At 44.0% G+C, this 288358-nt stretch overlaps 3 protein-coding genes, 3 long non-coding RNA genes, 1 other non-coding gene and 1 pseudogene across 7 annotated transcripts in view; 4 read left to right on the forward strand and 4 right to left on the reverse strand.

The window, feature by feature from the left end:
- Positions 1-58494: 58494 nt before the first annotated feature.
- Positions 58495-72329, reverse strand: NENF (neudesin neurotrophic factor). Its single transcript, XM_003273050.3, has 4 exons — positions 72072-72329; positions 62154-62214; positions 60326-60429; positions 58495-59030 (listed from the first exon to the last, which is right to left on the reverse strand). The coding sequence occupies exons 1-4, from the start codon at positions 72234-72236 to the stop codon at positions 58854-58856; spliced, it is 507 nt and encodes a 168-aa protein (XP_003273098.2). The 5' UTR covers positions 72237-72329; the 3' UTR covers positions 58495-58853.
- LOC115835158 lies at positions 72321-75222 on the forward strand. Its single transcript, XR_004030106.1, has 3 exons — positions 72321-72554; positions 73339-73442; positions 73991-75222. It is a non-coding gene; the product is annotated as an uncharacterized LOC115835158 (long non-coding RNA).
- Positions 75223-90444: 15222 nt separating this feature from the next.
- On the forward strand, positions 90445-140223 carry PACC1 (proton activated chloride channel 1). Its single transcript, XM_003273048.3, has 8 exons — positions 90445-90639; positions 95202-95298; positions 119209-119418; positions 120889-121040; positions 126180-126322; positions 128511-128655; positions 130909-131016; positions 139321-140223. Exons 1-8 carry the CDS (start codon positions 90604-90606, stop codon positions 139480-139482), a joined length of 1053 nt encoding a protein of 350 aa, XP_003273096.1. The 5' UTR covers positions 90445-90603; the 3' UTR covers positions 139483-140223.
- A 2599-nt stretch (positions 140224-142822) lies between these two features.
- Positions 142823-218512, reverse strand: PPP2R5A (protein phosphatase 2 regulatory subunit B'alpha). Its single transcript, XM_012506803.2, has 13 exons — positions 217567-218512; positions 176964-177160; positions 172405-172506; positions 160477-160569; positions 156843-156973; positions 155400-155459; positions 154302-154410; positions 153555-153608; positions 147685-147735; positions 147295-147414; positions 147080-147207; positions 145869-145970; positions 142823-144045 (listed from the first exon to the last, which is right to left on the reverse strand). The coding sequence occupies exons 1-13, from the start codon at positions 217745-217747 to the stop codon at positions 143913-143915; spliced, it is 1461 nt and encodes a 486-aa protein (XP_012362257.1). The 5' UTR covers positions 217748-218512; the 3' UTR covers positions 142823-143912.
- Positions 149891-150026, reverse strand: LOC115835294. Its single transcript, XR_004030282.1, has one exon. It is a non-coding gene; the product is annotated as a small nucleolar RNA SNORA16B/SNORA16A family (small nucleolar RNA).
- LOC115835159 lies at positions 180017-194106 on the reverse strand. The gene is made up of 3 exons (XR_004030107.1): positions 193894-194106; positions 184298-184303; positions 180017-180028 (listed from the first exon to the last, which is right to left on the reverse strand). It is a non-coding gene; the product is annotated as an uncharacterized LOC115835159 (long non-coding RNA).
- Positions 195995-196650, forward strand: LOC105739768 (annotated as a pseudogene).
- A 49523-nt stretch (positions 218513-268035) lies between the features above and the next one.
- Positions 268036-288358, forward strand: part of LOC105739763 — a 21957-nt gene continuing 1634 nt past the window's right edge. Inside the window, exons 1-3 of the long non-coding RNA XR_001115727.2 lie at positions 268036-268269; positions 272548-272604; positions 288240-288314. This is a non-coding gene — a long non-coding RNA (uncharacterized LOC105739763). The remainder of the gene's footprint in view (positions 268270-272547; positions 272605-288239; positions 288315-288358) is intronic.

A 288358-nucleotide genomic window follows, 5' to 3' on the forward strand; every position in this document is an offset into this window, starting at 1 on the left:
ATGGCGATTCATACAAGTGAGTTATTCTGAGCTTTAGTTTCTCATTTGTAAAATGGGAAAAATCCCTCATGGGGTTGTCATGAGGATTAAGTGAATTAATACTTATAGAGTGCTTGGTACAGTAACTGGTCCACAATAGTAGGAGGTTGGGAGGAGTAACAAACAGCACCAAACAGGTAAATATCCACGGGATGGAGTGTGCATGCCCACACACCAGCCACCTCAACATTCCCAGTTATGAAGAGTGAGAACATGTATGGAAATTCCCGGTGATGGACCCATTAGCCAAATGTTCTGTATCAGCCTTTACTGCATAAAAATCCACCCCAAAATTTAACCGCTTAGAACACTCATTCTTTTATTGCTCATAATTCTTAGGGTGGCATCGGCTGGGCAGTTTCTGTTTGTCTCACCTGGGTTCACTCACAAGGCTGCAGTCAGCTGGGAGGTCAGCTGTGGGCTGGTTGGTCATGGGCAGGTTTCTCAACCTCAGCGCTGCTGACATTTGGGACCGGGTAACTCTTTGTTATGGGGGGACTGTCCCGCCCATTATAAGATGTGAAGCAGCATATCTGACCTCTGCCCACTAGATGCCAGTAGGACAGCCAAAAATATCTCCAGTCATTACCAGATCTTCCCTGGAGGACCAGGTTGTCCTTTGGTTGAGAACAACTGGGAACTAGTGGAACTCAACAGGCCTGACTTGTCTTTGCTCCCCCTGGTCTCACCTTCCAGTAGGCCAGCCCGGACTTCTTCCTGTGATAGCAGAAGGGGTCCCAGCAGCAAGAGGGAGCAAGCCCTGATGCACCAGTGCCTGTCAAACCTCTGCTTGTATAACATGTGCTGACGTTCCATTGGCCAAAACAAATCCCATGGTCAAGCCCAGAGCCAGTGTGAGCAGGGACTACACAATGATGTGGAAACAAGGAGGCGTCTTGATTGGGAGCCATTGCTATAACCATCTTCCACAATCATTTTTCCACCATGACAAGGATCCGTGTTGCCAGTCCTCACATGGTACCAGGGAAGGCGCCACGTAACCTCAGGCTCCCTATCGCTCTGTGAGCTCATCTGCATAATAAAGGAGGGGCTTATTCTGAGTGGTCCCTGGGCTCTGAGACATAGCTGATCTCACACAGCCAGTGGGTGTCACCCCAGGGGAGTGCTGGTCCTAGCACAACCCAAGCTGGTGTCACCTGCCCCACTGGCCCTTCCAAATGGCCTTCCCAGACTGCAAAACCTGGGATTTAAAAACGGGAGCAGTCTAAAATACCTTATAGTCCTATACTATCTTGTAGCTCTCAAAAAGCTTCCCCATACTCTCTGAGGTAACATCCATATTCTCTGAGGTGACACAATGTTTAAACCCCCAAGCTACAGTGGCTTACTACAATAAAAAAAAATTTTTTTTTTTGAGATGGAGTCTTGCTTTGTTGCCCAGGTTGGAGTGCAGTGGCACAGTCTCAGCTCACTGCAACCTCCACCTCCTAGGTTCAAACAATTGTCTAGCCTCAGCCTCTCGAGTAGCTGGGACTACAGGCTCCTGCCACCACGCCCAGCTAATTTTTGTATTTTTAGTAGAGACAGGGTTTCACCATGTTGGCCAGGCTGGTCTTGAACTCCTGACCTCAAATGATCCACCCACTTCGGCCTCCCAAAGTGCTGGGATTACTGGCGTGAGCCACCACGCCTGGCCCACAGTAAAATCTGATGTAGTTCACTGCATGGCGTAGCTGACCCTGGCTGTGGGGAGAAAACACTGTGATTCAGGAGCCCAGCCTGAGAAGACATTCCCCTTTTCCATACTCTGAGCAATGACATCCTATGGCCAGACAAGAGGAAAAGGCCGAGAACCACACAGGAAGCTACTGTGAGTGGGACAGGCCCGGGAGTGGCCACCTCCCTCTCCCCACATTCCATAGGCCAGACCTCAGCGGACATGGGGCAGGAGGCTGGAAGTGAGAAAAAGGAACTCAGGGTTCCTCAGAGAAGTTTCTGCCATGAAAACACATTTCCTCCATGCGTCCCCACAAGATCTCTAGAAGGAGGGCATGTTCCTACATGTGCCCGGCTGTGGCCTCAGTGTGTGGACAGAGTAGAGACTGAATCTAAAAGCCAAGATAGAGCTTCTTTGTGTGTCATTCTACCTGATTCACACACACACACACACACACGCATATGTATGTATGTATGTATGTATGTATGTATGTATCTAGACCCTGCAGGATTTCTTTAACTTCTGTGACCTGGTTTCTGGCATGCTCACCTCGTCAGTTTCCTGTGTGCTCTGGGCTGAGGCCTGGGTTGATTCCGTGGAGTGTGGTATGGCTGGGAAAGGGGGCTGGGAGGAGCCATTTCTCTTGGTAGCACTCCTGCTGTCCCCTGCTCAGGCTCAGGATGCCAGCGCTATCATTGCCCCTCCTTCTTCTCTTCACCCTTGAAATCTGGGTGATTTCATCTCCTCAATACTCCTGCCTCAGCCATCTCCTCCATTTCCACTGCCACTATTCCAGATCACACACCATTACCAACTCCGATCCACCTTCCTCCCAGGCTTTGGAGTCAAGTCTCAGCCCTGCTGCTTGTTATTTTCACTGTGAGCCTAGCAATAGAGAAAGGCCTTTAGAATGTGCTAATAAGGAGAGGAAGCAACTTTGAGTGCTGCAGGGAGGTGGGTTGGGGCAGGCAGGGAGGAGACACTTCCTAGAGGAGGTCAAGAGAGCCAGGCCTTTAAAAGTGCTTGGAATCTCGGCAGGTGTGGTGGTGGGAGGCAGTTGGGGAAGGCAGGAGATGTGATGCCGCATTGTGGTTCCGGGGGGTCAACTGGTATATTGCTGAAGGGCAGGATTTCCACTCGCTCATCTCTGCCTTCCCAGATGAGTTCCTGTCTGTCTTGCACCATGCTGAGTGTCACAGGGCCACTAAGCATCAGGGGTACCATGCCAGTGCTCTGCCCTGTGGTATCCCCACCTCCCCACCATCTCCCTGGGTCACGGCCATGGTGCATACTTCAAGAGTTTCTATTAAATAGGTGTAGGCAGCCCACAAAACGACTCCTGGGCCTGGTTCAACTCTGTCAGAGGCCTTCTCCTCTCTGGGCCTTGGTTTTCCCAACTGTCAAGTGAGTTGACTTCTAAGGCATAAGAAAGCCCTATGCCAGGAGGGTGAAGCCCACACTACAGAATCAAGATATCTGGGTACAAATCTCCAGCTTTCTGAGTGACTTTGGGCAAGTAAATTAATATCTCTAAGCCTCAGTTTTCTTGTTTGTAAAAGATGCTAATACTCCAAAACCCAGTCAGAACGCCTTAAATAGGAGCCAAAGAATTCAATTGCACCAAACTTGGAGTCTCCTTATGGTGAGGATAAAGAAGAAATGCGGAGCATGGAGCCAGTTCTGTTATATCTAAATTCAATTATTATGAGTTTTATAGTTGGATTCTTGTGGATAAAATGTGTTATATGTCAAATCCTTGACACAGTGTCTTAGTCTGTTTTCTGCTGCTATAACTAAATACCACAGACTAGGTATTTTGTAAAGAAAAGAAATTTATGACTTCTGGTTCTGGAGACTGGGAAGTCCAAGAGAATGGCACTGCCATTTGGCAAGGGTCTTCCTCTTGTGTCATCCCATGGCAAATAGACAGAAGAGCAAGAGGACATGTGTGTAGAAGAGAGAGAAAGAGAGAGAAAGAAAGGAAGAGAGAGCATGCTTTTATAACAAAGCCACTCCTGAGATAACTAAACCATTCCCATAATAAGGGCATTAACTCATGTATGATGATGGAGCCCCCATGACCTAATCACTTCTTAAAGGCCCCGCCTCTAAATACTATTGCAATGGTAATTAAGTTTCAACATGAGTTTTGGCAGGGACATTCAAACAGTAGCATACAGTAGGTATGCAATGAAAGTGACTAATTAGTGGTAGAAAGACAAGAGCTTCCCAGCTGAGCTGAAGTATGGGCACACTGAGAAACAATTCAAGGTTCCATTTGGAATCAGGTCAGGCTCAGACCCTGGCAGGGCCAAGCTGGCACTCTCAGTCCCGGAAGCCTGCAGGCCTGGCACTCCAGCTGTTTCCAGCTGCTCTGTCCATGATTAGATCCTCGAGGTCCTAAGGAAAACCCTGACCTGGGCATTACCTCTGGGCAGGCAAAGAAGAAAGGTTTTTCAAATTCTCAAGGTGTTGGGGGGAAGTGAATAGAGATATCAGTTAGAGACCACTCTGCTCCTTTTTGTTAAAAATGCTCAGAACTATGTTCATGGTTAATAACCCAAGCAGTTATTCCCCTTTTGGTTTCCGTCACAAGAGAAAACTTAAGCTTCTCTTTGTCCAAGGGGGAAAGGAGTGTCAGGACAAAGCCGGCTCCTGCCTCTCCAGCCCTAGTGAAGCACACCCCTCGTCCTGCCAGCCTGGGGCCCTCTCCCCTCCACAGGGGGAGCAGGGCTGCCAGCCTCCTACTCCCCACACTCCTCATTGTGACCAGCTGTGGATGCCAGCATACCAAGGGACACCTTAAGTTAGGAGCCTGGGTCCCAGGAGCATCCCAGAGAAAAATTGGGAGGGGACCCTGGAGGCCCTTTGTTGTAGACAAACTGAAGCCCATGCTTCCTCGGCTGATTCTTCTCTCCCGCTTTGCTGGTTTCTTCTCACCTCCTCACCTCCTTTCTGAATGTTGATGTGCCCCAGAGCTAGTGCTTGGACACACCCACACGGCCCATCTCAGCGATCTCACCCAGGACTGTGGCTTTATGTAACATGTATAGGTACATGCAGATGACTTTCAAATGTGTATGTCCAGCCCAGACCCTCTCCAGAACTCCAGACTCATTCATCCAACTGCCCACTCATGGCCTCCACGGGGAGGCCTAAGAGGTATCTCTCACCTCACAGGTCCAAAACAGAGTTCCTGGTCTTTCCTCCTCCCACAGTCTTCTCTACTTGAATTCATGGCATTTCCATCATTGCTCATGCCAAAAGACTTGGAGTCACACCTGGCCTCTGTTACTCTCATCCCCACACCCAATCTATCAGCAAAACCTTCAGCCTGCATACAGATTCTGACCTCTTCTCCCCATCTCCCCCACCACCTCTGCCTAGTCTGTAATACTCTGCTTACAGGTCTCTCGGCCTCCACGTTTGTGCTTCTGCAGTCGGCTGTGAACTAACTCAGCAGCTAGACCACCCTGGGAAGGCAAAAGTCAGCAGAGGTCCCTCCTCAGCTCAAAGCCCTCCAATGGTGTCCCCTTCCATTTGGAGTAAGAGCCAATGTCATCACAACAGCCCATGTTCCCTCTCGCTTTCAGCATCTAGCACTGTCTCCCTGCTCACTCTGCTCCAGCCACAGTGGCCTCAAATCCACTAGGCAACACTCCTCCCTTGGGGCCCTTGGCATTGGTGTCTCCTCTGCTTGGGACCCTTCCTCCCGGTGTCTGTGTGGTTACCTCCCTGCACTACTGGGCATTTCACGTCTTTAGTCAAATACCACGTTTTGGCCAGGCGCAGTGGCTCATGCCTGTAATCCCAGCACTTTGGGATGCTAAGGTGGGCAAATCATTTGAGATCAGAAGTTCGAGACCAACCTGGCCAACACAGCAAAAACCCCGTCTCTACTAAAAATACAAAATTTAGCCAGGTGTGGTGGCGTGTGCCTGTAGTCCCAGCTACTTGGGAGGCTGAGGCAGGGAAATCACTTGGACCCAGGAGGCGCAGGTTGCAGTGAGCTGAGATTGCACCACTGCACTCCAGAGCACCACTGCGACAGAGCAACACTCCGTCTCAAAAAACAAAAAACAACAACAACAAAAAACACCTTTTGGTGGGGTCTTCTCTAACCTCCTTAATTAAAACTGCACCCTTCTTCTATACCCTCCTTTTGATTTTTCTCCGTGATATTTATCACAATCAAACATACTACATGCTTACTGTATTTTGTTTATTGTTTGTCTCTTCTGACTTGAATGTAAGTTATAAGTTATCTGAGAGTAGAGATTATTGTCTCACACATAGCAAGTGCTCAGTAAATATTTGTCAAGTGAATGAATGAACAGAAATCAATGGCTCTGGTGTATCTGTATTGACTTTTCCCGTGAGTACAATTGCACTTAGCACATCAAGCTGGGTGCCAATGAATAGAAGGACAAAAGAAACACCTTACACCATCATGTTCAGTTGTTCCTTCAGTTGAGGGATGCTGAGGCCCAGCAAGAGGGAGGATATCGTAAAGCATCACAGCACGTTGCCTTTAGACCTGGGACTGAGACCTAATCCCCAGGTTTCCTAGACAGGGCCTGTCCTCTGGTCCCCCTCCCGCCCACGACCACAGAAAGGTCACTGGTTTCTGACAACAATTTTCAGCCTCCTGAACTATAAATTTAGAATGAGGAACCTACAGAAAACAAGTAAATTAGGTATGAGGTGGGGGTATTTTTAGCTTCACTGGTTTCCAAGTGCATGCGTCTATACAAAGCTCTGTAAGTATGGCTATATATAGGCATACTTATCAGAAAGCCAGCTGAGTGAGTGGCGGGTCAGCTTTTCTGGGGGTGGCTGAGTGAGCCTGTTGCAACACCGATGGTTTTGAGCCAGAGTGGCTAATTCCAAGGAACTGGCGCTGCTTGAGTCATCTGGAAGCTCAACACCTTGCTTCGGGAGTTCAGAAAGAGTGGGAGGAGTTAGATCCTCTTTTTCCTTCTCAATCAGCCAGAAGCACCAATGAAACCCCAAAGTCTACCCAGCTAGTAAATGAAAAAAGCTGTTATGGTCAAAATCTCCCTAGTGCTCAATTGTTCTCTCCTTGGGGGCAGATGGGGATTCTGAAGCAGGGGCCTGAGCAGAAACCTGGAGCTTCTGCTCCCCTGATTGACCCGACAAGCCTCTCTGCGCTTTGGTTCTTTTGGTTACCAGGACATTTCTCAGATTTCAGACCAAGCCTGAGCGAGCATGGAGCACTACCTTCAGCCAGGCACTCTGTCCGCATATGTGAACTCGTTTCATACAACTCGACTAGGGAGATACTTTTATTACTTTTATTATCGTCCCCATTTTACAGTTGGAGAAAGCAAGGCAAAGAGCAGATGAGTCACATGCCCACATCTCACAGCACAAGAGCAGACCCAGGCAGTCTAGCTCCACAGCGGCTTCCTGGCACAATCAGCTTATGCTGACTGCAGGGCACGCAACCTGAGTCAAAGTCCAAACTATATGCCGTCTTCATTCCTTCAGCAAATATTTACTGAGCATCTACTATATGTAGGGCATTTCTGAAGCTCTGAAGTTCATGGCTGGATCCAGGGTTGGATGCTGCAAACCTTTGGCTGGACACTGAGCTAAGTAATGCATGTGGAACAATCCCACTGGCTGTTTGTGGAAACTGAGTGAGGGCAGGGCTGGTTCCTCTCCTTTGGGGCAGCCTGAGCGAGTTATCCTGACCCATGCAGTAGAAATAGAGGCTAGTTCCCCCTGTGCAGAGCAAAAGCACCAAGCACTGAGGTTGGAGGAGACTTCTGTCCTCATGTAGCTTATGTTGGATAGAGTGTGGGGACACGGGAAATGAACACAAACAAGTAAACAATATACTTTAAAATGGTTATAAAGGCTGTAAATTAAATGTAACAGGGAAATGAGACTGTTATGGGTTGAACTATGTGCCCACAAAAAAACTAGGGGTTCTGCATGAACCCCTAGTACACTTATTTGGAGATAGGTATTGTTGTTGTTGTTGTTGAGACAAAGTCTCGCTCTGTCGCCCAGGATGGAGTGCAGTGGCGTGAAAAGATAGGGTCTTTACAGAGGTAATCAAATTAAAATGAAGTCAGTAGGGTGGGCCCTAATCCAATATGACTGGTGTCCTTATAAAACGGAAATTTGGAGACAGACATGTGCACAAGAAGAATGCATATGAAGATAAAGGTGGAGACTGAAGCGATGTGTCTACAAGCCAAGGAACACCAGAGATTGCCAGCAAACCATCAGGAGCCAGGAGAGAGGGCTGGGGCAGATTCTCCCCACAGCTCCCAGAGGGAACCAACCCTGACCTCAGACTTGTAATCTCCAGAATTGTGAGACAGTTCAGTTCTGTTGCTTTTAAGTAACTCAGTTAGTGGCACTTTGTTACAGCAGCCACTGCAAACTAATATAGGGACAAAGGTGTCAGGGGAAGAACAGGGTTTTGGCTACCAGACTGGGTAAGATCTATCTGAGGAGGTGACACTGGGACTGAGACCTGAATATTGAGAAGGAGATAGTCGTAGGAAAAGCCGGGGAAAATCCACATCCTAGAGATGGAAACAAACCTGCCATATCTGCAGCAAAGCTGGAAGGTGTGTGTCTGGAGCCAGGTGAGGGAGGGTGGACAGGTTCAAGGTGAAGGCAGAAGTAAGGCAGGGCCCCGGCGCAGGTAGGGACTTTCATGGGACATGCTGGGAAACCAATGCAGGGAGTGGTTTTAGGCAAAAAGTGATGCAAGACCCTACTTTCCCCTTGAAAAGATCCCTCTGGCTGCCCCATGGAAAGTGGACTTGAGGGTGAGATAGGGGAAAGCCGGCTAGGAAGGTGAGGCTCAGGTTCAGCTGCAAAGAGATGGAGGCTCAGATGAGGGGTCTGGCGGAGGAGCAGAGAAGTGGTCTGGTTGGTGATAAACTCTGGAGGCAGAACTCCAACAGGACTTGCTGGTGGACCCACCGTGGGATGAGACAAAAAGAGAGTCAACTGTGACCCTTACAATTTGGTCTGAGCAACGGAGTGGACAGCGCTGCTTTTTACTGTGGGATAATGAAGGGGTAGAGTGGAGAGTTGTTCTGAAGAGGGACAGCCGGCCTCCATCCAAACATGACTTCTAAAATGAGGCCAAATTGAAGATTGAAGAAACAGAGCTCCTGTCCTGGAACTCAAAGCCTGAGGGACACAGATGTGTAAACAATAGCAATACAACATGTGAAGTAGCTGGTGACACTCACAGCTGTGGGAGTGATTCTGGGGAAGTTGGACAGAAGAAGTTTTTGTTTTGTCAAAAACCATTTCTAAGTTACGTAAGTGCTGCAAAAATAGTACAAAGAATTCCCGATACCCTTCACCCACTTTCCCCAAATGTTAACATCTTACACATTTAGAGTGCATCATCAAAACCAGGAAATTGATATTAACTACAACCTGACTCGAATTTTGTCAATTGCCCCACTAATATACTTCTCTGACCAGGAGCCAATCCAGGATCACATAGAGCATTTAGTTGCCAAGCTTCCTTGTTTCCTCTAGTCTGGGATAGTTCCTCAGCTTACACTTACACTTTCATGACCTTCAAACATTTGAAGATTACTGGACACTTATTTTGTAGAATGTCCTTCAATTTGGGTTTAGCTGGTATTTCCTCAGGTTGTGAATTATTTATTTATTATTATTTATTTATTTATTTACTTATTTATCTATTTTGATACAGGGTCTCGCTCTATCGCCCAGGCTGCAGTGCAGTGGCACGATCTTGGCTCACTGCAACGTCCGCCTCCCAGGTTCAGGTGATCCTCCCACTTCAGCCTCCTGAGCAGCTGGGACTACAGGCACACTCCACAGCACGCTACAGCTAATTTTTAAATTATTTATAGAGACAGGGTCTCCCTCTGTTGCCCAGGCTGATCTCAAACTTCTGGACTCACACGATCCTCCTGCCTCAGCCTCCCAAAGTGCTGAGATTACAGGCAAGAGCCACCGTGCTCAGCTGGATTTTTTAAGAGCACCACATAAGTTTATGTTGTGCCTTTCTTGGGGCATTATATCAGATGCTACATGAGGTTGATATGCTCTATTATTTATTATGTTAACTCTGATCACCTGGTTAAGGTGGAGTCTGCCACATTTTTTCTACTATAAAGTGACTACTTTTCTCTTTGCAATTACTAACCATCTTATGGGAAGGCGCTTTGAGATAATGTAAGCATCTTGTTTCTCTACATTTTCGCTCATCTGTTTCCATTGATGATTCTTGCTTAACACAACTATAATGGTAAGTGTTTGCCAAGTGTTTTCTATTTCCATCATGCCTTCTAATTCCTACTAATCCTACTTTAAGGAAGAACTGTCCCTTCTTGCCTGTTTATTTACTTATTCGAATATTTACCTCTATTGGTATAGACTCATTACTTCTTATTTTATCCTTAAATGCTGTAAGTTATAATCTATTGTGATCATTGTTTATTTTGTGGCTCCAACTATCTCATTTTTGGCCATCAGCAGACCCTGTAAGTTAGCTCGTGGGTTCAAGAGGAAAGTTTTGAGCAGGGTCACGAACAAGCCATGGGGGCTTATTAGAGAAGAGGGAAAGGAAAGGCTTCCAGGCCTGAGGGAGCCTTGAGGACAGGCGGCTCTCCTCTGAGCTGGCCGGTCCTCACTATGAGGGCCAGGAGGATGCAGCCACACACCTTGTTCGGGTGGACAGAGCTCCACAGAACGCCATGTCCGTGTGGGCTTCACCACCAGCAGGACTTCCTCAAGGATCTTCTGGAGCTGCAGCCATGAATTCCCAGCGCTCACGGTGTTCGTGCATCCACCTGGATTTGCTTATGAGAAGCCCTCCACCGTGTCCATGAACCCCGCCCGCCACCTCCTGCCTGCCGTTGCTTTGCCAGACTGGATATCACCCAGGGCTGTGGTGTCCCCACAGCTCTGCCTGTGTCTGAAGGGTGTTTCCTGGACTTCTCTGCCTGAAGAACTTGTACTAGGGGAGGCTCTCAGAGCTATCAAGTGGCAGAGCCATGTGTCCTACAGATCATTTAGCACACTGGCTATTGTTTTGACTTGTATGTTGTCACTTTCTCAATCCAGGGCCTCTGTGAAGTCTTGAGTGGATGCCCAATAGGCTAAACAGAAGGGAGTGGGTGGAGGGGGTGGAGGAATAGCAGTTGCAGGACCATCAGTCTGGTCAAGGCCCCAGTTGACAGGGATAGAGCTGGGCCCTGGAGGGAAAATGGCTTATCTAAGGTCACAGGGACAGTTGGTGGCTAAGCAGAACTAAAAGCCAGTGTCCATGTCCTTCTCACCATTCCACATTCCCAATCCACTCTGCTTCTTGTTTATCAGCTACTGATGAGGCCACAGTCCGGGTGTACGGGTCCATTTCTCTTGTTTCCCCTGCAGGCAGAGAGATGGAGGCCAATCTTCTGGCCCCTTTCTGGGCCAGGGCCTCTAGGCATATGGACAGCGCTGACCACTTGCCCACAGGGAAGGGGAATGTCCTGGGTCACGTAGCAAAGCACAAGGCTGAGGGCAAGCCTGGGATCACCTTGCAGCCTCTCCACTGCAGGCCCGTGACCTCACCCAGGCCAGCACTAAGGCAGCCACCTCTTCTTCCATCTCTTCTTCCTCTTCCTTCAGTCCCAGAAGGGAAATAGGGCCCTTTTTTTTCTTTTTAAATTTCAAATTAAGGGCTGGATGCTGTGGCTCACAGCTATAATCCCAGGAACTTGGGAGACTGAGGCAGAAGGATCACTTGAGGCCCGGAGTTTGAGAGCAGCCTGGGCAACACAGCAAGAACCCATCTCTATTTTTTTAATTAAAAAAATTAAAATAAATAAATAGATTTCAAAGTAAGCTTACAGTAGGTTAAACATTCACGTGATTCAAAATTCAAAAGATACAAAAGTTATGCTGTAAGAAGTCTCCTTTTTGACCCTATCCTGTGGGCACTCCCTTTCCAGCTGTGGTTAGTCTCTCCTGCAGCTTTCCAGAGATGTCTGCATAAGGCCTCACAAATGGTTTCTGTAAAGGGCCAGGTAGAAGATAAGTTCAGCTTTGAGAGCCATAGGCCTCCTCTCACAACTTTTCAACTCTGCATGGTAGTACAAAAGCAGCCGCAGATGATACCTAAACTAATGAATGTGGCTGTGCTCCTGTGAAATTTTTTTATGGACACTGAAATTTGAATTTCATGTAATTTTTCTATATCACAAAATATTATTCTTGGCCAGGCGCGGTGGCTCACGCCTGTAATGCCAGCACTTTGGGAGGCCAAAGCAGGCGGATCACCTGAGGTCAGGAATTCCAGACCAGCCTGGTCAACATGGTGAAACCCCATCTGTACTAAAAATACAAAAATTAGCTGGGCGTGGTAGCACGCACCTGTATTCGCAGCTACTTGGGGAGACTGAGACAGGAGAATCCCTTGAACTCGGGAGGCGGAGGTTACAGTGAGCCGATAGCCACTGCACTGTCCAGTCTGGGTGACAGAGTGACAGTCCGTCTCAAAAATATATGCATAAATAAATAAATATTATTCTTAATTTTCCCTTAAACATTTAAAAATGTAAAAACCATGCTTAGCTCAAGAACTGTACAAAACTATAATATTTCGATGTATGGATAAACCATAATGTAGTTAAACAATGTCCCATTGATGGACATTTAGGCTGGTTCTAGTTTTTTGCTATCACGTCTAATACTGCAGTGAATAAACTCACCCACACATAATGTTATGTGCAGGTAATGTATCTATAGGATAAACTGTGGGACGTTTGATCAAATCTGAACAGCCTTCCAGGCTCCTCCACCTCCTTTCTCATCTTGCTCCCTTGGTACCTGCCAGTTAACATCAAATGTACTGAGAGCCTCACAAGTTCTAGCCACCTTGCCATTCTCCTTTCTCATTTCTCATTCTAACAAGCCAATAGCCCAGCAGGACTGGTTTCTTCTTTCCTCATGTCACATAAACCCTGGAGTCTGGTGGACCAGAGCTTGCATTGCAGCTCCTCACCACACCTCAGTTTCCCAGGCTCCTTCTACCCTTTTGCTCTGCCATACTTAGGATGTGATGTGACTTCCATCTTCAAGGTTGCCATATGGTCGTGACATGGCCGCTGTGGCTCCAGACATCATATTCTCATCCCACAGAATAAAAGAGAAAAGAGGGTAAGAGGCCGCAGAGCACACATCCGTGGAGTCAGCCTCCTTTAAAGGGCTTTCTCGGAAGTTATCCCCAGATGCTTCCATTTTCATCTCATTGGCCTTACCTGTGACCCATGAGCCCCTGAATGCCAGGAAGCCTGGGAAATTTGTTAGCTGGGCACGTTGCTCCCCAGAGCAAAATTGGGATTCTGTCAGTGAAGACGTGGAGGAAGTAGATACAGGATGCTTAGTTAGCTGTCTCTACCACAGTTGGGATAATCTGGAAGACTTCGTGGAAGAAATGGGCATCAGTAGAATTCAGACAAGAATTTAGCACACGCCAAGAACTTTATTGCGTGCTGGATAGGTCAGGGAGGGGAGGCTCCTTCTGTTAAACTCACATGTGAGGGAATAGTTTCAGTTCCCATTTCGGATATAAGGAAAACAAAACCTAGAGCTGTCCACTCACTCACTCAGGGTCACACGGCAAGTAAATGGCAGAGTCCAGCTTCCAATTCCAAAACCCAGCAGACTCTGCTGGGCTCACCTCCCCATTCCAGTGAGTGTATGTAGAGGGGAAGGATAAAGATTCCAAGACAGGGAAGCTCGCCGTGTATTTCCAGGACACACTGATGGGCACTAGGCCTCAGAAGGGAAAGGAAGAGCAGAGTCTCTGATTGCTCAAAGCAGGAATTTCTGAACACAGAGAGATCTTATTTACTCATGGGATAATTCCCAAAAGGATTTAGTCTTTTTTACGTTTAAAAAATAAAAGTCAAAAATGAAGTGGAAAATGGAAGGAGACATTTTGGTGGTGGGGCGGGGGGAGTTGAGAGCCTTCTGTTGGAGACCCCGGAGGCAGGGCAAGGCAGGGGGTGGGAGGCAGACCCCAGGCTGGGAGGCCGGGACTGGTGAACAGGGGGCGTCTCTGCTCAGGACCAGCGCCCTCTGCCCTCGGGCAGCAGCCAGCAGTGGCTGACACCTACCAGGAGCCGGGCAGAGGCCAGATGGGTAAGGAGTGTGGCCGGGCTCTTCTGAATCCTGGGGACCTCCTCACCTTGGGTGAGGTGCCACGCTTCTGCTCTCGGGGTCATCTTCATGCCTCAGTGAGTGGAAAATTGCCTACCACCACAGGCATGTCACAAAGCCTAGGGCCTGAGTTTCACCCCAGACTTGGCAGCTCAGGGGGTTAGAGAATGTAAGGGGGACAGCGGGAGGGGTGGGGATCCCTGCGCAGTAGCTGTGGCCAAGCACCCACCACCACCCCCCATGAACAACAGGACCCCAGGACTGCAAGCAGAGTGAGTTAGGGTAAGATGCGACCAGATGGGTGACCTACAAGGTAAGTTAACCTCTCCGACTGTCACCTTCTGAATCTAAAAACCTAAATAACTAATCCTACCCTGTGAGGTGACATATACAGAGAGCCAGAAACCTAGCAAGTGCTTAGAACAGGTAACACACTAACTTGACTAATGTAGCTATTATCTTTGTTGTTAACATTTTGCTGTTTGGTAGATGACGCCCCATTAACTAAAATCCAGAATATGGAAAGAGGAACAGGTCAGTGGGGGTGCCGGGGGAGCCTGGAGATATCGGTTATTTCAAAGAGAAGATGGAGCCCATCCTTGACCTCAATCAATTAATGCATACAATGGTTGAAAATGGAAAACAGAACAAACCATATTCCAGTGCTGTACGGATTCATTAGTAAACAGGGATTTGTTAAGCCCTCCTGATGTGCTCAGCATGACTCTAAGCTCTCTGTCAAATACAAGAGAAGTAGAAAAGTAGAAAAAAACCCAGCTAATGCATCCACTTGGAAATTGTGGCAGAGGAATTTTCTGGACACTATCCACACACACTTTTAAGAGAATTTTGTAAATGTTACATATTTTGGATGAAAATACTTTTAAAATGTGCTACACGCATCCCTGGCATCTTAGAGTCTATTGAACATATTTGTTACAAACATCATCTATTCTGCTGTCTTGTAATGTGATGACGGCCTTGGGGGTTGTGGCTGTTTGCTGCCCAACTAGGTAGTCCCCGGGTGTTACTTTGTCTTTGCATCTACTTTTATACTTGTTTCCAGGCATTCCCTCACCACTAGGCTTTCATGTGTGAGTTTTCCTTGCTGTTTTTGAGCTGCCCTTCGAGTACTTTCACTTTATTGCTTCTAATTTGCTCTGAGGTTAGAGATCAGATATAAATGATTCATCTATTGATAGCACATCTTGGCCCTAAAAGGAATTAAGGGGACTATAATGATTTCCTAAGTACTTACTATGTGCCAGACATTTGACCAGCTGTTTTGCAGCCATTATTTCATTTTTCACAACAGCCCTGGGAGGTGGGCATTTTTATCTCCATTTCAGAGATGTGTAGACTGAGGCTCAGAGAGTTTGAGCAACTTGCCCAAAGTCGCACAGCCGCTAGTGAGTGGCCGGGCTAGAATTCAGCTGCACTGGGAACATCCGTGCTTTTCCCACTGTGTGGCATTGCTGCTCCAGTGTTATGGTAGGTTGCATGCTGTTCTCTATCGCTTGTTATTGCATTGGGCTGTGGCAGTTTTATTTTCCTGAGTAGAACATAAGCCCCTTGAGGACAGTGACCTGGCTGTCCACTTATGAACTGCCCACATCATTGGGCCCAGTGCCAGGATTTCAGGTGGTCAACAGCTATTTTGCAAAGAGTGGGAGTCTGGAAGAATGAGGGCAAGAGAGTGGTGTAGGCTATAGCCTGCTCCCATCGCAATGCCTCATTACCTTTCTGCTTCGTAAAATTCGCAACTTGCTACCAGGCATTTTCTGAGCAGAGTGCTTTGTCTGCATAAATCCAAACCCTTCCTTTGGCTTAAACCAGTAATCATTAAAGCCTCCACGTGGGCCACTCTGGTCTGGGATGAAGGAGTGGCTGGCTCAGGCTGCCTGCCTCTCCCTGGGGGCAGACATGGAGGCCAAGCTCACACAAGGAGACAGCAGCCCAGTAGGGAAGACTGGTGTTGAGTTCAGGATTTTTGCTGAAGAAATTCTAGAGCTGGTGCCTCTGAGAAAACCCTTTCATAGAGAGTTCCTTTCCTGGAAGGAGAGTGGCTGAAATTGCAGTGGAGCTGACTTTCCAGCCAAAGCAAAAAGCAGGCCAGCATCCCAGCAGAGCCAGATTCTGCTAAGTAATGCTTGCTCTCAATCTTTGCTCTGTGGCTACAGCTGTGTGTTCCATCACATGACTTACAGAGTTTATTGTGACATGACAGTTTCTGTTGTGTCTTGGTTGTCCATCAGAAACACTGAGCTCAGTGGGGAAAGCCCCCATGTGGCCAGAGATGTTTGTGAGCCAAGCATTTCTCCGGATGACATCACACCCTTGCTGATTGCCCAGGTGTTTCACGGCCTCCGAGAGCTGACACGGAACTTGCATCATTTCTGATGCTTGGCTCTTTAATTTGTTTGTTTTTGGTAAATAGTAAACCTGGACTGGGGTGGGGGAAGTTTCCAAGATAACCAGATTGTAAACATATTCTACAGAAAATTTGGCAGGACTTGGACCTGGAGCCATCTCATTTCTTGTGGGCTGACACCCTGAGGCAGAGGAAATGATGGTGTCCAGCCCCTCTTGTGTCAGTCCCAGAACATACTTAAGATTCTGAACCTCTTTGGGTCAGCCACAAAGGCCCAGGGCCAGGCCCTGCTACCTCATATGCTTTTGTGTACCTCTTTTCCCCTTTCCCCTCTTCAGGCTGGCTGGTACCGGAAAACCCTAGATTCCCTTCCTTCCCTCTGCTTCTGTACATTTATTTTCCTGGAATCAAAGCACAGCCTTGCACCCACATACTCACTTTGGGTCCATGAGCAAATCATTTCACAGGCCTGTGGAGTGCCAGGACGGGGGTGCTCTGCAGAGCTCCCACCTCCTCCATGACCTTACAGGAGAGGAGACAAAGGCTGGCAGGGCAACTTCCCCAAGTACCCAGAATGAACTACTTAACCCTGGGCAGGGCTCTGGAATGCTATGCTTCAGCCTACACATTGAACATGAACTTGGGCTGGACCATTGATGGTTTCTGAGCAGGAGTGCTGGGACCAGAGCTGTGTGTTAGAAAGTGGATTCTGCCCGGGCGTGGTGGCTCACATCTGTAATCCCAGCACTTTGGGAGGCCAAGGTGGGCAGATCACCTGAGGTTGGGAGTTTGAGACCAGCCAGACCAACATAGAGAAACCCCATCTCTACTAAAAATACAAAATTAGCTGGGTGTGGTGGCGCATGCCTGTAATCCCAGCTAGTCGGGAGGCTGAGGCAGGAGAATCACTTGAACCCAGGAGGTGGAGGTTGCAGTGAGCCAAGATTGCGCCACTGCACTCCAGCCTGGGCAACAAGAGCGAAACTCCATCTCAAAAAAAAAAAAAAAATAGTGGATTCTGACTCTGCAGGGAGGAGGACGAGAGGGGACAGAGCTAGGAGACAGAGACTAGTTAGAGGCTGCCTGTGGAAAACACTACTAGGCCACAGTTGACAGGCCTTTGTCACCAATGGGCTGGGAGCAAGGAGGAGGAGAGAGGCAACACAGTTTCCCCAGGGCATGACCCCAGGGGGTCCTGTGCAAGATGTGACCTCAGCCAAGGGCACTGGCTGTGGGGAAAGGAAGGGAGGCCCCTGTGAGAGGTTTGCCATCTGAGCCTCCTTAAACATTGGCAACAGGCTGAATATAGAGAAGGGCTTTTACCTGGAATGCTGTCAGTGCTTTAGGGAAGAAGAGACATTTGGTGTAGGGGGTGAGTGTGCTTAATCTTAGGGGCGGGTGGGACATATTGACATCTAGATGGTCAGTTGGTCATTCCACAGTGTATCGTGTATCAGAACATCACATTGGCCAGCACAGTGGCATGCACCTGGCGTCCTAGCTACTCGGGAGCCTGAGGCAGGAGGATCACTTGAGCCCAGGAGTTTCAGGCTGTAGTGGGCCACACATGTACCACTGCGCTCCAGCCTGGGTGACAGAGCAAGACCCCAACTCAAAAAAAAAACACATTGTACCCCATAAATAGATGCAATTATTATTTGTCAATTAAAAATTAAATTAAATTTAAAAAAAAAAGATGTCCAAGCCAAGGGCCCTACATAGAAAGTGCCCAATAGCACTGGAAGAGTAAAAGCAAGTACTGTAGAACCGAAAAGCATCAGGCAGAGAAGGCTGAGACGGCCAAGCGTGTAAGAGAATGCAGTGCCCTGGCCCCCAGCGGTCACCCCAGGACCCAGATTGTGCATGTGAGCACGGTGCCACACTTGGTTAAGGCTTGCTGGGGAATGGAGAATTCTGGTCCATTCCACCAAACCCCATCCCCTCCCAGAACCTACCTCCCAACTCCTTCCCTACTGATCCCTGTGATTCCCGATCTGTGCTAGGACTGGGACCTAATAGGACTGTTCCCATATGTGCCCTGCCCCCTAGCAGACCAGGTGCTTTCTGAGCCTGGAGCCCTGTCCCCCTTCTTTCCTTCTTCTAATTCCCCACAGTGTCCAGGACAGAGCCCATATGTGCTGGGGGCAGGCGCACCATAGGATACTCAGACTGTCCAGACAGGGTGCCTGAGGCCCCATTTCCTCCTACCAGGAATTTGTGCCAGGTCCTGCCAGCATAGACAGTGACTTCCTTGACTTCCTAGTTTGGACAAGGTCGATCAGTTCAGGTGGCTGCATGGTTCCCCCCAGGCTATTTACCTAACCTGCTGCAAATAGACCAGATGCCTGGATTCTGGGTGAAGGGGCAGGAAAGGGTTGTTTTTATGCAGACCTGCTCAGCCCACCTGTCCCAGAGGCTCCATGTTATCAAATGTTTTCCAGTTCCTATGGCGACCAAATCACAGAGCCAGGATGTGTTATTGTTCTGGGCAGAAAAGGGAAGGGCCACACCATAGGACTGACGTCCATTCGTCCATCCGTCAGCCAGCCGCTGAGTCACCCAGCCACGGTCTGGTGCGTCCACGCAGTCACTCCTCTGTGGTCTGAGGCTCCCACAGGCCTTCTCTCTTTGGCAAGAGGCTGGTCCCCTGTCCGTGACTGTCAGCAAGCATGCAACAGAGCACCCCTGCTGTGCCACATGTTGCCCTGGGCACTTTGGGGAGGCTAGCAAGGTGGGGAGGGAAGCTACTGAGGGGGGCACAGTCCTACACTTAGGGAGTCAGAGCTTATGGGGAGGCATGGTCCCTGTCCTTTCAGAGCACACATATATATTCACAGACAGTTTCTAGGGCCACCTGTCGATTGGCTTACTCAGTGACCTCAGCCAAGCCACTTGACCTCTCTAAGCCTTCATCTCTTTATGCACAACATAGGGAAAGTAGTACTATTTCATCAGATGGTTATGGGAAAGAAATGAGAGTGCCAGTGAAGTGCTTAGCACCATACCTAGCATTCTACAAAGCACTCAATAAAGAGCCGTGTATGGTTATTGCTGATGGGTAGATGGCCACACATCTCTGGACTACCTGAAGGTAAATCAGAGGGAGCTCCTGCTACTTCCCCAACACATGTGCCACCCACCTCACCTGCAGGACAGCCATGGGAGGCCACCATGCACACAACCAGCCCCATCGCCCACCATCAGAAGTTGAAATAGAAAGCTTCAACTGCGCAGACATAGATGAAGACAGAACGAGAGATTTGACAGGTCAACCAAAGAGGTGGGTCAGCACGGGGGGTGAGGACCAAGGAGGCCGGCAGGCAGGCATTTCGAGAGTATCCCGGAGAGGTGCTCAGGCCTCCCAGGTGCGCAGCAGGTATCTCCGGGCTTCTCCTAACTCCCTTACTTCAGGACTGTGCTGGCCAAGCACCTTCTGATGACAGTTTGGCCTTCTGGGTAGAACTCCCAACCGGAGAACAGGTGCTGATGGGTGAACACAGCCCACTGGGTAGCTGGATCCTCGCTGTGGGCGACTGAATCAGCACTCTGATATTTACACTTGGGCTGCAGTGTGTCACCCCTGAACTCAGCCGCTTTCAAGGCTCCTAACCAACTTGGATTTCTAGGCCTACAAAGTGGAAAACTGGCCCCTGGAATGTGATGACTACAGGGAGGAAGTGCCCTCTAGGGAAACCCCCCCCTAAAGAGGAGCCTTCCCCAAGGGGAGCCCCAGAATGCACCCAGGGCCATTTCCCATACTGACCTCTGCTACATTCTATAGCCAGCCCAGCTAAGGCCACTTACCCTGGGCTGGCCCTAATGCAATGCCTTTCAGACTATGGATCAAGACCCATAAGTGGGTCACAGAGTCACTTTAGTAGGTGGGATGAGCATTCTTTAAAAAGTCCACAGAATACAATAACATATTAGAGGGCAGGGTGTGGTGACTCATGCCTGTAATCCCAGAACTTTGGGAAGTTGAGGTGAGTGGATCACTTTAGGTCAGGAGTTCAAGACCAGCCTGGCCAACATGGTGAAACCCCATCTCTACTAAAAATACAAAAATTAGCTGGGCATGGTAACGGGTGCCTGTAACCCCAGCTACTCAGGAGGCTGAGGCAGGAGAACCACTTGAACCCTGGGAGGCAGAGGTTGCAGTGAGCCAAGATCACACCATTGCACTCCAACCTGGGCAACAAAAGTGAAAGTCTGTCTCAAAAAAGAAAAAAGAATAACATATTAGAGTGTCTCACAGCCAAGTAAGGGTGAGTATTACTTGATGAATCATTGGTGTGTATATGTATGTGTGTTGTATGGGTGTATGTACACACACATAATACATGGATAAACTTGAGCCAACGCCCCTGAAATAGAAAAACAGCACATTCTAATCGAATAGTTTCTGGGAGCATTTGATAGAGGCTATTTACAAAGACGGGTGTGGGTAAATCATAAAGGACAGTGGGGCTCACTTATCACCTTTAGGCTTGAAGGCTTGAATGAAGAAAGTGTTTTCAGAACTTAGAGACAAGAGAATGATGTGGAAAGAGCAGAGATCATCAGGTGAGGGACCAGCCAGCCCATGGCAACCCCACTGGGGAGTAAGTACTTCCCCCTTCTCCCTCTCTCTGCAGTCCTGCCAGGCCTGCCCCCGCACTGAACCCAAGGGAAACTGAGAGCAGGGGAGCCAGGGAGGAGGTCGTTCAGTGGAAACATCCAGTATATAATGTGTGCACGGGATGCAAGGTAAAGTGCAAGTGTTTTTCACTATGGGTTTCAGTTAATGACTTTTATTTATTTTTTTTTTTTGAGACAGAGTTTCGCTCTCGTTGCCCAGGCTGGAGTGCAGTGGCGCAATCTTGGTGCACTGCTACCTCCACCACCCAGGTTCAAGCGATTCTCCTGCCTCAGCCTCCCAAGTAGCTGGGATTATAGGCACATGCCACCACGCCCAGCTAATTTTTGTATTTTTAGTAGAGATGGAGTTTCACCATGTTGGTTAGGCTGTTCTCGAACTCCTGACCTCAATTGATCCATTTGCCTCGGTCTCCCAAAGTGCTGGGATTACAGACATGAGCCACTGTGCCTGGCCAGTTAATGACATTTGTAAAACAATACCCTAGAGGCCCGTGTCTGACACCGAAGTTACTGCCAGGAAGAAGCCAGGCACTTCTGAATGCCCCAGGTCAGGGTCAGCCATGCTCGGGAAGGCTTTGGGTGGCAACGCTAATGCCAACCAGGAAACGGCAGCTGAGAGGGAGCTCACCACCACATTCTCCAGATGTGCCAGTGCTAAGCAGCCACCTTCACCCAGACACCACCCAATGTCCCTGAGCCCTGCCCACAGTCTCCATGGGCCAGGGACCGAGGGTCACAGGCGCGAGGAAGGAGTGGGAGGGTGAGTGGGAGAGAGGAACAAAGGGGCCTGTGGTCACCAACACCCACACCACGCCAGGCGGTTGCCTCAGCTCCTCAAGGACAAAGGGCAGAGTTCTATTTCTAGCTCCCTGGAAGAGCAGGAGAAAATGATGCTCTTGTATTCCGCACACTTGCGGTTGGCTCACTAATCCTTGGGCTACTGGTTGTGGTTCTGGGCTCCCACCATGCTGTCTCTAAGCCTCCGTGTCCACAGCCCACATGACTGCTTGAGGCTTGGTCACATGCTGGGGATCTCACGTGTTCCTGACCAAGCGTGGCCAGGCTCAAAGGCTGAGTCACCTGGTGCCAATGGCTGGGCCCAAACACGTGTATGGCTGGAGAACCTTAGACCATCAACCACAAGTCCACTTCACACCCTTGCCAGGTGGCCCAGTCCCAAGCTGGGTGTGGAAGGACCGCAGAAGAGTGACTCTTCTGGAAAGGAAATAAATTCCTCTAATGATTTAAAAAAAGGGAGGGAGGACAAGAATAATCCATGTTCAGGATAACAGAGAAATCTCATTTTCCCTTGTTTCCTAGGGCAATAGAATGCAACTCTGCCCTTCATAGAGTCAGGATCCTCCTGGGTCACTCATCTGTCCTGAAGGACCAGTTGTTTATTCAAGAGTTAATCAAGTTGAGAGCTTTTTGCCCTTTGAACATTCCTCCTCCTTCAGAATCTCTTGGTTTCTCTCTGCCATGCTCCTGTCACTGGTCAGGGCTGGAAGAAGCCTCAAGTCCACAGGTAAAGGTGGCTCCTGGACTGTGTCCTCTCCTCCCCTCAAACCCACAGGGCCTTGGGCTGGATCCTCCAGCCAGATCCTGAAGACGCCCTGGGGAAATGGCTCACCCATGCCACATATTTGAAGTCAACCAAACAGAAAACAGTTGCTTTACTATTTAATCAATCTTAACCAAGACAGGATTAAACCATATATTAAGGGAGGAAGTCCAAGAGGACCAGTCTCTTCCGGTTGCCTGTACATCAGCTTTGACCAATGACCCACTGACACTAGTGTCCGTGTCAACATCTGGCTCCCATCACTTACAGCCTCACTTCATTCTTCCCTGCTCTGCCAAGATGCAAGCGGCACCAATTCCCTCTCTGCACCTTGCACCTCCGACCACACATGATCTCTCCATGTGGTGTCTGCCCCAATAAACTGGAGAGACCCGTCAGACAGCAGCAGCTTTGCCTTCTTCACTTTATTTTGTCCCTATCATCTGCAACAGTGCCTGAGCTGTGATAAAGGCACTGTAAAATATGTACAGGGTGGACTGGGTGAGGTGGCTCATGCCTGTAATCCCAGCACTTTGGGAGGCTGAGGAGGGCGGATCACTTGTGGTCAGGAGTTCAAGACCACCTGACCAACGTGGTCTCTACGAAATACAAAAATACAAAAATTAGCTGGGTGTGATGGCACGTGCCTGTAATCCCAGCTACTCAGGAGGCTGAGGCAGGAGAATTGCTTGAACCCAGGAGGCAGAGGTTGCAGTGAGCCGAGATCTCACCACTGCACTCCAGCTGGTGCAGCAGAGCGAGACTCCCCATATCAAAAAAAAAAAAAAAAAAATGTACAGGGTGAAAGAATTAATTAAATATTCATTACAGCTAAGTTTTTCCATGTAAAGAGGAAAAAAATGAAGAGTCAGCATGACTTTCAAAACTTGTATTTTTTTTGGCAGTACAAACCTTTCCTTCCATGCATAGCTGCATTTTTATAAAACAAACAAAGCAAAACAAAACACCTTTCTTATTCCAAGAAAATCTAACCTAAGACCCAAAATAAATTTTTTTCTTCTCTTTTTTTTTTTTTGAGACAGATTCTCACTCTGTTGCCCAGGCTGGAGTGTGGTGGTGCAATCTAGGCTCACTGCAACCTCCACCTCCCAGGTTCAAGTGATTCTTGTGCCTCCGCCTCCCAAGTAGCTGGGATTACAGGCACGCACCACCATGCCCGGCTAATTTTTCTGTATTTTTAGTAGAGATGGGGTTTTGCCATGTTGGTCAGGCTGGTCTCAAACTCCTGACCTCAAATGATCCACCCACCTTAGCTTCCTAGAGTGCTGGGATTACAGGCATGAGCCACCACACCCAGCCTAAGGCCCAAAATAAATTTTTAAAAAGCAGCATACTTAAGTAAGGTTGCCATGTTTAGCAAATAAAAATACAGGAACAAAGGAGAAATAGAACGGTTTCTCTACTCACGTAACGCTTCTGACATCAAATGTGTGAGGTTTTCACACCAAGCAATTCTCTAAGTCTCTGAGGACACCGAGTGTCCTACAATTTAATTCAGTTCTGACACTGCACAAAGTCAACACAGACCCCACAGGCTAAGGACTCAGTCCCACAAGACTGCGCCCACTTCCGACACCAATCGCAAGTACTGGGTCCCTAGGTTATCTACACTTGGCTGCAAATCAGGAGTTCCCATGACCCCTTCCTCAGGTTCAATAATTTGCTATCATGGCCCACAGAACTCAGGGAAACACTTTACTTACTATAATGGATTTATTATAAAGGACATTATAAAGATACAAATGAACAGCCAGATGAAGAGGTACTGTATATATCATCTCAGCTACCCAGGAGGCTGAGGCAGAAGCATACCTGAGGCCAGGAGTTCAAAACCAGCCTGGGAAACATAGCAAGACCCCATCTCAAAAAAAAGAGGGAAGGTACTGTACATAGAGGGAGGTCCAGGGTCCCAAGCACAGGAGCTTCTATTCCATGGAATTGGGGTGCACCACCCTCCCAGCATGCAGATGCATTTGCCAACTGGAAGTTCTCTGAGCCCTGTTATCTAGGGTTTTTATGGGAGATCCACTATGCAAGCATGATTGGTAAAAATTATTGACCATTGTTAACTAACTCAATCTCCAGCCCCTAACCCCTTCCCAGATTTGGGAGGGAACTGAAAACTCTAATCATTCTTTGGTCTTTCTGGTGACTGTCTCCCAACCTGAAGCTATCCAGGGGCCCCCAGCCACCAGTTATCTCATTAACATATAAAAAGACACTCATCACTCTGGAGATTTCAAGGGTCTTAGAAGCTTTGCGTTAGGAACTGGAGACTGAGACCAAATAGTACAAGAGATGCTCCTACCTCCCCAATCACTCAGGAAATTACAAGTGTTTAGGAGCTCTGTCCAGGAACTGGGGATGAAGACCAAATATCTATTTCTTATTATACCACAATGTCACACAGGACATCCAGCTGTTTTAATTTTTAAAAAAATTAAAAAATGTGTAAAGATCCCAAATATTACATGGGACCTATTTATACTAAAATTTTATCTGATTTTTAAATGTAACTGAGTGTCCTCTGTTTTATCTGACAGACCTCTACCCAGGGCTGTGCATGCCTGGGGTCCCAGAGGTGGCTGGGGTCTGTGCAGTCCAGTTTCCACACCACAGTTTTAGGGAAAAGTGTGGCTCTCTCATTCTGCTTCCCTCTCCTGTCCCTGGAGCCATTCTGCTCCTGAGTGGAGCTAAGTCTTCCTTCCCCAGCAGCAGCGCCTGACACCCCAGCATCTGTGTGCTTCCAGTGGAGGAAAGTCTGTGAAACAATGGACTCAGTTTCCTGAAGCGTTGGAGTGTTTGCTTTTTTCTTTCTTTTTTTTTTTTTTCCGAGACAGGCGTTCACTCTGTCACCCAGACTAGAGCTCAGTGATGCGATCTCAGCTCACTGCAGCCTCAACCTCCCGGGCTCAAGCGATCCTCCCACCTCAGCTTCCGGAGTAGCTGGGATTACAGGCATGAGCCACTATGCCTGGATGGAGTGTTTTCTAAGGGTCAGAATAACTCCATACATAGCCAACATTTATGACAAACAACTATATCAGTTCACACAATTACTTCAAGTGAAACAGATTGCTTCATACCCTGTTTCCACAGAGGTCCTCCTTCTCCCTGATGGATGGCCGCCTGTCCTGGGCAGGCACATTATAAAACTGCAGCTGCCTTGCTTTCCCCTTCCTGCTCCCCAGCCCTCTCCTTCTGGAGTGAACAAAGGAATGACCACACTCAAACCATTCATCCTGGTTCTGTTGGGTGGATACTGGTGACTTCTGTGGGAACCGGTGCTAGAGATGACGGGGCAACTGACACACCTCTTTGTCTTCACTCCCCTCAGCCCAACAAAGCAGCAAAAGGACTTCTTGGATACTCAAATGAACTCATGAGTGCCTTCCAGAATGAGCTCATTCTAGAAAGGGAACCGGTGAATCCCGCAGAGGACATCTGTTGATTTTTGTCTGCCTACATTTGAGTCCTTCCTATGTGGAGGAGTCCTCCAGGGGGTGGTCTCGACAGGAAGCAGACAGTCTTCTAGGGCCCATGTTTGACCCAGGCTCAGCCCGTGGGATGCTCAGGCTGGGGGCTTTGACTCTCGAGGAGAGACAGGTAATTAGAGATGGTGCACACCTGTAGTCCCAGCTACTCAGAACACTAAGGTGGAAGGATTGCTTGAGCCTGGGAGGTCAAGCCATGGCAGTGGGGCTGAGAGTCCAGCAGTCCATGGTAACTGGTAGCAGAACTCACATGGGCATCCTGACCCCGAGGCTGAGTGGCTGTGACTAGGTTCTTAGCTACCTGGCCTTCAGGGCGGTCCCTGCCCATTTTCCCGAACCTGGTTTGCCAGATACGAATCAATTATGTAAATCATCCAATATTCTTTCTCATCAGCTCGTTCTTAGCTTGAGTTAGCCAGAGTGAGTTCCTGCCGTTTGCAGCAAGAGCACTCACAGATACTATCTACAGGTTGTCACACTTCATCCCTCTCACTCACTGCCCCACTCCATGGTGATGTTAAATAAAATTTATAGGAGCCTATTGTTTTGGACTGAGGTCCTACACTAGGCCCCAACAGACCAAGCCAAAATGGAGTCACTTGTGCTAAGTGCTGCATAATCAAACTGAAACTTTATGAAGCAGGAAAATCCCCTAACAGATCATGTTTTCCTAAAAATAGGAGATTTATGGCAACCAATTGGAAAGGGCCCAGTCAACCTGAGCTGGCAAGATAAGACAGTCCTCTTTCCTTTAACCCTTATAAGGAAAGCAACCTGATGTTAACTCATCTGCTTTTTTGTGGTATTCTGTTTCCTTGTTCCTGTTCAAGCTACCTTACAATGGATATGTCGTGCCGAGTGGAACTCCCTCTGTTTTGGAAGATATGCTGTCTGATTCCTGGATCACTAATAAAAGCCAAGTAGGGCTGGGCACAGTGATGCATGCCCGCAGTCCCAGCTACCCAGGAAGCTGAGGCAAGAGGATCACTTAAGCCCAGGAGTTCAAGATTGTAGTGAGCTATGATTGCCCCATCGCACTGCAACCTGGACAACAGAGTGAGACTTTGTCTCAATTAAAAAAAAAAAAAAAGGTTGGGTGTGGTGGCTCATGCCTGTAATTTCAGCACTTTGAGAAGCCAAGGCTGGCAGATCACTTGAGCACCAGACCAGCCTGGGAAACATGGTGAAACCCCTTCTTTTACAAAAGAAATAGCTTGGCTTTACGGTGCGCACCTGTAGTCCCAGCTACTCTGAAGGCTAAGGTGGGAGGATCGCTTGAGCCTGGGAGGTCAAGGCTGCAGTGAGCTGAGATCGCACCATTGCACTCCAGCCTGGATGACAGGGCAAGACCCTGTCTCAAAAAAAAAGGAAAGCCAATTACCTGTTTCACTATGTTGAAATTTTATTTTTTAACAGTGCCCTTGGCTGGCCAGCTCTGTGCATAAAAGTTAAGATGGCGTGGCAGATGCCAAGAGACCCACAAAAGGGCTGTGCAGATTCCAGGAGTGAGATGTGGCTATGTCGGGAAGGACAGAGCAAGAAGAGCAGGTCTGGGGTTTCCCAGGCCAGATACTTGTCTACCCTCTACTGCTCTCTAGTGGCCAGAGTCGGGAAGCTGGGCAAACCTTTCAGCTTTCCTCCTTAGAATAACGTCAGAGCAAGTGGGAGCACAGAGGAGAAGCTCCCGGCTCTACAGGTCAGAGGACACAGTGCTTCCACTGAGCGTCATAATTCTTTATAATGGGGCCAGACCAGCTGGTAGGGCCGTGACAGGCAAGGTGCAGGGAATGACATGGGTAAAAGCATGGAGACTTGAGATTATATTGCACCATCAGAGAATGCAAACTATTTGGTAGGACCAGAAGGTAGGGTGTGGAGAGGGTGGTGAAGAATGGGTCTGAGACCAGCGGAACAGAACAGAAGCCTCAGAAATAACACCACACATCTACAACCATCTGATCTTTAACAAACCTGAAAAAAAAAACAAGAAATGGGGAAAGGATTCCCTATTTAATAAATGATGCTGGGAAAACTGGCTAATCATATGCACAAAGCTGAAACTGGATCCTTTCCTTACACCTTATACAAAAATTAATTCAAGATGGATTAAAGACTTAAATGTAAGACCTAAAACCATAAAAATCCTAGAAGAAAACCTAGGCAATACCATTCAGGACACAGGCATGGGCAAGGACTTTATGACTAAAACACCAAAAGCAATGGCAACAAAAGCCAAAATTGACAAATGGGATCTAATTAAACTAAAGAGCTTCTGCACAGCAAAAGAAACTACCATCTGAGTGAACAGACAACCTACAGAATGGGAGAAAATTTTTGCAATCTACCCATCTGACAAAGGGCTAATATCCAGAATCTACAAAGAACTTAAATTTATGAGAAAAAAAATAACCCCATCAAAAAGTGGGCAAAGGATATGGAACAGATACTTCTCAAAAGAAGACCTTTATGTGGCCAACACACATGAAAAAATGCTCATCATAACTGGTCATTAGAGAAATGCAAATCAAAACCACAATGAGATACTATCTCACGCCACGTAGTATGGCGATCATTAAAAAGTCAGGAAACAACAGCCGAGATGCTGGAGAGGATGTTGAGAAAAAGGAATGCTTTTACACTGTTGGTGTAAACTAGTTCAACCATTGTGGAAGACAGTGGGGCAATTCCTCAAGGATCTAGAACTTGAAAGACCATTTGACCCAGTGATCTCTTTGCTGGGTATATACCGAAAGGATTATAAATCATGCTGCTATAAAGACACATGCACACGTATGTTTATTGTGGCACTATTCACAATAGCAAAGACTTGGAGCCAACCCAAATGTCCATCAATGATAGACTGGATAAAGAAAACGTGGCACATATACACCATGGAATACTGTGCAGCCATAAAAAAGAATGAGTTCATGTCCTTTGCAGGGACATGGATGAAGCTGGAAACCATCATTCTCAGCGAACTATCACAAAGACAGAAAACCAAACACCGCATGTTCTCACTCATAGGTGGGAACTGAACAATGAGAACACTTGGACACAGGAAGGGGAACATCACACACCGGGGCCTGTCGGGGGATTGGGGGCTGGGGAGGGATAGCATTAGGAGGTATACCTAATGTAAATGACGAGTTGATGGGTGCAGCAAACCAACGTGGCACATGTATACCTATGTAGCAAACCTGCACGTTGTGCACACGTACCTTAGAACTTAAAGTATAATAAAAAATAAATAAATAAAAAAGAAAAAGAATGGGTTTGAGAGATGGCCTGAGGCTTTGCCTAGAAGGGAGTTTGGAATGCATCATAGACCACTGAAAGCCTTCCAAGGGTTTAAGCAGGAGCATAGTATAGGGATTCCTCCTAGAAAGAAACATTATCAAATTTGCACTTTAGAAAGATCACTTTAGCAAGAGTGTGGAGTACGGAATAGAGAGTCTAGTAGCTGAGGCCCTGCCCTAAGCCACGTCAGTGGGGACAGAGAAAAGGGAACCCATTCATCCTTTATTCATTCATCTAAGACATATGCCAGGCATGCTGGAATTGCAAAGCTGCACCCAGAAACCCACATTCTCCCCTTTCTGCACAATGTGGAAGAAAGCCACGGACCTGCCCACATACTTGGAGCCCCAAAATCTTGACCATCGCTGGCAAGAGTTGGAGCCTGATTTGTGTGGACAGTTCAGCTGCTTTATTTTTTTAGCATTGGTAACTGGCATACTGATTAGGTAATAACTCTTAAGAATTGAATCCTACTACATCGCCATTTTATAGGAATAAGGAAATTGAGGCATAGCAAGGCAGATTCCACCCAAGGCCAGCTGGCTCCTGAGTCTATCCTCTTAACCATTTGCTATTCCTGCCTCTTTGTGCCGATCACACAGCAATGCTCACAATGCTCAGAACAGCTTTGGGGAGTGTTTTGCCTCTAAATGTCCTCATCTTGTTCTCTAGCCTCATTCAACCTGTTTCCTGTTCTCTGGAAGTCATTTTATGGCTAAATAAATCCCAACGAAATGTTAACTCTGAAGACAGGCACCTCCTGCCTTCTCCCCTGGACCCCTCTTTCTGCTTGGAGTCCTGGTGTTTGCCAGTGTCTGTATTTTCAGAAGGTTAATGGGTGCGGGATCCCACATTAGGACTCACAGGGAGGGCTCAGCCTCTGACCTTAGAAAATTCAGGTCCCAGGGGGAGTCAAGACAAATGAACTATTCAGTCTGTTCCTTATTCTAGCTATCAGCATCTTCAGCTAACCTGGTGTTTTTTAATGTAGTTTGAGAGTCTCTAAATGGATTTCATGACCCACTAACTAGCATCTCAAATCACATTTTATTTAAATGAAATTGAATGAAATACAAAACATGAAGTGTATTGCATATAGTACAATTCATAATTGTTTCAAGAAAATTTCTGTTTTAGTTGTGTGTATCTGAGTGTATGTGTGTGTGTGTGTGTACACGCTTGATTACAATACAAAAGACATTTCTTACTGTGAGTCAAGTCAAAAAGTTAAAGTACCACATATCTTAATATTTTCTCCCTCTAGCTTCACAATAGTTGTTTGCAGCAGTTTTACAACCTATGGTTTGTTCAAGGAAATACAAAAAAAGAGTTTTGATCCGCAGACCTGTGAAGGAGCAGAGGAGCCAGGCTGAGCCAGCACACGAGGGAAGCCCTTGACTCCAGACACCGCAGCAGAGCCAGGGCTGGCCAAAGGGCTGCATGGACTATAACTGGCTCACGCTGAGGGCCCCGCTCCTCACCTGCCTGTCTTAAGCCACCTGTTCTCTCTCTCGCTCGCTTTTTTTTTTTTAATAGAGATGGCGTTTCGCTATGTTGCCCAGGTTGGTCTCAAAACTCCTGACCTCAAGCGATCCTCTCACCTCAGCCAACCAAAGTGCTGGGATTACAGGCATGAGTCACTGCACCTGGCCCAGTCACCTGTTCATGAAAACCCCAAGGCTCGCTGCTACCCAATCCGAGGTCAAGACTGCAGAAGGTGTGCAGATGCCCTCTTGCCTATTCAGCTGTTGCCCACTGAAGCCTGGTCTGCAGCTCCCACTGCACCGCTCAGGCTGCCAAATGGGGAGGAAAAACCACGGAGTGGTCGTAAGCTGTTCTTCCGCAGGCTCTTAAGCATTTGTCTCTAACCAACAAGGCCTGGCATATGTATTGAATTATTTATTTATCATTATTATTGTTATTTTAGAGCTGGAGGTCTTGCTTTGTTGCCTAGGCTGGTCTTGAACCTTCTCACCCATTGCTTGGACCAGCTGGCAGCCCACAGGTATACCCCAAGCAATCCTCCTGCCTCGGCCTGCCGAAGTGCTGAGATTACAGGCATGAGCCATCACGCCTGGCCTTGAATGCGTTGAACTTATTCTTCCGTGTATCCCAGGCACGGACCCACTTTCTGTGAATGGGAGAGTGGTCTGGCCAGGGCTCACTGGCCTGTGGGTTAGCAGGACTGATTTGGCTGCTTCTTAGAGGCCCCTCCAACCAGAGCTGCATCTTCATTCAGGGAAGACGACCTTCTCCAAAAGGGCCCCTCTCCAGACCCTAAGATCAAAGGTATGCCTCTGTGTGGAAACCACATAAATGCACTCATCTTTCCTCCACAAAACTGAAACTCCTGACACCCCCCACTCTCCACCATCTGGGCAGGGTGGTTTTGTTTTTTTCCAAGAAGCAAATATTCTAGAAGTCAGAGAGAGTGGGGCCCAGAATCAGGCAGCCTGGACTCTCATCTCAGATCTGCTTATGAGAGAACGCCTGTGGGCAGGTTGTTTAGACTCCCCAAGGGTCAGCAACCTCCCCTGTAAAGTGGAAGATAATAATAGCTCCTATTTCAGCAGGTTACCATGAGAATAAAATGAGGTAATACAGGGAGGCAGGTAATCCAATACTCAGCATATAGTAAGTGCTCATTAAATACTACCTACCATCATCGTAATGACTGTGGTTATTATGACAGTCTCCAGGCAGCCCCAGAGTGGCCATAGGGCCCCACAGGGCCCCTCCTGGTTGATTCCCCAAATCCACTTCTCCATCACCCTCACTGACCTTCTCCCACTGTGAGGCCTCCTGCCTTTCACAGGAACTGCCTGCTGTCTCACCTCTTCATAGCTCACCGCTCTTCTGTACCCCAAGGCTGGCTTTGGGTGACGCTGGCTACACAGTCCTTGCCACAGTATGAACAAGATAATGTGGGGTCTGGCATGAAAGGACCTGGGTTAGAGTCCTTGCTCGGCTGCTGCCTGTAGGGAGGCATGGCTTTGTCCTTCAAGTAAATCAGGATGGACTGGAGATGGGTACCGAGTCTGAGACCCCACCAATGAGGATGGTCTCACAAATCCTCGGGCCCAGGGCCTGAGGGTTGTGACCATGGCTGCTTGCTGCAGGTGGAAGTAGCAGCTAGTGTCCGGCAGGCAGAAGGATGCATCCTGGGGCCGGGGCGTGGAACCAGGAGCAGGCAAGCAGCCTCTGTCCATCTCCTGGACAGAGTTCAAGGGACACACAATGGGAGCAGGACCTCAGATTGAGGGAACTGAGGCTGGAGCCCAGACACACAACCTGGGAGGGGAGAGTTTCTGTGATGTCTTGTTTTTGTGGAAAAGTCTTGGATGCACACACTGGTAGCTGAAGGTTCACCAGCTGCGGAATCCACATGGGGATAGTCTGTGAGCACCGGTGATGATGAGCCCAATGCGGGGATTCGCTGCAGCGACCCATCTGGACCCTGAGTCCTGAGCCCTGGGTCAGCCTGGAGGGGTTGAACCCCTCCCTGCTAAGGCCACTGTGTGGGGAGGGGCTGTGCTGGTCCTGGGGGCTTCCTGCCTGAAGATGAGTGTGGGCCAGTCGGAACAGAGCCTGCAGCTGGCTCCGCACTCCCAGAGCCAGGAGGCGGGCATGGTAAATAGGCTCACAGAATACTCACTGTATACTAAGAGACGTTTGTCCCCTGAGCCCCCTTTTACTCTTCTAGAAGGTGGGAATGGCGATGATTTCCAAAATGTAAGTTCATAGGCACGCTACTGAAATGAATACAAGGAGTGGTTTGCAAACAGCTAAACTAACGTTCTTATAGTGTCATTAATTATCCTTGGGGTAAGTACAGAAATCCTTTCAGTGTTAAGGATCTTACAAGAATCACTACAATCTAAAGATAATACAACAAATTGGGAAAGTTACAAAGGTTTCTGAAATCAGAAAAGGCTTCTGAGCAAGAACGGCATTGATTATTACTTCAGCCATGGTGGGGACGAGTGCCTGCATGGAGGAGGAGGGGGCACAGTCATTTTGGCTCCAGACTGGCAACAAAACAGGGCTTTGAGTTCTTCTGAACCAGGTGACTGCCGGCCCCAGGGCTTGGCCAGTGTTCAGAGATGGGGTCTCAGTGGTCAGTCAGAACCACAGCCTGAGACCTCCCTGCTTTGAGCCAATCCTAGGGTGTCTGGGGAAGGCCTTTGGCCAACATGGGCAAGGTCAATGGTGGAGAAGGGGAGCTGGGCTCAACACCACCCTTGGGATTAAATGAGCTGAGGCAGGGAAAAGGGCATCAAGCCAGCACTTCTCATACGTTGAAGAGATTTTTGAGATGTTGCAGTTATTTTCATATCTCCCCATGCCTTCCACCCTCTCAACAAGTCTGCCCAATTATTATCTCATTTTTTTATTATTTTATTTTTATTTGCAACAGTTTCACTCTGTCGCCCAGGCTGGAATGCAGTGGCACCATCTTGGCTCACTGCAACCTCTACCTCCCGGGTTCAAGCAATTCTCACACCTCTGCCTCCCGAGTAGCTGGGATTACAGGCGTCCACCACCATGGCTGGATAATTTTTGTATTTTTAGTAGAGACGGGGTTTCGCCATGTTGGCCAGGCTGGTCTCAAACTCCTGACCTCAGGTGATTCGCCTGCCTTGGCCTCCTAAAGTGCTGGGATTACAGACGTGAGCCACCGTGCCCAGCCCTATTATCTCATTTTTAACTGAAGAGACAAATAAGACTCAGACAGAGTGATTTGCCTAAGGGCACACAGCAAGCTAATGGCCAAGTTGAGACGAGAGCCTCTCCCTGTTGTGTTTGGAAGGACAGAGTCCCAGGACCGGGGCAGGAACAGACCTGGGCTGCAGGTAGGAGCTCAATAGAGTTCAATGGACTGGAGCCTGGCAGGTCCGCGCCCAAAGGCAAATGGAAAATATCTCACTGGATTAATACAGCATCTGGTGGTGGCAGGTGAGAGATATGTCCTTTCTTTTTTATAGTTTTCTGTATCGATCTGGAATTTTGTATAAGCAAGCTTTCCATTTACAATCAGACAAAATAATCAGATTATACTCCAGGGGTCAAGGGGGTGGAGATCCCACCCACACGTGGCCAAGGTAGGGCCCTTCACCCACCAGCAGCTGCCCTTGTGGGCAGGTCTCCGGTCTCGACATACCAGAGCCCCCCGGAATGCTCTTTTCCTGAGACGACTTCCAACCTCCAGTTCTCTCAGCTCAGCCTCCCTCTTGGCAGTCACGGCTGCCCTCCCTCATCCCTCGAGGGTTTTCCAGCAATCCTTTGCACACAGTTCCTTGGCAGAAGATAGTGGGATCACATGGCTGAGTGACGGTGTTTTCTGACTCACGGAATGGAAAGAAACACTACACAAAAAAGCAGCACACTGGGCCTCTGTTGCGAGTTGGGCTAACTACTCGGTGTGGGACGTGATTCATCCGAGACTGCCTGGCGAGTGCACGTGCTCGCAGGCCAAGGGCAGCGCAGCACTGAGCTTCTCAGGCCCAGGCCCCTTCCACACAGACCAATGAGTCCAGCGGCTCTGCCGCAAGGGTCTGGGGCTGCCATGGGCCAACCGAGAGGTGTGTGAGGAGATTGCAGACTGGCTGGAGATGGAAGGTGAAAAAATTAGAAGATCCAGGTTGGGAAAATTTGAGGAAGAAAGTAATCAGACAGGTGTGGGCAGAATAGGGTCAAACTCTCCTGCAGACCGGGACACAGGCTCTGACTTCTCCACACCACACCCCAGGCCCACCAGGTACAGCAGACACACGCTCACCATCGTCAGAAAGGTTCTAATAAAACATTGATGTATTTATTATTATTTTATTTATTTATTTATTTATTGAAATGAAGTCTCATGTTGTCACCAGGCTGGAATGCAGTGGCATGATTTTGGCTCACTGCAACCTCTGCTTCCCTGGTTCAAGAGATTCCCCTGCCTCAGCCTCCCGAGTAGCTGGGACTACAGGCGTGCACCATCACTCCTGGCTAATTTTTTTGTGTGTTTTAGCAGAGACGGGGTTTCACCATGTTGGCCAGGATGGTCTCAATCTCCTGACCTCGTGATCCGCCCGCCTTGGCCTCCCAAAGTGCTGGGATTACAGGCGTGAGCCACCACACCCGACCAATTGATTTATTTTTAATACAAAGGCCAGTCACTATCTAAGTCCTTGAGCTGTGCTATCCCACTTGATCATCCTAACAGCCCTGTGAAAACATCAGTGAACCCATTTTGCAGATGAGAAAATTCTATCCAGAAACACAAAATAAATTGCCCAAGGTCACACAGCTACTAAAGAAAATTCTAACCCAAATCATCTGGCTCCAGAGTCTGCTTTAAACACAATGCCTCTCCACAATGCCACCTAGAGAGCTCCTACTGTGGTCCAGACACTGTCCTTCACATACATTACTGATTTAATCCTCACAGCAACAGTGCAATCAAAGTATTATTGCCCTATTTTATTATTTATTTATTTATTTTATTTTAATTTTTGTTTGTTTATTTGTTTTTGAGATGGAGTCTCACTCTGTCACCCAGGCTGGAGTGCAATGGTGCCATCTCAGTTCACTGCAACCTCTACCTCCCAGGTTCAAGAGATTCTTCTGCCTCAGCCTCCCAAGGTGCTGGGACTGCAGGTGCCTGCCACTACGCTCGACTAATTTTTTTGCATTTTTTAGTAGAGACGGGGTTTCACCATGTTGGCCAGGCTGGTCTCAAACTCCTGACCTCAAGTGATCCACCTGTCTCAGCCTCCCAAAGTGTTGGGATTACAGGTGTGAGCCACCGTGCCTGGCCATCCCATTTTAAAGATAAGAAAACTGAAATTCAGGCTGGGTGAAGTGGCTCATTCCTGTAATCCCAGCACTTTGGGGGGCTAAGGGGGGGGTGGATCACCTGAGGTTAGGAGTTCAAGACCCGCCTGACCAACATGGCAAAACCCCATCTCTATTAAAAATACAAAAATTACCTGGGCCTGGAGGCACACGCCTCCAGTAATGCTAGCTACTCGGGAGGCTGAGGTAGAAGAATCACTTGAACCTGGGAGGTGCAGGTTGCAGTGAGCTGAGATTGTGGCACTGCACTCCAGCCTGGGCAACTGAGTGAGACTCAAGAAAGGAAAGGAAAGGAAAGGAAAGGCGAGGAGGGAGGAGAGGAGAGGAGAGGGAGGAGGGAGGGAGAGGGAGGGAGGAGGAGAGGGAGGGGACGGGAGGGGAGGGGAGGGGAGGGAGGGGAGGGGAGGGGAAGAAGAAAAGGAGAAAACTGAAGTTCCAAGAGGTTAAGTATGTTGCCCAAAGCCACCAGCTAGTAAGCAGTGATGTGGAGACTCACCCAACTCAGGTAAAGTCCATGATCTTCACCACAGCGTCTGTGTTCTTGTCACTTTCTGGGATGGTGTTTCTCTCTTCTGAGTCCTCCACCCCCTCACCTGTGGATTGGATTAGTTGGAGTTTGCCTGAGTAGTAATGGCCACTTGGGTGGTTTCCATGGCCTGGCGTGTGCTGTAGCTGTAGGAGAGGGCTGCCTGTGTCTGTGAGAACAAGGAAGCCTTCAGGAGAGAAATCAGCCACTGCCACACTCCAGTCCTTTAGGAGGCAGTCAGGCTGCTGACAAAGGGAACTCACGCTCCTCCCACGCATTGCCTGGACCAGCTGGCAGCCCACGGGGGTGGCTTCAGGCAGCCTCCCCAGCAAGGAGGAGAGGGATGGAGGGCTGGCTGGAGGAGCACATGGGGAGCACTCCTCAAATGCTTCCTGGAGGTCATGGAGCCAGTGCCAGTTCTTATTAACCCAGAGGAAGAGACTTCTGGCAGGGGAGAGATGCCTCGGGACAGCATGGTCTTTTGTCTTTCAGGTCACTTCCTGCTGCAGAGTCCTCACTCCAGCTTTCTCGCCAATCCTCCCCCTACACTAAAAGATCATCTCTGGGTTCAGGTCACCCACCCAACTCCACTGATGGATTTAGGCTCATTTAATCCAAACTCGACTCCATTTCAGCCAGAACCAGGCACCTCTAGAAAGGTAACTTTGCAGCAAACAAAAATGTATACAACCAAATAATGCAACCCACTTGAAGAGAGCTGGCTTGAGATTATCTGCTGCTCGGGTTATCTCTGTCATTGATGCCCACATTCATGGAAAATTAACCCCTGAGGGTGTGATTTGGACTGTCACTTGGCAATGCACGTTAACAGGCATGCCTGCAGGTAGAATGACACTTCAACACGAGTCCTGTCCTTGGCTTTCCCAAGTTAGGAATTCTTTTACTGGGCCTGGTTTCAGAAGGGGCCAGAGGCTGTTGGTGAGCAGGGAGGAGAACTTTCATTTTCTTCGTACATTCGTTGTTTGCGTTTTTTTCCCCTGCAAGCACCTATGACTTGTATAATGCAAAGATATTTCAAAGACGCCTGACAGAGACAGCAGCCCTGGGTGCATGTGCGGCCTGCGGCTCTCTGATCTCCAAACCCCTGGATCTTGGCAAAGCTGACAGGCCTTCTGTAGGGAGGATGGGAGAAAAAGCAGCCTGAGAAGGAAGCTGCACGTCCACAACTCCCTCCTGGGACCTGCAAACCCGTTCTTTTGCATTCCTTTGCAGGTCACCCTAACTGCCACATTCCAGTTCCTGATCTGCCATCTGCTTCTTTTCTATCTCTTGTGGGGCATTTCCCAGCCTACCACTAATGACCCTCCTGAGTCAAAGGTTCCCCTCTTCCAGGCCTCCTGCTCAGCTGACGTCCTGGACCAGGCAGGCCACCCTCGTTCCACTTCCCCTGGGAAGACACCTGGGTCTTGTGCCTGCCCTGGATTAGGGTGGGCAAATTAGTTCATCCAGGACTAGAAGAATGGAAATAAACAGACTTGTGTCTTGGGGCTGACTCCGAAAGGTCCAATGTTATGCCCAACAGAAAAGCTCACCATCCTCCAAAGCCCCTGGAGCCATCTCAGGAGGCCCAGGGCCACCTATTCCATTCCTGACAAAACCCTAGACGCCCACATACTACCCAGGTTGGTGGGTCTGGCCATGCTACCGTTTGGATGTGGGTTGTCCCCGCCAAAACCCATGTTGAGATTTGATCCCCAGTGTGGTGGTGTAGTGGGAGGTGTTTGGGTCATGGGGCAGATCCTTCGTGAATAGATTCACTGGCGAATTCTGGCTCTCAATAGAATAGATTAGTTCCCGAAAGCAGGGTTGCTCAAAAGAGTCTTGCTTCCTCACTTTCTCTCTCTTGCTTCCTCTGTCTCCATGTGATCTCCGTGCACACATTCACTCCCCTTTCTTTTCTCCATGAGTTGAAGCAGGCTGAGTCTTTCACCAGTGCAGCTGCCCAATCTTGAGCCTTCCAGCCACCAGAATTATGAACCAAATAAGCCTCTTCCAAATAAGCCACTTTTTTTTTTTTTTGAGACAGAGTCTCACTCTGTTGCCCAGGCTGGAATGCAATGGTGCGATCTCGGTTCACTGCAACCTCTGCTTCCCGGGTTCAAGCAATTCTCCTGCCTCAGCCTCCCAGGTACCTGGGACTACAGGTGCGTGCCACCACACCCAGCTAATTTTTTGTATTTTAGTAGAGACGGGGTTTTACCATGTTGCCCAGGCTGGTCGCAAACTCCTGAGCTCAGGCAGTCTGCCCACCTTTGCCTCCCAAAGTGCTGGAATTACAGGCATGAGCCACTGCGCCTGGCCTCTTTTTTTTTTTTTTTTTTATAAATTGTTCAGCCTCAGGAGCTCTGTTACAGCAACACAAAACAGACCAAGACAAGCCAGGACCTCCGAAGCGAACCCTGCCCACGACTAAGTTGGTGACTCTTCCATTCTTCTCAAGCTCAGCCCAGAAGCACCAGGCCAAGGGCTGCCCCAAATACCCGAGGAGAGCCCTGGCCCTCCTCCTCACTGGGGGACTGTGACCAGAGCCACAGCAGCACCTTGCAGGTCAACAGCACTCAACAGTTTTCAGAGCACACTGGCAGCTTCACAGTATGACCCAGTGAGGAAGAAGGAGCAGGGGTGTCACCTCCAACTACACAGTGAGTAAACTGGGCCCCTTGGCTGGTGAGTGGGAGCCAGACTCGAGCCCGTGCCTTTGGACTCCTAGGTAAAGGCTCTTTCCTTCGGAAAGTAGCACTTCCTGCTATATGTCATGCATCTGGGATCCCTAGTCCCCTGGGTCTGAGGTCAGGGAAGCGCCAGGGTCCCATCTCTCCACACCCTTCCAGTGTGGCCCCCGTGAGCGCTTGCAGCCTTGAGCTAGCCCTGGGCACTGCCTTCTCCAACTAGCAACAAGCAGAGGCTCAAGGCTGGATTCCTGCAGAGACATGGACACTGGGGTCCCAGCTTCTAGAAGGCGAGCATGGGCTCCTCCCTCCAACCCTCCAGCCCCTGGTTGACAGCTGTGAGTATGGCAGGAATAGAAGGCTGTAGGTTTAGGATAGGGTGAAGGTTTTCTAAGCTTTGAGGCCACAGAGCACATTTTTCAAGTTCAACTAAGCACAACAGCCTAATAAAATTGGAGGAGGTGCTTGACTGATGTAGGTTTGGGGCTGGGCCCTGCCTCCCCCACCCCAACAAGGCAATCCCTCACTCCCCAGGCCCTGCAGTCTCCTGCAAGGAATCCCTAGGCCACGTCATTGCATAGTTTGCAAACCATCCCAGAGTCCTCCTGGCCAAGAGCTCTCTGCCTTGGGGGAGCCATGTTTTGTTTAGGTTCAGCCCCTCCTCTCTGCTATTCAGAGTCCTTGAAACCCCATTTGGGGTGGCCTCCTTGGGCAAGCCAGGCAGCAGTGGGAGAATGATAGAAAGTCAGGGATTGCGGAGGGGGGCAGCTCTCTAAATTCTTCTCCCCCAGAAATCCTGCCTAGGGCCCAAGGTGTCCCTTCACCCATGTGTTCAGGACAGTCAGTCAGGACCATAGATCAAAGGTCCAGAGGGAGGAAAAGAAATGATCCTTGCCCCCAGGAAGCTCCAGTGAGGACTGATGGAGAGTATGCACACATACAGGCACGAGCACGCACACACACACACACACAAGCCAGTTCAAACAAGAAATCCCACAAAAGCAAGCCCAGACCCCAGAGCCTGCAGGGCAACAGGCCTCCAAGTGGGCTGCTGACGCAAAGGCAGGGGCTGAGCCGGGTGAGGCAATCAGAGAAAAGTCTTCAAGGAAGAGGCACGCGGTAAGAAAAAAAAAAAAAATACCTGAAGCCGCCCTGGCTACCAGGAAGGCAGGTGCTACACATGGCCAGGCCCAGAGCATGCCAGGCGGAGCGTGCCCTGTGCCGGAAGTGGGGTGGAGCACTTTCCGGGAGGTGTCCAAGATGATCCCAGTTGGGGTGTGTGAGGGGCAGCAGTGGGAGACGGGGCGGCTAGGCAGAAGGGACCCACAAGTCAAGGCATTTATCTGGGGGAGAAACCCACTTGCACCCAGCCCCTGCCATGTAGCAAATGTAAATGAAATGATGCTTGAATGCGGGAAAGCAGAGAGGGAGGGAGGGAATGGATCCCTTAGCCGGATAATCCTTGTCCTTGAGGGAGGGAAGGAGGAAATTAAACCATTATCAATGAGGATTTATGTTTTGCTGAATGACTTTACCGAATAAGCTGTTTGGAGCTTGTAAAGATTAAACCCTTTAAAAGAGACAGAAGGGAGAAATCTGGAGAGATGAGTTCAGGGAGCTTCCGTTTTGGTGTCAGTTCCCTGCAGCTTCTGCGTAAACACCTCACCCTCCCCAGAGGATAACCATAACCCAGCGACAAGGGCTTCCCAGATGAGCCACCCTTTCCTCCCACACAGGTAGCTGGGTGGGAGGCAGGGGGGTGGCCCAGGAAACTGGAAAGGTAGACAGGAATCCGAGCTTCCTAGGAGGACAGGCCGCAGATGTCCCCGGAGGCACTGACTGTCAGAGCTGGTATGCACAGAGTGGCTCAGAATCCCCCTTCCCTAGCTCAGCTCTGGGGCCTTCTTACCCTCACACCTCCTTCCTCCCCAGTGCTGGGAAGGCCCTAGTCCTGGGAGCCAGTCCTCAGCACTGCTTGGACGGGACCCATGTCCTCCTTTGACCTTCCTGGAGAAAGAATGTTCCCTATGAGCTCTGTTTATCTACTTTCAGAACAGGCTGGGTCAGGTAGAGGATGACGGGTCAAGTCAAACTTGGGGTGTTCCTAAGGGCAAGAAGGCTGCACTGTGCCTTACAGAGAGCGTCCGTGGGTTAGGTAAGCTTCGATCAGGCATGAATTATAGTCCAACGCTCATGAGCCAACAATAGAGAGTAAATGAGGTGTCTTTACACGGACACACACAAAGCCAGTTTAGGTATTGATGAATAGTCAGTATCTTCTGGGCCCTACCCCACAGGCTGTGCTTCATGCTTCTTCTGAGCCACTCTTCATCCTCACTGCAGCTAGACCTGTGGGGACAGGGCAAACAAAAGTGTCTGAGGCAGAGGCAGGGTGTTCAGCCACCTGTCAGCTCTGGGTGGGAGAGGGCATCCCAACGATATATTGTCCAGCTCCAGTGGCAAGAGCTAGCGAGGACGTGCAGAGTTTGGCCTCAGCTTCTGTTCTTGCATGGATCCAGCTTTGCAACCTGGGAAACTCCTACAGAGCTGCCCTGAGGCTGGGGCTCCTCTGCCTGTGCCATGACTTTAGACAATGTGCACGGCCAAGCAGGGCAGCAGGTGGAGAGAGGCTTGTGGCTGTAGAAACCTTCCTTTCTTTGGCCCATCCTCACATATTTCTATCCACTCCCCACCACCCTGCCCTAGATGTCTGTAACCCCTCCCCACTGAAATCCTGACTTTGGCTGCCATCCCATCTTCCACTGCCTGTCTGGTACTCTTGCCCTCACCTTTCCCTAGAGATCCCTGGAGGAACCCCTCAGTCTCAGGACCCCAGAAGGAGCAGAAGGAGACCCTCCTTCTCACAGCCTGAGCCCTGAGCTCTGCGGGGAGGCTTGCTGGGGTGGCTTCAGGTGTGGTGGGTCCCACAATGCCTCACTGACCCCTTTTGTCTAACCAGGTGTGACATGGGCCTCTGTGACCCAAGCAGAGGACCAACCCACCGCTCATAACACGGTTTCTACGGGAAAACCAAGTTCTGAATTTTGAATCTTCAGCCCACTGAGGGTGGAAGTCCAAGATCTGTGGTGATTTGGGTGCTGACACAAGGGCAGAAGTCACAGCCCAGAGCCTGCAGCGGCTGCACTGCTGGGTCCCCAGTCCTCGACGGGCACCAGCCAACCTGCCCTCTTGACCCTCCACAGCAACTCAGGCCCCCACTCCACGGCTCCCCTGCACCATCCTCATGCCTGGCCAACTCCTGCTGCCAGTTGCCGTGAGACCCAGCACACCGCTGGGCAAACAGAGCTTGCAAAACGCAGCCCATGCTCAGCATTCATGGATTCCACATATACAAATTCACCTACTTGCAAAATTGAATCTGTAACCCCAAAATCAATACTGGCTGCACTTTTGGGGTCATTCTCGGACACACACAGAGTGGGGAAGAATGAGGGCTGCTCAACACGCACATTCCCAGCGGGGATGAAACAAGGCCCGCTCAGCCTGCTGGCTTCAGCTCCCACAACGCAAACAAGCGTCCTTTTTGCAGGCCATTTGGTGCCACATTTTTCATGTTTTTGTGCTTTGTGTTGGTGATTTCACTGTTTAAAATGTCCCCTAAGCATATTCGAAGCAACCTAGATGAGACTGGAGACTATTATTCTAAGTGAAGTAACTCAGGAATGGAAAACCAAACATTGTCTGTTCTCACTCATAAGTGAGAGCTAAGCTATGAGGATGCAAAGGCATAAGAATGACACAATGGACTTTGGGGACTCAGGGAGAAAGAGTGGGAAGGGAGTGAGGGATAAAAGACTACCAATTGGGTTCAGTGTATGCTTCCCAGGTGATGAGTGCATCAAAATCTCACAAATCACCACTAAAGAACTTACTCATGTAACCAAATGCCACCTGTTCCCCAATAACCTATGAAAATAAAAAAAAAATTTTAATGTCCCCCAAGCAGAGTGCTGGTGTTTGTTCCTAAGCACAAGAAGGCCGTGATGTCCCTTACAGAGAAAACACGTGTTATCAGATGCAAGTTATGGTGTTCTTTCAGATGCAAGTTATGGTGCTGTTGGCCATGAGTTCAGTGTCAAGGAATCAACAGTAGAGCGTAAAACAGGTGTCTTTAATAGAAATGCACATAAAACAAGGCTATGTATTGGTTGTAACTAGAGGCAGGCAGGAATCTAACCCTGTGTTTCCCCTAGGAGCAAGGGTTCAGTATCTGCTCATTCAGTGTTCACAGAGACTTTATAAAACATAACTACCACGAAGAATGAGAATTGACTCTGCAGATACCTGTGCACCTGAGCCCACTGGGATTAGCGAGTCAGAATTCCCTGGGCTTAGGCCCTGGCACCTGAGTTTTTCAAAGTTTCACAGGCAATTCTGATGCTGGGCCTATATGGGAACCACCACAGTCCAACCTCAGAACAGCCTGCGGGTCCCTGGACAGAGCCAGGTGACAATCTCAAAGCATAACTTTTGGCCACAACCGTGAGGTGATGTGTAACAAAATGTTGTGTGGTGAGCATATGGCTGACTCAGTGTTAGGGATCTGGGGACTCTGAGTGACCTCAGCAAGTCATTGACATTCAGGGCCTCAGTTTCCCCACCCACAACATGAGGATAACAACACCTGTGCACAGTGGGGTGTTTGCATAGGGGAGATTCAGACATATCTTATGGGCTGGGACCCCAGGAACACACTGGTGTGAGAGACTAAGGATGAAAAATAACTCATCCCAAGAGAAAGACTAGAGGTCTTGGTCTGAGAGTGATGAGCACCTCGCTGGGGAGGTCCAGGAGGAGGAGGGACAGCTTGGAGGACCACTTGGTGCTGGTCACTCAGGTCAGCCTCTAGCCTGGTCCTTGAAGGCTTGAGCCTAAGGAGACTAGAGGGAAGACTGCTCGCCCAAGAATCTTTGTGAGACCCAGGGAGCACATGGCCACACAGCGTCAGAACTGACATGTGGCCCAGGGCAAATGCATGTGTCTCCCCTCCAAGGAGGGCGCCATGCACCACGGCAGTCCGGGACACTCTGTGGGGGAGGAAATCTTCACGGGCAGCATCCCTCCCTCCACCTGTGATGTAGCACCTTCTCGAGCTTTGGAGGCACTGAGGGCAGCTGCTGCACATATCACCCCAGATCACTGGAGTTGGGCAGGTGAGGAGTGAGCTCAGGTAGGATGCTTGCTGGGACAAGGCCAAAAGGGAGACCCAGAGGCCCTGCTCAGAGGCTGGGACAAGTGCAAAGCCTGAGAAAGACTGTAGTTCCTGTTTATGTGACTGGTTTCTACCCCAGACATGTATGGCTGGGGAGTGGGGGTCAGAATCAGCCACCTGTCAGCTCTGATTGGCTGATTTCCACCTGATACCTTTAATAGCTGTGCTGATCACTGTCAAAGTTTTAAAATGGTGCAGAGAGAGCCAAACACAGGGGCATTTTACATCAGTCCTTTCAGACACAGCCCTAGCAGAAAAGGCAGAATCGGCAGCAGGCTCTGAACTCCCACTGGTGGGCCTGGGTCCCACTGTCTCCCTCTATAAACCAGAACCAGGTGAGACCTATGGGTCTGCAAAGCACTGACAAGTTCCCCCAGTGAGGCTAGTCCTGGCAGAGGAGGTGTGCCCGGGGCATCACGGTTCTCTGAGAAGCCTGATCTGTGCTGTATGCCAGCCATTGTTTACCCTCCCAGCCTGCCTTTCTGTCAACACTTATATTTTGCACAATGTTTCTTTGTTTGCTTTGGGTTGAGAAACTGTATTTTTTTCTTATTCACAATAGCCAAGATAGGGAAACAACCCAAATGTCCATCAACAGATGAATAGATAGAGAAAATGTGACAAATACATACAATGGAATATTATTCAGCCTTAAAAAAGAAGGAAATCCTGCCAATTGCAACAGCATGAGGAACCAAGAGGGTATTATACTAAGTGAAAAAAGCCAGACACAGAACGACGAATACTGCATGATTCCACTTAAATGGGTATCTAAAATAGTCAGACTCATAGAAGCAGAGAATAGAAGGGCAGTTTCCAGGGGCTGGGGGAAGGGGAAATGGAGAAATGTTGCTCAATGGGTATAAAGTTTAGTTATGCAAGATGAGTAAGTTCTGGAGATCTGCTGTACAACATGGTGCATGTAGATAACGATACAGAATTGCACCCTTTAAAATATGTTAAGAGGATAGATCTCAGGTTTATTGTTCCTACTACCAAAAAAACAAACAAACCAAAACACAAAAGAATACAAGGAAATTTTTGGAGGCGATAGAAATGTTTAGTACCTAAATTTTGGTGATGGTATCACAAGTGTATGCATATGTCCAAACTCATCAAGATGTACTCTTTGTATGTATGCGATTTTTTGTGTATCTATTATACCTCAGTAAAGCTTTAAAAATGATCAAAACGAAACGAAACTGTGTTCCCCCCATACACACCACCCCAGTACAAACACAGAAGAGCGAGGCAAAAGGAAACTCTACAATGGCAGGGAACTGCTCTGATCCTGCCTGGTGGGCCACCTGCTTTGCGGAAGTTTTCACATCTAGTGTTCATTATTCTTTCTTCTGAGACTGTCTTCCTAGACCCTCCCCTCCTCCCCCTCGGCCGCGCCCCCATCAGCCAGAGCTGCTCAATCAGTCCTCCAAGGCCATACATGTGTTCAGGGCTCGCAGCACTTCCTGCCACATAGCAGGTCCTCTGTGGATGTTGGATTCCTTGTCCTTTCTTTTCTTTTCTTTCTTGGGTTCACCTTGCAAAGGAGAACCAGTCAAAGACTCAGTCAAGTTACTTCAAAGAAAAGAGATTTTCTCCATGAGAAAGACACTAATGGGGAAGGAAACAGACACGCACTGCGTCTGAGGCAGCCACCTTCTCTGTACCCTCTCCCAATAGCCCCAAGGTCCCCCACTCGAGTTTCTCTCCTCCCTTGGCCCAGCTTCTCCGTCAGTTCTGCTCACACTTGGGTGGGGTGGGAGAGCATGCAGAAGGCCATGGCCTCTCCTCCTGGGAGCATTTTGAGGCTAGGCCAGGCCACAGGTAAGGTGCAGATCAGCAGGGAGGCAGAGTGGGAGGCATGTGCTAAGATGACTAGAACTGAGATGGCACCTGTCCTTTCTTCCTGAGATGTGGAGGCCCGCACAGGGAAGATCTGAGAACAGAATTACTGGCCTCTCCAAGGATAAGCCAGCCCTTCTTTCTCAGAGTAGAGCAGTTAGTAACCACCGAGGGGTTAGACAACCGCTTTTGATCTCCCCAGGGCTCACAAGGGCACAAAAGGCCCCCATAGTCCAGGAAATTCATGTTAGGGGTTGGGACCCCTTAACACTAATGTCAGAGAATGCTAAGAAGGTATCATGGAGGAAGCACTACCACCCCAAGGGCGAGGCAGCAAAGGGGTGCATTTGGAATGATTAAAACTTAGAGACAGGAGCGCCTTGTGGGGCTGGAACCAGACATCTGGTGAGGTGGGGGTGCCTGCCAGCTGGTGTTGGCCTCTGAGTTAGGGGTGAAGTTAGTTCTACAAGTGTTAGAAAGATTGTAAACTGAATTTAGCTGCTGCTATGGTAAGGAACTGCTGCTGCCGGGGTGAAGAAGTACTCTACCAGAGCCGCTTACAGGAACAGAAGTAAACAAGAAAAAGAAGGCTTCCCTCCAGCTTTCCAGTGTCCTTCTTGCACCCCCTACTGGCTGAATCCGATAGGAAGGAGCTGCCAAAGCCAAAAGTGGTTTGCCAAGTCCCAGCCTTACCATCACAGAAGAGAGAATAGAAGAAGGACTAGTGTGACCAGGAGCTGAAGCCTGAGCCTGCTCTCATGCACGTGTGTGTGTGTGCGCACACTTGCCTATGCTCACAGGTATACACCTACACCTGGACCACAAGCGCCCTCCCCACAGATTTGATTGTGGGTCCTATGCCTTGGGTGTCACGCAAAGTCAGCAAACCTCAAGGCCCTGACTGCAGAGACTTTTCCAATTCTGAAACTCCAGCCTCAAACATCACCTATCATTGCCCCATCCCCAAACAGCCACCAGTTTGAGTCCTTTCTGTAAAAAGGAACCTCAGAGTTCTCCACCTCTGGAGAGATACCTGGGCTTTCAGGGAGAAAATGTCAACAGCAGCCACCCCATGTCTCCTGAAGGGGACTCCAGCAGAGGTCCAGGGAAAAGCAAACTCTGCACCAAACTGCCCAGCATGTAGCGAACACAACAGAGCGCATTTACCAACAGGAGGCACACACTAAAAACATTCTTCTGGTCTCTGTTTAATCCCAGCTCATTCTGTCTTATTAGGTCCCTCTGCCGTCCTATTGTTTTCCACCACTGTGCGCTGCTGTGTCTTTCAGAGCATGTGTCACAGTGTGCATTTTTTTTCATAATGTGCTGACTGCCTATCTCCTCTAGATTGCCAACTCACAGGAGTGGGGCCATGCCAGCTTCTTCCACCCCTGCAGACTCAGGTCCTGGCACATCATAAGTCTCAAGTGTTTGTCAAATGAATCTATTAAAAAATAGAAAATGGCTCTAGAGGCATTGAGATAAATGGACAGGTGATGGATCTGTAGATTGGGGTGTATGTGACATAACGAATTCTGAGGAATGTTGTGGAAGGCAGTTGCTCTCCTGTCCTACAAACCACCTCCAGATAAAGAGGACAGCAGGCAGGATGCCTGCTCTGCCATCACGGTGTTTCTGCTGTGCTTGTGGCCCTGTTCAGCCCTCTACATCCATGGAGATGAGGGCCTGAACCCAGGCTTCTCCCCTCATCCCAACTTCACCTCTGCTTCTTGGAAGGCGTGGGGCTCATTGAGTGTTATAGCTGGTGGGACCCCATAGATTACAAAGGTGGATCCACATCACCATCACCTGGGGAACATTTAAAAATAGTTCAGTTCACAGTTCAGTGTAGCATAGTGGATGCCCAGAAACATGAACTCAAGTCCTAACTCTGCCACACACTGTATGATCTTGGCCAAGTTACTTGACTTCTCTCTGCCTTGATTTCTGTAAAGTGGAGATGGCAGCAGTATCAATCTCATAGGCTTGTTGTGAGGATCAAAGTCAACAATGTGTGTGAAGCTCTTGGTGCAATGTGTGGCTCAGAGTAAATACTGAATAAATGTAGCTATTATTGAAATTATTATCTCACAGCTACTTAGCGGCTGGCGTGGGACGAGCCTCCTGATCCTGGATCCAGTGTTCTTTCCAACACGTCACTCTGAATGTGCACACAGCCTGAGGTCAGACTCGGCAAGGCGAACATATAGTTGCTATCCCTGGGACCCTTTAATTAAACCGTATGGAACAGAGAACTGCCCCTGAGAACCAAGAGCAGATCTGACCCCTGGGAAGCAGAGAGCTGGAGAACACAGGAGTTTGGCAGTGCAGTTTTCAGGTCCCTTGGGAAGCCATTTGGCTGCTTCTGTTAGCATTTCATTATGGAAATACTGGGAACCAAAAATAGAAGTTCTTGAGGGAGCTTAATCTTCTGGGCTTTACAAAACAGCTGCTGGAGAGTTCCAGGAATTGACCACCAGGGGGCACTGTCGTCCCATGCAGGCAGCTGCTGGTGGGTCGGACCAGGACAGAAGTTTCCAAGAAAAAACCAACACCCTTCAGCAAGCTCCTACCCCAGCCTGCCTTGCTCAGGACTCTGTGGCTGGGATCCCTGTAGATCTCCACAGCTCCTGGTCCTAGAGAAACCACTTTGCCATTCAGCCCACTGCTCTCCTCTTTGGGGACCCTTAAGAGCAGAGCAGGTTCCTGCATTTATTTTAATCGATCCTTCCTCCCACCTCACCCCAAAACCAGGACCTAGGGCAGTGCTGGACATATAATAAGCAAGAAATATGCATCTCCTTTGTTGATTAATGGATATGTGAAATCAGGTGTGACTGATAAATTGTGGGATGTATCAAATAACAAAATTTCAATAAATTGAGCTGTAAAGGTCTAGTTTGCCTTTATTAGCAATTCATGAACTGGGCAGCATCCAGTCTACAAAATAAAAAGGAACTCCCATGAGCTGAGCTAAGGGCTGAGCTTTATAGGCAGAAAAGGCTGAAGAAAGCCAAAACAAGAAATAAGATGCAGATTGGCCGTTTCAAAGTTACTTTCCTTATTGAGGATCTTGTTAGCTTAATGGGATATGACTATCAACTCTCTCCTGATTTCTCAGCAGCTCAGATCTTACAAGTAAACAGCTTCGTTTTTGGTTTCACAGTGTGGAATCTTAGCATGAGTGACTCCATTTTGGATGGGTCTGTTGGAGCCTAATGCAGGAGGTCAGTCCAAGTAATGGCCTCCCATACATTTTGTTTAACAGAAGGAAACTGCTTGATCTTTGAAGGAATGGCAGAGACAGTGCAGTGGTATGAATCAGACAGAGGTTATGAGTGACAGTTAATGGGAGGGTCATGGATAAATGGGAAAGGGGAAGAAGTGAGAGGGCTCAGGCAGGAAGGCAACAGATGTATTTCAGGGATCCTGAGTAGTAAGAGATTCCTCAATGTGGAGGCCAAATCCAGAAATATGGGAGAGATTAGACAAAGGAGTCCCAGCCATAGCTCACATGGCCTCCAGGTGGGCATCACCGACCACCACAGCCACTATTACCTCTCCTATCTTTGGGGTGGCTTGCAGCTGCCACCAGCAGGCTCTGAGCTCCCAGAGATGGGCCTGGGTCCCACGACTTCCCTCTGGGTTATGCCATGGGGCTTAGTACCCTGAGCCTGTATCACACATCCTCAGTCCGAGAGAGCCTCTCTCAAATGATAGCAGGTCTTGTTCACCACAGAATTCTGTGAAGACCAGAGCATAAGAAATACTTGTTAACTAAAGGATTAAACTATATGTTAAAAAAAAAAAAAAAAAAACAAGGCCGGGTGCAGTGGCACATGCCTATAATCCCAGCACTTTGGCAGGCTGAGGCAGGAAGATTACTTGAGATCAGGAGTTCAAGACCACCCTGGCCAACATAGTGAAACCCTGTTTTTACTAAAAATACAAAAATAAGCCTGGTGTGGTGGCGGGTGCCTATAATCCTAGCTACTTGGGAGGCTGAGGCAGGAGAATCACTTGAACCCGGGAGGCAGAGGTTGCAGATTGCACCATTGCACTCCAGCCTGGGAGACAGACAGACAGACACACACACACACACACACACAAACACACACACACACACGTAGAGTCTCTCTCCATAGGACCTCCAGGTACTTTCCCTGGCTATGATTTTAGAGTCTCTGCCACCAGCTCAGCATGTCACATTCTAATTCCAATGGCCCTGGGGTGGGGCTCCCTGGAAGGCTCGATCTTCAGGCACAACAGGGCAGAATGGAAAGTGGCCAGACTGGAAGGAAGACTTGCCTTGGAATCTCAGCTCCAGCACCTCTCAGTTGTCAGAGGTGTAGTTTCCCTTGCAAGTTACTTATGCTTCCTAAGACCCAACCAAATGTTAGTACCTCCTTGAAAAGAATCAAATTAAGCTGCAAACATGGCATGCCAGCACCTGGCTCATGCTAGCCCAGTGCCGCTATTGCAATGACCATCAGCACCGACTTAGACAAGAGGCAGGGACAGGGGCAGTGAGGCAGGAAGTAGGCTTCAGCTGGGAGAGGCAAGGACAGGGTAGAGGTAACTACAGCCAAGGGGAGGCAGCAAAACTCAATATTCCAGGAGGTGGGGGAATGGCAGGGGAGCAAAAGCCTTGCTCACGCACAGGGAAAAGACAGCAGGAGCCTGGCTGATCAGGCTACTCTGAAATAGCTGCACCCACGAGCCACCCACTGGAGACCTTAGGTTTCCGCTCCCTGACACCTCAGGGTCACACTCACTCCAAGTTCTGCCTCCAGCCCTGCTTAGTGTCTCAGCTGCTGGATTTTCCCTCTCTCAAGATCTCCTAGAGCCTGGCTTCCTGCAGACAGTTTGCAGCCGGCTTGGCAATGCCTTCCAAGCACCCTCCCAGCCCGTGCTCCCAACTCTCACCCCAAGGGTTTAGCATGCAGAAGCCCCGTGCCCTCTAATCATCCCAGAGAGGAGGTGGTGGTGCCATTCCTTCAAAGATCAAAAGATCCGAGCCTCGGGCAGCACCTAGACTAAACCTTGGTGGAGGGGTAAACCTGCAGGAGCTAGGCCACGAGCCCAGCTGGAGGGCAGGGAAGCTGAAGAACTAGGCAGAGACCAAACTGTCGGGAAGGGGCTTGGTCAGCCCAGCACAAGGGGTCCACACATGCACATATGGTATTAGACCCTGGCAGCAAGGCCGAGTCTCCCACTGGCAGCTTCTGAAGTCCTCTGACTACCCAGATAAGGTACTGGACAGGGCAGGGCAGCCAGAAGAGGCCCTTGGTGACCCTGCGGGGAAGGCGCAGGGGCAGCAGCCCAGGGACTGATGGGGCGGATGGTCTGGGCTGTTGGGGCAGCTCCTCCAGCCCATTATTTCCCTTTGGGCTTCAGAGCAGGTGGTCTCCAGGAAGCCATGAGACTAGGCGAGGCAGCTCAGAGGGCATGCTGGCCAGCCAAGATTCGGAGAGTGAGCAGTGAGGGCGGCGTTTGTTTTCCTCCCAGCCTCGAGGCTTTCCTGGACCGCCCACCCTGGTTACCATTTGCTGTGGTGGTTGCCAGGGGAACTACTTACTATTTTTATATATTCCCCAGATGATGAGGCTGCAGAAATGCTCAGGCGAAGTTGGTCCAGGAGTAATCCTGGAAGCGATGCCCGGGCAGGCTCTGCTGGAAACTTGGCTGGAGGGTGGGGAGCCGCTCTGATGCTTCAGGAATCAGACGCACATCCCTGAGTAAGGGGTGAAAGAGGGCTGCAAGGAAGGCATGTGCCCTGGGTGAGGGAGTACCAATCCATTGACTCATTCATTCATTCACCACTTGTCCATTTGCCCATCCATTCATTTTATCTCACATCAAAGGTGCTGGGCTTGTGCTACATGATACAGCTGTGAACGGGGCAAGTGCGTCCCAGCCTGGTGGGGAGGAAAACCCAAAGTAAATACAATGACAGTTCAGTGAGATCTGATACCACAGGGGCATGTCGGGTACTGTGTGCCCACCTTGGCAGGGAGGGGTCTGAGAAAGCTTCCTTGAGGAAGTAATATCTAAGCCAATATAGGGTTTTACATGCAATGTGGGCAAGTAGGAAGAACATTCCCGGCAGAGGAACAACAGCATGTGCAAAGGCCCAGGGGAGACTGTGAATACAGCACCTTCTGGAACAAAAGTCACTTCACTTCTGGAGTCAGGGCTAGGGCCCAGCCCAGTGGGAAGTGGAAAGCTGTAGAGACCCAAACCATCAGGGGGTTGGGGATGAGACAAACTGCACCACAGCGGTACACCCAGGCACACCTGCTATTAGGCCTCTGGCAGCAAGACTGCAATCCCGGCAAGGCCGCTGGGGGAGAGGAGCAGGCTTTCCCATTGCCCTTGGGACTCTGGGAGAATCTATAGGGCATCTGGGAAACCTGAGACTCTGAGGCTGTATGAGGGAGTCTTCCATCAGAGGAGCTGGGTTAATGCTCTCAGTTCTGGCCTGGGTGAGATGTGTCCAGGGATGAGGAAGAGAGAGGGCACTGTAGCTGCTTATCCGGACTTCTTCCAAACTCCAGCCTGTTGTCAAGACCCTGGACACGTGCCTAAATGCTTTCTGCTCACCCATGTCCCCGCACCTGCTGGGAAGTCTAAGATGCTCATCAGTGCAAGAGGTGGGAGGTGGGAGGTAGAATGGAGCAGAAGAGGAAGAAAGAGAGAGAAGCTGAACATCCCGCAGGTGTCAGGAACCTGCTGGGCATGTTACACACACAACTGCATCAAATTCTAGCACCAGCAAGGGAAATAAGTATTTTGGCCCTCATTGTAAAGATCGGGAAACTGAGGCTCAGAGAAGCTAAATTACTTCTCCATGATCATACAGGTACTAAGTGATGAAACCAGGATTCAAAGGCAGATCAGTCTGACTCTAAAACCTGTCTTTGTCCACAAGGCAAATGTGATTTACTGCATGCACACCTGCTACTTGACCTCAGCACTGCAGATTCAAAGATTAGATACAGTCTCTTTTGTGAGAATCAAAGGAGATAATGTGGGAAGTAACCATGGGGGATTGTATTTTCCCAAAATGTCCCCATGCCCCCTGACCTTAGGTGAGACTTTGTGCTTGCCTGCCTTGGTGAACAGAAATGATGCTGCCTGACTTCAGAGGCTGAGGAGGGACAGTCCTGCCACCATGCTGTGAGAAGCTACCCATGGAGAGGAGTAGAGCTTCTGGCAGCCAGCACCACTCACCAGAAATATGAGTGAGCCGTCATCATTCCATGTGACACCCGCCACAGACATCAGGGGCAGAAAGGCTATGCCTACTGCACCCTCTCAGTCCCCGGCACACAAAATCTCTGAGCATCATGAGCGGCTCCATCCTGAGTGATGTTGTCATAGTGATGCCACTAAGTTCTGGGGCAACTGGTTACACAGCTATCATAGCTGGAATGAGAACTTTGTAAGCTGTAAAGTACTATACACGTGTAAAACATCATTAGTAAACCTGAGTTTGGCACAACAGGACTGTGTCGCTATCTGAGGAAGTAAACTTGTGTCTCAGGCTGAGTTCTTCCCAAAAGTAGAAACTGCGACAAAGGTTTGCGTGCAGGAACACACATTTAGGAAGTGATCCATGGGCTCAGGCATCGGGGACTGGGAAGAATGAAACTGGGAAGGAGGCTCAGCTAGTCCATGGCTGTGTTGTTGAGCTGACACCACTGTGGGCAGCTGAGGCTCAATATCACTGGAGGCCTTCTGAGGAAGCTGTAGAATGAGCCTCAGGGCTGTGGGGAGAATGTGTCTACTCATCCCGTATCAGCTGTAGGTTGCCCCCAGAGGATGTTAATTCCTTGCACCTGCCGGTTTGCAGATGTCCCAGAACAGCTTAAGCAGCTCTGCCTGGCAGAGAAGCCCAGGGAAGAAAGCTAAATCAGGCACTGAGAGATTACAGCTGGGCTGACAGGCTGTGAAATGGAGCATAAAAATGACCGACACAACGTGGCATTAAATAATCCTCCAGGCAATGATTGCATCTGATGTCCTGGACAGAGGCCCACAGGGCTAACTTCTGCCTGGTCAGTCACTTTGCCCACTGGCTTGCTCAGGCCGCTCCAGTCAAGCCTGTGGAGTTCCAGGCCTGCTTGAGCAAGGCCCTAGTGTGGTCCTAGTGTGCTGGAAGCCACCATCCATCAGAAGGGCCAGCTGCATTCTCTGGGCCCTGCAGGTGATCTCTGGTCATCACAGTGATCTGGGGGAGGGCCTGGAGCCAGGGCACTCATTGCCTCTCAGGGGCCAGGTTCCAGCCATGGATTTCCAGCTTCAGCCCATCACAGCAGCATCTCGGGAGGCTGGCAGTGCCCAGTAGACCATGCTTTTTGGATATTGGGGCTTGAAAAGCAGCCTTCTGAAGGAAGCCAATGTAGAGGATGAGTTTGCTTTGTTCAGGCCCTTGGGTAGTGGTGGTGAGGAAACCCCCTGGAGCAGGTGCCTAAGGTATGGGCTGAGCATCTTGGGTCCAGGATAGGGCTGGGGCCTGGGCCAGACCTTAGGCCAGGCGACCTCTGCACAGCCTCCACCTCTAGGGACCAGGTCTGCCAGTCAGACCCCTCTGCCCTGCTCTTCTTTGGGACAGTCAACTCCATCACTTACCCTCTGGGGCATTTAATTCTTAGCAGTCTTGTTTGTTTGTTTGAGACAGAATCTCGTCTGTCGCCCAGGCTGGAGTGCAGTGGTACAATCTCAGCTCACTGCAACCTCCGGCTCCTGGGCTCAAGTGATTCTCATGCCTCAGTCTCCCGAGTAGCTGGGATTACAGGCACGCACCACCATGCCCGGCTAATTTTTGTATTTCTTAGTAGAGACGGGGTTTCGTCATGTTGGCCAGGCTGGTCTTGAACTCCTGACCTCAGGTGATCCACCTGCCTCAGCCTCCCAAAGTGCTGGGATTACAGGCGTGAGCCACCGCGCCTGGCCCTTAGCAGTCTTATTTCAATAGTTTGAAATACAGTAGCGGGCTCCACACAGCAAAACCTTGTTTCCTTTTCTCCCATTACATGGCATGGGGGCTGACCCCCAGCCATCTGCAAACGGGGAAGGCTCTGTGCCCCAGGCCCCAGGAGCTCAGAGAGGGAAGGGTACTGATCAGCATTCTGGGGTGCAAGGAAACACGTTTCCTCTGAGAGGGCAGGGAGGGGCTATACCTCAGCAGAAGGAATTTAAATGTGGAGAACTTCACAAATTACGCCAATATCAACAACACTCCATGCACTGAGCACCTTCTGCAGACCAGGCACTGAGCTTCCTGTTGGAGATGTTGAATTGGAACTTGTAGGGACTGGCTAAGAACCCAGCCCCCTGCGCTCTCCCAATGTCCTCCCTCCTTCTTCATCCCAGGGTGGTGCGTGGTCACCCTGGAGTCCCCCAGCTGGGAGGAGGCCTTGACTTTGTTGCTGGTGCCAGCCGGTCCTCAGGTTTGCCCAGGACAGAGGGGTTTTGTTTTCTGGGATGCGGGACTTTCAGGGCTAAAACCAGGAAAGTCCCAGGCAAATCAGAAAGTTTGGGCACTGTATGTTGGCCAGGCTGGTCTTGAACTCCTGACCTCAGCTGATCCGTCCACCTTGGCCTCCCAAAGTGCTGGGATTATAGGCATCAGCCACAGTGCCAGCACTTTTTTCTTTTAAACTATGACTCTCACATGATTTTCACTTCCACAGGTGGGGGTCCTCTGAGATAGTTTGTGTGTTATCTCCACAGGGTGATAGGCTGTGTTCTGGAAGGATGTTCAGGACTTGAATTTCAGTTTTCAGTCACTCTCACTGGATTCCCAAACCAGACTAGTTTGGGACAAGAGATTACAAAACACTCCTTAGAAACACTAACTCATCTCAACTAAAACAGAGTGAATGAACCTGGTATGCTAAAGGGTTAATAATGACAAAATGAAAAATATAAAATAACACAAAATAATGAGGCAATCTCAATGGAATGGGCACATGTCTCTGTGTGCCTCATTTTATGCAATGTAGGTATTTCAAAGAAGTTGTGTGTGAAATCAATTTCTGTGATCTGAATACTCTAAACAGGCCAAAGAAGCCTTCTTATTTAAAGAAATTCTGTAAGCAAATCTTTTTAACTGAAAAAGTAAGGAAACTCCTGTCTCAGAAATCATTTAGTATATTTTGCTTAAAGTGAGGCACACTTGTATTAAACTAAGGAAAAAAATCAGTGAATCACATTCTACTGTTTACATTATGTATAATTTCCAATGAGATAAGATAATGAAAAGTGAAAAAAAAAAAAAAAAAAAAAGAAAGTTTGGTCACTGTATGAGAGTGTGCTGGGCCCGTAAGATGCCCCTGTTTGAAGGAGACAGGCTCACAGGCAATCACAGCAAAGCAGGTGAGTCTAGGCTAAGGGGATCACACAGGAGAGGGGGGGGAAGGCTTCCTGGTACAGGTGCACCTAGGCTGAGTCTTAAAAGGAGGATGTGAGCCTTCAGAGAAAAAAAAAAACCATTATAAATAGACATAGGAGCAGGAAGCACATGAGGCAGAGACTTCAGGCCTCCCAGGATCTGTGCGAGACTTTTAGGCCCTGCAGACCTCAATGATGCAGATTCTCAGGCCGGCCTGTGCCTCCTCCCCTGGGGTTGCACCCCCCCTTTCTGGAGCCCACACAGGCTGCCAATTTCTTACACACTGTCCTGGCTGGCTGGCAGCTTTTGATGTGCACTCAGGGAACTGGGCAGGGTAATCCTGGGAGGGGTGGTGAGCCTGAAACCATGAGGGAAAACTGCCTTCATGGGGGCAAAGGTGGGGAGTGGGGCAAACAGTGGTGTTGGGAAGTTCCCAGAGCCTGAATTTGGAGACCTTGATCCACTGCAGAAATCTCTGTCTAAGGAGTGGAATTCTACCCACCCTCCCGCCCCCACATTACATAGTGATGTAGGGAGTGGTGGACACATAAGTAAAAGAAGTCATCTCTCGACTATTCCCAAGGACTTGGACACCATTTGTATTTATTTGTACATCCTGTTTTGGGGCAAAATGTCCTGATACAGACAACCTTGGCTGCATGATCAACTTCTAGAATTCTAGGCCAAAAAGTCCTATCTGATAAGATCCAGGCGCGTTACTCTTGGGTGGCCATCAAGCTCCCATCTTCTTGATTGCAACCCAGAGATTTATCATTAGACTCCCCAGCCCTGGAACACGTTAAAGGTCAAACCTTGTCCTCAAAAAGGATCTGAGTTCTCCTTGTGATGACTGATAAGGCAATAAGGTGGTGTCTCAAAGTGTGCTTGGGCCCGTTTGTATCACAACTTCCTGAGCAGCTCACTACAAGCACTGTTCCAGGCCATGTTCTAGAAATACTGAATCATAAGCGCTGGGGGGTGGGGCCCAGGAATCAACATTTTGAACAACCACCTTAACAGATTATTCTGCTTAATGTGAAAATTCTCTCTTGAGGGCAGTTGCTATTTATTTTAATAAAATACAAGTTTTATGTCAAGGAAATTCATCTCCACTGTAAAATGTTCAGGATCCATCTAACACAGTATTTCTCAGCCTCAGTATGAGTGAAATTTCAGACCAGATAATGCTTTGTCAGGTGCATTACAGAATGTTGACCAGCATCCCTGGCCTCGAGATGCCAGTAGCATCCTGCAGTCATGACAAACAAAAATTTAAAAAAAAATGTTGCTAGACATCATCCAATGTCCCCAGAGGGAAAAATCTGCTCCCTCTAACAAAAGGGGCTTCCTCCTAAAATCTGACCTCAGTCCAGCATAAGGAATATGCCTCCCCGTTCTTGGAATGACCTCCACCAGGCTCTGCCCACACTGACCCCGGCCCTCCTCACCAATCTCCAGCTGCACATGCGCTGAAGCCAGTTCCCACCCTCACTCCAGCTGGGTTTCCTGGCTCCCTTCCCATCGCCCACCCTCCCACCTCACCACTCTCTTTTCCTGCCCCATTGCCTAAATGCCCCACCATCCGGCCCCACAGGACTATGGAAGAACAACACAGCCCACCCGCGTACGTGGGGTGCTGACGGGGCTCCAAGGAAATGGCCTCCGGGGAAGAATTCTCCTTTTGTAAAAATGGGACCTTTATTTTTGTTTTGATTATAAAGTGAACATGGTCATGGCTGAAAATCTGTCAAGCACAGAAAAGTATAAAGTAAAGGTCGCTCAAAATTCCAGCTGATACTGACATCTAGGAGGTGTCCCACTTTGGCTCTTATTGATCCCTGGTGTGCGGACAGGGGTCCCCAGGTAGACAGAACCCCTGACCAAGGACAACAGGAGGCATTTGCTCTTCCAGGGAAAGCATCTGTTTTATTCGGATCTGGGTGGCTCAGGGCCTCCAGGCAGCCAGTTTTGCAGGAGATTCAGCACCTAGTGTCTTCCTGCCTCATGCTCCCAAGAACCTGCTCCTGCAGGTGGAACATCAGAACTCGTCCTTGATGTCAAAATGGGGCTGGTCTTCAGGCTTGAAGTCCAGGTTAGGGCTGCCATCCTCATTGAGAATTCTCCGGGCAGTGTAGCCGACGATGGGGTATTTGGCTTTGTACACTTTGGTGAAGACCTCATCCAGGGCCTCCAGTTCCTTGGCCGTGAGACCAGTCTTGGGGAGAAAAGCCCAAGAAAGACAGGAGATGGGGTAAGTGGATAGTGTTTGGCACTGGCCTTTCTCCATCCCTGCCTTGCCTCCCACATCCCTAATGCAAGAGAAAAGATATCTCAACAAACCAAATACTGGACAAATGGCTTAAGAGACACTCCTGTGTGTGGGGGGGTGGGAGGGTACAACATACGGGGGGCAATGCTTCATCACACTTTGTGGTTTGACTGATGGCAGGGATGAAAGACTCCAGAGAGCACGCTGGGGTGGGGCAGGGCGTGCCCTATTGCATCTGCATCCCCTTCCTCCCCGTGATTAATCCTCCCTCTCTCTACACTCCTCCCATTAAACATTTGGCACCTTCCCCTTTCTTAAGTTCTTCATTCATTTTTGCAATATTGTTACATTCATTTTGTTATGAGTTTGGCTCATCTCAATTTGTCGCAATGTCAGTTTGATGTTGAGCACAGTTAGAGGAAATTCCAGCCTTACTGTTGGGATTATTTAGACCTTGAATAGGTTTAAAAAAAAATTTTTTTTTTTTTGAGATGGAGTCTCACTCTGTTGCCCAGGCTGGAGCACAGTGGCACGATCTCAACTCACTGTAACCTCTGCCTCCTGGATTCGAGCGATTCTCCTGCCTCAGCCTCCCAAGTAGCTGGGATTATAGGCATGCACCACCACACTCAACTAATTTTTGTATTTTTAGTAGAGACGGGGTTTCTCTATGTTGGCCTCGCTAGTCTCAAACTCCTGACCTCAGGTGATCCACCTGCCTTGACCTTCCAAAGTGCTGGGATTATAGGCGTGATCCACCACTCCTGGCCTAAAAAATGTTTTAATGCTATCTTCTCCTTCACAGAAATAGGAGCATAGAGGGAGACCTTTCTTCCCAACCCAGTTCATCCACAAAGCTACCAAGCATGGCCTGGGGAATGGGTCTCTGAGACTAATAGCAAGGCTGTAAGGGGCTGAGGGGATGGGGTGGCAGGTACAGACCATAAGGAGCATTAGGTTGCCAAAGCAGGTTGGGGCCAAATTGTGATGATCACTGAGTTGGATCACAAGTTCAAAAGAGTTTGGACTTGACTCTAGGCAACAGGCAGCCATGGAAGGTTTCTGAGTCGAGGTGACATGGTAGGATAATCTATTTCAAGAAAACACCTGGCCACCACACCAAGCAGACTGAAGGGTAAGTAAGCCAGTTAGGAAGCCTTGCTCCTGCCCAGAAGCAAAAAAGAGAAAAAGGCATGGACAAGGAGGTAGAGCATTTTACAAAGGCTTATAATCTGGCTCACAGTGTCATGGGTGAGGTCTGCAGGATCCAAGGACATCTTGGCTACTCCTCTAGTGGAGTCCTTCCCCGTCAAGGCATTGTAGGGAGCTCCTCGTCCATAAAACTCTGTAGTGGGAAGGAAGGAAGAGATGTGAGCACGGGTTTACATGCAGAGTAACCAGGAGCCTGCAAGTGGTGGCACTCCCAAGGCCCCCACCCAATCCTAAAAAAGGCTCCAGGCTCACGGAGAGGCCAAACAATGGCGACACAAAGTCCAGTAAGCCACCCCAGCCATCAGGTTGGATTCCACTCACTCTAAATGTGAAGTAAGTCACACATGCAGGCTGAGCAAGGGATTTTCAGAAAATACAAAATGAGAATAGTCCCCCTACAACCTCTTTTTTTTTTTTTTTTTTGACAGGGTCTCACTCTTGCCCAGGCTGGAGTGCAGTGGCATGATCTTGGCTCACTGCAATCTCCACCTCCCGGGTTCAAGCGATTCTCCCACCTCAGCCTCTAGAGTAGCTGGGACTACAGGCATGCACCACCATGCCCAGCTAATTTTTGTATTTTTTTTTTTTCGAAGTTATGGGGTTTCACCATGTTGCCCAGGCTAGTCTTGAACTCCTGAGCTCACATGATCCGCCCACCTTGGCCTCCTAAAGCGCTGGGATTACAAGCATGAGCCACCGTGCCTGACCCCCCTCTCACTCTTTTTTTTCACCTAAGTGTTAATACTGAGAAAATAGTCTCTTAAAAATATTAGAAATGCAGGCTGGGTGCGGTGACTCACGCCTGTAATCCCAGCACTCTGAGAAGCCAAGATGGGTGGATCATTCAAGGTCAGGAGTTCAAGATCAGCCTGGCCAACATGGTGAAACCCCATCTCTACTAAAAATACAAAAAATTAGCTGGGCGTGGTGGCGTGCACCTGTAATTCCAGTTACTCAGGAGGCTGAGGCGGGAGAATCATTTGAACCCGGCAGGTGGAGAAGGTCGCATCACTGCACTCTAACCTGGGCAACAAAGCGAGACTCTGTCTCCAAAAAAAAAAAATTGAAGATGCAAACAAGAAAAATGTTCCCTCTTCTTAAATGTTGGTGGAAGCCAAATCTATTTCCATTCAGCAGTGTTTGTTACCAAATAATAGATGAACCAATACAAAACTACCTCCAAGATATCATTAGTAGTTACATTAAATGGCACTAAAATGTTCCGTAATGTTCTATAATGCCAACTCTTTACTAAAGAACACTTCTCTCATTGCTTCAACTAGGGTAAATCATCAAGTTTGAATTTAATTCTACAGGCAATGGAAAGCCACGGAAGGCTTTTGAGTAGAAGCATGTCATTATCGGGGGAAAAAAACCCCTGCTGAAGCAAAACACTGACAAACATTAACTCAATCTGCTCATTTAAAATGGAAGGAAGGCCAGGCGTGGTGGCTCACTCCTGTAATACTAGCACTTTGGGAGGCCAAAGCGGGTGGATCACAAGGTCAGGAGTTCAAGACCAGCCTCGCCAAGATGGTGAAACCCCGTCTCTACTAAAAATACAAAAAAATTAGCCGGAGGTGGTGGTGGTGACTGTAATCCCAGCTACTTGGGAGGCTGAGGCAGAGAATTGCTTGAACCCAGAAGGCGGAGGTTGCAGTGAGCCAAGATCATGCCACCGCACTCCAGCCTGGGTGACAGAGTGAAACTCCGTCTCAAAAAATAAAATAAAATAAAATAAAATGGAATGAAAAGGACTTGCCTAATATTCCCTCCCTTTCCTCACACCTCCAAGTGCTCCTCACTCTGGCTTCTGTGCTCCCTGGAAATGAAGATTCAAAATGCCACACCACTTACCCTTTCCGGAGGTGACATCAAACACCACTCCCTTCACTGCCAAGTAGATGGGCTGATCTTCCTAGAAAGCAGGGAGAAGCTGTGAAGAGGAAGGGAAGAGCCGGCTCTTCCAGTGCAACTTAGTAAAATCTTCTCCCATCACAAGCTGGGCAAAGAGCAGGGGGTCAAGTCCCAACGGCCTTCTGTTAAGGCTGGTCCTTGGCGAGCTTGCCACCTGCCTGGGCAGCGTCATGCCCACACACAGAAATTTGGAAAAGTCAAAAAGTCTCATGACAAGAATGTGGCAATTCTCTCCTTTATAGAGAATATCAGGGGCCAGGCACAGTGACTTACGCCTGTAATCCCAGCACTGTGGGGGGCCAAGGCGGGCGGATCACCTGAGGTCAGGAGTTTAAGACCAGCCTGGCCAATATGTCGAAACCCTATCTCTACTAAAAATACAAAAATTAGCCAGGCATGGTGGCACATGCCTGTAATCCCAGCTGCTCGGGAGTCTGAGGCTGGAGAATCACTTGAACCCTGGAGGCAGAGGTCATAGTGAACCAAGATCATGCCACTGCACTCCAGCCTGAGCGACACAGTGAGACTCCGTCTCCAAAAAAAGAAAATCAGGAACAGAAGCAACTTCATGGAGATGAAAATTCAAATGAATAGTAAATGATGAATTACTTACCAGTCCAAATTTCCTTTCGTCTTCATCAATAGACATACATGGATGTAACTGATATGAGCAATCTATTTTATATTTTGCTTCTTACAGGTAACATTCATTCCTTCATATAAACATTTCCACCAAAATGACTGTCATTTAAACAGCTCCATGGGGCCCCATCTTTTTTTTTTTTTTTTTTTTTGATACAGAGTTTCGCTCTTATTGCCCAGGCTGGAGTCCAATGGTGCAATGTCAGCTCACTGCAACCTCCGCCTTCCGGGTTCAAGTGATTCTCCTGACTCAGCCTCCTGAGTAGTTGGGATTACAAGCACCCGCCACCACGCCCAGCTAATTTTTTGTCTTTTTAGTAGAGACAGGGTTTCACCATGTTGGCCAGGTTGGTCTCGAACTCCTGACCTCAGGTGATCCACCCACGTAGGCCTCCCAAAGTGCTGGGATTACTGGCGTGAGCCACCATGCCCGGCCAAGGGCCCCATCTTATATTAGTGATCTTGTGTACCTATTTGTTTAGCTAGCTTTCTATTTTGGGTATTTGGGTGGTTTCCAATCCTTAGAACTATAAATGGCAGCATTATGAATACATGTTTCTATCAACTACTTTCTAATTTGGTGACTTATTTCATTGAGGTCTTTATTTAAAAATTTCTCTCCACCCAGTGAATGCATAGGAAAGTACCCTATTTCAATATATAGAATTCCTGGGCCTAAGTATATGAAAACTTAATCACTGTTTATATTTTATTAGTTTGTCCTATAACAACATTTATAGTGCTAGAGATATGTAAGCAATGCTGTTTTCCCACCGTTCTACTAAAAATGGGCTTTAGACTTTTTTTGGCTCTATTAGCAGGCATAAAATGTTACCTCGGAATTTCCCCACCAAGAGAGAATTACACAAAAAAGGATGGCATGACTTTTCTAACTTCCATCAAGTTGGGCTCAGGCTGGGACGATGGGTACAGTCCCAAGACACCCAAGACCAGATCTCTCCTTTGTCTCGGTGCCATCAGAGGTGCAGGAGCATCAGCCAGGTGGCTCACAGCCCAGGCGAGGGTGGGAGTCGCTGCTGGGTCCATAGGAATCTCAGGCTCTGCAAGCACCTGCCGCTTGGCCTTCTCTTTGGGGTGGGCCTTAGTGTTCTTGCGCTTGTGGAGCTTATGGTGAAGGGTTTTCATGACCCCATTTAAAGGACAGAGGAGCTACTGAGGCTCAGAGAAGCTAAGCAACTTGCCCAAGGAAACACACCTCACTGCCTCATAACCACTCGGGCCTGCTTCTCTACCTGTCATATGAGGGTAACGCCCACTTGCCTCGGGAATGCTGAGGAAAAGAGCGTATGTAACACCTAGCAGGCACGACACAGGAGCTCAGTAGAGGGCTGCCTTTTATTACTCCAAACCGGCTCCTAAAGACAGGCCCTAGAGGACTGCCATTGACTCTGTAGACACTTGCTCCACCTCATCTAACAACGGTCATTTGAAACGGCCTGGATTTCCAAGCCAGCAGACAGCATTTTTCTTTGTGATGATTTACTGCCTTTCCTTTACCAGGACTCCTTATTCCTCAGTTTTGATTATTTATCAAGTGGGATTATGTATTTACATCAATTTTAAAAATATATTATAGCTATCAATTAACCCCAATATTTTGTCATATCTTCCATTCTGTGGCTTTTTCCTTGATACTTCTTTTCTTTTTCCTTTTTTCTTTTTTTTTTTTTTTTCTGAGACAGAGTCTTACTCTGTCACCCAGACTGGAGTGCAACGGCACAATCTCAGCTCACTGCAACCTCCGCCTCCCCAGTTCGAGCGATTCTCCTGCCTCAGTCTCCTGAGTAGCTGGGATTACAGGCACACGCCACCATGCCCAGCTAATTTTTGTATTTTTAGCAGAGACAGGGTTTCACCATGTTGGCCAGGCTGGTCTCAAACTCCTGACCTCAAGTGATCTGCCCGCCTCGGCCTCCCAAAGGGCTGGGATTACAGGCATAAGCCACCACGCCCAGCCGACACTTATTTTCTATGGGCAAACAGCCATGTAAATATAATATTCACATACATAAGATAAACAAAAACACGCATCTTATCACTAACACTCTTTTCTTTTTTGGGCGGAGGGGGGACGGAGTCTAGCTCAGTTGCCCAGGCTGGAGTGCTGTGGCACAATCTCGGCTCACTGCAACCTCCGCCTCCCAGGTTCAAGCTATTCTCCTGCCTCAGCCTCCAGGGTAGCTGGGATTACAGACGTGTGTCACCACGCCTGGCTAATTTTTTTTTTTTTTTGTATATTTAGTAGAGACAGGTTTCACCATGTTGGCCAGGCTGGTCTAGAACTCCTGACCTCAGGTAATCCGCCTACCTTGACCTCTCAATGTGTTGGGATTATAGGCATGAGCCACCGTGCCCGGCCAACAATCTTTTTTTTTTATGAGAGAGTTTCAATCTTGTTGCCCAGGCTGGAGTGCAATGTCACGATCTTGGCTCATCGCAACCTCCGCCTCCCAGGTTCAAGCGATTCTCCTGCCTCAGTATCCCGAGTAGCTGGGATTACAGACGTGTGCCACCATGCCTGGCTAACTTTTTTTTTTTTTTTTTTTTGTATTTTTAGTAGAGATGGGGTTTCTCCATGTTGGTTAGGCTGGTCTTGAACTCCCAACGTGAGGTGATCTACCCGCCTTGGCCTTCCAAAGTGCTGGGATTACAGGTGTGAGCCACTGTGCCCAGCAATCTCCTCTTTTTAACAGTAAAATTTTTATCTCCTCCTTAAACTACTTACTTGAAGGTGTAAGTGCTAAGAGGAAGTCATATTATAGGGGAAGACAAGAATGTTTAGCGTTTTTGAGGCCTCAGAGTGACATAGATACCTCATACGCCATGCAGAGGAACAGTCTTATCAGTAAACAGAGCGTGCTGTGGTGGTGAGTTCTGACCCAGTGTAGATGGACATCCATGGATAGCACAGCCTCCAGGCACAGACTCTCAGGCCTGGGAAATGACAACTGAGAAGGTGGAGGGTGGGTGGAAGGCTAGGGAGTATAAATGCAGACACAGGAATGGAAGTGACACAGAAACAGCCAGGCACAGTGGCTCCCAGCACTTTGGGAGGCTGAGGTGGGCAGATGACTTGAGGTCAGGAGTTTGAGACCAGCCTGGCCAACATGGTGAAAACCTATCTCTACTAAAAATACAAAAATTAACCGGGTGTGGTGGCAGGTGCCTGTAATCCCAGCTACTGGGGAGGCTAAGGCAGAATTGCTTGAACCCGGGAGGCTTAGGTTGCAGTGAGCCAAGATCACACTACTGCACTCCAGCCTTGATGACAGAGCAAGACTCCGTCTCCAAAAAAAAAAAAAAACAAAACAAACACACACACAGACACACACACACAAAACAAAACAAAATCAGCCACTGCACTCCAATCTGGGTGACAGAGCGAGACTTTGTCTCAAAAACTAAACTAAATCGGCCGGGCGCGGTGGCTCATGCTTGTAATCCCAGCACTTTGGGAGGCCGAGGCAGGCGGATCACGAGGTCAGGAGATGGAGACTACGGTGAAACCCTGTCTCTACTAAAAATACAAAAAATTAGCCGGGCGTGGTGGCGGGCGCCTGCAGTCCCAGCTACTCGGAGAGGCTGAGGCACGAGAATGGCGTGAACCCGGGAGGCGGAGCTTGCAGTGAGCCGAGACTGCGCCACTGCACTCCAGCCTGGGCGACAGAGCGAGACTCCGTCTCAAAAAAAAAAAAAAAAAAAAAACTAAGCTAAAATAAAATAACCTTGTGAGACAGTTATTACTATACCCATTTTGTAGGTGAAGAAACTGAGGCTTAGAGTTTACATAACCTGTCAACAGTTTCTCTGCTGGTAAATAAAAAGTCAGGATTCAGACTCATACCTGTCTGATTCTAAGCCTTTGCCCTTCCTAGGGCAATTCTTCCTTATTGAAAACTTGAATGCCAATCTCTGGCCTGCAGTTTGTAGACAGTGAAACCCTGCTATCTTAACAGGTGTGTGACAAGGCAAAAGCTACCGGTGAACATGTGCAAGCAAGATCTCCACCTATCAGGGCAATTTTGACAAGAGTTGAAGAAAACAAGCGCCAAAGAAAGGCACTCTGCAACACACTACCTTTTTTTTCCCTATTTTCATTTTTGTTCAACACACTCACTCTATAACCTGTTATCTACATAAGAGGTCCTCAAAATCACCTCTTCTATACAACCCTTACTAGAATTACTGGGAGAATGGAGTTTTAAAGAAGCACCAAGGAGATGCCGTCCAGATTTTTTTTCTTTTTTAAAATAGAGACAAGGTCTCACTCTGTTGCCCAGGCTGGTCTCAAACTCCTGGGCTTCAGCGATCTTCCCAGCTCCGCCTCCCAAACTGCTGGGACTACAGGCGTGAGCCACCACACCCCGCCCAGATTTTCAGCAAGCATTCGAAGAGGACTAATGTATACCAAAGATTTTTCTATTCCCATATGTGAATGATTTAGGGAGCCATGCTATGGATCACTCTGAGGCCCTACAATGCCTAAAAGGAAAGAACTGGCTCTTGGTGCAGTAGATCCAGAACACAGTGTGGTTCTGTGAAAGACACCAGCAGCCAGGACACCCATGCTTCACGGATTTCCCATCTGAAGCTGCCACTGGAGAAACTACGCAAATCCCTGCGTGGGTGTCTGAGCTCTCTCACCTTGAACCACACAGTGGGATGTGTGACTGACAGAGGCGGGTCTGCCTTGGCTCTCATCCAAGAAAGAAGGTTTTATATAGAGTAGAAGCAAGTCACTCATTGCTAGATGTTTCAGAAAGACTTGTTACACAGGTCCACAATCCCACAGCAGAAACTCTTGGGGGTCAGACATGTTTTCAATATAAGAATATGTCAGATTTTAGAAAGGTGTTATGGGGAACATACCATATATTATGCAATACCTCTAGGGAGGTCCAAGACAACACCCATAATCAAATATGTTAGTATTTCTCCAGTGAAACATGAACATTCACAGTAAATGGGATAAAGACTAACGTAGACTCATAGCAGCTCCAACAAGGTTCTGTCATCAAGTGATTTCAGATCAAGTTGGGTTTTGCTGTCAAATGACTTGTGAAAAACAAAAACGTCTAGGTTTCAGAGCTTATTAGATTTCTGTAGTGCATGAAAGGACCATGGACCTGTTATAATGCCTCTTGCTTGTATCTTTAATAAGGTAGTAAAAATAATAGTAGCTAACATCGTAAGACTTATGGTGCTAAGCCCTATTCCAGGCCTATGCTAAGCCTGTGCACACCACCATCTCATTTAATGCAGGCATTCACAAAACACCTGCTTAGGGTAGGAACTCTTTTTTTTTTTTTTTTTTTTTTGGTAGAGGTGAGGTCTTTCTATGTTGCCCAGGCTGGTCTCAAACTCCTGGCTTCAAGCAATCCTCCTGCCTTGACCTCCCAAAGTGAGTGCTGGGATTACAGGTGTGAGCCACCACACTCAGCCAAGTAGGAACTCTTATTATAACCACTGTGATGATTTATTTTATGTATCAATTTGCATAGGTTACTGTACCCAGTTATTCAATCAAATACTCACCTAGATATTGCTGTGCAGGTATTTAGAAGTGTTTAACATCTACAATCAATTGGCTTTATATAAGGAGATTATCCCAGATGATCTGGGTGGGCCTAATCTCACAGTTGAAAGACCTTAACAAGGCCGGGTACAGTGACTTATGCCTGTAATCCCAGCACTTTGGAAGGCTGAGGCGGGTGGATCACGAGGTCAGGAGTCCAAGACCACTGTGGCCAAGATGGTGAAACCCTGTCTCTACTAAAAATACCAAAAATAGCTGGGCGTGGTGGTGGGTGCCTGTAATCCCAGCTACTTGGGAGGCTGAGGTAGAGAACTGCTTGAACATGGGAGGCGGAGGTTGCAGTGAGCTGAGATCACAACACTGCACTCCAGCCTGGGAAACAGAGCAAGACTCCATCTCAAAAAAACAAAACAAAACAAAACAAAACAAAAAAACAAAAACCCGTGGGCCACAAGCATCTGCTCCTGCCTGAGGACTTCCAGCCTGCCCCTTCTGATAGCCTGCTCTATGTATTTCCAACTTGCCCAGCCAGCCCCCGCGATCGTGTAAACCAATCCTTATGATAAACCATTTCTCTATCTATATATAGTTGACCCTTGAACAACACAGGTTTGAACTGCATGGGTCCACTTATATGTGGGTTTTCTTCCACCTCTGCCATCCCTGAGAGAGCAACACCAACCACTCCTCTTCCTTCTCAGGATGCAGACCTTTATAATGATCCACTTTCACTTAATAATAAGTATATTTTCTCTTCTTTATGATTTTCTTAGTAACATTTTCTTTTCTCCAGCTTACGTTACTATAAGAATTCAGTATATAATACGTATACAAAATATGTGGTAATCGACTATGTTCTTGGGTCTTGTGGTCAACAGTAGGCTATTAGTAATTAAGTTTTGAGCCAGTCATGGAGGCTCACACCTGTATTCCCAGCACTTTGGGAAACTGAGGTGGAAGAGTTGCTTGAGCCCAGGAGTTCGACACCAGCCTGGGCAACACAGGAAGACCCCATCTCTACAGAAAATTAAAAATAGCCAGGTGTGGTGGTGCATACCTGTAATGCCAGTAACTGGGGAGGCTGAGGTAAAGGACTGCTTGAACCCAGGAGGAGGCTGTAGTGAACTGTGTTCCTGCCACTGCACTCCAGGCTTAGCAATAGAGTGAGACCCTGTCTCAAAAAAAAAAAGAAAAGAAAAAAGAAAAAAAATGTAGTTTTGGGGGTAGTCAAAAGTTATACATGGCTGGGTGCACACCTGTAATACTAGCCGCTTGGGAGGCTGCGGCAGGAGGATCACTTGGGCCCAGGAGTGCCAGGCTGTAGTGCATCATGACTGCCTGTGAAAAGCCACTACTCACTCCATTCTGGGCAACATAGCAAGACCCTGCCTCTAAAACAAAAGAAAGTTATACACAGATTTTTGACTGCATGGGGGTCGGTACCCCGAACTCCTGTGTTGCTCAAGGATCAACTGTATAGATATAGATATCCAAATGGTTCTGTTCCCTGGTGAAACCTTGACTAATCCAAGTATCTTACAGATGAACAAAGTAGAGACTTAGAGAGGTTTAGTAATTTGCCCCAAATCACACAGCAGAACAGGGACTCAAAACCAGGTATGATCCAATGTATTATACAAATTGTGACACTTCTGAGTGAAAGGGTGTTAATAATTATCTCTGGATAACAGGCATAGACCAGAACAATCTAGGTCAAACAACAGCGCAGCACAGCTTGAACCCACTGCACTCAACTACCTCTCTCTTCCCTCACTCTCCTCCTCTCTCTGGCTCCTTCCTTCCACCTACAGAGATCCTCGGGCTCCACTCCCAAAACAATTGTTTCCTACCGCTGTTTCCATCTCAAGGTCCTCTCTCTGTTTCTCTCAGTTAAATTTCAATCTATAACATCAACATCAAAAAACCAAGGGTCTTTTCTCAGTCCTCATCTGGCTTCTCTTGCTGTAACCTCAGTGGTGAACTCTCTCTTTCCTTAGATTTTGTGCCAGCGGTCCCAAAGATCATTGGGTCAGTTGGAGAGTCCCTAGAAGGAAGACTCCAAGAACTCAGCATATAGTTCTACTCACAGCTGGGAAGGAAAACCACAGAGGGAGAATCTAGGGGAATCTATGTGCAGGTTTCCTATGCTCTCTCCCTCCTGTGAGGAAGAGCACACTCTTCCCCCAGCAACAAAACTTGACAGTATGTGCCATTCTTCTGGCAGAACATTCCTCTGCTGGAGATGCCCTTTAGACTCAGCACCCAAGGTTTTCACTGGGGGCTGGTCACATAGGGCACCCTCTGCCTAGCATATACAGTGTTCAATACTAACCACACCATCTGTATATACAGCCTAGGCAAGTGAGTCCACCCTTATTGGGTAGGGAAGGGTGAGAAATCCAGACACCAGACAAGTCCCACCCTTGCAAGCAGGCTTTTCTAAGGAGAGCAGGCCTGCCATGTTAACTCTTTTCTGCACAGATGCCTGGACTCTGAACCATCTGGTTCCCTCTGCTACCGGCAAAAAGGCATCCCTTAACATCCTCACATCCCAGCCATGTCTCCCTCCCTTGGTGTCCTCACTGACTCATGGTTCTAAACGGCCCCTTCACAAATGATGCCCAAACTGGCATCACTGCCTAAGGGCCAGGTTCCTGACCCCCATGCAATCCTAGTCCATATAAGGCCAATTAACTCAGGAATTAGGGAGATCAGGCCGGAAGGTTTTGAAAAACGTCAGGCCCCTTCCTGCTCTACCACTAACAGGTGGCAGGCCTCAGTTTCCTTATGTGTAAAAGCAGGAGATGGGTTCCTGCCGGCTCTGAAATACAATGGTACTATGACCTCCCCCCAATGCCGTTCCCCCGCTCCGCATCTAAGGACCATCAGCCCCCTGGTGGTCCTTGTTGTGCGGCGGCAAGATGCTGCCGCACGACACAGCCACCGCACCAGTCCCAACCAACCCAGGTGGACAGGTGGTTGTGAGTTTTCTGGACGCCTCTAGACTACTGACGTGTGGGTGTGTGTGTGGGGGGGGTCTCTATTGACGTGCGTGTGGGGGCGTGTGGGGGTCTCTTAACCTCCAGTCCACCCTCTGCGCTCGCTTCCAGCTTTGGCTGAGCCCCAGGGGTACATGACCTAAAAGTGGGTTTGAGGAGTCCGATGCAGAGGCCTCGGATACAGGGGCAGGAAAAGGAAGTGCAGGCAAAGGCTGGCTTATCCCAGGACCTGTCTCAATTCCCACCTAACCCAGGGAGCAGGCTCTGCTTCCCTCCCTCCGTCCCCCGCCACTCCCCAGTATGCGTGGGCACAGTAAACGCCTCGGCCGATGCTAACATGAAAACCAAAAAGTTCTGAGGTCTGTACGCAGATCATCAACGAAAAGGCGGCCAGAGGGGAAATCTCCCGGGGACCGAGGGGGAAGTTCAGGGTGGGGTGTGCGGGCAAAGCGGGGCGCTCCGACTGTTGAGGACTCGCCCTAACCCCTCGGCCATCCATCTGGGCCTAGAGAGAGGAGGCCCCCCGCCGGCCCAGGGCGCCCGCCGCGGGCTGCGCGTCCCCCAGAGCTTCCTGGGCCGCCAGCGCCTCCTGGGTCCCCGCTGGGCTCGCCGCAGACCGGACGCGACCCCGGGTCCCTCGGCCCGCGCCGCCCCGCCTACCTCCTCCCCGCCATAGCGGGCCAGCTCCTCCTCGGTGAAAAGCCGTACTGGGGGCCCCCGCTCGGCAGGGCGCGGCGTCTGCCCGGCCCGGGCTGTCGGCAGCCCCGGGGCCAGCGCCAGGACCAGGGCCAGCGCTGCCAGCCGCCGCGGCGCGGGGACCGCCATGCTGAGCGCGCAGCGCAAGGCACGGCAGGCCAGGGCGGCGGGGCCCTAGCACGCCCGCCCCGCGCCCCGGAGTCCCGCCCCGCGCCCAGAGCCTCCCCGAGGGCGGGGAACCGAGAACCCCCGCCCTCCGCGCGCCTCCTGCGCCCCGGGGTGGGGCTGGCCGGGCTACTCGGGCCGCGCAGCTGGAACCTGGAAACTAGGATTGGAATCCTGAACTCCTAAATCCAAACTACAGACTGGAAGTTACCAAAAAATATCACAGTAGTTCCTCGATCAGGTGGAAAGATGACAGAGCCCGACATACCAGGACCTAGAAAGGTATATTTCTAAAATAAGACCCCAACTGTCTTAATTTGCTTTTATTTTTGGCTGATTTTTTTTCTTCCTAGTTGTGTTTAAGTTACTGGTTCCCAAGGAGATTTTTGCAAAGGGTAGGGTGCTGTCACCGATATGCCCTGAAATAGTAATAGCTGACATTTGTGCCAAACTTTGCTCATTACATTATGCAACAAATATTTTTTGAGTACCTCCATGTACCAGGTCACTGGGGACTCATCGCTGAACAAGACAGATCCATGCCCACGTGAAGCTTACATTGTGTGTGCAGGTAGACAATAAGATGCTAAGTAGTATGTTAGATGGTGGTAAATACTAGGGAGAAAAAGCGAGGCAAAGAGATAGGGAGCACTGGGATGGACATTTTATTTTATTTTATTTTATTGTTATGTATTTATTTATTTTTGAGACGGAGTCTGTCGCCTAGGCTGGAGTGCAGTGGCGCCATCTCGGCCCACTGCAACCTTCACCTTCCGGGTTCAAGTGATTCTCCTGCCTCAGCCTCCAGAGTAGTTGGGATTACAAGCACCCACCACCACGCCTAGCTAATTTTTTTTTTTTTAATTTTTAGTCGAGATGGGGTTTCACTATATGCTGGCCAGGCTGGCCTCGAACTCCTGACCTCAAGTGAACCATCCACCTCATCCTCCCAAAGTGCTGGGATTATAGGTGTGAGGAAAGGTGCCCGCTTTTGGGATGGTCATTTTAAATAGACAGGTTAGGGAAGGCCTCACTGAGAACATGGTATTTGCATTAAAATCTACAGGAGGCGAAGGAGGGGGTCTAGAGGGAAGAGCACTGTGGTCAAAGGATCAGGCGCATAAATGTGGAGGAATGAGGATGCCCGGCTTGCTGGAGGATCAAGCGAAGGTAAGACGGGTAGGTGACGTCAGGAAGGAAGGGGGTAAGGGAGTGAGGGTGGATCTTGGGGGCTTCACAGGTTATTTTCAAGACTGGCTTTTACTCTGAGTAAATGGAGTAGAGGAATTAACAGAAAAGGGGTCTCATTCCAGACCCAAGAGCAGGTTCTTAGACGTCCGCGGCAAAGAATCAGGGCAAGTCGCAGCGTATAGTAGTCAAAATAGTTTATTAGAAACTACTCCATTTCTAATAATAGTACTACTCTATTTCTGAGTAGTATCGTTGCTTGTAAGTAGTACTAAGCAAGTATTGCTTATATAGGAGCACCCCTGCCTTCAATGTAATGCTTGCTTTTATAGGGCTAAAACTATTATACTTTATTACAAAAGCCTATGATCAGCTTGTTACAGACTATTACTATTGTTATTCTCTTGTGTAACTATTGATTTCAGGGAGAATTTATGGGTGTACTGTTATCTTTAAAGTGAAACTCATTTTTAAACTAAGAATGCCTTTTTCCATTATCTCATTTCCTCAACCATAAACATCTTGTGAAGAGTGCCTATCTTCCTGGGAAAGTCACCTAGCAGGTTTGGCTTTATCTGACCTTTATTCAAGATGGAGTCACTCTGGTTAGGACACTTCAGACATAATTCCCTCCTCCTTTTTACAAGGAGAACTTTAATCCTAAGGGGTGCAGGGGGACGGAGATCCATCTTCAGTAACTTCTTCAAGCTGAACAGAAGCAATGATATTCCTGCCTAACCATTAGGATCCCTTTGCCTAAAGTAGAGAGCTAGCCAGTCAGAAAGCATCTGTATAGTGAGAACCAATCATACATAATTCTAAGTCCCAGAAAAAGGTGAAATCTAGAAAATTAATGTGTTAAATTTAAAGAAGCATTGAGTAAGCTTAACTTTTATTCCTACATAAAAAGTACAATGCAGTATATTCCACAGCACAAAACAGAATGAATAGAATTATCCCAAGCATGCTAAACAAAAAAAGTTTCCCGAGGACTAGGCAGTTGTTAGAACCAAGCTGATATGGGGTCAACTGACAGCGTGTCAATGGCAGAGATGTGGGTGTCTAAGTCTTTTGTGGCCTGAGTAATATTATGTGAATAGTCTGGAATGTATGCATAACATTCTGTTTTGATTATAGCATAAGTTCTCCTTTTGAGCTGTTGTTAACATGTCCAGAGCCATAGTTTCACAAGGCTATCTGTCTAATTTGAGATGTTTCTTCAGTCAAGAGGGTAAGGGATAGCGTGTATTATTGAAAACTGCAGCTGTGTTTAGCTACGGCTTTGGCTTGAAGCTCAATGTCAATTGTGACTGCCTGTGGGGAGAAGATAGTGTCAGGCCTCTGAGCTGAAGCTCAGCCATTGTAACCCCTGTGACCTGCACATATAAGTCCAGATGGCCTGCAGGAGCCAAGAAGTCTGGAGCAGCCAAAAAAAACAAAAAAGAAGTGAAACAAAAGAAGCTCCTGCCTTAACTGATTGACCAGCCTTACTACGTTCCACCATTAAGACTTGTTCCTGCCCTGCCCCAACTGATCAATCGACCTTGTGACATTCTTCTTCTGGACAATGAATCTTATGATCTCCCCACCATGGACCTTGTGACCCCCTCCTCTGCTGACAATAGATAACCACCTCTAACTGTAACATTCTGCTGCCTATCTCAGTCCTATAAAGCTGCCCCTCTCCTATCTCCCTTCGTTGACTCTCTTTTCGGACTCAGCCCACTTGCACCCAAGTGAATAAACAGCCTTGTTCCTCGCACAAAGCCTGTTTAGGTGGTCTTTTATATGGACACGTGTGACAGATAGCCAATGGGTAAAACAACCAAGAAGACTGCTTTTGTCACTTATGACGAGCTTTTACAGTTTCCCAGTTAGATGGGAGAGATTATAATCTAGTGAGGATACATCCTGGAAGATGAGGATGACCCTATGTACATCTTCCAGTCCAATTATAAGGCATATATGGCCAGCCATGTGACCCACATGCCCATAACCAACCCCAAGGAGAAATACAAGCACCTAGCCATAAAGACTCATTTTGCCATCCCATCCACATTTGGCTGGTTACAAGAAGGATGCAATTATAGTGTTGGGGTAGTAACCATTCCATGTTACAGGTTTCAGTGTGGTGATCACTGCTATTGTCTTTCAAAGCATAGGGGCACTCTGCCTAATACCTGAACTTAGACAGCTGTCATCCATTCATCATGTACAGTATAACCTTATGTCAGAGTGGAGTTTAATTTTCTGATCAAACGAAAAAGAGGCTTGTTTCACGGTGGGAAGGGAAATGGCTGGGCCCTGTGTTTCTATAGTAGAAGGGAAAAAGGGTGGTCCATTTACCCCAATCATAATAATTTCCCCATATGCTCATAGTGGCTGGCAGGATGTGCCAGGGCAGCCTGAGGTGGAGGAGGCATTAGTTCCGTGCATACCCAGCAATTAGTGTTGTTGTGTAGGCAGGCTAAAGTTTGTGCCCATTTGGTAAAGAGATTGCTTCTTAGCTGGTTCCAATACATGCGCAGAATTAAGCGTTAATCCAAATCTTTAAGTTATTCATCCTTCTTGTTTCTTCTGAGCAGGCGCCAGAGATCAGTGGTTGGTACACAGGAATAAGTGAGATCAGTCTCCTAAGTTCCAGCAGCCTGTGGGACTTCATAAGAAATGGGTTTAATTCGAGATAAATGAACCCAGCTGCTTATTCCTTGAAGTTTAATTGCAGTTGGGGTACTAAGGAGTACTTGGTAGGGTACTTTGTACAAGTACTTTGGGGAAAGCTGATCTAATGGAGACCCTTCCTTCCAAGTTTTTAATAGAACCCAGTTTCCTGGCTGGATTATAACATTTTCTTCCTTAGTGGAGGGAGGAAGTCTCTGATTTCCATATTCAAGAAGAGCTTTTTGCACCTGACCTAAGTTAATAACGTAGTTCTGTAATTTGAAAGTATCTATATCTACTAGGAAATCTGCAGTTAAGAAAGGACTTCCATACATTATTTTGAAAGAGCTGAGCTGCAAGTTTCCCTTAGGGGCAGCCAAAACTAGCAACAAGGCCACAGGCAATAGAGACAAATAGGTTTCTGATGTTTCCTGGCATAACTTGGCAAGAGTCCTCTTTGAAGTTTGACCTTTTCTACTTTTCCTGCAAACTGTGGCCTCCATGCTGAATAAAGGCGATACCGAATTCCTAGAGCCAGTGATATATTTTGAGTTCTTGTTGCTGTGAAAAATGAGCCATTGTCACTCTGTAAGCTTTTAGGCAGCCCAAACTTAGGGATTATTTCCTTTAATAAAAATTTAGAAATGTCAGTTGTCTTTTCAGACCAGGTAGGAAAGCTTCAATCCAACAAGTAAAGGTATCAATGAATACTAATAAATATTTGAATCCTTCCCATGGGGGTATTTGAGTGTAGTCTATTTGCCAGTCTTCACCTGGGTATGTTCCCCTATGCTGAACAGGCTTTACTAAAGGAGGAGGTAAAGGTTGATTATTTGGGTTATTTTGGACACATAGTTCACAGGCCCAAGTCTCTTGTTTTGCTGTTTTAAGAAGGGTTTTTCCTATAAAAAGACAAGACATCAATTGAAATAGGGAATCTCTTCCCAAATGAGTGGAGTCATGCACATGTTTAACTACTTTGCATTGATCAGCCTTTGGTACATATAGCTTGTCATTTTCGTCAATTAGCCATCTGGAAGTGTTTAAAGTTAATCCAGGGGTTTTAGCTCATTCCTATTCTCCTTTAGTATACTGTGGCTTTATCATCACCAGGGCAGTGGGTACCAACACGCCCACAAAGTTGACTGGCTCCCTTAATGCAGCTAGCTGCCTTGGGTATAGCCCCTGCAAAAGAATTTCCTTTTATTATAGTGGAGTCTCCCTTCTGATGCCCCCTGCAGTGACTCACAGCAACTTCCTTTGATAGCAGGACATCATCTAGTAGATTTAAAATTTCCAAGTGGTATTTTATACGGGAACCCTTAGCAGCAGTTAGGAATCTCTGTTCCTTCCAAATGATAACATGAGCATAAAGACCAGAAAGGCATACTTGGAGTCAGTGTAAATATTCACTCTTAAATCATTTCCCAATTGAAGGGCTATGGTAGGAGCCATTAACTGCTTGTTTTTTTTTTTTTTTTTTTTTTTTTTTTTTTTTTTTTTTTTTTTTTTTTTTTTTTTTTAGAGAGAGATGGAGTCTTGCTCTGTCACCCAGGCTGGAGTACAGTGGTGTAATCTTGGCTCACTGCAACCTCCGTCTCCTGGGTTCAAGTGATTCCTCAGCCTCTTGAGTAGCTGGGATTACAGGTGCCCACCACCAAGCCCAGCTAATTTTTTTATTTTTAGTAGAGAAGGGGTTTTGTCATGTTAGGCTGGTCTCAAACTCCTGACCTCAGGTGATTCACTCACCTCGGCCTCCCAAAGTGCTGAGATTACAGGTGTGAGCCACCACACCTAGCCCATTAACTCCTTTTTGAGCTGAGCTAGAAGCTGTTAGAGCCTGGGCTTCGATTACCTCATGCTAACTGGCAGGAGCCTACCTGGCTCTCCAGTTTCCCTGATACATAAAACTGCCCCCATTTGTAAACCATTCTATTTCAGGATTATCTAGTGGCTCATCTTTTAAGTCTGCCCCGCTGGAATAAATTTGCTCCATAACTTGCATGCAAGAATGATCTAGAGGGTCCATAGCCTCAGGCAGATAAGTAGCCAGGCTTAAGGTTTGACATCCTTTAAGAGTAATATCAGGAGTGTCTAAACAATAAAGCCTGGTACTTTAATAAGCATATCTTGGTTATCTATAGGTGTCCTTCAGCTTCTAGAACCTCTTGGACTTGGTGTGGGGTCAAAAACTCCAGATTTTGCCACAAAGTTAATTTGTTAGCTTCATCTACCAGAAAAGCAGTTGCTGCCACTGCTCTGAGACATCTGGGCCATCCTGAAGCCACATGGTGTAATTGCTTAGAAAAGTATGCAACCAGTTAAGGGATATCTCCTAGTTTCTGGACAAGAATGCACAGGGCTGTTTGTTGTTTTTCAGCCACGTAAACGAAGACTGGTTTGTCAAGACTGGGGATTCCTAAGGCTGGAGATGTACTTTTAGAGAGTATTAAAAGCGTGTTTATAATTGTTATCCCGTTCAGAAGGATGTGAGTCTGCTCCTCATACAGTGTCATCTAAAGGCTTGGCCATATCCCAAATCTGGGTACCCATAAATGGCAGAATTCTGCCATCCCTAGGAAAGCCCGTAATTGTTTTCTAGTTTGGTGTTCTGGAACACCTAAAATAGCTTCTTTTTGTACCAGGGCTATTGCCCGGGTGCCAGGAGTTAAGACATATCCCAAATACTTAACTTTTTGAGTTGAAATCTGGGCCTTGGCTTGGCGTAGTGGCTCACACCTATAATCTCAACACTCTGGGAGGCTGAGGTGGGAGGATCACTTGATTGAGCTCAGGAGTTCAAGACCAGCCTGGGCAACACAGCGAAACCGTCTCTAAAAAAATTTTCTTTTTAATTAGCTGGGTGTAGTAGTGTGCACCTGTGGTCCCAGCTACTCGGGAGGCTGAGGTGGGAGGACTGTTTGACCCCAGGAGATGGAGGTTGCATTGAGCTGAGGTCACACCACTGCACTCCAGCCTGGGCGACAGAGCCAAACCCTGCCTCAAAAACATAAAAAGAAAAGAAATCTAGGCCTTGTACAGCAAGACTGTATATATCCATTAGTTCTCAGAAAATTTAACAACGAAATGGTGTTATTGTCTGAGTCCCTTTTGGTTGGCTAGCAATAAGCAGATCATTAAGTACTGAATAATGGTGCCCTTATCCAATCACAACATTTTAAATTCTTTAGTCAACGCATTTCCAAATAAATGAGGGGTATCTCCAAACCCCTAGGGAAGAACTGTCCAAGTTAATTGAGAAACTAAATGACTACGTGAGTCAGTCCATTCAAAAGCAAAGATGGATTGCGAATCAGGGTGCACCAAAATACAGAAAAAGGCTTCCTTAAGATCTAAGATTGTAAACCAATTAGCATCCCCAGGGACCTGGGCTAACAGCCTGTAAGGATTGCATACTATAGGTTGTGTGAAAACAACAGCCTCATTGACAACCAGGAGGTCTTGAACAAATCTATAGTCTCCACTTGTCTTTTTAACTGACAAGATTGGAGTATTACAGGGAGACTCAGAGTCTCAGCAAACCAAATTGCAGAAACTTATTTATTAATGGCTGGATTCCTCTTTGTGCCTCTGGTCTCAAAGGGTATTGTCTTTTCCAGAGAATATGAGACACCGGGTTTAAGTTACATACAAACTGGAGGGGTATTTAATGCCCTCCCCAGAACTTAAATGTTCCAAACCATAGGATCTATTTGGGAGGTTACTACAACATGCAAGCTAGCTGAATCTCTATTAATTTTTCTCCATTGTCGTGGAGAGAAGTAAAAGCAATTCCTCATCCACCTTGTAATCTCTGAAAGAGACTACAGTTTGAAGCTGAGTTAATACATTTCTTACCAACAGAGAGGCAGGGCATTCAGGCATTAAAAGAAAAGCATATGAAGCCGTGAGCCGAGATCGTGCCATTGCACTTCAGCCTGGTGACAGAGTCAGACTCCATCTCAAAAAAAGAAAAAAAAAAAAAGAAGAGCAGCTTAGAGGATGCTAAAACAGCACCTATGAGCTTGTCCATTTATCCCCGTGACCATGCAGTCTCGGGATGATAAAGCCTCTTCATAATGCGTCAAAACAGAGCAAGCAGCCCCTGTATAGAGAAAGAAATTAATGCTCTTACCTGCCACTTGAAGGGTTACCCCAGGATCCTTCAGATATATGGTTTTGTTGCCCAATGAGAGCTGTGACAGAAGGTCTCGAGCCCCATCACTCTTGGCCTTCAGCACCTAAAGCAAGGATGTCTGAGAAAACCCAACAGTGAGTGGTGCGCATTCCCGCTTCCCAATGGCCAGTTTTCTTACAGCAAGCACATTAATTTATATTCAAGTTGTGGTGATCTGGAAGCCCAGATTGGGGCTTTCTGCCTTCTAGCTTCCCTTGCCAAGGCTGAGAAGTGTAAGGGCAACCCCCATGTGGGTGGCAAGCTTAAGGCCACAGCTAAGAGCTGTCCCTTTTGAGAAGCTGTCTTAAGTTTTTCTGCTTTCTCTGTGTTGTCCTTGTTATTAAAAACCATAAATGCCATGTCCCAAAACTGGTTCATAGTAGTCTGGGGACCCAAGGCTGCTTTTTTTGCAGTTTCCAATGGATATCAAGGGCAGACTGGATTATAAAATGTACCCCCAATCAGGTTTGTCCTTTTGAAGTGGGATCAGTATATTTCCTAATTGCCTCAATTGTCCCTGAAACAAAGCCAGATTCTCATCTTTACCCTGGGTAACTTCCTTCACGTTATCATAATTAATAGGTTTTTTTGTACATGTGTTTATCCCTTCTAATAAACAAGTGATCATGTGATCTCTCCTCTCAGTCTTCACTATCCCTTTGATCATTCCATCCTGGATTTTGATCAGGAACTGCAATACCCCCAGCCCTGTAGATAGTATGATTAGAATTGTGGGATAGCATTTCATCTGCATGTGTCTTAGCTATTCCCAAAATCCATTGTTTTTCTTCCACCTTACAGCAGGTGGATAACAAAATATGCAAATCCTGCCAGGTTAAATTATGTCAGTTAGTTTCTCAAATTCGTCTATAAATTTTCCTGGGTCTTCAGAGAAACAACCAAATTTTTCTTTGCATAATGCCAAATCAGACATAGAAAAAGGGACACGTACCCTCACAGTGCCTTCTTCCCCATTTGCCACTTCTCTAAGCAAAGATTTTCCTTTGAAAGTTGCTAAGAGGCTCCACTGTGGGTAGTACAGGTGGGGCTGGATTCCTCAGGGAGTAACGGGTACAGAATAGGACTGAGTATCTCAGAAGGATGTAGATGTAAAATAGGGCTAGACAGATAAGGAGGAGGATATGAAGAGGTCTCAACAGAACTACCAGAAGGGCTAGAAGGGACAGGGGCAGATGCACCTGAAGCATTGGAACTGACCAAGGCTTGCATTGAAAGATCATCTAGAATATCTAATTGGTTTTCCTCTTTTGTTTTCATTAAACATTTACATGCTTGTTGTAGAGTTTTATCCTGACTAAGCAATAAAAATGCTTGAACGTATGGTATTTCACCCCATTTTCCCTCCTGCTTGCAAAACAAATCAAGTTGAAGCATAACTATTAAAGGCTGTAGTTCCATTAGGTGGCCATTTTTCTTGACTTTCCAAATAACATTATTATTATTTGGAATAATAACATTATTATTTGGCCCTATTAGGGCCAAACAATATTACACAAAAATAGAAATTTCTTTTTCTTAAGCCCACCTAATTTAAATTGGTCCCAATGCTGTAATATGTACCCTAGTGGCGAGCTTTTTAGGATTAAGGCTGTGTTACCCATGAGGGGAGCAGGTAAAGGCGAAAGTAGAGATCATTGTGAATGAGGTTGTACTGCCACTGGCTGAGCTCCACTAAAAAGGATGAAAGAGCTTTCAGAGCCAAATGAGCAAGGGAAAATGATCCTGTGGTCACCTTTTTTTTTTTTTTAATAAAAATAGATTCGTGGTCTTGCTATGTTGCCCAGGCTGCTCTTGAACTCCTGGGCTCAAATGATCCTCCTGCTTTGGCCTCCCAAAGTGCTAGGATTACAGGTGTGAGCCATATACCCAGCCCCTGTGGTCACTTTAATTCAGCTATTCATATTACCCAAATAATGAGTTGAGCCATTTGCACTAGAGAGACCACAATAGGGGGCTTGACAAAGAAATGTCTCACTAAGCAAGGGAAATGACACGGACCCAGGAAGGAATGTCCAGGCTCAGGACAGTGATGGCAAGCAGGGTGAGACTTACATGGTCTTGCTGTCCCTAACCAAGAAGTAAAAGTCATTTGATTAGTGAGCAGATGAAAAGGAACTGCTAAAAACAAATCTCCAGTTCCCTATCCTAGAGCTGTTTGTCTACAGGGGACTGGCATAATTGCTGCCTGGCTCAATCATACACTCTGGAATTTTTCATTTAAAATTTCTAAGTACTGGCTGTGCATGGTGGCTCATGCCTGTAATCCCAGCACTTTGGGAGGCCGAGGTGGGTGGATCACTTGAGGTCAGGAGTTCAAGACCAGCCTGACCAACATGCTGAAACCCCGTCTCTATTAAAAATACAAAAATTAGCCAGGCATGGTGGCACACACCCATAGTCCCAGCTACTTGGGAGGCTGAGGCATGAGAATCACTTGAACTTGGGGGACGGAGGTTGCAGTGAGCTGAGATCACGCCACTGCACTCCAGCCTGGGCGACAGAGCAAAACTTCATCTCCAAAAAAAAGAATAAACAAATAAAAATTGGAAATACCAAGTTTCAATTTTGAGAGAAGGGGAGGCAATAAATAATTCATGTAAATGGGCTACATATAGGGAAAGTAAATCTTGCAGAACCATTCATCCCCAGTGTACCTTAACAGGATGCTGGAGCAGACAGGCAAAGAGCCGATAATCCGAAGGCAGATGAGGAAAGTGAAAGTTAAAAATATCAGGACTGGTCAAGTGAGGCCTCTGAAAAGCAACAGGAAAACACAGCAGTGAAACATAGACAGCAATCAGGAAACTGGCAGGTAGCAGCCTTTAATGAGCAGCCAAGACTGCAAGCTAAGAGTGCAAGGAGGGCTAATCTAAAGAGAGTAATGGTTAATATCTCGTCACACTGAATCCATATCCAGCTATGAGGATGTGGAGGGCCTCCAACCCTTCATAGTTGGACCTCTAACCCAGTTTTAGACAAGTACCCCTGTCCTTTACCAGTATAAAAATATATTCCACCACTTACCCAAAGTTGGCCAATTGGTGCTGCACAGTGTATTTTCTCTGGGTTGGAGGGTCTCACCTCATTAAGGTTCCAGTGGAGATGCAACGGGAAAATGTTACCAGAAAAGGGGTCTCACCCAAGACCCCAAGAGCAGGTTCTTGGCTCTTGCAGGGAAATAATTCAGGGCAAGTCACAGAGTATGGTAAAGTTTAAATAGTTTATTAGAAACCACTCTATTACAGAGTACGGCATGCTCAGAAAGCAAGAGGAGGAACGCCTCTACCTTAATGTAATGCTTGCTTATATAGGATATTAGGGCTAACAATAGTGTACTTTATTATAAAGTCCTGTGATCAGCTTGTGACAGGATATTAGTATTCATGTTCTCTTGTGTAACTATTGATTTCAGCAAGAATTTATGGGTGTACTATTAATAGTATCATTAGAGTAAAACCCATTTTTAAACTAAGAATGCCTTTTTCCGTTCACTTGTTTCCTCAACCCTAGACATCTTGTGATAAAGAGTGCCTAACTTCCTGAGAAAGTCACCCAGCAGTTTTTTTTTTTTTTTTTGGCTTTATATGGCCTTTATTCAAAATAGAGTCATTCTGGTTAGGACACCTGTGACAGAATAAGTTTAAATGTTAATGGAACAACTCTGGCTGAAGCTGGGAGGCTACTGCAATAATCCAGGTGGGAGATGATGGCTGCTCAGACCAGGGTGGTGCCTGGGGAGGTGGTGAGAAGTGGTTGACTGTGGATATGTTTTGAAGATGTGGTTGATAGAATTTGCTGACAGATGAGACTTGGGATGTGAGAAACAGAGAGGAGTCAAAGGTGAGTTCGAGGTTGTTGCCCTGAGTAACTAGAAAGATGGAATTGCCATTTATTGATATAGGAGTAGGTTTTGCAGGAGAAGATCAAGATCAATTTGGGTCTTGTTCAGTTTGTGATGTGTGTTAGACATTTAACTGAACATATCAAATTGGCAATTAAATATACAAGTCTAGAATGAGGGGAGAGTTCTGGGCTGGAGATAGAAATTTTGGAATTCACTGGCATAGGTGTTGTATGTAAAGCCACAGGAATGGATGAGATCGCCAAGGGAAGTGCATGTGAACAGAGGGGACTGAGCTCCTAACATTTGGTGGTTGGTAGAACTGGCAAACAAGACCAGAGAAGGGCTCACTGTGTGCCAGGTACTGGTTTCAGTACTTTGATGTTAATAAGCTCATTTAATCCTCACTTTAACTCTGGGACATAACTATTACTATGTCAGCGGACCTTCAGTACCTTGCGTAGCTCTCACAGTAGGTGACAGAGCCAAGTCAAACACAGGCCATGTGTCCTACAGCCTGCCGTAACCACCAGGTGATATATCCTTCCCCCCAGCGACTATACCAAATGTTTATACTTTTACTTATTTAACAGGATGGGCTTCTAGTGCAGAGTGACTTAAACAGGATCTGTGTCCATTAACTTTACTCTGAATCTCAATTTCCACATTAGTAACATGCCAGCCTGCCTCTTTCATAGGACTGTGTTAAAACTAACAATGGTAGTGGACTTGTAAAGCTCGAAGTGCAGTATCTGCATTACACTGTGTCACAAGATCTCTGGGATGGAGGAGGCCCTTGAAAACCCCTGAATAGAATATCATCCCCTTCCTGATGCATGTCACGATAACATCCCTATCATACCTTGTGCTGCCTCTCTGCTTGGGCCCTTTCTCTTTCTAGAGTTCTGTTTGTAAGGAACATCTTTAAGCCAAAAGACCCTTCTAATTTGTACTGATCCCATAGAGCTCCCTGCTCCCTGAGATGCTGAGGATAAGTCTATACGTGAATAACATGCTCATAGGCCCTTGGATTTCTCCAGGCACCCCTCTGATTGTCATTTTCTACTTGAACCCAGACATATTTTTCCAAAGCACTTGGAATCAGTTAGTCACCGGCAAGAAAAATGGAAAGTATTCTTTTTTCAAAAATTTTATTTTATTTTAAGTTCCAGGATACATGTGCAGAATGTTCAGGTTTGTTACATAGGTAAACGTGTGCCATGGTGGTTTGCTGCATCTGTCAACCCATCGCCTAGGTATTAAGCCCCGCATGCATTAGCTATTTATCCTGATGCTCTCTCTCCCAAAATAGAAACTATTCTGGATAGAACAGAATGGCTGAATACAGGGAGCCAGTTACACAGGTGATGAAAGAAGCTGAGACAGTAACCCTGAGGCAACCAGAGAGTATCAACAGCAGGAAGTCACCATTCCAGCCAATGGAAGGGTAACAGGGGTGTTTATTTTTTTTTTATTTATTTATCTTTTCTGAGATGGAGTTTTGCTCTTGTTGCCCAGGCTGGAGTGCAGTGGCGCAATCTCGGCTCACTGCAACCTCCACCTCCCAGGTTCAAGTGATTCTCCTGCCTCAGCCTCCGAGTAGCTGGGATTACAGGCATGCGCCACCATGCCCGGCTAATTCTTTGTATTTTTAGTAGAGACAGGGTTTCTCCATGTTGGTCAGGCTGGCTTCAAACTCCCGACCTCAGGTGATCCGCCTGCCTCAGCCTCCCAAAGTGCTGGGATTACAGGCGTGAGCCACCATGCCAGGCAACAGTGGTGTTTATTAGAGTCTAAGGGCCTGAGTCACCTGGCTGAAGCTAGGACCACAAAAAGCCTTTGTATCAGGGCCTGGAGCCATGGAAGGGAAACTGCAAGAGGCAGAGAACAGCGGAAAAAAAAAGCCCTGGCTTCTCCCTTGCCCTGACTCCTGAAAATGCCTCCTGCTAAGGTATAGATGTAAATGATTGCCAGCCATTATTCTAGAGATCACAAGACATTGCAACTTCCCCAATTACTCCTGCAGATAACATCACTATTGTAGAACCTCAGCTTGGCTTTTTGAAATGTCTTTTTGGGTTTTTTGCATGTCTGACACTGATGGCTCCACCTGGACCCACCAATCACTCCTGTGGCCCCCACCCAGCAGTGACTAAGTGCACTGGAAGACCATTTCCCACACCCCTGTGATTGCAACCCCAACCAATCAGTAGCAAGCACCCACCCCTATCCTATCCCACAAACTACCTTTGAAAACCCCTGACCCCCAAATGCTTGGGGAGATTGATTTGTGTAATAACTCTGTCTCCCTGTGGCCTCAGTCAGTTAAACCCTTTTTTACTTCAATGCCATGGTCTCAGTGAATTGATATTGTCCATACAGCAGGCAGGAAGAACACATCAGGTGGTTACACTACATGCCCCTAGTGGTCCTCTCCACTGACACTGCCTTCTGCTTGTGCGTCAGCCTAGGACCTGTGTACTGTACCTGTGCCTTCTGTCTGTACCCACGCAGACCATCATGTGCTGGTCCCTTCTTGTCATTTAGGTCTCAACTCAAAAGTAACTGCCATCGGGAGGCCTCTCTTGACATCCCCCAGATATATTAGCATCCTACCACCCTGGCCCGTGTCTTCCACCTTTTTATAAGGACGAGTCATATTGGATTGAGAGATCACCTTACTCCAATATGACCTCATCCTAATTACATCTGCAATGACCCTATTTCCATCTAAGGTCACATTCTGAGGTACTGAGATCTAGGTCTTCAACATATTTTGGGGGACCACAAGTCAATTATAGCAGGAATCTTTAGGGTATAGATGATAATTCAAGCCGTGAGGCTAGAGGTGACCACTTCACTAGCCCCTATGGAGTGAATAGAAAGGAGGTGGAAAATCTAGCTTTGGGGCTGGGCGTGGGGGCTCTCGCCTATAATTCCCCCAGCACTTTGGGAGGCTGAGGAAGACAGATCACTTGAGGTCAAGAGTTCGAGACCAGCCTGGCCAACATAACGAAACCCCGTCTCTACTAAAAATATAAAAATTTTAACCAGGTGTGGTGGCAGGCACCTGTAATCCCAGCTATTTGGAAGGCTGAGGCAGGAGAATCACTTGAGCCCGGGAGGCAGAGGTTGCAGTGAACCAAGATTGCCGCACTGCATTCCACCCTGGGTGACAGAACGAGACTCCATCTAAAAAAACCAAAACAACAACAACAACAACAACAACAAACCTAGCTTTGGGAAAGGCCGCCCTGTAGAGCTGAGATGACGAGAAGCCAGCAGAGAGGCTGAGAAGGAGCAGTAACTGTAACTGTAACTCTAATAGGCCTGTTGCCTGATGTGTGCGGCAAGTCAATATGCCAAGACAGGGGGTTGCAGTAGAAAAAGAGGCTTACCAATAAGGCATCCAATCGAGGAGATGGAGGGAAACCTCAAACCCTCTCTCAAGGAGTTTGGGGCTTTTCTAAGGGTTTTTAAGGAGTAGGCTGAAGTGTGGAGACTGCTGATTGGCCAAAGAGAACAGGGTGAAATCATGGGACAGAGAGAAGCAGCTGTATTCTCATGCTGATTCCATTCCTCTGTTGGTGTCTTCAAACTGGTTGGTGTCAGTTGTTTCACTGGAATTTGTGATCTGAAAAACATCTTAAGCAATTTTTTTTTTTTGAGACAGAATTTTGCTATTGTTGCCCAGGCTGGAGTGCAGTGGTGCTCACTGCAACCTCCGCCTCCCGGGTTCAAGTGATTCTCCTACCTCAGCCTCCTGAGTAGGGAGGCTAGGGAGGCTGGGGTTATAGGTGCCCACCACCACGCCTGGTTAATTTTTGTATTTTTAATAAAGATGAAGTTTCACCATGTTGGCCAGGCTGGTCTTGAACTCCTGACCTCAGGCAATCTGCCCTCCTTGGCCTCCTAAAGAGTTGGGATTACAGGCGTGAGCCACTGGGCCTGGCCTTAAACAATTCTTAAGCAAAAGCCTTATGATTCTAATGTCAGAAATCCTACCTATAGGAGCAGTGGAGATGCAAATGGTAAGTATCTAGTGCTACATGACTTTTGGCTACAAGGAAGTGGGTCAGAGTACAGCCTGATTAATGCTTAATTATAACTCTATTCCTGTGCAGAATTAGTGTTAACCCTGTGAGGATGGCTTCAAAGTGAGGTAGGAGCAAGCTGGGAGTGTGTGGTGTCCGGGAAGCCAGGGAGGAACGCGTATCAAGAAGGAGGGAGGATCAGCCAAGTCCACTGTGTCTGATAAATCAAGAAAGAGGAGGATGGGAAAATGGCTATTTGATGTGACAACACTGAGGTCACTTGTGACCTTGAGAAGCACTGTTACAGTGCAGTGGAGGGGAGTAAAGCCTGACTGGCGTGTGCTCATGAAGGAATGGGAGAGAGGACTTGGGGGCCGCAAGGACAGAACATTATTTACATGTTTATGGTCTGTCTCTCCACACTTGCATGAAAGAGCCACGAAAGCCAGGACCCAAGGGTATCTTATCCATTTCTGTATCTCAGTGCCCAGCACATTGTATTTGTTAAGCCATATTTTATATTTTATTAGCCAGTATCTCCTTCAAATGTGGGAGCCCATAATTTTCCAGTTTGGTCACACCAACAAAGACTAGAGAGGAATGACAGGGTTGGAATAGAATTCTCTGGTTCCTTCCAGCTCTAATATTCTATGATGGTGTGAACTTGTTCTATCAAGTACCATTGTATTAATACAGTAAGGAATTTAATTAGTGGTCTGCTGTTGTTAATTTGTTTTGATAAGCAACTGTTAAATGAAATGGCTGGAATCAGTGTTCCATTCATAAATGTAACAAACATTTGTCGAGTGCCTACGATGTGTTAGGCACTATATATATATATATATATTTATTTTTTTTTTTTTTTTTTTTTTTGAGACAGAGTCTTGCTCTGTCACCCAGGCTGGAGTGCAGTGGCACAATCTCGGCTCACTGCAAGCTCTGCCTCCCGGGTTCATGCCATTCTCCTGCCTCAGCCTCCCGAGTAGCTGGGACTACAGGCGCCTGTGACCACGCCCGGCTAATTTTTTGTATTTTTAGTAGAGACAGGGTTTCACCGTGTTAGCCAGGATGGTCTTGATCTCCTGACCCTGCGATCTGCCTGCCTCGGCCTCCCAAAGTGCTGGGAATACAGGCGTGAGCCCCTGCGCCCGGCCGTTAGGCACTATATATATTGTCCCATATAACAGATGCAAGAGCAGAGGGCCTGGGATAGGGGTGAGTGGTCAGGAGAGGTGATGGGGACCTCCCATTGCTAATGCTCCAGGAGGTCCAAGGTTCTTTCATGTGGCTGGCGCTACTCTGCTTATCACTGAGGAGAGAAGAGGCTCCCAGTGGCCTGAGTGGAGGGGTTACCAAGCTGCAGCTGCAAGGGACACAGAGCAGCATTCACCAAGGCACAACAAGCAGCCTCTATCTGCTTCACCACTGAGGAGCCGAGGGCCCCCACACAACAGCTGTTTCAGGCAGTGGGAGGAGAGGAAGATGTGGTCTTCAGGTCCACCCTGCCACAGGGCCAACACCAGATTTTACGCCACATCTAGCGCTTGAGGCTTCTTCTGTGGCTGAACAGCGCCTTTGGGCTTTCTCTGCACGATCCTTTCTTTCTGCTTTCATAGGCCTTGTCAGGCACGGCAGGATTTAGCAGTTGCATTCTAAGGCGAGGAGAGGAGGGGAGGGCTCAGAGCATTGCAAGACCTAAAGGGGAGGGTCGGAACCAGGACAAGAACCTAGGGGTACTCCTGCCTCTGGAATAATGGAGAGAACATGGGCTCCGCAGTCTACCCCTGGATGAAATAATCTTCATTTGATTACCGCTCCACCCGCATCCTTTCTGAAACAAAGTACCTCAGTTTCTTCATTTGTAAATTAGGGAGAAAAATGTCCTTCTTACAGGGTTCCTTGCAGAATCAACGGCATAATGTGAGTGAGAGCGCTTTGTAACTAACATACAAAATGCTCTCCAGACATTTATTACGATTTTAAACCGCCAGGCCAAGCTTCCTCTTGCAATTATAGATTAGGGGCTCCTACTCATCTGACTTTGTTCCACTTTCCACTCTTCTCCGTCCCTCCCCCTCCAACAAAGAGAGGAAGTGAGAGACGCAGAGGCACGCGTCTAAGGACCAGCTTAGCTGGCCCAGGGTCACATGCAGGCTTTACCGCCCCAGGGGTGAGAGCTGGTGTGAGGGGCGCCCCCGCCCAGAACTACATTTCCCATCAACCCTTTCGCGGCTCCCGGGCGGCAGCGGCCAGGCGCATGCGCCGAGTACCGCCACGCTTGGTCGGGACGCCCCTCCGGACCGGTTTTGCCTCGCGGAGCCGGTAGTTCCAGGTGCAGCGGCCGCAGTGCTGCGTCCCTGCGCCGCTGTCTGGGGCGGTCTCAGGTGTCCCGAAGCTCTGGTCAGTGCCATGATCCGGCAGGAGCGCTCCACGTCCTACCAGGAGGTAGGTACGAGGTTGTGAGAGACGGAAGGGAAGTTCGAGGCGGAGGAGCAGGGTCCTGGGGGCCTGGGCGGATGCGGGGCGGGGGGTGTCGGGGCTGCGCGGCAGAGGGCTCTTCCGAGGGACCGGCGGGTGCGTCGGGGGAGGGCTCCCGGGGTGCAGAGGAGCGGCCCAGGGGCAGGAAGGAAGCGGGGCAGCGGAGCGGGCGCCCAGCCTTCTCCGTATGCTGCGGGTCGCATGGCCGAGGTCTGGAGTAGGGTCCCCGGCGCCGCGACCCGTAACCAGCATGTGAATTATTGAAGCCACCTGAGGCCCAGCCTTCCGCGCTCCCGGCCGGAGCGGCAGCCCAATGGCCCGGAGGAACCCGGCGTTCTTTGCAACAAGTGGAGCGCCCGCGCCCTCCTCCCGGCGAGAGCTGATGCGCGGTCGGCATCCTCCCCCTTCAAGCCCAAGGCCTCGCGGTCCCCGCGGCTGGTGACAGGGTTGATTACCTGTTTTTTGGTGACCACCTAACTTTGAAAAAGTGCCTTCATGGACTTTGCTGGTTCTCGCTCCTCTTCGTCTCTCCCTCCAGTCTCACCTCCTCCTACGACTTATCACTTTCCAGTTCTTTGTCTCTTCTCTGTCCTGCGCTGCAGGCTGTGCGTCCAGCGCGTCCTTCAGGCAGACCCTGCCGCCTGACTTCTCCAGCTGTATTAGTGAAACTGCTCTCCTCCTCCTCCTCCATTTTTTCTCGAGCCCTAAACCTTGGTCATCTTTGGCAACCGTCCTCTTCTGTGCCCCTCCATCGTGCCCCCTCATTGGCCAAAGTCAGGCAGTTCCAGGTCGGTCCTCCTCCAGTTTGTGTACCTGTGTTTGCTGTAACCTCTGAGTGTGATACTGTGTTATCATCGCTCCCTTCAGTCTCTTATACTGTCCAGATTTGCCTTGAGGCCCTGCCTTCACCTCGGAGCATTCCTTTTTTCTCAGACCTGACGCTGCCCTTCGTCTGCCCAGAACAGTCCAGACTTCTCAGCAAGCTCCCAAAGCTCTGTACAGCACAGCAGCCATGTCTGCCATTACCTTTGCCACCTCCTCACCCACCTAGGGTCTGGCCACAGTGGAAACTCAGTTTTAGAATGTGCTCCTGCCTCTGTGCATGTGCTCACTCCATTTCTTATCAACCCTCCGCCAAGCTCCATTGGGTAAAATGCCCCCAGAAGTCAAGGGCTACCTCAAGTTCCATGTGCTCCATAGGGGTCCACTTTCCAGACCCGTCTGCATTTCTGTCTGTTCTTCTCATATGAACTTGCCTTCTGTCTTAGTCAATAGTTACTGCTGTACATATCTCCCTTTGTAAAAGACTGATTCACAGAAGGGCTTTGTGGACTATATAAAGTAGGTGGCTTAGCCCTACAGTGGAGGGAGAAGCCAACTTGAAGGCAGATGAGATTTGCCTAAGGCTTGCATTTTTTAGTGTAGGATCTTGGCTGGAATCTGGCCTTGGACAGATTTCTATATTTCTCCTCCCATCCCCTTTATTCCATCTGTTTCCTTTGTCCGAAAGGAGTCTGAGGGATTTTAACCAGTGCTGTGGATTCCATGACCCCTAGATTCTGTACCCTAAACAGTGGGGGAATCCTGGGGAATGAGATGCGTCTGAAAGTTTTTAGGTTTATAGGGTGTGGAGCACAGTGAATAAATATTAGGGATTACAAGTCAGAAAGCCCACGTTCGTGCCTGGCTGTGCCTCTTGCCATTTGTGTGACTTTTATTGAGTCACATAACTTTCTGAGCCTCAGTTTCTTTGTCTGAAAGATGAAGATAACAAAAGTCCCTACCTCGCAGGGTTCTTTGGGGATTAGATAAGTTGGTGTGGAAAATGCTTGGCTCAGTGTCTGGCAGATAGTGACCCCACGGTGAATGATAGCTCTTGTTAACAGGGTGTGGGCAGCTCCTGCGTCCAGGACACTTTGGGGTCCTGGCTTAGCAGGAACATGTGCCTCACCATCCACACTTAGCCAGCCTAGCAGGGCTCATAAAATGTTTATTAAAATATAGGCACTTATCCCACTTGGAGGGCCAAGGCCAAGGGTAGACTCAGGTTCTCTTTGGAGGCATCTCCAAGGTGGAAGGCACTGGAAGGGTGCCTGTTCTGTAGTGCCTGTCTCTCCCTTCTTCAGAGAAAGGGGCCACCCAGAGAATGGCCGGCATCTTTCTTGCCTGAACCATTCTGTAAGTGTACCTAGCTCTGAGTAGGTTTATTTACTGAGGGGGGATTTTTCCTTGGGGAGGGTGGGATATACTGAGAATTTGGCCAGGGGCAGGCAATGAGGCAGGCTTATTACAGCTGCGGGTAGTCAGGAAGGGAACATGGTGGGAGGGTGTTAGCACCTGGGTCAGGGTCAACCTGGGTGAGGCTTGGATCAGGGAACTTTGAGACTTCCTAGGACTAACATCCTCCTCTCCCTTTGGCCAGTGAGACCTCTGGGGACCTCTTTATTTGTGCTCCCGTTAGTGGCTTATATCTCTTCGTGCCTTCACCAGCCTCCCTGCCCTTTCCCACTGGTTGCTTTTCTTTTCTTTCTTTCTTGTTTTTTTTTTTTTTTTGAGATGGAGTTTCACTCTTGTCACCCAGGCTGGAGTGCAATGGCGCAATCTTGGCTCACTGCAACCTCCGCCTCCTGGGTTCAAGAGATTCTCCTGCTTCAGCCTCACAAGTAGCTGGGACTATAGGCGTGTGCTATCATGCCCGGCTAAGTTTTATATTTTTAGTAGAGATGGGGTTTCACCATGTTGACCAGGCTGGTCTTGAACTCCTGACCTCAGGCGATCCACCCACCTCGGCCTCCCAAAGTGCTGGAATTACAGGCATGAGCCACCGTGTCAGGTCCCGCACCCGGCCTTTTCTTTTGTGCTTGGAGAGCTTTAAAATGAAAAATGATGAGTTCGTGTCCTTTGTAGGGACATGGATGAAACTGGAAAACATCATTCTCAGTAAACTATCGCAAGGACAAAAAACCAAACACCGCATGTTCTCACTCATAGGTGGGAATTGAACAATGAGAACTCATGGACACAGGAAGGGGAACATCACACTCCGGGGACTGTTGTGGGGTGGGGGGAGGGGGGGGAGGGACAGCATTAGGAGATATACCTAATGCTAAATGACAAGTTAATGGGTACAGGAAATCAACATGGCACATGGATACATATGTAACAAACCTGCACATTGTGCACATGTACCCTAAAACCTAAATTATAATAAAAAAATAATAATAAATAAAATGGAGATTTTGCCTGATTTGAAGGGGCAGGAGCAGAGTCGTGGAGAGGGAGATAGAAGAATAGATTCATAAGAGCTGTTTTTCGCTTGTCTCTTGGAGGTGAGTTTTTAATGAAAATGTCTTGAAACCTTAAACACTCATGCTGCGAGCCTGAGAAAATGCTTGGGAAAGCTGTCCCCTCTCCCTCCCAATTCAGGGATGGCTTCTCTTCTAAGCTCTGGTCTTGACCTCTCTTGCCCTCCTCCTTAATCCTACAGAGACTTGTTGATTATCATGGTATCCTTTCTATCCTTCTACCCTTCTCAGTGGTATAAGTTCCCCATTTGACAGGTGAGACCACTGATGAAGTGAGGTTGAGATTGCTGGCCACCAGGCTGCTGATTGTAATTAGCACCTATCCCTGTGATGGACCGCCTGCCTTTCCTGCTGTGTTCTGCCATTGGCAGCCCAAGTCAGTGGACTTCAGCCAGAGTGCCAGAGGGAGCTCTGACACCACCTTCACTGTTCCCTCTTTTCTCTCAGCAGACTCTAAGCCGCATTTCCTCTTCCTTTGGGAAGTGGTTAAGACCATGGGCTTTGGAACTAGACCAACTTGGATTTGACTCCTGGCTATATCTTTCCCTGGCTTTGTGGCCATGGAAAATATTGTGGGTTGAATTGTGTTTCCTTAAAAAAGATGTGTTGAAGTCCTAACCCCAGGTACCTCAGATTGTGACCTTGTTTGGAAATGGGGTCATTGCAGGTGTAATTAGTGAAGATGAGGTCATACAGGAGTAAGGTGGGCCCCAATCCAACATGGCTGGTGTCCTTCAAGACGATGACCATGTGAAGACAGAGAGAGCACACCTTGTAAAGATGGCAGCGGAGAGTGGAGATTGGATGCCTCTACAAGCCAACGAACTCCAAGGATTGCTGGCTGTCACCAGAAGCCAGGAGAGAGGCATGGAACAGATTCCCTCACCACTCGCAGAAGGAGCCAACCCTGCCAACACCTCGATTTCAGACTTCTAGACTCCAGAACTGTGAGAGAAGACATTTCCGTTGTTGAACTTGAGAGAAGACATTAAGCTGTTCGGTTTGTGGTACTTGCTACAGTAGTCCTAGGAACACAGAGAGCAGAAAGTTTCTTGAGCTTTCTGAGCTTCGGTGTCCTCTTCTGTAAAATCGCTGTAACACACTCTACGTCATGTGTTTTTGGTGACAATTAAGTGAGAAGCAGCTTCTGCTTTCTTATTCTAGTGTAGAAAAGCAAGGCTGACATAGCTGACTTGTCTTTGCTCTCTTTGCTTCTCCCTTTAGCTGAGTGAGGAGTTGGACCAGGTGGTTGAGAACTCAGAGCTGGCAGACGAGCAGGACAACGAGACGGTAAAAGTCCAAGGTCCGGGTGTCTTACCAGGTGAGTGGGTTTGGTGCTTTGCTGTGCTGTTGCTGCAGCTGGACACCCCAGTCTAGGCGCCTTGCCAACTGGGAGAGGAGGAGCCCCCTTCCCTGCACCCTGATGTCAGGTCTCAAGTATTGCCCTAGTTTTAAAGCCATACATATTTAACCAGCCTTGGAACAGAGGATATGTCTAGGCTGATATCTGCTCTTAACTCCAATTTGAGCCACTTCCTGAGGCCAGGTCATTGCATACAATGGCAAATGCTTTGGATCTCTGCTGTTCTGTTCCTCTTTCCCTGGAAGCTGCTAGCAGGTGAGCCTCTAATATCCAGGTCAAAGAAGATCTAATAGGTCCCCCCTTTCAGATACTAGGCCTATCCAGTAATGCTGCTCAGCTGGGTAAGCAGGGTCCCATCAGCCAGTTGGCATCTTGTGGAGCCCTACAGCAATGTTTGACACTGCTGACTACTACTTCCGCCCGGATACACGCTGCTCCCTTAGCTTCTGTGATGCAGCATTTCTCAGGCCACTCCTTCCAGGCTCCATTGCGGTCACTCTCCAGCTCTTGGGCATGAAATGTTGGTTGCAGGCCCATTTTTCTCACTCTCATAGGCAGTTCTACCCAGGCCTGCTCCCCTGCTTCAGCCACTGCTTGCTCACACATGACTCCCATGTTTATATCTCTAGCCCAGAGGTTACCTACAAACTGCAAATTTATATATCCTGTATTTCCAACTGCCCATGTCATAGTTCTGCTTGGATCTCCCAAAGGTTCCCTCAACTCCACATGTCCAAAATTGACCTCATGATCATCTCAGCCCCAGCTTGGTCCTCTCCTAGTATTTCCTGTTTGCAGGAATGATACTACCACTTACGCAGCTGAACTTCAGAGTAGTTCTCCATTCCTTCCTTCCCCTCATCCCCTTTTTCTCTGGCCCTTAGCCATGCTGATCTTTTTTAATTTTAGGCCTCATTCCCTCTCATCCTAGGGCCTTTTTGTTGTTTTATTTCTCTGCCTGGAATTCACTTTCCTTCATCACATAGTTAATGCCTAATCATTCTTCAGCTTTCAGCTCACTCATTTTTTTCTACAGAGCCTTCTCTAACCTTCTGGCCAGGTTACCTCCCACCCTCCAGCACAGTCTCATAGTCCATGCGCCTCTCCTTTCCGGCTATTGCTGTTGGAATGGTGCGTTTGTTTGTCTGACTAATGTCTGTCTGTTCTACTACAGCAGTCCCCAACTTTTTGGCACCAGGGACCGGTTTGTGGAAGACAGTTTTTCCACAGATGGAGGTTGGGGGATGGTTTCAAGATGAAACTGTTCCACCTCATTATCAGACATAGTTAGATTTTCATAAGGAGCACACAACCTAGATCCCTTGTATGTGCAGCTCACAGTAGGGTTTGCACTCCTATGAGAATCTAATGCTGCAGCTGATCTGACAGGAGGTGGAGCTCAGGTGGTAATGCTCACTCACTGCTCACCTCCTACTGTATTGGCCCAGTTCCTAACAGGCCATGGACCCATGTTGGTCCATGGCCTGGGGGTTGGTGACCCCTGTTCTACTAGAATGAAACTCCCTGAGGTCAGAGACCAGTCTGTTTTGCTCACCATCCTAGCCTTGACCACACCATAAAGATTTGTTGAGTCAATGAATGAAGCCCCAGCCTGACTTCAACTTCTTGGATGGATCCCATCTGTTTGTGGGAGAGGGAAACAAGACAGGAACTAATGTGATTCTGCCTGCTCCTTAGAAAAGACTGCATGGAAGGGACCGGGCACGGTGGCTCATGCCTGTAATGCCAGCGCTTTGGGAGGCTGAGGCAGGTGGATCACCTGAGGTCAGGAGTTCAAGACCAGCCTGGCCAACATGGTGAAACCCTGTCTCTACTAAAAAATACAAAAATTAGCCAGGTGTGGTGGCACATGCCTGTAATCTCAGTTACTTGGGAGGCTGAGGCAGGAGAATTGCTTGAACCCAGGAGGCGGAGGTTGCAGTGAGATGAGATCATGCCACTGCACTCTAGCCTGGGTGACAAGAGTGAGACTCTGCCTCAAAAAAATAAAAAAAAAAAAGACCGCCTGGAAGGAAGGAGGGTGGAAGGGCAGCTAACATTTCTTGACTGCTTCCCCTGTGCCAGGATCTGTCCTACCCCATTTGCCCCATTTAATTCTCACATCAACCCTGTGAAGTGGTTATCCCCCTTTTACAGATGAGGCCCCCAACCTCAGGGAGGTTGAGTAAAGCATGGGGAGGTCATATAGCTGGTAAACACAGACTGAATCAAACTCCGCCCAACCCTAAACTCCCTCTACTACACCAGTGGTGTCTTTTTTTTTTTTTTTTTTTTGAGATGGAGTCTCACTCTGTCACCCGGGCTGGAGTGCAGTGGCGCAGTCTCGGCTCACTGCGACCTCTGCCTCCCAGGTTCAAGTGATTCTCTTGCCCCAGCCTCCCGAGTAGCTGGGACTATATGCGCGTGCCACCACACCCGGCTACTTTTTTATTTTTAGTAGAGACGGGGTTTCACCATGTTGGCCAGGCTGGTCTCAAACTCATGACGTCAGGTGATCTGCCCACCTCGGCCTCCCAAAGTGCTGGGATTACAGGCGTGAGCCACTGCACCTGGCCTACATCAGTGGTTATAAAAACTATTTTAAGTGGTGGTAATCCCAACACTTTGGGAGGCCAAGATGGGAGGATCTCTTGAGGCCAGGAGTTTGAGACCAGCCTTAGCAACAAAATGAGATCCTGCCTCTACCAAACAGACAAAAACCAAAAATACTCACACAAAACAATATTTTAAGCATTCTTTTATTAAAGCCCAATATGTACAAGATAGTAGTATGGCGGCCGGGCGCGGTGGCTCAAGCCTGTAATCCCAGCACTTTGGGAGGCCGAGGCAGGCGGATCACGAGGTCAGGAGATTGAGACCATCCTGGCTAACACGGTGAAACCCTGTCTCTACTAAAAATACAAAAAAAAATTAGCCGGGCGTGGTGGCGGGCGCCTGTAGTCCCAGCTACTCGGAGAGGCTGAGGCAGGAGAATGGCGTGAACCCGGGAGGCGGAGCTTGCAGTGAGCCGAGATTGCACCACTGCACTCCAGCCTAGGGGACAGAGCAAGACTCTGTCTTAAAAAAAAAAAAAAAAAAAAAAAAAAAAAAGATAGTAGTATGGCTAACCCTCCCTCTGACATGAGGCATTGCCTCTAAAGCCCTAAGGCTCCCAGGAGAACAACTTGAAAGACCTGTATATTAGTTTTCTATTGTTTCTATAGCAAATTACCACAAACTTAGTGGCTTAAAAAAACAGAAATTTATTATTTTACAGTTCTGGAGGTCAGGAGTCCAAAATGGATCTCACTGGGCTAAAATTAAGCTGTCAGCAGGCCTGAATTCCTTTCTAGGGGCTTGAGGAGAGAACCTGGTCCTTGCCTTTTCTAGCTTCTGGAGGCCTCCTGCATTCCTTGGCTTGTGGCCCCTTCCTGCAGCTTCAAAACCAACAGTGGCTGGTCGAGTCTTTGTCACATCACATCACTCTGATGCTGACTCTCCTGCCTCCCTTTTCCATGTTTAAAGGGACTTCGTGATCACATCGGGCCCACCCAGGTAACCCAGGATAATCTCCCTGCTTTAAAGTCAGCTGATTAGCAATCTTAGTCCCATTTGCTGCCCTAATTCCCCTTTTCCATGCAACTTGACATATTTACAGGTTCTAAGGATTAACACTTGGACATCTTTGGGAGCCTTTATTCTGCCTACCCCACCTTGCACTACCCTCTTGCTCCCAACCAGAAGTGCATAGATGGAGGCAGGAGGAAGAAGAGGGAGGCCAGACTTGGAAAGATGAGGCTTGTCTTTGTGTTTCCTTTCATAGGGAAGTGCCCAGGTAAATCAGGAGGTGGCCCTAATGACCTCGGACCTTAGCAGCCTCTCTTTTGCCTCAGATTCCTGGGGCTGCAAAGCCTGGGGTCAATCAGAATAGGAAGCCAGGCCTCAGGCAGAGCAAATTTTGGGTAGTTCCAGCAACTGGCAAGAGCATTCCCACTTGCTTTGGGGTAGCCTTCCCAGTTGCTTTGGGGGAACCAGATGAGCTGGGCTCATCTCCTTTCTAAATCACAGAAGATTCAGATCTCAGGAGTCCATTTGGCTGGGTCGGTAGTGAGTTGGCTCAAATTTGATGGACTGAAACACAACTCTCAGAGCTCATTTCTTGCCTCTGAGTCTTCTTTTTTTTGTTTGAGACAGTCTTGCTGTGTCAACCAGGCTGCAGTGCAGTGGCACGATCTTGGCTCACTGCAACCACTACCTCCTGAGTTCAAGCAGTCCTCATGCCTCAGCCTCTTGAGTAGCTGAATTATAGGCACTTGCAATCATTCCTGGCTAATTTTTGTATTTTTAGTAGAGACGAGGTTTTGCCATGTTGGCCAGGCTGGTCTCGAACTCCTGTCCTCAAGTGATCCACCTGCCTCAGCTTCCCAAAGTGCTGGGATTACAGGCGTGAGCCACCACCCTTGGCCCCTTTGAGTCTTCTAATAATAATAATAAAAATAATGGTAATGGTGATAGTGGTTGCCATTTTCAGGGTGCTTTCATGTACTAGGCCTGGGTAGGGCTTTAGGGCTTTTTTTTTTTTTTTTTTTTTTGAGATGGGACCTTGCTTTGTGGACTGGGCTGCAGTACAGTGGTGTGATCATGGCTCATTTCAGCCTCCCGAGTAGTTGAGACTATGGGCGTGTGCCACCATACCTGGCTAATTTTTAAATCTTTTTTTGAGACAAGGTCATGCAGTGTTGCCCAGGCTGGTCTCAAACTCCTGGGCTCAAGTGATCCTCCTGCCTTGACCTCCCAAACTGCCGGAATCACAGGTGTGAGCCACTGCTCCACTGCTGCTCCGAGTCTATAGGACTTTTTATATACACTTTATCCTGTAATCTTCACAGCCACTCTGTGAGGTGAATGGTTAGTCCTAGTTTATAGATGAGGAACCCAAGGCACAGACGTTAAGGAATATGCTCAGAGCTCATGAGTGGCAGGGCTCAAATCCATACCCGGGGCTATCTTGCAAGGTGTTCTGACTCTGGCTCAGTTGTTCCTAGATGAGAGCTTTCCTGCTCCAAATTCTCCCCTCCCTGTAGCAGATCAATTAAGGACTGCTTCACTTGTTATGCCAAGTGCTGACACCATAAAGAGGGTGAGTAAGTTCCTCCAGGAACTCAGACATATAGAGACAGAAGGCCAGTTACCCAAGGAAGAACTTGCCCCTCCTTCTGAGCCTTCCTTGACTTCCCTGATGAGGTCCCTTTCTCCCTGTGATATGCTTTCCTTTGTTACAGTTAACACAGTTGATAGGTCCCATTTATTGAGTTTAATTATTCAGTTAATTGTTATCTACCCCTTGGCACTGCCCCACAAGTTCTGTGAGGCACACAGATTTTGTCTTCTCCTCCTTTACTGTAACTCCAGTGCCTAGTGTGGAGTGTAGTACGGAAGTATGACTCCATAGAACTCAGACTTCTGTGGAGTATGAGTACTGTAGGTACTCAGTACCTATTTTTCCTCTGGGGGAGAGCAGTGGGGATTTAGAGCAGGACAGCCTCTCATCTAGGAGCAACTGAGCTAACTGGAATGAATGAAGGCCAAAGAAATGATAGAGTCAGGTGCTTCAAAATGAATGAAGGGGCCTGGTGTGGTGGCTCACACCTGAAGGGGCTCACGCTGTGGCTCATCCCAGCACTTTGGGAGGCCAAAGTGAGCAGATCACCTGAGGTCAGGAGTTCGAGACCAGCCTGGCCAGTGTGGCAAAACCCCGTCTCTACTAAAAATATCAAAAAAACTCGCCGGGGCATGGTGGCGGATGCCTGTAATCCCAGCTACTTGGGAGGCTGAAGCAGGAGAATCACTTGAAGCTGGGAGGCAGAGGTTGCAGTGAGCCGAGATTGTGCCACTGCACTCCAGACTGGGTGATAGAGCAAGACTCCATCTCAAAAAATAAAAATAAAAATACAAAAATTAGCCGGGAATGATGCATGCCTGTAATCCCAGCTACTTGGAGAAAAAAAAAAAAGGAAGGAAGGCTGGCTGGTTTGAGAAAGTGGGACTACTCTGAAGGAAAGGTAACATGTAGGTGAAAAAGAAGGGGCTGGCTAGGGAAGGGAGATGACATGAGCAACTGTATAGAGATGGGAATAAAATAGGACATGTCAGAGATCATGAATAGCATGGTATGGTTGGGGCAGAGGGCTGGTGAGCAAAGTAGAGGGAGATGAGGTAGGAAAGATAGACTTGGTCAGATTGTGGAGGGGTCTGAGTGTCAGGGTCTGTACATTGTCTAGTAGGGAGCAGGGAGTATTTACAAAGATTCGGGCCAGGCGCAGTGGCTCATGCCTGTGATCCCAGCACTTTGGGAGGCTGAGGTGGGTGGATCACGAGGTCAGGAGATCGACACCATCCTGGCTAACATGATGAAACCCCGTCTCTACTAAAAATACAAAAAATTAGCCGAGTGTGGTGGCGGGCACCTGTAGTCCCAGCTACTCGGGAGGCTGAGGCAGGAGAATGGCGTGAACCTGGGAGGCGGAGCTTGCAGTGAGCCGAGATTGCGCCACTGCACTCCAGCCTGGGCGACAGACTGAGACTCCCTCTCAAAAAAATAAATAAAAAATAAAAGGATTGGAACAGGACAGTAAGAGGAGTAAAGTGAGGATTCAGGAGATGAATGTGGCTGGATTAAGGCAAAGGGAGACAACCATGCTGCGGCAAAGGCTGATGTGAGAGGGTGCTTTGCTGTAGCAGGGGGAGAAGGAAGAATCAAAGAGGATTCTTAATTTTGAAGCCAGGCAAATGGGAGAATGATACTGCATAGAGATGGAACCTAGAGAGGCAAATGGCTTAGAAAAGAAGATGGCCAGGTGTGGTGGCATGCCTGTAATCCCAGCACTTTGGGAGGCTGAGGCAGGTGAGTCATTTGAGGCCAGGAGTTCAAGACCAGCCTGGGCAATATGGCAAAACTCTGTTTCTACAAAAAACACAAAAATTAGCTGGGCATGATGGCATGCACCTGTAATCCCAGCTACCTGGGAGGCTGAGGTGAGAGAATCGCTTGAGCCCAGGAGGCGGAGGTTGCAGTTAGCTGATATTGCACTGCTGCACACCAGCCTGGGCGACAGTGAGAGACCCTGTCTCAAAAAAAAAAAAAAAAAAAAAAAAAAAAGCCTATTTGTTGTTGACATACGGTCAGTTGAAGTCGAGTTGGCCCAGAGGCAATGACAGTTACAAGATGGACAGGAGAGAAGGGAGGGCTGGAGTTGTGCAACCTGGAGAAATCCCCTGGGGGCAAGGTCACAGGGACAGATGGAAAATGAGCAGGGGGGCCATGAAGACTGAACCTCACAAACATCCCTGTTTGGGGGCCAAAAGAGGAGCTGGGGCTGGAAAAGGAGTTGAATGGAGGGCCTGGAGGTAGGAGCTGCAAGAAAGGAGGACAGTGTAGCAGAGATTCAAGTTAAGCACCCAAACATGCAGGGTTGTAAATCAGTTTTATTCTCTGGAATACATAATTCCATACCATAATGCACTAAAAGCTTTAGTCTATTCATTTCTTGTCTATCAAGTGAATCAGAACCAATTAGTATTCTGTTCAAAGGGAGAAATGACATCAGACATGCTAATAGAATAAGCACTTTCTTACATCAGAGATGTAATCAAACTGAGGAAAACCCTTGGTTAATTAGTCATTACAATCAGTTCTTCATGGAAACAACTGTATATAATGGGATAGACAAAGAAAAAATTCATAGATTGGACCTTATCAAGATGAAAACCTTGGCCGGGCACAGTGGATCACACCTGTAATTCCAGCACTTTGGGAGGTTGAGGCCAGTGGATCACCTGAGGTCAGGACCAACATAGTGAAACTCCGCCTCTACTAAAAATGCAAAGTTAGCGAGGCGTGGTGGCTCATGCCTGTAATTCCAGCTACTCAGAAGGCTGAGGCAGGAGAATTCCTTGAACCTAGGAGGCAGAGGTTGTAGTGAGCCGAGATCGTGCCGTTGCACTTCAGCCTGGGTGACAGAGTGAGACTCCATTCCCCTCCCCGTCAAAAGAAGACCTTTTATGTATCAAAGGACACCATCAAGAAAGTGAAAAGACAGCCCACAGAATGGGAAAAAGTATTTGCAAATCATACATCTGATAAGGGACTGGTATTTAGAATATATAAAGAACGCCTACAGTTCAACAATAAAGACAAATAACTCAGTTTAAAAATGGGCAAAGAATCTGAATAGACATTTTTCCAAAGAAGATATACAAATGACTAGTAAGCATATGAAATAATGCCAATATCATTAGTCATCAGGGAAATGCAACTCTAAATCATGATGAGATAGCACTTCACACCCACTAGGATGGTTATAATTTTTAAAAAGTGGATAATAAGTTTTGGCAAGGATGTAGAGAGATTGGAACCCGCATACATTGCTGATGGGAATGTAGAATGGTGCAGCTGCTGTGGAAAATAGTCTGGCAGTTCCTCAAAAGGTTAACTACAGAGTTACCATATGGGCCAGCAATTCCATTCCTAGGTGTATATTCATGAGAAATGAAAACTTAAGTCCACATGAAAACTTACATCTCCAAAAAACGTACACACGAATGTTCATAGCAGCTTTATTTGTAATAGCCAAAAAGTGGGAATAAGCCAAATGACTATCAACTGATGAATGGATAAGTAAAATGGTACATTCACACAATAGAATATTATTTGGCAATAAAAGAATGAGGAACTGGCTGGATGCGGTGGCTCATGCCTGTAGTCCCAGCACTTTGGGAGGCCAAGGCAAGTGGATCACTTGAGGTCAGGAGTTCAAGACCAGCCTGGCCAACATGGTGAAACCCTGTCTCTAACAAAAATATGAAAAATTAGCCAGGTATGGTGGTGCGCACCTGTAATCCCAGTTACTTGGGAGGCTGAGGCAGGAGAATCGCTTGAACCTGGGAGGTGGAGGTTGCAGTGAGCCAAGATGGTGCCACTGCACTCCAGCCTGGGTGACGGAGGGAGACTCTGTCTCAAAAAAAGAAAAAAAGAATGAGGAACTGATGCATGCTATAACTTGGATAATTTTTTTTTTTTTTTTTTTGAGACAAGAGTCTCTGTTGCCCAGGCTGGAGTGCAGTGGCGCCATCTCGGCTCATTGCAACCTCCGCCTCCTGGGTTCAAGTGATTCTCCTGCCTCAGCCTCTTGAGTGGCTGGGATTACAAGCATGTGCCACCACGACCAGCTACTTTTTGTATTTTTAGTGGAGACGAGGTTTTGCCATGTTGGCCAGGCTGTTCTCGAACTCCTGATCTCAGGTGATCCTCCCACCTCAGCGTCCCAAAGTGTTGGGATTACAGGTGTGAACCACCACACCTGGCTGTATCTCGAAAACATATTAAGTGAGAGAAGTCAGACACAGCCACATATATGATGCCCTTTATGTGAAATGTTCAGAACAGGCAAATCCATAGGGACAGAAATTAGATTAGCAGTTGCCAGGAAAGGGGAAGTAACCACTCTTGGGTATGGAGTTTCTTTTTGGGTAATGAAAATTTTCTGTAGATAGTGGTGGTGGTTATACATCTTGTGAATATACTAAAAACTGCTGAATATATTTACTTTAAAAGGGTAAATTGTATGGTATGTAAATTATATCTAAAAAAGAAGAAACACAATTGACCACACTAAACAAAAAAAAGGTAGGCAAAAAATTCAGAATGCCTCTTAGCCTAGTGCTCCCTGCAAGGTGCAGTTTCACAGGATTATGGCAGACAGCCAAGCCCCCTTCCTCCAAATAGAGGTTCCATGATATTTTCAGTAACTGAATTGCCCATCACAGATCCCCTTAGTGGATGAACTTGCATTCTGGGGCAAGTTTGGGGTTTTGAAGGAATTCTGTCATGGATTTTACAAAGCATATAAACTACCTTTCCCAGGAACATCTTGTGCATTATTTTTGTCTTCCTACTACCCTAAGTTTGCATTCATTTAAAGGATGTATACTTTTAAAGCACATTCATCCAGTTTGCCACAAAAAGCCAGTGTTAGTTTTCTCACTACATAGCGCGTGGGACATTTTATCAAATAACCAGCACTTTTTTTTATGATAAAGTATAATGGTGTCTAGTTTCAGAATTGGAGTGTTACTTATAGCAAGTGTGGAGGATAAGTAAATAGTTTTACAGTTTTTATTTAGATCGCGCTCCTATTTGTGGATCAAGAAGAGGCCTGTAAAGAAGCTAAACTTGGCTTCTGTGAGTAAAACAGAAGAGAAGACTTTTGGTCAGTGTTCCATGAGAGTAATTTGTTCCAAGCACCTCTCCCAGATGAATTGCAGTGATAGAATTGGCATGTGATCTTCTTGTTTTATGCCTATTTTTAGAATTTTCAAGAACATGTAGGGAGAACTTCATCTCTTTCCTTAACCAAGGCCATCATGAAGGCAAAACATTTCAAATCATGTTTATCTGGCTTAATGCAGAGTGGACACACCTGTCCACAAATGCCAGTCATTGTTCCTCTTTATTATATTGTTCAGCCTGGATGTAGTATAGAGTTTGTCTCAGAAGTTTTCCGGGCCAGGTGCAGTGGCTCACCCCTGTTATCCCAGCACGTTGGGAGGCTGAGATGGGCAGATCACCCGAGGTCAGGAGTTCGAGACCAGCCTGGCTAACATGGTGAAACCCCCGTTTCTACTAAATATACAAAAAATTAGCTGGGTGTGGTGGCGTACACCTGTAATTCCAGCTACTTGGGAGGCTGAGGCAGGAGAATCGCTGGATCCCAGGAGGCAGAGGTTGCGGTGAACCAAGATTGCACCATTGCACTCTAGCTTGGGCAACAAGAGAGAAACTCTGTCTCAAAAAAAAAAAGGTTTCCAGGTCAGGTACAGTGGCTCATGCCTGTAATCCCAGCATTTCAGGAGGCCAAGGTGGGTGGATCACTTGAGTCCAGGAGTTCTAGACCAGCCTAGGTGACATGGTGAAACCCCATCTCCACAATAAATACAAAAATTAGCTGGGCATGGTGGCACGTGCCTGTAGTCCCAGCTACTCAGGAGGCTGAGATGGGAGGATTGATTGAGCCTGGGAGGTGGAGGTTGCAGTGAGCCAAAAATCATGCCACTGTGCTCCAGCCTGCGTGACAGAGTGAGACCCCACTTGAGTCCAGGAGTTCAAGGCTGCAGTGAGCTATGATCACACCAGTGCACTCCAGCCTGAGTGACAGAGTGAGACTGTGTCTCTTAAAAAAAAAAAAAGAAAAAGAAAAAAGTGTTTCAGACTTCTCTACTTGTTACGAAGTTATATTCTTTCAATTACATCTTTTATTATTAATGACTGTAATTGTAAAAATGCTCACAGTTGTGTAGGGAAAGAGCATTGGGCTAGGAGTCAGGACTCTAAGACTCTCTCATTCTTATTGTGCCAGTTACTGGCTGTGGGATCTGGATTGTTGTACAAAGAGTAGAGTTGGGCCAGATGGCCTTTTAGGTCCCTATCAACTCTTAAAAATTAGATTCAGATGTTATGCAACAAATCAGTCAGTTCAGAGTTCCTTCAGTTTTATCCTGTGATCTTTTCAAACCCCGTTAGAATGTAGTAAGCCCGTTAGAATGTACTCATTGCCACTGCAGTTATGAGCAGCTCATGACAGTGAATGTATTTTCACCCACCAGGTTTTGAAGTATACCCGTGGTCCCATTTGGACCATGGGAGTTGGTTGTACCTTCCAAGCTAAATAGCTATGGGTAGGTTCCTGTGCATACATCCTGTGGCCCTGCAGCCCAGCTACAGCTGACTGCTCAGGGGTCAGCACTCAAGAAAGGTAAGCCATCTATAGGCTGGGCATGAAGGAGGTCAGTGTCTTGTGAGGTATCTGGTGGAACACCCTATACAGGATACTCTCTGCGGGAGAATTTGAGTGCAAGACTCACGGAGAAGGACTTAGTAAGTGGAGCAGGGTCATGAGAGAAACATGGAAAGAAGGCAGATAGCAAAGCCATGAAGGAGCAGAAATTGACACAGTGTCTATTAGCAATAGGTAGAGGCAAAAGTGAAATCAAACACAAAAGAAGCTGAGATGAGAAAGAATTGCCTTAATTCCTTTTGGACAACTAGAGCTGCTGTGGACCTTGGTGGCTTAGCTCTCAGCTACCCATTGGGTTTCCCTGGTTCTCACTTATCCTTGTACCTGTACAGTAAACCTCCACTGCCCACAGTAACCTGTTCCTTAAAACCTAGAGGGGCCTCACTGACAGTTCTGGAAATTTGCATTTCTGTGTAAAGTAAAAACTTTCTAAAGTATTTTGCCAAAAAACAGCAAGGAGCATTCATTGGTTTATAGTTTTACATGCTTGATTGCACTAATATTCTCTGACGGATTGAGTTAGCATGGCAAGACTTAGTTCATCTATTATTTAGGTTATTTATTCATTTGACAAACATGGAAACATTACATGCCTACTATGTGAAAGACACTATATTCTGCCCTGCCTCCATTTTATTTTCAGGTATATCTTTTCAGATTTATTTTTCAAAAGAGATTATAGTTCTATGATCTTTATTTTTGCTATTTTCATAATTGAGCACTTCATTGTTTGAAGGGTAGAGGGTACATTCTGTTTCTTTGGTACCAGTAATTGTTACCATTGAGCAGGCACTGTGTGATGCATTTTGCAACATTCTGTCATTTACTTCCCTCAAAAATCCTGTAAAATGGAAATGATTATTTCATTTTTACATGAAAAATGTATGGCTTTAGGAGCACTGAGTAACTTGTCTAGGATCATGGAGTAGTTAGTAGCAAAGCTACAGCTGGAGCTCAAAACTCTGACTGGAAAGCTCATGCTCTTAACCACTGCACAGTATATCTGCTCTTTCAGTCAGAAAATAAATGAATAATGAAAACCAAATTATTTCTTCCTTAAAATTCTCCTTGTGGTTTAGGTGCAGAACTAACAGGACCCCCTCCACAGAGTCTTTGCTGATAACTGCCCCTCTCCCTGTGCTCCCCATTCTTCCTCCAGTTGAAGGAAACCTCATGTTTTATATCCTTACATGTTTCTGAATTCTGTAGCACTTTGGATTAGAGACCATCGGTCCTTCATTTTATATCTCCCTGAAGCACCTAGTACAAAATCTTGCATGTAGAGTTGGTGCTTGATCTTATAGAAGTAAAGAATGAATTATTTCCTTGTCTTTACCAACCCAGGAGACTTTGATAGTTCTGTGCTGAGCCTGCTTTTGTGCTTTAAATAAAGTAAAATGAAATAATTATGAGCAGATATTCTTTTGTGTCTTTGTATTTGAAATCTGCTGTCAAAGCATATGGTTGGGTTTTGTTGTTAGTCCAGACTGACAGTCTCTGCTTTTTAATTGGACGGTTTAGTTCATTTACATTTGATGTAATTATTGATATGGCTGGATTTGGCTCTAACATTTTGCTGTTTTCTATTTGTCTTGCTGGGTTTTATTGTTTGTTTCTCTGTTTTTTTCTTCTTGCGAGTTATAAACCTTACAATATTGTTGAGTAATTTCTGCTGTAGGCAGTCTTAATTTTTTTTAAGTAGCTTTTTGTTTTATTCACTTATTTAACATTTTCAGTGCTCTTTACATCTGAGAGTTACCATCTAGTGTCAATTCCTTTTAGCTTTCAGAATTTTTCTTAGCATGCATTGTAGTGCAGGTCTGCTACTGATGAATTCTCTCAGCCATTGTGTTTCAAAATATCTTTATTTCATCTTCATTTTTGAAGTTTTGCTGAATAGAGAATTATACTGGTAGACAAAAAATTTCTTTCAGCATTTGAAGATGTTCTGTTTTCTTCTGGCTTCCATTGTTTCTGTTCAGAAATTAGTTGTCATTAGTATCAATGCTCTATATGTAATATATATAGATAGATAGATAGATATTTTTTTCCCTCACCGCCTTCAAGATTTTTCTCTTTTCTTTACATTAGCAGTTTGACTATGATTTGCCTCAGTATGGTTTTCTTTTTTTTTTTTTTTTTAAGTTATCCTGGTTGGCGTTTATTGAGCTTCTTTGATCTGTAAGTTGATGTCTTTCTCCAGTTTTGCACCATTGTTTTTTTCAGATTTCTTTTTTTAATATATATATATATTTATTATTATACTTTAAGTTCTAGGGTACATGTGCACAACGTGCAGGTTTGTTACATATGTAAACATGTACCATGTTGGTGTGCTGCACCCATTAACTCGTCATTTACATTAGGTATATCTCCTAATGTTATCCCTCCCCCCACCCCACAACAGGCTCCAGTGTGTGATGTTCCCCTTCCTGTGTCCGAGTGTTCTCATTGTTCAATTCCCACCTATGAGTGAGAACATGCGGTGTTTGGTTTTTTGTCCTTGTGATAGTTTGCTGAGAGTGATGGTTTCCGGTTTCATCCGTGTCCCTACAAAGGACATGAACTGATCATTTTTTATGGCTGCATAGTATTCCATGGTGTATATGTGCCACATTTTCTTAATCCAGTTTATCATTGTTGGACATTTGGATTGGTTCCAAGTCTTTGCTATTGTGAGTAGTGCCGCAGTAAACATACGTGTACATGTGTCTTTATAGCAGCATGATTTATATTCCTTTGGGTATATACCCAGTAATGGGATGGCCGGGTCAAATGGTATTTCTAGTTCTCTAGATCCCTGAGGAATTGCCACACTGTCTTCCACAATGGTTGAACTGGTTTACAGTCCCACCAACAGTGTAAAAGTGTTCCTATTTCTCCACATCCTCTCCAGCACCTGTTGTTTCCTGACTTTTTAATGATCGCCATTCAAACTGGTGTGAGATGATATCTCATTGTGGTTTTGATTTGCATTTTTCTGATGGCCAGTGATGATGAGCATTTTTTCATGTGTCTCTTGGCTGCATAAATGTCTTCTTTTGAGAAGTGTCTGTTCATATCCTTCACCCACTTGTTGATGGGGTTGTTTGTTTTTTTCTTGTAAATTTGTTTGAGTTCTTTGTAGATTCTGAATATTAGCCATTTGTCAGATGAGTAGATTGCAAAAATTTTCTCCCATTCTGTAGGTTGCCTGTTCACTTTGATGGTAGTTTCTTTTGCTGTGCAGAAGCTCTTTAGTTTAATTAGATCCCATTTGTCAATTTGGCTTTTGTTGCCATTGCTTTTGGTGTTTTAGACATGAAGTCCTTGCCCATGCCTGTGTCCTGAATGGTATTGCCTAGGTTTTCTTCTAGGGCTTTTATGGTTTTAGGTCTAACATTTAAGTCTTTAATCCATCTTGAATTAATGTTTGTATAAGGTGTAAGGAAGGGATCCAGTTTCAGCTTTCTACATATGGCTAGCCAGTTTTCCCAGCACCATTTGTTAAATAGGGAATCCTTTCCCCATTTCTTGTTTTTTTCAGGTTTGTCAAAGATCAGATAGTTGTAGATGTGTGGTATTATTTCTGAGGACTCCGTTCTGTTCCATTGGTCTATATCTCTGTTTTGGTACCAGTACCATGCTGTTTTGGTTACTGTAGCCTTGTAGTATAGTTTGAAGTCAGGTAGCATGATGCCTCCAGCTTTGTTCTTTTGGCTTAGGATTGACTTGGCAACGTGGGCTCTTTTTTGGTTCCATATGAACTTTAAAGTAGTTTTTTCCAATTCTGTGAAGAAAGTCATTGGTAGCTTGATGGGGATGGCATTGAATCTATAAATTACCTTGGGCAGTATGGCCATTTTCATGATACTGATTCTTCCTATCCATGAGCATGGAATGTTCTTTCATTTGTTTGTGTCCTCTTTTATTTCATTGAGCAGTGGTTTATAGTTCTTCTTGAAGAGGTCCTTCACATCCCTTGTAAGTTGGATTCCTAGGTATTTTATTCTCTTTAAAGCTATTGTGAATGGGAGTTCAGTCATGATTTGGCTCTCTGTGTGTCTGTTATTGGTGTATAAGAATGCTTGCGATTTTTTTTTTTTTTTTGGAGACAGAGTTTCGCTCTTGTTGCCCAGGCTGGAGTGCAATGGCGCGATCTTGGCTCACTGCAACCTCCGCCTCCCAGGTTGAAGCAATTCTCCTGCCTCAGCCTCCCGAGTAGCTGGGATTACAGGCATGCACTACCATGCCCGGCTAATTTTTTGTATTTTTAGTAGAGACAGTGTTTCTCCATGTTGAGGCCGGTCTCGAACTCCTGACCTCAGGTGATCCGCCCACCTTGGCCTCCCAAAGTGCTGGGATTACAGGCGTGAGCCACCGCGCCCGGCCTGGATGCTTGTGATTTTTGTACACTGATTTTGTATCCTGAGACTTTGCCGAAGTTGCTTATCAGCTTAAGGAGATTTTGGGCTAAGACGATGGGGTTTTCTAGATATACAGTCATGTCATCTGCAAACAGGGACAATTTGACTTCCTCTTTTCCTGATTAATACCCTTTATTTATTTCTCCTGCCTGATTGCCCTGGCCAGAACTTCCAACACTGTGTTGAATAGGAGTGGTGAGAGAGGGCATCCCTCTCTTGTGCCAGTTTTCAAAGGGAATGCTTCTAGTTTTTGCCCATTCAGTATGATATTGACTGTGGGTTTGTCATAAAAAGCTCTTATTATTTTTAGATATGTCCCATCAATACCTAATCTATTGGCGTTTTTAGCATGAAGGGCTGTTGAGTTTTGTCAAAGGCCTTTTCTGCATCTATTGAGATAATCATGTGGTTTTGGTCTTTGGTTCTGTTTATATGCTGGATTATGTTTATTGATTTGCCTATGTTGAACCAGCCTTGCATCCCAGGGATGAAGCCTGCTTGATCATGGTGGATAAGCTTTTTGATGTGCTGCTGGATTCAGTTTGCCAGTATTTTATTGAGGATTTTTGCATTGATGTTCATCAGGGATATTGGTCTGAAATTCTCTTTTTTTGTTGAGTCTCTGCCAGGCTTTGGTATCAGGATGATGCCGGCCTCATAAAATGAATTAGGGAGGATTCCCTCTTTTTCTGTTGATTGGAATAGTTTCAGAAGGAATGGTACCAGCTCCTCCTTGTACCTCTGGTAGAATTCGGCTGTGAATCCATCTGGTCCTGAACTTTTTTTGGTTGGTAGGCTATTAATTATTGCCTCAATTTCAGAGCCTGTTATTGGTCTATTCAGAGATTCAACTTCTTCCTGGTTTAGTCTTGGGAGGGTGTATGTGTCCAGGAATTTATCCATTTCTTCTAGATTTTCTATTTTATTTGCGTAGAGGTGTTTATAGTATTCTCTGATGGTAGTTTGTATTTCTGTGTGATCAGTGGTGATATCCCCTTTATCATTTTTTATTGCATCTATTTGATTCTTCTCTCTTTTCTTCTTTATTAGTCTTGCTAGTGGTCTATCAATTTTGTTGATCTTTTCAAAACACCAGCTCCTGGTTTCGTTGATTTTTTTGAAGGGTTTTTTGTGTTTCTATTTCCTTCAGTTCTGCTCTGATCTTAGTTATTTCTTGCCTTCTGCTAGCTTTTGAATGTGTTTGCTCTTGCTTCTCTAGTTCTTTTAATTGTGATGTTAGGGTGTCAATTTTAGATCTTTCCTACTTTCTCTTGTGGGCATTTAGTGCTATAAATTTCCCTCTACACACTGCTTTGAGTGTGTCCCAGAGATTCTGCATATGTTGTGTCTTTGTTCTTGTTGGTTTCAAAGAACATCTTTATTTCTGCCTTCATTTCGTTATGTACCCAGTAGTCATTCAGGAGCAGATTGTTCAGTTTCCACGTAATTGAGCAGTTTTGAATAAGTTTCTTAATCCTGAGTTCTAGTTTGATTGCACTGTGGTCTGAGAGACAGTTTGTTATAATTTCTGTTCTATTACATTTGCTGAGGAGTGCTTTACTTCCAACTATGTGGTCAATTTTGGAATAAGTGTGGTGTGGTGCTAAGAAGAATGTTTATTCTGTTGATTTGGGGTGGAGAGTTATGTAGATGACTATTAGGTCCACTTGGTGCAGAGTTGAATTCAATTCCTGGATATCCTTGATAACTTTCTGTCTAATGTTGACAGTGGGGTGTTGAAGTCTCCCATTATTATTGTGTGGGAGTCTAAGTCTCTTTGTACATCTCTAAGGACTTGCTTTATGAATCTGGGTGCTCCTGTATTGGGTGCATATATATTTAGGATAGTTAGCTATCCTAAACTGTTGAATTGATCCCTTTAGCATTATATAATGGCCTTCTCTTTTGATTTTTGTTGGTTTAAAGTCTAGTTTATCAGAGACTAGGATTGCAACCCCTGCCTTTTTTTGTTTTCCATTTGCTTGGTAGATCTTCCTCCATCCCGTTACTTTGAGCCTATGTGTGTCTCTGCACATGAGATGGGTTTCCTGAATACAGCACACTGATAGGTCTTGACTCTTTATCCAATTTGCCAGTCTGTGTCTTTTAATTGGAATATTTAGCCCATTTAAGGTTAATATTGTTATGTATGAATTTGATCCTGTCATTATGATGTTAGCTGGTTATTTTGCTCCATAATTGATGCAGTTTCTTCCTAGCATCGATGGTCTTTACAATTTGGCATGTTGTTGCAGTGGCTGGTACCAGTTGTTCCTTTCCATGTTTAGTGCTTCCTTCAGGAGCTCTTTTAGGGCAGGCCTAGTGGTGACAGAATCTCTCAGCATTTGCTTGTCTCTAAAGTATTTTATTTCTCCTTCACTTATGAAGCTTAGTTTGGCTGGCTGTGAAATTCTGGGTTGAAAATTCTTTAAGAATGTTGACTATTGGCCCCCACTCTCTTCTGGCTTGTAGAGTTTCTGCCGAGAGATGAGCTGTTGGTCTGATGGGCTTCCCTTTGTGGGTAACCCAACCTTTCTCTCTGGCTGCCCTTAACATTTTTTCCTTCATTTCAACTTTGGTGAATGTGACAATTATGTGTCTTAGAGTTGCTTTTCTCGAGGAGTATCTTTGTGGCGTTCTCTGTATTTCCTGAGTTTGAATGTTGGCCTGCCTTGCTAGGTTGGGAACGTTCTCCTGGATAATATCCTGCAGAGTGTTTTCCAACTTGGTTCCATTCTCCCCGTCACTTTCAGGTACACCAATCAGACGTACATTTGGGCTTTTCACGTAGTCCCATATTTCTTGGAGGCTTTGTTTGTTTCTTTTTATTCTTTTTTCTCTAAACTTCTTGCTTCATTTCATTCATTTGATCTTCAATCACTGACACCCTTACTTCCAGTTGATCGAATCTGCTACTGAAGCTTGTGCATTCGTCATGTAGTTCTTGTGCCATGGTTTTCAGCTCCATCGGGTCCTTTAAGGACTTCTCTGCATTGGTTATTTTAGTTAGCCATTCGTCTAATCTTTTTTCAAGGTTTTTAACTTCTTTGCGATGGGTTTGAACTTCCTCCTTTAGCTCGGAGAAGTTTGATAGTCTGAAGCCTTCTTCTCTCAACTCATCAAAGTCATTCTCTGTCCAGCTTTGTTCCGTTGCTGGTGAGGAGCTGCGTTCCTTTGGAGGAGGAGAGGCACTCTGATTTTTAGAATTTTCAGTTTTTCTGTTCTGTTTTTTTCCCCATCTTTGTGGTTTTATCCACCTTTCGTCCTTGATGATAGTGACGTACAGATGGGGTTTTGGTGTGGATGTCCTTTCTGTTTGTTAGTTTTCCTTTTAACAGTCAGGACCCTCAGCTGCAGGTCTGTTGGAGTTTGCTGGAAGTCCACTCCAGACCCTGTTTGCCTGGGTATCAGCAGCGCAGGCTGCAGAACAGCGAATATGGTGAACAGCAAATGTTGCTATCTGATCGTTCCTCTGGAGGTTTTGTCTCAGAGGGGTACCTGGCTGTGTGAGATGTCGGTCTGCCCCTACTGGGGGGTGCCTCCCAGACAGGCTACTCAGGGGTCAGGGACCCACTTGAGGAGGCAGTCTGTCCGTTCTCAGATCTCAGACTCTGTGCTGGGAGAACCACTACTCTCTTCAAAGCTGTCAGACAGGGACATTTAAGTCTGCAGAGGATTCTGCTGCCTTTTGTTTGGCTATGCCCTGTCCCCAGAGGTGGAGTCTACAGAGGCAGGCAGGCCTCCGTGAGCTGTGGTGGGCTCCACCCAGTTCGAGCTTCCCTGCCACTTTGTTTACCTACTCAAGCCTCAGCAATGGCGGGCACCCCTCCCCCAGCCTCGCTGCCGCCTTGCAGTTCGATCTCAGACTGCTGTGCTAGCAATGAGCGAGGCTCCATGGGTGTGGGACCCTCCGAGCCAGGCATGGGATATAATCTCTTGGTGTGCCATTTGCTAAGACCATTGGAAAAGCGCAGTATTAGGGTGGGAGTGACCCGATTTTCCAGGTGCCATCTGTCCCAGCTTTGCTTGGCTATGAAAGGGAATTCCCTGACCCCTTGCGCTTCGCGGGTGAGGTGATGCCTTGCCCTCCTTGGGCTCACGCTCAGTGCGCTGCACCCACTGTCCTGCACCCACTGTCCGACAAGTCCCAGTGAGATGAACCCAGTACCTCTGTTGGAAATGCAGAAATCACCTGTCTTCTGCGTCTCTCTTGCTGGGAACTGTAGACTGGGGCTGTTCCTATTCGGCCGTCTTGGAACCCAATATCAATAATCTTTTTTCTTTTTTTTTTTTTTTTTTGAGATGGAGTTTTGCTCTTGTTTCCTAGGCTGGAGTGCAATGGTGTGATCTCAACTCACTGCAACCTCCACCTCCTAGGTTCAAGCAATTCTCCTGCCTCAGCCTCCCGAGTAGCTGGGATTACAGGCACGTGCCACCACACCAGCTAATTTTTAGTAGAGATGGGGTTTCACCTCGTTGGCCAGGATGGTTTCAATCTCTTGACCTTGTGATCCGCCCGCCTCAGCCTCCCAAAATGCTGGGATTACAGAGGTGAGCCACCATGCCCCCGGCCTCAGATATTTTTGTGACCCATTTTCTGTCTCCAGTTACATGTCATTACACTGCTAGATACTGTAACAATTATCCAGGCTCCATTTAGGTTTTTTTTTTCCTTCAGTATTTTCTTCAGATTGGATAGTTTCTGTTGATTTAACTTCTAGTTCACCAACTCTTTTTCTGCCATCTTTTGCTATTAAGCCTATACAGTGAACTTTTTATTTCATTTATTTCTTGTCAGATCTGGAATTTCCATCTGTTTTTTTTAAATTTAATGAAACATTTTTACAGTGGTTAGATACACATAATGTAAAACTCATCATCTTACCCATTAAAATGTATAGTTCAGTGATATTAAACACTTTCATATTGCTGTGCAACCATCACCACCATCCATCTCCACAATGCTTTTTCGTCCTGCAAAACTGAAATTCTGTATATTTGGCCGTTGTTATTAGTTTCTGTTTCTCTATTGATCTTGTCTTTATTCCTTATTCAGATATTTTCCTTTAAGTGCTGTAAAGTTCCTCTCTGCTAAATTGCAGCACTGGGTCATCTTGGTGTTGTTTTCTATAGATTGCTTTTTTCTTGAGTACAGGTCATATTTTCTTGTTTCTTAGCATGTCTAGTTGATTTTTGATTGAACACTGGACATTATGAATGATGTAGAGATTCTGGATTCTGTTACGATCTTCAGAAGGGTATTTTTTTTCTTGGCATATATTTAATATGGCAAGATTTAAGCTCTAAACTCCTATCTCTACTGCATTAGCCGTAGTTGAAATCTCCATGCAGTTCTTTCCATTTCCAGTTACTTTTTGCTGGACCCCCGTGGGTTCTCCAGCCAACGATCTGAATATACATTTAGTTGCAGATTTGGGAGTTTCACCCCCTCTGTGGCTCCCTCCCTTTCATAGTTTCGTCTTAACTTTCTGGCTGCTCTTCCAGCGCTGAACTTTGTCCCTGTCACTCTGAACCATGCCTTATAGGGATTGGCATGTATTCTTAGGCAAAAAGCTACAGATGTATAAATCTCACCAAGTACAGTTCTTCTCTTTCAGGGGTAGCCTCTCTTTCAATTTCTGCATGCTTTTGATCATTCTCCCAGTGCCTTCAAATAATTTAAAATATGTTGTCCAAAGTTTATAATTGTTTTCTGTGGAAGGGTGATGTGACACTGCTACTCTGTCACTGTTGGAAGCCAGATGCCAAGCAGATACCTTTTGGGGCTTACGTTCAGATGCTTCCCTTGTTCTCAGCCTTGTGCTCAGCTGGGCTGTGGAGGAAATAGGGCTTCTCAGGGAGCTCCATTTTCAGCTGAGGAGCAGAGAGGGCGTAGGGAGCCCTGTGGGAGTATCTTAGTCAGCTCGGACTGCTGTAACAAAATGCCACAGCTGAGTGGCATAAACAACAGAAATTTATTTCTCACAGTTCTGGAAGTGAGAATCCAATATCAAGGTGCCAGCAGGGTTGATTTCTGGTGAGGCCTCTCTCCTTGGCTTGCAGACGGCTGCCTTCTCATTGTGTCCTCACATGGCCTTTTTTCCTGTGTGCATGTGCTCCTAGTGTCTCCTCCCCTTATAAGGATTCTGGTCCTATTGGATCAGGCCTCATCCTTATGGCCACATTTAACCTTAATTATGTCCTTGAAGGCCCTGTCTCTAAATATAGTCACATTGAGGGTTAGATCTTCAACCTGAATTTGAGGGTGGGTGATACAGTTTCGTCCATAACAGAGATTAATCTGGCTTCTAGCCTCAGGGTTTTGTGAGGGAGGTAGGGGAGACAGAGTTGTGTTGTACCAATGGCATCAGGACGTGTTTAATCAGTCACCATGTAAATGCAGAATGTTCCAGGCATAGCATGAAGGGCTAAGGATTCAGTTAGGGATAAGACTGGCCCCATCCCTGCCCTCATGGAACTCACAGCCTAGGGGGATAAAAGATGTATAGACATGACATTGCAGAGTGACGAAGTAGAGGACATACAGGGCTCCCTGGGAACACTGAGGAAGAGGTGCCCAAATAAAGGTTAGGGGTCAGGAGAGGCTTCCTCAAGAAAATGTCTTTTTTTCTTTCTTTCTTTTTTTTTTTTTTTTTGAGATGGAGTTTCACTCTTGTTGCCCAGGCTGGAGTGCAATGGTGCGATCTTGGCTCACTGCAATCTCCGCCTCCTGGGTTCAAGCAATTCTCCTGCCTCAGCCTCTTGAGTAACTGGGATTACAGGCATGCGCCACCATGCCCAGCTAATTTTGTATTTTTAGTAGAGACGGGGGTTTCACCGTGTTAGTCAGGCTGGTCTCGAACTCCCGACCTCAGGTGATCCACCCGCCTCGGCCTCCCAAAGTGCTGGGATTACAGGCGTGAGCCACTGTGCCTGGCCAAGAAAATGCCTTTCTAAATTAAAATGCTTCCATGGAAGGATGGTGTGACCAAGCTACTCTGTCACTGTTGGAAGCCAGATGCCAAGCAAAAAGCTTTTGGGGCTTAGGATGAGTGAGGTATCAGCTGTGGAAGAAAAGAAAATCAAGCAGAGGGAATGGTAAATGTGAGAGGCTCCCGAGTTGAGAAGGGCACCCCAGAAGAACAGAAAGTTGATGAGTAGAGGTGGAGCTGGAGCTAGGAGAACTGGGGAAGTGGAGTGGTGAGGAATAAGCCCAGAGAGGTAGGTTGGGGCCAGCTCACTTGTTGGATTGTAACTGCCTATCCCTCTAGAGAGTAAACTCCTTTTTTCTGTTCTTTTTGTTTGTTTTTTGCTTTTTCTTTTAACATTTTTATTATTTTTTATCTTTTATCTTTTTTCTTTTGAGAGTAAACTCCATAAAGACAATGAGTAAGTCTCCTTCAGCTTGGTATCCTCTGCCTGGCAGAGAAGCTGTGTAGTAAATGTTTACAGGTACCCTTTGTTATGATTTGTGGGGTGAGGTGGAAAGGTTGGGCGTGCAGGTGACTTCACCTCCTTGGTGAGGCAGGCAAGGGCCTGGAGGTTGCTGGCCATCTCTGTGTGTACCTTGTCCCTGTGCCCTGGGTCACATGGTGTTTTGTTGTTGTCAGGCCTGGACAGCGAGTCCGCCTCCAGCAGCATCCGCTTCAGCAAGGCCTGCCTGAAGAACGTCTTCTCAGTCCTGCTCATCTTCATCTACCTGCTGCTCATGGCTGTGGCCGTCTTCCTGGTCTACCAGACCATCACAGACTTTCGCGAGAAACTCAAGCACCCTGTCATGTCTGTGTCTTACAAGGAAGTGGATCGCTATGATGCCCCAGGTAGAGCTTGCCTCTGGGCCAGGCATCAGGGCCCCAGATCTAGGGTGTCAGCTGGCAGATACTCCCTGAGCTGCCATTGTATTTGTGGTACTACAGGCAGGGCAGAGGAGTCCAACCAGGCATAGTCTACGTATAGAGTCTATGCCCAAAGAGCTGCTGTTGGGAGTGTGTTACGTGCTGAGGAGAGAAATGGACAGAGCCTGGAGTAGCTACTGCAGGCTACTAGAGGGGTCAGGGAAAGCTTGGCAGAGAGGTAGGATTTGAGCTGGGCCTTGAAAAGCACATAGATGGGAAGAGAGTGTCTTTGGGATGGGGATCAGCAGAGCAAAGGGGTGTCTAGGGAGGCAGAGGGCTTCCCTGGAGACGATGAGACTAACTTGGCTGGGGCCAGAGGGCAGGGATGAGGAGAAGCAGGAGTCAAGGCTGGACTGAGGGGTGGGGAGGGTGGCAGGGGGCAGGGGAGGTGAGGCCATTCAACCCTGCCTGGAGAGGGACTCCCAGGCCACACTGGGTATACCTGTCCCACTGGGGTGTCTGGTCCCTGAGTGGGGAGTCCACTCTGCTATAGAGCAGGCTGTCTGCTCTGGGCTGCAGGGCTGGCACTGGATGCTCTGGGGGCCGTAGAGTAAATGAGGAGGCGTGAGCTGTATGACTTAGGCCCTGTCCACCCAGTGTGTGCCACCTGCTCTGCCCACAGATGCCCCTGAGTGACCTGTGGGAGGGCCTGCTCACATGGCAGAGCCAGAGTCCAGGTGCCCTCTCTCTGGGGCTTCCTGCCAGCCTCCAGCAGAGTCAGGTGTGCTGGTCATGGCTCCTCTGCCCATCTCTTCCTGTCTTGTGTTTGTCCCTCTTTTCTGTGTGTCTGCTTGAGTCTTGTTTATCTGTAGGTTTTACTTTCTCTGTCTGGTCTCTTAGTCTGTCTGAAGTCTGTCTGTCTCTGATGCCACGTGCTGCTGTCTTAGCATTGCTGCCCTTGAGGCTGGACAGCTACTGTCAGTAGAGGTGCCTGGGCTGGGAAGAGGGAGGGACTCTTGGGATGTGACTCGCACAGCTGGGGCTCCCAGTCTAAGAGACAAAGTGAGTTCTGAGGAATTCCACAGCTTAGAGCCTCCCAGCGATTCTGCAGGTGGGTGTTGGCCCAGAGGGATGGCACAGCAGGGCTGAGTCAAGAGACTCCCTCAGAGGGTGTGGAGCAGGGCTCTGAGGTGGAGCGGGTTTTGATGTGGGCATCAGGGCGTGGGATCCAGGTTGGCCAGGGGCTTACTGAGGAGGGGCTTGTGCCCTCTACTAGAGCGGGGCTTTCTGAGGCCAGGGGATGTGGCTCCTCACCCTCTGAAACCCATTTCTTCTCCCTTCCCTGCAGTCATCCAGGGAGTCCAGAACGTAGGTTGTTGGTAGGTGTGAGATGATTTCAGGGATGTGGTCAGGACTGTGATTTCTGACACTTGCTTTTCCTGTTTGTGCCCCCAGGTATTGCCCTGTACCCCGGTCAGGCCCAGTTGCTCAGCTGTAAGCACCATTACGAGGTCATTCCTCCTCTGACAAGCCCTGGCCAGCCGGGTGACATGAATTGCACCACCCAGAGGATCAACTACACGGACCCCTTCTCCAATCAGACTGTGGTAATTCCGGTCTGCCTGAGCTGGGTCTGGGCAGCTGCAACCCGAGGCCCCAAGTTTCCTTCTTCCCAGGAGTCCTTCTTCCACTCACTCAGTGTGGGGCCTTGGTCCCCAAGCAGACATGTGGCTGTGCCATGTGGACACTTGGCTGTGGTTGGCTCACTTGCGTTCAGGGAGGACAGTGAGGCCTTTGCTCAGTAATGCTCAGGGATTCCTGACAGTGCGGTGAGGCCCTGTCCGCAATGGAAGAATGACAGGGCTAAAGGGTGGGGCTGGTGTGATATAGCGAAGTGGGTCCCATACCTGACCACTTGACAGAATTGCCAGGATACTTTTTGAAAATACGAATTTCCAGGTTCCATGTGAAGCCAACTGAATTGTAATTCCTTAGGTGGGGCCTGAGAATCCATAGTTTGAAATAAATACGCCAGCGTAAAGGAGTGCCAGTCTGGGGACAAGGACTCCTGGGCCCTGGACTGGCTGTGTTGTCACGCACAACACAGCACGGCTGGGAAGGATGACTGAGGGATGGGGTTCGGAGCGCCCTGGAGGAGTGGCTGCACAGGGTTTCAAAGGCAGGGTAGGCATTTTGTATTGATTTACATCTCATCTTTTTCATTTCATATACTTGCTTCAGAAAGCATTGAAAGGGGCTACAATAGTTTTCCAGATGAAATTGGGAAGGAAAGGTTTTCTAGGCAGAGGAAATTGCACTGTGACCTAAAGGGAAGAGATGACATGTACTTGTGCCTCTGGGCAAAATTGCAGTTGGTGGGGAAATGTTTCATAGGGTCAGGAGCCCTGGAAGACTGATGGGTGATGAAGCTGTGGATGGAGTAATGGCCAGATGAGAAATGAACATGCATTGTGCTGTAGAGCCACACTTGCTTCCTTGGGTAACAGGGAACTGTTAGGGTTTTAAGATGAAAGAATCACACGAATATTTTTTTGTTAGTATGTGAACGCTAGGACCCCTCCTAAAATCCTACTGAAATGATTCTGTAAGGAATGAGATAGAACAGACTAGAACATCAATAATAGCTTTGCACATGAAGAAAGGCTATCACCAGTGGACCAGACATTTTGAGGAACTGGTGTAAAGCATAAAAAAACAGCTTGGGCCAGATTGGTGGAGCAAACAAATTACAGAAAACCTCTAACCCAAAACAGATGAAGGAGAGACCTGCTGTAGAGGTACAAGCTTTCCTTCCAAACCCCCAGCTTGGAATCAGTACCATTAGAGAGCAGGGTAGTCATTACTGGACTGCCTGTTGGCTGGGCCAGACACACCCTGTACCCTCCCCAGGTATGCAGAGCCGCTGGGGATGGTTGCTTCTGGGTAAAAGACCCTGGAACCATTCTCTGCAGAAGCGAAGGGAAGATACTTTGTGTAGGCATAGGAAGCAGAGCAGACTTCTACAATGGAAAAGGAGAGAACTAAAGGAAAGGACTCTTCCCAGAGTAGAACACACTGGAATACTCAGTGTGCTTCCACAGAGCATACTTAGCTTTCCCATGCAAGGGAGAGGCCTATTAGAGAAACAGAAATTTACTACCTTGGAAGGAACCAAAACCCAGACCTATACTAGTCAACCTAATCCTTCATTCATAAATAAGAATGGAGAATTAATGGTCACCAGACATTTGCATGAAACCAACGACAGAAAAGGACCAAGATGAACAAATAGAATGGACTCTAGAATAGGGAAATGGAAGCTAATTAAAACAAAAAGGAAAGCAACTTTTAAACAATTCCAATGTAGAGTTATATGTATAATAGAAGTTCTTTGTCTGGATTCCCAACTCCCTTCATCTCTCTGTAAAACATGCTAATGAATACTCATGGCTGCTTCCGTTCCACTGGGTGCCTGTTCTCTGGATGCCCTCCTCTCCTCCCCAACTTGAAAGGTATGCTTAGGAGGAGTCAGTGAGGGTCATTTCCAAACCTGTGTAGGCCAGTTGCACTTGTTACAATAGTTACATAATTCGACTAAATAGTATAAAAACCCTTGAAATAAGGGCACAGAGAGAGTTGTTGTTATCGAAATGAAGTTGAATGCAGCTACTGCCCCCAGCTCTGAGTGATGGTTTGTCTCCTCCCTCAATTCCTTGAAGTCCACAAACTATAAACTAACAGAGAAGTTATCTCCTCCCTATCCACCAAGTTTCCTACCCAAACCAGCGTACAGCAGTGGAGGAAGAATATGATGAAAGCAGCAGAGCTCCCATTTGGAAAAGGAAGAAGGGGAAGGGCCGGCAGCTCCACTCTGCAGCAGTGGTGGAACCCTGCAGGGTGGGACCAGTGAGACGCCTTCTTGGCATGAAGTAAGCTCCTTGGTTTGAACCTGTTGCTGCCCTCAGAAAGAGACTCCTGTGTGCTCTGGCCTCGTCCCCTGGGAGCTTCTGCCTTGGTGGTAATGCTCTGTGGCCATATCTGAAGTGGACATTAGAAAATACGCCCTCCCTGGTGGCTGCACAGCTTGTGCCACTCACTTCCTGCTTGTGTGAGCAGCTTTAGGGCTAAACAATCGCAAACTTGGAGGGCGGCTTCTTACCCACCTCCTGCCACTGCCTTTGTTTGCAGTGAGATTTCAGAAATGTGTGGGCTTCTGGCTGTTCGCATCTAATCAAGTCCATGTGAAAGTGACCCCAGTCAAGGGTCTCATCCTGTTGTATTTGTAAAATCTTCGGAATTTCGCTGATTTTCTGGTGCTTTCTTTCATGCTCTCAATTTAATGGTAGTTATTTTTTACCAAATGCTCTGCTCCGGCACAATAAGGTTTGCCACCTTTCTAGCCTGCGGGATCCTTATCTATTTCCTTACTGCCCGCCATTTTCCCACTGCCCAAATGTTTGGCTGTTGCCTCATTTTTAGATTTTTTTTGCAACTATAAAACACTCCAGCTGGGCATGGTGGCTCACGCCTGTAATCCCAGCACTTTGGGAGGCCGAGGTGGGTGGATCACGAGGTCAGGAGATCGAGACCATCCTGGCTAACATGGTGAAACCCCATCTCTACTAAAAATAAAAAAAAAAAATCAGGCGGGTGTAGTGGCACATGCCGGTAGTCCCAGCTACTCAGGAGGACGAGACAGGAGAATTGCTTGAACCCAAGAGGCAGAGCTTGCAGTGAGCCGAGATCGCGCCACTGCACTCCAGCCTGGGCAACAGAGTGAGGCTCCGTCTCAAAAAAAAAAAAACAAAAAACAACACTCCAGTGTCAGCTAATAAATTGTGTATTAGTCAGAGTATAGGCTAAGCTACCAAATAAAAACAAAACCCACAAATACAATGACTGAGATGAGTGAGAAGCCTCATTCTCTCTCTGAGAACAGTCCTGGCATGCAGGCTGTGTGGCGTAGTGGGCAGTGTTGCCTCATAGGATGGTCCAGCCATGACTTCTGTCACTGTGCTGTCCCCTGGGCATTGTTCTGGTCCATGTGGGCAGTGTGTGTGTGTGTGTGTGTGTGTGTGTGTGCGTGCGCACACATGCCCAGGCCTGGGAAGGTAAGAAGTGGAAGAAGTGGAGGGCAAGCAGTTCCCTTTTCAGGAAATGGCGTGGAGTTGAATGAGTCCCCTTTTCTTTCGCACATTAGGAACTTCCATCGCGTGGCTACGTTTGAGGGCAGAGATGAGACTCCAGCAGGGGGAGTGGATTCTGCTGAAATCTGGGTTAGAAAAGCCGTTCTAGTACTAAAGGAAGAAATGGATAATAGAAACCGGAGACAGTGCTTTCTGTTGCACACTTAAAATGGTACAGAAAGGTTGAAAAATAAGTAGATGGACAAAGCTGTCTTGGGAAAATGCAACGAAAACCAGAAGTGGCTATATTAATAGTCAGTATGGAATTCCATGTGCAAAAGGTTGAAAGAAGGATGTTTAATATTGATAAGAGGTTCAACTCCATACTCTCCACTAAGACGACTGAACAGTTCCAAAACTTAATGTTCAAAACAGCATGACATTTATATATTTTAAGCAAAACCCGTTAGAAGTAAAAAATACCATCACTTTAGAGCACGATTTAAATACCCCTTTCAGAAATTCACAGATCAAATAGACAAAAACTAGAAAGGATAAGAATTGAATGGTGCAGTTAATAAATTTAGAGTATGTATATGTGTGTATACATGTGGGGGCAGAAAACTTTGTAACTGACAGTGTACTCACTCTTCAAATATCTGTAGAGCATTTATTTATAAAAGTTGATGTAAAAGACATTTTTTTCTAAAATTAATCTATAAATTCAGTTTCTATCACAGTTAAAAGTCCCAATGAATTTTTTTGTGGAACTAAGCAGGCTAGTTTTAAAGCATACTTAGAACATGTTCAAAAATAACCAAGACAAGTTTGGGGATGGGGAAGAGTAGTAGGGAGGGCACCTTCCCAGATCTCAGAACAGTGGAAAAACCACAGGAATGAAAGCAGCACAGTACTGGACAGAGACAGACAAATGTGTGGGCTCTGCTAGGGCCAGGAGCAGACATAGATATTGGTTCTGTATTGAATTTAGTCTAGAATAAAGGAGGGAGGGGAAGGGGCTTTAAAACCTGTCTCTATGCATTGTTTGGGAAGTAGGAGTTAGAGCCCTATTTCACACTGTATGCAGAGCTTAAAGTATATAAAGTATCTAAATGTAAAAAAGATTAAAAAGTGCTATAAAGAAATAGAGGAGAATATTGATATAATTTTGGCTTTCCTCAGCAAGCAAAACCCAAAGCCATAAAGAAAAGGATTTATAGGTTTCACTACATTAAAGTTTCCATAGGGCAAATGACATTGGAAACAAAGTTAAAAGAAAAATGACAGACTGGAAGAAAAGATTGGCACACATAACAGATGAAAGTGATCATCCTTGTTAAATTAAGAGCTTCCATAACTCAAACAACCAATGAGAAAAGTGGACAGAGGATGAGCTACATTCAGCTCTGGTCGGGCATCGTACGGGGAAAACTACCCAGGAATGAGCATGAGTCCCAGCCCAGGCCTGTTCTTGCCTGAACAGGAGGGTCTGGCTAGTGGTCCCTTTGGAGACCACTGGGCAAGGAGCTATGGGCTTTCCAGTCAGTACTTCTGCCCTCAGACCCAGAGGCCTCTGTGTGCTCTCCCAGGACTGAGACTCTGTCCTTTGTCTCTCTGCAGAAATCTGCCCTGATTGTCCAGGGGCCCCGGGAAGTGAAAAAGCGGGAGCTGGTCTTCCTCCAGTTCCGCCTGAACGAGAGTAGTGAGGACTTCAGCGCCATTGATTACCTCCTCTTCTCTTCTTTCCAGGAGTTCCTGCAAAGGTGGCCTTTTAGAGTTCACAGTGGGCTTACTGTCTACTTTTTATCTCATTCCAGCCGTGTATATCCCTGGGCTAGAGCGGAGGGGTGAGGGCAGGGAAGGGAAGGGGCATTCTCAGATGACCCACTGGCCCAGGAAGGGACCTCATGAGCTTGGCCGGTCCACTCAACATCTTATCACAAAGTTAAGCAAATCTGGTGTGGAGGAGCATGCTGGCTCTCCATGCACATAAGTGCTGGCTGGTTCCAGAGAGATCATTTGGTCTCGCCATTGTCTGGGGCTGCTGAGGAGTAGGGGGAAGTTGCCTTTGATTTGTAAGTCCCTTTGAGGGCAAGTTCTTGTGTGATTCCTTGGTTTCCCCCACAGTGCGCACGGGAACCACATCTTGCCCTTGGTGCGGGCTCAATGTGCGTTTGCCTGAAATACAGTTGGTCCTTGAACAACTTGGGGTTTGGGGTTACCAAACTTAACCACTCCTGCCTATGCAGCCAAAAATTTGTGTATAACTTTTGACTCCCCCAAAACTTAACTACTAACAGCCTACTGTTGACAGAAGCCTTACCAATAACATAAACAACACATATTTTGTGGTTATATATATCATAGACTGTATTCTTATGATAAAGTAAACCAGAAAAAAAAATGTTATTAAGAAAATCATGGCCAGGTGTGGTGGCTCACACCTGTAATCCTAGCACTCTGGGAGGCCTTGGTGGGCGGATCACGAGGTCAGGAGATCGAGACCATCCTGGCTAACATGGTGAAACCCTGTCTCTACTAAAAATACAAAAAATTAACCAGGTGTGGTAGCGGGCACCTGTAGTCCCAGCTACTCAAGAGGCTGAGGCAGGAGAATCGATTGAACCCAGGAGGCGGAGGTTGCAGTGAGCTGAGACTGCACCACTGCACTCCAGCCTGGGCAACAGAGCGAGACTCCGTCTCAAAAAAAAAAAGGAAATCATAAGGAAGAGAAAATATACTTACTATTCATTAAGTGGAAGTGATCATTGTAAAGGCCTTCATCCTCATTGCCTTCATGTTGAGTAGGCTGAGGCGGAGGGGGTTTGGTCTTGCTCTCAGGAGTGGCAGAGGCAAAAGAAAAGCCGCATGTGAGTGGACCCACCCAGTTCAAACCTGTGTTGTTCAAGGGTCTACTGCATCTCTAGTATGAGGATATAAGCTCTGCCACCTCTCTTAGTCTTTGATTTACAGTGATGAATGTCCCCTGACCATTAGAAAGTTCTTGTCTGCTCCACACACACTGCTTTGGGGTCACACCGTAGAGCCTAGAGGGCAGGAGAATTTTCTTCACGTGCCTGAGCTGAGAGGGACTCAGTTCCTACCAGGTCCTGCTGAGCCCAGAGGCTCCATTCAGAGCAAGCAGGGAGGGAGCTACAGGGGCAGGGAGGCTGCTTACCAGCTGGACATGCAGCGAGCTGCCTCCATTCCACACCACCACTGCTTTGTTCTTCCACCCCAGAGCTCGGAGTCTCTGCCTTAGCATTTTCCACCCTTTCTGCCACCTAGAATTCTCTCTCCCTTCCCTGCTTCAAGCTGGCCATCTTGCCGTCCTCCTGGAAGACTTTCCCCGGGATCCCGCCCCCACTCCACGCTCCTTTAGTGAGCTTCCTCGGTACGCTGCTGCAGTTTTTACTTGTTTTTATGTTTGCTTTGATTTTGCTGCATCTGCACTGTCTTGGGGCTGATGCTGTAGGTGACCCATCTGGCTGAGACCTCCCTAAGGAACCCTCTTCCCCTCTTTGGGCCTTCCATGGGAGCTGACAGGCCGCTGAGGGCTTCCTCAGGCTCTGCTCAAGTCCAGAGTTCTCTGAGGAGCCATGAGCGCCATGTTCTGGGGAGCTTCTGCCAACTTCATTGCTGACAGCTTTGGTAGTAGTCGACCCGCATAATGGGGGGAGGGAGGAGGATTTCTCCCATTGGGAGCTTCAAGGATCATGTTCCTGCCTTGAGGCCAGTGACTACCCCTCCATTTGGAAACCAAATGGAGAGAAAAGAGGGATGGGCCTTGCTTTTGCTGGTGACTGACAGCCTTGTTGAGGCAATCACAATTTGGAGAGGAGGCAGGGAGTGGGCAGCATCCTGGTTGTGCCAGCAAAGAAACCAGCTTGCAGTGGGGGCTTCAACTCCTGCTGCCAGACCTGGATCTTCCTTTTCCTTCCTTCCTCCAAGCCCAAACAGGGTAGGCTTCATGCAGGCCTGTGAGAGTGCCTATTCCAGCTGGAAGTTCTCTGGGGGCTTCCGCACCTGGGTCAAGATGTCACTGGTGAAGACCAAGGAGGAGGATGGGCGGGAAGCAGTGGAGTTCCGGCAGGAGGTAGGTGGCGCTGGGTTTGCTCAAAACTGCTAGTGACTTTTCCACATTCGAGTCTGAGGTGGAGGGAAGCTTTGCAGAGAAGGGTCCTTTGAGCGGGGCCTTAAGGGTGAGTAGGCCTTGGTCACGATGAGAAGGGACCCCCATGGAGGGCTTCATATGCTATGCCAGGGAGTCTGTGTGTGCTTCTGCAGGCAGCGCACATACCGGCCAGTCCTCACGGAATGCATGTGTGGGGCAGAGATCATTGTGGCTTGCAGAGAGGTCAGTAACTCACCCAGCCGTGTCTGATGCCCTGCATCTAGCAGCACTGCGAGGGGCTGGCAGTGGCCTAGCAGATTGATTATTTGCAGGGAAGAGAGACTAGACACAGTGGTCCCAAGTGTGCATGTTGATCCTTTTCCTAAGGTCATCTTCAGCTCTCACAGGTGTCACAGCAAGAGATGCCAGGTGTATCTCCTGGCTGCTAGGCCAGTGGGCTGAAAGCTTTTTGATCAGATTTCCCATTAGTAAAAACTTTTTGATCATATACTCTATATACATATAACTTTGCAGGTGATATACTATTATTGTCTTAGTGTTATATACACTTTAAACATTCAAAAATAGAAATGTTAAAAGGACGAGATAAAAATAAATACTAAAAAAAGCTAGTCTTTTCCTCCTGTATCCCAGTGGCTCAGGATGCTCATCTGGAGCAGAAGGACACACTCCAGCCAACTAGGCCATCACTGGCCAGAAGTTAGGCCGGAGAGGACTGTCTTGGGTTAGTCTTAAACAGGGCCCTTTCATGAGCCCTAGCTCCTCAGACTAGTCCAGGCTGGATACTTGGAAGAGGCTCAAAGCCAGTTTTCTTCAAGGAAGCAAGGCTATTTTTCCCACCTTGGGAAGTGACAACCCCTCCTGGTGACTGGACCTTAAAATCTTCCTGTTTTGTAAGATAAGTGTCATCTCCCAGATTTTTACCTCCAAATTTGCTCCAAGAAATTCAAGTCCTTTCTTATCTGGCCCCACAGCAGCTCTGAGGAAGGAGACTGTGTTCACTTACCTTACAATTAAGTTCACCCCCGTCTACTCTGGCTCTTCTAGTAGCTCCCACTGTGATCCAAAACCAAAGGGTGAAAACTCTAGTGAACCTGTACATTTAAGAAATTTTAGCATCTTTTATTACTGTCTAAATTGGAAGTCTTTTGTTGGCGTTATGAGCTCTTTTGAACAAAACTAAAAAACGTGTTTTAAAATCACATTTTAGAGTTTAGAGTGCTCTCACATAGGTATGCCCCTATACTGTACTGACGTAGGCATTTTGTTCAACTTTGCGGGTGGCGAAGCTGAGGCTCAGCTTCGATGATGGATCCGAGCCTCTGGGTGGAGCTGGTTTCTGCCTTTTTACCTGTCTGCTCTCCGTTACACCACACAGCCTCTTTAGTAATTGACAACCAGATCTCACCAAGCACACCTACTAAGTATTTACAGGGAATGCTCAGCTGTGTGGATCTATGCAGCTGTGCTTTATCCCTGTAAACTTGAAGGGTTGAAACAAGGGTTGAAAGTTCAGACAAATACTTGATCTGAAAACCAAGTATTTTGAAATTTGGAATTTTTATTGCTTTTAATTGTGAGTCTTACATGGTAGTTTGAATATGGTTTATTTTTAATATTTTTTTTTTTTTGGAGACAGAGTCTTGCTCTGTCCCCCAGGCTGGAGTGCAGTGGTGCAATTTTGGCTCACTGCAACCTCTGCCTCCCAGATTCAAGCGATTCTCCTGCTCAGCCTCCTGAGTAGCTGGGATTACAGGCGCCCACCACCACACCCAGCTAATTTTTGTATTTTCAGTAGAGACGGGTCTTAACCATGTTGACCAGGCTGGTCTCAAACTCCTGACCTCAGGTGATCTGCCTGGCTCGGCCTCCCAAAATGTTGGGATTACAGACGTGAGCCAACATGCCTGGCCTGAATATGGTTTAATTGTTAGTACAGATACCTAGTGACAAATTTCAGTGACAGTCCAACACCTATTGTAAATCACAGATCCCATTTCCCCCAGAGAACTGTGGAAACCAAGGTAAAGCCTTGGCTTTGCTACCAATGTCAGGATCTTGTATATATGAGATTTTTGCCAGTCTCTCTCCAAAAGATAGTGTGAGGAGAACCACAGACTATGATCCCCTGCCTACTCTCTCTCCTTTCCCTGGGCACAGGCGAGGGAAGGGCACACAGAGGTGGTAACACTGCTTTCTCTCCTCCATACCTAGACAAGTGTGGTTAACTACATTGACCAGAGGCCAGCTGCTGAAAAAAGTGCTCAGTTGTTTTTTGTGGTCTTTGAATGGAAAGATCCTTTCATCCAGAAAGTCCAAGATGTGAGTATTATTTAAGATTATGATAGCAAAACCCCCTGCCCTGAAGCATTTTGGCTCATTCTTGTAGACTGGTAAGTCTACCTACCTGTCTTCATCTTTTTTCATAGCACAAATCAGCTTGTAATTTATATTTATGACATCAATGTTATGTATTCTTTGTGTTTGGTCTTGTCTTCATCACTAGACTTTCTCTGTAAAGGAGGGGGACTTTCATTTTGCTCACCATAATTTATCTGGGATATAGTGGAGTGCTTAGCGCAGAGTAGCTGCTTAGTAGTAATGTTCATTGAATAAATTGAGTAGAAAGCATTAAGTTATCACTATACAGGTTACTGCAGTTGCAAGTTATTATTTTTCTTAATGGTTCCCTGTAGGATAAATACTACTTGTAGTAAGAACAGAATGGTACAAATAAAATATTAACAAAGCATTAATTAATGCCATGTTTTTAAAAAATTGATACATAATGTACATATTTATGTGGTACATGTAATATTTTGATATATGCAGACAAAGTCTAATGATCAAAAATCAGGGTAGCTGGGTTATCCATCATCTCAAACATTTATAATTTCCTTGCATTGGGAACATTCTTCTAGCTCTTTTGAAATATATAACACATTCTTGTTAACTATAATTGCTCTACTCTACTATCATGTCATCTATCTTACTGTATTTTTGTACCCATTAACCAATTTCTCTTCATCTCCTGCTTCCTCCAACCCTTCCCAGCCTCTGGTAACCACCATTTTACTCACTACCTCCATGAGACTCATTTTTTTTAGCTCCCACATGAGTGAGAACGGGTGATATTTGTTTTTCTGTGCCTGGCTTATTTCACTTAACATAATGTTCTCCAGTTTCGTTCGTTTTGCTACAAATGACAGGATTTCATTCTTTAATGGCTGAATAATATTCCATTGTGTTATATATAAATATATATATATATATAAATATATATATATATATATATACACACCACATTTTCCTTATCCATTCATCCTAAGTGTTGATGGACACTTGAGTTGATTCCATATCTTGGCTGTTGTGAATAGTGCTACAGTAAACATGGGAGTGTGGCTATCTCTTTGATACACTCATTTCCTTTCTTTCTTTTTTTTTTCTTTTCTTTTTTGATTTCCTTTCTTTTGGGTATGCACCCAGCAATGAGATTGCTAGATCATATGGTAGTTCTAGTTTTAGCTTTTTGAGGAACCTCCATACGGTTTTTTCATAGTGACTTTAATAATGTAAATTATTACATTCCCACCAACAGTATACAAGCATTCCCCTTTTTCCACATCTTCACCAGCATCTGTTACTTACTGTCTTTTTGATAGTGGTCATTTTAACTGAGGGGAGGTGATAACCTTATTTTGGATTTGGTTTGCATTTCCCTGATTGATTAGTGTTGTTGAGCATATTTTCATATGCCTTTTGGCCATTTGAATGTCATCTTTTGGGATAAATCTCTATTCAGATCTCTTGCCCATTTTAAAATTGGATTATTTGGCTTTTTTTGCTATTGAGTTGTTTGAGTTCCTTATATATTCTGGTTACTAATCCCTTGTTGGATGCATAGTTTGCAAATAATTTCTGTTATTCTATAGGTTGTCTCTTAACTTTGTTGATTGTTTCCTTTGCTGTACAGAAGCTTTTTAGCTTAATGTAATCCCATTTTTCTGTTTTCGCCTTTGTTGCCTGTGCTTTTGAGGTCTTACCAAAGAGATCTTTGTCCAGACCAATGTCCTAAAGCATTATCCCAGTGTTTTCTTCTAGTTTTATAATTTCAAGTCTTAGATTAGAGTCTTTAATCTATTTTGACTGGATTTTTCTATATAGTAAGAGATAGGGGTCTAGTTTCATTTCTTCTGCATATGAATATCCAATTTTCCCAGCACCATTTATTGAAGAGATCGTCCTTTCCCAATTATATTTTCTTGGTGCCTTTGTCAAAATGAGTTGGTTGCATATACATGGATTTATTTCTAGATTCTCTGTTCTGTTCCATTGGTCTATGTGTCTGTTTTTATACCAATACCATGCTGCTTTGTTTACTATAACTTTGTAGTATATTTTGAGTCAGGTAGTGTGATGCCTTCAGCTTTGTTCTTTTTGCCCAGGATTGGTTTGGCTATCCGGGGTTTTCTGTGGTTCCATACAAAATTTAGGATTTTTTTTCTACTTCTGTAAAGAATGTCATTGGTATTTTATAGGAATTGCATTCAATTTGTAGATTACTTTGGGTAGTGTGGACATTATGCTAGTTCTTCCAATCCATGAACCATAGGATATTTTTACATTTTTTGTGTCCTGTTCAATTTTTTCATCCCTATTTTACAGTTTTCATTATAGAGATTTTTTACTTCTTTGGTTAAATTTATTCCTAGGTATTTTATATTTTTATACCTATTGTAAATGGGATTGCTCTCTTTTTGATTTATTTTATTCTTGCATTGCTATAAGTTTTTTAGATTGTTCGCTGTTAGCATATAGAAATATTCCTGATTTGGATGTGTTTATTTTGTATCCTGTGACTTTACTGAATTTATCAGTTCTACCAGTTTTTTGATGGCGTGTTTAGGTTTTTCAAAATGTAAGATCATATCATCCTCAAACAAAGACAGTTTGACTTCTTTTCAATTCGGATGCCCTTTATTTCTTTCTCTTGCCTAATTGCTCTGGCTAGGACTTCCAGTATTATGTTGAACAAAAATAATGAAAGTAGGCATCCTTGTCTTATTCCAGATCTTAGAAGAGTTTCAATTTTTCCCCATATGATATTAGCTGTGGGTTTGTCATGTATGGCCTTATTGTTTTTAGGTATGTTCTTTCTATACTCAGTTTGTTGAGATTTTCTTTTTTTTTTTTTTTTTTTTTTTTTTTTTTGACACAGTTTCATTCTGTCTCACAGGCTGGAGTGCAGTGGCATGATCTCAGCTCACTACAATCCCTGCCTCCCAGGTTCAAATGATTCTTGTGCTTCAGCCTCCTGAGTAGCTGGTAGCTGGGACTACACGTGCACATCACCATGCCCAACTAATTTTTGTATTTTCAGTGGAGATGAGGTTTTGCCATGTTGGCCAGGCTGGTCTTAAACTCCTGACCTCAAGTGATCTGCCCGCCTCGGCCTCTCAAAATGCTGGGATTACAGGAGTGAGCCACCATATCCGGCACATTGAGAGTTTCTATCATGATAGTATGTTGAATTTTATTAAATGCTTTTTTACCATCTATTGAAATGATTACATGATTTTTGTTCTTGATTCTGTTAATGTGATGTATTACATTTATTGGTTTGCATATGTCGAATCATCCTTGCATCTCTGGGATGGATCCCACTTGATCATGGTGAATGATCTTTTTAATGTATTATTGAATTTGGTTGGCTGATATTTTGTTGAGGACTTTTGCATCTGTGTTCGTCAGAAATATTGGCCTGTAGTTTTCATTTTTTGTTGTGTCTTTGTCTTGTTTTGGTATCAGGGTAATGCTGGCCTTGCAGAACCGAGTTTGGAAATATTCTTCAATTTTTTGGAATAGTTTGAGTAGAATTGCTATTGATTTTTTTTTAATGTTAGATAGAATTTAGCAATGAAGCCATCAGGTGCTGGGCTTTTCTTTTATTACTGCTTCTATCTTGTTACTCATATTGGTCTGTTCAGGTTTTCTGTTTCTTCATGGTTCAATCTTGGTAGACAATGCATCCAGGAATTTTTCCACTTCTTTTAGGTTTTCCTTTATTGGCATATAGTTTTTCATTAAGTCTCTAATGATCCTTTATATTACTGTGGCATCTATTGTAATGTCTTTTATTTTGGTCTGATTTTATTCATTTGGGTCTTCATTCTATTTTTCTTAGATAGATTTTGTTTAACTTCTCAAACAACTAACTTTTCTTTTTTTTTTTTTTGAAACAGAGTCTTGCTCTATCACAAGGCTGGGGTGCAGTTGTGATCTTGGCTCACCGCCTGGGTTCAAACAATTCTTCTGCCTCAGCCTCTGAGGTAGCTGGGATTACAGGCGCCCGCCACCATGCCCAGCCAATTTTTGTATTTTTAGTAGAGACGGGTTTCACCATTTTGGCCAGGATGGTCTTGATCTCTTGAACTTGTGATCTGCCCGCCTCAGCCTCCCAAAGTGTTGGGATTACAGGTGTGAGCCACCACGCCTGGCCTCAAACAGCTAACTTTTCATTTAAGTTTCAGTTTCATTTATTTCTGCTCTGATCATTATTATTCTGATAAATTTGGGTTTTTTTTTTCTAGTTCTTTGAGGTGATCATTAGCTTATTTGAAATCTCTACTTTTTTTGATGTAGGCATTTATTATAAACTTCCCTCTTAGTACTGCTTTTGCTGTATCTCATAGGCTTTGGTATATTGTTTCGATTTTCATTTGTTCAATAAATGTTAAAATTTCCTTCCTAATTTCTTCATTGACCTTTGGTCACTAAGGAGCATCATGTTTAATTTCCATGTATTTGTACAGTTTCCAGAATTCCTCATTATTGATTTCTAGTTTTATTCCACTGTGGTCAGACAAGATACTTAATATGAGAATTAGTTGAGACTTGTTCTGTGGCCCAACATATGGTCTCCCCTGGAGAATGTTCCATGTGCTGATGAGAAAAATGTATATTCTGTAGCAGCTGGAATTTTGAGATGGAGTCTCGCTCTGTCGCCCAGGCTGGAGTGCAGTGGCGTGAACTCGGCTCACTGCAAGCTCCGCCTCCCGGGTTCATGCCATTCTCCTGCCTCAGCCTCCCAAGTAGCTGGGACTACAGGCACCTGCCACCATGCCCAGCTAATTTTTTGTATTTTTAGTAGAGACGGGGTTTCACCATGTTAGCCAGGATGGTTTCGATCTCCTGACCTCATGATCCACCCACCGCGGCCTCCCAAAGTGCTGGGATTACAGGCATGAGCCACTGCACCTGGCCAAGGCCATTGACTCTTGATTTACCCTTTTGAGGCTATTTTCTAGACTTTGTGAGTGTTCTTCATACTTTTTTTTATTTGTGTATTTTCAAATAATTTGTCTTTAAGCTCAGTAATTTTTCTGCTTGATCAATTCTGTGTCTGAGGCACTCTGATGCATTTTTCAGTCTGTTAATTGTACTTTTCAGCTCTAGGATTTCTATTTGAATTTTTAAAAATTATTTTAATCTGTTGAATTTCTCTGATAAATTTCTGAATTGAGTCTTCGTGTTTCATTGAAGTTCCTGGTGTTTCCTCAGAACATCTATTTTGAATTCCATAAGTGGTCACACATCTCTGTCTCTCCTGGATTGGTCACTGGCACCTTAGTCTGTTCGATGAGGTTGTATTTCTCTGAACTTTTCTGGTGCTTGTGGACCTCTGTCTATGGGCATTGAAGACTTAGGTGTTTATTTCAGTCTTCACAGTCTGCCCTTGTTTATACCCATCTATCTTCAGGAGATTTTCTACAAATTTAAAGGTGACTGATGATGAGTTCCCTAAGCATGTAGTCAGTCACTGCAGCTGTTTCAGCACTAGAGGGCAGTCTAAGCCAAGTTACACTGTGACTATCTTGTAGACTTCTGGATATCCAGCCCTGATATACTTGGGGAGGATCAGAGAGAATGCCCTGGGGGTTCCCAGGCAAAGTCCCTTATCTTTCCCTCAAGGGGAAGGAGTCTTTCTGCTCTGAGTTGCCTGGAGTTGGGGAGGGGTAAGGCAGGTACTCCCATGGCTGTCACAGCTGGCACCACCCTGGGTCCCTCCTAAACCAATGCAATACTGAGGTTTGCCTAAGGCCACTTTAGTCAGCCAGTGGTGAAGCTGGCTGGGGTTTGGGTCCATCCTGCTAGGGTGGCAGATTGCCTTTTGGCCAGGGTGGGTTTAAAAGTGCCATTTGGGAGCAATGGCCTATAATTAGGGGATTCAGGATTCTTCCTGGTGCTGTGGCAGGGCTGGTACCAGGTTCCAAGGCAAAGTCCCTCGTACTCTTCCCTCTCCTTTGCCCAAGCAGGAGTGTTCCACCATGCTGCACTGCTTGGAGTTGAGGCAGCTGGTGCCATGCTGGATCACACCCCAAACCCACAGAATCCCAGACCAGTGGAGTACCAGGGCTGTGGTTGCTATGGCCTGGCTGCCACTGAAATCATTTGGGGCCCAAGGCCACTTTAGTCCATTGTAAAGTGGGCCCAGACTTGGTTTCCTCCCATTGGGGTGGCAGATGCCCCTCTGATCTGGGATGGGCCTAATACTCTTTTCACGGGTTCTAGCCTGGAATCAGGGCCTCAGAATTCTGCCTGGTGCTGTTTTCCCTTGTGAAGTTCCGATGCAAAGTCCCAGACTCACTTCCCTCTCCCAAGCCCACAGATTCTCTCTGCTGCACTGCCTAAGGTTGGGGGAGGGGTGTGTAGGCAGCGTGAGACCTTCCTTTCTACTTGTCTTCAGTATGTCTTTTCCTGTTATTATACTAAACCAGATACTGTGATCTCTCACCTGATTTTTTGGCTCTTGTGTAGATACTTTCTTACATGGATAGCTCAGTTTGGTGTTGCTGCAGAGGACTATCGCTGGAGGGTTCTCTTTAGCCATCCGGCTCCACCTCCTTTAATGTCAAATTCTGACTCATGATCTTGGAAGGGGAGGAATAAATTGGACAGCTTTGCTAAGGGAACATTTAAGACACACCGTCCACCAGAGCCAGGCCTAGATCTAGTATTGATTGGCATTCAGGTCATCACAATATATCCTGATGTGATTGTGGCTCACAGGAAACAGTTTCATAGCTAAGACCCAAACATGTAAGCTTCCAACCCCAGGTGGGGATTCTGTGACATGGATGTGCTTGCTGTGCTATTACCTACTACCATTATTAATTATGGACTGGCAAGGCTTTGTATGAAGAGGGATGTGCAGAGGCTTATTGAATCAAGACTGGGGAGAAGGGCTTGCAGCTCGTTGTGTAATGTGTGATAAAACATTTTTTAACCTACTATATTCAGTATGAGGTACCTATTATGGTCCAAGTGGAGCCCAGTACCCGAGCCATGCTTTACTCAGCCTCACAACAGTCTTATATAAACAGTGGTGGTATCACCATTTTCATATGTGAACACTGAAGTGCATACTAAGGTCACCCTGCTAAATTGAGCTTAAAAGTATTTTATTTGGGAAGCTGAAGCAGGCGTATCACGAGGTCATAAGATCGAGACCATCCTGGCCAACATGGTGAAACCCTGTCTCTACTAAAAATACAAAAAATTAGCCGGCCGTGGTGGCACATGCCTGTAGTCCCAGCTACTCGGGAGGCTGAGGCAGAATAGATTGAACCCAGGAGGTGGAGGTTGCAGTGAGCTGAGATTGTGCCACTGCACTCCAGCCTGGCAACAGAGTGAGACTCTATCTCAAAAAAAAAAAAAAAAAAAAAAAAGTATTTTATTTTTACCAGGTTATGGAAGTCAGAAATCCAAGATAAGAACTCTGCCTTAAAGAGTTAGTGAGAGAACAATCCTATTGCTTTAAATTATTGTTCCAGACCATAAGTAACTGTGAAAGGCGTTCATAGGATAAATAGCTCTGCTGAAGTCCAGAAAGGGTTTTAGCTTAGTGGTCAGGGAAAGCTCTGAGACTTTGAAGGATGAGTAAACCTAGACAGGAGGAAAGCATCACAGATGGGGAATAAGAGCAGAGGCCTGGAGGCAGGAATCCTCCTCTGAGTTTGGGAGGAAAGACAGCCATTGGACTAGAAATGAGGAAACACTTGAAACTATGGTAACTATGAGATGGGAACAAGAGCTCACCTTCTTATGGATTGGGTATAGTTTTAGGGAAATTCATCTCAAAGCAAGGTCACTTATGGTTGGATTAGGCCACAAAATTAAATATTGCCTATCTTATTTGTGCAGAGCTTTTCTGAAAAACAGCTTTGTTTCAGAATCACTTTATTAAAGGGAGGAGTCAGTATTTTTCTTCTCAAACTGAGCTACGGACATTAAAAGTATAGTCTGAATGAAGTATGGAGTTATGACAGTTTCAGAACCCAGGTATTTTTCTTATAGTCCCAATAATTTGGGAAGGGCTCTTGATAATGACACTACTAAACATACAAAAAATTAGCCGGGCGTGGTGGCAGGTGCCTGTAATCCCAGCTACTTGGGAGGCTGAGGCAGGAGAATTGCTTGAACCCGGGAAGCAGAGCTTGCAGTGAGCCGAGATCACACCACTGCACACCAGCCTGGGCGACAAGAGTGAAACTCCGTCTCAAAAAAAAAAAAAGAATCAAGACTGAAGCAAACCAGTAATCCTATTTGTTTCTGTTTGCTTCGCAGATAATCACTGCCAATCCTTGGAACACAATTGCTCTTCTCTGTGGTGCCTTCTTGGCATTATTTAAAGCAGCAGAGTTTGCCAAACTGAGTATAAAATGGATGATCAAAATTAGAAAGAGATACCTTAAAAGAAGAGGTCAGGCAACGAGCCACATAAGCTGAAGTCACCTCACATTGTTTAGAGAACTGTCCACATCAATGGGAGTTGTCATCACTTCCACTTTGTAAACGGAGCTATCAACAATCCTGTACTCACTTGAAGAAATGGGGCCTTGCTGGGAGGAACAGCATGTCAAACTGGAACTTCTAACCTCGCCCCAAAAGAGGCCGTGTAGAGCCTAACAGAAGAGCGCTAATGGATAACCTACAAGTTATTTAAATATTTAAATTATTAATAAACTTTCTAAAGAGCTGGCCAATGACTTTTGAATAGGGTTTGTAGAAGATGCCTTTCTTCCTGTTTGGTTTATTGTATTGTATTAGGTTAAGCTCTACTAGGGTAATGAAGGCTCTGCTTTTCACTTTTTAAAACTGGACAAAAGAGTGTGATTTTCTTTTTCCAAAAATTCCTGACTATCAAGACGTGCAGGTCATGCTTTGGAGCCTATGCACTGTACACAAAGGCAAAACCCTAGGACTTTGGCGTCATCTGCCACTGATGTCCAGCCTCTGACATGCTCTTTGATTTGTTAAATGTTAAATGAGACTTTAAAGCTACTAGAAACTAGTAATTAAGTTTCTTAATGGACTGACTAGCCACCTACTTGTCTGGCTAGAATGTTTGTTGATGTATGAGTTTAGATTAACACTCAAAAGCACTAGGACAGATGTACATAGTAGGTGCCTACTCATTGTATTTTGATGATTTCATTAACAGGTAAATAAAAGTTAATACAAAAGGAATGAGTGTGACAATATGAATATCTGCTCAATCATCGGGCACAATTACTTTCATCTGGTGATTTCCAAAGACAAAAAGGTAGTATGAATCTGGACTCCCAAGATGGATGGATCTGACTCCCAAGGTATGTTCTAACTGCTTCTAGGGAAGGGTTTGTTAGGCATGGCGACTGATGGCAACTGTCCAGCAAGAGTGACCTGGTATCCCCGAGGAAGCTGGGTTGACTCTTTACTGTGTCCACAAAACTACCCATCATCTGAGGAAGGGGCACACGCAGTATGACCCTCAAAAAGCTTTTAGTGTAGCCTTTGACAGAGATGAATATGCATTAAAAAAAGTCTACTTTTCACATTAAGGTTCTAAAAATTGTTTCCAGAGTTTTAAATTATTTATGTGCCTGTTGCTTCAAAGAGGACTTGGTAGCATTTCCTAAAATTTGTAATCTGGCTTCCGATAATCCAAGGGGAGTAACTCAAATGTATGAATAGGCATTTTAAATGGGAAGAAACTGTTTTTTAGATGAATGATTAAAAGTGAACTGTATAAAGAAATATTCCCTGCCACTTTTCTGCTCCACAGAAGCATGAGAATTCAAGTTTTAGCCTAGGTCTCTTTATAAAATCTTATTTTATTGCAGGGCAAATGCAAAGCCAGGCATAAAAGCTTACATTAACAGTACTGATAAAAAGGGGGGTGAAGAAGGGGGGGTGTGTTTTTTTAAAGCATGTCTGACAATATGTCACTTTCTCTTTTTTTTTTTTTTCTTTGGAGACAGAGTCTCACTCACTCTGTTGCCAGGCTGGAGTGCAGCAGCGCTATCTTGGCTCATTGCAACCTCTGCCTCCCGGGTTCAGGTGATTCTCCTGCCTCAGCCTCCCGAGTAGCTGGGATTACAGGCATGCGCCACCATGCCTGGCTAATTTTTGTATTTTTAGTAGAGACGGGGTTTCACCATATTGGCCAAGCTGGTCTTGAACTCCTGAGCTCAAGTGATCCACCCGCCTCGCCTCCCAAAGTGCTGTGATTACAGGCGTGAGCCACTGTGCCCGGCCAGTCACTTTAATATTACTTAAATATCTAATAAAATTTGTTTCAATGAACATACTATATTCTCTATATTGTAGAAAGTTGAGACTGGGTATGGTGGCTCACGCCTGTAATCCCACCACTTTGGGAGGCTGAGGTGGGTGGATCACCTGAGGTCAGGAGTTCGAGATCAGCCTGACTAACATGGTGAAACCCCATGTCTACTAAAAATACAAAAATTAGCTGGGTGTGGTGGTGCACGCCTATAATCCCAGCTACTTGGGAGGCTGAGGCAGGAAAATCACTTGAACCCAGGAGGCAGAGGTTGCAGTGAGCTAAGATCATGCCACTGCACCCCAGCCTGGGCAACACAGTGAGACTCTGTCTCAAAAAAAAATAAATAAATAAAGTCAAGAGACCTATTAAATGTGCTTTCATGTAAGCACATAATTAGGAAGTGAACGATTTTTACCTTTTCAGAGAGAAAAACCTTTAGTAGCTGTAACCTGTCAAAATCTACTCTGGTTGCTCTTCAGTAAAAGAAATATACCTAAACCTTCCACAGAATAGACATTTAGACATCACCTTCACTTTCTAGAAAGGCAGGTGCTTGCCTTTTCCTTCTGTTTCGTGTAGGATCATCATTTTTAACTGCGCTGTCCCCCAGCTGTCAGCAATACTGGCTGACCCTGGGTGAGTCTAGAGAGTCTAGAAGGAACACCTTAACCTGATGGCCATGACAAGCTGACTCTGCAATACCTACTACTAGAGAAAAATAAAATCTGAGCTATTGTTGTAAAAGAATTTTAGTGCTCTTCCTTTTGGTACACTGCTTTCATGATGACCTGGGAGTGGTGTGCATTCCCTGTGCTAGAGTTTTTAATATTAAAGCAGAAGTAAACATGAGTAGCAGATAACACTTTATTACAATAATGTCTGATTTCTTTCTCTTTTTTTGCGACAGAGTCTTGTTCTGTTGCCCAGGCTGGAGTGCATCTTGGGTCACTGCAGGCTCAAGCAATTCTCCTGCCTCAGCCTCCCAAGTAGCTGGGATTGTAGGCGCCCACCAGCACGTATGGCTAATTTTTATATTTTTAGTAGAGACAGAGTTTCACCATGTTGGCCAGGCTGGTCTTGAACTCCTGACCTCAGGTGATCGGCCCGCCTCAGCCTCCCAAAGTGCTGGGATTACAGGCGCGAGCCACCACACCCAGCCAATAATACCTGATTTCTAACTGTGCCACAGGCTCCCTGCTCTTCACTAAAAGTGCTATTTATTATGGATTATGAAAAATTAGCTTCAAAGTAAATTAAACCCATCCTCTTAACATACAAGGACATGAAGGATGATGGAAGGATATCCTAGAACTTAGAATTTTATGCAAATATTCTGTAAAACATATTTTGGTAAAGGGCTAGAACACTCAACCTTGGCACACAATCTTCCTATTTTTAAATTAGACTTCGTCCCACAATTTGTCTTAAAAGTTTCTATAAATACACATATGTATATAAAAAGGGGGGCAGACTTCTCCTGTATGCCTAAGCTTAGAGCTAAAAGAAGCAAAGATGACATAAGGCAAAATACAAACATAGACTTTATTAAATGCTGCTCAATCCCCCAATGAAGATCTTTCATTACAAAACAGTTTTCCACACAACTGCAAGTTAAGAGATTGGAATGGTATCTGATAACAAAAGATGTGAGAAATACTTGGCCAAGTAAAAACATACAAGACCTCTATATAGTCAACCTTTTCAGAGCGCTACAGAGGAAGCCTACTGCAGTTCCTTTAAATAAAGCCAGGCAGTGAGAACTAGTGCTCTGTATCACCACACTGTGGGACTCAAAGCCTCCATCCCTGGGTCAGGAGGGACTAGGTGAAGGACAGGTCGTGAGGACTGGAAAGGCCCTGCCTTCAGCCTTTGAGGAAGAGGAGGAATGAATTGAGAGGCAAGCTGGGTAATTCACCTGAGCTGCCTCTACCCATCTGTTACCACTCTGGAGAATTGCAGAGGAAGGGGGATATTCATGAGGAACAATCTGAAGAATTTTGGTTTACTTTCCCAGCTTTTATTTATATTTTGTGCTTTAAAAAGCCTGGAGATTTAAGGTTTTGCCTAAATTCCAGAGTACAGTAATATATTTATTGAGGGAGGGGTTAGGGCAGGTAATTCCCCCCATCATATTTCTGGGTGAGACAAAGAGAAGGGTAAGGATGATACCTTAGTTTTATTTTAGGAAGTAGTTTTTCCTAGGATGTAACTAAGGTTTGCAGCAGTGTGAAAAGCACATTATAAAAGGGAAAAATATACAGAGCAGACTACCATATCTATGTGCAACACAATCAAAGAAGAATTCAAGTCATAATTCTTACCACTCCCATAATTATCTCACTCATATCATAGATGATAAAATTCATTCATTTCTGTGAAACTTCAGAAGTGACACAATAAATCCAATGATTAGACAAAGGTTACAATATACTGTGGCCATGATACAGCACAGGGCTACGTTTAGTCCATATATTTTTCCATTTACAGTTGCCAGAAAAAATTGGCCTTTTAATTATATTATACTGATGAGGTTTGTTTTGTAATTTTTACATATTTCAAAAAAGCATACAAAACTGTGCCTATCTGGCAGAGGTGGGAGGCTTTTTTTTTATTCGGCACTTGTATTGCTGAGAATACTGTGCATGTTGTAAGCACTATTCTGTTTTTCTAGAGCTTTCTTTAGCTTTAGCTCCTCTAATTTTTTCCATAATTCTTCACGTTCCAATTCTTTCTTTTTCTCTCTGTAGATAAACCAAAATTTTTGTAATCAGAAATTATTTCAGAACCCAAGAGAGATGCTGTTTGACAGCTTACTGGAGAACACATTACTTACCCACATTTCACTTAAAGACCTCTGCTAAAGCTTTGGAGTCCACTTACCTGGAGCACCTAATTTCTTCTTGTCACTCTCCTAAATGAAGAGTCTGTGCATCTCCTGTAGCAGCTAGACGTTACTACTTGCTTTCTGTCCCCTACACATTATCACTACCATGATACTGTACTTTATAGTCAACAAAGTACTTACACGTTAATTTTCTCATGTAAACATCTTGCAGTTGTAGTAGTCTAATCCCTATTAAAAAGGCTGAAGGGGCTGGCCACTAGGTCAGTAGGAAGCACTTCCTTCACCACACCAGGCAGAAGCCACATTTTTGCCACTAACAGCCACATCTCTAGCCACTAACCAGTTTGTATCTTACTATCTCCTCTTTTACATGTCAAATGAAAACTTTACTTTCAGTAATCTCTCTCTAGAACAAAATGAAAGTCAAAATATTTCATATGTCATTTCAACTACTTAATTTCAGTTCTGAGGAAAACATTTCTGAATAACTTGGACCAGTCTATTCTGAAAGGCTCCATGAACATGTAAAACATAGGCTTACAATTCTGCAGTAATGAGTTAAAAGGATAAGTCCTTTTAAAGGATTAATGATTATATTCTTAGTCATGTGAAATACATATTATTTTTCAAATACAAGTTTCCTATGATCCTAGTCATCTTATTTTTCTTCCCATTGCTTCCTGAGGCTCAAAACATGTACTTAATTTCTATTCCTGCCTGAATGCTGCTACTTAAAGGAAATAATGCATTGAGTTAGTTATTAATGGGCTAGATGGCTTTGAAGAAAGGCTATCCATTTTCTACTTTAAGATAACCATAACTAGGAACTTGTCAAAATAGATCAGCTTTTCTAAACAGAACAGGTAATATGCTTATTAGAAGTAAATGGTAACTATTATCCTCAAATAATGGGTGGGCTCAGGTACACTGGTTACTAACCACTTAAGTTTAAGAAAGCGCTTCTTGAGTTTGAAATAAACATGAGAAGAAAGTAATTCTTGAAAGATTATTTTATAGTAATTTATGAAATTCTCAAAAAGAGGTTATCACTAAGCCATGTTTCTAAAGGCTGGTATGTGCTAACATTTATACTCTAAAATACGTATTATTGCAAGGAACAACATATTAATAGTACCCTAAGCCATATCATTATGTGACTTCCCTCTTCCCAAAGGAGAACTATGCTGACTTTAAAATACCACCTTCTGATAATCCACAGCATAAGGATCACCTACTGCTAACAAACAACACTTGAAAAGTAAAGCTCACTCTGGAAGCCCAGGTGGACAAAAAGGATTTTCGTAAATGCATGGATAAAAAATCAAATTGTACAAATTGATATTTAAAATTCAGCATAAATTATATTTCATATGCAGATGCTAACAGACTGAGGAAATCTAAGGCTCAGAATGAGATAAACAGGATTTATGATCCACATTAAAATCATAATCTAACCATTATAGGAAGTAAATTATGTAACTACCCTCAAAAATAAATGTTACTGCTTTTTCTGCTTTAACAAATTTATAAAAATACTGGGGCTAGTTTATCTGGAAATGACGTATATGTTAAGAGACTTTCACACTGTAATGTTTACTATAAGGTAATTAACTTCTTAAATATGAAAATCTGAACTGAGAGAAGATACCTTCCTGAACTGAATCACATTCAACTATCATAAAATGTATAGATAATTTTGTAATTCAAAATATCAAATACCTCTGTCTTTCAGCTTTGTATGAGCTAGTAAGGTCATCGAAAAGCTTGCCATTCATTTCCATTAGGGTTTTCAGCACATTGTATACCAGTGCTACAATGGTCCTGAAATGAAAATGAGCCAGTCCTGAGTTACGATACTGCTAACAGAGAGGAAATGTAACACTATGGTCTCTAAAATGGATTAAAGGTTGGCTGATTCATTTAATCCATTTTAGAGATGATAAAACAGGCTCAAGAGGTTTGTAATATGCTCAAGGTCATACAGCAAGTGGTGGTAGAGACAGTCTAAGAAAACTCAAATCTTTTCCACTTTATCATGCTTACATTAAACTCTAGTTAAAAATGTTCACCATAGTTATCTTCATTTCGGCTTTACAGTCTCATGGCTGAAATCCTGAGTAACAACATTAAAAGAAGATGAAAAAGATCCAATTACCAAAACTTACAAGAAAAGCAGAAAGCCGGATAAGGATGTTAAAGAAGTTAGAATATATTACCCTTAGCTCTTCAGTTTTCCCCTGGGACAGTGCCATTTATAGAGGTGAGACTATACACTGACAGCAGACCAACACACTCTGCATTAACGGAGTAGTTTGTGCATCCTCTGCAAATGTTCAGTTGGTCTCCCCAAGAGGGTTTGACCACAACCTCCAGGGAGATTTGCAATTTTAAATTGACATGAAGGCTGGGCGCAGTGGTTCATGCCTACAATCTCAGCACTTTGGGAGGCCAAAGTGAGATGATCACTTGAGCCCAGGAGTTTCAGTCCAGCCTGGGCAATATAGTGAGACTTCAACTGTCCAAAGAAATAAAAATAAAAATTCGCTGGGTATGGTGGTGCACACCTGTGGTCCTAGCTACTTGGGAGGCTGAGGCAAGAGGACTGCGTGAACCCAGGAGTTTGAGGCTACAGGGAGCTATGATCGCACCACTGCACTCCGGCCTGGGCAACAGAGCAAGACTCTGTCTCTAAAAAAATTTTAAAAATAAATTGACATTAAGACCACACACTGAAGAACACACACACACATTTATAACTTGATAAAGGTATATATGTATATAAAATACAGAATAGAATACAACTGATGTTAATCTTGGAGTAACTTCCAAATCTGTAATAGGTTTCAGGTATGAGTTAGGAAATCAATGACAAAAAGGTTTAAAAAAAAAAAAAGAAAAAGAAAAATACGACCTATATAAAAGATACTTACGGATTCCAGTGTTCTTTGGAAATTTTGTACAAACTGGCAAACATAATTGGCAGAATTTTATCAATGTTCTCCTCAATCAAACTAAGAATATATTCATTATTCCAGAAGTACAATGCCCTTTCTGCAACCTAAAAATAGACATTTAGAGAAATGTCAAAACTAAAATAGGAAAGAAATACTAGTGTAAAGTAAGGGCTTCACTGAACACATCATACCTGAAAGTGAGAACTGGACACGCACTTGGATATCTGCTTGAAAAGTGGCTCTTCAATTTTTTTGAACTGTGTTGGTTCAATGACATCTAAGATTTCTTCAATTTCTCCTAAAAACATCACCTAGGTTAAAAAAATTTTAAGAAACATGATAAATTATGTGAAACTAATACAGAAACCATACAAATGAGAAGGTTAATCTGCATAGTATACAATGGGCAAAAAAATGTCTGGATGGCACAGAGTTTACTATAGCACAGGTCTTCTACCAAGTCTGTGTACATCTCCCGCTCTTTAGCAACAGCAATACAGCCAGCCCAAAGAAGCATGGTTTATAGCCCTGGGATTGACAAGTTCTAGTAAAATGCACTACATTTAGTGAACACAACCCACCTCTTTCTGACTGCAGGTTTTTGGCCAAAATTTCAGCAGTCCTCTGATCACCTGTGAAAAAGAAAAAGTTTAGCATGAATTTAACAATGAAGCTAGTTAGTCCCAAGGTATTTTCCATAGCTGTGATTATATCAACACTCATTCTGAAGTAAATCAATATTGCTTAATATATAAGTGTATAAGTAGACTTTCTGCTCAGCTTTAGAATTTTATTTATTCAACAAATATTTACTGAGTGCCTATTATGTATCAGATACTGTTCTAGATGCTAGGGACACACTGATGCACAGGACAGATGAGGTCTCTGGTTTTCATAGAGCTTACATTCTAATGGATGAAGACCAATGCAAGTGATCAATTAAACACATAAAACAATAGTATGTGCTACTTCTAAGAAAATAAAGGAAAATATAAGTTGGTGGGGTGAGAGAGGGAGGTTATTTTAGGGAGAAACCTTAAGAAACAGATGATTCCTGTTATTTAAACCATTATGAAGCACAAAAAAAAGCCGGACAGCTTCTCAGTCTCCTTCATGGCTAGCACAATCTTTATAACCAGAATACAATGAAACAAAAGAGACTATTTTTATTTATTTATTTATTTTGAGATGAAGTCTCACTCTGTCGCCCAGGTTGGAGTGCAGTGGTGTGATCTTGGCTCGCTGCAACCTCGGCCTCCCAGGTTCAAGCAATTCTCTGCCTCAGCCTCTCGAGTAGCTGGGATTATAGGCGCCCGCCACCACGCCCGGCTAATTTTTGTATTTTTAGTAGAGAGAGGTTTCACCATCTTGGCCAGGCTGGTCTTAAACTCCTGGTAGTTTAACTCCTGGTCTTAAACTCCTGGTAGGCTCAAGAGATCCCCCTACCTCAGCCTCCTAAGTAGCTGGGTTTACAGTCCTGAGCCACCACGCCTGTCTGGGACTGCCATTTTATATGTAGCCTGTGTTTTTTCTTTTTTCTTTTTTTTTTGAGATGGAATCTCGCTCTGTTGCCCAGGTTGGAGTGCAGTGGCACGATCTCGGCTCACTGCAAGCTCTGCCTCCCAGGTTCACGCCATTCTCCTGCCTCAGCCTCCCGAATAGCTGGGACTACAGGCGCCCGCCACCAGGCCCGGCTAATTTTTTGTATTTTTAGTAGAGACAAGGTTTCACTGTGTTAGCCAGGATGGTCTTGATCTCCTGACCTCGTGATCCACCTGCCTCAGCCTCCCAAAGTGCTAGGATTACAGGCTTGAGCCACCGTGCCCGGCCCGTAGCCTGTTATTAAACAAAACGTCATTATGCAGCACATGACTGTAAATAAGTGACATGGTTCAATATTGTGCAGAGATTATTTTTCCTGTACTTAATTTATAAGTAAATTTAATATAGTTTCAATCAAATGCCAATTGAATTATTTTTTGGAACTAGAAACATTTATTCTAAAATCCATAAATATAAGCAAATAGACAAGAATTGTTTTTTTGGTGGGGGGAGTTAATGGAACAGAACCTGTATTACGGGTATCAGCAACTAAAACAAGAATATATTGGCAAAGAAATGGAGAGAAAAGATATATATGAGTATCTAGACATACTCATGTATATATAGATTTTAATATAAGACAAAGGTGGCCTTTCAGTTCCATGGGAAACAGTGGTGGTACTGGGACAGGTAGCTCACTATTTAGAAAGGAAAAATGTAGCAGGCTCCTTTGGTTGGCAGACTTCTATGATGATCTCATGAGCTTGTTAATTGTCCTCACACCCTTGTGTAATCCCTTCTCAAGTGTGAGCTGTCCTAGTGACTTGCTTCTAACCAACAGACTGTGGCAAAAGTGACAGAATGTCACTTCCTGAGTAAGTTACAAAAGATTGTGACTTCTGTCTTACTAGTGGACTCTTGCTGTCTTGGCTTTGATGAAGTGAGGTGCCATGCTGGAGAAACCTGGGTGACAAGGATCTGAGGGTGGGCTCTGGCCAATAGCCAGCCAAGAACTGCGGCTCTCAGTCCAACATAACTTGACAAACTGAATTCTACCAACATACATATGAACTTAGAAGCAGATCCTTCCCCATCTGACACTTTATATGAGACTCAACTTCTGGCCAATACTCCAATTGCAGCTTTGTAAAAGACCCTGAGGCAGAGGGCCCACCTAAGCCATGACCAGATTCTTGATTCACAGCAACTAAGGCAACAAATGCTTGTCATTTTTCCTCCCAATGGAACTATATTTTCCCAAAATGTTGCAGATCAGTTACAGCAAACAGAACTATGACCATTCAAGGAAAACTGTCACTCTCGGCTTCTTTTTGACCACAGCAGCTATGTGGAAGCAGCTGCAGCTTTGATAAAGGCCATAACTGCTTGCTATTTTAAGCCAATAAATTTTGTGATCATTTGATATGCATAATTGAAAATGAATGTAGGCCAGGCATGGTGGCTCAGGCCTGTAATCCCAGCACTTTGGGAAGCCAAGGCAGGCTTGGGCCCAAGAGATCGATACCAGCCTGGGCATCATGGTGAAACCCCATCTCATCCCTACCAAAAATACAAAAAAATTAGCTGGGCATGGTGGTGCATGCCTGCAGTCCCAGCTACTTGGGAGGCTAAGGCAGGAGGATCACCTGAGCCTGGGAGGTCAGGGCTGCTGTGTGCCACAATCATACTACTGCACTCCATCCTGGGTGATGTGGTGAGATCCTGTCTCAAAAAAAAAAAAACAAAAAAAAGCCAAAACACAAACAAACAAACCCAAATGCAGTTCCTTACCCTCATCATACACAAATTTCAATGTCAGGCAGTACAGAATAACGAACAGTGGGTTGACTAGTGGCCCCAAAAAGATGTCAATGTGGGCCAGGTGCAGTGGCTTACAACTGTAATCCTAGCACTTTGGAAGGCCGAGGAAGGCACACTGCCTGATCTCAGGAGTTCGAGACCAGCCTGGGCAACATGATGAAACTCCGTCTCTACTAAAACTACAAAAAAAAAACTAGCCGGGTGTGGTATCGTGCGCCTGTTATCCCAGCTACTCAGGAGGCTGAGGCATGAGAATTGCTTGAACCCGGGAGGTGGAGGTTGCAGTGAGCCAAGATTGTGCCACTGACTGCACTCCAGCCTGGGCAACAGAGTGAGTCTCTGCCTCAAAAAAAAAAAAAAAAAAAAAGAAAAGAAAAAAAAATTATTTTGGGGCTCAAGTTAGATTTTCTTGGAATAAGAACGGTGTTTTGTTTTGTTTTGCTTGTTTTATAAAAATGCAGCTTTGCGTGGAAGGTTTACACTGCCAAAAAAATAAAACTTTTGAAAGTCATGCCGACTCTTCATTTTTTTCCTCTTTACATGGAAACTTACCTGTAATGAATATTTAGTTAATTCTTTCACCCTGCACTTTTTTTTTTTTTTTTTCGACGGAGTCTCACTCTGTTGCCCAGGCTGGAGTGCAGTGCTGTGATCTCGGCTCACTGCAACCTCCACCCTCCTGGGTTCAAGCCATTCTGCCTCAAGCAGTTCTGCCTCAGTTTCCCAAGTAGCTGGGATTACAGGTGCCCACCATTATGCCTGGCTAATTTTTGTATTTTTAGTAGGGACGGGGTTTCATCATGTTGGCCAGGCTGGTTTTGAACTCCTGATCTCAGGTGATCTGCCTGCCTCAGCCTCCCGAAGTGCTGGGATTACAGGCTTGAGTAATAAACTAACAAAAGCTCTGAGCTAGTTATAATTTGTAGAAAGCTTCGATAGGAATGCCTGCTTTCCAGAAAATTAGTATTAAGGCTCAAACCCAAGTAATATGGCCGTAATTTTGGTGCTGAAATGGCCTATGTTAGAAATTGCAAGCTCTCAATATCGAGAGAGCTTTATGAGTTGGAAAATATTTCCCTTTCTTAACCTGGGTATTTATCTTACTCTCTCTCCTCATCCTGCTCCTATTTTCATTAACCCAACTCAGCCAAACCAGATAAAAGCCGAATAACTGGCCATCATCCCTCTCCCTAATCGTCAAGTGTTGTTTTTTGTTTGTTTGTTTTTGGTGTCATCTCAGCTCACTGCAACCTCCGCCTCCAGGGTTCAAGTGATTCTTGTGCCTCAGCCTCCCTAGTAGCTGAGATTACAGGCACACACCACCATGCCCAGCTACTTTTTCTTTTTTTTAAAGTAGAAATGGGGTTTCACCATGTTGGTCAGGCTGATCTTGAACTCCTGACCTCAGGTGATCTGCCTGCCTCAGCCTCCCAAAGTGCTGGGATTACAGGCATGAACCACTGTGCCCAGACTCTATCTTCCATTCTTTAAAAATAAATCACCTGTCTTCCTTATCCACCCCACATTAATTAAGTAAAATTTTATTTGTATACTATTTACCAAGCATGAACCATGACTTTTCAATATGTGTTATTATGGGTTTTCTTTTTCTTAATTCTAATGGGAGTTATCATAGATTTGTATTAAGGTTTTACTTTTTTCTTTTTTTAAGACAGAGTCTGACTCTGTTGCCCAGGCTGGAGTGCACTGGTATGAGCTCAGATCACTGCAACCTACACCTCCTGGATTCAAGCAATTTTTGTGCCCTTGCCATCTGAGTAGCTGGGACCATAGGCCTGTGCCACCATGCCCAGCTAATTTTTGTATTTTAACTAGAGACAGAGTTTCACCATGTTGGCCAGGCTGGTCTGAAACTCCTGGCCTCAAGTTATCTGCCTGCCTCAGCCTTCCAAAGTGCTGGGATTACAGCTGTGAGCCACTGCACACCCGGCCAAGTTTTAATCAACTTCAGAGGTTTATGTGGTTTCATGTGTAAATATATGGTTTCTAATTCTCCTGAACTGTCTTCAAAAACTGTTTACAGCTGTTTCTAGAAAAGACTGTAAATCTAAAAGTCAAAATACTAAAAGAAATTAAGGAGTGGAAAAATGTCTTTTGTTCCATTACACAAAGTTCAAGTGAAAGGGAGGATACTAAGTATGTGATTTTTTCAAGCATCCCTACGGATAGCCTGAGAAGGTTCGTAATATAGTAAAAATACATATATATTTTAGTTTTTCAATCCATTTGGTATTTACTAAATATTTATTAGGTTGCTGCTAAAGTGATTGCAGTTTTTGCCATTAAAAGTAATGGCAAAAGCCGCAATCACTTCTGCACCAACCTGATACTAGGTAAATATTTAGATTGAACATGCCTAGAAAGCATTCTCTCAAAATACTTACTTCACCAAGGTTAAAATGTTTTCTATGCTTTTATATTTTTCTGTTTCACCCTACTTCATCTTTTGTTTTTCTTGAATCCTCAGTAAATCTTCATAACTAATTATGTTTTCACTCTCTCCTGAATTTTCATTCTAGAGGCAAATAACAGTAGAATTCAAAGACTAAGTTGCCTCGCTGGTTCATAAACAACTTTTATTCCAAGATTACATCTTATATCTTAATCACCAAAAGCAAGGAAATGTTTTCTATCCCTATCAAGTGGTTTATTGTTAATGAGTGGCAAAAATTCTATTATTAAAAACAAAACAAAATTCAAGGGAGTAGTAGTTTTGGGAACCTCGAAGTATGCTTTAATTCCAAAAGGTGAATGAAGATTTAAGATTATTGGTGAAGACAGTATGCATATAAAATTTCACTGTGGTCATCTGATCCTATCATCGTACATCTTAACTACTACATATTAATAGTGGTCTATATTTTGGTTATTCAAGACATATAACTCATGAGAACTCTCCCCTCCTAACCCCTTCTTTGAATGCTGATTAATCTCACATTTCTTCTTCTAAATGACTTTAGCTTAAGGTACATTATTCTGTTTAATAACTATAAAGGCTATAAAAAGAAAGCTACAATGAAATGCTATAAATGCAGACCAAAAACATGAAAATAAATAGAACACTTACTGGCTCTGTTAGTGTTGTATCTTTCTCCAGGAACTGTACGACACAATATGCTAGCTAAAAGGTAAGGGACAGTTTATAAATATTACTGAGTGAGATAACATTTAATAATGTAGGATTTTTATATTTAGCCAATATTTTTTAGACTACCTCATTTTGATAAATTATTTCAATATACAAAAATATATTCACAATTGTGAATGAACTGTGAAATACCTCAATCGTGAAACTATACTCACAATTGTGTAACTTTTTAGCCTTGAAAGTAACTTCAAGTTTAAAAAACATTTTTAGTAGTAATTTCTGACTATAAAGTTAACTGAAATAAGACTAGAGCTAACAATTTAGTTTTTCAGCATGTTTCTACATGTACACCTATGCTGATATATTATTCTCTAAATATTAATAGAAGAGACCAAAATCTCTCTAACTAGGTCTAGGTTATTGCAGCTGGAAGAAACATTCTGTAGATATGTAAGATTTATTCAAAGTCACATAATTAGGTCAAGGCCTGGACTAAAATGAGGAAAGTGTGTATCTTATACTCAAAGTGTAAGTGTAGATATAGAAATTAAATATTGGTCTTAACAACTAAATATTTTAAAATAAGAAAAATTTGCTTTGGGTAATTTTGTAAGCAAATTGCTTAATTATACTTAAAACTGTCATCTCAATATTTCTCAATTTCTCTGCCTTTATATTTGCCTTTGAAATAATATTCATTTCATTTGAAATGTTTCTGAAACTTACCTGAGCATGAAACAAAGCTAATCCTTTTGCAGTATGCATAGGAATAAGAACCTTCATTAGAAATTGTTTATGTTCTGCTTTCAGTGGCAATGCAAAGCCATTGATAATACTGGAGGGAAAAAAAGGCAGGGGAAGGGTTAAGTAGTTACTACTTTGTTTCTAAAAGCTGTCATATCCATGAGTACATAAGGAACAGTGCTCTGCTTCAATCTTGGTGTTGTATGACTGTTCATCTTCAAACTACTTTAGGAAGACTATTACTATGAAGTCTGTTCCTCTAAGTCATTTGATGATTCCAGAAGAAAATTAGGACTGTCAATTAATTCCCAAGTAATTTCTATCTTCATTTTCTATCAAACCTGTCACTTTATGCATTGTTGCTTTTATTTTTGCCCCCAAAGCTCCAGGAGAGTCAGTATCACAATATTGTTAGAACGTTCAATATTTTCTGAAGTAAATGGGTAGTTTTTCTTACTTTGTTGGATAACGTGAAAGTAAGAAGTAGTTCTCTCCACAATCATTTTCTACTATTAATAAAGGAAACTAAAATCATTCTCGAAATAGTAACAGAAGGGTCTAAAATTCTCTTAATACTAATATGTAGTGAATAAGGAAGGCAAAGTGTTATGGCAAAAGGTAATAAGAATTCAGCTGAGGCTGGGCATAGTGGCTTACGCCTGTAATCCCAGCACTGTGGGAGGCCAAGGGGGGGTGGATTGCCTGAGGTCAGGAGTTCAAGACCAGCCTGGCCAACATGGTGAAACCCCATCTCTACTAAAAATAAAAATTAGAAAATTCGTTGGGTGTGGTGGCAGGCGCCTATAATCCCAGCTACTCAGGAGGCTGAGGCTGGAGAATTGCTTGAACCCGGGAGGCACAGGTTGCAGTGAGCCGAGATCGCGCCATTGCACTCCAGCCTGGGCAACAAGAGCAAAACTCCATCTCAAAAAAAAAAAAAAAAAAAAAGACTTCAGTTGAGAAACTATGTGTTCTACATTTAAACTCTAAAATATGACATAATTTCTCCAACCCCAGCTAAGATTTTAATACATAAAACATTCACTTAATTCTTAAAAAGAACAAAAAAACCTGACCTACCTTCCTAATATTTCAAGAAGTTCAGCAACACCATTGAAATGTTCTGTTTCATATATAAACCTGAATTTAAAATAAAGACAGATGTAATCAAAATCAAACTTCAGAAAACTAAGAGAAACAGGCAGGAGGGTGAAGAAATCAATCCAAAGGACAGCTATTAGAAACACACAAGCATGTTTTGGGTCTTATAAGCTCTTTTGCCCCAAACAGTTAATTCATATCAATCTTACAAAAGATCTGTTTCCTACTGAACTACATATGCCTTTGCCAAAACTCGCCATATGTGAAGATAACAGATTGTCATTTCACCGGGAATATTCAACTTAATAATTTATAAGAAAGGTAAGTTTTCTCAAAGAAATACTTTTTAAAATAAGAAACCTCTAATTATAGGGAAATCCAAGAGAAAAAGACCCATATGTAATAAAGCCATTTTTAATCAGAATTTCTTTAAACCTCTAACTATATAGGCTGCATAGCTTTCCAAGATTAGGGTTGCCTTTAAAGCAGGGAGACATAAATAGAATAGGGCAGACATTTATGGGCTTAGGAAGTGATGACAGAGAACTGGAGAAAGATATTCACTCTAGAGGAGGCAGATATTACTCATCTCTAATTGTTGCCATGTGGGAATAGTAACCAAATTTTGCCAGATCTTCAATTAATTAAAGCAAACAAACCAAACCTTAAATGTGGGTGTTATGAAATCTCCTGATCTGAAGCAACTACTTAACAGATTAATATTTATAAAGTACACTTGGCCCTCTGTATCCACAGGTTCCATATCTGTGCATTCAACCAACTACAGATCAAAAATATTTTTGAAAAATAAATACAAATTTAAAATACAGAATAACATCTATTTGCATAGCAGTCACACTGTATTAAGTATTGTAAGTAATCTAGAGATAAAGTATACAGGAGGATGTGTGGACGTTATATGCAAATACTATGACATTTTATATAAGGGACTTGGGATTTTGGTATTAGCAGGGGCCCTGGAATCAATCCCCCCCAGATACTGAGGTATGACTACAAGCAAATGATAGGCCCCATATAAGAGGACTGCTTGAGTTCAGGAGTTCAAGACCAGCCTGGGCAACATACATAGTATGTTACATATATACTACGTTACATATATATATGTTATATATATATATATACTATGTACTTACAGTACATAGACCTTGTCTCTACTAAAAGTCAAGAAAATTAGCCAGGCATGGTGGTGCACATCTGTAGTCCCACTACTTGGCAGACTGAGAGAGGAAGATTGCTTGAGTCTGGGAGATGGGGGCTACAATGAGCTATGTTCTCACCACTGCACTCCAGCCTGGATGACAGAATGAGACCCTGTCTCAAAAAACAAATAAAAATAAAAACTTGAATACAAGAAGATATGTAGGAGGAAAAGGTGCAATATACAATAAATGATTAACTTACCTGAGGAAAATGTTGTTAATTTGTTTTCTGATGAATGCTCTTAATCCAAGAAATTTCCCATAAATTCGGTGCAGAACAGTCTTCAGGAAGTCACGTTCTCTGGGATCTTCACTATCAAAAAGCTCCAGGAGCTTTAAAAGAAATCTGAGAAATTACTTTTAAAAAATAATTGAGCTAAAGCTTTATTCTAATTTTGATTTTAAAGATTATCCATGACATCTTTTAAAAATTTTTTAGAGTTCTTCCTTACCACACTGACTTTATTCTTGCTAAGTAATGAAGTTGAGGAAAAGCTTAGGAAATATTTCTTCTCACTTATTTCACTTCAACATATGACATTTACAATAAATATAAATATTTCAAAAAGTGGATTTTTCTTTACCTTCCCACTGATTTTAAAATTCAATCCTACTCTTGAATACTAAAGAGGCTCACAATTTTGGAGTGTTAAAATTTGGGATTTTTAATGCTTTTTGATCGTCAAAACTACATAGAAAATCGTTTAAGTTTTTAGATTGCAAGTCATCAAATAGTCTTAAAAATATCCATGTGTACATGTATATTTATAGTTTACTAGAAAGATGTACACATACTAAGACTTCTTTTTGTGAATTTACAATAAATTCAAGACAGTTACCATGCCAACATTTGAAAAATTAACATTCAGTTATTAGGATAAAATATTGACAGATACATACTAATAGAGTAGAAATCATATATAAAATAACACTGGACTAAAAGAGGAGGCCAATTTTTTTTTTTTTTTTTAAGACAGTCTTGCTCTGTAGCCCAGACTGGAGGATAGTGATGCAATCACAACTCACTGCAGCCTCGACCTCCTGGGGTCACGAGATCCTCCTGCCTCAGCCTCCCAACTAGCTGGGACTACAGGCGCATGCCACCACACCCAGCTAATTTATGTATTTTTTGGTAGAGACGGGGTTTCACCATGTTGCCCAGGCTGGTCTCAAACTCCTGACTTCAGGCGATCCACCCTCCTCGGTGTCCCAAAGTGCCAGGATTATAGGCGTGGGCCACTATGCCCAGCCCATAGATTTTTCAACTTAGCAAATAGCTGAAAAATTTTAAACCAGTTCCACAATCAGCACTCTCCTATACCTCAATTGGCCCAATGAGTGTGCTCCTATATTCTGCACAACTTTTCAGCAAAACCTGAGATAAGAGACTTTAGAAAAAGTTAAAGTCAAAATCTCAAATTTCCATTTAAAATGGTAAAGAAACTTAATTTCTCCTGTCGAAAAAAAAATACTGTATTTTAAACATTGGATTTTCTTAGAAAAATATAAAATACTCTCTCTAGAGTACAAGTATCTGTAAAGCTGTCAAGGAATTTTATGTTCTGAACTTTCGTGTTTATAATTACAATAAAGATAGCAAGCTCTGAACCTCATCAGAAGTTCTTATTCCATTTTGTTTTGAATTATATACAATTGCTAACACATGCATCTGAAACCAGAGTGGATGACTTAAGTCATATTTATATCTCCCAAAACAACTGACATAGTTTCCATTCTTTGTTTGCTAGGCTGTTAAGGCCCTCATGAGACTCCAGCAAAAAATACCTATGGAGTATGAGAATTTTTGTTAATATATCTAGTAAGTTCAGATCAAATTATTCTAATTAAAAATGGCAGCCAGGCAAAGTGGCTCTCAACTGTAATCCCAGCACTTTGGGAGGCCAAGGCGGGCGGATCACTTGAGGTCAGGGATTTGATAGCAGCCTGGCCAACACAGTAAAACCCTGTCTCTACTAAAAGTACAAACAAAAATTAGCAGGCATGTCGGCTCACTTGCAGTCCCAGCTACTTGGGAGGCTGAGCCAGGAGAATCGCTTGAACCTGGGAGGCAGAGGTTGCAGTGAGCCAAGATCCAGCCACTGCACTCCAGCCTGGGCAACAAGAGCAAAACAGCCATATAAACTGCTAAAAGCAATTACTGGGCCCTAGCTTTTCAGATAATTCAGGCATTTAAAGTAGAAGGTAGAAAATAGATCCTGCCCCACCAGTTTGCTTTTTGCTCCCTTCACACCACAAAATAATACAGCAGCCTAAATACCTCAAGCTCTAGACTAACAAAGCACTAAGGCAATTGTTCCCCTCAACCTGTTATTGTATTAAATACAATTTCATATGGCATTACTAGAGCTCCCTAATGTATCCCACACAAGAGCTGCACAAGGAAATAAACAGGCATTCATTTGCAATTACCAAAATAACTCCATTTAATCTAATTTTTAGTCATGACTAAAATGTATATGTTACTGTTAATACACACCTAATATTTCTTTATGAAGAGCTACTTCAATGGTCGAAGGAAATATTTTAGGCTGACAATGTTCTTCATTTATCAATCCTTCACAGCAACAGGTCAGAATACTTTATATGAGGTCAAGGGTAGTTACGAATGACCAAAAATCAGCTCTAAATATACCAAACTCACATTCTTAGAATCTTTACAATAGGGCACATACAAAGTGGTCTGAAGGGTAGGAAAGGTCCTTGCAATGATTTTAATCCTGGCCTCAGCATCAAATTCCTAAAGAGGCCTGCATACTCAGGCCTAGAAAGGCCTAGAAAGGTTTGGTCTACTTCACAATTTTCTTTGGGGCCAGCCAATTCCATATAGTTAAAAAGGGGCCTTTAGGCCAGTGCAGTGGCTCACACCTGTAATCCCAGCACTTTAGGAGGCTGAGGCGGGAGGATCCCTTGAGGGCAGGAGTTCAAGACCAGCCTAGCCAACATGGTGAAACCCCGTCTCTACTAGAAATAGAAAAAAAAAATCAACTGGGCATGGTGGTGCATGCCTGTAGTCCCAGCTACTTGGGAGGCTGAGGCAGGAGAATCGCTTGAACCCAGGAGGCGGAGGATGAAGTGAGCTGAGGTTGCACCACTGCGCTCCAGTCTGGGCAACAGAGCAAGACTCCCTCTCAAAAAAAAAAGAGGCCTTTAAATTTTTGAAAAGGTTTTGAAAATAAAATGAATATATTCTTAAAAATTGTGAATATGTAGGTTCCAAAAATAACAGCTAATAAGCAGTTTATAAAAAGAAAAGAAGGCATCACAATTAACTCTACCTCCTTATGTTCTTAATGATTCCATTTTATCTGTGGTTTAGGAATTGGGTGGTGGGATGCTTAGGTGCAAAGAGGAAAGAAAAAGGAAAAGGTAATTGATACTTAATGACAGGAAAGGAACCTAAAGCCCAGATTACTCACAATGATTCTATTCCTTTTTTCCCGTCATTTCAAAGTCCCAATGCTTAAAATATATGTCAAGTTCAAAGACTTACAAATGTAAAACAAAGATTTGCCCTTGGATTGAATGGTCATACCAAATTTTCTCAGATACTGCAGAAAGGCTTGTTTTTCTGGTATTTATAAAATAACTGATAATTTAGGATTAAATAGGATAATTTGATTAACTTCATTAGACTCTCACCCTTGATAAAAATACTCTTGTACTCTCAGAGCTAACGACTTTTATTCTAATTGTTTGCATATTAAGTGCTGTCAAATTAAACCATTAAAGTTTTGAAAGACTATACTATTTTAATCATAAGTTAATAAGTCATTGCTAAGATGAATATAAGAGAATCTAAGACAAGAGTTCCTTACCTGTTGTACAAATTTCTGATCAATATATCGCTTTGCAATGCTAGGCTGGAAATCAGGGCTCTCCAAAAATCTCAAGAAGAATTCATATACCAACTATGAGAGAAAGTCAAATAAAGGCTAAGATGATGGCTACAGAATATTACCCTAAATTATCACTTCATATTAAAAACACATCTTGTCTTACCAACTTAGTAGGGAGATTTCAGATCTCATTATAAAATGTAATCAGTTGATAAAAAAAATTTTTTTTTAAAATTCACACCTGTACTCCCAACACACTTTAGGAAGCTGAGGTGGGAGAATTACTTGAGCCCAGAAGTCTGAAACCACCCTGGACAACATGGTGAGACTCCTGTCTATACAAATAATCAAAAAATTAGCCAGGCATGGTGGTGTGTATCTGTTGTCCCAGCCACCGGGAGGCTGAGGTAGGAAGATTGCTTGAGTCTGGAAGTCAAGGCTGCAGTGAGCCGTGATTGTGCCGTACCATTGCACTCCAGCCTGGGCAACAGAGTGAGACTCTGTCTCAAAAATAAATAAATAAATAAATAAACTAAACCCAGAAACTATATATTCACCATTTGGTTTCCTAAGCGGATAAACTTTGAGATTTATTTATTGCTTTACATAACTTGATGCAAAACGTTAAATTACAGGAGCTAGAAAATAAGAACAATGCCTATAAAATTAAATATTTCTTAATTAAATATATTCCTATTTTGTAATCCATACTCACTAGGAACATGTTCCTTCCCAGTGGACTACTACCTACCTCAATTTAATAATCACTACAGAGTTTCTTAAATGCAGAGTCAACAACCTCCAGATAAAACAGGCAGTGTATCATTAATTTTTAAAAAGAAAGGAAAAGAAAAACTTCTGGTCTTTCTATAAAACTACAGTGGGAAAACTAATTAAATCAAAACCAGCATATCCTATCCACACTTGAGAAATAATGAACCAAATTACATAAGTACAGGGCTAGGGAAGAAATGTCTGTGTACCAACCACAGCAAATAAACTAGAAGTCATAGCAGGCCTTCTATAAAAGTGCCAAGCAACCTATACGTAATAGCAAATGTTCACTTGCTACCACAAATCAGAATTAAATATTTGGTTCAGCTTGTCACTATCACACCTGCTTTCAAGGAGGAAGGCAAATATGACTAAAGTTTTTTTATTGTAACCTAATAGCTTTAAAAAGGCAGAAACTTAGCCCAAAATGGACCTTATTAGCTATTAAACAATACTATATCAATTTAACACCCTAAAAATAAAAAAGGAGGATTCTATCCCAAAGCAAAAACAGTCATTCAATAAACATTTAGGTAGCCAGTTAGGTTAGATGTAGAAGGAAGAAAAGAAAAAGGGAAAAGAAAGATTGCTACATTAAATTAATAGACCTTGTAGCAAACAAAAGCACTACCAGATCTAGGCCTTATCATTCACCAAGTAACAACACATTTTTATGACTGTGAGTTCAGTAACAGTCTATGGCTAACAACAGTTTGGGGATCTGAGCAAATACAATTTTGCTTGATGTATCTCTGCCCAACTGTGGAAAAGGAGTGATGCTTATCTGGTCTAATGTTACCTAACATTTTGTGTTTATCATAAATTAAGGATATAACAAGAAATAAAACTTGATAGCAATTTAAGTTTTTATTCATAGATAATTTTCTAATCAAACAATAGAAATAAAAGATAAATTTTGCTTTGGGGTATACACATGCAAAAAGATACACAAAACTGATCACAGAGTGCTCTGAAAAGTCAGCACAGTCTCATGGACTGCTATGCAGTTTCATTAATGGCACAACTTAATTCATTCAGTGCCTATTTTCATGTCCAGTACTGGGCTATGTATAGTATGAACAGACATTAGGGATGATATGGCTCAAAAAGCCCATTCACTACACAAAAATTATATTATGTGGCACAGACTATAAGTGCAGGAGCTATTTAGAAAAAGGCTGTATCACTGTGGAATAGGTAGGAAAAGCTTTAAGGAGGATATGCAACTTAAGCCCTGCATTTGTTCTGATTCTGGATCCTTTGTTTTGATTCTGGATCCTCAGGAAGAGGATGGCTTTTATTTTATAGAAAGGTAGCAGCATGTCTTGATTTAAAAATATATATATTTATTTATTTTTAGAGACAGAGTTTCACCACGTTGCCCAGGCTGGTCTCAAACTACCAGGCTCAAGCTATGCACCCGCCTCAGCATCCTAACGTGCTGGTAAGGTGTAAGCCACTATGCCTGGCTTTTTTTATTTTTTTTAAGCAGCATGTCTTGAAATGAAGAGAATGCAGGGTATAGGCTGATGGTATGGAATTACAGACTCCAAATCTTTATGCAAATCCCTGGAGATTCCATCATAAGGTGGGATCAGGTTAAACATTAAACATGAGCCAAATGTGGCATGCATTAGCCTATCTACTCTCCCTTCTTAAGATCTTCATCAGAAATACAGGGTTTAAGGCTTAATAGTTTTCAGAGTAATAGCCTGTCCTATGGGAGACTTTTATGACATCAAGCTACAAATCAAACTGAATTCTCTAATTCTCTCAAACTGAATTCTCTAAACCATATATATAATTGAACCATATATATAATTGAAACCTGTGCCATTCACAAATACCACATATAAATTCTTTCATAGTTTTCATCTACATCATTTACCTGACACAGTAAAAATTAGGTGATCAGTCAAAATTAGCAGCAAAATGCTGTTATGCCGCCAACTTAGCACCACTAAAGAGATGATGACAAAAAGTTACTTAAATACGTATTGAGGGCCGGGTGCAGTGGCTCACACCTGTAATCCCAGCACTTCGGGAGCCTGAGGTGGGCGGATCACCTGAGGTCCGGAGTTGCAGACCAGCCTGGCCAACATGGAGAAATCCCGTCTCTACTAAAAATACAAAATTAGCCAGACATGGTGGCGCATGCCTGTAATCCCAGCTACTTGGGAGGCTGAGGCAGGAGAATCGCTTGAACCTGAGAGGCAGAGGTTGCAGTGAGCCGAGATCACTCCATTGCACTCCAGCCTGGGCAACAAGAGCAAAACTCCATCTCAGAAAAATAAATAAGTAAATAAAAATGATGAATAGTTATCCCAAATAGAGGTAGACGAAACACTAGTGATCTACAGAGCTGGAAATCTTCAAAATGGAATAATCGAGATTATGCTTCTATAAAATTTATCCTGTCCCAGTGTCACTCTCTATATACTCCATCCTACATTTTAAAAAATGTATCACACCCTAACATAGAATGTATGCCAATTATTTTACTATTATTTTGTTCTTCTCTGCTAGGATGTAAGGGATTTTGCTTAGTTCATTACTTTACCCTCAATGTTCACAAAAATGCTTGACACACAACAGATGCTTACTGAATGAATGAAAATCACATTTGTTAAGAGGCTGTGTTTCTATGTAGTGACTGAAGTTTTTCTATGGTCTTATTTTCTTTCTTTTTTTTTTAGACAGAGTCTTGCTTTGTTGCCCAGGCTGGAGTGCAATGGTGCGATGTCAGCTCACTGCAACCTCCGCCTCCTGGGTTCAAGCCATTCTCCTGCCTCAGCCTCCTGAGTGGCTGGGATTAGAGGCGTGCGCCACCATGCCTGGCTAATTTTTGTATTCTTAGTAGAGACGGGGTTTCACCATGTTGTTCAGGCTGGTCTTGAACTCCTGACCTCGTGATCCTTCTGACCTCATGATCCACCTGCCTCAGCCTCTCAAAGTGCACGTTGAGCCACTGCGCCCAGCCTTCTATGGTCTTCTATACAAATAACTTGCTCCAAGAATCTAAGAAACAGTGTTGCCAAGAAAAACAGGCACTTCACCAATGAATTCAGTTCACTAAATAAAATGACAAACTTCACCTGTGTTCAATGTATGGCTAGTCCTTCTACTTCTGTACACCAAAAATACCCTAAAAAGTGAAAGATAACTAAAAAGTATAGGGAATTGAGGAGTGTAATCTTACTATTCTACTCAGTTCTGACCATGACTTTCCTAAGGAAGTTAAAATAAAACATACAAAATTCTGGTTTTCACCATTAAAAAGACTTGGGAGAAGTTCCAACAGAAAACAGCATGGATGATTAAAGTATCTGAAAAATAAGACCTATACAAAAAGCTAAAGGAATAGAAATGTTTGGGTCAGAGAGGCAAAGACTGAGAAGCAAACTTTAAAGATCTACAAGTACCTAAGAGGCTGCTTTCAAGTAATACAGGTGACCAATGTTTTCCAACCTCTATTAAGAGGAAACGTAAATAAGGTTTTTAATTGATTTAATATATAAAAGAATTATACAAAAATTAATGCATAGTCAACTATATGAGATATTATATATTAAGCACCCAAAAAGAACATTGCCTGGGGTAAGGTAAACATTAACAAAATCTTAGTTTTTTTAAGAATCTGTTTTTCTCTGTAATCCTTGTGAAAACAATAGATTCTGCATAAACCTTGAATAGTTTAAATACAGTCAGCCTAGGTTTTTTCCCTCTGCTCTTTTATCCATAAGAACTAAAAAGATAATAACTATTCACAATTAAAAAGGCCAAAGCAATAAAAGTATTTCTCAACCTTATATAAAAGATATTCCTTTTTATTTTTGTGCCTATAAAGTTAGTGCATTAGGCTATGATTCCTACCATTTTGGATTCTTGGCCCATGAAAATATTTAAAATATAGTATATGGCCAAGAGTTATTTGAATGTAAAGGTGTACATTGTAAAATATGTATGTTGCTAGTTTAAATTTCTAATTATATTGCCCAGAGAGAAAAGCCTTCTAATCCCTAAAATACAACTTATTCCTAAAAAGGTCTATGTTCTAGGCACTATCCTACATAATTAAATCTTAATTATCTGTGCCACTAAAGTAATTAATAAAAGAAAGTGAAAATACACAATCTGCCTGTATTCCAGGCTAGTACAGCAGCCAAGTGTCCTAATTATCTAAAAGTGCAGAAAATTAATATATTGTTCATCTTCAATAAATAGAAAGCAATAATACTTAGGAAAGAAATGAGAAAATAATTTAAAACTGTTGTACATTAAGTTACCATATAATACTACACTTAATAAATTAGAAGATACAACCAATCCCCTAATACTGAAATGACCTTCCTTGTGTTCCTTTCTTTTATCTCTTTTTATTCCATTATTCCATTGCTCATTCGTATTTCCATTACAGTGTAAGAGTAAGTAAAAAGAGGTAAACTTGTATTAGCACATGTTTAGAAAATTCATGAAAAGGGTGGGGGAAACAAAGGCTTGAAAGGTTTTGCGATTACTTGTAATTACTCTCCCTCATTAACAACTAATGTTTATTTTCCACCCTAACAAATTAATTTCTAGCATCTAGGATCTCATAAGCTAAATGTAAAACGTAAACTTTTAGTACGAAACAAAAGAATTCCAGGTGAGTTAAGCGCACATTATAATACAGAAGAAACTTTCACTGAGCAAATTTCTTCAGTGCTACAATTCCCTATAATCTGATTTGTCAGAGTAGTTTTAATATTCCATCTAAAAACACTCAAGATGATTAATAATGTAGCTACAATATATTGACAAATCCTATAAATCAGGTCCTTTAGTATCTACCAGTTTCTGATGTCCTTAGACTATTTAATTGCCAAATTTAAAAACTGTATGCCAAATTTTGGTTTCTAGAAATTTTGGTTTTCAGAAAGATTTTTTAACTATAAACATATATATCTAGGGCAGAGCCTTTTAATCAAGGGACCATAGATGAATGAGAATTTCTTGTATCTCTGGGAATTTGTCTTGAGAGAACTACTTCTCAAAAATCGTATTGTGGCTGGACACAGTGGCTCATGCCTGTAATCCCAGCACTTTGGGAGGCTGAGGTGGATGGATCACTTGAGGTCTGAGTTCAAGACGTGCCTGGCCAACATGCTGAAACCTCGTCTCTACTAAAAATACAAAAATTAGCTGGGCATGGTGCCAAGCACCTGTAGTCCCAGATACTCAAGAGACTGAGGCAGGAGAATCATTTGAACTTGGGAGGTGGAGGTTGCAGTCAGCCGAGATCACGCCACTGCACTCCAACCTGGGCAACAGAGTGAGACTCCATCTCAAAAATAAATAAATACATAAATAAAAAAAGAAAAAATCATATTTTGAAAGCAACTTACCACCTCCTAAAATGTTAAGAACCACTGGTTTCACGGAATTTAAATAAAACCTCAAATCATACCAGTTAAAAATGGAATGCATATTGTCTACTTGGCTCAATTTCCACTGTTACTTTCCATGAGCATATAAATATATTCTAATGAAAACACTTTCTTCACTTTTAAAAATTCAAAGACCAAGGGGTCTTTTTCAGACTATTCAATTACATCTGATTAAAAAATCAGCTAATGAGAATTTTTCATTATCAGCTTATCAACTTATCAGCTAATGAGAATTTGTAAAACCTTTGCATTTCAAATACAGCATTATTAATTTTACACCAACTATGGAACAAAATTTCAGATAAACTTGTGTACAGTTCTATTAAAACATAATTTACCACTTTGGATTTTCTAGTTCTGTAAGCTCTAATGTGCTGAAAGATCTTAAAACTGTTAGCAGCTCTCACTAATCCTAGGACTCCGCTCCATTTTATTTGTATGTATAGGTGCTACACAGAATGAATAAATTAATAAATAATGAGGCAGACTATTGAATAAAGTATCCCAAACGATATAGAATGTAATTTTCTTTCTCTCATCTTTTTTTTTTTTTTTTTTTTTGAGATGGAGTTTCTCTCTTGTTGCCCAGGCTGGAGTGCAATGGCGCAATCTCGGCTCACCACAACCTCCGCCTCCTGGGTTCCAGCGATTCTCCTGCCTCAGCCTCCTGAGTAGCTGGGATTACAGGCACGTGCCACCATGCCTGGCTAATTTTGTATTTTTAGTACAGATGAGGTTTCTCCATGTTAGGCTGGTCTCGAACTCCTGACCTCAGGTGATCCGCCCAGCTCGGCCTCCCAAAGTGCTGGGATTACAGGCGTAAGCCACCATGCCTGGCCTCTCTCATCTTTTTATAATAACAGAAAATGTAAACGTCACTACAAAATATAAGTACATGCAAAATTTTTTTTTAAATCAGCAAATTAATTGGCCTTAATACCTAGAATCCATATATAAGTGAAGAAAATTGAACAGAGCTCCAGAGACCTGTGGGACACCATCAAGTATAGCAACATACACATAAATGGGAGTCCCAGAAGATGAGAGAAAAAGGGTGGAAAAATATTTGAATGATGACCAAAAATAAATCAAAGATTATGAAAAATATTAGTTTACATAATGAATTCTAATTGTAACTCAATAAACAACAGGTAGAATAAAGTCAAGAAGATCCACACCTAGATACATCATAATCAAACTGACAAAACTTAAAGACAAAGAGATAACGTTTATAGCAGCAAGAGAAAAACGACTTTTCACATACATGATGAGATCCTCCATAAGATTAATGGCTAACTTTTTATCAGAAAACCATGGACATAAGAAGACAAATGGGATGACATGTTCAAAGTGTTGAAAGAAAAAGACTGTTAGCCAAGAATTCTACATCCAGCAAAACTCTCCTTCAAAAATGAAGAGGAAATTAAGACATTCCCAGATAAACACTGAAAGAATTTGTCATTAGCCAACCTGCCCTACAAGAAATACTAAAGAAATTCCTTCAGGTGGGAGGCTGAAGTGGGCAGATCATGAGGTCAGGAGATAAGAGACCATCCTGGCTAACACACTGAAACCCTGTCTCTACTGAAAATACAAAAAATTAGCCAGGCGCCTGTAGTCCCAGCTACTCAGGAGGCTGAGGCAGGAGAATGGTGTGAACCCAGGAGGCAGAGCTTGCAGTGAGCCGAGATCGCACCACTGCACTCCAGCCTGGGCAACAGAGCGAGACTCCTTCTCAAAAAAAAAAAAAAAAAAAAAAATTCCTTCAGGCTTTTGAAGAAATAAAAGGACGCCATACAGTGTCTCAAATCCACAAAGAAAAATAAAGAGCACATGTAAAGATAAATACATAAGTAAATATAATAAAAGGCAGTATAAATGTATTTTTATTTATAACTCTTACTTTCCTCCTTTACAAGGCCAACTGCATAAAGCAATTACTGCAAAACTGTGTTGGTGGGCATATGATGTGTAAAGGCATAATTTGTATGACAATACCACAAAAAAGTGGAGAGTGAATGGATGTATACTGGGCCAAAGTTTTGTATACTATTGAAATTAAGTTAGTATTAAACCAAACTAGATTGTTTCAGAATGCTAACTGTAATCCCCAGGAGAGAGAGAGAGAGAGAGAGAAACAGAAAAAGAGAGAAAGAGAGAGAAAGAAAGAAGGAAGGAAGGGAAGGGAAGGGAAGGGAAGGAAAGGAAAGGAAAGGAAAGGAAAGGAAAGGAAAAAAGAAAAGAAAAAGTCAAAACATATAGTTAAAGAAACAAGGGAATGAAAATGGCACCCTAGAAAATACCTATTTAACACAAAAAGGAGTAATGGAAAAGTGGAGGAATAAAAAAGACATAAGTCACAGAAAACAAATGGCAAAATGGCAGTTGTAAAGCCCACCTTATCAGTAATTACATTAAATATAAATGGTCAAACATACTAATCAAAAAGGCAGGACTATAGAAATTATTCTCAAAAAATGACCCAACTGCATGCTGTTTATAAGAGACACACTTTAGATTCAAATAGATTAAAAGTAAAAGGATGGAAATGATATATCATACCATGAGTAACCAAAAGAGAGCTGGAGTGGCTATACTAGTATCAGACAAAATTAACACAGAAATTGTGAATAGAGACAAAGGACCTTTTCAGGGCCATCTATGAAGAATATATAACAATTATAAAGTTATATACATTTATCAACAGGGTCCTAAAATACATGAAGCAAAAACTTACAGAAATGAAGAGAGAAACAGAAAATAGAGACTTCAGTCCCCCTTTAAAATAACAACAGACAGAAGATTAACGAGGAAACAGAAGACTTAAACAGCACCATAAATCAACCAGACCTAACAGACTTCTACAGAACACTGTACTCAACAGCAACAGAACACACATTCATCTCAAGCACACATGAAACATACTCCAGGACAGACTGTATGTTAAGCCACTAAATAAATCTCAGTAAGTTTAAAAGGATTGAAATCATACAAAATATATTCTCCATTCTGCAATTACAGAGGCAGTAAAAAAGAAAAACTTTAAGAAAAAAGTATATTCTCCAAACATACTGGAATAAAATTAGAAATTAATAACAAGGAAATCTAGGAAAGTCACAAATAGGTAGAAATTAACACAGTCCTAAATAACTAATGGGTCAAAAGAAAAATCACATAGGAAATTAGAAAATATTTTGAGCCAGGTGTGGTTGTGCACACCTGTAATCCCAGCACTTTGGGAACCAAGTGGGTGCTTGAGCTCAGGTGTTCGAAACCAGCCTGGGCAACATGGCAAAACCCCATCTCTACTAAAAATACAAAAATTAGCAGGTGTAGTAACACACATCTGTACTTGCAGCTACTTAGGAAGCTGAGGTGGGAGGATGGCTTGAGCCCAGGAGGCAGAGGTTGCAGTGAGCTGAGATCACGTCACTCCACTCCACTCCAGCCTGGGTGACAGAACCAGACCCCGTCTCAAAAAAGAAGAAAAGAAAAGAAAAACATAATGTATAAAAATTGATGGGTTCAATTAAAAACTACTTTAAAGTTCACACGGAACCAAAAAAGAGCCTGCATCACCAAGTCAATCCTAACCTAAAAGAACAAAGCTGGAGGCATCATGCTACCTGACTTCAAACTATACTACAAGGCTACAGTAATCAAAACAGCATGGTACTGGTACCAAAACAGAGATACAGATCAATGGAACAGAACAGAGCCCTCAGAAATAACGCCGCATATCTACAACTATCTGATCTTTGACAAACCTGACAAAAATAAGCAATGGGGAAAGGATTCCCTATTTAATAAATGGTGCTGGGAAAACTGGCTAGCCATATGTAGAAAGCTGAAACTGGATCCCTTCCTTACACCTTATACAAAAATTAATTCAACATGGATTAAAGACTTACATGTTAGACCTAAAACCATAAAAACCCTAGAAGAAAACCTAGGCAATACCATTCAGGACATAGACATGGGCAAGGACTTCATGCCTAAAACACCAAAAGCAGTGGCAACAAAAGCCAAAATTGACGAATGGGATCTAATTAAAGAGCTTCTGCACAGCAAAAGAAACTACCATCAGAGTGAACAGGCAACCTACAAAATGGGAGAAAATTTTCGCAACCTACTCATCTGACAAAGGGCTAATATCTAGAATCTACAATGAACTCAAACAAATTTACAAGAAAAAAACAACCCCATCAAAAAGTGGGCGAAGGACATGAACAGACACTTCTCAAAAGAAGACACTTATGCAGCCAAAAGACACATGAAAAAATGCTCATCATCACTGGCCATCAGAGAAATGCAAATCAAAACCACAATGAGATATCATCTCACACCAGTTAGAATGGCCATCATTAAAAAGTCAGGAAACAACAGGTGCTGGAGAGGATGTGGAGAAATAGGAACACTTTTACACTGTTGGTGGGACTGTAAACTAGTTCAACCATTGTGGAAGTCAGTGTGGCGATTCCTCAGGGATCTAGAACTAGAAATACCATTTGACCCAGCCATCCCATTACTGGGTATATACCCAAAGGACTATAAATCATGCTGCTATAAAGACACATGCACACGTACGTTTATTGTGGCACTATTCACAACAGCAACGACTTGGAACCAACCCAAATGTCCAACAACAATAGACTGGATTAAGAAAATGTGGCACATATAAACCATGGAATACTATGCAGCCATAAAAATGATGAGTTCATGTCCTTTGTAGGGACATGGATGAAGCTGGAAATCATCATTCTCAGTAAACTATCGCAAGGACAAAAAACCAAACACCGCATGTTCTCATTCGTAGGTGGGAACTGAACAATGAGAACACATGGACACAGGAAGGGGAACATCACACTCTGGGGACTGTTGTGGGGTTGGGGGAGGGGGGAGGGATAGCATTAGGAGATACACCTAATGCTAAATGATGAGTTAATGGGTGCAGCACACCAACATGGCACATGGATACATATGTAACAAACCTGCACATTGTGCACATGTACCCTAAAACTTAAAGTACAATAAAAAAAAAAATTTATGGGTTCAAACAAAAACTTATAGATAGAACTGTTCATAACAGCTCTATTCACAATAGCCAAATCATGGAAATAATTTAAATGTCCATCAACTGGTAAGTGGATAAACAAATGTGGTATATCCATACAATGGAATAATTCATCCATAAAAAGGAATGAAGTATTGGTACGGACTACATTTATGAACCTTGAAAACATGCTAACTGAAAGAACCCAGAAACGAAAGCCCACATATTACATAATTTCACTTATATGAAGTATCCAGAATAGGCAAATCCAGAGACAGAAAGCAGAATAGTAGTTCTCAGGGGCTGTAAAGAGAGCGGAACGGGCCGTGAGTGCTAAATGCCAATGGGGTTTCCATTTGGGGTGATAGAAAAGTTACAGAATTAAAGAGTGGTGATGGGTTGTACAACATGGCAAATGTACTTTGTGCCACTGAATTGTACACTTTAAAATGGCTTAAATGGTAAATATATGTTAAGTGTATTTTATTACAATGAAAAAACATTGAAAAACTATTTGCATGAAAGAAAGTAATGTTAAGAAAACCATAAAAGTCAAATATTTTATACACACACTCAGAATCTAAATGAGAAAACCATGATTTCTGCAGAATAGCATAAATATAAAAACTGCCAACACGTAATTATGTTCCATACCTGTATGTGAGGCCAAGAGGCCTCAAGCGTGGGTTCATCCTCTTCTGGATCAAAATCTGGATTATCACTTGGAGGAAGTGTACGGAAGATGTTAGCACTGATCTGTAAAGAAAAAATAATCTTACGTTCTTTGTTGTATGTGTAATTGAATTGGACAATTCAAAACGAAATATTTTAAAGATCACTTTAAGAAAAAAGTTATAGCTGTAAGCTTAGTTCAAAATCTATAAACCTCTTCAAGATACAAAGAAAGCAGGTGTTTGTTTCTCTCTTTTCTCTATCCAATAACTCTTGACTTCCTCAAACCTAAGCTCGTGAAGATTACAGACAACCTCTGGATTCATCTTCTTTAAATTATAAATTGTTCTTTCCGAATTTTGCTTAAAAAGAAAGAGGGAGGCCGGGCGCGGTGGCTCACGCTTGTAATCCCAGCACTTTGGGAGGCCGAGGCGGGCAGATCACGAGGTCAAAAGATCGAGACCACGGTGAAACCGGTGAAACCTCGTCTCTACTAAAAATACAAAAAATTAGCCGGGCGTGGTGGCGGGCGCCTGTAGTCCCAGCTACTCGGAGAGGCTGAGGCAGGAGAATGGCGTGAACCCGGGAGGCGGAGTTTGCAGTGGGCCGAGATTGCGCCACTGCACTCCAGCCTGAGCGACAGAGCAAGACTCCGTCTCAAAAAAAAAAAAAAAAAAAAAAAAGAAAGAGGGGGCCAGGCGAAGTGGCTCACACCTGTAATCCCAGCACTCTGGGAGGCCGAGGGGGCAGACTGTCTGAGGTCAGGAGTTCAAGACCAGCCTGGGCAACATGGTGAAACCCCATCTCTACAAAAACACAAAAATTAGCCAGGCATGGTGGTGCACACTTGGGGTCCCAACTACCGGGGAGGCTGAGGCAGGAGAATCACCTGAGCCCAGGAGGCGGAGGTTGCAGTGAGCCGAGATCATACCACTGCACTCTAGCCTGGGTGACAGAGCTGGACCCTGTCTCTAAAAAAAAAAAAAAAAGAAAGAAGGGAAAGGGAGAATATAGAGGAAGGGAGTACAGGACAGGGAATTCGAGGGAAAAAGTTACTAATTCTACTTATCTTTGATTCATTTCATCTTTCTACAATTCCTCCCCTATTCCAACATGGCCATATTCTATACTTGTCTTGTAACTCAGAGTTTGGTAAAATCTCTCCGTTCTTATACATACATACCACACTAAGAGAGAGGTGAGCGAGGGTAGAATGCCTTCACTGTTATTATAAATGTGTTTATAATACCTTTTGATGATTTAATTTACTGTATTTCATCTACTTTGAGACTTTTAAAAAACATATTAACCACCTTGAAATCAGGATGTGCTTCATTTTAGATCCAGTGAAATATGGTATTTATAATTTCATGCTTTGCATTATCTTAGTACCAAGGTAAATATATATCCTTTTTCTCTAGCAAAGGATAGACTGTGGTCCTAGTCTACAATTTTTTTAAGAATAATGAACAGACTGACAGACCAAGTAGTTTAATAAACATTTAAGGCCCAAATACTAAGGGGTTGATCATTTTGAGATAAACTATTCCAGAGGTAGAGGACAAGACAAGGAATTGCAAGCAAATTCCCAACTATTCTTATGAAGTAGCATCTTTGGTACACAAATTAACTGCTAACAGTCAATTACTGTAACCATAAGACTTAGTAAGTAATAACCTAAAATTTGATCAGCCAGAACTCAAAGCCAGTACTTGAGGGCAAAGCCAATAAACAGTTTGATGGACATCAATTTCACAAAGAGTAGCAGCAAGCCATCGATATAATTTGAAAAGAAATCTATTTCACAAGAGCGTAGAATTTGTCCTTGAGATCATACTTATTATTGTCAGTAGTAAAAGAAAGTTAACCTTGTAGCCACTAATAAAATTAACTGTATATAACAAATATTCAGAAGAGCTTCAAGAGTCTAAATGGGTAAGATGACTCAAGTATTACTTAGATATTAAATTAAGTACTCATAAATTTTTAAGAAACCAACAATATATACCTACTATGTGCCCACAGAAATCAAAATATTTAAGAAAGCAACAACAAACACACACCTTTTTACTTGGGCAAAGAAATTAAATCCTGTAATTTTTTAGTATATAGCAAATTTGACTCAAATATTAGAGACTTTCAATATCTGTCAACAATTTTACAGATTAATTCCCAGGACTTTAAAAATTCCTGAATATAAGCCATTTGCAATCAGTAACAGTAGGAAATACTGCTTTTTCTCCCTGAACTTTTTAAATGATAAAAAAAAAAATTGAAAAAGTCCATCAATATTTAGTATTTATGTTCTCAAACTATCACTTCCTTTTACTGTCTCTGTGGGAGTTTAAGCCAATTTCATTTTGATTAATGTTCTCTCTATAGCTAATCTTTAAATTTTTTTGAGACTGGACATGGTGGCCCATGCATGTAAACCTAGCACTTTGGGAGGCCAAGACAGGAGGACTGCTTGAGGTCAGGAGTTTGAGACCAGCCTGGGCAATAAGCAAGGCTCCACCTCTAAAAAAAAAAAAAAAAAAATGAAAAAATTAATCGGGCATGGTGGTGCATGCTCGTAGTTCTACCTACTCAGGAGGCTTAGGCAGGAGGATAGCTTGTGCCCAGGAGGTCAAGGCTGCAGTGAGCTATGATTATGCCACTGCACTCCAGCCTTCCAGCCTGGGAAAAGAGAGACACTCTCTTTTTTTTTTTTTTTTGAGACAGGGTCTCATTCTGTCGCCCAGCCTGGAGTGCAGTGGCACAATCTTGGCTCACTGCAACCTCCGCCTCCCAGGTTCAAGCAATTCTCCGGCCTCAGCCTCCCAAGTAGTTGGGATTACAGGCACCCACCACCACACCTGGCTAATTTTTGTATTTTTAGCAGAGATGGGGTTTCACCATGTTGGCCAGGCTGTTCTCAAACTCCTGACCTTAGGTGATCAACCCGCCTTGGCCTCCCAAAGTGCTGGGGTTACAGGCGTGAGCCACTGTGCCCAGCCAACTCTGTCTCCAAAAAAAAAAAAAATTTTTTTTGAAGGCTTTTATTCTCTTTAAAGAAAAAAAAAAACCAACAATCAAAAATTTCCTAATTCCTTTTGAGAGGTCTTCTACTACAGAGTGATGAAAGGAAACCCAATCACTATAGTAGGGGCAAACATATTTCCTACTACACATTTGGTTCTTCCCCAAGAACATATATTAGGCAAGGGGAAAGAAATGAAGGCAACTGTAGGTTATATTTATATTTGCTTTTAGCTTCAATACTCTAAGTTTAAATTATGTACTCAGCAACTCTCTAATTAGTCCAACTGGATTTTTTTACTTATTTTTTTTGAGACAAGGTGTTGCTCTGTCAACCCAGGCTGGAATGCAGTGGTGATCATGGCTCACTTCAGTCTTGAACTCCTGGGCTCAAGCGATCCTCTCCGCTCAGCCTCCTGAGTAGCTGGGCCTTTACTAAAGGCTCATGCCACCATGCCTGGCTAATTTTTTTATTTTTATTTTTAGTACTTTTTGTAGAGGTGGGTCCTTGCTATGCTGGCCAGGCTGGTCTTGAACTCTTGGCCTCAAGTGATTCTCCCACCTCAGCCTCCCAAAGTGCTGGGTTTACAAGCATAAGCGAGCCACTGCACTAGCCTGAATTTTTATATTTTGTTAGTATACAATAAAATTTAAAAAAAATCACAAATACTAAACAAAATCCTACTGTTTGATAGAAAATAAGGTTGAATTACTAATTAACAGCAAGCATCCTAAACAACCTTGCTTCCGTAAAGTTGGCTGTAGTTTTTTTTCACATCAGATATTATAACTTCTTAAAGATCCTGACTTTCAATTAAAGTGTTATACCTGACTCCCTTACCCACTGCTTAAATGTGGAGATCCCTAGTCTTTCACTGGTCTTCCCTTTCCCCTTTACAAGTTCTTAGTAATGGCCGGGCATGGTGGCTCACGCCTATAATCCAAGCATTTTCAGAGGCTGAGGCGGGTGGATCATGATGTCAGGAGTTTAAGAATAGCCTGGCCAAGATGGTGAAACCCCATCTCTACTGAAAATACAAAAATTGACTGGGCGTGGTGGTGGGCACCTGTAATCCCAGCTATTCAGGAGGCTGAGGCAGGGAACTGCTTGAACCTGGGAGGCAGAGGTTGCAGTGAGCTGAGATCACACCACTGCACTCCAACCTGGGCTACAGAGCGAGACTCCGTCTCAAAAATAAATAAAAATAAAAGTTCTCAGTAACTATTCACCTCCATGACATTAATTACCTATCAATCTGTATCATCCCAGGCCTAAATCCTTCTCTTAAGCTCTAGATCTGCACTATCCAATATGGGAGCCACCAGCCACTATGACTCTCAATTCCCAAACTTGTATACACAATGATGGTATCATTGGAATGGATGGGATATGAACTGTTTTCTAAAATTTGGGGGATGTATTAATTATTGTATATTTATTTAAAATCAGTCTCATTAATTCATTATTATACCTCAGATCTTAAATTTACATAAATCTGAGGAACATAATTCTAGAGGCTTACCATTTTTACTATATCAGAATACGCTGATTCAACAATTACACCACGATTAGTTGAAACATACTCAACCAGTTCATTCAGTGTTGCTCTTTTAATTTCTTTGCTCTTCAAGTCTGAAACAGAGTCCATGAAATCAAACAGTATACAACACTGCTGCAACTTCTGACAGAAAAGCTCTTGTTGTTCATTTGAAGTGGCATCTATAAATAAAAATAAAGAAAAACTTAGAAATAACCTACTCAGAAGTTACTTTTATATATTTATTAATTTTGTAGAAGCTATTCACATATGTAAAACTTTCCAAAAATCTAGTGAGAAATGTGCCCATCTAACCCCATCATTCAGGGATTTATACTGGACTCTTCTCTCTCTCTCATTACTCACAATCAATCATTAAAAAATTTTTTTAAAGAAATGTGGTCTTGCTACATTGCCCAAGATAGACTCAAACTCCTAGGCTCATGTGATCCTCCTGCCTCAGCCTCCAGAGTAGTGGAGATTATGTGCCACCATGCCCAGCTAATCATTAAATGTTATTGATTCAGTGTCTTTAACATATTTGAGATCTATCCTTGTCATTCCCACTGCCATTTCAGATTCTCACCGTGCCTCATCTGGACTACAGCAATGATATTCTAATTGCTCCTCTTATCTGGTCCCATAACCATTACCACTCCTGACTCACCCTCCAAACCACCTCAAAATCTTGCCAAAATGAGAATTGGTATGTTCAAGTTCCATGTTTTTCAATGATACTCCAATAATTCAATAATAAAGTTCAAACTCCTCTGGGCTATATACAAAGTACAGCTGTCTACTGCCAAGAGTCATCTCTCAACCCTTTCCAACATGCCTCTTCATTTTGGTTAAACCATACTTTCTGCAGTTCCCTGAAGATTACACAATGTTTCCTCTGTCTGGAATGCCCTTCTTCCCACATTCCCACTCTGGGAACACTACCTACTTATAAAGTTTCAGCATAAGTCCCTTCTTTTTTTTTTAATTTTTATTTTTTTGAGACAAAGTCTTGTTCTGTCTCCTGGGCTGGAGTACAGTTTTCAGCTTTCCTTATGGTACTGAAGCTAAATTGGTTGGTTTATCCACTTTTACCCAAATGTGTTTTAGGTGCATATCTCTGTTATAGTATTTACTGTGCTTTACAGCAATTATATTTTACATATTCAGCACCCCTCAACTAAAAGCAGGAACCAACGGCCAGGCACAGTGGCTCACACCTGTAATCCCAGCACTTTGGGAGGCCAAGGCGGGCAGATCACTTGAGGTCAGGAGTTCGAGACCAGCCTTGCCAACATGGCAAAACCCCATCTCTACTAAAAATACAAAAATTATCTGGGCGTGGTGGCGCATGCCTGTAATCCCAGCTACTCCAGAGGCTGAGGTAAGAGAATCGCTCGAACCCAAGAGGCTGGGGTTGCAGCGAGCCAAGATCGCACCACTGCATTCCAGCCTGGGCAACAGAGACAACATCTCAATCAATCAATGCAGAAACCAAGTTTTATTTATCTAATTATCTCTGTCTTTCTATCTCTCTACTTCTCTTTCTCTTTCTAGTATCTAATACAATGCCCGGCATATAATAGGCACTCAAAAAACGGGCCAGTGTGGTGGCTCATGCCTGTAATCCCAGGAAGGCTGAGGCAGGTGGATGACTTGAGGTCAGGAGTTCAAGACCAGCCTAGCCAAATGGTGAAACCCCATCTCTACTAAAAATACAAAAATTAGCCGAACGTGGTGGCGGGCACCTGTAATCCCAGCTACTGGGAAGGCTGAGGAAGGAGAATCACTGGAACGCGGGAGGTGGGGGTTGCAGTGAGCTGAGATAGCGCCACTGCACTCCAGCCTGGGCCACAGAGTGAGACTCAAGTCTCAATTTAAAAAGTTTATTGTTTTATATTCTATTATTACAAAAATATGGACACACTGTATTCATTTGATTCTAACAAATGTTAAATCCTTTTGTTTCTAACCTTCAAAACCATAAAACTTCAATTCTGAACTTTCATTCTATAAACAAGGAATTCAATTAGCTCAATCACTTAAGTGTATTGAACTTCTGAGAGTAAATTTTAAAAATCATATTCAACTCTGATATTTAGCTCATAATATACAAAACTATGCCTCCGTTCAAAACCAGTACATACTTTATATAAAGATACAGGCAGAAATCTTCATAAAGATGATAACCTAATCAAGAATGCCTATGCTTCGTAATTACTCCAGGGCAGGAAGCTAGTAAAATTACCTTGCAATTATATTCAAGTTGCTGTCCTTAGAAAAGCTGATTTAGATAAGTATTCTAAGCATGCTCACACAAGGTCACAAGACATTGGCACTTTTTTTTCATTGATCAATTATTACTGAATAATTTTACAATAAAACAAATGTGGATATATTATAAAGAACAGCAAAAGTCACATGATTTTTGAAGTAAAAATATGAGGACTTGAATTTGCTGCAGTTAATTTGTGGCTATGCCAGTAAAATAAGATAGCTCCACACTTACAAAGAACTTGTATTAACATTTCCTGCTCCAGAATCAATAATGACTCTCTGCTTTACGAAGGCTAAAGTCTATAATCCTAAGATTGGCATTCAGAATCCACGTAATATTGACATATATGACATTTTTTACTACCAATTTGGTAAAGTTTTTGATTCAGGGTCACTTTTTTTTTGAGACGGAGTCTCACTCTGTTGCCCAGGCTAGAGTGTGGTGGCGCAATCTTGGCTCACTGCAACCCCCGCCTCCCAGGTTCATGCAATTTTCCTGCCTCAGCCTCCCAAGTAGCTGGGATTACAGGCCTGCACCACCACGCCCAGCTAATTTTTGTATTTTTTTTAGTAGAGATGAAGTTTCACCATGTTGGCCAGCCTGGCCTCAAACTCCTGACCTCAAATGATCCACCTGCCTCGGCCTCCCAAAGTGCTGGGATTACAGGTGTGAGCCACCTCACCCTGATTCAGGATCACCTTTTATGGAACTGTTCTTAAGTGGGAATATTTTTATGTATCCTTAAAAAAAATTAAATTTGCAGCTATTTTTAATACTAAGTAATATGCTAAACAGTTATCTTTATCCCAGAATTAAAATTCATTCTATTGGGGGTGAAAATGAACCACTAGCCAACATACATGCTACATATAACCAGCAGTCTTATGTTTACTACCTTTTTTTAGTCCCAAAATGGCCATTAGTCATTCTAAGCAGAATCTGCTTCTTCTCTGTAAAATCAGTTGTATTTGAATGGCCCTTCTCTTAAATCTTCTGGGGCTTTTTACCCTTAAAGTTAAAATGGTTATGTGCATTTAATTTTCATTAATAAATGATGTCTGCTAATACTTAATTTATTTCAACTAACAAAAAGATGTCTGCTTGATAGTGGTACTCAGTTTGAAAATCAGAAGATGGACACCTCTGCTTATGTATGTACTACACACTAAATGAGATACATGTTCACTATGTGGGCTACAAGAATCCTTCTCAATCCATAGTGTACAGGAAATCCCCATAGTTCTCTCAGTTATTCAGTAATATCTTTATATAGTTATCTATTTTCAAAGATATCTATATCCTTAATATATGGCTTTATTTTATAATATATATCTTTATAATTAATATAAATTCCATAATGATGACTTGGTGAAATAGTTGCCACACCTTGAGAGGCTGCATTCTAACGGAGTTTTAAGATATATTTTAGCCCTTTTTCCCTAACGCTAATAGTAATACAAACTCACACAAGATCCCACTTCAATTATGTGATCACCTTATACAGCCAGTCCTATTCTCTCCTTCCTCCCACTACCACCTCCTCAATGTGAAACCAGCCCTCTTATTCTCTGAAGGCCGTGTCTTTGTTCAAAGTCTTTTCCCTACCTGAAATACTTCACTAGATTTCCTCCCCTATCTTTCCATATCCTACTTGCCCTTTAAGAACAAACTTACATCTCACATTCTCCACAAAATTTCCCTTAGGTAGGTCAGGATACAATGATCACTCCCATCTCTCATGAGAACTATAGAGTGTTCACAACCTCAATTACGTATTTGAGTACCCATTATCTTTAGGCCTATATTCAACAGATGTTTCTTTCATCAACCACCAAAAGATTTCAGGCTCCTCAAGGGGAAGGATTATTCACTGAGCAGGGTTTCCTTTTTATTTCTTTTTTATCTAGGGTAGGGTATATAAGGAGTTAATAAATACTTATTTGATGCTTGAAAAAACTCTGAATTTGAAGAATAAAGATACTGCACTGAAATACAGTCTAGTGAACAAGGAGAAGTTCAAAATTGGTGCTGGATATCAACAGTGACATAAATAATGAATTATTACAACATGGCTATGTTTAAGAATTAATCATGCCAGGTGCGGTGGCTCACACTTATAATCCCAGCACTTTGGAAGGCCGAGGTGGGCAGATCACGAGGTAAGAAGATCAAGACCATCCTGGCTAACATGGTGAAACCCCGTCTCTACTAAAAATAACAAAAAATTAGTTGGGCGTGGTGGCAGGCACCTGTAGTCCCAGCTACTCGGGAGGCTGAGGCAGGAGAATGGCGTGAACCCGGGAGGCAGAGCTTGCAGTAAGCCGATATTGCACCACTGCACTCCAGCCTGGGGGACAGAGCGAGACTCTGTCTCAAAAAAAAAAAAAAAAGAATTAATCATAATGACCATTTTTATCAACAATCTACCTTGATGGTAGAATTAAATGGATTGAGATAACTATCATGAAGATGAGTGCATATATTTCAAGGTGAAATACAAATGGAAAGTATGTTTTTCTAACACTACAGGCTAAGTAGCCTGTGGCCAGCATAAAAGAAGACACAAAATGACTTTCAGGATTGGAAAATACAGTCATGCGCCACATAACAAAGTTTTTTCAACAACAGACTGCATATGTGATGGTGGTCCCATATAAAACTATTTTTACTGTACCTTTTCTTGTTTAGATACACATATACTTACTTTTGCAAACTGCCTACAGTATTCAGAACAGTAACATGCTGTACAGGTTTGTACACAGCCTAGAGGTGTAGTAAACTATACCATTTAAGTTTGTGGAAGTATACTCTATGATGTTTGCACAATGACAAATTTGTCTAATGATAAATTTTTCAGTACGTAGCCCCATCGTTAAGCATAATCATAGTAGGTTTAAGAACATGTTACACATTTTTTTTGTTTTTGAGACGGAGTCTTGTTCTGTTGCCCAGGCTGGAGTGCAGTGGTACAATCTCTGCTCACTGCAACCTCTGCCTCCCAGGTTCAAGAGATTCTCCTGCTTCAGCCTCCCAAGTAGCTGGGATTACAGGCGCTCACCACCACGCCCAGCTAATTTTTGTATTTTTAGTAGAGACGGGGTTTCACCATGTTGGTCAGGCTGGTCTTGATCTCCTGACCTCGTGATCCACCCACCTTGGCCTCCCAAAGTGCTGGGACTACAGGTGTGAGCCACCATGCCCAGCCCCATGTTACACATTTTTTTAAAAAGACTTTTTCTGGGCACCTAACTCCTAGGTCTCCTCCAGAAAGAAATTAATGTTTTTCATAGCTTATCCATTCAGTAACCCATTTCTTAGCCTAAAGATGCATTTAAATTTTTGTTTTTTCTCCCCCAGAACTATATCCCAGCATTACATAATGCTTGGGTGGGATAGGTCACATCTGAATTTTCCCAAACATTAGAAGTATTTAGAAGCAGTTAATGTTACAACTCCATTGGCTCTGGGTTAAAACAGAAGTTTCCAATTCTTGATTATTTTTAGGTATTATGATACAGAAAGATCTTTTCCTACTAAACCCTTCCCCTTCCCATTAAGTGCATAACGTCTATTGAGCAGTCTGCTGTGCTACATATTAAAATACTGTACTACTGCTAACATTAGTACTTCATTCCAAAGACAATTCTAAGTGTTTTATATGCACTAATTTCACTCTCACAACAATCCTTTGAAGCAAATTCTGAGAGATGATTTCCTGTCTTCAAAAGATTAGAAGCAAGTTGAGAAGGCAAGATACAGAATACAGAAAGTAATGCTATCAGGCAAAATGGAAAAGGTACTAACACAGTACATATTTACCACATATATACTGATTATTCTCCATACAATCTGGAATCAAAAAGAATTCAAGAGTGCTTACAAGATTAAATATAAACAGAAAAATTAAAAATGAAATCAGAGGGCTGGGTGCGGTGGCTCACACCTGTAATCCCAGCACTTTGGGAGGCTGAGGCGGGTGGATCACGAGGTCAGGAGATCAAGACCATCCTGGCTAACACAGTGAAACCCCGTCAAATACAAAAAAATTAGCCGGGCGTGGTGGCAGGCGCCTGTAGTCCCAGCTACTCGGGAGGCTGAGGCAGGAGAATGGCGTGAACCCGGGAGGCGGAGCTTGCAGTGAGCCCAGATCCCGCCACTGCACTCCAGCCTGGGTGACAGAGCGAGACTCCATCTCAAAAAAATTAAAAAAAAGAAATCAGAATTAATTAAATGCAAGAAAGCTTTACAAGATATTTGACTGCTATATTTAAGGGCTTTTGTTTTTACTAAGTTTCTTGGCAGCTAAGGTAAAACAGTTGTGAAGAGTAGGCCATACTGTAAACGGTTAAATGAGAGAAGAGAAGCTGCTGTCACGTACTGCTGGTTGGCCTACTTGTAGGTTCAAGACATGCAACATTTTTATATAGGTCAAAAACATTTTTATAGTAGTTATCCTATAACAAAAGATGGTAATCGTGGCTTTCATTATTTAAAAAATTATGAAATATTTTGCATTTGTAGATGCTTAATATGTCCCAACTCTGGTACATTTGTGAAACAGTAACACTGAATTTTCTCATAAGAAAAAGAGCAGAAAATATAAATAGGTTGAAAAAAGATCAGCCTGTCTTCTTGCTATATTTTATAAACATGAGTAACAATCTGTAAGAAAAAGAACACACAGGCTGGGCACGGTGGCTCACGCCTGTAATCCCAGCACTCTGGGAGGCTGAGACGGGCGGATCACCTGAGGTCAGGAGTTTGAGACCAGCCTGGCCAACATGGTGAAACTCCACCTCTACTAAAAATACAAAAAATTAGCCGGGTGTGGTGGTGCACACCTGTAATCCCAGCTACTCGGGAGACTGAGGCAGGAGAATCACTTGAACCCCAGAGGCAGAGGTTGCAGTGAGCCGAGATCGCACCATTGCACTCCAGCCTGGGCAACAAGAGCGAAACTCCGTCTCGAAAAAAAAGAAAACAGAAAAGAACACATAATAAATCTGTTAATGTAAAAAGCACAGACAATATCTGCACTGGCCACTTTATTCTTCAGCTTCTCCGTTTTAAGAATTCTTGCAAATGAAGTCTGTCATAATGATATTTCAGTCTGGGAATTGGGTTGATGTTGATTATCCATTTGCCATTCTCACTATGGATGATAACGTCCATTCTGATTCCTACGGTGACAGCTTGCTCACCTGGCATTCTCGCTGCAAGAGATGCTGATATTTTCTATCAGAATTTCACTTAGTTTAAAAACGATCAATGGAACAGAACAGAGCCGTCAGAAATGATGCCGCATATCTACAACTATCTGATCTTTGACAAACCTGACAAAAACAAGAAATGGGGAAAGGATTCCCTATTTAATAAATGGTGCTGGGAAAACTGGCTAGCCATATGTAGAAAGCTGAAACTGGATCCCTTCCTTACACCTTATACAAAAATTAATTCAACATGGATTAAAGACTTAAATGTTAGACCTAAAACCATTAAAATCCTGCAAGAAAACCTAGGCAATACCATTCAGGACATAGGTGTGGGCAAGGACTTCATGTCTAAAACACCAAAAGCAATGGCAACAAAAGCCAAAATTGACAAATGGGATCTAATTAAACTAAAGAGCTTCTGCACAGCAAAAGAAACTACCATCAGAGTGAACAGGCAACCTACAGAATGGGAGAAAATTTTTGCAACCTACTCATCTGACAAATGGCTAATATCCAGAATCTACAATGAACTCAAACAAATTTACAAGAAAAAAACAAACAACCCCATCAAAAAGTGGGCAAAGGACATGAACAGACACTTCTCAAAAGAAGACATTTATGCAGCCAAAAAACACATGAAGAAATGCTCATCATCACTGGCCATCAGAGAAATGCAAATCAAAACCACAGTGAGATACCATCTCACACCAGTTAGAATGGCCATCATTAAAAAAATCAGGAAACAACAGGTGCTGGAGAGGATGTGGAGAAATAGGAACACTTTTACACTGTTGGTGGGACTGTAAACTAGTTCAACCATTGTGGAAGTCAGTGTGGCGATTCCTCAGGGATCTAGAGCTAGAAATACCATTTGACCCGGCCATCCCATTACTGGGTATATACCCAAAGGACTATAAATCATGCTGCTATAAAGACACATGCACACATATGTTTATTGCGGCACTATTCACAATAGCAAAGAGTTGGAACCAACTCAAATGTCCAACAACGATAGACTGGATTAAGAAAATGTGGCACATATACACCATGGAATACTATGCAGCCATGAAAAATGGTGAGTTCATGTCCTTTGTAGGGACATGGATGAAACTGGAAAACATCATTTTCAGTAAACTATCGCAAGGACAAAAAACCAAACACCGCATGTTCTCACTCATAGGTGAGAATTGAACAATGAGAACTCATGGACACAGGAAGGGGAACATCACACTCCGGGGACTGTTGTGGAGTTGGGGGAGGGGGGAGGGACAGCATTAGGAGATATACCTAATGCTAAATGATGAGTTAATGAGTGCAGGAAATCAACATGGCACATGGATACATATGTAACAAACCTGCACATTGTGCACATGTACCCTAAAACCTAAAGTATAATTAAAAAAAAAAAAAAAAAAAACGAAAACATCTTTAGAAACAAACAAGTTCACAGGAAAAATTCGCAACACCTTATAGCACTGTATCATCAGCAACTAGAGTTGTGGCTGACAAGGTAACTTTTGGATCATGCCCTGAGTACTACAACACGGTAGTTTGCTCAGTCACTCTGAATTTAATTATTATAAGAGGTCCAAGTTTTTGTTGGGGCAATTTTAACCAGGTTTTCTTGAACTGATGACATGTATCTGTTTCAAATGGATGCTGATTTCTTCCAAAATGTATAAATAAATGAGTAAATAAGAGATGAGTATTTAAGGTCCTAGTGACTTATATTTAAATGAAGAGAATGTCCTACACATAAACTTATAAGTATACAGTTGATCTGCATTATCCATGGGGACAAGTTCCTGGACTCCCCCAGATAGAAAAATCTGAGGATGCTCAAGTCCCTTATGTAAAATGGTCTAGTATTTGCATCAACCTATGCATAGCCTCCTGTATACTTTAAATCACATCTATATTACTTATACCTAATACAGTGTAAATGCTATGTAAACAGTTGTTATACTATTTAAGGAATAATGACCTGAAAAAAAAGTCTGTACATATTCTGTATAGACTCTTCCTCCCTCCCCTGGAGTATTTTTGATCCAAGGTTGGTTGAATCCACAGATGTGGAACCCACAGATATGGAGGGCCAACTGTATTTTGATCTTCCCAAGTATTTACCAAGGAGCAATTTAGACTACTATCTACTATCATGGTATACCATATTTAACAATTTCAAACGCCTTAAGTCTTTTTGTTGCCTCAAGGAAATTTGACTATGCACTTAATATATGTAATAACCTGCAGTATCAATTTGTAGTCATCTCTTCAGCATCACAGCTAAGGATTTATTAAAAGCATTCTTCCAAAAATAAAAAATAAAAAAATTTAAAAACAGCATTCTTCTAGAAAATATCACTAAATCCACAATATAAAAAGCTCTGCATGAATATTATGAAAGGTACAACAAACGGCACAATCTAGGAATTATCTTTAAAAAAAAAAAACAGATATGCCTTGCTTTGCTAAATACATAATTAATTTAAATTTGGCTAAAAGATGTGTTTTTAAAGCACATTTTAAACTGTATTTCAATTTATTATGACTGCCACTTGATCTCACTAAAGATAATCCTCAACACTGTAAAAATCCCTGTATGGCCTCAGGCCAAGGGCCAAGGGTGACTCAAGATAACTCTAGGGAAAGGCAGAATTTCATCTTTGGAGGATTATTAACATACGTTTTAAAACTCACAAAAGCCCCACTAGGTTTTTCCTAAATTCTTGCGTTTTTTTCAATACTCAACTTGAAAATATATCTGGCTCACACTTTTTTTTTTTTTTTTTTTTGAGACTGAGTCTCAGCTCACTGTAACCTCTGCCTCCCGGGTTCAAGCGATTCTCCTGCCTCAGCCTCCCAAGTAGCTGGGACCACAGGTGCCCACCATCACGCTCAGCTAATTTTTGTATTTTTAGTAGAGACGAGGTTTCACCATCTTGGCCAGACTGGTCTCGAACTCCTGACCTTGTGATCCGCCTGCCTCGGCCTCCTAAAATGCTGGGATTACAGGTGTGAGCCACTGAACCTGGCCCTGGCTCACACTTAATATATGTAAGAAATACTGCTCTAGTACACTGTTTTTCAAAGTGTAGGTTGCATGCCATTGGTGGTCAGTAAGATCAAGTTAGTGGGTCACAACCAGAGTTTTAAAAAAAAAAAAATCAGAGTGTATTGAAAGTAAGGATATTATGTCATGGAAGTATGTAAGTTGTGAAGTAAAATGTGTTTCTCACTATAGTTTGCAGTGAAAAAGAGTTTGAAAACCACTGCTTTACAACATGTGAAGTACTTCAGGATCCTACACTACACAGCATGACCAAGATCATAAAGCAAATTTGTACTGAAGCTGGGATTTAAACCACCTAGAATGTAAGGTGAACAAGTATGAGAATACTGTTTTTGAAATAGCAAATGTTCCTTTAAAAGTTGTATTCTAAATACCCATTAGAGATTCACAGTACATATCAGTTAAAAATGGCAATTTTGTTTATTTTCTCCCCTTCCCTCCAAAATGAGTAGACCCCCCCACCAAAAAAAAGAGATAAAAACCCACAGTAACAGAAAACAGAAGAAAAGGCCCTTAGGCAAGAGACCAACAAATTTCAGCGAAAACTCAAAGTAGGTGGAGAAGTGGTAACTGGCAAAACTAACAGGAAGTCACGTCCTAGAATAAAAAGGGGGAATACAGACAAGGGCCCTACAGAACTTCAGATTAGTTCAAGATTAAGAAATAGCTAGTGAAACAGCAGAAAGGATTAAGACATGAACTGAAATGGGGGATTAAATAAAAGTCTGGACTTGCTGAAGAGTCTACCATCCCACTCCAAAAGACAGTCAAGCATTCACGCTTCAGACAAAAGAAAATTAGAAGGTTCTTCCCTAAAGAAACTGAACAGTGCCAGAGGCGGGTCCTACATTCCAGCACGTAACTAGATCCCTAACCAATTACTCTAAACAAAACCAGATAATCAATCAACCCCAACCAACTCTTACAGTAATTTTTTGTTTATCCATACATATTAATGGAAAATAAAGGATCACCAGACATTCAAGGAAAGACCACAACATGACATAAAACAAAATACAGAGAAAAACATGATCCCAAAGGGATAATTTAGCACATTACTGAAAATTCAGATGCCCAGGAGAGAAGAATAAAAGCTTTCAGATAAAAAAAAAAAAAAAAAAAAAAGTCACCCACAAAGGAATCAGAGGTTAAATATCCATGGAATTTCTTATCAGCAGAAGTCATGCCAGAAGATAATGGGGCTGTCCTATTAGAATTCTAATGCCAGTCTAGAACTCTGTAACTAGTCAACTATCAATTAAGTACAGAGGTTCAGGAAGGGCATTTTTAGACATGTTCTGGATTAGGCTTTGGCTTAAGGAAATGTTATGGCTGTTTCATCTTCTATTCAGACCACTCAAACTTTCTCCAAATCAGCAATAAAGTTGCTTTGCTTTTCCTATCATTCATGTGGTCACTGGAGTAGCACTTTTAATGTCCTTCAAGAGCTTTTCCTTTGCATTCACAACTTAGCTGTTTGGTACAAGAGGCCTAGCTTTTGGCCAATCACAGCTTTCAACATGCCTTCCTCACTAGGCTTAATCATTTCTAGCTTCTGATTTAAAGTGAGGTGTGAGACTCTTCCTTTCACTTCAACACTTAGCAGCCATTGCAGATGTATTTAATTGGCCTAATCTCAATTTTGCTGTGTCTCAGGGAATAGGGAGGCCCAAGGAGAGGAAGAAAGACTGGGAAATGGCCGGTTGGTGGAGCCATCAGAACACAAACACCTACTGATTAAGTTTGACATCTTTTTTTTTCTTTTTTCTTTTATTTTATTATTATTATACTTTAAGTTTTAGGGTACATGTGCACAATGTGCAGGTTTGTTACATATGTATCCATGTGCCATGTTGGTGTGCTGCACCCATTAACTCATCATTTAGCATTAGGTATATCTCCTAATGCTATCCCTCCCTGCTCCCCCCACCCCGCACCAGTCCCCGGAGTGTGATGTTCCCCTTCCTGTGTCCATGTGTTCTCATTGTTCAATTCCCAACTATGAGTGAGAACATGCGGTGTTTGGTTTTTTGTCCTTGTGATAGTTTACTGAGAATGATGATTTCCAGTTTCATCCATGTCCCTACTAAGGACATGAACTCATCACTTTTTATGGCTGCAGAGTATTCCATGGTGTATATGTGCCACATTTAAGTTTGACATCTTATATGGGTATGGTTCACGATGCCCCAAAACAATTACAATAGTAACATTAAAGATCACTAATCAGAGACGATCGTAACAGATATATATTGCGAGAATCTCCAAAATGTGACACAGAGACACAAAGCGAGCACATGCTATTGGAAAAATGGGACCAACAGACTTGCTCAATGCAGGTTTGCCAAAAACCTTCCATTTGTTTTAAAAAAATAAAACACACAATATCTGGGAAATGCAATAAAATGAAGCACAATACAATGAGATGTACTTGTATGTATACTTCATATTTACATAAAATTAAAATATCAGAGAAATAAAATCTACATAGTTGAGTATATAGCCTGGCTTATTTCAATGACTCATTCAATATTAGCAAACTTTGTGAGAATTTTTTGAAGTAAATTAGAATCTTTAGGAAAATGCTGCAAAGAAGTTTTACATTATGTTCTTTAATGTCGATTTATGAAACCTACTTAGGAAGACTGTACAACTAAATTAAGGGGTCTTTAAGACAAGTTTGGGTGTTTTAACTCTGTGTAATATATATCTGACTACAGAAATGTCATGGAAAATGAAACCTCATTCTCAACCACACAGGGATGTTAGTACACCCTCAATAGAGAGTAACTCCAGTTTCCCAAGAAGCACAGTGTTCACGATGAATTTTCAATGCCTGAGTCTATTCCTCTGCCTTACAAATTCAGGTATGTTTTTAAAAGTCATACATAATACAAATACAAATTCCCCAAGCTCATAAGACAGTAATAAATACCAATTTATTAATTCAGGATGAGAAACTACTCCCCATATACTATATTAGAATATTCTGATTATGTGTTCCCATAGGAAAACTTATAAAACAAGCCAAATCATAAGCCTAATGATGCCTGGGGTATTCATTTTCTATTATTAGTAACAAATTATCCCAAAATTCTGTGGCTTAAAACAATTATTAGGCTGGGCGTGGTGGCTTACACCTGTAATCCCAACATTTTGGGAGGCTGAGGCAGCAGAACTGCTTGAGCCCAGGAGTTGAAGACCAACTTGGGCAACACAGCAAGAACTTGTCTCTACGAAAAATTTAAAATTTAGCTAGACTTGGCTGGGCACAGTGGCTCATGCCTGTAATCCCAGCACTTCGGGAGGCTGAGGTGGATGGATCACTTCAAGTTAGGAGTTGAGACCAACCTGGCCAATATGGTGAAACCCCATCTCTACTAAAATACAAAAAAAAATTAGCCAGGCATGGTGGCACGTGCTTGTAGTCCCAGCTACTCAGGAGACTGAGGCAGGATAATCGCTTGAACCCAGGAAGTGGAGCTTGCAGTGAGCCGAGACTGAGCCACTGCACTTCACCCTGGGCATCGCAGCAAGACTCCATCTCAAAAAAAAAAAAAAAAAAAAAAAAAAAAAAAGGCTTGGTGGCACACACCTGTAGTTCCAGCTACTTGGAGGCTGAAGTGGGAAGATTGCTTGAGGCCAGAGGGTTGAGGCTGCAGTAAGCTGTGATCATGCACTCCAGCCTGGGCAACAAAGCAAGAACCCATCTTAAAAAAAAAAAAACAAAAAAAACTACCTTTCTCAATTTCTTTGTGTCAAGGATTCAGAAAGGACAGAACAGGGATAGCTTATCTCTGCTCCATGATGTCTAAGGCCTCAGCTAAAGGGCTATAAAGCTGGAGGATGGAATTCTGAGAAGGCTAAATCACTCATATGTCTGGCAGTTGATGGCTTCTGGCGGACAGACTAGCTGGGGCTAGTACCAGAACCTCCAACATATAGCCTCTCCATGTGGTCTGAGCTCCCTCATAATGTGGTAACTGTGTTCCAAGGGCAATGAATCTGAGAAGTCTAACAAAAAACAAGCAAGGCTCTTATGAATATAATTATAAAACATTCTTGAAATGTATGAAAGAGATAAATAAATGGAGATATATTATAGTCATGGATAAGAAGAATCAATGTTTTCCCCCAATGAATCTATACAAGGAATACAATTCAGATTAAATTCTCAATAGGGTATTTTGGTGGAACTATTAGAGTTGTTCTTAAAAATGCATCTGGAGAAATAAAGTGCCAAGAATAGCCAAGATGATTTTTAAGATGAAGAAGGGAAGAGTCATCTTACCATATTTAGTAATTAAAACCACATGGTGTTGTGCAGGAATTCACAGACCACTGAGGAAAAAAAAAAAGGCACTTAGAAACAGGCCAGCGTACACATACAAAAGGTTAGTATATAATATGGTTGGTGTTTTTGTGTTTTTTTTTTTAAAGTCAGTAGGAAATATTTAAAATTCAATAAATTATTCCAGCTACTCATATGAAAAAAATTAAAATTAGATCCTTCCTTCACACACAAAAATTAGTTCCAAAAGAACTAAAAAATTAAATGTGGACAAGAAATTGGTATACAGAATGTACAAAAGAACACCTACAAATCATTAAGAAAAAAACCCAAAATCTATAGGAAAAAAAGGTCACATGATACATAAATGACCAATAAGTGTATGAAAAGATATTCAACCACACCGGTAACCAAAAAGATGTAAGTATGTATAAACAGTATACATTAATTTATACATGAAATGTCATACACATCGCTTTATACTTATTGGGTAAGAATGACAAAAAGTGTGGGCAAGACTTCTTCCAGAAGACTATCCCTTCCTCTGTAAACTACTAAAAACTGAACAAAATATATAAAACAATTGTTTTCAGATGCTAGAAAACAGGCAGTACAGGACTGTGATCCCTGTGGGAAGGAAAACAAAGCCCCACAATCACACCAGCTCCCTATCTGCTAGGGCTCTCTCCAGAGAGAGAAAGCGCAGGAAAAAGAAACCCTAAAAGAACAAGCAGATTTAATGAGCAAAATAAAGACTAGAGATAGGGCTACTGAGGTGGCTAGGATTTGCATAGAAAAGTACTTAACAGAAGGCAACTATACAGAGAAGGAACTTTCTATTTTCTCTATGTTGAAGTGATAATTTTTATTTTATTCTATTTATGTAACAAATCATTTTTTTAATGTAAAACCAGCCTTGCATTCCCGGCATAAATCCCACATGATCAAAATATCTCATTCTATTTATATATTTCAAATTCAATTTGTTAATATTTTATATACAACTTTAAAAAATCTATGTTCATAAGGGATATTGGTCTATAATTTTCTTGTAATTTCCCTGTTGGGGTTTTAAATTAGGAATCAGTCAAATAGATATATAACTATTCAGATTTTTGTTTCTTCTTGTGTCAGTTTCAGAAAGCTGTTTATTTCAAGGAATTCTCCCATTTCCTCTTAGGTTTTCAGATTTATTGGCATGATTATGTACCTGAAAGCTATGAAGTCCTAAATAAGGCTAAGATACTAATTATTACTACAAAAAAAGCTAAAATTCTAGTCCAGAGGGAGATCAACTTCTGATAAGACAAGGTGAGAAGTTCCACAGACCTGCTCACCAGGGAAACTGATAGAAGTTATGTTTAAAACAGCCATATTTATAGCCTCTGAAATGGTCCTAAGGGCAAACAGCAAAAAAACATCTATTCAGGAATATCTATGAAAATTCAGTTAGAATAGCAAGAGCTAGTGGTACAGTCATGCATCACTTAAAATGACAGAAATACATTCTGAGAATGCATCCTCAGGCAGTTTCATCACTGTGTGAATATCATAGAATGTATTACACAAACTTAGATGGCACAGCCTACTACATGCCTAGGCTGTATGGTAGAGCCTACTGCTCCCAGGCTACAAACCTGTCAGCATGCTACTATACTAAATACTATGGGCAATTGTAAGTGTATCCAAATATAGAAAGGTACAATAAAAAATATGGTATAAAAGATTTAAAAATGGCACATCTGTCTAGGACACTTAACATGAATAGGGCTTACAAGAATGGAAGCTGCTCTGGATGAGTAAGTGGTGAATGAATGGGAAGGCCTAAGACATTACTGTACACTACTATAGCCTTTATAAACTGTATACTTAGGCTACCCTAAATTTATTTAAAACATTTTCTTTCTCCAATAATAACCTTAGTTTATAGTAACTTTATATAAACTTTAAAATTTTAACTTTTTTACTCTTTTGCAATAACATAGCTTAAAACACACACTGTACAGCTGTATAAAAATATTTTTTCTATCAATAGTCTATAAGCTTTTTTCTATTTTTCAGACTTTTTAACTTTTTAAACTTTTTTGTTAAAAACTAAGACACAAACACACATTGGCTTAGGCCTACCCAGGGTGAGGATCATCTACATCACTGTCTCATCTCCACATCTTGTAGAATACCTCCTGAAGGGCCTGCCTGAGGCTGCTTTACAGCTAACTTTTTTTTTTTGTAATAAGTAGAAGGAGTACACTCTAAAATAATGATAAAAAATAGTATAATAAATACATAAGCCAGTAACATTTATTATCAAGTATTATGTATTGTACATAATTGTATATGCTATACATACTTTTTTTTTTTTTGAGACGGAGTCTTGCTCTGTCGCCCAGGCTGGAGTGCGGTGGTGCGATCATGGCTCACTGCAGGCTCCGCCTCCCCGGTTCATGCCATTTTTCTGCCTCAGCCTCTGGGAGCAGCAGGCACTACAGGCGCCTGCCACCACGCCCGACTAATTTTTTGTATTTTTAGTAGAGACGCGGTTTCACCGCGTTAGCCAGGATGGTCTCGATCTCCTGACCTCGTGATCCGCCTGCCTCAGCCTCCCAAAGTGCTGGGATAGGCGTGAGCCACCATGCCCGGCAGCTATATATACTTTCATATGATAGTGCAGTTGGTTTTTTTACACTGGCATCACCATAAACATGTGAGTCATGCCTTGTTCTATGAACTAAAGCTACATCACTAGGGGATAGGAATTTTTCAGCTCCACTGCAATATTTTGGGACCACCATCCCATACACCATGTTACAGACCAAAACATCGTTATGCAGCACATGACTGTATTTTAACCAAGACAGCTCCTTCCCCCTTGGCTCAGCTACGTAGAAACTCTACTTCAAAGAGACGCAGCCGAGAACACACGGATCCTCCTCTACTTCTAGCTCCCAGACATCTTTAGGTAAGGAGTAGGACCCATCAGCATTTCTCATCCTTTCCACAGCAACTTTTTGTTCCTGAGGATAAGTTCTAGACAAGTGCAACTGAAAGGCAGTCCTCCTTTCTTCTGCCCAACCTCCACGCATGGGCAGAGGCTCTACCTATTGTGCAACACTACTAAAAAATACTGGGGCCTCAATCACCTTTGTTCTGGCCTATAAAGTGGTGATTCCACACTGGAAGAGGCAAGCCAAAAAGAAGACCTCAGGCTGCTGCTCCCACTTCCCCCAACTGCTCAGCTCCTAAAGCAGGGTTTCAGAGAGAAGCATACAATTTTCCCCACCTCCAGCTCTGAGCCCTGACTCGAGATTTTGCCTGGGGGGAGAAGTAGGCCATAAAACAGCTCTTCATCTTTTCCCAAAACAACTGACTTCTTTACAACAGGGCATTAAAAAAAATGTTCAAGCCTAAGGGTACTCTTAAAAACAGTGGAGGTTTTGGTGAAAGATAATGGGGAGATTTGTAAATTAAATGAGGATACAGACTAAACTGTAGGCTAGTTATTTTTCAGGAGAGACACAAAAAAAAAAAAAAAACCAAAAAAACAACAGCGGTGTGGAGCCCTCCTGATGTTAGAACAAATATCACATACTGACCTTGGGAACTATTCCTTCAAAGGAGCCTGGATTTGATTGGATTAGTCTGTAGAAGAATGTGTGCCCCAAAGCATTATTGAAAACAATTGAGCAATCAGCTGAAAATCAATGGAACTTAACAGCTGGCAGTATGGTCAGGAAAAGACAAAGAGACCCTGCCAAAACCACTGTCATCCCAAGGTGCCTGGGCATATCCAAAGCTGCACCTCTCTGAGGAACAAGATCAGAGGCTTTACAAAGTATGGGGGAAAACTACACCCAGTCACTAAACAAATAAACAAGTGACAATAACAAGGTTGGTACCAAGAGTTGCTACAATATATTATTTAAAACAGCCGAGTCCAACACTTAGGATGCGAGGACTTTTTTGCTTCTCTGTGGTGGCGGGTATCACAAAAATTACGCATGGACTTTTTTTTTCTTTTAGCTCGTCAGCTATCGTTAGTGTTAGTGTATTTTATGTGTGGCCCAAGACAATTCTTCTTCCAGTGTGGCCCAGGGAAGCCAAAAGGTTGGATACCTGTTATTTTAAATGTCCAGTTAATAACAAAATGCACAAAGAAACAGGAAAAGTATAACCCATGTGCCAGAAAAAAAGGTTGTAGAACCTGCCTGTGAGAGTAACCATATGTTGGATTTAACAGAATATATGACTTTAAAGTAGTCATTATATATATGTTCAAAGAACTAAACTATGATTAAAGAAGTAAAGAAGGGCTTTTCACAAGATGGCACCAAAAGCAAAGGAAGGTAGGTCCTGCCCTTTCTAAAGCCGAAGCCAAAGCAAAGGCTTTAAAGGTCAAAAAGGCAGCGTTGAAAGGTGTCCACAGCCACAAAAAATAGAAGATCCGCACGTCACCCACCTTCCGGCGGCCCAAGACACTGCGACTCCGGAGGCAGCCCAAATATCCTCTGAAGAGCGCCCCCAGGAGAAACAAACTTGACCACTATGCTATCATCAAGTTTCCGCTGCACTGAGTCTGCCATGAAGAAGACAGAAGACAACAACACACTTGTGTTCATCGTGGATGTTAAAGCCAACAAGCACCAGATTAAACAGGCTGTGAAGAAGCTCTACCACACTGATGTGGCCAAGGTCAACACCCTGATTCGGCCTGATGGAGAGAAGAAGGCATATGTTCGACTGGCTCCTGATTACGATGCTTTGGATGTTGCCAACAAAATTGGGATCATCTAAACTGAGTCCAGCTGGCTAATTCTAAAAATAAATATATATATATATATATATATCTTTTCACCATAAAAAAGAAGTACAATGACAATGTCACAACAAACAGAGCATATCATAAAGAGATAGAATTTACAAAAAAAAAAAAAGGAATAAAATGAAAATCCTGGATTTGAAAAACATAATAGCAAAATAAACTAAAGGGACCCATGAGGAGACAAGAACTGGTATTAGAAAGAATTGGGGAACTTGAAAATACATCAACAGAAATTATGCAATCTGAAGAACAGAAAGAAAAAAGAAGAAAAATGAACAGAGCTTCAGAGACCTGTAGGACACCATTAAGTGTACCAACATACAGCCGGGTGCGGTGGCTCATGCCTGTAATCCCAGCACTTTGGGAGGCCGAGGCGGGAGGATCACCTGAGGTCAGGAGTTTGAGACCAGCCTGGCCAGCATGGCAAAACTCCATCTCTACTAAAAATACAAAAATTAGCCAGGCATGGTGGCAGGTGCCTATAGTCCCAACTACTCAGGAGGGTGAGGCAGGAGAATCACTTGAACCTGGGAGGCAGAGGTTGCAGTGAGCCAAGATCATGCCACTATACTCCAGCCTGGGCAACAGAGCAAGACTCCATCTCAAAAAAAAAAAAAAAAATGTACCAACATAATGTATTGAGTAACATAAACCTAACACAAGAAACTCCAAGAAGGATAAACTCAACAAGATCCACAATAAACATCACAGTAAAAATGATGAAAGTCAAAGACAAGGAGAAAACCTTGAAAGCATCAAGAGAAAAACAACTAGTTACTTTCAAGGGCTAAGATAACAACTGACTTCTTAGCAAAAACAACTGAGGCCAGAAAACAGTGGAATAACATATTCAAAGTGCTCAAAGAAAAAAAAACACTTGTCACCAAAAATCCTATATCCAATAAAATGATCTTTCAAAAATGAAGGTTTGGGAGCTGAAGCAGGTGGACTCAGGAGTTCAAGATCAGCCTGGGCAACAGCTGAGACCCTGTCTCTACAAAAAAATACAAAAATTAGCCAGGTGTGGTGGCAGATATTCTGAGGCAAGAAGATAACTTCTTGGAGGCTGAGGCAAGAAGATAACTTGAGCTGGGGAGGCAGAGGTTGCAGTGAGCCAAGATCATGCCACTGCACTCCAGCCTGGGCACTAGAGCAAGACCATATCTCGAAAAGTATTTAAATCCTTAAAAAATGAAGGCAAAATGAAGACGTTCCCAAATAAATAAAAATGGGGAATTTTTGCTAGCTGTTCTACCTTATAAGAAACACTAAAGGATTTCCTCCAGGCTCAAAGCATATGACCACCAATGATAGTTTGAAATCTGTATTTAAAAACATAGAGCACCAGTAAAGATAATTATGTAACTATAAAGTACATTATAAGTGCCTATTTTTCTTTCTTCTCTTACCTGATTTTAACAGCCATTACATAAAATAGTATTATATAATGTACTGTTGGACGGTTAGTATGTAGAAATGTAATGTATTTGCTAATAACAGCACAAAGGAGGAGGTGGGAGGAAAGTTGTGCTGCATTAAAGAAATAACTACTTACGGTAAAGTAATAATTATAACAATATATTCTCGGGGTTGTAATATTAATAGATATTATATAACACTAACATCACAAAAAAGGAGGAAAGGAAATAGAGGCATATAGGAATAATGATTCTACATCTCACTGGAACAAAGCTTGTATAAATTTGAAGCTGATTCTAATAAGTTAAGATGTATATAGTAAACCCAAGGGCAGCCACTAAAAAAAAAAAACTCTCAAAAATATGTATGAAAAATAATCATTACACAAGTTTAAATGCTGCATTAGAAAATATTCACTTAATACTAAAGAAAACAGAAAAAGAACACAATAAAATAGAGAACAAATAAAGACATGAGGTACAGAGAAAACAAAGTAAAATGGCAGACATAAATCCAACTATATGAACAACTACATTAAGTGTAAATGGATTAACCGGAGAGGCGTGGTGACTCATGCCTGTAATCCCAGCACTTTGGGAGGCCCAGGTGGGTGGATCACAAGGTCAGGAGTTCAAGACCAGCCTGGCCAAGATGGTGAAACCCTGTCTCTACTAAAAAGTACAAAAAGAATTAGCCAGGCATGGTGGCAGGTACCTGTAAGCCCAGCTACTTGGGAGACTGAGGCAGGAGAACTGCTTGAACCCTGGCGGCAGAGGTTGCAGTGAGTAGAGATTGCGCCACTACACTCTATCCTGGGTGACCAAGCAAGACTCCGTTTCAATAAATAAATAAATAAATAAATGTAAATGGATTAACCAAGCCCGTCAAAAGGTAGAGATTGTCAAGCTGAATTTTTAAAAAATGATCTAAGTCTCCAGAAGATACAATTTAAATTTAAAAATACAAGTAGATTGAAAATAAAAAGATGAAAAATAATATATCATGTAAACAACCACAAGAAAGCTGGAGTGGCTATACCAATATTAGATAAAACAGACTTTAAAAAACAGGTAAATGTTTGACATATACAGACAAAACAGACTTTAAAAACTTTTGTCTCATATCTTAAATAGACATAGATATAAGATATATATCAAACTATATATATTTTTAAAGTCTGTTTTGTTTGATATTAGTGTGGGATATGATGAGGTTTCTCTTCAAATAATCTGATCAATCTTTTATTCTTTAATTCATAGTTACCCCCCCTCCATTTTTCTCCTTTTTCCCCCCTTTTCCCTTCTTGCCTTTGTTAAATGCCCAGGCACACCACACTACCAAGTGTTATCAGTACCAGCTCACGTTCCTTTCCTTATTTGGAAAGAGGACTAACTTTATGGCTCAATACAGACACCCCTTCCCCTATTCCCTCCACTTTCCTTTACGTGCCCACCCTGTCTAAAAAAAATAAAATGTTTAGCCAACCAGGATTAGTTTAGATTGTACTACCCGACCCTGGCCAATGGGGAAAGGGTAGAGGCGCAGGACTTGCATCCGGAATAAAGGCTCTCGTGCCCCTTTGTTCAGGTGTGCTCTCATGGCAACTGGCCAGGGAGGCACCCTCTGTGCAGAAGTAAAATTGCTTTGCTAAGAATCCTTTGTTCAAGTGTTCAATTTCCTTAGGATTTTGAGCATTATTCCTAACATTAGTATAGCCACTCCAGTTTTCTTGTGGCTGTTTGGATGTATATTATTTTTCATCCTTTTATCTTATTTAGATATAAATATCATTATATAAAGATACTCTTTATCTCATATCTAAAGAGGGTCATTTTGTAATGATAGAAGGGTCAGTCTTTCAGGAAGAGGGTAACAATTATAAACATATTTGCACCTACTAACACAGTACCAAAATATATGAAGAAAAATTGGCAGAAACAAAGAGAGAAACAGAAAATTCAAAAGCAATAATTGTTGAAGCCTTCAACACCCCACTTTCAATAATGGATAGAACAATTAGGTGGAAGATCAACGAGAAGACAACTTTGAACACACATAAACCAACTACACCTAACAGCTGTCTACGGAACACTATAGAATTTATACTCACTGTAGAACACTCCACCCAACAACAGGAGAATATATATTCTCAAGCACACATGGTACATCCACCAGGAAAGACCAGACCACATACCAGATAATAAAACAAACCTCAAAAATTTTAAAAGAACAGAAATACAAACTATGTTCTCTGACCACAAAGGAATGAAGTTAGAAATCAGTAACATTAAAAAATCGGGGGCGGGGGCCGGGGCCGGGCGCAATAGCTCACACCTGTAATCCCAGCACTTTGGGAGGATCACAAGGTCAGGAGATTGAGACCATCCTGGCTAACAAGGTGAAACCCCATCTCTACTAAAAATACAAAACATTAGCTAGGCGTGGTAGCGGGCGCCTATAGTCCCAGGTTCTCGGGAGGCTGAGGCAGGAGAATGGCATAAACCCGGGAGGCGGAGCTTGCAGTGAGCTGAGATTGAGCCACTGTACTCCAGCCTGGCATACAGCGAGACTCTGTCTCAAAAAAAAAAAAAAAAAAAAATGGGGGCCGGGCTTGGTGGCATGTACCTGTAGGCTCAGTTACTTGAGAGGCTGAGGCAACAAGGATTCCTTCGAAGCCAGGAGTTAAGAGGCCACAGCATACTATTACAGCATCTGTGAACGGCCACTGCACTCGAGCCTGGGCAACACAGCGAGACCCCATCTCTTTTTTTGTTTTTGAAATAGAGTTTCACTCTTGTTGCCCAGGCTGGAGTGTAATGGCGTGATCTCGGCTCACCGCAACCTCCGCCTCCCAGGTTCAAGCGATTCTCCTGCCTCAGCCTTCCAAGTAGCTGGGATTACAGGCATGCGCCACCACCCCGGCTAATTTTGTATTTTAAGAAGAGACAGGGTTTCTCCATGTTGGTCAGGCTAGTCTTGAACTCCCGACCTCAGGTGATCCACCCACCTCAGCCTCCCAAAGTGCTGGGATTACCGGGGTGAGCCACTGCACCTGGCCGACCCCATCTCTTAAAAAAGAGAAGTTAAAATATTTTTGGGAAATTCAGAAATCTTTGGAAATTAAATGATTCTTAAATAACTAATGGGTCAAAGAAGAAACCTAAAAGAAAATAAAAAATACGTTGAGACAAATGAAAATGAAGACATAACATACCAAAATTTAAGGATGTTTAGAGAGAAAGATACAGCTACAATTGTCTATATAAGAAAGAACAAAAGATCTTAAATCAACAACTTAACTTTGCAGTTATAAGTAACCCAATAACAGCCGAAACAATCCTGAAAAAGAAAAACAAAGTAGGAAGATTCACACTATCCCATTTCAAAACTTACTATATAAAACAAGTAATCAAGACAGTGTGGTACTGACACAAGAATAGACATATAGATCAATGGGATAGAATTGAGAATCCAGAAATAAAACCATGTGCTAATTTTCAACAGAAGGGCCAAGACCATCTAATGGAGAAAGAAGTATTTTCAACAAGCAGTGTGGAGATAAATGTGATAACTACACACAAAATAATGAATTTGAATCCTTAAGTCATACCCTATATAAAAATTAACTCAAAATGGCCAAAGACCTAAATATAAAGGTTAAAATTACAAAATTCTTACAAGAAAACACAGGGGTAAATCTTCATAGCCTCATATTTGGGAAAGGATCCTTAGAAATGACTCCAAAAGCACGAGTAACAAGAAAAAAGAGAATTTAGACTTAATCAAAATTTAAAACGTTTGCGCTTCAAAGGATACCACCAAGAAAGTGAAAAGACACAAGGGGCTTATATCAAGGATATATAAAGAATTCTTACAACTCGATAAAAAGACAAAAAACAATTCAAAAGTGGGCAAAGGATCTAAAGAGCCATTTCTCCAAGGAACATACACAAATGGCCAATAAGCATGTTCAAAGACACTTGACATCATTAGTAATTAGGGAAATGCAAATCATAACCACGAGGAGATACTACTTCACATCCATTAGGATGGCTATAATCAAAAAGTCAAAATAAGAAGTACTGGTAAGGATGTGGAGCGATGAGAATCCTCATATACCACAAGTGGGAGTGTAAAATAGTGCAGCCACTATGGAAAAAACTGTGGCAATTTCTCAAGTGACTAAGCCCAGAATTACCTTATAACCGAGTAGTTCCACTCCTACATATACCCAAGAGAAATGAAAACATATGTCCACACAAAAACTTGTATACAAATGTTCATAGCAGCATTATTCATAACCAAACAGTAGAAAGAACCAAAATGTCTATCAAGTGAGGAATGGATAAATAAAACATGGTATAACCATACAATAGAATATTATTCAGCCATAAAAAGGAATGAACACATGCTACAACAAGAATAAATCCTGGAAAACATTATGCAAAGTGAATGAAAGAAGCCTATTACGAAAGACCACATATTATAATATTCCATTCACATGAAATGTCCAGAATAGGGAAATCTAGAGATGGAAAGTAAATCAATGGTTACTCAGAGAATCCCTAAAGGAACAGGGGGTGATAGTTAAAGGGCATGGGATTTCTTTTTAAGATGATAAAACTATTCTAAAATTGACTGTGGTAGCTGCACGTGTCTGTGAATATACTAAAAGCCATGGAATTGTATACTTTAAATGGGGAATTACATAGTATATTAATTACATCTCAATAGAGCTGTTTTAAAAATTTAGTCCAGTTCTGGTCTCTAAAATACTTTCAAATCGAATACCCAAAACATTGCTGAGAGACAGTAAAAGTTTAAAGATCAATTGCAGCAATGCCACTGACCAATAATCACATAAACTTCATTCCACCACCAGTGTGTATACAACACATACATAGAATCCACTAGTTTTGTCTTTATGTTTCCTATAACTTATAATACTAAATTAGATTAATAAAAATTTTCAAGGAACATGTAAATGAAATACTAAAACCAACACATAAAATGAAAAAGAGGTAGTATTAATAGCTTATTAAGATGGCCACAGAGGGTTGGTTTTAAGAACAGTTCACCAAATTTTTAATACAATACAGTAACATAATTTGTAGTTTTCCCCTGTAATGTGGTTTTGCTTGTACTGTTTCAAATGCATCTTCCCAGAAAATCTGGTCTCTATTCATTTCTCTCAAGATTTCAAATACCAAGTAGAACACTGAAATCTTAATATACATACTCATTATCATAAAGCCTTCCTCTTCTTGCCCATCTTCATTAAATCAGTGATAAACTAAACTTCTGAGGTGATAACCAAGTTATTTCAAGTTGTTCACTGTTAATCCTCTACATTTAAGGATAAATAATTTGAAGTAGCAGAAATCATTTTTAACAAATAATTTTATAACTATAATTTTCCTTAGAGGAAAACATCCCTAATTACTGCTGCTAACATACTTGAAATCTAAAGTAAGATCTCATATAGGATTCATGCTACAAATTATAGAACAAGCACTGTATCATAGCAACCCAGCAATACCACTACAGTGACACGCTGAGGATGCAATCCAAGATTCTAATTTAAGAAACTGGCACAGAATATAGGACATGTAGCTTTTTTTGGCAATACCCCTAGAACAATAATAACTAAAAATCTAAAATCAGCTTTTATTTGAAACTTCAGAGAGCAGGCTATTATAAACTAACAATAGAAACGTTTATTAACAAATGATTCACAGCACTGTGACTAAATATGACTTATTAAGGTTCTGTGATTTCATTAAAATTGAAAATGGTGGGAAAAAACTGTAGACATCATATTTCAGGAAATTAGAACATATATGCACTACCAGTTTGATAATGTTCTAATATATAAATGTATGTATTTTAAGAAAACCCCTAAAATACTAACTAAAACTTTTAAGAACTTAAATATTTCCATGTTTTAATCAATTACCATTCAAATGTAAGTATATCCGCAACTACTGCTATTTTTTATTTCAAAAAATTAACTGGGCTGGGCATGGTGGATCACACCTGTAATCCCAGCACTTTGGGGGGCCAAGGTGGGCAGATCACTTGAGGCCAGGAGTTCGAGACCAGACTGGCCCACATGGCGAAACCCCATCTCTACTAAAAATACAAAAATTAGCCAGGTGTGGTGGCTCGCAGCTGTAATCCCAGCTACTCAGAAGACTGAGGTAGGAGAACTGCTTGAACCAGGAGGCAGAAGTTGCAGTGAGGAGATTGCACCACTGCACTCTAGGCTGGGTGACAGGGCAAGACCCTGTCTCAAACAAACAAACAAAAACAAGGTGTTCAAGTCTCTAGAGCAGGACCTAAGCTCTACAGACATCCCACTTCCTTCTACCATCAGCATAAATGGGCTTTGGGATGGTGGTGGTGAGGAAATCCAAGAACCCTGGAAATTATATAAAATATTATATATATATTTTAAAACGGCACATTCTTTAAATTGGATTTTCCAAGAGATTCACATATAATTTCCATGAAATTAAATACTAGTACTCTTAGAAATTATTTCCTTTCCATTAAACGTTAAGAAACTTATAACCAAGGTTTCAAATGAGTTGGTTCAGTATTTCCAGAAATAAAAACTTTATTCACAAACAATTCTAAATTGATTCTAATATTTTTTCCATTCAGAAATTTGCTATTTGTAATATTCTATTAACAGAAAATAATAGGCTATCGAACAGCATATACAGTGTGATCCCACTCATGGGAAAATATGGGAAGATGCTCAAAAATTTAAGAGAGATTTCCTCTGGGTGGGAATTTTTACTTTCTACCATTGTTAAGATTCTCCTTTGAGTTGTTTTAACAGTGAGTCTATAAGTTTTTACAAAAATAATAAATAAGTAATAAAATGGGGTAGTTTAAAATATGACACTTCCCATTACATATTCTTTAAATGAGTTTATTTTAGAAAACCATGAAAACTGAGATTCGCTTATGACTCACAGCAAGTATTGTATTATAACCTAAAATAGTCATTCCTGTTCTATAGAAGTTACTTCTCTAGATCTTAAAAAAATTAGTTCTTAAAAATATAGAGTATCCAGGTGATCCAAATTAAAAACAGATTATCAAAACAGATGAAGTACCAAAACCAGTGACTAGATATACGGCAGCTAGGTGAAGCCTGAGTTATTTTTAGCTTTCCTATATGAATAATCAAAATTTTTTATGGGCCAGGTACGGTGGCTCACACCTGGTAATCCCTGCACTTTAGGAGGCAGAGGCAGGCAGATCACTTGAGGTCAGGGGTTCGAGACCAGCGGTTCAAGACCAGCATGGCCAACATGGCAAAACCCCGTATCTACTAAAAATACAAAAATTAGCCAGTTGTGGTGGCGGGAGCCTGTAATCCCAGCTACTCGGGAGGCTGAGACAGAAGAACTGCTTGAACCCAGGATGTGGAGGTTGCAGGGAGCAGAGATCATACCACTGCACTCCAGCCTGGGGGACAGAGCGAGACCCTGTCTCAAAAAACAAACAAACAAAAAAGTCTTACGAAGGCAGTATGACTGTGGGAAATAAATGCATCTTAAAAGCGCTTCATTGTCATATTTGCTAATTTATGTTCACTCTGGATTCAAAATTAGGTTGGTTCATTCACTGGAAGCACAAAAGTATGTGGAAAACTATTTGAGGAGATGACATCTAACTCTCATTTCAGCTTGTCTGGAAGTTTTAGTGGAAGAATAAAATCAGTCAAGTGGTCGATTAATCCAATTGACTTTTATATCCAAGTCTCTGTTATCTTGACCTAACTTTTTTCCTCTTTCAAATTGAGAAGAAATGATCAGAAAGATAGTACTATGCTAATGTGGAAGAGTATTTTAAAAAGTTTTCAAAAACTTTGTGTAAAAGGGGACCAGAATATACCCAACATTTCCAAAAGAAGCAAAAACAAGTAGATTCTAATCAGTTCTTGATAATCTACAATTTCTTCAAGCTAATTACAGATCATTATAACTTTGAGTGGTGACTCCAAAATCTAACTGTGACACAAATGTGCTGAATGATTAACAATTCACTTCATCTTGTTTCTCAGTACTCATTCCTAAAACAAATGCTCTCATATTTTTTTGAGAAAAACTTTAGGTTACCTAAAAGGGAGAGGACAGTGCTTCAAAGATCAATGAAGCATTTTTGTATCAGAAGAATTTAAGAAACAAAGATACCTTGCTTTAACGGGTCTTAGAAAAATCTGCGTTCAATACTGGCTTACTTGCCCAGCACCTACAGTCTAAAGACTATACTATAGTCTAAAGGTCTAACGACTATAGGCTATAGGCTTAGTCTTAGTCTTTAGTTAGACTAAAGACAATAGTCTAAAGACTTACTCATTCAGCTTTTACAATTTCCACTCACTTTTCACCTTATGCAAATCTTATTCCAAGTTATCAAAAAGAAATGTATTGGCTGGGCATGGTGGCTCACGACTGTAATCCCAGCATTTTGGGAGGCCGGAGCGGGTGGATCATGAGGTCAGGGGTTTAAGACCAGGCTGGCCAACATAGTGAAACCCTGTCTCTACTAAAAACACACACACAAAAAATTAGCCAGGCGGGGTGGCAGCTACTCGGGAGGCTGAGGCAGGAGAATCACTTGAACCCAGGAGGCAGAGGTTGCAGTGAGCAGATTGTGCCATTACACCCCAGCCTGGGCGACAGAGTGAGACTCGGTCTCAAAAAAAAAAAAAACAAAAAAGAGAAGGAAAGAAAAAGAAACGTATTTCTCTTGATAAGGTTCTCAATTATAAATATTTCTCTGTTGCACTGTAAGGAAATAAGGTACTCAACTTTGCTTCAGTCCAGGCAACAAACACCTTCCATTTAATAGAGGAATCAGCAACCAACTGGGAAGAGCAAGTCATACATGACCGGCACAAGAATGTAACCTACCTAGGTTTTGGTTTTTTCATCTATAAAATGCTAACCAGTTTAGTGTTGCAGGTAAACATTACTCAGTTATAAATCATCCTAAAATTGTAAATTATTGTATGATATAAAATGATGTTTTTCTTTCAATCGATTTAATAGCTTTTGCTTCTTTCTTTCATTCAATAAATATAAAACAGCACTGACTATCTAAATCCTGTGTAGGAAGATACGGCTCTTGGGTCTCAAAGCACTTATAGTCTAAAGACAAAAAGCAGGCACTTTAACCTTATTCAGGCAACTTGTCCCAGCATATTTCATGCTCTCCTTCATGCACATAACAACGACATCTTATCATGCAGTGTACACAGAAGATGTTCTATACAGTAGGGAATAATCCCAATTTGGCCAGGAGACTAAGTGGCCAGCAACCCAAACTATCAATGTCTTCTTATAAGCAAATCTGAAAGTCTTGGCAGGCCATTAAAGGTTAATATAAAGAATATAGTTAATGTTTAGAAGTCATAGAAATTACCAAATGGGCACTCTTTGATTCACATATGCAGTGGTCTATTTGATATTTATAACTGGGTTTCTAAATGGCATCTCAAATTTAAAATTTCCAAAATACAACTCTGGATTTTCCCTCTATACCTGATTCCCCCTCCAGTGTACTCCCTTCTCGGTGGTGGGACATATTCCTATCCAGCCAGGTGTCCAAGCTAAAGCACGTGAGAGTCATCCTTGACTTCTACACCTCTGCCTTTCCATCTCCTCCCAAACAATTCATTAACAAGGTCCTATCTAAGATATATCTCAAATGCATCTTTTTCTCTCCATCTTGGGCTACTACCCTAGCCCAAGTCACATAATGTCTTACCTGGCTTATTAATCTCCTAACTTGTCCTCCTAAAAATCTTGTTCTGCTACGATGCATTCTCTACCCAGTAGCTATGGTAATTTTTAACTGCCAAACTTTCTGAAAGAGTTGTCCATACTTACTCATTCAGCTTTTACAATTTCCACTCACTATCCACCTTACACAAATCTCATTTCAAGTTATCAGTCCTCCAAACGCCTCTCAAGTCACCAATGTTGCCTAAAGACTAACCCATGGAAACTTTTCAGTTCTTACTTGACTTGTCCACAGTTATCCACTGTTACTACTTTCCCCACCCATTCCCCAGTTTTTAAAGACTCTCCTCCCGACAGCCTTGTCTCCACTCTCTCCTGTCTTCTTTGGCCTCCACTCCAGCTGTCTCTCTTGGCTCTTGGTTGTACGTTTTTCCCTTACCCATTATCTCAATGTTGGTATTCCTTGGCATCTTCTCATTCTATCCATTTTCAGTGGGCAGTTGCTTCTACTTCCATTGCTTCAAATGCCACATGTAAGCCAAAGACTCTCAAATTATCTCTAGCACATTGCTCCATATCCAAATAATCCACCTTCCTACTAGGCAGCTTCACTTCAATTTCCCATGGACACTTCGACCTGTCCAACAAAGAACCATTATCTTCTCCTCCCAAATCTAATGTCTCCCTTTTTCCCTTTCAATAAACTGCTATCATACATCCAGCTGCCCAAGTTAGAAATGTATCATCTTTGATTGTTCCCTCTCACCAGATTTTGCCTATGATACCACCCCATCCTCACTTGGACAAGCACCTTTATCTCTTGTCTGGATTACTGTGTCAGTATCCTCACTAGTGTTACTCACTCTCATTTCCCAATACACTCTTCATGTTACTGTCAGGTATGAATGCAATAAATTGCCTACATCCATTCTTTAACATAGCAACAAGACTATGCACTAGACCCTCAATGCTGTTCCACTTCTCTAGTGATATAGAATATACCACATAGAGATATAGAATGTAACCTATATTCTAGATCACAGCTATGTAAACTGCTGGTAATTCCCAAAATATGCTATGCTCAATTACCTTTGGGTCTCCATATATTGTCTTTTGGGTGGACCTCTTAGCCCATCTATCTTGGCCTAACACCTGGCCTTTTAGATAGCAGTTTACCTGTCACTTTCTTCAGGAAACTTTCCCTGATCGCTCCCCTCCCGTACCAAAACGGGATTGAGTCCTTCACATACTCCCTTAACATTTTAGAGCTTATTCTTATCATGACACTTAACACATTAATTGAAACTGCCTGCTTACAACAAGTCTGTATTCACCACCAACTATAAACTCCTAAAGACATTAAATTTAAAAGAAAAAGCATTCATCATTGCATTCACTTTACCAAGTTTTAATCTCTGCAGTGGTTCACCAAAATTTTATGCACTATGGAAAACCAAAGAAAGGAAAAGATTTCAGTACTAGATTTTTGAAAATATACAAGTATGTGTCTAATGTCACAGCAAACAAAATATTTTGCCACTGACCAATTTAAAGAGAATGGTAGGGCAAGTTTTTGTTGTTGTTGTTGTTGCTTGTTTTAATAAAATTAGAAACACATTCCTACAGAAGTTATGTCTTATTTTATTTTTAACTTCAATAGATATTTTTCTTTAGAAAAGCCTGTTGAAAAGTTGTTTTAAAAATCTACCCAGTTTTGCTAATTAAAATTCAGGAGTTATAACAAAAACTGTCTCACCTTTTTCCCTTTTATCAATTTAGAGGCAGGGGATTAACAATGAGTTCAAATAACCATTGACTTATGGTAATAGCTATAATTATGGAATATCCTTGATACAATGTGAAACGAAGACAAAACCAATTAGACAAAATATACAATTTTTTAAAATCTGCGTTCTGCTGAAAAATAATACAATTTTAGATTTGATACTACTGAACTGCAAGTTCTAAGACATTTAAAAATTCTTGTTTCAGGTATTCAACCTCTTTTAGCTATTATCTAAACGGTTTATTCATTAACTAAGCAAAACCTGGGAGAATAAGGATTTTAAAACACTGTACTCTCCTCCCTACCTTAAAGAAAACTTCTCTGATGAAATGGCAAGACATTTATTAGAATAACAAGAGTGAAATCAATTCCCAACGGAGGCTAAACCAGAATGACTTCTGAGATCCCATTCAGCACTGGAAAGCTCAACTAGATACAACATCAGAGTAAGGTTATAGTAGCTGCAATTAGCATCACCATTCCAGTAGGAGGAGTGTGTTTCCAAGAAATCCCTTGTCTTCAGTATCCAAGTTAGACTACCCCCACCAAAAAAATAAAAATAAATAAATTCCAGTATGTTTCTTGAGCAAACCCAATCAAAATTACAGGATTTCTAAAATTCTTCATTACTCACTTAAAAGGCCCACATAAATAAAATCCTTCAGGTAACAGTTCAAAAAGACATATCAAAACTAGTCTTGAAACTGCTTATTAGTCAACATCCTGCTCAGAGAAGTAGAGTTTATTTTGCATAATCCCAGTCTGTCATATAAAACTCTTTCAGCAAAGCATTTAGATTCCTTGTTACATAATAATACACTAAAAGTAATTATATATTTCAAATCTGTTCCTTTTACCTCCCTTCAAGGACATCCTTATAAAGATTGCATCTCAAACTTAGAAATTACTGCAAACAAATTGTTTCAGTTATTTTATACACACATGTCCACGTCTAGAAGTCAACCCAGTATTACTTTTCCTCACAAATCTTATACAGTAACTTTCATAGCAACAAATCCATCAATAATGTTACATGTCACTCATACTGATCATTGGCAAAATACAAATAATCTTTTGTTTTAAACCTACATTTATATTTACTGCCAAGATATTAAGGACCCAAAATTCATTTACTTTAAATCACGCTTGTCCAATCCACCTTATTTTGTTGTTGTTCTGTTTCGTTTTGTTTTGGGCTTTTAGCATCCTGAAGCCATCGTTTTTAGTTTCTGTCTCTAGTGATAAGCAGAAAAGGATGAGGAAGGGGCTTTACTGGCACAACCAAAAACAGAAACTAAGAACCCATGACTGTATTCTCTCCCTTGGATTCCCCTGTTTTAAATAATCCTGAACCAGTTTTACGCATAAATATATTAAAACCAAAAAACTGGGTGAGGCAGTGATTCACATCTGTAATCCAAGCTTTTGGGAAGCCAAAAACAGAGGATCACATGAGGCCAGGAGTTCAAGACCAGCCAGGACAACATAGTGAGAACTTGTCTGTACAAGAATAAAAATAAAAAACTTAGCTGGGTGTGGCAGCACACACCTGTAGTCTAGTAGCTACTTGGGAGAATTGCCTGAGCCCAATAGTTTGAGGCTGCAGTGAGTTACAATTGTGCCACTACACTCCAGCCTGGGTGACAGAGCAAGACCCTGTCTCAAAAAAAAATACGGAAAACCAAAAAACAAAACAGAGAAGAATCAACATCTGGTAGATAGCACCAAACATCACTAAAAGCAGCACAATCTAAAGGGGAAGGGGTGACTAGAAGACAACCAACAGATAATTTCTTCATTAAAACAGTGATTCTGTCTCTATGACCACATTATGCACAAAATACTGTATTTGGTACCATAACAGGATTTGAAAAAACAGATAATGACTTCTGCTTTCACAGAAAAATTCACCATCTCATTCTGGAGAGACAGCATCACAAAATAACAACTGAATACCCACCCAAACAACAAATCAACTAACACAAGTATTATTCAAACCAGTTACCAGAAAAGACAAAGACAAAATAGGAATATAGAATACAAGCAGCCCTGAGTTCTCACTGCCCTACCTTCGATAAAAAGCTGTGGTCAAGATTAAGTTAGATGATAGACACGAAAACACTCTGGAGAAAAATATTTCTTAATGTGAAATAAAAATAAGGCATGACCAAAAACGCAGTAAAGTTCAAGAACAGTTCCTTTGTTCAATATCTTGTATTTAACATATACAATGGTAGTATCAGGCCTAGATCTTCAAGAAACAGAACAGTGTTGTGAGCATATAGAGGAAACTAGTTTTACATCCCAAAGTGGTTGAAATCATTACTTATTATCCTGAATGATGGGATTAAAATTAGGCAAACCTCTATCATATGTTCTCGATTTTACTTGCCAGCTCCAAAAATCACAGAGAAAAGAAAACTGACCACCTTACATCAAATAATAGTTGGGCTTTAATTATGGTAATGACAACAAACCAACAGAACCATCCCATCATACCTAAACTCCAGAATCTAATGGCACTATCTCCCCTTCAGGAAAGTAGCTGATAAGCCATAGGGGGCAGCAAAGTTAAGAGAGTGAAATGTAAATAGCAGGAGGTGAAGCCAGGGCAGGAAATGTTAATAGGCTGGGTAATGAACCATGAGTATCAGACAGAAAAGGACAAAGTCTCAATTAATGAATTAAATCAATAGACAATGCTAACCCGGTGATTCTCAATCCTGGCTGCGCGTTAGAATCACCCTGGGAGCTTTTAAAAATACTGTTAAGTGGATTTTACCTTAGGCCAATTAATTTACAATCCCTTAGGGATGTGCCCAGGTATTTTTTGTTTTGTTTTGTTTTAAACTCTCCAGGTATAGGCCGGGTGCAGTGGCTCACGCCTGTAATCCCAGCACTTTGGGAGGCCAAGGCAGGCAGAACACCTGGGGTCAGGAGTTCAAAACCAGCCTGACCAGCCATGGCAAAACCCCTATCTCTATTAAAAATACAAAAATTAGCTTGGCATGGTGGTGCGTGCAAGAGAATCGCTTGAACCTGGGAGGCAGAGGTGGCAGTGAGCCGAGAGATCGTGCCACTGCACTCCAGCCTGGGGACACAGCGAGACTCAGTATGAAAAAAAAATAAAAAAATAAAATAAATAACCTCTCCAAGTATAGCCAGGATTGGGAACCACAGTGCTAAACACATAAACTAGTCTTTATTCCCAGCTTTTTACAAAAAAGCTAACTTTTAAAAATGAAGCACAAAAATCTAAATGTGTTATTTCTGTTAGTAAACCTGTCTTTGAAATCCAAGGCAGCAATAACTCCCTAAAGACTAATTCATCTTTGTTACTTTATCAAGAGAAAAATGTTATTCTTGCAGGTGAAAATGGCTAAACTGAAGTTGAAAGGAATGAGTCATCACTGATGCAGGAAGACAATTTAAATCTGTTTACATGACAGTAACATATTACAATGGTTGCATTATTTTACCAAATACATTTTATTGGATTAGCACTTTATTCAATTAGACATTTCATAAAATAATCCAAAATTAACAATCAGATAAGGTAATAAAATGGAGGGAATGAAGAGATGATCCTAAACAGGAATTCTAAAGATGTTAAAATAGGTTTAAATAGAAAAGTTTTTCCTTTATGTGAGGACTAGCAGTGAACATTTTAGCAATTTCTCTTAAGAATATCCTAAAAATGTTTTAAATTTTTTAAAAATAAATCTTCCAGAAGAGATATCTCAGAAAATAGTCCTAAAATGACTAAAATGTTATTTCCCTTTGTAAACAATTTTCTTAACATCTTCAGATGAATTTGAACTCTCCTCTAGTGCCATCCCAATTGTGTTTAGGTGGAATGACAGTAACTTTGAGAAGATCTATAAACCTTAAAAGTTGAGTGAGTAGTACGGTTTTCTCTCCACAAAAAGGTTTAGTTACAGAACTTAAGATAATGTCAGTGTTCTTGTTCCACAATTACCTTAGATCACCTACTCTAGAAAACACACACATTTTTCCCCCTAAAGGTAAGGAAGCACTGCAATCAACACCACTATTACTGGCCTCAATACCTCTAGTGGGACACAGTTGCTAAGAATGGACCAACAAAGAATCTGAGTGCTACTTGGGAAAGTTTCACCTCTTCTGAAGGGGATTTCAATCTCAAAGCCAGTTTCAGCCTGATCTTGCTATTTATTTCCTGGCTGTCTCCTATGAGGACTGCACATCTATACAATTCTACTGGTTAGGTTGATTTCTTCGCTTGGTAAAAAAATCTTACCACAGCTTTTAATGTTTTAAAGAGTCTGACTTAATCCTATTTCCATTTCTACACTCTTGCTGAAAGATGTTACAGCTGCACTTCACATAAATCATATCTGAAAACTGATTATAAATAAAATCACACTTTAAATACACTAGGAAAGTTTACCATTTAAGTAAGTAATCCTATTAATAATCTTTCATTTAAAAATATTTTTAATCTGGATTTTCAAATATTTAAGAGAATGGGAACTAACATTCTTTGCCTATTTTTAGGCACTTAAATTATTCCCCTTAATCCCCACAGGCCTGGGGAGATTTGTATTATCCCTATTTTACAGATAAGGAAAGCGACTTAGAAAGATTAAAAATTTACCTTTGACCCAGGACTAACCCCAGAGACCCAACTCTATCACACTGCTTCAAATTTACGTAAAACAGTCAACAGCACAAATACTGAAATCATTTGACCTAGGTCCCAGTGTCAGTTGCAACATCATCCAGATAAGTAATCACAGGCCAGAAACTATTCTTTTTAGGCCTCAACTTTCTCATCAATAAAATGGGAATATTGATCTTGCAAAAAGTTCAGGGATGACCCAATGAATAGGATGTTTGTAAAAATACACTGAGCCATGGATTATCAAACAACAGTGTTACCCTTACTTACTAGGTGTGAAAAAGCAGGAGATACACAGGGATTAAGGGTTACACATCTTTGGATTGTTTCACTTGGTATGAACAATGCTGTTTTACAATTTAAGAAAATTTTTAAGGTAAAATAATTTTAAAATGCTAAAATGTTATATAAATGTAAGGCATCAACTACTTTACCAAACCAATCCTTCCAGAATCTTAAACAAAATAGTTTAGACTGAAAAGCCTTTTAACAAGGCTTGTTTATTAAATACTTTCAATTATAAAACAATTTATTCTGAACATTTTTGCCATTAAAATCCTACAACCCACTTACTAGATGGTTTTGCACAAATACTTCTTACAGGTGAAAAGGTTGGATCATTTTGTTAATCCTATGGTTTGAGGAAAACTAGTTGGCACCTTTCCAGTTCAGATGCATGTGGTCAAAGTGTAACATAAGCAGGCTGGTATGAAACTTAAAAAATCTCGGAGTCCATGGATATCTGAATCACTCCACAGTAAGATGGTATTTCAGAGGAGGAAGAAAATTCTTTCTTTCATACACATACTAAAGGGCTTTCCACTGTTTTCCTGAAGGCCACAAATGGAAAAAACTACCACTGGCAGAAAAAACACAACACTGTGGTATCAAGTACACTGCCAAAGTTCCAATTGAAGCAATTGAATGTTGTTGTTTTTTTAAAATCACTTTCACGCATTTTGGCATCTGGAGTAAAAGAAGTTGTTCCTATTAGTTTGTAATCCAAGTAAGGGTCTTATTTCCTCAATTAAATTTGCATAAATTTATCCTGAATACATAATTTTCCTTATGATGAATACTGCATTTTCATGCAAATATCTACAATTAATGTAAAGTTCCAATTTACTTTTTTCTTTACTAGTGACCAAATACTATATGGCACCTTCAACTTGTTGAACCCTGCATCATATAACTTAGATGATTACTGACTCTATGCATATTTTTGCCAGGCTTTTAAAAGCAAAATGTGGCCAGGCGCGGTGGCTCACGCCTGTAATCCCACCACTTTGGGAGGCCGAGGTGGCCCGATCACCTGAGGTCAGGAGTTGGAGACCAGCCTGACCAACATAGTTAAACCCCATCTCTACTAAGAATACAAAATTAGCCGGCCGTGGTGACACATGCCTGTAATCCCAGCTAGCTGGGAGGCTGAGGCAGGAGAATTGTTTGAACCCGGGAGGCGGAGGTTGCAGTGAGCCGAGATCGCGCCATTGCACTCCAGCCTGGGCAACGAGAGTGAAACTCCGTCTCAAAAAAATAAAATAAAATAAATAAAACAAAAGCAAAACGTATCAAAGCTGCATCTCCTGGCTTGAAACCAACCAAATGTTTAATATTCAATTACTTTTATTAAAGTATACTATTAAGAGTACAATACTAAGAAACTAGAATATCTTACTAAAAAGCAAATTAAATAACTATGAAATAACCCCGGCACCAAATCTTCAAACTACATAGTTTGACAATTTAATGGGAGAAAAAAAATCAGTAGTATAAAAAAACTATGATATTTTAAATAAGTGTAAAATTTAAAATCTATGAATAGCAAAGACGATATTCTTTTATAGCTATGACATCATTCAAGAATTAAAGTCTTGGCAATGCCTATCATTATAGTCTACCATTTTGCTATGTAAATTTTAACAATTTTTGTACGCTAAAGAGCAATCAAATGATAAATTCGATAGCACAGACTAATATCTCAAAACCTCTTTTCAAAAGCCAGTTTGATTCTAACTGTGAGATGTCATGATTTAGAAGCACTCCGAGAGTCAGGGCAAGGTAGGGTCTCAATAGGGTTCTGGAGCTGTTGTAGGTCAACTGTGATTTGATCTGAGGTTTTCTTTAGACTCCTTGCCAAACTAAGGCTGGATTTACAGGCCCAAAGACAAATGAGAACCAGACTGGCCTTGAAGGGGATGCTGCAGCTTTTTCAAATGAATTGAAAAATCTGAACATCAGATGATATGGATTTCCGTCAGGTTGCAAATTTTATTTAAATATGTAGGAGCGTTATCATCTTGTTCCATCATTTCTATCTCATAAAAAGCAAGGACATTAGAATTATAAAATTAAACATGAGTAATACACAAAGAATAAACTAGACCACCAGGAAATAACATCGAAAATCCTCTAAACCTAGTGGGAAAAGTGAGCCAAAAAGAGTGCCAAGTTCTCCTGCAAGGCATTAGGCACGGATACCAATTTGAATTCCTGTACAAACCTACAAAGTCCCTGGAATCACTGCCTGGCAAACTAAGTTCCCATTCGACTGCAAAGCAACACTAACCTACTCCTTCATATTTCCAAATAGACCATGTGTATCGTCTCAGACAACAGAATATTTTAAATCTTTCTATTCTTTGAGCTAAAGGATACCATTTAAACCTAACGATCCAGTGAATGAGGTACTACACTGGTCAAATTTTAGGCTTTTTCTTTATAAATACATCCAAAGGCCAGCTAACTCTTAACCGTTGTTTGCATTCGGATTCCTGGTCTGATGACTCTTAGGGGCAATCAATGGGAAGTGAAGTTGAGAAGAGGGTGGGTGCAGACGGCTTTATAATTGTAAAAGTAAAAGACTAGCTAAAAGTGGCCGAACAGAGGAGCTGACACTCGGGAAAGTGAAGGTCCGGGAAGGTTCGTGCGGTTGTTAAAGCAAGACCGGGAAAGGGCAAACCTGGAAGAGTGAAGGACTCTACCTCGCGGGACGCAAGATAGGAAGTGCAGGTTAAGCAAGCGCGCAGGTGGGGAGGAGTGTTGGCCTCCCCTAGGATGGAAAGAGTTCAGGTGAGAATTAGAAGGAAAGAGCCAAGACTTCACAGAAAACCTGTTTGAATAAGGAGGAGGGGGTGAGGGGACGCCAAGGCATCGTGGGGAACTCGGCTCACACACTACCAGTCCCAGCTGAGCAGGAGAAGCCCAGCAGGAAATGGCTCTGCTGGCGCAGAGGCAAGCGTTGCCAGCCCCTGAGCTCGCTCCTGGGGCTGCGCCCTCGGAGGTTACCTTTGAGCTGGGGCAGCGGGTGCAGCTCTGCCTGGCTGCCCTGGCTGCGAAACTGCGACGAGCCCTGGGAGCGCTTCTGCCTCTGCGCCTTGCGGACCGATTTCCGGGTGAAGCCGTCCACTTTCTCCGAGGCCGAGATGGCGGCGCTGGCAGCCCCCGCCGGCGGCGACGACGACGACATCTCCGCGGCCCTGGCGCTTGGCAGCTCCGGCTGCTGCTTGCAAGGCACCGGCAGCGGCGGAGACGGCAGGAGGAGGCGGGGGAGAGGCGCGGGGTGCTCGCGCCCCTGCGCCCCGGCCCCACGGCCCTCCGGCCCCGGGACGCCGCCGAGCTTCTCCTCGCCGCCCGCCAACGCCTCACGGCCACATCTCAGCGCCGGAGGTTCCTGGTCCCCGGCGCGCGGCGAGCTCCCGGGGCTGACGGAGGGAAGGGCGGGGGCGGAGGGGGGTGAAGAAGTTGTTGACTCCGGGCGCGCAGGGCGGGTTTAAGAGAGCCCGAAGTTTAGACAACTGAGGCGAGGGCACGGGGGTGCGGGCGCCGAGCGCGCCTCTCGTCGCTTCTGCCCCGGTCGCCAGCCAGCCGGCCGGCCAGCACCTCAGCGGCCGCTGCCGGCGCAGCCCGCCCTGCCTGGAGCCTCCTCCCGGGGCGCTGCCATCGCGGGTCCCCTCGGAGCCGCTGCCCGCGGTGCCCGCTCTTCCCGGTCAGCGCCGGCCCCTCATCGCCCGGGGGGCGCTACCCCGTGGCCCCGGCCCTCTGCGTGCACACACTCGCTCCTTGCCGCGCTGGGCGGCCCGAACCCCCTCCCCCACGCGCCCGTCGGCCGCCCACGGAGAACCCCCGGCGAGCGACCGCTACAACTTGAGAAGGTGGTTGGTACAGGCGAGCGGGGAGTGTGTGCGCGTGTGCGCGCGCCAGGGCGCGCGGCCCGGGGAGGGGCCTCGCGAGGGGTGGGGAGGGAGGAGTTTGACTGACAACTTCCGCGGGGTCCCGCCCGCCTCTCGGTGCGGCGGCCGGGGAGGGGGTGGGAAAGCATGCCAGCCCTCTTAGCCAATCACACGGCTAAGCGGCAGCTACGGCGTGAGGTGCGGCCTCTTGAGGCAGAGGAGTGGGGCGGGCTGTGTGACGGGCTTCGGCCACAGCCAATCGTAAGTGAAGACGGCGAGCGGGGTGCCCCTGCGTCACAACAAATGTGGCAAATCTGTTGGGAGGGAGGGGAAGAGCCCCTCCACCAGCGGGCACTTTTGCGCTCATGCGCAACTGCTCCAGGTTGTCATTGCTCTCCTGACCGTCTGCGAGAAGACCGGGAAACTTGAGAGGGTGCGTTCAGAGAGCAAAATAGAGCGCCCCTTCCCTTCCCTCACCTCTCTCCTGGCCAATGAAGAACTGAAGCGATTGGTGGGGCGCCGGAGGGCTGGGGCGCGAAAGAGCGCCAGGTGTTACGCCACTGAAAGGGGGCGCAGCAAAGGTCGGGTGGCAAGCAGGCAGTGTGATTGACGGGCGAGGGGCCCGGGGAAGGCGAGGAGGTGAGCTCGTCCAATCGTTGCGAGGTACTGGACACCTGGGCGGGTCTTAGCGCCTTACTGGCCCCAAACCGCAAAATTGGTAGTTGCGGAATAAATTGGTAGCTCTTGGGAGGTTCGGACTTCGCAATTCCAGAGAGCTACTCTTGCATGGGGTTTGGGCAGTCTAGCATCTACTGCTTCAAAGAGTTCTGCAAGTCCACGCCCTCTAAAAAGAGCTTTCTCATTCCCAATTTATCCTGCTAATTTTCACCCCTCCTTGAGCCAAAGGCCCTCAACTACTCCAACGAGAAGAGTACAAATTCATTGGTCAGTGGTGTGTGGATATGGAGGCTTGCCATGTACTCTTACCGGAATCTCTTTCTTGGAGATTCCGTCTAGATTTTGAATTTCTTAAGGACAAGGACTGGTCATCTTAGTTTTTTGTGCAGTGCTTTCCATACGGAGGCCGTTAATAATTATTAATCTGAACAGGCAGCCTCCCTTTGCGCCAATGGACCCAAATCTGTAATCCCCTCCTTCCAGCTCCAGACCTTTTCCTTTCAACATAATAAAAGTAGTTGTAGTATATTTAAACGAAGCCACCTCATGCATATGTACAGAAGATTCCAACTTCGGTAGGAAGTTGAATTCTAGACCTAGAACCAAACATACTATCCTCAAAACATTTCCTCCTTCAGATTTGCTGGGCGGTGAAATTGTACATAATCCTCCCAGTCAAGGAGGTTCAAACCTCAGCAGCGTTTCTGACACTTTTCGCTTTCTCACATAGTCAAGCTCCACATCATGTTAAATCTACTTTCACAATTGGCCTTTCTCCCAATGCCACATCAATCTTTTAAGATCACTTTTATCTTACCTGCGTGTTTGAGGAACCACCCAATACCTGCAGAATGGAGTCCAAATTCAAGGCTCTCTGCAATCTGACTCCTGTCTTTCCAAGTGTAAATTCCTACATGTGCCCACACAAACTCTTTTTAGTTCAGGCACATCATTCCACATACTGATCCCCTAAAAGAAGTTATGCATTCTCAACACTTAGTCTTTGCTGTTCCAACATCTTGAAATAATCCACTTTTTTTTCTTTTTCTTTTTTGAGACGGAGTCTTGCCCTGTCACCCAGGCTGGAGTGCAATGGCGGCACAATCTCGGCTCACTGCAAGCTCCGTCTCCCGGGTTCAAGCGATTCTCCTGCCTCAGCCTCCCGAGTAGCTGGGATTACAGGCATCTGCCACCACGCCCGGCTAATTTTTTGTATTTTTAGTAGCGACGGGGTTTCACCACGTTGGCCAGGCTTGTCTCGAACTCCTGACCTCGTGATTCGCCCACCTCCGCCTCCCAAAGCGCTGGGATTACAGGCGTGAGCCACCGCGCCCGGCCCACTTTTTTTTCATCTTTTTGAAATTTCTTTTCTTCAAACCCTCTATCTTTTATGAAGCATGACAATCCAGCCAGAAGTGATGCCTCCCTTCTTTGTATTCCTATTGCGTTTAGTGTTCACACCACTCACAGCTGACAGTCTGTCAACACCAAGAGAGCAAGAACTCAGTTATTTTACACATCTGTTTCCCCCACTGAGCAGAGGATAACAATCACATTTTTAGTTCTCAACAGCAGAATTTCTGAAAGCATGGTTACTGGATCACCTGCATCAGCATCCTCTGGGGTGCTTATTGAAAATGCAGATTCCTGGACCTCTCCCCGCCTCCCCCCCACAGAATTAGAACCTATGGGAAAAGCACTGAGAAGTCTATTTTTAATAACTTCCCTAGGTTATTCTTAGGTACACAAAAGTTTGGAACTACTATTCTGTAGTCATCTGGAAGTTATTAAAAACAGATTGTAAATGTCTATAAGTCAGGAGTAGTATTATTTATAATAATTTACATAAAATAAGAAAGGGAGACAAATAGCAGAAAGAAAATCAGTACAGGCCGGGTGCAGTGGCTCACGTCTGTAATCTCAGCACTTTGGGAGGCCAAGGCGAGCGATCACGAGGTCAGGAGTTTGAGACCAGCCTGGCCAACATGGTGAAACCCCGTCTCTACTAAAAATAAAAAATTAGCCGGGCGTGGTGGTACGAGCCTGTAGTCCCAGCTACTCAGGAGGCTGAGGCAGAAGAATCGCTTGAACCTGGGAGGCAGAGGTTGCAGTGAGCCAAGATTGCAGCACTGCACTCCAGCCTGGGCGACAGAGTGAGACTCCATCTCAAAAAACAAAAAACAAAGAAAAGAAAAGAAAAGAAAAAAGATAAACGCAATAAAGCAAATTCTGTAAGTCAATACAATAAATCATATTCCATGTTCATACTGGAATATGATAAATAATAGATACTGGATAGAATAGAAAATATTGGAAACAACTTTTTGGGAGTCTTGGAACCAGCAAAAACCATCTGGGCTTTGTCTGAAACAGCCTCTTGGGGAAGAATTTTGAGCATAATTTTAAAGATCAAGTCAAAACCTGAAAAGAGAGGATCAAGTCACTAAGCATTTTCCAGGGGGAAGAACAAAAGCCCAAGAGTCAAAATGCCTGAATCTGTGCTACTTATCAATAGAATGATCCTGTCCAGTCACTTTTTCCACATGTGTACATCAGAAAAAAAAAAATGACAACCTGCTTCACAGGGCTGGCATGAGTTTTAAATATGACCCAAGAAAAAACACTCAGGGAAATAAAAATTATGTAGATGAAAATGTTATGCATACATGTATATCAAACATTTATTTTCCATCCACTATTTTGAGTAAATAAGGTATCTGGGTCCTAGACAGAGATTTGGTCACTAAGAATCGTCTAATAGGAAACTGCAATGACAGTACTAATCTATATGTGCACCTGAAGCAGGAAGAGTGTCTTTGATTCCATGCCATAGAATTTCTGATCCTTCCCATATGTGAAGCTCCTTGGTCAAGAGCAATTTAGAGACCAGGACTGCATCACTAACAAATTCCTTGGATGGTTTGTGCTCACATTACTTGACTTCTTTGGTTTATAAATGTATATACACTTACTGACCTTATTCTTTTGTTGAGAAAAATGATGCAAGAAACAGTAATATCCACAACATCAAAGTAATGGTTGTGTAATGGTTTTAAAGAGCACATCACAAAGAGTGTTCTTTTCAAATCACTGTGAAATTCTCTAAAGCATATTCAAGCAAAGTTTCGACTGTCAACATTCTCTTTCTTTAAGAGTCATGATTCCCAAACTGCTCCAATAGAACACCAGACCAAGGTGTCGGATCTACAGAATCAAAGAGTAGTAGTATTTTCCAAATTGACACAGAATTTCTCTCATGGTCAAGCACAGTGGCTCACGCCTGTAATCCCAACACTTTGGGAGGCCAAGGCCGGAGGATCACTTGAGCCCACGAATTCAAGACCGGCCTGGGCAACGTGGCAAAACCCCATCTCTACTAAAAATACAGAAACTTAGGTGGGGGTGGTGGTGTGCACTTGTAGTCCCAGTGACTCAGGAGGCTGAGGTGGGAGAATCACCTGATGCCAGGAAGTCGAGGCTGCAGTGAGCACTGATGGTGCCACTGCACTCTAGCCTGGGAGAAAGAGTGAAACTTTATCTCAAAGTAAATAAATAAATAAATATCTCATATCTCTTTAAAATGTTTGCATCTTACTACCACTTTACTAGAATTTAAATCAAGATAGTATCTGACTTATAAAAATACACTAATTTTTAGTGCTCATTTCTATTTATTTAAATACATTCACATTATTTAAAATTCAAAAGGAGTAAAGGGGCAACAGGAAACGTCTCACTCCCACCCCTGCTTCCCAACATCTGGTTCCCCGCTTTGGGGACAACCACTGCTATCAGTTTCTTATATATGTTTCCAGAGATATAATGTGTTTAATTGCTTAAGGCTTAGCAAAGTCACACTTCAAGAAGCTGCAGGAGAGAGCGCCAAATCCTAACTGCTTTTCCAGCAGGGAAATTAATATTGTTAAAATGTTCATACTATTCAAAGCAATACATAGATTTAACCCAATCCCTATCAAAATTCCAAGGCATTCTTCACAGAAATAGAAAAAACAATAAAATTCATTTGCAACCACAAAAATTCCCAAATAGCCAAAGCAATATTGAAAAAGGAAAAGTTAGAGGTATCATACTTCCTGATTTAAAAGTATATTACAAAGCTATAGTAATCAAAACAGAATAGTTCTGGCATAAAAACAGACACATAAACCGGTGGAACAGAGTAGAGAGCCCAGAGATAAATTCAACTGTATATGATAGTCTCTTCAATAAAGGTGCTAGGAAAACCATACATCCACATGCAAAACAATGAAATTGGACCTTTATATCATACACTAAAATCGTCTCAAAATCAACATAGGGAAAATGCTCCTTGACATTGGCCTTGGCAATGATTTTTGTTTTTATATTACATCAAAAGCTCAGGGTACAAAAGCAAAAATAAATAAATGGGACACATGAAACCAAAAAGCTTCTGCATGGCAAAGGGAACAATCAACAAAATGAAAAGGTAACCTATGGAATGGAAAAAAAATTTGCAAACCACATATCTGATAAGGGGTTAGTATCTAAAATTTATAAAGGACTCTTACAACTCAATAGCAGAAAAAATAAATAACCTAAAAAAATCTAAAAAAATAAAAATAAATTTAAAAAATTGACAAGGCTGGGCACAGCAGCTCACATCTGTAATCCCAGCACTTTGGGAGGCCAAGGCGAGCAGATCACTTGAGGCCAGGAGTTTGAGACCAGCCTAGCCAACATGGCAAAACCCCATCTCTACTAAATATGCAAAAGTTAGTTGGGTGTGGTGGTGCACACCTGTAGTCCCAGCTACTTGGGAGGCTGAGACATGAGAATCACTTGAACCCGGGAGGCAGAGGTTGCAGTGAGCTGAGATAGTGCCACTGCACTCCAACCTGGATGACAGAGGGAGACTCTGTCTCAAAAACAGATAAATAAAATAAAAATGGACAAAAGACCTGAACAGACATTTCTGTAAAGAAGACATAAAAATGGTCAACAGGTGCTGGGCACGGTGGTTCATGCCCATAATCCCAGCACTTTGGGAGGCTGAGGTGGGTGGATCACCAGAGTTCAGGAGTTCGAGACCAGCCTGGCCAACATGGTGAAACCCCGTCTCTACTAAAAAAATACAAACAATTAGCCAAGCATTATGGTGGGTTCCTGTAATCCCAGCTACTTGGGAGGCTGAGGCAGGAGAATCGCTTGAACCCGGGAGGTGGAGGTTGCAGTAAGCCGAGATTGCACCATTGCACTCCAGCCTAAGCAACAAGAGTGAAACTCTGTCTCAAAAAAAAAAAAAAAAAAAAAAAAAAAAGGTCAACAGGTATATGAAGAGGTACTTGACATCACTATCATCAGGGAAATGCAAATTAAAACCACTAGGAGATATCAGTTCACATCCATAAGGATAGCTATTACCAAAAAGACAATAGGCAACAAATGTTGGCAAGGGTACAGAGAAAAGGGAACCCTAGTACACAATTGGTGGGAATGTAGATTGGTACAATCATTATGAAAAACAGCATGGAGTTCCTGAAGAAATTCAAAATCGAACTACTTCATGACCCAGCAATCCTTCTAGTGGATGTATATCCAAAGGATATGAAATACCACTTGGTAAAGATATGTGCATTCCCAATGTTAAGTGCAGCATTATTCACAATAGGCAATACATGGAAACAACCTAAATGTCCATCCATAGACGAACATATAAAGAAAATGGTATGTACGTGTGTGTGTATAATGGGATATTATTTATATATATATATAAAATATATATATAGACATGCATTATATGCATTATACAGAAACATTTTATATATTATATATATATATATAAAATGGAATATTATTCAGCCCTCTAAGAGGAGATCCTGCCATTTGCTACAACATGAATAGACCTAGAGGACATTATGCTAAACGAAATAAGCCAGATACAGAAAAATATTGCATGATCTCATTTATATGTAGATTAAAAAAAAAAGAGTTCAAATACACAGAGAATGAAACAGTGGGATGCAGTGAGGAAGAGGAAACGGGGAGATGTAGGTCAAAAGATACAAAATAGCATATGTGTAAGATGAATAAGTTTAGAGATCTAATGTAGGAGGAAAGTTAATAAAAATTGTATTATATTAGGGTTTTTTTTGTTAAATAAGTAGATCATACCTTTCTTATTTTGTTAAATAAGTAGATCATACCGCTCTTGTCACAAAAAAGGTAACTATGTAAGAGGGTAGATCTATTAATCTGCTTCACTAGAGTAACCATTTTACTATCTACTTTTCTAGATTTTTTGAAAGAATTCTAATTCCATATTGTCTATCTGGCCATTTTGCAAGCACAAGAACATATTGATATGATTAGAAGTCATGGTTTTCAATTGCTGCCATTTTTGCTTTTCAACTTTAAACTTCTTTTAGTTAAGCTTATTATGATTCACTTCATTTGTTGTGGGCTGTTCTACAGGCTATTCTGTTGGTCAACCAGGAGCTTAGACAAGGCCAGTGGCAGTAGAGATGGCTAGACTGGAGATTTATTTTGGACGAGGAGTATATAGGATTTGCAGATGGACTGAATGTGGGCTGTTGATACAGCAGAGGTATTATTAATCCCCCCAAACCTGCTCCTGTACTTATACTTTCTGATTATCATGGAATCATCTTTCCAAAACTATGAAATCTTTTGCCCCATCTAAATGGGCTGTAATCATCAATGTTCAATAGCCCCTGGTCTACCCAGTTCTTTACCTGTATAGTTGAGGAACCAGGACATAGTTTCAAGGGGCTCAACTCATGCTAATATACCCTTGCCCTTGCAGAGTGGGACGAAAGAACCTGATGTTAGCAAACTCTCCACACTTTAATTCAACCTTGCAAACAGGAGGAGAATGGCGTGAACCCGGGAGGCAGAGCTTGCAGTGAGCCGAGATCGCGCCACTGCACTCCAGCCTGGGCGACAGAGCGAGACTCCATCTCAAAAAAAAACCAAAACAAACAAACAAACAAAAAACCCTGGGGTACCCTTACTTGACGACACTGCAGAGAAAGAAGATGGTATCAGATTATGGAGTGTCAGCAAGTTTGGACCTGATCCTGAAGTCAGTGGGGAGATGCTGGAGACTATTTGAATAGAAGGTGTCATGTTGAAGTAGTGTTTTAAGATCACCAGGTGAAGGCAATGGAAGCCAAAGAGATTGGCTGGAGATGATTACAGGTGTCCAGGCAGCCAGGGCTTGAATGAGTGGTGCTAAGCAGTGTGTGTCAGTGGCACCCATGAAGCTTTTCCAAGCTATAACTTCCTGGCTCCCCAATGGACATGAGAATCTTGGGGTAGAAGAGGCAAAACGTGTAGTTTGAAAAAAATCCCAAGTGATACTCCAGTCCCCTCCCCCTATCCTATCCTCCATTTCTTGGTGATGAGTGGCTTGAACTAAAAATGGCCTTAGGAATAGATGTGAGAGATACTACAAAAGAATACTACACTAGAAAGATTTGACTAAAGGTGTAGGAGGGAGGTGGCAAGTCAAAGAGGAAAATTACAAATGATGCCAAGGTTTTGAATTGGGTGACCAAATAAATTGGGGGCCTTTAACAAAAGTCCAGTAGCTGATCCAGTTCTGTGGGAGGAGGTAGAGAGGGGTGTCAGAGGAAGGAAGGGAAAGAGAAGCAAACATGAGTCTGAGGTTAGAAATGTTGAGTTAAAAGAGCTTTTTAAGGTCGTTGAAGCTGAAGAGCTGGATCTTTATTTTTAAAAAGAGGTGATGACATGTTGTATATTAATTTGGAGAAAGAAGATGACTAGAATGGGCTGACAGCCTAGTGTAGGCCAAAGCAAAGAAGGAAATTACACAAATAACACAAGCCTCTTTTTCCTCTTTTAAGGAAAAAAAATCATGACAGAAACAAATGGGCAAAAGATGGCCTGTCATGTGCCTCTGCATTCTCCAGTGCCAAACAGTCAGTAGAACTGCACAGGAGAGGACCAGGCCCAGGGCAACCCCTGTATCTGCTGTGGCTGTGGGCCAAAGATCAGGAACAATGCAGCCCTCACTCTGGGCTCACCATGTGCACACACACAGACACACACACACACTCACCCTGCGTTTAAATTCTTAACCACCTCCTAAGCAAAACTATACCTAGATCTTTTTATGATGCCTTTATAGAGGAAGAAAAAAATCAATTTACCAACTGAGCACCTCCTCCTAGTTTCAGGCAAGATCTGTGCAAAGTCTTCTAGCTTTCCCAGCTTCTTGATTAGTTAAGGCCTCTTCTTACACTCAGCAGGTAAGTCCCACTCCCTCACACTGAATTAACAGTGATTGCTTCTCAGCTTACTTTGAGTCAAGGATATGGGCTAGGACTGGAGAATGACCTTAGCCTTTCAGACTGAAAGATGCAATTTTAGTCCTTATACACATTGGGCATGTTTCAGTGTGAATTATTTGCATATTGGCCTTAAGAGAGAAAGTACTACATCAATCCAATGATTTAATACAGCACTATATCCTTCTGGGTGCTAGAGAAGCAAAGTTGAGGAGGACACAGCTTGTGTTCTCTTGGAGTTTACAGTTTCATGATGAAGAAAAGTCAAGCACACAGAGAATCGCTGTATAATTCAAGAAGAGAGGAGATGTACCAACAAAATGCAATTGGGGCTAAAGGAGGAAAAATAATATTATGATTGGAGAATGAAGAACAAGAGACATGGAGGAGCTGGAAAGTTAAAATTGAAAATTGCACAGAATTTCAGTGGATAGCTAGGTAGAGGAAAGGAGAAGAACATTCAGGTAAGGGAAACAGCATGAGCAAGGTCACAGAGAGAGGAATATGTGTGGCATATTTGGAGAAAAGCAAATAGTTTGGTTTGGCTGCGGTATAGGAAAAAAGTAGGAGATAAAGCTAGGAACATAGGTCGGGGACCTACTGCAGAGGACTTTAAATGCCAGGGTGAGGAGTTTGTACTTAATTCTTCAAGTAGTGGGAAGCTACTGAAGACTTTGGGGCAGGACAGCAATTGATTAGACTTGGATCTAAGAGGTTTAATCTCCCATCTGTTAACTGGCAGGAAAAGAGGGTAGAAGCTACAGGCAGGGCAAGATTTTAGACATGTGTTTAAATGTCTGTGCACTCTCTGAATAAAGATGCTCATTAACACTTGGAATGAGGGTCTGATATTCAGGAAAGAGGTATGGTTAAGGTTCTTTGTAGCCTTAGCTTCTTTACTCTGAGAACTGTTTTGGTAATCAGAAGATAATGCTTTGAAAAACACAACAGTTCCTGACTCATAATGGGCACGTGAGACAGATGTGATGGTACTTGTGGCGGTGGTAGCATCAGTAGTAGTTGTACAGTAGTTCTTCCTTGTAACCCTTTTGTTCTTCCCAGAATTCTGCCATGAGTTCAGGAAACAAAACCAAATGGCAAACTCTTGCTGTAGCCAGAATTGCCCTTCTCCTAAGATGATCATGGCTGTATATTGAGTCAAGCAGTTGTACTGGCTCCTTTTTCCCCCCACCCCCCGTAAGATAACCACTCTACTGGGAAAACGCTTAGCCCCTGGCAAAGAGTCCTGTTGAGTGTCTCTGTTTTGTCTGTTGCATTCAGACACAGAAGCTCAGAAAAGCTATAACCCTTGATGGAAGAAGGAGTGGAGCTAAAAACATGTAAAATACTTTTTATTGTTTAGGGATATATAGTGCATATAAATATATGCATACACACACAATTTTATATATATATATGTATATATTCCTAAACATTCCTGTATATATAATGGGAATTGAAAACACCAAATTCAGAAAACTGGTTATTCCTAGAAGGAAGGCAGGAAGGAAAATATAAATGAGAGAGATACACTGAGGGCTTCAGCTGTATCTGAATGCTTTATATTATTTTCAGCTAGATGTTGGATTGATGTATGTTTATTATATTATTCTCTACAGTTTGTATGTAGGAAATGATGTGTGTGTATAATATATATATTTTTAGTTTTGGAATGAGGAAAGTAGGGTCTCTATATTTTAGAAATGATGAGCTTGAGCTGATATTTGGGCACTTACAAAAGGGGAAATTGAATATGGAGCGAGTCCTTTGCAGCATGCATTTGATCCAGCCAGCAGATGACTGCGAAGCCTCATGCACCAAAGTAGGAATCCCCAAAAGGAGCTGAATAATGGAGAGCCTCAAGCACTACCCCCAGAGGTTACCCACCACAGGAAAAGTGACACTGAAGTAGCACCAGCAGAGGAAAGCTAGAGGAACAGATGGGTTGCTATAACGAAACAAGGGAAATGTAATTCCTTAGATGCTTGAGGGGAAAAAGCATAGACTAGGAAGTAATCTGTCAGTAGCAGCAGGGAAGAAAGAAAGAGAAGACACTTGGACTTCTCTGGAAAATACCTGTATTGACTTATCAAGAACAATTCTAACAGTGCAAAAACCGATTGCTACGAAGAAACTTCAACTTCCAGACATGAAAATTAACTGGAATTTGACTTGCCCTCTCACTGGTAACAACTAGAAAATTGGCCATAATGTATGAAACAGTTGTTTTCATTGGACAATACACAGTGAGGAATTGTGATCCCTGAGAAAAGAGAAAGAAATGAAAAGATCCCTACAATATTCCTGGCTTTCTGCCTGGAGGCACTTTCCAGACCACCAAGAAGGGGACCCAAGTAGACATGACAATCTTGCTATGATGAGGACAAAAAAAATCAGAGTTTGAGGAGACTGAGGAGGCTGGAATTTGTAAGGCAGAATACCAGAGAAGACAGAGGTATGCAGAGAAAGAGCTCCAGAAATCTTGATCCCCCTTGAGTCTATGCAACTCCATGACACTGGGCAAAAATAAATAAATAAAAAAACTCTTAGGGAGCTGTAAGCTACACAATTTCCTGAGCTCCCACTGGGCTGGGAAACATTCCAGTTCCAACCAGGGAGAATGGAGAGACCTTGTTGAACCCTTGTGGCATTCAGAAAAGACCCCAGAAGAGTTTCATGTATATGCAGTAGGGCAAAACTAGCCCTAAAGTAAAGGCTACTCTAGACCTTCCCTAACCAATCTTAAAAGCAAGCAGATCAAACTGATCTGCTAGTTTTGACCAGACACCAAGCCATATAGAAATCCAGTATCCAACATCCAATCAAAAATTACTAGATATCCAAAGAAGAAGGAAAATGTGGTTCATAAGCGAGAAAAAAAATCAGTCAACAGAAACAGACCCAGACATAATAGAAGAATATGTGATTGGGTAACAAGAACTATAAAAAAAGCTATTGTCAATATGTTTAAGAATTTAAAAGAAAACATAAAAATGTTGAGCAAAATTGAAACTATAAAAAAGAATACAATGGAATTTCTAGAGCTGAAAAGTACCATATCTGAAATAAAATATTTATTGAATGGGCTTAACAGCAGCTTAAATAATGAAGAAGAAAAGATCAGTGGACTTGAACATATAGCAATAGTAACTATCCATATGGCAGAGAGGATGAAAACTAGAAGAAAAAAAAAAAAAGACAGGCTGGGCACATTGGCCCAGGCCTGTAATCCCAGCACTTTGGGAGGCCAAGGCAGGAGGATCACTTGAGGCCAGGAGTTTAAGACCAGCCTGGCCAACATGGCAAAACCCTGTCTCTACTAAAAATAACAAAAAAGTTAGCTGGGCATGGTGGCATGCACCTGTAGTCCCAGCTACTTGGGAGGCTGAGGCGTGAAAATCACTTGAACCTGAGAGGCAGAGGTTGCAGTGAGCCAAGATTGCCCCACTGCACTCTAGCCTGGGGGACAGAGTGAGATAGCTCATTCAATGAATTTTTTATTTCAGATATTGTACTTTTCAGCTCTAGAAATTCCATTGTATTCTTTTTTATAGTTTCAATTTTGTTCCTCAACATTTTTTATGTTTTCCCTTAAATTCTTAAACATACTGACAATAGTTTTTTTTATAGTTCTCGTTACCCAATCGCATATTCTCCTATCAAAAAAAAAAGACAAATAGAACCTCAGTTACCCATAAGAAAATGTCAAATGGTCTAAAATAGTGTAACTAAAATCCTAAAAGAGGGCTGAGAGAACAGAAATACTATTTGAAGAAATAATGGCAGAACATTTTTCAAATTTGATGAAAACTATAAACTCACACATTCAAGAAATCCAACAAACCTCAAGTAGAATAAAAATCAATTTAGGTAGAAAATGCATTCTGAGTATTTTTAATAATGGAGTGATTTTCTGAATGGACTGGACCTAAAGGCACTAGTCCAAGGAGGAGAGGGAAAGTTTTGCAAAATGTAGGGAACTGTACAACTTGTGAAAAAGTAGAAACCCACCTAGAAGGCACAAACACTAAAAGATAATAAAAGAGAAGAGATGGGCCATCTGGAGGAACCACATACTGGAAGGTGCAGACAAACTGCAGAGTAAGCAGAGAAACTCATGAGAATAAAAGAATAGAATGGCGTCTCCAGCTTTCAGCCTTTCCTTGTCCCCATACCTCATTTTTGGACAATGGTCATCTCAGAACTGAACTTGAAGCTCCATTCTTTTCTGCTTTTTCTTGCTTTTATTGAGCCTAGGTCTTTGTGTGTCTTTGGACCACAACTATTAGAAGTGGTTTATGCTTCACTTGTCTCCTTTCACTTCTAAGTAGACCCATGCCTCTCCTTTCAGCCTGTTACTTGCCTGGAGTCTTGGTTGGATCTCTTGACCCAGTTTATAGACCTTGAACCTGGGAGGCCACAAGGATGTCTCCTAGCAGCCAGAACTCCTTGCTTGAGAGGCAATGAGGGGTTGAGGAAGGGATACTGACTTAGAACCAGGATTTGAATCATAGCTCAGCTTCTGCTACTAAGAGACATTCTAGAGCTGTGTTATCGAATATGTGTTAGCCACTAGACAAATGTGGCTACTGAGCATTGGAAATGTGACTAGTATGACTGAGGAATTGAATTTTATGTTTAATTTTAATCGAAAACCTGAGACACTGAAAATCATTTTTCCATTAAACACAGTATGGAAAATATTGTTACATTGTAATAATAATATAAATAATTAATATAAACAATAATATAAATAATATATAACAATAATATAAACAATTAAAATGCTTATTTTAATTTTAATTATTATACAATAAACTAGGTTTTAGTTTAAAAAGTGAATATGGAAAATTTTTAATATTTAAAATGAAGATATTCTACTGATACAGAATTGAGTAGGGATTCAGTAGCCAATTAGTACTATGACTGGGACCGTAAAGAAAAGAGACTGGGCTGGGCACAGTGGCTCACGCCTGTAATCCCACACTTTGGGAGGATGAGGCGGGCGGATCCCCTGAGATCAGGAGTTCGAGACCAGCCTGGCCAAGATGGTGAAACCCTGTCTCTACTAACAATACAAAAATTAGCCAGACATGGGGGCACGCGCCTTTAATCCCAGCTACTCAGGAGGCTGAGACAGGAGAATCCCTTGAACAAGGTGGAGGTTGCAGTGAGCCGAGACTGTGCCACTGCCACTGCATTCCAGCCTGGGCGACAGAGCAAGACTCTGTCTCAAAAAGAAGGAAAAGAAAAGAGACTGGCTGGGTACCGTGGCTCATGCCTATAATACCAGCATTTTGGCAGGCTGAGACAGGAGGATCGTTTGAGCCTAGGAGTTTGAGACCAGCCTGGGCAACATAATGAAACCCCGTATCTACAAAAAATACAAAAAATTAGCCAGGCATGGTGAAGCACACCTGTAGTCCCAGCTACTTGGGAGGCAGAGGTGGGAGGATTGCTGGATCCTAGGAAGTTGAGGATGCAGTGAACCATGATTGGGGCACTGCAATCCAGCCTGGGCGACACAGCAGACACTGTCTCAACAAAAAAGAGACTGGAAGATGTCAAGTCACAAATTTACAAAGTGAACAGCAATTGCAATTTGCTGCAGCAGAGCCAAATTTAAAAACTGTTTATTTTATTTAAAAATATAAAGTAAACAGGCCGGGTGCGTTGGCTCACACCTGTACTCCCAGCACTTTGGGAGGCTGAGGCAGGCGGATCACTTCAGGAAAGGAGTTCAAGACCAGCCTGGCCAACATGGCGAAACCCCGTCTCTACTAAAAATACAAAAATTAGCCAGGCATGGAGCACACGCCTGTAATCCCAGCTACTTGGGAGGCTGAGGCAGGAGAATTGCTTGAACCCAGGAGGCAGAGGTTGCAGTGAGCCAAGATGGCACCACTGCAATCCAGCCTGGGTGACAGAGCAAGACTCTATCCCAAAAAAAAAAAAAGAAGTAAACAATAGCACAAGACATTTTCAGCAAATATATAGTGAACTTGATAAGACATTTGCTCTCAACAGTTAAAAGAGAATCAATATTGGTTGCCTGAAATTAGAATTATACGCCCAACAAATATTTTAAACAATTTTTCGCGGGATCTGAGCATATAATGTTGGCCTACTATAAGATGACATAGAGTCTTACACAAAAAATCAAGTCATTTTTAGATAGAGCGGTAATAAAAGAAATTATTATTTTAGTCATGGATATATTGGTGGAAAAGTATAAGAAAAAATGTAAAATATATTTTACAAAAAGTTAAAGCATGGTACAGCCATTATGGAAAACAGCACAGAGGTTCCTAAAACAATCAAAAAATAGAACTATCGTATGATCAAGCAACCTCATTTCTGGGTATATATCCAAAGGAAATGAAATCAGTATCTGAAAGAGATATCGGCACTTCATTCACTGCAGCATTATTTACAACTTAAGTGACCATTGATAGATGAATTGATACAGAAAATATGATACACACACACAGAAATATTATTCAGCCTAAAAAATAAAAGAAAATCCTGCCATTTGTGACAACATAGATGAACCTGGAGGACATTATGCTAAGTGAAAAAAGCTAGACACAGAAAGGCAAATAATGTGTGACCTCACTTATGTGAAATCTAAAAAATTAAACATAAAAACAGTGGGTTGGCCAGGCATAGTGGCTCATGACTGTAATACCAGCAGTTCGGGAGGCCGAGGCTGGTGGATCACCTGAGGCCAGGAGTTCGAGACCAGCCTGGCCAATATGGTGAAACCCTGTTTCTACTAAAAATACAAAAATTAGCTGGGCGTGGTGGCGTGTGCCTGTAGTCCCAGCTATTCAAGAGGCTGAGGCAGGAGAATCGCTGGAACCTGGGAGCCAGAGGTTGCAGTGAGCCGAGATTGCGCCACTGCCCTCCAGCCTGGGCAACACAGCGAGACTCTGTCTGAAAAAAAAAAAAAAAAATAGGCCGGGCGCAGTGGCTCACGCCTGTAATTCCAGCACTTTGGGAGGCCAAGGCGGGTGGATCACAAGGTCAAGAGTTTGAGACTAGCCTGGCCAATGTGGTGAAACCCTGTCTCTACTAAAAAAATACAAAAATTAGCTGGGTGTGGTGGCGCATGCCTGTAGTCCCAGCTACTCGGGAGGCTGAGGCAGGAGAATTGCTGGAACCTGGGAGGCAGAGGTTGCAGTGAGCCGAGATTATGCCACTGCACTCCAGCCTGGGTGACAGAGCAAGACTCCATCTCAAAAATAAATAAATAAATAATAATAATTAAAAATAAATAAAATAAAAACAGTGAGTTGAATGGTTGTTACCAGGGATGGAGGGTGAGGGAAATAGGGAGATACTGGTCAAAGGGTACAAACTTTCCTTTATGAGATTGATAAATTCTGAAGATCTAATGTATAGCATGATGACTATAGTTAATAATAATGTAGTGTATATTTAAAATTTGCTAACAGTATATCTTAAGTGTTCTCACCACACACACAAAAAAGGGTTGTTATGTGAGGTGATAGGTGTGTTAGCTTGATTGTGGTAGTCATTTCACAATATATACATATATCAAATCATCACATCGTACATCTTAAATATATATGATTTTTGTCAATTATACCTCAATAAAATTGGGAGGAGGGGAATTAAAGCCCTTCAATTTAACCTGCCAAACAATTGCCTATTGAATACAAAATTTTTCTAACAATATCAAAGTTCAATTGATTTAAGTTTTGGAAAATTACAAGGACTTTCTTCTACTTTGAGAAGTTATATAAGAGGCCCTGCCCAATTAACACTTTGAATGTGTTTTGTCTTAAAAGGACTTTCAAACTTATAAAAAACAAGTATTGCTATTTTGCAGCCTATTTAGTGAACTGACTGGTGTAGATGTTTTTGAGTCTTTTATTCCTGTCAAAAAAAACAGTCAGCTAGATATAACACAGATTCTATCACAAAGAAGGGTGCTCTAGCTATGTTAAGTCAAAAGTCTAGATTTATTGTAATTTTAAAGCAAGAAACTGATATTTCTTCTATTACTTTGTTGCTCTTATACATATTGAAGATATTTATGTTCAGTTTTCTGAACAGTGTCATGATACAGTTGTTAAATATATGTGCAAATGCTGTGAATCATCAGCTTGTAGAACTACAGAAATACATAAAAGAAAATAAATGTAATGATCTTGTGCTCTTTTCCAATGCCCATTGGTTGAGTAGTGGAGAGATCTTTACAAAGGTTTAATGTACTGTTAATTCTCATTTAAAATTTTCTTGGAACAAAAGGAATACTTTCCAAATATTTAATAATAAAAGACCAAAAACAGCAGTATGATTTTGTTTTCTCATGGATATCACACAGCATATGAATGAGCTAAATTTGAAGCTTCGAGGAAAGGAAAAGTCTTATCTATGACCTAGCTAGACAAGTATAAAAATCTATGTTGAAACTAAAATTTTTCATAATACAAATCAATAACAATCTTATACATGCTCCTAACAAATTAACATGCAAATTTTCATTATAATAAACAGCATTATGCAAATTTGTTGCAAAACTAAGAATATGAATACATTATAATAACTGATGAATGTATCGTTTATTTTCAACTTATGTAATACCCCTTTGAATTCAACTTTAGTAATACTGAGATGACACAAGAGTTACTGAATTAAACAGACATAATTTGAAACTGATAATAGTTTGCTTTAAAGTCAAGTTAATTCTTCTAAAAATAAAGAAACCAGATTTGACAATATGGGTGCAAATGTTAAAAGAAAATTATTTTTGGTACTCAACTTAGTTATTGGAAAACTTTTAGGTATGTTTGGAATAACTTGGGTATGTGAATCTACTTTTTAAACTATAAAGTGTGTGAAATATACAGATCAAATATTTCTGATGCAAATTTAGCATTTGAATTGAAATATGCTGTAAGTTTAAAAATAATTCAGAGATTTCAAATTAAAAAGAATATAATATATATTTAATAATTTTTAATATGGATTACATGTTGAAATAATATTTTAGCTGGGCATGGTAGTCCAAGCTACTCGGGAGGCTGAGGTGGGAGGATCCCTTGAGCCTAGGAGTTTGAGGCTGCAATAAGCTATGATTGCACCATTGCAGTTCAGCCTGGGTGACAAAGCAAGACTGTCTCTAAAAACATAAAACATAAAAATGAATTTTAAAATACTTTGGAGATATTTGGTTAAATAAAATGTATTATTAGAATTAATTTTACGTGTTTCTTTTTATTTTTTAATGTGGCTGCTAGAACATTTAAAATTATGGATATGCCTCACATTTGTGGCTAGTTTCTGACATTTCTTAGTTGTATACCTTAGGCAGGTGTTTTAACATCTCCACACTTCAGTTTTTCCCATCTAAAAATGGGGTTAACAAGAGTTCTTACTTTATAGAGTTGTTATAAGAATACTTAAATAGTGTCTGGCATATAGTAATTACCATGTGTAATTGCTATTATTATTATTATTAACTATGTGATCTTGAGAAGTTCCTTAACCATTAATTTACTCATATGTAAAATGGTGATAACAACATGTACCTCACAAGACTACTTCTTGAATTAAACGAGATACGATATACAAGATTGCTTGGCAGGACGTAGGTGACCACAACATTGCTGAAACTTGCAGATCTTTGATGATACTCAGAAGGTTCTGTTATCTGGTTTTTCTTGCCCCTCTTAAATTCAATTGTGTTTTTGTGTGTTTGTATGTGTGTGCGTATGTGTGTGTGAGAAAAGTTGTAAATTATAAGGTGCTCTTTAGTTGTTAAACATTATTTTTATTATCCCCTACCATAAAACTCTCTCTCCAAGTATATGTTCACTAAACTTGCCTTACTTAAAGCCTTCCTAGCCCCACTCGCTTACCAGCTAGACTGAAAATTTGCTTTTCCATGAGGCCCTCACTGTGGATTCCAGCCCCAGTATAATCTCCTAACCCTCTAAATTCCTGAGACATTTCCCACCCATTGTATATTGTTGTCAGGTAATCCCATACTACTTTGTATTATTGTTTAATATTATCATCTGTATGTCTCCCTGGTCAGGCTACAGTGACTGTTTTATAACTTGGGAATTTCCCAACAGCACATGATAATTGCTCAAAAAAATATTTGGCCACCAAGTGGGAACATTTGGAAAAGCTGGAAGGAAAAAAGGAGTTTTGACCCTGGAGATCTGGGTATACTCTTTAAAGGACAAAAAGTATCACGGGATAGAAGGAGTTTTATGCAAAAGTTTGAGATAAGCTTGAAAGGGCTGAGTACAGCTGATATGGAAAAAGAAGGGTGGAGGTGGTGGCTAAGGACAGAGCAGAGATTAGGAGCAAAGTGGACACCTGCCCTGCAGGACAGTCCTAGAACTCAAAGCAGAGCTCCGTCTTTCCCATGGTTCCCCCAACAGCTATTTCCAGCCACACCCAATTTTAGAAGGTGCCACAAGGCCTCAGCCAATCAATTATCTTGCAAATCTCAGGCAGCTTATTCTGAGAGTTGCCTTCCTCTTGCCCTGGGAGCTTTCCCCACACTGAGGCATTTAAAATGTTTTGAAATTCTTTCTTCTGCATGACCGTTTTCGCTGACCACCTGACAGTGAATGAAAGCAGGTGCCCTACTCTACTGCCTTCTGAACTCATAAATCCCTCCTGGGTACTCTATCAGGAGAAAATACCCTACCACCTGAGTCATTGCAGAATCTACCATCTCCAAACACAGTGCCTACTCCATAACATGATGAATTGATGTCACCAAGTTGATGCTTGTTTGGGCCACAGTGAAGGAAAAACAGAGCTAACATGAAGAAAAAGAAACTGCTGTTCAACCATGACTCGTGGGCTTACCTCACAACACAAGGTTCAGGTTTGTTTTGCATTTTTGTGGCTCCAAGGTGATAGTGAATTGGCAAGGAGAAAAGGAGACAGCATGGTGGAAGTCAGGAGAGGTGTGATTCAGTTCTTCTCACCAACTGCAGTATGAGTTGGGCTGGGTATCAACTCATTTGAGTTTGAAAAATACAGACATGTCTTACCGCCTCAAAATTTTATTATTCAAAGTTAGTCTGTTCCCACTAGGCATGATGCCCCAATGACAATCACACCTGAAAGGGGTCTGACACTATCCCTGGGAAAGGATCACTAATTTCTGGATCTGGGGAAGTAGGACATGCCAAGTCTGGTTACCTTGGCCACCTGGCTCAAGGACGTGGAACTAACAGAGACCAGCATACACGGATAGGGACCCAGCTGGCTTGATCTTTCACGCTTGCTCTTTTTTTTTTTTTTTTTTAAATCCAACCAGGTTCAGCCAGACTCTTCCTCTCTCTTTCAAATGTTATTCCCAGCCCCAGGCCAAAATCTGATTACATAATTAGGCACTCAGTAAGTGTTCTCCAATGCTGATTTTTAATGAACTTGGACAATGCTGCTTCCTGTTTTGAAAGAGACAAACCCATCTGAAAAGCTAGCCTGTGCCTTCCTAATGCCCACAGCATCTTGGAAATCAAATGGGCATTTTAATCACTTTAGAGGCAAAACAATCATATATAAATAGGTTAAAGTTCTTACAACTTTAAGAGGGCAGCTGTTGAAAAGAAAAATTTGGTAGCAGGATATGATTGTAAAGCCAAAACTAGTACTGGCTGATCTGTCTATCTATCTATCTATCTATCTATCTATCTATCTATCTATCCATCCATCCATCTTACCTAGTCACAGATTGTTCTGGGCTAATATCAAGATTATGAGACCTGGCAAGGTAGCTCATTCCTGTAATTCCAGCACTTTGGGAGGCCAAGGCAGGAGGATTGCTTGAGCCCAGGAGTTCAAGATCAGCCTGGGCAATATGGTGAGAACCCATCTCTACAAAGAATGAAAATATTAGCTAGGTATGGTGGTACATGCCTATAGTCCTGGGTACCCAGGAGGCTGGGGTGGGAGGATCACCTGAGCTCAGGAGGTCAAGGCTGCAGTAAGCTGTGATTATGCCACTGCACTCCAGCCTGGGCAACAGAGCAAGACCTTGTCTCAAAAAAAAAAAAATTATGACTATGCTGACTCAGGAGTCTACCATTTTCCTGAGATTTTGGAATGGCAGGTAAAAGATATTTGTAACACTTTGGATGGTATCTTCCTAACAAATCACTTCTTGGTCTCCTGGGTAACTTTAGAGGGCACTTTGGAGTTAATTCTAGGCCGTTTTAAGTGCCACAACAGGCCTGGTGATGTTCCTTAGTGGAAGTAGAATTGGGCTGACTTTCCCAGCATTTTTGGTATGTGTTGAATAGAACAAGGGGCATGAGGAAAAGGAAATGTTGGAGGTAGTAGGCTTGCTGGGAGAAAGGGTAGACATTGAGGAGGGGTGTTGTAGTTATTTACCATAAAAGTTGTTCTATCTTCTCACCCTATATCCATGACTACAACTCAGGATTAAATGCTAACACTAGTATTTCCTTGCTTAAAACCTTTCATCTGAACAATGCTTCCCACTGCATCCTTGGTCTGACATTTAAATTCAAATTTGGTTCTGCCTGTATCTTCAAAATCATTTCTCAGCACTCCCTGTCACTAAAGACTGCTTACAGTTCCCAGTGAGGTGGGAACTCTCTTTTATGCCTTTGCCCAGATTGAGCTCTAAGAGTGCCTTTTTCCCACCTTCTTTACCATCTATTTTCTATGTGTTCTTTGATAATTCAGGTACCATCCTTGACACCCTCCTGAGCTCAATCTCCCTCCTCTGTTACTTCTGAGCACCCCAGGCAGATCTCTATCATAGTCACAGGATACTGTAATCATCTCTTTGCTTTTCTGTCCCCAAATAGACTGGTTCATAGACTCTTTGAAGGTAAAACTATTTATTAAGCATCATTATATTTCTGTGACTTGTACAATGCCAGTCACTTGTAGACACTCAATAAATGTTGATGAATTAATTAATTTGGTATAGATTGGGGGTAGAACCATCCCAACCAACTGGCATTGCACAATGCCACTAGAGCTGGCCTCATCTCCAGTTCTCTCCTGGGCACAGGCCTGGCACTCCACTGGCACCCTAGGAGCTCGGTCCTGTGTCTACACAGAGACTCACATTATTCTCTCCATCTAGACTTGGAATCTTCAACTCCAAGCTCTATGCTCTCCCTCTTTCCTCTTTTGGAAATTTGTTTTTCTTTCTTTCTTTTTCTTTCTTTCTTTTTTTTTTTTTTTTTTTTTTGAGGTGGAGTTTCGCTCTTGTTGCCCAGGCTGCAGTGCAATGGCGCAATCTCAGCTCACTGCAACCTCTGCCTCCTGAGTTCAAGCGATTTTCCTGCCTCAGCCTCCCGAGTAGCTGGGATTACAGGCACATGCCACCACGCCTGGCTAATTCTGTATTTTTAGTAGAGATGGGGTTTCTCCATGTTGGTCAGGCTGGTCTCGAACTCCCGACTTCAGTTGGTCCACCCGCCTCGGCCTCCCAAAGTGTTGGGATTACAGGTGTGAGCCACCACGCCCGGCCAGAAATTTGTTTCTTGTTTAAATCCACTTGGTTCTTTTCCCTTTGTCTCTCTTCCCTCCCACCATTACATACACAATGTTTTGGTTGCATGTTTCTGTCTGTTTTTGCATGCATGCATGTGTGCCCTGTCTCCTCCAAAGTTCAGGGCAAAGTTCACAGACGGCCATGGCTCTCCACCAAGCCTACAGCAGTGCTGTGTACACAGTGGAGGTTGCCTCCTTCACTGGCCCAGAGCCTGTTTGGGATCATTCACAATCCCTACAGTCTGTAGCCATCTCTACGAGAGGACGGTTTGTATAGATCTTCCTCATAGTATTCATTTCCACAGTATTCTGTGTCCTGTACTGGATCTGTGCTGAGTTACTGAACATTAAGATTTCGCTTTTGTCTCAGAGATGTCTGATGAGAAGGTGGTGTGTCGTGACTAACCAGCTCAAAACAATTAAACAAAATGTGATATCTCAACTGGATTGGAACACTTCTACCATTTCCCAGTAATACCTTTTGGGAGAGAAGGAGTAAATTTGGAGCTTGGCCTTTCAGGGATTGGAATTCACTGAGATACCAGGTCTCTTCTATTGCAAATAGAAAACAGTTTTTGTACAAGGGTTGTAACTCTTGCCCATCCATCTGCAGAGTACATGCTTTTATGGGTTATTTATTTTAAAAAAATTAAAGAGTTGTGTTAAACCATTTTTTGTTGTTGTTGTTTTGAGACAGGGTCTTGTTCTGTCACCCAGGCTGGAGTGCAGTGGCACAATCTTGGCTCACTGCAGCCTCGACCTCCTAGGCGCAAGTGATCTTCCCACCTCGGTCTCCTGAGTAGCTGGGACTATAGGTGCACACCACCATCCCCAGCTAATTTTTTAAAAAATATTTTTTGTAGAGATGGAGTCTCACTATGATGTCCAGGCTGGTATCAAACTCCTGGGCTCATGCATTCCCCGTCTCAGCCTCCCAAAGTGCTGGGATTGCAGGCATGAGCCACCATGTCCGGCCTAAACCATTTTTATTCTCATCCAATGGTCCGAAGTTGAGAACCACTGGTCAAAGTTAGGAGTGCTGCCTGTGACACTGGAGTGGATGGAAGTACACTGGCCCACAAAGGAATCAGATTCGTGACCTTGGCCCTATTACCACTAGACCAACTAGGATGTCAGCCCAGAGGCCTGGCAAAGATGGAGCTTGGCCACAACTCCCTTGAGAAAGAGCAGGCTACTCTGCAGATGACCAGTTCTAGATCCCCATGGTTTCTGGGCAGTCTGACCCTAGATCCCCGGTGACCAGCTTCCCCTCACCCCAAATGGCTTCCTGTTTGAACGGTCTTCCTACTTCATTAGGTGGGAATAAGTCAAGATAAATGCCACTCAAGCCTATGTCAAGATGGTTAAGAGGAGGGGGCTGGGAACTAGGCACATCTGAATCTGCATCCCAGGGCTGCTGCTTGGTGCTACCTGGTCTTGGGCAAGTTGCTTAACCTCTCTAAACCTTATTTCCTCATGTTTAAAAAGGTGATTGTGATAGCTGCTACTTCATGTATTTGCTGGGTGATTAAATGAGAAAAGGCATGTAATGCGTGGAGCACTATGCTTGGAAGACAGTAGGTACTCACTTGGTGGTAGCTCTTCTTCATACATTCATCATATTGTAAATAGTGATCATAAGAAGCCATACTGAAAGTGATTACAACAAGACAGGGCCATGTTGGCCGTGCTCTCAGGACACAACCCCAGTCACTCCTGCCTGCCTTCTCCCAAGGTGACCCAGTTAGACAGTGCCAGCTTTGTTGGGGGCTGCTGAGTGAAGTGAGAATCCTGGCCTGCATCAGGCTGCCTGGGCATGACCCCTGAGCTAGCAGCCATGGGAGGGGAGCAGAAGGGGCAGGGGAGAAAGAGGGTGCTAGTGGGAGGGCTGGGACTTTGAGGAGGAAGTGGGTTTGTGGTAGGGACAGGGTGGGGTAAAGAAGAGGGATGGGCAGAGCTTGAGAGATTTTTAGCAGGAAGGAAAGCAGTTGAGCAAAAAAAAAAAAAAATCTCTTTGTGTCTTATTGGCCTCTTGCTGTCATTTGCTGAAAATGAGGACTCAGATAAACCAATGCAAATCTTCTCGGGTATCACAAATTTTAGGCCTTTCTCTTTTTGTGTCTTTTGTGGGGCATGAGAGAGGTACGGTCTCATCATTGTCCTATCTGCAGCTCCAAAAAAGAAAAAATAGGCTGTGTTTTTCAGATGGTCAGACCATCAGACCAAGATTTAACGTGCCTTTTTCAGCCTAAAAGTCTTCTTGCACAACCCGGTGTTATTTCCACAGGCAACTGAAGTAACTCTGCTCTTGAAATCCTGCCCCATGTGACTTTTTCTTGTTTGTTAGCCCAGTAACTAGTCATGACAGGAAGAGAATCCCCCTGTTCTGTGAGGCAGGGACCTGGGAGGTCAGCAGCACCCTGTGGACATCTCCAGGGAGAGCACATTATATCCTGCGTACTTGGGACAGGGGAAACAGAGCTGGTCCCCACTCTTGGGGGCCTAGCTTAATGCTCCATGTCGCTCTTCAGCCACACAGTTATCCAACCGAGAGGCAGCTTGGTGTAAACAGAATGACTTTAGAGCCATGCCCCATGGAACACTGGGCAGGTTCTCCTATCACAACAGGAAGCAAAGTCACAGGAGAGCAGGTCAAAAGCGAGGTTTCTTCAGCACCTGTGGAGACACCAACTTGCCTCCTCACCCTCCCCCGTAGTTCCATCTTTGCTAGACCACTCACTTTCCCAGATTCATTTTCAGACCTTCCTTCATCCTCAAACTTCACTCAGGTTTCATATGGGGAAGGGGCCAGGGTGAATGATTTCATCCCAGGGGATCTATTTGATTCTGCATCTCCTTATCTCACCCCTGAAATGCCCTATTGTTTGGAACCGTCTATTGTTTGAAATATCTCAGCTCGATTGTTCTGTTTTCACCAATTTTGCACGTTCAAAATCAACCCCTAATCCTCATCTCCCAAATCATCTCAGTTTCCTTATTTCCATTAAACAGGACAGCCATTTATCCCGTGTTCAAGTACTACTTTGCCTCACCCATACTAGCTTCATAAATGGTCACCAGCAGATCCTGCTGATTCTTGATTCATCTGAAATGTCCCTGGTCACTATCACTACTGTACAATGCAAGCTTTTATCCCCTCCCTATGCCTGGACCTGGGTAACAGCCCCTTACCAGACCTCTCAGACTCATGCCAGCATTATCCACATTAATCTGCCTGGAACACAGGTTGCATCACTCTCTTTGCACAGAAGCCTCATCACTGGCTACAGTACAAGGTCCAGCCGGGTGCCCAGCCTGGCATTCCCCACATTCCTCTCCATTCTGGCCACCAACTTCCCTAGGCAATCTCCCACCTCCCCAAAAGATACCTACACTCCTGCCACGCTGTTTTAATACTGCACTCTACCTGGTATGGGAGATGCTAACACAGGAGGGGAGAGAGGGAGGGAAGGAGGAAGGGAGGAAGGAAATGCACACTTCCATCTCCCCCGCAAATCTTTCTGCAGTGGCTCTAGTCCTCGCTACTACACCCTCGTTTGAACTCCACCATCAGTGTCTACGCCATTCATTAAAAAACAGACAAGCTACAGATGATGTGCAGGTGTGCTAAAAAAAAATAAAAATAAAAAACAAACAAACCACTTTTATTATAAAAATTTCCAGACTTACATAAAAACCCCTATGACCCCATCAACCAGTTTCAATAGCCATCAAGTTTGCCATACGTATTTAATCTATCCTCCCTTTACCTCCCCACCTTTTTGCTTTTTGGCTGAGGTTTTTTTTTTTTTCTCTCTCTTTTTGAGACAGAGTCTCACTGTACCCCAGGCTGGAGTGCCGTGGCACGATCTTGGCTCACTGCAACCTCTGCCTCCCAGGTCCCAGTTCAAGCAATTCTCCTGCCTCAGCCTCCCGAGAAGCTGGGATTACAGGAATGTGCCACCATGCCCAGCTGATTTTTGTATTTTTAGTAGAGATGGGGTTTCACCATGTTGGCCAGGCTGGTCTTGAACTTGCCTGGCCTTGTGATCCACCCACCTCAGCCTCCCAAAATGCTGGGATTACAGGCGTGAGCCACCGTGCCCAGCCTGCTGAAGCATTTTAAAGCAAATTATAGGCATTATATCAACTTACTCCCAAATACTTTAGCATGCATCTTAGAAAGGGTATTTTCTTCTGTCACCACAATGCCAAAAATTGATAATTCCTTCTTATCTACAGTCTATATTGAAGTTTCCCAAATTGTTCTTTTTAAAAGTTCATTTTCAGAACCGGGTGCGGTGGCTCATGCCTGTAATCCCAGCACTTTGGGAAGCCAAGGCAGGCAAATCACCTGAGGTCAGGAGCTCCAGACCAGCCTGGCCAACATGGCAAAACCCTGTCTCTACTAAAAATACAAAAATTAGCTGGGCATGGTGGCGGGCGCCTGTAATCCCGGGCACGGTGGCTCACACCTGTAATCTCAGCCCTTTGGAAGGATTGTACTTGGTTATGTCCGTCAGGTCTCTTTTCGATCCTTTTTTTTTTGAGATGATTTCGTTCTGTCACCCAGGCTGGAGTGCAGTGGCACAATCACTGCTCAGTGAAACCTGAACCTCCCAGGCTCAAGCGATCCTCCCACCTCAGCCTCCTGAGTAGCTGGACTACAGACATGCACCACCATGCCTGGCTAATTTTTGTACTTTTTGTAGATACGGGTTTTTTTTTTTTTTTGAGATGGAGTCTCATTCTGTCACCCAGGCTGTGGTGCAGTGGCGTCATCTTGGCTCACTGCAGCCTCTGCCTCCCAGGCTCAAGCAATTCTCCTGCCTCAGCCTCCAGAGTGGCTGGGATTACAGGTGCACACCACCTAGCCCAGCTAATTTTTATATTTTTAGTAGAAACAGGGTTTCTCTATGTTGGCCAGGCTGGTCTTGAACACTTCTGACCTGAAGTGATCCACCTGCCTCGGCCTCCCAAAGTGCTGGGATTACAGGCCTGAGCTACTGTGTCTGTCCCAGGATTTTGCTGTGTTGCCCAGGCTGGTCTCTAAGTCTTGTCCTCAAGCAGTCCTCCTGCCTCAGTCTCCCAAAGTGCTGGGATTACAGGTGTGAACCACCACGCCCAGCCCTTTAACTCCTTTTAAGATAGAATAGTCTCTCCTCTACTTTTCCCCTCAAATTAATTGTCCTGTAGAATGTCCTACGTTCTGGATCTGCCCTGTGGTATCATTTATAGCCTACTCATTACAATCCTAATACCTTGTCTTGATCTTTTTTTTTTTTTTTTGAGACACAGTCTCATTCTGTTACCCAGGCTGGAGTACAGTGGTGGGATCTCGGCTCACTGCAACCTCCACCTCCCAGGTTCCGGCCTCAGCCTCCTGAGTAGCTGGGATTACAGGTGTGTGCCACCATGCCTGGCTAATTTTTGTATTTTTAGCAGAGGCAGGGTTTCACCATGTTGGCCAGGCTGGTCTTGAACTCCTGACCTCAGGTGATCCACCCACCTCAGCCTCCCAAAGTGTTGAGATTGCAGGCATGAGATACTGTGCCTGGCCTTGCTCTATCTTTGATCTAACTTTTGTATATGTAATTATAGACTCTGAAAGAAAAAGTCTCGTGTGTGAGTATGTGCAAATGAATGTGTGTATGCGTGTGTGTGTGTGGGTATGTGTTTGGCTTCAACGTTACAGTTTCCCATATACTACATCCTCAATAAACACCTGCTGAGCAACATTTATTAAGTCTACTACCTGAAGAATTGTGTACTAGGGAGAGATACAGAGAAAAAAGGAGACAGATTCCTAACCTTGGTGTTTCTAGTCCTGTTTATACAGGACAGTGGTTCTCAAACTTGAGAAGGCTTATTAAAAACACAGACTGCTGGGTCCTACCCCCAGAGCTCCTGATTCAGTAGGCCTGGGATGAGTCCTGAGAATCTGCATTTCTAATAAGTTTCCCAGATGCTGCTGCTGGCCCAGGGGTCAATCTTTGAGAACCATTACTATGAGACATGGGCTTCAAAAAGTCTCCCACAGCCTCTGGTGCCCAGGCCACTTATACAGTACTGATTCCCTAGGCTGCCACTTCTAAAGTCTCTCTGAACTCAGTGAGTGGCCTGATTGTCCAAACTTTCTGGGAGGAAGGAGCTACTTTGAAGATATGTCCTCCTGGTGGAGAGGGGTAAGATGATGGTGCTGACAGTAGGGTTCAAAAGTGGCTTCCCGATACAGATGAAAAGGGTCAGCAAGGTTCTTTGAGTCCCAAAAAGCCTGAGAGGCATGATGGGCAGCAAAAACCTTTCCCAGGCCAGATCCTGACAGCTTTGAGCAAGGGTCTCAGAGTATAAAGGGTATGCCTGCTCCTTCGCCTCCTACAGTAATTCATGCCATCCCTGCACAGGACTACCACAGGGCAAATGTGACTGAAGCTTTTTGCCACTGCTTCTGCTCCAGTATCTGCCATCTAGATATGGAACGAAAAGATGTCCTTTGGAAGCAGTGGGCAAAATGAAAAAAACTTTAAAGTCTTTTAAGAGCATCCTATTAAATTGAATCAAAGTGACTAAGTAAAAAAATTCTGTTATTTTGCTCAATGCTCCCAACTAGACTTTTTTTCTATCCCAGGCTTATTTCTTTTCCTGTGGATAATAGCTGTTTCTTAGTTTTCCTTATAATTCCTGCTATTCTTTCTATCCCCTACCTTATTCCTGGGGGGCAGATTCCTTTTCCTTCCATCCACCCCTTATATTTGGACATTTCCCATGTTCTAAACTCAACCTTCATCTATTCTCACTAATAGACTCGCTTTGATAAACATTATCTACTTTTTTTTTTTTTTTTTTTTTTTGAGACGGAGTTTCACTTCTGTTGCTCAGGCTGGAGTGCAATGGTACAATCTTGGCTCACCACAACCTCTGCCTCCCAGGCTCAAGCGATTCTTCTGCCTCAGCCTCCGTGTAGCTTGGATTACAGACATGCACCACCACGCTCAGCTAATTTTGTATTTTTAGTAGAGACAGGGTTTCTCCATGTTGGGCAGGCTGGTCTTGAACTCCCGACCTCAGGTGATCCCCTCGGCCTCCCAAAGTGCTGGGTTTACAGGCGTGAGCCACCGCGCCCAGCCCATTATCTACTTTTATAGCTTCAACTTTCCACTCATATGTTCATGGCTCCCCAAAAAAATACTTCCAGCCCAGACCTCTCTCTTGAGCTCAGACCATCATGCCAACTTCCTGCTGGATGTCTCCACCCGATGACCCACAAGTACCTCCAACTCAGTACATCTAATCCAACTTATTTTCTCCATCCCAATACTTACTTCTTATCCCCTTGCTTTATATCCTATCCCTGTTTCTCCAAACTCAGTGATGGCATCAACATCTCTCGAGTTGTTCAAGCCTGAAATCATGGAGTTCTCTTCAATTATTCTCTTTTCCTCACCTACCCTCTTGAAATATCTGGATAATTCATTATCTTCTTGCAATCTCCCCTGCCTCTGACTTACTTCCAATCCTTATCATCTCTTTCCTGAGTCACTGCAGTGTAATAATGATAGCTGCTATATATTGAGTGCTTACTCTGTGTCAGAAACAGTGCTCAAATCCTTATATACTATACCAACTACATCTGTTTTCTGCTGCTATAAAAGGATACCGCAGGCTGGGTAGTTAATAAAGAAAAGAAATTTATTTGGTTCATAGTTCTGGAGGCTGGGAAGAGCAAGAGCATGGCACCAGCATCCAGCAAGGGCCTTGTGTTGCATTATCCCATGGCAGAAGGGCAAGAGAGTCTGTGAGACAAAGAGAAAGATGGGGACTGAATTTATCCTTTTATCAGGAGCCCATTCCCATGACAAATAGCCCACTCCCATGATAACAGCATTAATCTATTTATGAAGGTGGAGCCATAACCTAATCACCTCTTAAAGGTTCTATCTCTGTGAGACCATCCTGAGCAACATAGCAAGACCCCGTCTCTACAAAAAAAAAAAATGTGAAAATTAGCCAGGTATGGTGATGTGCATCTGTGGTCCCAGTCTCAGTTGAGAGGCTGAGATGGGAGGATTGCTTGAACCTGGGAGGTCAAGGCTACAATGAGCCGTGATTACACCATTGCACTCCAGCCAGGTCAACAGAGTGAGACCCCACCTCAAATAAATAAAAAATAAAGGTTTTACCTCTTAAACTGTGTAATTGCAATTAAACAGTTATTTTTGCCAATAGCAATTAAATTTCAACGTGAGTTTTCAAGGGGATATTCAAACCATACATATACCTTATATTTTTCCTTTTTGTTTGACTGTTTTATAATAAATATTATATCATAATTAGTAATCAATGGGGTAACTATTATCATCCCCATTTTATAGGTGAGAAAACCAAAGGCTTAAAAATACTAAGTAACTGGCTGGGCACGGTGGCTCATGCCTGTAATCCCAGCCCTTTGGGAGGCCAAGGTGGGCGAATCACCTGAAGTCAGGAGTTCGAGACCAGGCTGGCCAACATGATGAAACCCCATCTCTACTTTAAAAATACAAAAATTAGCTGGGCGTGGTAGCGCACACCTGTAATCCCAGCTACTCAGGAGGCTGAGGCAGGAGAATCGCTTGAACCTGGGATGTGGAGGTTGTAGTGAGCCGAGATCAACACTATTGCACTCCAGCCTGGACAAGAGCAAGACTTTGCCTGAAAACAACAACGACAACAACAACTAAGCTTGACCAAGATCTCCTGCTTTCTGGTAAGTTGTGGAGACAAGAGCCTGTGTTCTTAAACACTGCCATGTAGTGATGTGGTCCCGACCTTGGTGGCACTCTAGAATCACCTGGGGAGCTTTTAAAGACTACCATTTTCCCAGCCTCAACCCAGACTAACTGAATCAAAATCTCTGAGGGTTTGGCCTGCACTTGGGTATTTTTTTAAAACCTCTTTAGGTGATTGTCATAGGCAGTCAATACTGAGAACTCTTGCATTACTGTTTGTATGCATAACCACTTTCTCTACTCCAATCCCACTCCACTCTGAATCTTCCTCCAGACTGCTGTCTAATTGTTCTTTTAAAGCACCACTGTGATGATGCAACTGTCCTGCTCAAGCACCTCCAGTGGTTCCCCTCTGCCTATGCAATAGGGGCCAACATCCTCAGTGGAGCAGCCGGACTCTTCTCAGTTTGCATGCCCATCTGTGAACCACCCTTCCCGTATTGGTTTTTTTTTTTTTTTTTTTTTTCTGAGACAGAGTCTCGCTCTGTCGCCCAGGCTGGAGTGCAGTGGCACAATCTCGGCTCACTGCAAGCTCCGCCTCCCGGGTTCCCGCCATTCTCCTGCCTCAGCCTCCCGAGTAGCTGGGACTACAGGCGCCCGCCACCACGCCTGGCCAATTTTTGGTATTTTTAGTAGAGTCAGGGTTTCACCATGTTAGCCAGGATGGTCTTGATCTCCTGACTTCGTGATCTGCCCGTCTCGGCCTCCCAAAGTGCTGGGATTACAGGAGTGAGCCAGTACGCCCGGGTTTTTTTTTTGCTTTTTTTTTTTTTTTTTTTTTTTTTTTTGAGACAGAGTCTCACTGTTGCCCAGGCTGGAGTGCAATGGTGCAATCTTGGCTCACTGCAACCTCCACCTCCCGAGTTCAAGCAATTCTCCTACCTCAGCCTCCCGAGTAGCTGGGCTTACAGGTGCCCACCACCACGCCTGGCTAATTTTTTGTAGTTTTAGTAGAGACGGGGTTTCACCATGTTGGCCAGGCTGGTCTCAAACTCCTGACCTCAGGTGATCCACCCACCTCGGCCTCCCAAAGTGCTGGGATTACAGGCGTGAGCCAAAGACCTTCCCTTACTCTTTACCTGCAGCTACACCACACACTTGAGATTTCCAGTACCCTTGCACATGTTATTTGCTCAGCCTAAAGTGGCCTTTTCCCCTTCCTTCCCATCCTACCCAGCCTTACCTCCCAACAAACAGCTCCTCCTTTTCCTTTGAGACACAGTTACAATATTATCTCTACAATTTCCTCAGGTAGTATTAATGGATTCCCCTTTGTTCCCTTTGTAATTTGCCTAATTACTCTGAATTGCAATCATTTTCTTACACATTTGTCTCCTTCAAAAGACTTTGAGCCTCAAGAAGATCTGTGTCCTGTTGGTATTTTTATGGCCTAGTCCATGTCAGGCGCTCAGTAAATGATGAAAGAATGACCCTTGCCCAGCTGTGCTGCCTACTGTCACCTGGTTCTATCAAGCAGTGGTCAAGAACAGAGTCCCCAGAGTCAGATGAGTCCAAATCCCAGTTCCACTCCCTTACTAGCTGTGTGGCCACCCACTTGAGACTAACCTTATCTACCCTCCCTCTGGCTTAGCCTTCTCATCTGTAAAATGGGGATAATGATAGTACCTACCTCATAAGGTGGCCATGAGAATTAAGTGAGGTTAATCTATATCAAGGGACAAGGGACCAGCACAGTACTTAGCACACAGCAAGCACTCACTCTCCATTCTTATTATTATTAGCTTAGAAAACAGCCTTCCAATATATTGATACCACTTAAAGAAAATTACATCTGTGTGTGTGTGTGTAGAAATACATGGGAAAATGTCCACTAAAGTGATATTTTATGGTTTTTTAACTTATATTTTTCTTTACTGTTTGACTGTTTCACAATAAATATCAATTTTTATATATACACTTAGCCACTTTAACTCCCAGAATACACCCATACATATACACAAACACTCCAATCCATAATATGCATATACAAACCCCACCAACACACAGACACAACCACATAAACTCCCTCAGGAGGCAGAAACTCTGAGTTCAGATGTGACTCAAGCTCAGGGACATTGAAAACATGCCTACATAGTGGGAATGTTTAGACTTTAGGCCATTCTCTGGCTCACAGCCAGTAGTGGGGCGCAGGCACTCCACCAGCTCTGGAATAAGGAAGTGGCATTCCTATCCATCCAAGCCTTCAAGTAAACACCCAGCCTGGGTGTCTGGAGACAGACCCCCTTATGAAATGCAAGCTGTGGAGGAGAGCCCATCTATGCTGATTTCTCTCGCAGGGTGGAAGTGTGGAGGTGAGGAGCGGAGGGCTGGACCCATCGCACAATACACAGAAGAATGCTGGGAAGTTCACTATCTCTCAGACCGTGCTGTTCAGAGGAAAAGGAACTAACTACTGTCAGAAAATGATTTATTTTTAGTCCCAAAAGTTTAGGAAATGCTAGAAGAACTGGATGGATGGAGCTAAATCCTACATTTTAATTGGAACTTCCTTTTTCTTTCACTGAAAAAGAAAACTTGTAATGACTTTTGAACTGGCCTTAGTGCTTAGACTGCAATTTCACTATAGTTTTATATCAAATGTATTATCATAATTAGCCTACTCCATGTTAGAGTGTATTGTGACCAAGAAAAATCAGATGCCATAATGACTTCCAGAAATAAAATCTGCTTTTCTGTTGCCTCAGAAAAGAGGCAAATCTTTGGACCCATGTACCAACCCTGACATTTGGAGAAGAACCTGGAGAGATCCATAGCAAACAGAACAGAACCCTATCCAGGGTTGAAGACTCTCATAGGGTGGGCACCAGTGCCAGGCCCCTGGTATACACCCAGTTTGGAGTCAGGTAGGGAGATCACAGCATCAGGAAGACCCCTGTGTATAGCTCCCAGACTTAAGGCAGCAAAGAAAGGGGGAAATCCCTTTGCTTAAAAAGACATGGTCTCAGGTTGGGTGTGGTGGCTCATGCCTGTAATCCCAGCACTTTGGGAGGCTGAGTCGGGTGGATCACTTGAGGCCAGGAGTTTGAGACCAGCCTGGCCAACATGGTGAAACGCTGTCTGCACTAAAGATACAAAAAAGTTAGTCAGGCATGTGCCTGTAGTCCCAACTACTTGAGAGGCTGAGATGGGAGAATTGCTTGAACTCGGGAGCAGAGGTTGCAGTGAGCCAAGATCTCACCACTGCACTCCATTGAAATAATTAGAAGAAAGAATCTAGCATTCTGTCTTGGTGTGTGGAGATCCGGTGTTGAAGTTTGCAGAAATATGTAACTGACGAGGGCTACCATGTACAGACACAGAGGTTATACAGTATGTGATCTATACAACCCACCTTCCACACTTAGAATGTGTGCTGCACAACTTAGCACTGAATTCTATACTGTCTCATGTAACACAGATGATCCCAATCATCACCAGGCAAAGGAGAAATAATTCAGGCAATAAATGAAGAGAAAGTAGCATTAATAACAAATATTTTACTAACTTGCAACTTCCTCTTGTGAATCAGGACCTCAGCTTTTCTTCTGCCACCTCAAATTTCCTAGTTCTTTCTTTTCTAAAATTGAGGTTTATGTATGTAATTACATATCATAAAATGTGCCATTTTAAGGTGTACAATTCAGTGGCTTTTAGTATTTCACAACTCTGTACAACCATCACCACTATCTAGTTCCAGAATACTTTCATCACTGAAAAAGATACCCCCTACCCACAAAACAGTCACTTCCCATTAATTCCCATCTCCTCCCAGCCCCTGGCAACCATTAATTTGCTTTCTGTCTCATAGCTTTGCCTGTTCTGGACATTTCATATAAATGGAACCAAACAATATATGGCCTTTTATGACTGGCTTCTTGCCTTAGCATGTTGTCAAGGTGCATCTATGTGGTTGTATGTATCGCTGCTTCATTCATTCTCCCTGTTATTTCTGGGCATCCCAGATGATGCTTCTCATGCACTCAGGCCTTCGTCTGCTCATGCACATCTGTCCCCAAGAAACCACCTGGAAGAAAGGCCTCGAAGTTGCTCCCTCTGCCCACTTTGAGGATGTCATTTTCCCACATGAGTTCCATCTCCTGGTATTCTTCAAACTGCAAACCCTGAGGTGTCAAATGATATTCAGTTCCCATCAGTCCTCTCCTCTCTGCACTAGAGATATATTCTGTGCAGACCTGGGGACACTGTCTCTCCCTGCTTGAGTACTGCCCTCAAGAATGGCGTTAGGCCATTCTTGCATTACTATTAAAAAAAAAAAAAAAAAAAAAAAACCTGAGGCTGGGTAATTTATAAAGAAAAGAAGTTTGACTGGCTCACACTTCTGCAGACAGTACAAGGAGCGTGGTGCTGGCATCTGCTTCTGGTGAGGGCCGCGGGAGGTTTACAATCATGGTGGAAGGTGGAGGGGATGCAGACGCCTCACATGGCGAGAGCAGGAGCAAGAGAGCGAGCCAGGGGAGGTGCTACACACTTTTAAACAACCAAATCTCATGAGAACTCTCTATTCCTAGGACAGCACCAAGCCATGAGGGATTCTCCCCTATGACCCAAAGACCTCCCACCAGGCCCCACCTTCAACACTGGGAATTACATCTCAACATAAGATTTGGAAGGGACATGCAAACTATATAACCGGTCCTTAGGAAGGCACCATCTTCAGCTTTTAATTACATCTCCTTCTGGTGTCGGAAGACAGGCCTGCTCTTCCATTTCCCCATCTCTCTCACTCACTCTGGTGTCGGAAGACAGGCCTGCTCTTCCATTTCCCCATCTCTCTCACTCACTCTGGTGTCGGAAGACAGGCCTGCTCTTCCATTTCCCCATCTCTCTCACTCGCTCTGATCCTAGAGGCTTGGGTTGGGAGGGAGCCCAAGACAAAACAAACTCTCTGTCTTCAGCTAGGTTCCCTCAGAAGCACATCTTCAGACAAGAATCGGTGTGGAAGTGATTTTTTTTAGGATGTGTTCCCAGGAAAAAACAGTAGGGGTGTGAGAAGGTGGAATGAGGAATATGTGGAATCCGAAAAAGGATGTGGAATCCAGAACAGGATATGGATTCAAGTGAAATCCCACAGAGGGTGACTTGAGCTCAGTCCCACAGGGCAGTGACGGTGTAAGTGCGACCTCAGAGTGGGGTGTTTACTCACTGCACCTGTCAGTCACTGGGTAAGGGCTGCTTTCTGGGTGTGTAAAGTAAAGACCCTTCAGCTCTCTGTGCCTTCATGCAAAGGGGGTCCTGGCAGCCTGAGAGCAGCCCTTTGACATAGAGATGCAGGTGCTGGCTGTTAGAAGGGAAAGCACACATTTCTGCTACGCTGTTTCTCGAGGTTTCCTTTTCCAACAACTATATTAGAACCTCCCACATCACAGTGCTGAGCACTTAGTATCTGTAATAGACAGACAGAGAGGAAGAGAGAGAAGGAAAGAGAGAGCGAGGCTCTACTAGAGGCCTAAAAGTAAATTTTTACAGCCATAATTTTCTTTTGAATCATTTGAAAAAATAAGAGTACATTATATGCATCTCTGGCTAACTCCTCCACTTACTGTACATACTTTGGCATGTGCAAAAGAAAATGAAACCAGTAGCTGCTAGATGGTCAATGTAAAGAAAGGAAACACAGGCCAGGTGTGGTGGCTTAGGCCTGTAATCCCAGCACTTTGGGAGGCCGAGGCGGGCAGATCACCTGAGGTCAGGAGCTCAAGACCAGCCTGGCCAACATGGTGAAACTCCGTCTCTACTAAAAATACAGGCCAGGCGCGGTGGCTCACGCTTGTAATCCCAGCACTTTGGGAGGCTGAGGAGGGCGGATCACGAGGTCAGGAGATCGAGACCACGGTGAAACCCTGTCTCTACTAAAAAATACAAAAAAATTAGCCGAGCGTGGTGGCGGGCACCTGTAGTCCCAGCTACTTGGAGAGGCTGAGGCAGGAGAATGGCGTGAACCCGGGAGGCAGAGCTTGCAGTGAGCCGAGATTGCACCACTGCACTCCAGCCTGGGCGACAGAGCGAGACTCCGTCTCAAAAAAAAAAAAAAAATACAAAAATTAGCCGGGTGTGGTGGCGCATGCCTGTAATCCCAGCACTTTTGGAGGCCGAGGCGGGCAGATCACCTGAGGTCAGGAGCTCAAGACCAGCCTGGCCAACATGGTGAAACCCCGTCTCTACTAAAAATACAAAAATTAGCCGGGTGTGGTGGTGCACGCCTGTAATCCCAGCTATTTGGGAGGCTGAGGCAGGAGAATCACTTGAACCTGGGAGGCAGAGGTTGCAGTGAGCCGAGATTGTGCCATTGCACTCCAGCCTGGGCGACAAGAGCAAAACTTCGTTTCAAAAGAAAGAAAGAAAGAAAGGAAACATAGACACTCAGGGAAATCTGTTTCATGAAGTTCCAGGTGACAAAGTTGATTGTCAACAAAGTGTCCAGTGTTTGATAAGCCAGGGATGCATGATAATGTACTTCTCACCCTGGGTGTCGGAGGATCCCTCCCTGGTGTATGGAATGAATCTTATTTTCTTTCTTCTTTTTTTTTTTTAGATGGAGTCTCACTCTGTCACCCAGGCTGGAGTGCAGTGGCACGATCTCGGCTCACTGCAACCTCCACGTCCCGGGTTCAAGAGATTCTCCTGCTTCACAAGAACCCAGGGAGCAGAGAACATAGCTCTGTAACTGACTTGGGAATGTTGCTGAGCTTCTTTGTTTTTCTCTTTCCTCAACCATTCTGCCTCCCTCTCAAGGTTGATGTAAATATGAAATCAACGGATACAAAAAGACTTTGAGAAACAAGGTATAATGTATTATTTTAAATGGTTTTTGGATTTTTTACAAAGAAATATCGGGTAATGGAGAGGAAAAGATTCAAAGAACGAGACTGAGAAGGTTCCTTTGAGTCCTCAGTGAACTCTCAGTCTCAGTGGGAATTCACCATGACCCCAGATCTGGCCTGTGACTGTACATTCATTAACCCCACCATTAGCAGCTACTTTAGACATTCCAGGCAACAGCTGGACTAATCAATAAAGGTCCATGAAGGGTCCCTGGCAGAATTAAGGTCAGGAGAGAAGGCAAAAGGGGAATACAAGATAGGCTGAGGGGGGAAAACAGATGAGAGAGAGAGAAGGCAGGGGTCTGGGGGAGGTGTGGGGGAGGTAAATGCATTAAGAAGTAAGGAGTAAGGAACAGAGAGGAAACAGAGGTGACCATGCTGGACAAGGGCAGACACCATTAGCAGCTCCTCCTGTGACATTCACAACCTGGGCTTCTACAGTAGAGGCCACATCGGCCACATATCTTCACAGCCCTGTTCCCAACTCTCGACCTGCCTTTCCAAATTATTTAAGGGGAAAAGAGTGGGGAGGGTCTCCAAGAAAATTTGACCTTGACCCCCACAGCTCTCCGGCAGGTTTGGGCAGAAGGTGGCTAGAGAGCCCGGAAGCAGAGCCCTGATCTGGCTGGTAAACAGAGGGCCCTCAGTGAGCATGCCAGCCAGTAAATTGTCCTTTTGTTTTGCAGGCTTTACTGAACACGGTTTTATTTCATGTGACTGTGCTATTTCAGGAGGAGTAAATATTGCCGGCGGTCTGTTTAAAAAGGCCAATGACCTGACATGTTGTGGGTTTTTTTGTCTTTTCTTTTCCATTTGAATTATCTCCAAGAGGCAGGCTTGCCCAAGTATCGTGCAGTTTTAACTCACTGGCTTTTGGTTGTAACTTTCCCTTTTTGTCTCGTGATACGCTGGACTGGCAAACAAGAGAGCAAAGATATGAAGACAAAGAGGCGAAGAGCTGACCTAGGCTCCAGGAAAGAAGGGGGAGATGTCCAGGGTGTAACCTGGAAGAGGGCAGGGAGCCATAGGCTCTCTGCTGCCTTCACTGTTTCCGGAGCTGGTGTTTGACCTATAATTATAGTCTCTTTCCTCTGATTTCCTCTATGAAAATAGCAACCTTCAAACTAAGTGCAGAGTAGAAAAAATGCACTACATAAAGGATCAGGGATTTATAAACCCGGCCAAAATTACAGGATTGTAGTGGTTCAGTTCTCTGAAGAGAAGGTTGGGAAGAGACAGCACAGTTCTTCAAACTTGACTCAGGTCCTAAAATACCTAGGTGTACCTCTTTGGGGGCCAAGTCAGGGAGAGATTCACTGCAATTATTTTTTCACTGGATGTCAAAACATTGTAAAAATGGATGTCCCTGGCCAGGCACATCCACACTTGCAGGATTTTTATTTCCACTTCTGAAGAATTCTCACTCATCATCTAATTGTTCTGCCTCCTCATCAAACTTATTATCTCTAAGGAGTAGCTAGGGGTAAAGGATATCCTGGTCTTAGCCCACTACCTCCCAATCTTCTAAGACCTGCTTTTCCCCTAGACAATGTGCTCATGTTGGAAACATCATGTTCTTAGATGACCCAGAACCTGGTCACAGCTGGAACACACATTGACCCTCCCATTGGGATTTCTTAACTTAGAACAAGTGAAAGATCAGCTAAGTTCATCTCTGGTGATAGAAACTGTCCTATGGAAATACAGCCATGGAAATGGAGACAGCCTGTCTGCAGTAAAAGAGAAACGAAGCAACCATGAGTGAGAAACAGATACACAGTAGAGACAAAGGCCGGCACAGTGAAGTCCCTGGTGCTTGTGGTTCCTGAGGCCCAGCTCCATGTTTTCCTGATCTTTTCTTGGTTTGGATACTCAACCTTTCTATGGATTCCATAAGCTAATACATTCCCTCTTTTGCTAAACTAGTTCAAGGGGAGTTTCTGATGTGTGTAGCCAAAAGTCTTAACTGATGCAATATAGTTAATGCCAAGGATTCTCCAGGAGAGTTGGCAAAGCAATATGATCAATGCAGCATCTCAAAACTGGTTTCGCAAAAGGGTTAAGAGCGATGTTTATGGTATGCTGACTTTGAACAACTATCACTACCTACTTTTCAGAAAGATAATGTTGGGAAGAGAAATGAAAATATCCCAAGCAGCATTTATGACTCAGCAGCTGAAGAAGAGGAGGGGACATGGAAAAACCCTTGTGGCCTGGCCTCTGCCTTCTTGTGGAATCACATGTAAGATTTCTAGGTAGGAGATTTCTCGAAGGGACTGCAAGAATTATTTTCCCAGCACCATCACAATGTCGTAACTCGCAACATTGGATCTGCAATCAGTTAAAACCCATGTTTTCCTCTCAGTAGAATAGTGACTGAAGAAGAGTGACTGGTCAGCATGACAACCTTTTCTACGCTTAAGAGTTGTTACCTCCATATGAAATGATTCCACTCGTCTCTGTGTGTCAACGAGGCAAATATAACAGCCTGTCATGGTGGTGTAGAAAATGCCCTGGACTGGGCTGGGTGCAGTGGCTCACGCCTATAATCCCAGCACTTTGGAAGGCCGAGGTGGACGGATCACCTGAGGTCAGGAGTTCGAGACCATCCTGGCTAACACGGTGAAACCCCGTTTCTACTAAAAATACAAAAAATGAGCCAGGCATGGTGTCACACGCCTGTAGTCCCAGCTACTCAGGAGGCTGAGGCAGGAGAATCACTTGCACCCAGGAGGCGGAGGTTGGAGTGAGCCAAGATCATGCCACTGCACTCCAGCCTGGGTGACAGAGTGAGACTCCGTCTCGAAACAAAAAAAAAAGAAAAGAAAATGCTCTGGACTGTGTCTAAGGACCTGGATTCCAACCAAAGTTTTGCTATCGAGCACTTATAGAACTAGCTAAGCCTCTCAGTCCAGTTTCCTCATCTGTTAAATAAGGAATTGGGCTAGATGATCCCTAAAATCTCTTCCAACTCTCATATGCCATGGCTCTAAGGTAAATTACTACCTAGAATCATTCTCCACAATGAATACTATTTGCTTTCCACCAAAAACAAGGGGAAAAAAGGGAGAAAGAACAAGAAATTCAAATATTTTGTTTTCTCATTTTTAAGGTGAGATGATTCTTTTTATAAAATTAAGATTATTTCTAACATCATTAGATCTTTTAAAAATAACAGGTTTATTGAATAAGAAATGTATATTTACTGTAGAAAAATGTAAATACACATAAGCAAAAAGAACTTAAATAACCTAAAATCCTTCCTATCAGAGACAGCCTCTATTATGTTGATGTATAAATGAAAATGTTTTTCTATACACACATATACATTTTTTCCTTCTGAAAATAGGATCAGACTATTCATTCTGTTTTTCAAGTTGATCCTGACATTTAGCAACATACTGAAAAAACATCCTTCTATGTTAAGTATACTTATATAGCATTGATTTTAACAGTTATATGGTAATCTGTTGTTTAGGTATATCCCCTATGGCTGGATAGTTACATTTATTTTTCACTATTAACAGTTTTATAAATATACTATGTGCAAACATGTGTGTTTTTTAAGGCTTCTGAGTGCACGGCCAGCAGCAATTCAGCAGAAGTAGGGAGGAAGAGCTGTCACATCCTTCTTTGTAGATGCATGCGCTAGGCAAGCTCTTCCTAACCATCAGATGGTTGCAGGAACCATTTGATTCCCCTATGCCATGTGACTCCCACCATTCTGGTCACAACTGATTGGATTGGCATCCTTTTCTCCCCTAAAAGCAACCATCTGGGAGTGGCCCAAAGCCTATGAAGGGGCAGGAGACCCCTTCCCTGAGAGGGATTCCTACCCTGGGTGGTGGGTGGACAAGCTGAGTAGATTCTCCCTCAAGTTACTGAATACAACACACACAAGAGGACTTATAGTCAGCAAGAGCAGGAGCAGGCAACAGTGGATTCCCCACAACCTCAGAGAGGAAGGAGTCCTATCCAGTGTGGTTCCCAGAGCCGCCCTCCCTGGCTCCGGCTAGTTTAACCTGGAGGGTGAAGGGACAGCCTCCAGAGCCAGAGAACCTGGCTTTGGATCCTGGTTCCATCACTTCTTACCTAGAGGATCTCTGGTTAGTCCCTTTGCCTGTCTGACCCTGAGTTTCCTCATCTGAAAATGAGGAGATCAACACCTACTACAAAAAGTCGCTGTGAAAACTAAACAAAATAATATATTAAAAAGCCTTTAGAAGAATGCTTGGTATAGAATAGGTAGTATTATGCCTCTGCTGGGAAGGTTTGTTTTACCTAGAACCACAGGAGTTTAAAGAGTGCTATAGGTCACTGATACCTGCAAGGACAAACTGGTGACTTCAGATACCCTGCTGTTATTAGTTTATTCTTTAAGTGTTTCCATTTCCTCCACCAGCTTGGCGAACTCCTTGAGGGCATGGGCTCTGTCTTCTGTTCCATTTTAACCTCCACTGTGCCTTCGCAGGGTAAGCTCCTAATCTGTGATTGATTCTGCTGATTGGTGAGATTGTCTTTTCCTTGTTGAGCCAGCACAGCCAGTTTGGACCAGCATAGCGGAGAGCTGCCCCGGCAGCCTAGCTCTCCTCCCTCCATGACAGCCTTCCAGAGGTAGCTCTCCCTGGAAGGCAGGCAGAGCACAGCAGCCCTCAGCAGCAAGTGGAAGCTTTGTGTTCAACGCAGAGCCAGCCAAACTCTTGGGCCTGGAAGTTGTCACCTATTTCAGTTTGCAGGCTTGAAAAAGCATCCCCATTGAAGCTAACCCCGGACCTCCTACAGCATGTGCCGGGGCTGACAAAATGTAGAGGTGCAAGTCTGTTTTAGGGACTCCTCCCTTCAGGAAAGCCTGCTTCCTGAGAGGGCCTGAAAATCACATGCTGTGGCTTCCCTCTCTGGTGTATCCTGAGGCTAGAACCCCAGACGAATAAAGGGAATGAAGTCATGAAGTCAGTGAAAGTTGTTGGTCCTTCTCACCACTTCCGTCCCCTCTGAACTTGCCTGCTGGCCTACCTAGGCCACCAAACATGGGCCTTGAATGCCTAATTGCCCAGGAGCTACCAAGACCCGGCTTCACATAAGCTGGAGAGAGGCTCAGCTAAACAGGACAACTAGAGAGGAAGGAGATCCTGAGTAGCAGCAACAAGTTTGGAGCTAAAGGTGTCAGAGCACAGAGATTCAAACTTTTTTCTTTTTTAACATTCCTCTGTGCCAGGTATTAGACTGGGTGTGTTGCATAATAATATGCATAATAATAATATTAAAAGCTAAAACATAGTACACACCATCTGCCAATGACTATGCCAAGCATTTTACACATATTAACTCATTTAATCATTATCAAAAGCCACTGAAGTAGGTAGTATTATTATCTCTATTTTACAGATAAAAAAACTGAGGCACAGTAATTTGTTTAAGGTCTCACAGCTACTAAATAGCACACCTGGACATGCACATAATTCTACTGTTATAGTTTGAAACTGTCCCCGTTGAAACTCATGTTGAAACTCACTCCCCAGTGAAACAGTATCAGGAGGTGGGGCCTTTAAGAGGTGACTGAGTCACAAGGGCTCTGCCCTCATGATTGGATTGACTAGTCCATTCCTGGGTTAATGGATAATAGGTTATCATTGTGTGAGTGGGTTAGTTATCACAAAAGTGTGCCTGTTATAAAAAGCCAGGTTTGCTCTCTCTCATGAGCCCCCTCACCATGTGATGTCCCAAGCTGCCTTAGGACTCTGCAGAGAGTCCCCACAACAAGAAGGCCCTGACTAGATGGAGTCCTTTGTCCCTGGACTTCTCAGCCTCCAGAACTGTAAGAAATAAATTCCTTTTTTTTTTTTTGAGATGGAGTCTTGCTCTGTCGCCCAGGCTGGAGTGCAGTGGTGTGATCTCGGCTCACTGCAAGCTCCACCTCCCGGGTTCACGCCATTCTCCTGCCTCAGCCTCCCAAGTAGCTGGGACTACAGGTGCCTGCCACCACGCCCGGCTAATTTTTTGTATTTTTAGTAGAGACGGGGTTTCACCATGTTAGCCAGGATGGTCTCGATCTCCTGACCTCGTGATCCGCCCGCCTCAGTCTCCCAAAGTGCTGGGATTACAGGTGTGAGCCACTGCGCCCGGCAAATTTTTTTTTTTTTTTAGGTCCTTACAGGTGGAGTCATGCGCCCGGCCAAATAAATTCCTTAAAAAAAAAAAAAAAAAAAAAGTACCTAGTCTCAGGGATTTAGTTATAGCAACAGAAAGCAGACTAAGACACCTACTGGAAAGCTTTTCAATTAAAGTCTAATATGATCATCTACATATGTATACGTTTAATTCTCATAGTAAGTCTATAAGCTAGGTTAATGTGGTCTCATTTTACAGATGAGAAAACTGATGGTCACAGAGGTTAAATATGTTCAAGTTCCATAAGTAACAAGTGGTGAATATCATGCCAGGCCTGTGTGGCTCCACCACACCCTGACACAAAAAGAAGACCTTGTAAAAGAACAGGAAAATGCTTAGTGGGCTTAGGAAAGGAGGCCACTGCAAAACCACAAAAATTGGGAATGTGCTACCCTGCCGGAGGTAGCACCCAGGCACAGCAAAGCGTGGAGGCTCCAGAACCAATCTGATTACTTGTCCCATTGCAACTTTCCAATCACACCAATTAGCCAGATTGATTTAAATCTGATAGTGGCAGATTTCTAAATGCCTTTTAGAAAGGTGAATCTGGCAATGCTTAAAAACTGGCTCTAAATGCAGCCAAATCTCAAATAGAAAAATCTCCAAGCTCTATACTCTCTGCTCACATTCTAAGCCCTCTAATTTTTTTTTTCTTTTCTTCTCTCCTTCCCAGTTAGGATAATTAAGATCTTAGAATCATATACCTGGAAGTTTAGAGATGATTTAGTGCCCCTCTGCTTGCTTTAAGGCTACTTACTGCAACAGTTACCTCCCTCTGTATGTTTAAACCTTTTCTCCCTGACAGAAGGTTTGTCCTTGTGAATGGGGTTGAGTGATCAGCTAGTGGCAGAGCTATTTTAAGGCACCTGCCTGGAATCTCACAATGGAGGGTGATGCAGAAGCCACCTTCTTAAAGATGGCTTTGTCATTCTCCTGCCTCAGCCTCTCCGAGTAGCTGGGACTGCGGGCGCCCGCCACTACGCCCAGCTGATTTTTTTGTATTTTTAGTGGAGACGGGGTTTCACCGTGGTCTCGATCTCCTGACCTCGTGATCCGCCCGCCTCGGCCTCCCAGAGTGCTGGGATTGCAGGCGTGAGCCACCCCGCCCGGCAATATAGTTTAAAAAACTATTATAGATCCGGCCGGGTGTGGTGGCTCGCGCCTGTGATCCCAGCACTTTGGGAGGCCGAGGCCGGCGGGTCACGGGGTCGGGAGATTGAGACCATCCTGGCTAACATGGTGAAACCCCATCTCTACTAAAAAAATACGAAAAATTGGTCGGGCGTGGTGGCGGGTGTCTGTGGTCCCAGCTGCTCGGGAGGCTGAGGCAGGAGAAAGCCATGAACCTGGGAGGCAGAGCTTGCAGTGGGCCGAGATCGTGCCACTGTACTCCAGCTTGAGCAACAGAGCAAGACTCTGTCTCAAAAAAAAAAGGCTGCAGGCGCGCGGTCGCCATGTTGGCCACACTGCTCACCGGCTCCTGGCGCCGAGTGCTCTGCCCGCCTCAGCCTCCCGAGCCCCTGCCCGGCCACCGCCCCGTCTGGGAGGTGGGGAGCGCCTCTGCCCGGCCGCCCCGTCTGGGAAGTGAGGAGCGCCTCTGCCCGGGCGCCCCGTCCGGGAAGAAGTGAGGAGCGCCTCTGCCCGGCCGCCCCGTCCGGGAAGAAGTGAGGAGCGCCTCTGCCCGGCTGCCCCGTCTGGGAGGTGAGGAGAACCTCTGCCCGGCCACCCATCGTCTGGGAGGTGAGGAGCGCCTCTGCCCGGCCGCCCCGTCTGGGAAGTGAGGAGAGCCTCTGCCCGGCCACCCACCGTCTGGGAAGTGAGGAGCGCCTCTGCCCGGCCACCCACCGTCTGGGAAGTGAGGAGCGCCTCTGCCCGGCGCCCCGTCAGGGAAGTGAGGAGTGCCTCTGCCCGGCCACCCACCCTGGGAAGTGAGGAGCGCCTCTGCCCGGCCACCCCGTCTGGGAAGTGAGGAGCGCCTCTGCCCGCCGCCCCTCGGAGTGAGGAGCGCCTCTGCCCGGCCCCCGTCTGGGAAGTGAGGAGCGCCTCTGCCCGGGGCGGGGGAGGGCGCCTGCCCGGCCCCGTCGGGAAGTGAGGAGCGCCTCTGCCCGGCCGCCCCGTCTGGGAAGTGAGGAGCGCCTCTGCCCGGCCGCCCCGTCTGGGAAGGGAAGTGAGGAGCGCCTCTGCCCGGCCCCCACCGTCTGGGAAGTGAGGAGCGCCTCTGCCCGGCCGCCCACCGTCTGGGAAGTGAGGAGCGCCTCTGCCCGGCCACCCACCGTCTGGGAAGTGAGGAGCGCCTCTGCCCGGCCGCCCCGTCTGGGAAGTGAGGAGCGCCTCTGCCCGGCCCCCCCGTCTGGGAAGTGAGGAGCGGCCGCCCGTCTGAGGAGGCCCTGCCCACCACCCGTCTGGGAAGTGAGGAGCGCCTCTGCCCGGCCACCCACGTCTGGGAAGTGAGGAGCGCCTCTGCCCGGCCGCCCCGTCTGGGAAGTGAGGAGCGCCTCTGCCCGGCCACCCACCGTCTGGGAAGTGAGGAGTGCCTCTGCCCGGCCACCCACTGTCTGGGAAGTGAGGAGCGCCTCTGCCCGGCCACCCCGTCTGGGAAGTGAGGAGCACCTCTGCCCGGCCGCCCCATCTGTGAAATGAGGAGCGCCTCTGCCCGGCCAGCTATCGTCTGGGAGGTGAGGAGCGCCTCTGCCCGGCCGCCCCGTCCGGGAAGAAGTGAGGAGCGCCTCGCCCGGCCGCCCCGTCCGGGAAGAAGTGAGGAGCGCCTCTGCCCGGCCGCCCCGTCCGGGAGAAGTGAAGAGCGCCTCTGCCCGGCCGCCCCGTCTGGGAAGTGAGGAGCGCCTCGGCCCGGCCGCCCCGTCTGGGAAGTGAGGAGCGCCTCTGCCCGGCCACCCATCGTCTGGGAAGTGAGGAGCGCCTCTGCCCGGCCACCCATTGTCTGGGAAGTGAGGGGCGCCTCTGCCTGGCCACCTATCGTCTGGGAAGAAGTGAGGAGCGCCTCTGCCCGGCCGCCCCGTGTCTGGGAAGAAGTGAGGAGCGCCTCTGCCCGGCCGCTCCGTCTGGGAGGTCTACCATGGAGGCCAGAAGCAATGTGGGGGCTGGACGTGGTGGCTCACGCCTGTGGTCCCGGCACTCTGGGGGGCGAGGCGGGTTGATCACTTCGGGCTAGGAGTTCGAGACCAGTCTGGCAAACTTGGCGAAACATGAAAAATACAACAGACAAACCAACCAACCAACTCAGTGACAACAAAACAGGTCTACCCTGGAGTCATACTCTAATTTTTTCTATTTTCCTCCCTTTCTGATCCTTTATCCCACTTTCTTTTTCTTCCTCTTCCTTCTCCCTCTTCTTTGTCAAATAGAGGATTGAGTTATTATCACTGATCCACATAAAGTCCCTCTCTACCTTATTTTAACTCCCACCCCCCATTTCTATTCCCCGACTTCCCATGTGTAACCTTCCTAATATGTTTGATACGCATCTTTTTGTTTGTAGGTATTTTTAGAAAATGTTTATTGTTTTTGTGTGCAAAAAAAAATTAATTAAAAAAATTATAGATCCATAAAAAAAAAAAAAAAAAAAAAGATGGCTTTGTCTACAGACCCCCTACTACCACCACCGCCCACCCAGGTCCTCACTGGGCAAGGCCAGAGGATCTACTCTGCCTTTTCCAAACCTAAAGGAGCTCTTGGAAGGGTCATCAGGAATACAGAAAGAAATAGGATCTATTAAGGAACTAACACGCAAATAATGACAGTAAGATAAGATTGTGTTAACAGACTTGGAAGGAGTTTTATATGAGCACCCAAACCAAAAACTACCAGTGCCTGCAGGGATCCAGAAACCTCACCAAGGAGGATGCCCAGGGAAGGAACTGAGGCCCAGGGAAGCTGCAGACCTGGGAGGCTACATGGTTTCTCCACTGAAGGCAGGCAGCGCTGGTTTTGCAACCTGACTTTCCCCTTGCTAGTGTGGGACTACAACCAGTGACACACCCTGGCATTCCCAGCCTTTATTTTCATTGCGCAGCTGTCTGATTGGGTGGGTCCCTACACTAAAACAGAAAAGATAACGACTACAAAATTGAATTACACCATAGACAGATTCTTTATCACCACCATCAAGCACTCACCGATTACCCAGCTCCTTTTAGATTGAGTGAGTCTGACCAATGGAGTGGAGGCATATACTAAGCTCAGCATCTCTGGGTCCCTCCCCACTGTAGCTAAGTTCCCAGCCATGGTACTGTTGAGGCCCTAAGTTCCCAGGGTGAAGATCTGACTATGGCACCAACAGACAAATCAGGACAACAATCATCTTAGTCCCACACCAGTTGTTTCTCAACAGAAGCTAACAACTTACATTGATTAAATGTCGGCTAAGCATCAGGCACTCTGATGAGTGCTATATATATATTGTATATATACAATTAATTAGGTACATTATTATGCCTATTTTTTTTCTATTCTTTCTTTCTTTTTTTTTTTTGAGACAGAGTTTCGCTCTTGTTGCCCAAGCTGGAGTACAATGGCTCGATCTCCACTCACTGCAACCTCTGCCTCCCGGGTTCAAATGAGTCTCCTGCCTACTCTCCTCCCAAGTAGCTGGGATTAACAGGTGTGTGCCACCACATCTGGCTAATTTTTGTATTTTTCGTAGAGACAGGGTTTCACCATGTTGGCCAGGCTAGTCTCGAACTCCTGAGCTCAGGCGATCCACCTGCCTCGGCCTCCCAAAGTGCTGAGATTACAGGCATGAGCCACCGCATCTGGCCTATTACGCCTATTTCACAAATGAGGAAATTTTAAGAGATTAGGTCACTCGCCCAAGGTTCCCCCACTGAACCGTGAACTCCAGGAGACTAAGGACTGCTTTATTTCCGATGCCTCCCTCACACCCAGAACAGTGCTAGACACAGGGAAGATGTTCAATTAAAAAAAATTCCTAAATGGATGAATGAACAAGTACTAAATGCTGAAGCAAAGAGAAATGTGTTCTCTAGAAAGAGAATGAGAAATACAAATGCCCAAGCAGAGAGGAAGATATTCTGTAGGCTAACTAGAAGAGCTGTAATAATCTATAGCTCTTTTAACCTTCCCTTTCTCCGTGTAGGTTCCCCATTGAGTGTTTTCAATGGGAAGTGTCTAACTGCTCTGTGGGTGTACACCACGGCCGGTTGCTAATTTTGGAACACTTGTGAATCCTGGGCCTGGAGTCATGACCAATACTGGTGAGTCATACTCCCCATACAGAGCTCCCTACACACTGCCTGTCAGAAAAAAAAAAAATAGCAAAACAGAAGTTGCCATCTCATCCTCTGCTCTAGTTGTCTCATTTTACCTTCTGAAATGATGGAGGAAGTTCTGCTGAGGATGGGGTCAGGGTAACAGCAGACTTCTGAATAACTCTGCACCCCCAGAAACCTGCAAAGGACACAGGCCCTCTTGGTGGTCTCCTCCTGGATGCCTTGCTTTCTCCTGGAAGAGTCCTCCCTTCTACCCCAGATATCACTGCGAACCTGTAAGTGGCAGTACCTTCTTTCTGGTAGGCAATGTCTACTGTGCCATCCTAGGCAGGTATAATACATAAAATAACCTGTCATCTGGGACCATTAGCCTCTTTAACAAAGGACAAATTTCATTCCATACTGGAGAGAAAGGTTTTAAAATACAAGTGTCCTGGAGAGAGGAAACATGTTGACTTAAAGTCACACAAATGTGCAAAGACCTGACAGCAGTCCTTTCTGGGGCAAAAAGAAAGCAGAGAGCTCAGGGGGATAGAACCCTCGAATACAGACTATTGGGTACTTCAGATCCAACCTGTGGACTCTCATTCAGGTTGGGGGTTATTAATTTTTTTTTTTTTTTTTTGAGACGGAGTCTCGCTCTGTTGCCCAGGCTGGAGTGCAGCGGCACAATCTCAGCTCACTGCAAGCTCCGCCTCCTGGGTTCATGCCATTCCGAGTAGCTGGGACTACAGGCACCCGCCAACATGCCTGTCTAATTTTTTTGTATTTTTTAGTACAGACGGGGTTTCACTGTGTTAGCCAGGATGGTCTTGATCTCCTGACCTTGTGATCTGCTTGCCTCGGTCTACCAAAGTGCTGCGATTACACGAGTGAGCCACCGTGCCCAGCCCAGTTGGGGGTTATTCAGGTTCCTTTGCTTGGCCATGGTAGATGGCTAAGTCTTTGCTTCCAAGTTCTCTTGACCATGAGACATATAGAGCCAGGGAGGAAAGAGAAAACCCAAACCAGGTCACTGTTACCTGTGAATAACACCTTGATCGAGTTCTGAGAAGAGGAGTGATGATACTAAAGGTTAAGTGAAGGTTTTCCCTCCTCTTCAGATTTTGACTTTTATAACTCTGCCATCCCTTTACTGTAGAGAACTGAGAAAGAATAGTATGTGGGCATGTGAGGAGATTCCAGCTGCATAAGCAGATCATGAATGTTCCCAGTGCCAAGTCCTCAGCCAAGAGTGCCCCAGGAGTTTCATTCCTACTGACCGACCTGGGTAACACAGGCATAAGAACAGAGAGAGAAGTGGTGCTTTTAAAAGTAGATCTGACTTAGTAGTCTTTAAATAACTAAGGATTATGATATGGGAGAGCACTACTTTGCATCTCCATCTCTGCTGAGAGAAGAACTTGAAAAAATGGGCATGAAACTAAAGGGATTTGGGCTTGCTAAGTAAGAGCTTCTAAAAGGTAAGAAAGCTGTTGAAGAAGAGAATTTGCTTCTCTGTATCAGGATGGACACTTACTTGACTGTGATGGTCACTGAAATGTAGCCTACCTTGACATAGAGTAAATTCTTGCTCTTCAAAGTGTGGTCCCCAGATCAGCAGCAGCAGCATCACCTGGGAGCTTGTTAAAGATGCTGAGCCCCCAGCCTGACCTCCTGAATAAGAATCTCCTCTCGGCTGGGCGTGGTGGCTGACACCTGTAATCCCAGCACTTTGGGAGGCCGAGGCGGGCAGGTCATGAGGTCAGGAGATCGAGACCATCCTGGCTAACATGGTAAAACCCCATCTCCACTAAAAAATACAAAAAAAAAAAAAAAAAAAAAAAAAAGCTGGGCATGGTGGCAGGCACCTGTAGTCCCAGCTACTCGGGAGGCTGAGGCAGGAGAATGGTGTGAACCCGGGAGGTGGAGCTTGCAGTGAGCCAAGATCGTGCCACTGCACTCCAGCCTGGAGACAGAGCGAGACTCCATCTCAAAAAAAAAAAAAAAAAAAAAACTCCTCTCTAACAAAGTTCCCAGGTAAAATGCTTGAACATTATGGACTGAGAAGTGCTGGGCTAAATGACCTTTGCAGATTCCTCCTGTGATGGTTAATACTGAGTGCCAACTTGATTGGATTGAAGGATGCAAAGTATTGTTCCTGGGTGTGTCTATGAGGGTGTTGCCAAAGAGGATTAACATTTGAGTCAGTGGGCTGGGGAAGGCAGACCCACCCTCAATCTGGGTGGGCACCATCTAATCAGCTGCCAGTGCAGCCAGAATAAAAGCAGGCAGAAGAACGTGAAAAGACTAGACTGGTTTAGCCTCCCAGCCTACATCTTCCTCCCGTGCTGGTTGCTTCCTGCCCTCGAATATCAGACTCCAAGTTCTTCAGCTTTGGGACTCGGACTGGCTTCCTTGTTCCTCAGCTTGCAGCCGGCCTATTACAGGACCTCATCTTGTGATCGTGTGAGTCAATCCTCTTAATAAACTCCCCTTTATATATAAATCCATCCTATTAGTTCTGTCCCTCTAGAGAACCCTGACTAATACACTTCCTATTTGAGGAGTTCATGAGCTGCCACTAGTTGAGAAGTGGTGCAGCCCCTCTGGGGAGGGAGGCCTGGCTGCTAAGGAAGTGGGAGGCATGCTGGCATTCTCCTCCCAAGCCACAGCTCTCCACCTGCCTGTTGTACAGGGGAGAAGGTACATCTTTCTCCTCAACCTCAAGGGTACCGTAGCTTTAGGTCCTCTGAACACATGAGACCCCCTGTAGCAAATACCTGGGAGCCCAGACAGCTTGTAGAGATTATCTGTGCCTCCCTCAGAACCATGGAGGACTCCCAGAGCAAGGAGGGAGGCAGGCAGTCCAGTGGTCTCTGCAGATCCTAGCTCTCCTCTCACTTGTAAAAGCTATCTGCATGCCTCCCTGGAGGCCACAGGTGACAGGGAGTGCCCAATTTCTGATCTATCGAAGAATCATAAACCAACTAATATATTTTTTTCAGAAGGTTTTTAAAAACTCATTTTTGCATAAATTATTCATAAATACCAATGAGAAAAAGAACACCCAAAACTAATATAGAGAGTGAGGGGTCTCAAGACACGGTCAACAACCCTTTTGACTAAGAGGATCTAGTTCACAGACACACACACACAGAGAGTGTGTTCCCCCAGCTGCTGATATTAACTACTGCCTTAGTCAACTCCGACTGCTGTGACACAATACCATAGACTGGGTGGCTCAAACAACAGATGTCAATTTTCTTACAGTTCTGGAGGTGTCTTACAGTCCAAGATCAAAGTACCAGCACATGTGATTCTTGGTGAGGGCTCTCTTCCTGGCTTGCAGATGGCTGCCTTCTTGCTATGTCCTCGCATGGACTTTCCTCGGTGTGTACCCATGGAGAGAGAGAAAGAAAGAAAGCTCTAGTCTGTCTGTCTTCCTGTTCTTATAAGGACACTAATCCAATCATGGGGCTCTGCCCTCAGGACCTCATCTGTTAATAGTACCACCAGGTTGGGGATTAGGACTTGAACTTATGAACTTTGTAGGGACACAAACATTCATTCCATAACAACTACCAAAGTAGTAGACTTCAGAGCGATCGTTTTCTAATCCATATTTTTCCCCTCAAATCATATGTTCTTGGCTAATACTAATATTGAGTTCCCTAAGACTACATGTTAGAGAAATAGAAAATTTTAGATTATCCATCTTCATAATAACTAGTAGTGCTGTAGAAATGCAGTTCATCAGTCTCTAGGGTCTCTCTATTCTACCATTTCAGGTGGGCTGTGGTCCTATGGTCAAGTCAAAGAGAAGCTGCACTGAATATTTATTCACAGTAAGGACAGCAGTTGAGATCAGAGGCTCTAGAGTTAGAATGATCTGGGTTCAAATGTGATTCTACGACTTCCTACCTGTGACCTTTCCAAACTTCGATTTCCCCATCTATAAAATGGAGGGAATGACAATACCTTTTATCATTATATATTATTATGTAGTTGTGAGGGTTAAGTAATACACGAAAAGCCCTGACACAGGGTAGAGACTAAATACACAGTGGCTATTATTATTGTTGCAGTTGGTATCATCGGATGTGATACTTATGTTTTTCTAGCTCATATGTGCTCTTTCTACTATCACGCTGAGATCTCCAAGGAGCAGGGATTAAGCTTCCCTCAACAGAATTCCTCTTGTCTTCTTGACGTTATAAAAGGTCTCCTGCTTCAAGTAACTCAGGGAGCTGCCAATGTAAGGCTCTGCCCTTGTGGGGCATAAGAACTGTTGTGGCCACTTGCCTGTCTACTGGCCCAAAAACTCCTCCAGAGTCCTGGGCATCCAGTAAAACTTGCGGCACAAGTTAAGCCTTTTTTTTTTTTGGAGAAGCCAAGAGTCCTCCTCCACCTCCCCAAGCCTCATTGCCCCACTCTAGTGAGCAGTGATCTTCACTCACACCTTGACTACCCACTGCCCATTTCCCCTTAAATGATTCTTCACCCCTGAGCACATATATGTCATGTATTGGCCTTCAAGAGTGATCTTTCATTTCAGCTTTCATTTCTTCCAGGATTCCCCAGGATCAACCATCTGAGTAGATACCTTGGAATGTCCCCAGATTTCAGAGGTAAATCACTAGTACTTTCCTACAGTAGTAGACACCATTTCTGCCCTGCCCCTGTGGTCCTAACCATATGCAGTGACATCAAAATCTGGTGTCATATCTCATGGAAGACCCATACCCCCAAAGCCCTTCATCCCATTCCCTTTATCCAGTGCTCATAAACCACGTGAATGACCTGGCCCAAGGCCTTGAGCCCTGCTTCTTTTTCAGCCACTCCCAATGCATCTGCCAATCATCTCTTCCAGGAAGCTTCCTACCTTCTCTCCCAAGCCGAGCTGGATTGGGGACCCCTACATTGAGCTCACCCTGTACTTACCTCTGTCGTTAACCACCGTATTGGAATGATCTGTGTCTCCATCTGCCTCCCACACTAAACTGAGTTCCAGGAGGGCTGGGGCCATGTGTTATTCATCTCTGCATCTCCAGCATTTAGACTGTGACTAATATATAGTAAGCATGCAGTACATGTTGAAAAAATAAATAAAGGTGGGGGGAGGAAGGGAGGAGGAAAAGAAAGATAGAAAGCAAGGAAGAAAAAAAGAAGAGGCCAGGCGTGGTGGCTCACTCCTGTAATCCCAGCACTTTGGGAGGCCGAGACGGGTGGATCACAAGGTCAGGAGATCAAGACCATCCTGGCTAACGCAGTGAAATCCCGTCTCTACTAAAAATACAAAAAAATAGCTGGGCGTGGTGGCAGGCGCCTGTAGTCCCAGCCAGTCAGGAGGCTGAGGCAGGAGAATGGCATGAACCCGGGAGGCAGAGCTTGCAGTGAGCCAAGATCGCACCACTGCACTCCAGCCTGGGCGGCAGAGCGAGACTCTGTCTCAAAAAAAAGAAGAAGAAGAAAGGGAAAAGGAGGAAGGAAGAATAAGGAAAGAATGAAAGCCATAAGAAGAAAGAAATAATGAGAACAGGCTGGATCAAATTCTGTAGAATAATTCCCAATGGCCACCATGCCCAGTGAAAGTGGGGAAGGGAAACGGCCTCACCTTATGGACCTGCAGTTCTGTGGGACGAATTAAAGCTGTAAAGCAGGTATTTTTGACTGGAGCAGCAGACAAATGTTTCTGTTTAGTAGAAAAGTTACTGCAGTCAATGCTGCTCCACATCACTAATGAAGGCTGAAAACAATCACAGCTGAAAGGTATAATGGTGCTTTCTTCCACCATTATACCTTCCACTGTCTGAACAGTGAAGCTAAAGCCCATCCTCCTCTATATTTAATCTTCCAACATCTCCTTCTCTGTTACTAGTATAAAAACAGAAGAAGTTTATATGGGCCCATTAAAATCATTGACCAAATAATCATGATGATTCCTGGAGCCCTAGATCATCAGAAACCCCTATAAAGTCCTCTCTACTGACAGCAGGACATAAAACCATGATCAAACACAAACACTGAACCCTTTCCTGGTCACAAATACACGCTCCACTCAGCGGCCAAGGTCAGTCACTTCTTGTGTACATGAACCCTCCCCGGTCCACCCCTGCTGACAAACATTTCCATACACATCCAAGGAGAATGAGAGAGGGACCAAAAAGCTCTTGGGAATTCAGTGGCATAATCACCTTACAGGTATCACCACAAATGGAGAGGGGCAGGAATGCAGAAAGGCAAAAGGCAAAACAAAACAGCTAGATAATCAAGAAAGTATCCACGTGTGTACACACACACACACCTACTCAACAGTTTAACTTCCCTAATAATGTTTTGCTCCGATTAATAATTAAATGGCCTGTGTACTTTGAATAGACGCCAACTACTTCTCAGCAAGGAGAAGTGGTAGAGAAGCATATCAACGAGGTCAGCCTGGAATGAAAATGAGCCAGTCCACCATGCAGATAATCAAGAGCTTCTTGCATTCATTCCCTGTATCTGCTCAAAATCTTTAACTCAAATTTGCTTAACTCAAAATTTTGTTTAAGTCAAAATTTTAGAGATTAGAGATGAGGTGTGGAGAAGGTTCACTTTACCAACTTTGTTCTATTCCAGCCAATTTAGTCATTGTTCTCTCCACACAGAATAGAAGCAATAGTTTGACCCTGAAGCCTGAGCTAAACTCTGTTGGTTGTGTTTGGAGGACAGCTCCCCTTGGCTTTGGGGCTAACCCCCATGTGTCCTCTCTCTCCCTTTAGCAGATGCTCCCTTATGGATACCACACCATCCCTCTGAACACTGTATATATTCCTCATGATTCACTGTGGTCAGGAATTTAATTACTGACCACAAATTATGTGGGAATTATCTTCCAGGGAATTGGGAAAATGAGTGTGATTGTAGGAAAAGATAATCTATTATAGATTATTTTGAAAATAATGTCAGATGTTAACCTTGTATATGGGAAGAGAGGGAAAGACTACGTTAAAGACAGCAGAAGGTCTGAGGGATCCCAGCTAGTGCTCAGGTAAGGAGGGTGGGAAAGAGGGAAAGGAGAAGTGAAGGAAGAAGGCATATTTGGACAAAAGGCACATGCCACACGGAATCGTCTTCCCCCAATCAAAGGAGGGTGGGCGCTTCCCAGGAGGGCACAGTATCACTCTCCAGGTACCCACCTGGCATGGAAGCAGGTGCCTGCCTGTGCCTGCCTCTTTCTCACTCTCCTTTTTCTTCCTTCTTCCTCCCTGCCTCCTTTCCTTCCATCCACTTTTACTGACCACCTGTGTGTTAGGTGCTGTGGAGGTGGTGGGAATATAAAAATAACAGAAGAGTCTCTAATGTCCAGTCATTAAGCAGTAAAGCTAGTAACCAACACGTTCAGCAAAGCAAGCTATGCAACCATATCACAGGGCTTGTGTTAATAAATGTGGCGGGGCCCAGTGTGCCTCAGTGGAGGCAGCAGCCATTTCCACCTGGCAGCCAATAGTTGATTTCAGTAACAGTATTGTTCTCAAAATTTCCCCACACCTACTGCTCTAGAATAAAAGAAAATAGAGACATGACAACCAAATGCAATGTAAGAATTTTGATTGGATCTTGTTTGAAAAAAAACATCCAAAGTCCATTGACTTTGGAGACTCAGAAGGGGGAGGATGAGAGAGGGGTATGGGATAAAAAAACTACATATTGGGTACAATGTACACTACTTGGCTGATGGGTGCATGAAAATCTCCGACGTCACCACTCTACGATTCATACACATAACCAAAAACCATTTGTACCCCAAAAGCTACTGAAATTTTTTAAAACACACACACACACACACAAACATCTGTTAGAAGACATATTGGGAAACATTTTGGAAAATTTTATATGATTTGGGAATTGGGAACCAGGGGATATCAGGTAATTATCATTAATTTTCTTAAGTGTAATAAAGGTTACTGTACGTCAGAGGATGTCCTTATTTTCAAGAGATGTGTGTTGAAGTATTTAGGGATGATGTCTGTATCTTACATTGAAATAGTTTAGGAAAAAACATATATTTGGTAAAATGTATACAACTGTAGAATCTAGATGAGGGATTTCAGTGTCAACTGTACTATTATTTCAACTTTTCTACACATTTGAAATTTTTTATAATAAAAAATTTGAATAAAAAATTATCTCCACTTGCTAGCTGTCGTAATAAGGCCTTTAGTAGAATAAAGCCTTCTGTGTGTCAATTAGCTAATAAATAATCATAACTAACATTTGTCATGTGCCAGGCAATGCTGAGAGCCAGCATGCAATAACTGAAATATAAGCTTTCCTTTACAGAGAGGAAAACCGAGGCTTGGCAAGGTTAAGTTCTTATCCCAACGCACGCAGAGAGTAACTGTCAGGGCCAGATCCCAGCCTGGCTTTGATCTGGTTCTAAACTACCCACTCTTAACTGCCAACTTCTACTGACGGCCTTCTAGAAAAAACCCTGACATTCAATGTCTGGGTGAAGTAACAGTAACAGGAATCATTGCCATGAAGGGCAGTCTGTCAACTGGCAAACAACCCTTCTAAGAGCCTTTCTTGCTTTGATGGGGAGAAAAAAGGCTTCGGGGGCTGCCAGAGGAGAAGAGGCCATCAGTGAGTGAGGAAAGGGCATGGAGAGAGAAGTGGGGAGGGGAAACGGCCTCACCTTATGGACCTGCAGTTCTGTGGGACGAATTAAAGTTGTAAAGCAGGTATTTTTGACTGGAGCAGCAGACAAATGTTTCTGTTTAGTAGAAAAGTTACTGCAGTCAATGCTGCCCCACATCACTAATGAAGGCTGAAAACAATCACAGCTGAAAGGTATAATGGTGCTTTCTTCCAGAGGGTTGCTTAAGCAAGGTCTCATTGTGCCTGAAGTCTGTATTACTTACTGGCCATTCAGGACGTGCAATGCGATTTAAGAGAGCGGTGCTGGGCTGCACTGAGCCAGCTATACCCTCTTACTCCGTCCCCTATACAACAGGGCCAGAGAGAGTGGAGGGGGTGTGCCCAGCCAATTGGCCTCTATAGGAATTTCAACCATGACCTTGACCTTATTTGCTCTCTGCTCCAGTCTCCTGACTAACCAGCCATTGCACGGCAGAGCCTGAGTTCCACAGCTAGCCTGGCGGGGCCACCATGTAACAGTCCAGGGTCAAGTTGTATTTTGCTTTTGGTGTATAAAATGCAAGAACTGGAGAAATCATATAAAAAGTCAGGAGGAGGTAAACATTCCAAGCACCAGCCTCCCCGGAATTTGGCATTAGAACAAAAGCCACTTCCTTCAGTGCCCTTTGCTTACAGAGCAGCTTTTCCTGTGAGGAGAGAGTTACGTCATTAACACCTTGGTTAGCGGGGTGTTCTGAGTTGTCAGGATTAACCATCTAGGCAGTGGGGTGAAGGGTCCCGTTATGCAGAATGTGGGGACTGCCCTGAGATGTTTTTGTTTTTAAAACAAACACAATTGTACCAGCTGATCTCAGAACACATTTCTAGAAAAATCGCAGCCTGTGACATCACAGACCTTCCTTTCAGCCTCGGACCAGCAGCAACACACTCTGAAGTAGGTCTCAGAAGACAAAAAGCTGAAATCAACTCATGCTTCCTGCTACACAGAATCCACTGAGAGGAAAAGGAAATTTTACCAAAACTTCAGAAAGCTACAGAAATGACACCCATTTTCACAATCCCAGAAGGAAAGTTGCATCTGAGGGTAATAAAAACAGAGCAATGGAAGAGTATTTGTTAAAATAAATGGCTTTGACAGGGCATTTTCTCTAAAGGTCTCCCTCGCCTCAAATAGTACTCCTGCCTTCAGTCCATCTTGCACGCCACACAGCTGTGGGCATCCTGGGAGCTGCTGCCATGTCCTTTCCTAAAAGCCTCAGTGCCCCCACCCCCAACCAACCCACCCACCCCACAACTTGTCTCCCTTTCTCTGGCTTCTTGGAGCAATAAGACCCCCTTCTCCCAGTGAGGGATGTTTCTGAAAGGTAAGCATGAACCCATTCCTCTCCTGCTCAAAAATAGTGACCGGCTCTCGATCTCCCCAAAGATAGAAATGCACACTTTGGCCAGATGTGGAGGTTCATGCCTGTAATCCTAGTACTTTGGGAGGCCAAGGCGGGTGGATCACCTGAAGTCAGGAGTTGAAGACCATCCTGGCCAACATGGTGAAACCCTGTCCCTACTAAAAGTACAAAAATTAGCCAGGCATGGTGGCACACATCTGTAATCCCAGCTACTTGGGAGGCTGAGGCAGGAGAATTGCTTGGACCTGGGTGGCAGAGGTTGCAGTGAGCTGAGATCGTGCCATTGCACTCCAGCCTGGGTGACATGGACTCTGTCTCAAAAAAAAAAGAAAGAAAAAGAAAAAGAAATGCACACTTTATTTGGCACCCAGGCCCTCATGACCTTTCTCCTGCCCACTTTTCCCAGACTGTCTGCTACCACACGATATGCGCAGCCTTTCTCCCAGTCACACGGACTCCTCTGAATGTTTGCCTGTCTCTCTTGTGTGGCATCTACTTGTGCCTTTGCACTCACTGTCCGCTTGTCTAAAATGCTCTTCCTCCAAATCCACAGAGAAAACATAACCCAAATACCACCTCCTCAGTGGAACCCCTCCAGAAGTTTCTTTCTCTCTCTCTCTCTCTGTGTGTCTTTCTCTCTCTCTCTCTCTCTCTCTGTCTCTCTCTCTCTCCACACACACCCTGCTCACCTCCCCAGCCACACAGGTATCACTCCTCTTTTCAGGGCTCTGCTCTGTTCTCTGTTCACAGATCTGCCACCCACACTAGTCTGTGAGCACTCCCTTGGGGACAGAGCCCATGAAGTGCTCACCTTTGTGTTCCCAGTTCTTAGCCCAGTGCCTGGCACCCAGTAGGTGCTTCATAATCTAAGTCCCCCAACCAGCAAGGCCAAATTCTGCTTTTTCCAAGTCATCCTCAACACTCCATAGGAAAGAGTTCTGCTACCACAGAACAACGTATTCTATATTGCCTATAAATCATTACATTTCTCTCTTCCTGGAGTTATATATAGATACACACACACACACACACACACATATATATACACACACACATATATGTATATATGTATATATAGGCACCCGGCCTAAACAACCTAAATCTTACAGAAACTCTTGGCTTCTGTATGAGGGATAAATGGAGTCAGTCTTTAAGCTAACATTTTTTCTATAAACTAAGATTTTAAAACAATTGATGTTGATATCTTAAAGGGTCACTCAACAAATTAATTAATCAACATTATCTCCTAAACAGCCAAGGGCCAATAGAAGGGTGAGAGAGAATAAAAAAATGTGACTTCCCTAAAGCATATTATAGTTTAGTAGGACAAAATTTTAAAAATTCGATAATTTAAAAACTTTTTTAGAGACAGGGTTTTGTTCTGTCACCCAGGCTGGAGTGCAGTGGCACGATCACGGTCCACTACAGCCTCAAGCTCCTGGGCTCACATGATCCTCCCACCTTAGCCTCCCAAGTATCTGAGACTACAGGTGCACTGCACTGCACCCAGCTAATTTTTAAGAATTTTTTTGTAGAGGCAGGTGTCGCTATGTTACCTAAGCGGGTCTTGAACTCCTGGGCTTAAGTGATCCTCCTGCCTTGGCCTCCCAAAGTGTTAGGAATATAGGCAAGAGCCACTGTGCCCAGCCTACATCCTAGAATATACTATACACACACACACACACACACACACACACACACACACACAGCCCTCCACCCAGGTGACAGTGTGAGACTCCGTCTCAAAAAAAAAAAAAAAAAAAAGATTTAGGTTGTATATTCAGAAGTTGCAGGAATGCAGTGGCCTAATAGGATAAAACATCCTGGCACTGTGACCTGGCCTCCTTCCCCATTGTCTGTCCTCTTGCTTGGCCTCTTCTCAGGCTGGGCTCTGCTCTCCCTTCCCAGGGCCAAAGGATTCAGAGGCAACCCAAGATTTACACATTGAATTCCTCTCCAATTTTCTTGCCATCACCCTTGTGGGGTCTGGCTCTCTGCTGTTGCAGTAATATTTTTATTTATTTATTTATTTATTTTTGGGATGGAGTCTCGCTCTGTCACTCAGGCTGGAGTGCAATGGCATGATCTTGTCTCACTGCAACCTCTGCCACCCATGTTCAAGCGATTCTCCTGCCTCAGCCTCCTAAGTAGCTGGGATTACACGTGCCCGCCACCACTCCTGGCTAATTTTTGTATTTTTAGCAGAGATGGGGTTTCACCATGTTGACCAGCCTGCTGCAGTAATAGTAATACTTCATCAACAGCACCTGCCACTCTCTAACCTGCCATGGTTCAGTGGCTGTAAAGGAGAAAATTAATATATATTGCTTCTTCCAAAGTGACCCTGGAGAAACTTTGTTCCCCCCAGTTGTCACTACTTCAGAAATTCTAAAGTGAGATTGGGGAAGATGAAGGATATGTGAGAAATTCTCCCTTGGCTTCCACCTGCCACTTATTATCAGCAGCTATCTGAAGAGTCCAATTGCCTGGAGGCCTTCAGCTAGGATGATGGTATTCTTTTTTTTTTCTTTTTTTTTTTTTTTTGAGACAGAATCTCGCTCGCTCTGTCGCCCAGGCTGGAGTGCAGTGGCATGATCTCGGCTCACTGCAACCTTCACCTCCCAGGTTCAAGTGATTCTCCTGCCTCAGCCTCCTGAGTAGCTGGGATCACAGGTGCATGCCACCACACCCGGCTAATTTTTTTGTATTTTTAGTAGAGATAGGGTTTCACTATGTTGTCAGGCTGGTCTCGAACTTCTGACCTTGTGATCTGCCCGCCTCGGCCTCCCAAAGTGCTGGGATTACAGGCATGAGCCACCACGCCCGGCCTGGGATGGTGATATTCTAGGCAGTGTCTCCAGGCTGCCAAGTAGAGCAGTTTCAGAACGGCCTCAGGGTTGATGTCAGCCAAAGGAAAGCAGCTGGTGTCTTTATCCATGACCCTCCTTCCATCTCCATGACCCTGCATTATCCTCCCATGGCCATCCTGCCACAAACTCCCCCTCAAAGGCCTTAGCAGAGGGCCAAGAATTTGTTAGTTGAAGGAAAAAACTTGTTTCAATGTCAAACTGACATTCCTAAGGGCTCCTGCAGCCTCCCCTACCGGAATCCTTCAGATCCTGGGCTTGAGTGTTGGTGATATGGGAATCTAAGTCTGTACAGCTGTGCAGTCAAGGAGTGGCCAGGTGTTAAGGACATGAGGACAGGGTCAGAGACCAGTTACTGGAGAGTTGGACACACATGGGCCCAGGCCAGCCTGAGAAGGCCATAAAAAGTCCTGGCATTGTGCCCCAGCCACCTTCTCCATTGTCTTTCTTAACGACATGATCACTGTTAACCAATGGTGGCCCAAACCTAATTCAAGATCCTGAGAACCCCTTCAAAGAAGGGGAGGAGCCAAGCAGGTAACAGCATCTCAGGGGTTTCAACAGCAGGGATTAGAAGTCAGACTGGGAGTGTCTGAGTTTTGGGGCAGGAAATAAAATACTGAATCTTAGATGGGAAATGCTAAATTATTAGGCAGGTGTTTGGTCAAAGCAGAATATCATAAAGCAGACTGGGAACAAGGACTCAGGATACTGAAGTCAAACCATGCTTACTAGCTGCAGAACTACCTCGTTGATGGGCTACTGGCTGAGAATATCTCCTTCCTCCTACCTGGAACAAGGTCTGCTCCTAGACCTGGAGGCACAACTGACTTTGCAGGTGGAGCCCTCCTTATGCTAGAGGTCAGCACCTTAAGGACCAGAACCATGCCTGGCTCACTCTCTACTCAGTGAGTGCCTGATACATGGTAGGCACTTGATGAACACTTACTGAGTGAATGACCATTGTGTATGTTTTTGGGGAGCTGGATCAGGATGTAGGCACAGCCTCTCTCCCCTAGAAAAGCAGAGTCAGTTCATCCTGAAGGTTTCACTATTACCAGATATCTGCCTGGACCTGTACAGCTCTAGCCTCTGGATTTATCTTGTTTTAACAAACACATCGTGCTTGCCATGTGCAGCAAATATAAACCAATTTAATGTTCAACAATCCTTTGAGGTGGGTATCTTTATTTTATTTATTTATTTATTTATTTATTTATTATTTTTTCAAGACAGAGTTTCGCTCTGTTGCCCAGGCTAGAGTGCAGTGGTGCAATCTCCACTCACTGCAAGCTCCACCTTCGGGGTTCACGCCATTCTCCTGCCTCAGCCTCCCGAGTAGCTGGGACTACAGGTGCCTGCCACTGTGCCCGGCTAATTTTTTGTATTTTTAGTAGAGACGGGGTTTCACCGTGTTAGCCAGGATGGTCTCGATCTCCCGACCTCGTGATCCACCCGCCTCGGCCTCCCGAAGTGCTGGGATTACAGGCGTGAGCCACCGCGTCCGGCCTGAGGTAGGTATCTTTATTAACCCCATTTAATAGATGAGAAAACAGGCACAGAGAGGTCAAGTCACTGACCAAGGTTACACAGTGATAGAGCCTGGCTATGACCCCAGGCATTCTGGCTCTAGAGACTATACTCACAGAGACAAGCATAAAGGCCAGAGGGTCCGAACCCACCACTATCCATGGTTTAGAATTGAATTATGCAGCATGGATCTCTATGACCTCTAAAAGCCATTCACCAACCCTAGACATCCTGACAAGTCTGAGATGCTGGTGGTGACTAGAGATAGGAAACAATTCCCACTGCCTTTGCTTGTCTCTGAAATGCAAACGAGACATGCATTGGTAGAGTATTACCTTGTAGGACAACTCCCTGGGGCCTCCTAGACTCGGCCACCCATTGTACAGGGCCAGTTTCACAAAGGCAGGCATGTAACCTGTGGAGTCACACAGGTCTCTGTGCTTTGAAGGGCCCTGTGCTTGGTTCGATGCACCGCTATTGCCATCTTGAAATTCCTAATAATTTTTGAACAAGGGCTCTGAGACTTTTATCTTGCACTGGGCCCTGTAAATTAGGTCCTGCCTATGCTTGTGTGTTGTCCATTAGATTCATCCTGATTTCCTTTCTCTTGCCCTCTCTCTCTTGCCCACAGGAATCAGCCTCTTATAATCTCTGTAAATTCTTGACATTCTTAGGTGTTAGGAGAGCATGCAGGTCAACTCCAGTTCTTAAGAGTCTCTTATTCTAATCTGTTTCTTCTGAAGCTGATTAGGAATTTTTTTTCATAAGATCTTAGGCATCTGATACTCACTCCATCCCTCCTACCCTCTCCCTGTGTTGACTTCATTCCTCCTGCTTCTGATCTTTCAGCTCCCTGCCAATCCAGGAGCGAGATAAAGACTGCGAGGGCTGAGGCAGGTTGTTGGTAAAGGAAGCCCCAGCTGAAAGAGAACATCCACAGTCTAGATTAAAAGAGATTTAAGAGATATTAAATTAATGTGAGGATCTTGTTTAGATTCTGATTCAAAGAAACCAACTGTAAAAAGACATTTTTTTAGACAATCAAGAAATTTTGAATATGAACTGGATGTTAAAGGATGTTGACAAATTATGCTTTATTTTGTTGGGTATGAAAAGGTGTTGTGGTTACGTAGTAAGAAAATGCCCTTATTTCTTTTAGATATCTGTATTGAAGTATTTAGGAGTGTTATAACATGGTATCTAGGATTTGCTCTAAAATGCTTTAGGAGAAAAAAAAACTTAGGGTTGGGAGGGAGAGACATGAAACAAATGTGACAAAGTATTGATGTTTTTTGAAGTTGGTGATGGAATTTCTTAAACTCTTTTCTTTGTGTAGGTTTGGAAGTTTTCATAATAAATAGTTAAAAGCAAAAGAGCAGAGGAGTGACAGACAGAGCATCCAAACCACAATGTTTCCAGAAGAGTAGAAGCAGATGTTTACTGTTGTTCTGTTTCAGTGGCTCAGAGGAATCCCTCTGGTCTCTAAATGAGCTGTTTTTTGCATGTGTGGATGACACAACTTTGCAGTTTCCTCTGAAACATAACCTCTTGGAGCTGTTTCAATGAACAGTAGGACTGGCTCCACTGAACCGTCTCCCCTTACTCTCCTGCCTACTTTCTCTTATGATAAAGAGCTTATGAGGATATGAGTAGAACAGGAACTACAGAGGAGCAAACTCATGACCTTAATCTATTAGCCTCCTTACAAACCGCCTCTAAGCCCTGCTTCTCCTCGAAATCCTTGCCTCGAAATCCTGCTCCTCCTCTGGACCTCACACAAGTGCTAACCCCTATGACCTTCTGTGACCACCTGATCTATCCTAATCCCTTCTTCCCAATCTCCATGGCATTTGCAGCCCAGCATCTGGTATTTCACCCTCTATTTGGCTCTGAGTTGTTCTCAATCATTTTGTATGACCCAGTCTTCACTCCCCACCAGGTTTCAGTTTTCCATATCTGCTACTCCAACAGGTTTTTAAACAGGCCTATTCCATGCTGAGCACACTGCAGGCCATTCATTCATAGGTTCATCCATTTATTCCTCCAATTCTGAGCATTTACTCCATGACAGACATCGTACTAGATGCTGGGAATTCAGCAGTGAACAAGATAGACCCAGTCTCTGCCCTGGAGCTCCTTTGGTTGAGGTTGAGAGAAAGAGAGAGAGACTAATATTAAACAATCATTGTACAACAAAGTAATTCATGACAGTGGTGGTACGTGCTGTAAATACAGCATCTGTGGTGCCCTGAGTGTGTAGAACAGGAGACCTGGCCTGGTCTGAAGAGTCAGGAAAGGCTCCCTAAGGAAGTGACTTTAGGAAGGGACTTAAAGGAAATATAATAATTAGCCTGGCACGGAGAGGGGAGGAGCATTCCAGGCAGAGCAAACAGCATGGGAAAGGCTCCTGGGGGAAGTAGCCTGGCATGTCAAAAGAAGTGAAGTTTTACTGGCATGCAGAGACCATAGTTGAAAATGAGCATACTTTTTGAATTGAGGTGAATTTTGAGATTTCTAAGCACACTGGAAGCTGGATTCTTATTATCAGCTAAGTTAGGTTGTTACAGTAATACCCTCCAATTTATCTTGTCTCTCTGCATGAATGCTCCTTTGCAATGTGATTTTGCCCCTCTTCTCAAAAAGCAGTAGAGTCTATTTCTCTACCTGCTGAATCTGGGCTTGGCTATGTGACCTTCTTTGGCCAATGGGATGATAGCAAATGTCATGCAAGCAGAGGCTCTTGCTCGTGGGAACCCTTCTGGCACCATGTCAACAAGCTGTTCCTGGTAGCACTACTTGAAGATGAGAGGCACTACACGGAAAGAAGCTCCAGCCATACCCACAGTCCTGGGATTCCACATGAGGCCAGACATATGAGCGGGGTCATCCTAGACCATCCAGCCCCAACCAAACCAGTTCAGACCAGAAGAATCACCCAATTAGCCACAGAATCAACTAGAATAAACATTTGTTATTGTTATAAACTGAAGGCTCTAGGCTTTCCAAAATTCATATGTTGAAATCCTACCCCCTAACGTGACAATAGTAGGAGATGTGATATTTGGGAGGTAATTAGGATTAGATGAGGTCTTGAGGGTGAAGCCCTCATGAATGGGATTAGTGTCTCCATAAAATATGCCCAAGGGAGTTCATTCCTCCCTTCTACCAGGTGAGGACACAACTAGAAGGCACTGTCTATGAACCAGAAACCCTCACCAGACACCAGATCTGCTGGTGCCCGATCATGCACTTCCTAGCTTCCAGAACTGTGAGAAATACATTGTTGTTTAAGCCACCCAGTTTACGATTTTTCATTATACCAGCCCAAGCTGACTAAGACAGTTTTTTTTTTTCAGATGGAGTCTCGCTCTGTCACCCAGGCTGGAGTGCAGTGGCGTGATCTTGGCTCACTGCAAGCTCCGCCTCTCGGGTTCACACCATTCTCCTGCCTCAGCCTCCCTAGTAGCTAGGACTACAGGCGTCCACCACCACACCCAGCTAATTTTTTGTATTTTTTAGTAGAGACAGGGTTTCACCGTATTAGTCAGGATGGTCTCGATCTCCTGACCTCGTGATCTGCCTGCCTCGGCCTCCCAAAGTGCTGGGATTACAGGCGTGAGCCATGGCGCCCAGTCCATTTTAGAGACTTACATAAACAAACTGTGGTATAGCCATATGACAAAATACCATATTGCAATTAAACTGGATGAATTAGATATTTACATGTCAAATGGATATTCTCAAAAACATCAGGTGACTGTACATAAAACAAAATTATCTTCTCTATTTCTATGTGTCTATCCAACCAGTCCAAGTAAAAAACATGCAGGCCAGGTGCGGTGGCTCACGCCTCTAATCCCAGCACTCTGGGGGGCTGAGGCAGGCGGATCACGAGGTCAGGAGATCAAGACCATCCTGGCTAATACTGTGAAACCCCATCTGTACTAAAAATACAAAAACAAAATTAGCCAGGCATGGTGGCGGTCGCCTGTAGTCCCAGCTACTTGGGAGGCTGAGGCAGAAGAATGGCATGAACCCAGGAGGGGGAGCTTGCAGTGAGCCGAGATCGCACCGCTGCACTCCAGCCTCGGTGACAGAGCAAGACTCCATCTCAAATAAATAAATAAATAAATATTAAAAAAAAAAAACATGGAGCAGATGGAAACTCACCCAGCTCATTGTATTAGTTTCCTATTGCTGCTGTGACAAATCAGCATAAATTTAATAGTGCGAAACAACATAGAAGTCTACAATTGGTAAGCAGGGCTGTGTTCCTTCTGGAGGATCTAAAGAATACTTGCCTTTTCCAGCTTCTAGAGGCTGCCTGCATTTCTTAGCTCTTGGAGGCATCTTACCAGCCTCTGCTTCATCATCACCAACCTCATGCAACATTGTGACATCTCCTTCTCTGCCTCTGACCTCCTGCCTCTCTCCAATAAATGCCCTTGTGATTATATTGGGTCCAGCTGGCTAACCCAGAATAATCTCCCCCATCTCAAAATCCTTAATTACATCTGCAGAATCTCTTTTGCCATGGCAACATATTTACAGGCTCCAGGGGTTGGTAAGTGAACATCTTTTGGGCGGGGGAGTTGGGGGCAGGCATTAGTCAGTCATGGTAGCGTTTACCTGAAGAGAGAAGGAGGAAAATAGGATTAGAGTGATGAACTAAGAGAACTTCATCTGCCAGGTTTTCTTTACTTTAAAAAAACTTATTGGCTGGGTGCAGTGGCTCACGCCTGTGATCCCAACACTGGGAGGCCGAGGCAGGCGGATCACCTGACATCGGGAGTTCGGGACCAGCCTGACCAACATGGAGAAATCCCATCTCTACTAAAAATACAAAATTAGCCGGGCATGGCAGCGTATGCCTGTAATCCCAGCCACTTGGGAGGCTGAGGCAGGAGAATCGCTTGAACCCGGGAGGCGAAAGTTGCGGTGAGCCGAGATCGCGCCACTGCACTCCAGCCTGGGCAACAAGAGCGAAACTCCGTCTCAAACAAACAAACAAACAAAAACATCTTAACCGGGTATGGTGGTGTGGGCCTGTAATCCCTGCTGCTCAGGAGGCTGAGGAAGGAGAATCGCTTGTACCTGGGAGACAGAGGTTGCAGTGAGCCGAGATCATGCCACGGCACTCAAGCCTGGGCGACAGAGCAAGACCCTGTCTCAAAAAAAAAATAATAAAAAATAAAAAAGTTATCCAAGACAAATATGTCAAATTGTCATTTTATGATTATGGGTGGTGTTAGAAACAGACTGCCCCCAAAAACTTCTTGGTACTGCCGACACTCCCCCTCAAACCTCTCCGTGCTTCTCACCTCTCCCCCTAATGCTCTGCAACTCTTCTCCTTTCCCCAAGTCTCTACATTTCTAAGCCCTTATCTAGGCGCCACGATGAAGCCAGCAGACTTCACTTACCAGACCTTGCTGCAATAAGCAAACTCCAATTACAAACCATTCAGACCGCACAGGAGGAGGTCGTGGGAAGCATAAACAAACTTTACTTACACCCTCCTGTAATAAACGTCACAAGGTGATATGTGGCAAAATTAACCAGCAAACAACCCTGGGATGTGGCCACACCAAAGAACTCCCTCAAACTCCCCTCCCCAGTATAAACCCCTCATTCTGTAAGCTTGGGGCTGCTTCCTCTCTGACTGTTAAGCGGTCAGCCAGCAGGTTAATAAACTTCCTCACCTAACCTTGAGTCTCTTTCTTGTACTTTTTCTCTCGGCTAACCTTACAGGTGGTAGGTATGAGTTATATTATTCCCTGTACCATTCACTATCTTTTTTTTTTTTTTTTTTTTTTTTTTTTCAGAATTCCAAAGATATAAATGGGGTTAGGAAGGGAATTTTTGCCCTCCTGGTTCTTGTCTTCCTTCTCCACTTCAAGGTATGTTGTGCTACTGTGTGAATCCATAAGGGAGGAATCAGACT

This window comes from Nomascus leucogenys, chromosome 5 (assembly GCF_006542625.1).
Source record: "Nomascus leucogenys isolate Asia chromosome 5, Asia_NLE_v1, whole genome shotgun sequence".
NCBI lineage: Eukaryota > Metazoa > Chordata > Mammalia > Primates > Hylobatidae > Nomascus > Nomascus leucogenys.

What these genes read in the sequence shown, in the direction of transcription:
- NENF (XM_003273050.3), bottom strand. Translation starts at nt 72,236, where the DNA reads ATGGCGGTCCCCGCGCCGCGGCGGCTGGCAGCGCTGGCCCTGGTCCTG. An exon ending in CCCGCTATGGCGGGGAGGAG is followed by an intron (nt 62,215 to 72,071) that starts GTAGGCGGGGCG and finishes CCTGCTTTCTAG; the next exon opens with GAAGATCAGCCCATCTACTT. An exon ending in TGATGTCACCTCCGGAAAGG is followed by an intron (nt 60,430 to 62,153) that starts GTAAGTGGTGTG and finishes TTCCCACTACAG; the next exon opens with AGTTTTATGGACGAGGAGCT.
- PPP2R5A (XM_012506803.2), bottom strand. Translation starts at nt 217,747, where the DNA reads ATGTCGTCGTCGTCGCCGCCGGCGGGGGCTGCCAGCGCCGCCATCTCG. An exon ending in ATTCTGATATAGTAAAAATG is followed by an intron (nt 172,507 to 176,963) that starts GTAAGCCTCTAG and finishes TTTTCTTTACAG; the next exon opens with ATCAGTGCTAACATCTTCCG. An exon ending in TCCAAAGAACACTGGAATCC is followed by an intron (nt 145,971 to 147,079) that starts GTAAGTATCTTT and finishes TTTTCATTTCAG; the next exon opens with GACCATTGTAGCACTGGTAT.
- PACC1 (XM_003273048.3), top strand. Translation starts at nt 90,604, where the DNA reads ATGATCCGGCAGGAGCGCTCCACGTCCTACCAGGAG. An exon ending in GGATCGCTATGATGCCCCAG is followed by an intron (nt 119,419 to 120,888) that starts GTAGAGCTTGCC and finishes TTGTGCCCCCAG; the next exon opens with GTATTGCCCTGTACCCCGGT. An exon ending in CAGTGGAGTTCCGGCAGGAG is followed by an intron (nt 128,656 to 130,908) that starts GTAGGTGGCGCT and finishes CTCCATACCTAG; the next exon opens with ACAAGTGTGGTTAACTACAT.